Below are 288,358 nucleotides of genomic sequence, written 5' to 3' on the forward strand. Positions count from 1 at the left end.
ACAGAGGAGAGGATGTTCTCGAGTACTCTTTACACTTAAGAATGGTTTCAAGGCACGTATAAGAAAGCAATGTTTATAATGAACAATATCGGAAGTGATAAAATATACAACCCAATTACATACTTGTATAAAACCGTAATGAGTACAATATGGAGATCATTCACCAAATAGGGAGTCCTTGCTTAGCTGTTCATTTCAAGGCTGATGATAACAAAGGCTTGCATGACATAACACGGCTAATTTCGGTTTTAAAATGCGGTATGACCTCGAGAACAGTAATAATGTTACAATTAAGGTGTAGTTAATTGTTTAAATCTCCTCTTTCTCTGCCTGAGTTACCTTCTGATATTGAAACACGAACCGAGCAAGTAACTAAAACAAGCACCGAAAGCCATTACATTACGACCACCTACTTAATACGATGTATCGAGCGAACTGGCCGTGCAGTCAGGGGCGCGCAGCTGTGAGCACTCAAAGGATATAGGTTCAAACCCCACTGTCGGCAGCCCTGAAGATGGTTTTCCGCGGTATTTTCACACCAGAGAAATACTGGCGCTGTACCTTAATTAGGGCCACGGCTACTTTCTTCGCACTCATAGTCCTTTCCGATTCCATCGTCGCCATAAGACCTATCTGTGTCGGTGCGACGTGAAGCCAATTGTAAAAGAATTAATACGATGTAGGAACACCTTTCTTCCCTCAGAACCACGGCCACTCGGTGACGTATCGATTCAACGAGGTGGTGGAAGGTATCCTGGAGAATCTGGTACAAGCATGCACAGAAATGGTGTCCTGATATAAACAATCAACACTGCCCCCACTCCAGTACTGAAAAGGAGGGGAGTGATTCAAGTGGTAGTGCTGAAGGCTACTCCAGCACCGAAAAGAAGGGGAGGGAGTGAACAGGTAGCGCTGAAGACTCAGTGTGTATTACTATACATCCACCACTGTGCCCATTTCAATCACAACAGTCTTGGAACGGGCTGTTTACCTGCAGCAATGCGTTAAGCAAGGAGGCGGGGGGACGTCATGCTTTGGTTATATCGGGGCACCATTTCTGTGTATGCTTGTACCACAAGTGCAACAGCAGGTCCTCCAGTTTATGCACAAAGACGATGGTGGGGATGTAGCACGAGCCCGCTTCTTGAAGTCGAACCACAAATGTTCAATGTTGTTTATATCGGGACTATTTGGGGGCTATGGCATTTATGCACATTCACTAACATGTTTCTAGAACCAGACCTTCAGAATCCTGAGAGGGTGGCATTGTGCATTGTCCACCGGAAGTGGCCGTCGCCATCAGGGAACAGCCACTGTAGACATGAACGGATGGACTTCGTTCCCAATAACGTACAGATACCAGATAGCTGTTAGGGATTGGTGTACCGGTGTACCCAGTGTGTCTCATCACCCAGATTACCACACCTCCTTCACCGGCCTGTCTCCGTGCGACTGCGCAACCAAGTGCCATAGCCTCCGGCGGAAATCTGCGTACATACGCTAGGCGGTCGAAGTGACGAGCTGGATCCATCGCACCAGGTGATCTTTTCTTCCAATCATCTGCAGTCCAGTGGCAGTGATTTTGCACCCACCTCATGCGCTACTTTCGGTGGAGTGCCGTCAGCATCGGGGTACGACTAGGTCATCGACTTCACAGACCCATGCGCAGCAGTTTTCGATGAACCGGGTGCTGGGAAACGATGGCCAGGTCATCACTGTTGTACCTTTTGGCGATTTCTTAAACTGTGGCACCGCGGTCGCTCCGAATACGCGAGACAGCCTCCGCTGACCTCTGGCATCAGTAAGACGCTGTCGACACACAGCTGTACGACGTATCGTTGTTTGCCCATCGTTGCACCACATTCGATACCTTTCAGAGATACTTGTACCAAGGAGCTATACAGTTACAATTTTTCCTTTATTAAACGCGGAGAAATCGGTCACTTTTCCCATTCTGACACCGGAGATACTACTATCATCAAGCCTGCAGATCATCCTTAACATGCTAGGAGCATGTCATGTATTATTCTCCCCACTCCAGACGCGTTGAGCATTCCGGGGTCGGGGTGATCATAATGCAATGGCCCAATATTGCGTACCTGTCATTAGCATGCATCAGCTGTTTGTATGATTATTATTATTATTATTATTATTATTATTATTTTGCTAGTTGCTTTACGTCGCACCGACACAGACAGGTCTTATGGCGACGATGGGACAGGAAATGGCTAGGAGTGGGAAGGAAGCGGCCGTGGCCTTAATTAAGGTACAGCCTCAGCATTTGCCTGGTGTGAAAATGGGAAACCGGGGAAACCATCTTCAGGGCAGCCGATAGTGGGGTTTGAACCTACTATCTCCCGAATACTGGATACTGGCCGCAATTAAGCGACTGCAGCTATCGAGCTCGGTTGTTCGTATTTCTTACTAAACCAGCACATCTCAGAGCATCAACCTCTGCTGGTTTTACTACAGTGGATTTAAAACTCTTAAACCCTTGTTCATGCTTTTGCATTCTGTGATCATGAAGCACTCTTACGGAACTCACGTCACTACACCGTCACATCAGCCATTGCCAATGTCTTGAAGGCGAAGGGATTCCATATCCATGAAGAAGTACATGGGCTCTGTAATATTGACAGTAGTCGATGGCGAGATATCATCTTATTTAAGACAGACCCTCCATCATTGAAGAGCCTCCGTGGCTCAGGCGGCAGCGCGCCGGCCTCTCACCGCTGGATACGCTGGTTCAAATCCCGGTCACCCCATGTGAAATTTGTGCTGGACAAAGCGGAGGCAGGGCAGGTATTTCCTCCGCGTACTTCAGTTTTTCCTACCCTGTTTCATTCCAGTAACACTCTCCATTAACTTTTCATTTCATCTATCAGTCGTTTATCATTGCCTCAGGGGAATGCGACAGGCATCGGCAGCCGGCACATTTTCTATCCTCGCCGCTAGATGGGGCTTCATTCATTCCATTCCTGACCCGGTGGAATGAATGGAAATAGGCTGTGGATTTTCATTTTTTCCTACATCATTGATCCCAGTGTCAAGTTCCAGTCTCTTCAAAGCCAGCGGGAGGAAGTTCATGCCACTAAAGGAGCGCATATTTCAGTCGAAATGTCAATTTTTTTCGAGGAAAATACCACCTTTAATCAATGTGATCGGGTTAATGATTGGGACCAGAGGAATAATCCGCAATATCTTCCAACTTCTGTATACAGTTTTGGACTCGCTAAACCTTTGCTCCAACAAACCTTAAGCGTTACATTTACGTATTTAAGAGCTATACCTATCGACCTTAACATATTTTGTTAATTTTACCAGATATTTAAAAAAATACCAACATATAATGTTACTGCTTGCTTTTAGGTAAGTTACTCTTTAAAGCCAAACCTCATGGCATAACAGCCCTGAAGATCCGTGGCTTACCAAGCGACCGCCGCTCAGTCCGAAGACCTGTATTTTTAGAGGTGTCGTGTGGTTGGCACAACGAATCCTCTCGGCCTTTATTCTTCGCTGTCTAGACCGGGGCCGCTATCTCACCATCAGATAGCCCCTCAACTGTAATCACGTAGGTTGAGAGGTCCTCAATCCAGCCATCAGATCCAGATAAAAATACCTGACCTGGCTGGGAATTGAACCTGGGTCTGCCGAGTAAGAGTCAGACAGGCTACCGCTACACCGCGGGGTCGGCTTTAGATATTCTTTGCAAATTGTAAAGTCTGCAAGAAGATTTTCAGACAAATGATTTATATAATATCTGGGATTCCGTTTTTCCATAGCAGTCACTACCTCCGTTGCTTAACGGTTAGTGCTATTAGCTTCTGTCTTAGGAGACGACGGTTTGTTTCCCGGTACTGCCAGAAATTTAACATTTGCAAGAATACTGTTATGTGGTAAAAAAAAAAAAAAAAGGTCCATGCTACTTACAGCCATTCGAGGTGTACATAAAAAAACTCCACTACCTTGGAATGAGGACCCGAATTTAGTCCGGTTCCATGGCTAAATGGTTAACAAACTACCCTCTGGTTCAAGGACTCCCGGGTTCAACTCCCTGTCGAGTCGGGGATTTTAACTTTCACTGGTTAATTCCTGTGGCTTGGGGGAAGGGTGTGTTTGTGTCGTCTTCAGATTTAGAATTCGAAGTAGGTCTCCATCCTCACGGACACACAAGTCACCTATGATAATAATAATAATAATAATAATAATAATAATAATAATAATAATAATAATAATAATAATTGTTGTAACCAAGGTTGAAGTTTACAAAACACAACTTTTATTGCTTCACTTTATGATATTTACACAAATAACAGAAATTTATTTTGAAGCAAAAAGGAATATTGAATCTTGAGAAAAGTCTGTCTTTATACAATATGTACAGGTTTACAGTCTTTATATACACTTCTATCTTGAAAAGATAGTCTTTGTGAATTGACACGTTGATAGTCGAGAACTATCTGGCACACTAACATGAATGTCTTTGAGAGTCCTTGTTTGTTGAAGTGCCTGAATTCCTAAAAAGCAAGTTCAATTGATTGAAGAAATTCCACCTAGCGAAACTAAGGGAGCTTGCATAACTTAGGGAATGAAAATGGCTTGTAAAAGAATTACGGAACATAGGCAGCGGAAACAGGTAAGGGAGCGGTGACCAGAGGTGAGACCTCGTACTGCCAGAAATTCAGTCCACCTGGTCGAAGCACATTTTCAAGAGGAGTAGCCTCCGTGCTCGACGTAGGGTGTATTCTGGAGCTGGACACCGGGGCAAGTGGGCAAGTGAGCAGGCAGGGAGCTCCTATTTATAGTACACTCGATGGTCAGGCACGCGCACTGAGGGCTGCGCGTCGAAGCTAGCAGAATGATACACAGGCGCGCGTGCAGCTGGCTGGCGGAGCGAGAAGGGAGCGCCGGACATACAACACCCTCCCCTCCTAAATACGCCGGTACGGCGTGAAACGGCGGCGGCGCTGGCGGCGACTGCGATGCTGGGGCGGAGCTGCTGATGTCTCTGTTGTATTGTCCGGGTCTGGAACTGGGCGGAGTGGCGCTGTCTCGTCCTGAAAGGAACCCATTGTTATTAAATGATCTAAAGCGCGTTCAGCAATAGATTTATCTGGTTTAGCAATAGCATCAATAGCTGGACAGGGGCGGTAGCGCAGACGTATCTGATCTTGATGGCGGCAGATACGTTTCTCCGTAGTCTGTATCTCGTATAGACGATGACCCAAAGATCTGCAGATGACTCCAGGTATCCAGAGTGGGTTGGATTTGAATGTCCTGGTGTAGACCTTGTCGTTGAGGGAGAACTTCGTTGGTGATGTCTTATGCTGGGCTGGAAGAGGCTGTAACAGAGAAAGTAAAGTTCTGTGAGGTCGTCCATGGAGCTTCTGTGCAGGAGTGATATTATCAGCGCCGGGTAGAGTTCTGTAGTTGTTTAAGAGTTGGAGAAAGGCTTGGTCTTTAGTTAAGCCTGAAGAGACAGCTTTCTTCATACTTCGTTTAAATGTTTGTACGAAGCGTTCAGCTTCACCATTAGATTGAGGGTGAAAAGGTGGTGCTAGGATATGACGAATGCCATTATGTGTACAAAAGTTCTGAAAAGCAGTAGCTGTAAATTGAGGTCCGTTGTCCGAAATGAGTACTTGCGGTAAACCTTCTGTAGTAAAGATTTTCTGGAGAGCACGAATGGTAGCTTCGGTTGTAGTAGTCGAATGCATATCCACGACATATGGAAAGTTTGACAGTGAATCGATGACTATTAACCACATGGAATTGAGGAAAGGACCTGCGAAATCGATGTGAATTCGTTCCCATGGAGTAGTAGCAGGAGGCCATGAAGCAAGATCAGAAGACGGGGCGTTCTGATTCGTTTGACATTGCTCACAATGACGTATTAGCTTTTCAATGGCGGCATCAATACCGGGCCAGTAGCAGTGTTGACGGGCGAGTTGCTTTGTTCTGGAGATACCCCAATGGCTTTGGTGTAATAATTCGAGAACTTGTTTCTGTAGGCTAAGTGGGATAACCACTCGGAAGATGGTGCCTGCTTCTAGTAATACAACTCCGGCACGAGTCGTGAGACGATGCTGCATACGATGATAAGGTGCCATGTGGGCAGGAAGTGTGCTCTGAAGAGGCCAACCGTTGCGGATGTAAGTACGTACAGTAGCAAGTGTACTGTCCTTATCCGTAGCTTTAGCTATGCAGGTAGCATCAATAGGAAAACTGGATACAGTATCTTCAAGTTCTATGTCCAACTGAAGACATTCAGATTCTTGAGAATCGAAGGCAGTATCAGGACCAACGGGTAAGCGGGAGAGGGCATCAGCATTACAATGCTGGGATGTGGCTCGATATACAATCTGATAGGAATAATCAGAAAGGAACATGGACCATCTTTGAAGCTTTCTGAGGGAATTCTCTGGGATCTTATTACCAGGATGGAATAAGTGTACGAGAGGCTTATGATCGGTAATGATCAGGAAATGGTTGCCATAGAGATATTCATTGAAACGGCGAATACCAAAGATGATGGCTAAAGCTTCTTTCTCTATCTGTGAGTATCGACGTTGATGGTCATAAAGTGTTTTCGAAGCGAAGGCGATGGGGCGTTCTTGTCCATGACGATCCTTCTGGGAGAGAACGGCACCGACACCGTAGTCTGAAGCGTCAGTAGCTAGCGTGATGATCTTGTCGGGCTGAAAATGAGTGAGTTGTATAGCTTGAATTAAGGCGTTGTTGATTGTTTTCCATGCCTGTTGGCATTGCGGAGTCCACTGAAACTTAACACCTTTTTTACGTAGAGCGTTTAATGGAGCTGCCACTGTAGCGAAGCGTGGAATGAACTTATTATAATAGTTCGCTTTGCCTATGAAGGACTGAAGCTGCTTGAGGTTCTGAGGTGCTGGCATGTTTACTATCGCTGAGACATTCTGTGTACTAGGACGAATTCCATTCTTATCAAGTATATGTCCTAGGTAGTGAACTTGAGGCTGAAAGAAGGTACATTTAGCGAGATTCGCTCGTAGGCCATTGTCTTTCAATTTCTGGAGAAGGAGGCGTAGATTGGTTAGATGTTCCTGATGATCTTTTCCAGTAACAATAATATCATCCAGGTAGTTAGCACAACCGGGAATGGAGGCGGTGAAAATAGCGCTGAAAAATAGCCGCTGAGGATGAAACACCGAATGGGAGCCGTTGGAGCTGGAGCAGTCCGAGAGGAGTGTTGAGTGTGAGAAATTTCTTAGATTCTTCGTCTAAAAGTAGCTGGAGATATGCTTCTTTAAGATCAACTCGAGAGAAGAATTGTCCACCAGAGAGACGACGGAATAAGTCTTCTGGACGTGGAATAGGAAAGATATCTGTGTCGAGTTGTGCGTTGACTGTAGATCGAAAATCGCCACAAAGTCGAACATTACCATCAGGTTTCTTGATTACCACGAGTGGAGTAGCCCATTGACTAGAAGTAACTGGTACAACAATTCCAGTTTGTATCCATCTTTCTAATTCTTTCGTGACCTGGTCTTGAAGTGCTAGGGGTACTGGTCGTGCTTTGAGGAAGCGAGGCTTAGCTCCGGATTTCAGCTGTATGTGAGCTGTATAGTCTTTGGCTGTTCCGAGCTGAGAGTCGAAGACTTCAGGAAACTGCGCTAGGAGAGCGGTAACGTCAGAAGTAGGATGCAATGTAGATACGACGTTAATGTTGTCATGTATCTGGAAACCAAATAAGTTAAATAGATCCATGCCCATAATGTTTGATGCAGTGTAGTTGTTAACTACGAGAAGAGGAATGGCCTTCTGAATTCCTTTATAACTAGCCTGAAGCTTGATTTGACCTTTGATGTCAATTTTCTTCTTGTTAAATGTCACGAGCTGGATGTCAGCTGGAGAGCATGAAGGTGAACCTAAGTCGTGGTAGGTAGTCAGGTTAATAATAGAGACAGGTGATCCAGTGTCTAATTGAAAATCGACAGACCGATCAGAGAATGAGAGAGGAATGATGATTTTGTGAGAATCCTTTGTGGGAAGAATAAGATTGATCTGATCAACTTCCATGTCTTGGCGGGGCTGTATATGCTTCCGGCGTGCTGCAGTAGTCTTAGCAGGGCGGAGCGAACTTTGACAGACAGTCTTAATGTGTCCAAGTTTATTACATCGTTCACAAGTAGCTTTGAAAAAACGACAGTCACGACGTTCATGATGCTTGAAACAACCTCGGCAGGAAGGCAGGAGTTTCGAGGTGCTTTTAGAATTGGGCTTCCGTGTAGCATTACGAGAGGGAACCTGGCGAGAATGCTTGGTGGAGAGCGCCTTATCCGTACGGTTCACTGTAGCAGAGGACTTGCGGGCCTGAGGCGAGACTTGTGCAACTTCGTGTGGAGAAGCTATGGCTGCGGCAGTCTTGGTAGTAAGCTCATAAATCGTAGCAATACGCTGGACGTCTTCTAAAGAAGGGTTACTCTGCTTGACAGCGTCAAAACGTATTTTGTCTTCAGGAGTATGTAAAATTATCATGTCCCGAATGAGAGAATCAGTGTAGGATGAACCACAACCGTCCTTGGAGCAGATGAACTGGCAGGGTTTAGCTAGACCACGCAATTCAGTTATCCATTCAGTATGTGTCTGATGGGGTTGCTTTCTGCTTTGAAAAAATTTATAGCGAGCAGCCACTATGTGAGGAGCTTTGGCATAGTGTTCCGTGAGACGGGCCAAGAGCTGCGTGAAGGGTACCTCAGATAAGTGTTCTTCCGGACTTAATTTACGTAGTAAGTCACACGTAGCATTGCCAACCGAACTAAGAAATAGTGCGCGGCGGCGTTGATCATCTGTGACAGAATGGCAGATGAAATGCTGTTGTAAACGGGCTAAATAAACTGACCATTCTTCCTTGGCCGGATCAAAAGCAGAGAACGGAGGAATAGCTGATGGCTGTGTAGAGACAGAAATAGCTTGAATAGCCTGAATTAATGCTGCCTGTTGTTGTTGCATAAACTGTTGTTGTTGCTGCTGTAAGGCTTGGAAGACCGTAGCGAGTTGTTCCGCAGTAGCCATTGCGAGATGCGTGCAAGAAAGAGTAAGGTAAGCTGTGTGTCAGAACTGGTTGGAATGACGTTGTTGTTTAGCACGTCGCCGTAGAGTTGACAACTGGGCCTGTTGAATTGTAGTGTCGTGTGTACCTCGTCGCTATAGAGTTGGCGATTGGGGCTGATGACGTGTAGTTTGTTGCTTTTACCTCGTCGTGATAGAGTTGGCAACTGGGGTCGAAGAATTGTAGGTTGTTGCGTTTTTACCTCGTCGCCATAGAGTTGTGTTGTAACCAAGGTTGAAGTTTACAAAACACAACTTTTATTGCTTCACTTTATGATATTTACACAAATAACAGAAATTTATTTTGAAGCAAAAAGGAATATTGAATCTTGAGAAAAGTCTGTCTTTATACAATATGTACAGGTTTACAGTCTTTATATACACTTCTATCTTGAAAAGATAGTCTTTGTGAATTGACACGTTGATAGTCGAGAACTATCTGGCACACTAACATGAATGTCTTTGAGAGTCCTTGTTTGTTGAAGTGCCTGAATTCCTAAAAAGCAAGTTCAATTGATTGAAGAAATTCCACCTAGCGAAACTAAGGGAGCTTGCATAACTTAGGGAATGAAAATGGCTTGTAAAAGAATTACGGAACATAGGCAGCGGAAACAGGTAAGGGAGCGGTGACCAGAGGTGAGACCTCGTACTGCCAGAAATTCAGTCCACCTGGTCGAAGCACATTTTCAAGAGGAGTAGCCTCCGTGCTCGACGTAGGGTGTATTCTGGAGCTGGACACCGGGGCAAGTGGGCAAGTGAGCAGGCAGGGAGCTCCTATTTATAGTACACTCGATGGTCAGGCACGCGCACTGAGGGCTGCGCGTCGAAGCTAGCAGAATGATACACAGGCGCGCGTGCAGCTGGCTGGCGGAGCGAGAAGGGAGCGCCGGACATACAACAATAATAATAATAATAATAATAATAATAATAATGGAATCAGGCACCATAGAGACAGAAAAAATAGAATGTAAAGTTCTCAGAAAATTATTTGGACCAATACACAGAGATTGAATATGGATGAAACGACCTACCGAACAGCTGTACCGGCACACTGACAGACTCACAGACATGATCGGGAAACGCAGACTAACTTTCTATGGGCACATACAGAGAATGGACAACAACAGACTTACAAAGAAAATCGTTGATGTAGTAAACAGTTCAAGTAAGAAAACAAATTGGTATCGTGAAATAGAGGAAGACTTATGGCAAGTGGGGATCAACAGGCAAACGATAGGGGACAGAAAAGAATTCAGAAACAAAATTAGCAATACAAAATTTATAGTCAATGAGAAGAAGAATACAGAAACATTGTGGATAGAACAAAGGAAACAGGAGCACAGCCAAAGGATGAAGAGATTTTGGGAAGAGAAGAGGAAGAAGGGAAAGAAGTGAAAATTGTGTCATCATGAGATATTCTAGTTCAAACACTGTCCATAAGGGCAAAAGTGATATGAATGAATGAATGAATGAATGAATAATAATGGCATGAGGCCTCTGAAGAGGCCTGGCGCAGGTTTTTCGAGTTGACGCCGTGCAGGCGACCTGCGCTTCTGTAAGGATGAAATGATGATGAAGACGACACATACACCCAACCCCCGTCCCGGCGAAATTAACCACTTATGGTTAAAACTCCCGACCAGGCCGGGAATCGAACACGACACCCTCTGGACCAAAGGCCAGCACGCTAACCATTTAGCCAAGGAGCGGGACCCCAACAGGTTGCCTATAGGATGTCAACTCGATAGATCTACATCAGGACTCTCCGGAGGCCACATGCCATTAATTATGTACCAGTTGGTACACGTATACGCCGTACATTTGAATTTTCCGCCTTAAAGTACTCCTCTACAGCTTAAACTCACTGATGTCTCTACCAAAAACTATGATCATGCACCCTGGTGCGAAGTGATGGAACTTTTCTTGAAGATATTTTATACTCATAAGTTTTCCTATAACTAAATTTCGTTCTTTCATTTGTAGGTTGGCAATATAAATCTTTCTTTCCACCAGTTTTGAACTTAGCCAATCCCGAATTTCTTTAATTAATTTTGGACCAACCGCGTCCTTCTTCATATTGGATGTGTAAACTTTAGCCGACGAATAAACGCATGTGGGTGTGTCTTAATTATTCATGAAAGGTCTCGAATCTTCCCCGAGAGTATAAAAACTGCTGATTTTCCGGGCTCTCCGCCACTCGTACAACATCTAGCTTAGTGTATAGCAGGAGGCGGGAAGCGCCTCTTTCATCCGCCAGCAGCTTCAACAAGGTAATGGCCTTTTAACATCTTTCTTTTTCCTTGCTAGCTCAGCAGTTTAACCCGCGGGGCAGGTCTGAAACCTTTAATATGTAACCTATAACTTTAAACATGTAATTTTTTTCATCTTTGTAAGACTTCATATATCTTTAAATGTAAATCGTGGATAGAGAGTGCTTTACCCTCTCGAGCTCCCCTTCATTTCTGAATTGAGGTGACTATGTTTTCGTAACTTATTTTCTATTTTTCCCTAATGTGTTCAATTTTTTTTCTTATTCGAGTCACCTCTATGGTATGGGAATAGCCCCTGTATATCGGCTTAGCACCACTTAGGTTTTAACAAGCTTTCATGTAGGAGTGCAAGTACACGCCTCCATTCATCTTGATATTTTTTGGGCTATTTAATTAATCTGTACCTTTTCCACGAAGGCCCAGTAAATTGGGTACTAGATGCCCCTGTTTCTTTGTAGGTGTGCCTTGAGGGCAGTTGATAGTAATGTTGGTTGTTGCCTTTGATAGGCTCGAAAAATTGAGAGCGGGTTAGCTCTTTCACTTGTGGTAAATGTGCCTCAGAGAGGCTTGATATTTAAAGGTGGGATCAAACGCTCCATTGTATTGAGGGAATTTCTGCCCTTTGGTAATATGTTGGTTGTGAGCTGAGAGCTCAGGAATTGTAAAAATTAGGGCTTGTAGCCCAGATTGTTAAAGTCTATCTAATCTCGGCTTTCTTGGTCTTGTACCTGATTTGACTTGTTGTTATTTGTTAAAAATCCGAAATTTTTTATGTGAAAATTGTTAAGTTTTGAAAATATAACCTTTATTGAAATTTTAATTCATCTTTCGGCCTTGTAGTTAGACACATTCCAGCCCGCGCCTTCTTTCGCCTCTGCTGATCCACCAAAACACGGTAACAAATTATATTATTATTATTATTTTTATTATTATATTTGCCTTTATTTGTAGTGGCGAAGTTAGGACTCATGGTCCTCTCTTACACTTAACCACACTTTATTAACATTGTACATCTGAGAGCAATATTCGTAATCTTATCTTAAAACTACCAATTCATCTATGAAACAAAATAACAAACTCTATGAATATTCTTAGTCATGTCTTAAAACTATCGTTACAAATTAAAAGTTGAATGAAACAAAATACTATAAGCACAGAAAACGTAAATTCATACACACATTCACTCTACCAGATTCATTCAGCCTGGCGGCACACATCGAGGAGATGCTCACGGCAAGACAACTTGAAGGAATTTAAGGATTTTATGGCTCTAATGTTGTGGGGGAGAGAATTCCATATTCTGGCTCCATTTGCAAAAAAGGAACGGCTAAATGCTGCTGACCTGCTGAGAGGGATAGCAAGTGTACTGCCGGAGCGTGTGTTATGCTGGTGGAAAGAGGATAGGAAATTGAGTTGTGAAGATAAGTAGCATGGAATTAATACTCGAAAGATTAATACTGCCACGTGGAGGTTTCTATATTGTTCAAATTTTAGAAGAGAAAGTTGTTGATAATAAGGGGTAACGTGAACATCATAGCGTAAGGAAAAGATAAATCTACTACATGAGTTCATAGCACGTTGTAATCGGTTTAGTTGTTCTCTCGTGGCATCAATTAGTACTACGTCACAGTAGGAAAATATAGGTAGGATAAGGGTATTTATAAGCCTAATTCTCATGTTTAGTGGCAGCATATTTGGTGATATTTTAGTGGGTGAAGGGACGCATACACTTTTCTACAGATATTTGTAATGTGCTCTCCCCAGTTAAGATTCTCGTTTATAATTACACCAAGATTTCTTACCGAGTTTTCGTACGGAGTAATTTTACCAGACGAAGTTAGAGGAGGAATGTTTTTTTTTTTTTGCCGCACTGATTTGTTTCGTCTGCCCAACAATAATAGCTTTATATTTTGATGGATTAATTAAAATGCAGTTTTCATGAGCGTATGCACAGATATTATTAAAGTCAGAGTTCATATAACCTACTGCTTGATTGATGTCTGAAATTTTGGAATGATAATAGATCTGTAGGTCGTCAGCATACAAGTGGTATTTACAGTGTCTTAGCCGTGTCGATACATCGTTAATATAGATAAAGAGAAGGGGTCCAAGTACAGAGCCTTGTGGTACTCCTGAATATTTCATTAGCCATTCGGATGACCTGTTCTGAAGAATTACGCGTTGTTTTCGTTCCGTAAGATATGAGAGAAAGAATTCTAGAGCTTTCTGTCCAAGGTGAAGCGATTTCAATTTAGCAACCAGTACGCCTATATTTACTGTGTCAAAAGCGCTGCTAAAATCAAGAAGTGTAAGTAACGTCATCTGCCTTTCGTCCATAGCACGTCTCATGTCGTCTGTAACTTTCAGTAGGGCAGTGTAATTAACAGCAATCATTAACATATATGTATGAATCATCTATGATGTCATATTGTAACATTTAAAAGATGTCAACAGAAGCACTAAGAGGGACACCTCATCAAGCCCAGATTAATAGATGGCGTGCTAGGTACAAGAATAGAATGGATCGGCTCACACCAAATGAGACTTCTTTTCCTGATTGTGGCTAAGTGAGTTTCAACACCACCCGAGACGTATACACGTGGATATCATCTGGTAATCGCATTCAGAACCAGACTGACTACATATTAGTGAAAATATGATGGAAACCAAACTTATTGAAGCTTATCCTGTCCGCCTCTGTGGTGTAGTGGTTAGTGTGATTAGCTGCCACCCCCGGAGGCCCGGGTTCGAATCCCGGCTCTTCCACGAAATTTGAAAAGTGGTACGGGGCCTGGAACGGGGTCCACTCATTCTCGGGAAGTCAAATGAGGATAGTCTTCCATGGTTTCCTCACTTCTCTTCCAGGCAAATGCCGGGACAGTACCTAACTTAAGGCCACGGCGACTTCCTTCCCTCTTCCTTGTGTATCCCTTCCAATCTTCCCATCCCGTTCCAGGACACTGCCCTTGAAGCGGCAGATGTGAGATTTATCGTTGAGTCCGAGGGAAAAACGAACCCTGGAGGGTAAACGGATTAAGAAAGAAAGAAAAATCTATCCTGAAACCGATTGTGGATATGGCCATGTACTCCTCTTCATCCATTTATGTCCTTAAAGAAAAGTAATGAAGAAACGGGTAAAGCGCTATGTTCATACAGTTGGAGTTAGCTTTGGTGAAAAAATCCGGCCAAAATTGCAATATATTCCCTTGCGAAAGAAACCTGGAATATCTTGAATACGAGTACTACAATACTGGCTTACAACTGCCGACTTCTAGACCTTGACTGCCGCTTCTCAACCTGGCCCGTAGCTAGCGAGGTTTCTCTCGGCCCCACCCGTAAGCAAATGCACTGTAGCACACAAAAACCTCGTTTATCCGGATTAAGTGGGACCGGAACTGATCCGTATTGTCGAAAATCCGGATAATCCAGAAGAAACTAAAAGAACAAATGCAGTCCATGTTATATAATCTACTAACATAAGTTCTACACTAATACCTTTTTTTTCCATTGCACAAAAAAAAACTTTTTGTACACTTACGACTGTTTTATGCACTAAAATAATGTGCGAGTTGTTTCTGTTTTACATTTGTATAGCGTTTGCGCGCAGCATGATCACGAAGATGTTTTACTTTTTTTTTTTTAGCTAGGGGCTTTACGTTGCACCGACACAGATAGGTCTTATGGCGACGATGGGACAGGAAAGGCCTAGGAGTTGGAAGGAAGCGGCCGTGGCCTTAATTAAGGTACAGCCTCAGCATTTGCCTGGTGTGAAAATGGGAAACCACGGAAAACCATTTTCAGGGCTGCCGATAGTGGGATTCGAACCTACTATCTCCCGGATGCAAGCTCACAGCCGCGGGCCTCTACACGCACGGCCAACTCGCCCGGTAGATGTTTTACTAACAACAGTTCTGCCAGTGTGATTTCAGTCAAGGATTCTAAATAGACCATCAGTTTGCCCAGCTGTATTGCTGCCTCTCCATGAGTCATTGTTTCTTCTGATGGAGCACTGGTTTCATTTTCGAATTCACCATCAGTGAATTGATAGCGCGTTGCATCCAGAGGAGCGTGGGTTCGAATTCCACGTCGACCGTCCTGGGAATGGTTTTCCACGGTTCCCCATTCTCAATTCCAGGCGAACGCCGGAACGGTACCTTTGATAGACCGTGGCCGAATTTCTTCCAATTCCTGTCCTTAACTATCCTTGGCGGAAAAGACATTCAAGAAGAGTCGACGTTGTAAAAGAAATACTGAACAAGTAAAAGTAAATATTTATTATTTTTGATCCGGATAAACCGGAGATCCGGATTAATGAGGGCTGGATAAACAGGGTTCTTGTGTATTACTAATACAGTCGACGAAGTTTTCCACCCGATAATAATAATTTCGAGTGGCTATTGCTAGCCTGGTGCAGCCCGTGTAAAGCAGACCCTCCGACGAGGGTGGGCGGCATCTGCTGCGTATAGGAAACTGTGTAGTAGTAGAAGATAGTGTTGTGTGTGAGTCACAGGGATGTTCAACACAGTAAAAATAACCAGTTCCCGTGCCAAGAGAATTAACCATTTAAGGTTAAAATCAGCAACCCGGCCCGGAATCGAACCCGGGGACTACTGAGCTGAAGGGCACTACGCTGACCATTCAGCCAAAGAGCCGAACACTACACCTCGCACAAACAGAAAGCCCTGGTTGACAAAAGAAACTCTTAAGCCGATTGAGGAAAGAAACTAAAACCTACAGCTACTGAGACTGAAGAGAACAGAATGAAATACAGCTCAATAAATGTCCGCCTACGTAGCATGCCTGTCAGCACCGTTACCTGCCGTCTTCGGGAGTCCACGTTCAATTCCCGGTACAGCCAGATATTAAAGATTGGCATGAGGGTTGGCATGTGATTATTCACGCAGCTCTCCTCCATTGGGCGTGTGCCTGAAGAGGGCTGCACCACCTCAGGACGAGGACACGAATTTAGCCCGATTCCATGGCTAAATTGTTGGCCTTTGTTCCAAGGCTAAAATGCGGGCTGGAATCAGATCCGGGTGACATTGACCATTCAACAAATATCACAATCGTTTAATGATGTTTTTGACTTTTCGTCCGACTAAGTATTTTTTACGGTTTTCAGAAATGCCGAGGTGCCGGAATTTTGTCCCTCAAGAGTCCATTAACGTGCCAGTAAATCTACCGTCACGAGGCTGACGTATTTGAGCACCTTCAAATACCATCGGACTGAACTAGGATAGAAGCTACCAAGTTGGGCTCAGAAGACTAGCGCTCTAACGTCCGAGCTACACATCACCGGGCGAGTTGGCCGCGCGGTTAGGGGCGCGCGGCTTATAGCTTGCATCCGGGAGATAGTGGGTTTGAATCCTACTGTCGGCAGCCCTGAAGATAGTTTTCCGTGGTTTCCCATTTTCATACCAGGCAAATGCTGGGGATTTACCTTAATTAAGGCCACGACCGGTTCCTTCCAACTCCTAGGCCTTTCCTATCCCATCGTCGCCGTAAGACCTATCTGTGTCGGTGCGACGTAAAGCCACTAACAAAAAAAAAAAAAAAGATCTACATATCCTGGCGCCAATATTCCAGGATCAGGCCTGGTGCAGGTCTTTCGAGTTGACGCCTTATAGCCATGCACCCAGCCCCCGAGCCATCTGAATGAACCAATGAAGGTTAAAATCCTCGACCGGGACGGGAATCGAACTCTGAGCCCCTTTGACCAAACGCCAACACGCCTAGCCATAGAGTCGGACTTCCAGAGAGAGTTGTGTTCTGTGTTGAGGTTAAAAATCAGTTGTAAGCGATTATATGCAGAGGTTATTACTACTTCAAAACTTCTTAAACGCACTGTAGTGGCACTGTACGTGTATTACCCTGACCTTACGACACAACGTTCATAGGAAATCGTGACCGAGGCGGAATGGTCGTGAGGAGGAATACAACTACAGTACATCATTTCCATTACAGAAATTTGTCATAAACCGTGGTTAAGTCCCATTAATGTAGAACTCAACAAGGAAAAGCCATGGCTGTTTTACTGGAACACGGATAACCTTTCAGAACAGTTATCAATATCCTGACCGAGCAAGTGGCCGTGTGATTAGGGTCGCACAGCTGTGAGCTTGCATTCGGGAGATAGTAGCATCCCTGAGCATGTTTTCCGTCGTTTCCCATTTTCACACCGCGAAAATGCTGGGGCTGTTGCTTCCTTCATATGGCCGATGACCTAGATGTTAGGCCCCTTTAAACAACAAGCAAGGGAGCAAGCAACAAGCTTCCTTCGCACTCCTGACACTCTCCTATCCCGTCGACATAAGACTATCTGTGTCAGTGCAACGTAAAGCAGACTGTAAAATAATAATAATAATAATAATAATAATAATAATAATAATAATAATAATAATAATAATAATAATAATAATAATAATAATAATAATAATAATAATAATTGCACCGGGAGGTACACCCCTACGCCGCGCATTTAAATCTTGCGGGGGAAAAAAACCTCCTCTACAGGAGAAACAGTGACCTAGAAACTAGTCCTACTTAAACCGTTACTCAGAAGATGTCACTACAGAAATTGTGTTATTTTGATGTTTCATGTACTGTATGAAATTCTACGTGTTTTGTTTACCATTTGTCAAGAAATTTGGACTTTCTTCAACAGATATCACTACAGAAACTAGGATCATGCACCCTGGTGCGAAGTGAATGAACTTTGATTTGGAGAAGTTTTGCATTCGTAAGTTTTTTTTAAAACTAATTGATGTTCATTTATTTTCGGGTTGGCAATATTTATCTTTTCTTTCCGCCACTTTTGAATCCAGCCAATCCCTAATTTTTGTAATTAATTTCCAACCAATCCCGTATTTCTTCCTCGATTCTAAGTGTCACTTTTGATGTCAACCAATAAAAGTGAGAGGGTGTGGCTGGTTTATTCATGAAAGGTCTCGAACTTTTCCCGAGGGTCTATAAACTGCGGATTTTTACGTCTCTTGGCCATTTGATCAACATCTAACCAAGTGTGTGTGTGAAGCAGGAGGCGGGAGGCGCCTCTTTCATCAGGCAGCAGTTCTTCAGCAAGATAATGGCCTATTAACATCTTTATTTCTTGCTAGCTCTGCGGTTTAACCCGAGGTGTAGGTCCGAAACTTTAACTATGTAACCTACCTTTCTGAAAATGTAATTTCTGCCGGCTTATGTAAAAACTTCATAATATCTTTAACTGTAAATCGGGGATAGAGAGTGAGGTACCCTCTCGAGCTCCCCTTCATATTGGTTTGAGGTGACTACGTTTTGTAACTGGTTTTCTTCCTCTCCGTAATGTTTTAAATTTCTTTCTTATACGAGTCATCTCCATAGTTTGGGAATAGCCCCTGTTTCATCAGCCTAGTGCCCCTTAGGTTCCTAGAAGGCATTTTTAGGAGTGCAATACTCGCCTCCATTCAATTTGGGTTTCGGGCCATGTACTTAACCTGTTTCTTTCCGCAACGGCCCTATAGGTTGGGTATTAGATACCCCTATTTCAAATTTGTAAGTTGTGCCCTGATGGCAAGTGATTGTAATTTTTTGATATCGCCTTGCATAGGCTTTCAAAACTGAGAGCACGTCTGATCTTTTCTAGTGTTGTAAAAGTGCCTCTGGGAGGCTTTTTATTGCGTGTTTGGAGCAAGCGCTCCTGGTATTTTGGGGATTTCTGCCCTTTTTGTAAATTTATGCCCTTCTGTAAAGTTTGAGCTGGAAGCTCAAAAATTGTAAAACTAGGGGCTTGTAGCCCAAGTGTGTTAAAGTTTTGAAATCATGGATTTTTCTAAGTCTTGTTTCTAAATTGCTATGTCATTTTTATCTCACTAAGTGAGAATTTGTTAACTTGTTGTTTTTTGAAAATATAACCTTACATTTCAGTCTTTCTTGACGTAGTAGTTAGACCCATTCACCCCGGCACCTTCTTTCACCTCTGCTGGTCCACGGGTAACCCCGTAACAACAACAATAATAATAATAATAATAATAATAATAATAATAATAATAATAATAATAATAATAATAATAATAATAATAATAATAATAATAATAATAATAATTAGGACCCCGATGTTTATGACATGTCATAATTGATTTATTTGTATTATTTCCATGGAAAATACAAGTTAAGTATGATCTTATCTACGGTGACTAAAATTATTTTGGCTCTTTCAACGTTTTTTCATTTTCTGGTAATTTTTCATATTATGGTCATATTTCCCTGTGAATTTTCGCGTGTTTGTCGTATTCTTATCCTTTTACTAGCTGACGTACCCTTGCTTAGCAATGGGCTTCTAAGAAATACTGTCTTTGTGGTTTTCCTAACTACAGTTAGTTAACTTCGGCCATTACAAAAACGTCAGTAGGTATGTAGGGATTAAAAGCAATGTTATCATATAAAATACTCACTCAAATGAAAACACACATTTTCTCACTTTTAACGAACAGTACTACGATGCCGATCTAACAGTCCAAAGTTCCAGTGCTGGTATGACCAGGCCGCAGACAGCACACTGCTCATTCCAATCAGTGCCTCAGAGTAGGGATTGAATAGCTGCAATGCTATGATGAACCAGTGTTTTACGTACCAATAGTATCAGAAAATGTATGAACCAGAGGAATGGCATGCTAAAGAAGAAAGTTATCTAACTCCCCAGCTACTTCCCGCCAATATTCAGGCAGGCTGTTATACTCGGTACGACCGGGCGAGTTGGCCATGCGGTCAGGAGCGCGCAGCTGTGAGTTTGCATTCGGGAGGTAGTGAGTTAGAAAACCACTGTCGACAGCCCTGAAGATGATTTTCGTGGTCTCCCGTTTTCACACCAGGCAAATGCTGGGGTTGTACCGTAATTAACTCCAGGGCCGCTTCCTTTTCACTCCTGGCCCTTTCTTATCCCATCGTCGCCATAATACCTATCTGTTTTGGTGCGACGTAAAGCAAATTAAAAAAAAAATAAATACTCGGTATACAGCAGTAATCCCATCTATCGGAAATGACTGGCAACAGAAGACACATAGCACATCACAACAAACAATGGTCAATGTAATGTTATTGTTGTTCAATGTTACGAGATTTCTGTATTGTAGGCCTTCGCATTTAGTTTTCTTTCGACTCTGTGATATCAGGGCGTCTTACGAAATTATTTATAGCGTAGAGTGTAGTTCCTTATTCCCCGACTTTACATAACGATTTTCATTAAATTCTGTCTACCCATTTTCTCGTGACTTTGCGCTGATATGGACTTGGCAACAAAAATCCAAATTCATGAATATCACTGTTATCATATCCGGTACGGTAGAAATATATCAGACATAAATGATCGGAAATTTAATACTATATAACTTTAGTAATACAGTATAGTATTTTTCGATAGGACCACTAATAACACAAATATTTGAGAATTAAATTTTAGGCCTACCCCTAAACTACCATTTCTCTTAGCGCGAATAAGATTATTTATGTCCTAGATTGTAGGGACTTATTTCCCGACTTTGCATACCGATTTTCACTAAGATAGGGCCACTATTAACATAGGCCTTCCTCTAAACTACCATTTCACTATCGGCAGCCCTGAAAATGGTTTTCCGTGGTTTCCCATTTTCACACCAGGCAAATGCTGGGGCTGTACCTTAATTAAGGCCACGGCCGATTCCTTCCCACTCCTAGCCATTCCTTGTCCCATCGTCGCCATAAGACCTATCTGAGTCGGTGCGACGTAAAGCAACTAGCAAAAAAAAAAAAAAAAACTACCATTTCTCTTAGCGTGAATAAGATTATTTATGTCCTAGATTGTAGCGACTTATTTCCCGACTTTACATACCAATTTCATTAAATTCGCTTCAGCCGTTTTCTCGTGATACGTGTACATACATACATACATACGGACAGACAGAAATTACGGAAAATTAAAAAGTGCATTTTCTGTTACTGTGGACATGACTGATACAGAAATACCATTATTTTCAAATTCTGAGCAATGTACCGACAAAACTCTTATTTTATATATATAGATTATACGCAAACTGTTTCAAATAATTAGCAGCAAATTCCCCGCTGTGCCGCCAGAAATAGTAAAAATGTATGTTAGAACGAGAAAGTTTATACGCATGCGACAAATGAACATTCGGACAAGGACTGAAAAATCCATTGCAGCTCATCGGCGACAGTGAATTTCGTTGTCAAAAGCAACCACTTCATGACATCTGACGTCACAGATAGAACTGTGTTCTAATTCAATGTTTTTCTTGTTATTCTGTAATTTTAAAAAGTAGAAACATCTATGCATGGTTTCGCATATGAGCTTGCTTCTGCTTCTGTAATAATGTGTGTTAGCTTTAAACTCGATATCTGCCGAAGTGTGTTAGTATACCGTAGTTCTATTTACGAATCTTTGACCATCAACGTTTAATATTAGAAACATTTCATATTTCTAAATATTTATGTTTATTGATTTGAGAGCGCGTTACCTTCCTTAAACTATAGAGGAACTTGGAAATGTTAATAAATTTCAGGCGTTGGTCAGTGCACCGTCAGGTATTCACATATTACATTTACGGCTGTCCGCCTCTGTGGTGTAGTGGTTAGCGTGATTAGCTGCCACCCCCGAAGGTCCGGCTTCGATTCCCGGCTCTGCCACGAAATTTGAAAAGTGGTTAGGGCTGGAACGGGGTCCACTCAGTCTCGGGAGGTCAACTGAGTAGAGGTGGGTTCGACTCCCACCTCAGCCATCCTGGAAGTGGTTTTCCGTGGTTTCCCACTTCTTCTCCAGGAAAATGCCGGGATGGTACCTCACTTAAGGCCACGGCCGCTTCCTTCCCTCTTCCTTGCCTGTCCCATCCAATCTTCCCATCCCTCCGCAAGGCCCCTGTTCAGCATAGCAGGTGAGGCCGCCTGGGCGATGTATTGGTCATTCTCCCCAGTCGTATCCCCCGACCCGAAGTCTGAAGCTCCAGGACACTGCCCTTGAGGCGGTAGAGATGGGATCCCTCGCTGAGTCCGAGGGAAAAGCCAACCCTGGAGGGTAAACTGATTAAGATAGATAGAAGATAGACATTTACGCCCTATTCGTAATATAAATAATGAAAACTGTGCTGTACCATCTTTCCACCTTATGATCTACTGAGAGTTCTGAGAAACTGTAATGTTTGATGTTATGAGTTTCCTACTGATTTGCGTGTAGCGCGCTCAGGGCTCGGCTGCTTTGCTCCTACGGTGACGTCATTTCGTTAACCAATAGCAGTTCATCTCGCGTTGGGCCCAACCTTCAGTAGTGTTTAAGAACCTTGGTCTACTCTAACGTTATAATAGAATACCTTTCTTGGTTCGCAATAATTATCATGGTGCAATTCAATTTGCTATGGTCTTTATTTCAATTAATTAAATATCTACACAACTATCGGCTCGATGAAGATATGACACTTGCTATTTATTCATACCGGGAATTCCCAGCGGTCTATTTATGTTCTGTTTCATACAAATTTCTTACAATGAAGCACTATCGTCCATTAATCACCGGGGAGTTCCCTCCTTCAAGGAATCTTGCGTTGACCCAGTTAACAGCTCATTCATACAAACCATACGGGCTGAGCTTGTTGACCCACAATCCCTGAACTTGAGCGGCAATAAGTACCGGTTTCAAGCCAGTACTGGAATGAATTCCATGTTTGTTTTATCCGGGGATGCCCCTGAAGTCCATTCTCTATGCGATGTGATTATAATCGGTGACCTCAAAATAAACTGAACATTATTTAGAGAGAAACGCGACTTTTTTGCACTAATGCATGATTTCGCGAGAAGGAAACTACTAGTCAGGTTATTTAGCGAAAAGTATCTTCCTGTATCACTTTAATTTCCCATATATGTGTGTTTGTCCAACCCTTTCCCTTTATCTCTACGGGATCGGGTGAAACCCGGTGTCGGCACATAGCCTACTCATGTCGAATAGCACCAAGGGGTCTGCTCAAGGCTTAACGTCCCCATCGGACGGACGGATCACCATCAGCAGCTTCATATTCCCTTACTCCATATGAGCACTACGAAGAGGTTTGCAATTTAATTCTGTATTTTGGCACGCAATCTGGTGGTTAGAAATTGTATGCCACCACCTCCCCTACCCTGCCGGCCAGCATTCTGATGGTGACATTTAATTTCCCAACAAAACTTTCTAAAATCTATGTTACGGAGTTTTGGTGGAACAGCAGAGGTGAAAGAAGGTGCTGGCTGGAATAGGTCTCAACTACAGAATTAAAGTTAATTTAAAACTTTGACAAAGGTTATATTTTCAACAGACAACAAAGTTTAACAATTTTCATATAGACTTTCAAAACTCAACAAATAACAAGTCAGCAACAAGCCAAAATCAGGTACAAAGAAATTACAAGATTTCGGGGCTTATTACAAAATCTGGGCTTCAAGCCCCAAGTATAATTCCTGAGCTTTCAGCTCACAACTACTATTGCTGAAGGGCATAAAACCCCTAAGTACAAGGAGCACTTGCTCCTAATTACAGTGTTAAGAAAAAGAGCACACCCGCTCTCAATTTTACAAGCCTATCAAAGGCTACAACAAACTTCATTTCTATCTGCCCTTAAGGCACACCAAGAAACAGAGGTATTTGATACCCAACCTACAGGGCTTTTACATGAGGAAAATAAAACATCAGGTTAAGTTACTGGCCCATAATACAAAATAGAATGGAGGCGAAGCTTGCACTCCTAATACACTTTTAAAACCTACTTGGCACTAGGCCGCTTACGCAAGGGCTAATCCCATACTAAGGAGGTGACACGATAAGAAAACTTTATTACATTACGAAGAGAAGAAAAACGGTTATGAAAACGTAGTCACCTCAAAACAATATGAGTGGGAGCTCGAGAGGGTTAGGCACTCTCTATCCCAATTTGTAGTTAAAGAGATGAAATTTTACCAAATGTCTATTACATTTTAAAGATAGGTTACATGAGAAAAGTTTCGAACCTGCCCCGAGGGTTAAACTGCTGAGCTAGCAAGAAATAAAGTTATTAAACGGCCATTACCTTGTGGATGAACTGCTGCCCGAAGAAAGAGGCGCTTCCCGCCCCCTGCTACATAATCACACACTAAGCAAGATGTCGATGAAGTGGCACCGAGACAAGAAAATCAGCAGTTTAAATACCCTCGTGGAACATTCGAGACCTTTCAAGAATGAGTACACACACCCCCCTCAACTTTATTGGATAGCTTAAAGCAACATATCCATATCGGAGAAGACATACGTTATTGGTAAAAAATTAATTAGAGAAATTCGGGATTGGCTAAATTCAAAACAAGCGGGTAGAAATGATTAATGTGGCCAACCCACAAACCACAGAACAAAATTTAGTAAGGTCAAAAACTTATGAACACAAAACTTCTTCAAGAAGGTTCATTACTTTGCAACAGAGTGCGTAATCCTAGTTTTTTTTCTCTGTAGAGACATCTAGAAGAGAATGTCCACACTTCTTGATACGGAATAAACAAACACAAATCGAAATAGACACAGTTCAGAACTCTTCAAAATTACACCATTTACCGTAGTGACATCTTTTAAGAAATAGTAGAATTAGTTCAGTTTTCAAGGTTCCAAACTTCTCCTATAGAGGAGTTTAAATTGGCGCAATATTGAAGGAGTGGCATGGAGGTGTACCGCCCGGTACAATCTATATAAATAAAATAAGAGATTTATATGGGTTTTGGTCAGAATTTTTGAAAAAATTGTATGTGTGTGTTTCGATGTCTGGAATAAGAAAACGTTTTTAAATTTCTGTAATGTATGCATGTATGTATTTTAAGGATATCACTAAAAACCATGTTTTCTCGCCACGTCTGTAAACTTCTGCAAACATATTTACTGTTTCATCATCCCATGACAGAGCTTTGAAATGCGATTCTTACAAGAAAAAACGCAGCTCTGTATCATTTTTAGTCGGCTTTTATTGTAAATTCGGAATTTTCACATGATGCATAATGTAGTATATTTTAGAACAAAAAGAATTCTCCATACCTACTCCAATCAGACCAAAATCGATTGGCATTTTGCATTTATAAGCATTCTGAGACGACAGTGTTCAATAAATCTAAAAAATCCTTATAAGTGGTTTAGGGCTTGGTTGATTTTTAAAATTTACCAAAAACAAAAATAAATCAACAGGAATTTTGCAAATCCTGCCAAATCTTATCTGCTGGTAGGCATGATAGGAGCCGGCTAGGCAATCATGTTGGCACTCGTGAATTCAGTTGTTACCCTCCATTTTTTATATCACCTGCTTGGAAAGTTCATTGTTTCTAGAGGCTAAAATTTTGCGCGTTTAGATTTGCTAAAGTGGGAAAGAATGGCGTTGGTTTGGATGTGAAATGGCAATTAATAGTAATATGTAAGAGTGGAAAATCCTACCGTGGTACTGCCGAACGACTCAACATGGAACATAACATATTCTGATAACTACTGGTACTTTACACACTGGTCCATCATAATATTTGAGTTATTTGAAGCGTACTATGAGGTGGTGACAGAAATGGAGAGTTAACAGAAGCGAATCAGACTCCTAGAGGAATGATTTTTTCGCATTACCTTATGCTCGCATTTCGCGAAAAGGAAAAAATCGCGTTATTTCGCGAAATAGGACTGACCCCATCGCTTTAATTTCGCTTTAATCCCTTCGTAAATTATTCATAAAAAGTTACTTCGTGAGATTTGTGAATTATTTATGTGAAAGATAAATAAAGAGAAGCAATATCGATTATCCTTCATTATTCCTTGATTATAACTATAATATAGCCCTAATCGCCCTAATCAAACTTACGTAACAAATTATCGTTTCACCCTACATGGTGGTGGTGATTATTGTTTTAAGAGGAAGTACAACTAGGCAACCTTCCTCTATATAACACTAATCAGAGGGAAAAAATGGAAGGGATCGACACTTAGAAGAATGAAGATATCGGCCATGGAAATACAAGGGCTACGAAGGGCGTGAAAATGGAAGACTCCCTGGGCCTCGAGTGCTCTAATACCGTCGGGGTCGGAAAAGAACAAGAGTAGAATAAGGGAGGTCGGATAGGATAGATGAAAGTCAGGGGCCTGGCACAAGTAAGTGGAAGCAACGTCAGGACTCAGCGTAGGGCCCCGTGGTCGCCAACCTACGATCCAAAGTTGAGAGCCCCTGGGGCCACTTTTAGTCGCCTCTTACGACAGGCAGGGGATAGCGAGGGTGATATTCTACCGCCCCCACCCACAGGGGGATCACCTTACATGGCCGTAGCTTTTACCATATATGGCCATATCATTAAGGCATTCTGGAGAATATTAATACGATGAGATACCTCTCTCGAAATGAGAAATCTTTATTCCGTCTTCTGTTTCCCTTAACACAAGTGATATTCAATTTCAAGATCGTTATTTTCCATGAATTTCGCTCAATTTTCGCACTTATCGCAAAATAAGTAAATTTCGCTTTAAACTGGCCCTGTCGCTGTAATTCTCAGTAATTCGCGGATACAAAATCAGTAATTTCTTAACCAGAATCATATGATTCGTTAAGATATTTCAAAATCGCTTCAAAATATTTTTTGTTGCGTTTATCGTCAATAAAAAAAATCATACCTCTAGATTTCTTTTCTCCGCTTACCTGAACGACCTACTGTGCACGGCCGAGCAGCTTATAACACAGGTACGATGGCTAGTTATTCATAAAATCTTAATTAGCACATTTGTGAATTTTTTCTGGGAAGGGTAGATTTGTAAATAGCAACACGCTGACCATTGTCATGGAACCAGACTTTGTAGAAAATGGAGATGCAATTTAAATAAACTGAACGATGTACTCTAAATGTAACTAATTGTTTTGCAGAATACCACTGTGTATCTTAAACTTCGAATGAACAGAGCTCCTTTCACGCGTCATCTTTCATTTTGCATTCGAACCTGAAGGTACATCAGTAAAGTAAACAACTGACGTCATTCTACAGTCAGCGTTCTTTAAAGCTGTATTCACCTGTAGGCAATGTTTTCGTGTCCAGGCGATGTTCTTTGCTCAATACGTTGTTCCTGTTGGAAACGTTATCAACCTCTATGTTCCATATAACGACCCGATCCAACCTGAACGGAGAGCGTAATACAGTCGTCTCTTTGTAATTCAAACGTGACATTTCTATATAAAATCATGTTTTAGATCTGTTTATCGGATCATCAAATGCAGGATTTCAGTAACACATCAAATGTTCTTGGGTTTCAATGTTAGTAAAATTTAGGAGCCGGTCTAAGTGCCTCAGACAGTTAAGGCGCTGGCTTCCTGCACCGAAGTTGGCAGGTTCCATCCTGGCTCAGTCCGGTGGTATTTGGAGATGCTTAATACGTCAGCACCGAGCGGGTTGGCCGTGCAGTTGGGGGCGCTCAGTTGTGAGCTTGCATTCGGGAGACAGTCGGTTCGAACCCCACTGTCGTAAGCCATGAAGATGGTTTTCCATTTTCACACCAAGCAAATGTTGAGGCTTAACTAAGGCCACGGCCGCTTCCTTCCCACTCCTAGTCCTTTCCTCTCCTACCGTCGCCGTAAGACCTACCTGTGTCGGTGCGACGTAAAGCCATTTGTAAACAAAACAAAAGTTTTTGACGTTAAATAACAAAACATACCTCAGCCCCGTGTCGGTAGTTTACTGGCATGTAAAAGAACTCCCGCAGGACAACATTCCGGCACATCGGCGTCTCCTGAAACCTAAAAAGTCGTTATTGGGGGCGTAAAAACCACTAACATTAATTAAAATTTAGGAAATTCTAGAGCTGGATCGACAGCAAACTATACATACTGTATATTACATTGCTCATGGGTTTATAGTCAGTCAGAGACAGCTATAGGGAAAAGAAAGCTTTTATTTGCTGGTATGCAGCAGTAGTGTGTTATCCGCCTCTTCTGTGTGCAGATACACTACCTATGCAGTACGTCCTTCAAACCCCTCTGCCTCTGTGGTGTAGTGGTTAGTGTGATTAGCTGCCACCCCTGGAGGCTCGGATTCAATTCCCGGCTCTGCCACGAAATTTGAAACGTGGTACGAGTGCTAGAACGGGGTCTACTCAGCCTCGGGAGGTCAAATTAGTAGAGGTGGTTTCGATTCCCACCTCAGCCATCCTGGAAGTGGTTTTCTGTGGTTTCCCATGTGTCCTCCAGGCAAATGCCGGGATGGTACCTAACTTAAGGCCACGGCCACTTTCTTCCCACTTCCTTGTATATCCCTTCCAATCTTCGCATCCCCCCACAAGACCCGTGTTCAGCATAGCAGGTGAGGCCGCCTGGGTGAGGTACTGGTCATCCGCCCCAGTTGTGTCCCCCGACCCAATGTCTCACGCTCCAGGACACTGCCCTTGAAGCGGTAGAGGTGGGATCCCTCCCTGAGACCAAGGAAAAAACTAACCCTGGAGAGTAAACAGATAAAGAAGAAGAAGTAAAAAATTGTGAAAATGCTCAATACTGGACTGAAGTTAGAAGCCAAAGGACTCCCTGTTGTTATAATTTTTCAGAACACGTTGTTCTTTAGTCTAACAGTAAAGAAAAAAGTAGTTCTTAAAGAAGTGGAGTGAGGTATGGGAAAGAAAAGTGTCAGTGCTAAATACTATGGGATACAACATTATCAACCTGAATTTAACATGAAAAACTATTATGAAGTCTACACGGAGAAAACAGGGGCTGAGGCGATAAAGGCGTGCTCGGTCCACCCGGAAGGGCGTGGCTTCCATTCCCCGTCAGGAAGTCGACAAATTTAAGAAAGGAGATTTCCACTTCCGGAGGTGCATATGGTCCTGAGGTTCACTCAACCTGCACCAAAAACAGTACCAGGTTAATTTCTGGGGGCAAAGGCGACGGGCGTAGAGCTAACCACCCTACCCTATCAAGTGCCGAGGTTACGGATAGTGGAAGCCTTTACCTTCCAACCCTCCAAGGGCCTTCACGGCCTGTACGGAGATTACTTTGCTGTTTGCTTTCACAAGGAGAAAACAGGAAACTTGTGAGAGGCAAGATTGATGACAGTGTGTATAAGTGGTTCAAACAATCACGGAACATATCATTAAGTGTTCCACTGGATCGTGCCAAAGCTGAGAAATTTGCTGCTAAAATGAACACACTCAATTTTAAAGCAAGTTTGGGTGGTTAACACGGTTTAACACTCAAGGAGACGCACAGGATTTTGGTAACACCCTATGTGCCTTTTATAAAAGCCATGTGCCAAAAACAATAATCAATTTTACATTGTTTGTAAGTAGAGATTTCACACGAACAACAATTCTGTGCCACACCACGTGTCCGATGTCCATATCAGGCAGTTTTCTACTCATTTCAACAGCGTTCCACCTGCCTTACGCAGCAGACGTATGCAGTTAGATGAGAGCGTTCTGCGTTTATAGATACCGAACCACTGATCAGTGAATTGAAAAAGCACCCTTGCTTGCGGATTCTAATGACTTCCTTCCAGTAATTGAGGATTGATGGATGGCAGTGCTGAGTGGGAAGTTGAAACAATGCTGAGCCAGCACTCCACACCTACACTGGTACACTTACCACTGCGATGGAAAATGTATTACTACCGGGAGAAAAGCACGGTGATCTCTGGTTATATACGGAGACTGAGATATCATATATATATATATATATATTGCTTTACGTCGCACCGACTCAGATAGATCTTATGGGACAGGAAATGGTTGCGTGGGAAGGAATCGGCCGTGTCCTTAATTAAGGTACAACCCCAGCATTTGCCTGGTGTGAAAATGGAAAACCATTTTCAGTGCTGCCGATAGTGGGGTTCGAACCTATTATCTCCCGAATACTGGACACTGGCCGCAATTAAGCGACTGCAGCTATCGAGCTCGGTATATTTAGATTTAGAGTTGATATTTTTTCAGAAGAATTAAAACATTGCGTGTGTTAAGAACGCCGTGGTTTATTTCTGTGCTATGTGCTCAGAAGGAAGAGATTCTAAACAGAATCATATGGGAATGTCCTGCACTTAAGAAAGTGTTGACAAAAAGGAAGTGATTTCGAAGAATGTTTGAAGAAAGGCACAGTCTTGTACTGACCAATAAAAATAAAAATTACTCTAAATTTTCTAGCTAAAAAAATAATTTGCGTATATGACATTTAGGATGACCCCCAATCGTAACAGCTAACGACGCAGGTACCTCTTCAATCGCGGCCTGAAAACAGTGCAGTGGGTTGTAATGGACAGCTGTGTATAGTTTCTAAAAGCTGAAGGTTTTACTGTACAGTGTTTTGTTCCTTTCTTCCACCAATACAGCGGCGAGTGTATGATTTATTCTCGAACCTCTGACTTAGCTGGTGTTGTAACGCGTGACTTTGTACAGCAAGTAATGATCGTAGTAATGAGTCATCTGAAGGCCTGGGGAACACTAGAAATAAATAACTCGTCTGGTTTTATTTTAGTTCATTACTTCCTCCTACTACAATAGTGACTCCTGACTATCAGTCTATCACCAGAATTTCCTACCCCTGGCCTTTCCCAGGCCGTACAGCGCGGGACTGACATGAACCGACACCAAACTTCGCCTACCTTCATGAGTCACAACTTCTAGTCCTGTTCATAGTTCAACTTTGTGGGACGCAAGATACATTCTAGAGTTCTGAATGCTTTTGCTTCCTAGATGTTTCTAGAAGTTGCGTTCTCAATAAATTACATAATATCAAGTTAATTACTTTAACTAGCTTTGCTACTCTTATGTAAACGACAATTAGTGACGTACTTTCCATTGCAGAGTAATTGAAGTACAGTTGTTTTAGAAATTCCAAGTCCTTTCTTTCTTTTTTTTTCTTTTTTTTTTTTTGCTATTTTGTTTTACGTCGCACTGACACAGATAGGTCTTATAGCGACGGTGCACTTGCGTGGTGTGAAAATGGTAAACACGGAAAACCATCTTCTGGGCTGCCGACAGTAGGGTTCGAACCCACTGATCAATCAAATCAATCAATACTAATCTGCATTCAGGGCAGTCGCCCAGGTGGCAGATTCCCTATCTGTTGTTTTTCTAAACTTTTCTTAAACGATTTCAATGAGATTAGAAATTTATTGAATATCTCTCTTGGTAAGTTATTCTAGTCCCTAACTCCCCGTCCTATAAACGAATATTTGCCCCAATTTGTCATCTTGAATTCCAACTTTACCTTCATATTGTGATCTTTCCTACTTTTAAAGACGCCACTCAAACGTATTCGTCTACTAATGTCATTCCACGCCATTTCTCCGCTGACAGCTCGGAACATACCACTTAGTCGAGCAGCTCGTCTACTTTCTCCCAGTTCTTCCCAGCCTAAACTTTGCAACATTTTTGTGACGCTACTCTTTTGTCGGAAATCACCCAGAACAAATCTAGCTGCTTTTCTTTGCATTTTTTCCAGTTCTTCAATCAGGTAATCCTGGTGGGGGTCCCACACACTGGACCCATACTCTAGTTGGGGTCTTACAAGAGACATATAAGCACTTTCCTTTACATCCTTACTACAACCCCTGAACACCCTCATAACCATGTGCAGAGATCTGTACCCCTTATTTACAATCCCATTTATGTGATTACCCCAATAAAGATCTTTCCTTATATTAACACCTTGATACTTACAATAATCTTCAAAAGGAAGTTTCACCCCATCAACGCAGTAATTAAAACCCAGAGGACTTTTCCTATTTGTGAAACTCACAACCTGACTTTTAACCCCGTTTATCAACATACCATTGCCTGCTGTCCATCTCACAACATTATCGAGGTCACGTTGCAGTTGCTCACAATTTTGTAACTTATTTATTACTCTATACAGAATAACGTCATCCGCAAAAAGCCTTACCTCTGATACCACTCCTTTACTCATATATTTATATATATATATAATAAAATATAAAGGTCCAGTAATACTGCCTTGAGGAATTCCCCTCCTAATTATTACAGGGTCAGGTAAAGCTTCGCCTACTCTAATTCTCTGATATCTATTTTCTAGAAACGTAGCAACCCATTCAGTCACTCTTTTGTCCAGTCCAAATGCATTCATTTTTGACAAAGCGGAGGCGAGACAGGTTTTTCTCAGGGTACTCCTGTTTCCCTTTCATAATTCATTCCAGCAACACTGTCCAATATCTTTTCATTTCATCTGTCATTCATTAATCATTGCCCCGGAGGAGCGCGACGAGCTTCGGCAGCCGGCGCAATTCCTATCCTCGCCGCTAGATGGGGACTTCATTCATTCCATTCCTGACCCGGTGGAATGATTGGAAACAGGCTGTGGATTTTCATTGTCATCTTCATTGGGGTAATAATATTAACGATATTGTTAAGATAGGTTACTGATCTCTTCACACGGTTATGTGGATATTTAGGGATTGTGGTAAGGATGTACAGGAGAGGGCGTATAAGTCTCTGGTAAGACCCCAATTAGAGTATGATTCCAATGCGTGTGACTCACACGAGGTTTGCTTTATACGAGAACTGGAGAAGATCGGAAGGAAAGCAGCTAGATTTGTCCTGGGTGTTTCCCGACATAGGATTAGTGCTACGAAAATGTTGCAAACTTTGTGTTGGGAAGACTTGGGAGTAAGGAGACGAGCTCCTCGACTAAGTGGTATGTTCCGAGCTGTCAGTGGAGAGATGGCGTGGAATGACATTAGTAGACGAATAAGCCTGAGCGGTGATTTTAAAAGCAGAAAAAGAAGAAATAGCTGGAATTCAAGAGGACAAATTGGGGCAAATATTAATTTATACGACGAGGAGTATTCCTTTTTTTGCTAGTTGCTTTACGTCGCACCAACACATCTAGGTCTTATGGCGACGATGGGATAGGAAAGGCCTAGGAGTTAGAAGGAAGTAGCCTTAATGAAGGTCCAGCCTGGTATGAAAATAGGAAACCACGGAAAAACATTTTCAGGGCTGCCAACAGTGGGATTCGAACCCACTATCTCCCGGACAAAAGCCCATAGCCACGCGCTCCTAACCGTATGGCCAACTCGCCTGGTACGACGAGCAGTAAGGGACCGGAATGATTTTACAAGGGAAATGTCCGCTAAACTTCCGAATTCTTTGAAAACTTTCAAGAAAAGGCTAGGTGAACAGTTGACAGGGAATATTCCGCCTGGGCAACAGCCGTAAATGCGAATCATTGATTGATTGATTGATTGATTGATTGATTGATTGATTGATTGATTGATTGATTGATTGATTGTTATTCTAGTACAGATACAATATTTACGTGGGTTGTCAGACAAATGTTGATAAAGTACAAGGGCGTCTTCCTCGGATTCTGCAAAAGATCTATGTTGTAACAACGTCTGATGGTTTGAGTCAGTGGTACGGCTTCACAAGCCATTTTTAATGGTTGACTGTATTTCATGCAGCTGAAAAATCTAAGAAACGGCTTGATGTACTGGGTCAGACGTAATACCTCGCTAAGTTCGAGAGAAAAACGAATCCTGGAGGGTAAACTGAAGAAGAACAAGAAGAAGTAACAAGATTGGCAACGATAACTGGCAATGATCGGTTAACAGATTTAGAAAGAAGAAAGGTCATGGTTTGGAGGGACGGAAGAAAATGGAAACCTGGAGAGGTCGTCAGAGGAATTTTTTAATTTTGGTTTAACGTAACTTTCAAGGGAACACATACATGTGTTACACTCGGATCCGGTTGAAATTGGGTAGGAATATTCGTGGGAGGCTGTAGAATGCTAAGGTGAAACCTGCATGTGCCCAGCGCAAGTCTGAACGCCAACATTGAACAAATACACAGTCGTAAATTTAAAAGTGCCGCGCGAGTATCGGGGTGTGGCGGAGAGATAGGGAGGAGCGAAGCAGCGTACGTCAGCCAGCCGAGCTGTGTCGAGCCGCGCCAGGAGCCAGGCAGCGTATAGTCGGGCTGCTCGCTCGAGTCGAATGAATGGCCACCCCCTCCCTCTCCTCCTCCCCCTCCTCCTCCCCCTCCCCCTCCCCCTCCCCCTCCCCCTCACCCTCCCCCTTCCGGTAACTCTTCTTTACTGCACTGCAGTTCGCACATACCTCTTATATTTCCGATTAGAAACGTCAAAGTAGATCAAGATGTGTACATTGATTAGTCGTCCGATGAGACAACGTTCTTACAATGGCAGGTAAAATCTGACGTTCTTATAGCCATTCTTATGAATGGTAACTGTATATTTACTTTAACCTTGTCTGGTAATAATTGATTTTTTATACCTAGATGCAACAAAACGCCCACTACAGAAGTCATCCATCCGTGGAATGTAGTAGTGTGCATTCAGTATTGTTTTGCAGAGTGTGACAAAAAAGACACGCCATTTTCTGAAGATGAAAGGAATTTGGAATTGGAATTATATCGTAAGTAGATCAATCTATTTATATATATTTACTTTTAAGAGAAAAGCGTTCACAGGAATTGCATTCTTGTCTCCGTTTTACAGGTCTAATTGCCGGCAGGGTTTTGGATACCGATGTGACCGTCGAACTGGATGGCAGATTGGATATGTCAGATGATGACTTTGTTTTCGAGGAAGACAATATTGAAATGCCGATATTTGAACCCGTCTCCAAAAATGTTGCTCCTAACCCTGCATCCACAACAACGGCTGAACGATGCCAAATCCCAATAACTTTTAAGAAGAAGGTCGTCGAATATTGGCGAAACAAAGGTGGGAAACAGAGGAGCTACGCATCAGTGAAACATAGGTTTCGTAAATTAAAGTTCCGGGAAGAGCTTTTCAGGTGGTAGCAACAATTGGAAAACGGTGGCAAAATGGGAGAAATATAAATAAATTTGTTAGGAAGAAGACTTATCATAAGTTCAAAAAAAGTAGACAACAAAACAAAATTGTTCACGATATAAATATTTAAAAATGGGCTTTAAAGTACACTCGTGTAATTAGCTACGACACGTTTCGAGCATCTCATTCCTAGGTAATGAGTTTTAAAAAGAAATTTAAAAGTGAATCAAGAAAGATTTGAAAATTCGTATCTAGAAAGTACCAGTTTGAACAAGAAGATACTAATTGTAACGCGACACTGTTTGTGGAAGAAGTGTCGCAATTAATAGAAAGTCACGAATCAGAGTGCGTGTTTAATACTGATCAGTCTGGTTTCCATGAAGAGTTCCATTCTAGCAGGACCCATAATGAACGAGGAGAAAAAGTCGTATTAGCGGAAGCACCATCTATGAATTCGCTAACTCATAGCTATACAATACAGCCAAAAATTTCGGCAGATAGACAAATCCTGCCGAAGTTGCTAGTGGTGTTGAAAGAAAAAAATGGCAAATTTGGTCCTAATATAGAAAAAAACCTATTTATCGCACCAAATGCGTACACTTTGCCTTCAAAGTCTGGAAAACTGACCAAAGAACTTGTGTAGAAATTGTTACGGGATGTTTATTGTGAGCTAGTACCAGAGTACAGTGTTTTAGTTCTCGATTCGTGGACCGGACAGAAAGAAGACAATATTTTAAATGCTAAAATCGGGAGTAAGAAAATTATTAATGTTCAGACAATTCCGAAAGGAGCCACTGGACTTATCCAGCCGTTAGATGTTTTGGGCTTCTGCATTTGGAAGCAATTTATTCGTCTTTTGTACGATTTAATTTTGTTAAACTCGTTAGACATCAACGTACATTTAAGGAACAAAGTTTTAAAAGTGCAATCTTTGACGCACAACCAGTTCTTCTCTCCGCGCTTCCGTAGCACGTGGCAGTTCAGTTGGTACAAATGTCGGTATGTTAACAAGAAACCTTCACAATTTGTTAATCCAGTCGATTATTGTTTCAAAGAAGAGCCTTTCGATGATCAATGTAATACTTCTGAAAGCGACAGCGCTGTAAGATGTGCATGGTGCACACAGTAGCTGTGCCTTCTCCACTTTTTGTAAACAATACTTTTTGTAAACACTCACTATTGCACTGATTACAACGAGGAACAAGAACTCGGGCGTGAATTTTTCAAACCTTGTTGGCATCGTTGTTTAAACATCGTCCTTTGTACACTTGCTTCATGTACTGTTTTCATATTTACGTGTTACACATCTGATCGGGAAGTCAAGGGGAACGCGCTAACTATACGCAGCCTGGCTGCTGGCGCGGCTCGAAGCAGCCCGATTGGCTCACGTCCGCTGCTTCGCTCCTCCCTACCTCTCCGCCACTCCCCGATACTGCCGCGGCACTTTTAATTTCATGACTCTTTATTTGTTAAGTTTTAGCGTTTAAACTTGCACTGGGTACATGCAGTTTTCACCTTAGCATTCTACTCTCTCCCACGAATATTCCTACCATATTTCAACCGGATCCGAGTGTAACACGTGTATATGTTCCCTTGTGAGTAGTATGAACGGTTTCTGAAGAAATTTACATAAACAGGGTGTAAATATGTCAATATCGGGGAGAGAGTTACTAAGAGTTCGGGGACGGTGGAAGATAGAGCGTTGTTGTAAGGTTAGGCGCAGACGGGAACACCGGTTACGTGTTGAACGGGGGAGAGGGGGGGGGAGGGAGGACTTCTATAGAGAAGTGCGTTGGAAGATGATTGCATTTGGTATAGCTACTGATTATTTTATGTAAGTACCAAAGGTCGGAGAACTAAACGGTTTCTCAAGTCAAGTATACCCAGGTAGTTTAAGATGTTAGATTTTTTTTGCTACTTGCTTTACGTCGCACCGACACAGATAGGTCTTCTGGCGAGATGTTAGATTTTTTTTTGCTAGGGGCTTTACGTCGCACCGACTCAGATAGGTCTTATGGCGACGATGGGATGGGAAAGGCATAGGAGTTGGAAGGAACCGGCCGTGGCCTTAATTAAGGTACAGCCCCAGCATTTACCTGGTGTGAAAATGGGAAACCACGGAAAACCATCTTCAAGGCTGCCGATAGTGGGATTCGAACCTACTATCTCCCGGATGCAAGCTCACAGCCGGGCGCCTCTACGCGCACGGCCAACTCGCCCGGTGATGTTAGATTTAGTAGCGTTCCTAAATACAGGACTGCGAGTCCTAACAATGAAAGTGAAAAAGTTAAAAGTACTATTTAGTTGAGATATGTTTGTTATCACACGCCATAAAAATTTTAACACGTATTATTTATAGAAGAATGGAAAGGCAAGTTGAAACTGAATTAGAAGAAGATCAGTTTCACTTCAGATGAAATGTAGAAACACTTGAAGCAATCCTGACTTCACTTGTGATCATAGAGGATCGAATTAAGGACAGCCCATACACTGGCGTTCGCAGATCTTGAAATGGCATTTAATAATGATGATTGAACCAAGCTGTTTGATACACTGAAGGTGATCGGGATCAGATACCGAGAACGTAGAATTATCTAGAATTTGTACAAAAATCAGTCTGCAGTGATAAGAATCGAGGGCTTTGAAAAAAGGAGCAGCAATCCAGAAAGGAGTGAGGCAGGTTTGCAGTTTGTTCCCCTCCTTTACAGGCAGTAAAGGAAGTAAACGAAATCAAAGAAGAATTTGGGAAGGGAATCACAATCCAAGGAGAGGAAATTAAAACCCGGAGGTTTGCTGATGATATCTTATATGTCACTGCAGAAGACCTGGAGAAATTGCTTAATGGTATGGACAGAATCTTGGGTAAGGAGTACAAGATGGAAATAAATAAGTCCAAAACTAAAGTAACGGAGTGCAGCCGAACGAAGTCAGGTGATGCAGGAAATATTAGATTAGGAAATGAAGTCTTAGAGGAAGTAGATGAATATTGTTACTTGCATAGTAAAATAACTAACGAAGGCAGAAGTAAGGAGGACATAAAATGTAGACTAGCACAAGCAAAGAAGGCCTTTCTTAAGAAAAGAAATTTACTTACTTAGAATATTGATATAGGAATTAAGAAGATGTTTTTGAAGACTTTCGTCTGGTGCGTAGCATTGTATGGATGTGAAACATGGACGATAACTAGCTCAGAAAGAAAGAGAATAGAAGCTTTTGAAATGTGGTGTTACAGAAGAATGTTGAATGTGAGATGGATAGATCGAATCAGGAATTAAGAGATACTGAATCAAATTATTGAGAGGAGATCTATTTGGCTAAATTTGTCGAGATAAAGAGATAGTATGATAGGACACATCTTAAGACACCCAGGACTTTTGCAATTGGTTTTTGAGGGAAGTGTAGGCGGTAAGAAAGAATAGGACTAGATCAAGGTATGAATATTGCAAGCAGATTAGGACAGGATAGGGTGGCATGGAGGGCTGCATCAAACCAGTCTATAGACTGATGACTAACAACAACATGTTTGTGATAGCAGATGAGGACCAAATAGGGGAACAAACGTCTGTAATGGGGGAACATAGGAGACGAAGTACAATTTAAAGGCGTTGATAATCACTAAAGAATGTCTAGGCTACACGTAGCTCGTTATTTTATTGATTCGATATGAGCAGAGAAGGTGAGTTTACAGTCAATTATAATACCTAGGTCTACCTGAGAAGTCGATTGCAGTGTGTTTCCCTGTATGGAAAAGGCAGCATTAATTCACTCGTCAGCAGTTCAATCATGTATCTAACGGAGAGAACGGGATGAAGGAAGAACCGTGTTGATGTAACTTAGTAGTACGAAAGGTTTGTTAAGAAATAAACATAAAGAGCGCATTGCATGCACATGCCATTATTGTACTAACTTTGTTCTCGTACAAATTCTGTACTGTAAGGAATGCATGTGTCAGATAATTGTAACACATTCAATATTGCACATTTAAATTTTCATTGTTATTTTCTGCACACGCTTGTAATCGGCTGCATAATGAATGGATAATACGGCGCAGCACGTCTGATGTAATCCTACCGCAGGCTGCCTCTGTGGAATGTTTCTTGTCCTTTGGAATTGTAACTGCTGAGGTGTGTGTCTTAAGTCTCAACTTCACATTACCATCACTTGGGAACTGAACATTATTACAAACGATATTATTGTCCGGCTCCATGGCTAAATGATTAGCGTGCTGGCCTTTGGTCCAGAGGGTGCCGAGTTCGATTCCCGGCCGGGTCGGATATTTTAACCTTAATCCTATACGGCGTCAACTCGAAAGACTGCACCCGGTCTCTCCGGAGGCCACACGTCATTATAAATAACGATATTATTAATTATTTTTCTTTCTTTCAGTTATGTTAAACATAGTAGGGAATTTCCATTAAAAATATATAAGTTTAAGTTGACAACAATACTTGCGTACCTACATCTTTTAATTGAGCGTAGACACTAATTTCATGAGCCACTCTCTTAATGTTGTGTCTGTGAAAGTTTTTTTCTTCAAAATTCCTTGTTGGTGCTTAAGAAATTGCCGGCGGTAATGTAGGGGACTCGCCATGAATCCAACATGGCGCAACAACCCCGAAGGGCCATGGCCTACCAAGCGATCGCTGCTCAGCCCGAAGGCCTGCATATGATGATGTGTCATGTAGTCAACACAACGAATCCTCTCAGCCAGTTATTCTTGGCTTCCTAGACTAAGGCCGCCATCTCACAGTCAGATAAATCCTTAATTATAATCACGTAGGCTGAGTGGACCTCGAACCAGCCCTCAGATCCAGGTAAAAATCACTGACCTGGCCGGGAATCGAATCCGGGACCTCCGGGTAAGAGGCAGGCACGCTACACCTACACCGCCGAGCCGGCGACTCACCCTGAATAATTCGCCGAAACTTAGCATACAGATGCACTAACATCTTTAGTAGTTGAACTAAGTATCCTGGTAAATAAATGGCGTATGGCTTTTAGTGCCGGGAGTGTCAGAAGACGAGTTCGGCTCGCCAGATGCAGGTCTTCTGACTTGACACCCGTAGGCGACCTGCGCGTCGTGATGAGGATGAAACGATGATGAAGACGGCACATACACCCAGCCCCGTGAAAGCGGAATTAACCAATTACGGTTAAAATTTCCGACCCTCTCAGGGACCCCTGTGACAAAAGGCCAGCACGCTAACATTTAGCCATGTACCCGGGCAGTATCCTGGTAATTACACCTGTCAGATTACATGTACACCAAATCACAACAAATGAAACGTGTAGCTGCACAACCTACTATTTCAGGTTCGCTCAGCAAAATTTCGCTCCACATATCCCCTCAAAAGTTTCCAAAACTGGGGTAAATCACCGTTCTCACCGGACAATAATGGTATGGCTATTGTCAGGAATAGTAAGTCTGTATCATTTTTACTGTCAGAAGATGATGATTGTAATAATAATAATTGTAATAATAATAATAATAATAATAATAATAATAATAATAATAATAATAATAATAATAATAATAATAATAATAATAATTTCGTGTGGCTATTTCTAGCCGAGTGCAACCCTTGTGAGGCAGACCCTCCGATGAGGGTGGGTGGGATCTCCCATGTGTAGGTAACTGCGTGTTATTGTGGTGGAGGATAGTGTTATGTGTGGTGTGTGAGTTGCAGGGTTGTTGGGGCAGCACAAACACCCAGCCTAGGGCCATTGGAATTAACCAATGAAGGTGAAAATCCCCGACCCGGCCGGGAATCGAACCCGGGACCCTCTGTACCGAAGGCCAGTACGCTGACCATTCAGCCAACGAGTCGGACATTGTAATAATAATAATAATAATAATAATAATAATAATAATAATAATAATAATAATAATAATAATAATACCGGGGGTACACCGTCTCCGGCCAGTTAAACTGTGTGCCTACTATAAGACCATTTATGCAACTTAACTTGAACTGATGCCATGCAAGATACTTGTGTTTTCAACCGTTAGATGTCTCTATCATCGGTTTAATTGCTCTCCCTAGCGGGTCGAACTCTAATTAATTTATTAATAAATGTGAATTTTCACAGTTGGCTAATCTTCGTTTTTGAAGATTGGTTTGTTCATGTATCAAAGTTATTAACACTTCTGGTGGTTCTTTCTCCTATATCAATCAACCTATCAGAATTTTGTAAATATTTTCTTTATCCAATTAAAATCGGGGGTGTGTACAGGAATCCAGCCTATCAGTAAAGAGTTCTGGGATCATTCCCTCAAAAATACTATAAAAGCTGGGCGCCTTAGGGGCGTATAGTCTTTTCTTTGCTCCAGTTACTTGAAATGCGGTGTGTCCTAACGGAGGCGGGGGCCGCGGGCGGCATTTGGAAGGCCTAGCAAAGCAAGGTAATGGCAGATTTTTCATAACATGTGATAGCTCCTGCAGATAGCTTGAGGGGAAGGTTTCAATGTCTTTCATTTCATGTAAATTTCTAAATCTGGCGGTAGAAATTTCGGCCAGTATTATTCTCTACTGGAAAATATGTAATGTAAGGGATCAAGAGTGATTACCCTCTGTCGGTTCACATTCAACTTGGTATGGGGTGATTAAAGTTTCTACACCTGTAACATTCTTAACACGCTTTTGGTATTTGATATTTCTCATTTAGTCACCCCTGTGTAGAATAGGCTTAGTCTCTGTATCATTGGGCCATAAACACACTTAGGGTTTTAAGTTTTTCTAGAAAGAGTACAGGTGTTTCGACTCCTTTAGGCCTACATTTTGTTTATGGTCGGTTACAACCAACCTTTCCTTTTTACATTTAGTATGGGCTCTCTTACCCCTGTACATTGATTGTAGTGTGTGGAATTGTTTCTGATGTGAAGTTCCCTTGATGGGCAGAAAATTTTGAACTGTTGACCAGTAGACAAGCCCATCTCAAGGCTACCTTGTGTAAATTCTTTAATTAAAAGCGACCGATAGGTTGGAAGTGCGCGATTACAAACTGATACATTTCGCACACATAAAAACATCCACCCTATAAAATTAATGACAGTCTACACCGACTACGCACAATAAATATACATAATTTCAAGACTGTGGTAATATAAAAATAATCTACAGAAATCCTTTAGGTAGCCCGTAGGTGGCGCACCTAAAAAAAATCGTTAGCAGACTGTATAATACTTAAAAATACACTACTACAAAAATACACTAGCGATACCTCGAAAATGATCATGTCGCTCATTTTAATATAAGGGTCATGTGTGTAACTGATGTGTTTGAACATTGTACGTACGGCAAGAAGGCCAGACTCAAAGGACGAGAATCACGTGACAATCTGTCTCTTGAGAAACCTAGGCTCTACAATTTAGCTTTATTGAAAACATGAAGACATGTTCAAAAAGCAGTCTACAACTTAAGTAAGATTACATATCGTGAGATAAAAACTGCCTGTCTCTCAGCAAATCGAAGAACACAAATTAAATATTTACAAACTCCTGTACCGATAACAATCTTCAATATCAACAACAACAAAAAAACCTGTGAAATAAAATCTCTCTGTGAAAGGTATATAGCTTATGATTCCTCTCTGATAAGTCATTACAGCGAATTTTACTCAATTGTCTGAACACATTGTTTAAAATATACATGACTGCAGAAATATTTCTAAAACAATCTGATACATGTTTTATCATTTTCTGAATATGAAATACTGGCTCTGCGGTGTAGGGGTAGCGTGTCTACTTCTTACCCACAGGTTCCGGGTTCAATCCCCGGCCAGGTCAGAGATTTGTACCTGGATCTGAGTGCTGGTTCGAGGTCCACTCAGCCTACTTGATTACAATTGCGGTGCTATCTGACGGTGACATAACGGCCGAGAGGATTCGCCGTGTTGATCACATGACCCCTCGTAATCTGCAAGCCTTCAGGCTGAGCAGCGGTAGCTTGGTATGCCATGGACTTTCGGGCCTGTTGTGCCATGGGGTTTGGTTTGGTTTGGATATGAAATAACGTAATTGGATGAGTAGAAGTTAAATGATCATTTTTGTGTGATTTGGATTTCGGTAAATGATCCCTGGCATTCGTTACACAGGTGCTAGTCTTCTATTGTATATTTCTTAAAATGAAATGAATGTCTAGGGTTAGTTTGTTTCTCTGCGTGGTTTAGACTTAAGTTTTCTTTTTTTTACAATTTGCTTTACGTCGCACCGACACATGGCGATGATGGGATAGGAAAGGCCTAGGAATATGAAGGAAGAGCCCGTGGCCTTAATTAAAGTACAGCCTGGTGTGAAAATGGGAAACCACGGAAAACCATCTTCAGGGCTGCTGACAGTGGGGTTCGAACCCACTATATCCCGGTTGTAAGCTCACAGCCGCGCGCCCCTAACCGCACGGCCAACTCGCCCGGTTAGGCTAAAAGTAAGAATGTTATCATTTAAGATGTAAAACCATCCTCATAATATTATCTTCTTAAATATTACTGCTTTTACAAACTCATTCTGAATTAACATTATCTGAGCACATAAAAGTTGAAAGTCCGTTCTAATATTTCCCTAATATGAGCACCGTGATTTAAACCAGAAAGAAAATAAAATGAAACTGAAAGTAAAGCACTTGCAAACAAAAAGATTAATATCATAGTAAACAGTTAATTTGAGTAGCGTTTTCTAATGCAGACTAGGATTGACAAGATTGTAATGAATTTTATTTAGACTTTATATTGTCGGATTTTTCTGGAATAGCGTATTAACAATTGTATTCTTTTATTATAAAGCAAGTGGGGAAAATTGGAGAAATTAAGACATACGATACTATTAAATAATTTTTCAGATAATTGATCATTTGAAGCAATACCTTACCCTAACATTAAAAGGTTTTATCAAGTTGTATCAATTATATGTTACGGAATTTAGGCTCAGGTTTATCAAATTTGTAATACCGCTACACAGTTTGTATGAAATATATGTAGTCATTTTTAAAACAGCTGTTTAGTTCTAAACAATTATCCCCGATGAATTGGAAAAAGGAAAACAAGAAAAAGAAGCCTAAATATTCTAAATTTCATGTCCATGCGTTCTCTGAATCAGTCATACTATAACCTGTTTAGCTCTCGATTATGGTAAATGAAAGTTATTTTTAACAGTTCAATTCCTACTCGCATGTGAAAAGAAATATCAGTTCCCTTCTGATAGCAGTCTGTACAAATGAAGGCTGCACACGAATTCACTCTCGTGAATATCTTTCCATTCCACAAGTAAGGCCTAACTTTAGGCCTAATATTGCCGATCAATTTAACTACCGTAATGCATCAGCTCCCACATTCCTTGAAAATATTTGACAATATATTATCCCTCCGTCACATATAATACTAAAACAAATCCACTAACAGACATGATTCAAATCGAAAACATGCAAGGTTCTGTAAGCATTACCACGTGCTAGCCATGCATTCGAAGCTGAAGCGCCCGCAACATGGCGATGCGCGAAAGTGTTCAATATTCCGCATAGCATCAGCGCGCTCTGTAAGTCTAGATAAGTAATATTAAAGTCTTTGAATAGGAAGGACCACAGTATCTAGCAATAAGAGTCTGACGTGGATGTGACGTCATACAGTGATGCAATAGCGCCATATTAGGATTCTAAAGTCTCCATGCTGATCAGCTGACAATTAGTGTAGCTCTAGACTCCGACGTGGTAACGTGTCATATGAGGTGTCATTTGATTGATCGCGCTGAGTTCTACAATTATATGGCAAAGAATAAAGATTTCAGAAATCTGTCATGGGAGGAAGTAGGGAAAATGTCTTTCTTTCACAAAATGTCACGAAATACAGCTTCAAAATGATCGAAATCGCAGGCGAGAGGATAGGATGGCTTGTCAGAATTCCAAAAATGTCGAAAATCAGCAATGTGGAGCGTTATAAGGCTGATTAGGTGCGTCTCAAATGTAAGGCGGCCGAGCGTGTTGAGGTGAACTCCGCGCTACTGGAGCCGTGCACATCTACTGCTCCAGAGGTGGAAAATGATTTGGAACTCATTTCCTTCAAGGCATGTCAAACTCATACCGACTAGATACAGTAAAACCTACCTTTACCGGAACCTTTATGCTAGTGGCTTTGCGTCGTGCCGACACAGATAGGTCTTATGGCGACGATGGAATAGGAAAGGCCTAGGAGTCGGAAGGAAGTGGCCGTGGCCTCAATTAAGGTACAGCCCAAGCATTGTCCTGGTGTGAAAATGGAAAACCACGGAAAAGCATCTTCAGGGCTGCCGACAGTGGGATTCGAACCCACTATCTCCCGGATAAAAACTCACAGCTGCACGCCCCTAACTGCATGGCCAACTCGCCTGGTGGAACCTTTATGAACCTAAAATCTGTCCATATTGGAAAAATTTTCAGGTCCCATGAATTATGGTTTAATATTCGTGTAGATTTAGGCCTACCTGTTTTTAGCGGAACCTTCTGGCGCGGAAACGGAAGGAAATTTGACTACTATAGAGACAAAAATATGCCTTTGCTGGCGGGATGTAGTGTTTACAGTGCACTACGACTTCTGGTATGGGTTAGAATGAATTTGTTACTATCATGGACCTGCCTCAGTCTCATCCTTGGCTTTGCCAATATGAAAGTGACCGAGGCATGAGCGATGCTAGTACTACCATTCCTTATGCAGTCAATCCCTGTTATGACTGGTGTGAAAATATCGCTCATCGGGTCGGTTGGTGCATGCATTTCAGTGTGCTTGGCAGACTGATATGTAATAGCAACTTCTGGCTCGGTGAGGAAAGCAACGAGAAACTACATAATTCCTCATCTCCCTAGTATGCCTTTTCAGCGACACCTACGCTATCTATGACCAAACATACAACGGAAAAATATATAAACCTCCTTCGTAATCCTTTTCAGTACATATGCATTCCGAGTGGATCTAAGATGGGAGAGATAGCATTCGGTCAGGAAATGTCTGTCTCTGTGTTCGATGCTGTAATTTTGATCGCCGAAGCAGTGAAAGGAGTGTCGCCAAATATGGTACGTCAATGCTTTCACAAAGGCAAGTTTGTCTCACACCTTGACGAAGAAATCATAATAAATGAAAATACTGATGTGCTCTAACATATTCTCGAACAATGCAATTATCAATGCAGAAGATTACGTAGCCAGTGATCTAGCAGTTGAGACAAACGCGGCGTTAGAAAACATCGAAAAGTTCGTCACCCGTCACCTCCAAGAAAAGAAAACAGAAATTGATGGCGATGAAGACCAGAACGAACACGAAGAAGAAGATGGATTTGTAAAGTGCAGTCCCACCGACATTCCCTATCAGATGTAAAGTACATTCAGGCTTTTTCGCTAGCGAAAAATGAATCAGAATTGATCGACATTATTTGCTGTGCCCGCATTTTAATTGAGAGCTGTGTTACGAATGATATGTCCAGCATACAATAAATTCTGTATTACTGGAAGCAGTATATTACATTAATGTACAGTATTACTATTAGTGTTATGTGTATAAAATGTGTATTAAGTAAGTGTATACAGAGTGAAGCGAAATTCGCGCACTCGGGCGTCGCAGCGCGACTCCTCACATGCCAGCAATAAAAAAATGTATCTGAGAAAAGATCGTCCTGCGAGTATATCCAGCAGAAAAAGAACGTTGAATAGTGGCAATCTGGCAACACTGTAACCACATGTAGAGTAACTACCTCTGTCAGTACATCTTAGTCGAGCTGTACAATTGGTGCAGTAGATAGGGTTTTTGGGCTAGCATGCATGAGGTCGAGGGTTCGATCCTGGGTTGAGGCGCTTTCTTTATTTGCTAATTTCCATTGGACATTACATATTTTAATACAATAGGACACCGTTTCTTAGGTCACAAGGGTCCTACATTTACAAAATTTAGTAACGCTGAACCCGTTGTAACGCATGTAGTAGAGGACGTGGTGTGAATAAATTCACGCCCACGACGTGGACAGGGCGTCTTTCAAAGCTGACCAATGAAAACGATTGTTCGTCCATTTCTAGGATCGTAGTATGTAAGTGCAAATGGTTTCTAGAGGACCCGCTGCAATCGCTGTTGACGATTAAGATGCCAGAAACCATACCATCTGGACTACATTTACGAAATAAAAAAACATACCCATCAACCCAGAATCGACCTCTCGACCTCCTGCACGCTAACTCAAAACTATATCCACTGCTCCAACTGTACAGCACGAATAATTTGTGCTGACAGAGGTAGTTACCCTATATGTGGTTGCAGTGTTGCCAGATTGCCACTCTTCAACGACCTTTTTCTCCCGGATATACTCGCAGGACGAACTTTTGTGAGATACATTTTTTTTATTGCTGGCATGTGAGGAGTCGCGCTGCGACGCCCGAGTGCACGAATTTCGCTTCACCTGTATACTGGAGGTTACTACTGTGCACGGTGAGGAATTTCTAAGCAAAGACAGAATTGTGTTAGTGCTGGTGAACTAGTGTATACAAGTGATTAGTGTCATTACTGTATATACTACCGCACAAAAACATATAAATCTACTGCTGGATGAACTAACGGAGGTATGCCCTTATGATTTTTATTTTATTTTTCAACCACCTTTGTGAAACGGGGTCCTGCATACAGCGGAAAAGTTCTCGGTCCCTTGGGTTTCCGCTGCGGACAGGTTTTACTATACTACTGCATTTCGCCAATATCTATCACTAGGTAAGTATTCTGCGTCCAGATTGCTGGCCTTGAGCCCGACACAGCCCACTTTGAGTTTCTCTTTGACATGTCTTATGGCTTGGGGGTCATCCGAAAATTTGTGTAACGTGACGCGACAAAATGTGTAACCATAGCAACCGTGCAGGCAGTGATGTAAAGTATGGATGGATGGTCAGACAATGATACCTAGCAACCGTACAGACAGTGATGTAAAGTATGGATGGAAGTCAGACAATGATACCTAGCAACCGTACAGACAGTGATGTAAAGTATGGATGGAAGGTCAGACAATGATACCTAGCAACCGTACAGACAGTGATGTAAAGTATGGATGGAAGGTCAGACAATGATACCTAGCAACCGTGCAGGCAGTGATGTAAAGTATGGATGGATGGTCAGACAATGATACCTTGCAAACGTGCAGGCAGTGATGTAAAGTATGGATGGAAGGTCAGTCAATGATACCTATCAACCGTGCAGGCAGTGATGTAAAGTATGGATGGATGGTCAGACAATGATACCTAGCAACCGTGCAGGCTATGTCTTATGGCTGATTCTTTCATTTTTCTTTCTTAATTCGTTTACCCTCCAGGGTTCGTTTTTCCGTCGGACTCAGCGAAGGATCCCACCTCTACAGCCTCAAGGGCAGTGTCCTGTAGCGTGAGACTTTGGGTCGGGAGGATGAAACTTGGGAGGTGGACCAGTACCTCGCAAGGCGGCCTCACCTGCTGCGCTGAACAGGGGCCTTGTAGAGCAATGGGAAGATTGGAAAGGATAGTCAAGGAAGAGGGAAGGAATCAGCCGTGGCCTTAGGTTGCCCGAAGGAGAAGTGAGAAACCACTTCGAGGATGGCTCAGGAGGGAATCGAACGCCGTCCTACTCAGTTGACCTCCCGAGGTTGAGTGGACCCAGTTCCAGCCCTCGTACCACTTTTCAAATTGCGTGACAAAGCTGGGAATCGATCCCGAGCCTCCAGGGGTACGATGACTTAAATTCACATCTTCTGCTCCAGTCGTGGAAAATGATTTCGAACTCATGGTCTTTAAGATATAATAAATTTTAAATAAAATGTTTAACTCATACTGACTAGATACCGTATTTCGACAGTTTTTACGTCTTCTACATCACAACTTGTGGGCGTGACCCCGACACAGCCCAGTTCATTATCAATAATTGTGTAAACAATTATATTATTTCAGCACGCTCGCTTCAATGAGAAAGAATGAACCAATATTTTTCTAACGATTTGAAATGGGAAAAGCCATAGTAAACGTAACCAGGTGTTTTACGGAGAAATTAGAGTTATTTCCTGGGATGGGTCTTCTTGTAATGTCTATTATTATTGACAAATCCATATGAACCAGGATGATGACTCGATCATCACGTGGTTCGCTCTTCTGTCGGTACCACTGTCCCCCCCACTCCTCGCCACTGCCGATCGTCCCCCAGGCTCTACAAAAGCACTACGCGTGAAGTCTCTCCTCAGTGGTTTGACAGCAGTGCACCGCCGCGGAGCGTAGAACTACCGTAACACCTCAGAGCACAGCTCTATCACACGCGACAGGTAAGTCGAAACCTACTCTCTCTTTTATTGTCTTGTATACAAACTATTCCTTCTTCGCCGAGCTCAATGGCTCAGACGGTTGAGACCCTGGCCTTCTGGCTCCTACTTGGCAGGTGGTATTTGAAAGGGCTCAAATACGTCAGCCTCGTGTCGGTAGATTTATTGGCACGTAAAATAACTCATACGTGGCAAAACTCCGGCACCTCGGCGTCTCCGAAAACCATCAGTGGGACGTAATATTATTATTATTATTATTATTATTATTATTATTATTATTATTATTATTATTATTTCTCCAAAACAGTGCCTGGTACTCCATGTAATATTGATTACTTCGGACATTTGCATTTTGAATAATAGTTAACATCGTCTGTCATGTACTGAACATCAGTGTTACAGACTTGCGTGCTGTGTTTCCTACTCCATAGCTTTTCACACCGGAAGATTTGAGCGATAGAGAAGGCAGAAAGGAGTTTTTTAAAATTGTTTTTTCTCTCTTAATTCGTTTCCCCACCAGCGTTGGTTTCTTCCATCGGACATAGCGGAGGATCCCACCTCTACATCCTCAAGGGCAGTGTCCTGGAACGTGAGACGTTGGGTCGGGGTATACAACTGGGAATGAGGGCCACTACCTCGCTCAGACGGTCTCACCTGAAATGCTGAACAGTGGCTTGGGGGGGGGGGGGTGTGATTGGAAGGGATAGACAAGAAAGAGGAAAGGAAGCGGCCATGGCCCAAAGTTAGTTACCATCCCGGCATTTCCCTGGAAGAGAAGTGGGAAACGACGGAAAAACCACTTCGAGGATGGAGGAGGTGGGAATCGAACCCACCTCTACTCAGTTGACCTTCCTAGGCTGAGTAGACCACTTTTCAAATTGCGTGACAGAGCCGGGAATCGAACCCGGGTCTCGGGGGGGAGGGCATCTAATCACGCTAACCACTACCCCACACAGGCGGAATGATAATAATAATAATAATATGATAATAATAATAATAATAATTAGCCTTATCATGGCACAGGTGAAAGCAAAATTTAGCTTCCGCTGAAGTCTCAGTCTCATTTATGCCTATGACAACATGAACGTTGCTGAGGTATGGGTAGTAGAGGCGTGAGATGAGCGAATCTGATACCTCTCCACTTCTAGTATTCAGCAATTTAAACAGATAACGAGCCTGCTACTATAACGAAGAGAGAGAGAGAGAGGCTCATATCCGACTCATTGCTGCTCAGTCAAAGTGAGCGATATTTGAACACTTAGCCCTGTGCGTCAACCCGAGCTCAAAATTTGATAACAGGCAGTTGCATAGCAGCCACTCTCCCCCGCCCAAACCTCGCCTCTGGCCATCAGGGCCCCAAATTGATCTGGTGCATTAACGGAAATGGACACGTAGGCCTCAGATAACGATCTTCTTTTTCGTGTATTTTTTTCTATCAACGCTTTTCTCACATTTAAGGGGGTCGCGGGTGTGAACTGTGTGGCACATGTGGATTTGACCCTGTTTTTTGGCCGGATGCCCTTCCTGTCGCCAACCCAACATGGAGGGATGTAATCACTATTGCGTGTTTCTGTGGTGGTTGGTAGTGTGTTGTGTGAATATGAAGAGGAAAATCTTGACAAACACAAATATCCAGTCTCCGAGCGATTAAAATCTCCGGCCTGACCGGGAATCGACCCGGGACCTTCTGAACCGAAAGCCGGAACGCTGACTATTCATCTAAGGAGTCGTATGCTAAATGCATTTCAAGTAAATGTACTTTTAAATGAGTTATTTAATCACGTTGCTGATTCGGAGTCTCGAGTTCAGCTCTTATAAGGCTGACGTAACACAGTAACTCGCGCTCCGCTCTTTTCCACTAATGAGTGTCACCCTCGGCGGGCAGTTTGTCTTTCGGAAGAATATCCAGATGGCCTGCCTAACGACTTACCTCATCAGTTGTTGACGATTCAGAACGTTCTCAAGAAAGATATTTACCGAGCGAGTGGCTGTGCGATTTGGGTCTTATGAAGGAGAGATTGCTTAAACTTGTACAAAACATCTACATGGAAGGAAAACTACCTGCTGATTTTGAAAAAAGTGTCATGATCCCTATACCAAAGAAAATGGCAGAAAAACAGTGTGAACAACATCGTACTATCAGTTTAGTCGTTCATGCATCGAAAATTGTCACTAACATAATATTAAGACGAACTGAAAAGCAATTTGAAGAGTATCTGACTGAAGAGCAGTTTGGGTTTGTTAAAGGTAAGGGTACAAGAGAAGCTATACTGGCATTGAGACTTATACCTGAAAAAAAGGTTAGAAAAAGACAAAAGAACTTATTTATGCTTTGTGGATATTGAAAAGGCTTTTGATAATGTGCACTGGATAAAATTGTTTGAAATTCTTAAAAACATGGGAGTCCCGTATCAAGATAGAAGAATAATTTGGAATCTGTACAAAAATGAAATTGCAGTAATAGAAATTGGAAATGAAAAAAAGGAAGCAAAAATAAGGAAAGGAGTTAGACAAGGTTGAGCTTTGTCTCCCATGCTTTTTAATGCCTACATCCAGGATGCATTAAATAAGGTACGAGAGGATTTGAATATAGGAATAAGGTTACAGGGGGAACAAATAAATATGATTAGATTTACAGATGGCATTGCCATAGTTGCAGACAGTGAACAACATCTCGAACAAATAATAGTAAAATTGCAGGAAATCATAGGTAATGAATGCAACATGAAAATAAGTAAGACAACGAAAGTTATGGTCTGCGATGAAAAAAAAAAGGCAGACTCAACTATGAAAATATTGGTGGGCAACAATACACTGGAAAGTAAAATTTTACAAGCCAAATTAGCATTTCGCAAAAATAAAGTTTTATTCACTACAAATTCCATTAATCTTAACGCAAAAAAAAAAGATGATTGAAAGCGTATGTTTGGAGCATTGCCTTTTATGATTGCGAAACGTGGACAATTGGGAAAGAAGAATAAAGGAGGTTAAATTGTTTTGAGCAATGGTGTTATAGGAGAATGCTAAAAATTAGCTGAACAGAAAAAGAATAACGAATGCTGAAATGTTTAAGAAGGTGGAAGGAAATTATTCCTTACGAAAAAGTATAAAGAGGAGGAGGATTAGACTGATAAGACATATTTTTAGACAAAATTGCGTGTTGGAAATGGTATTGGAGGGGATGGTTGAAGGCAAAAGATGTCGAGGAGGACCCCGTCTACAATATGTACAGCAAATCATGTCTGATGTAGGATGCAGAAGCTGTGAAGAGATGAAAAGGAAAGCTATGAATAGAGCCGACTGGAGAGCTACCGCAGACCAATTCATGGATTGAATACTCAAGAAGAAATGCTGAGGCTGTACCCTAATTAAGGTCACGACCGCTTTCTTTCCACTTTCAACCCTTTCCTATCCTATCGTCGCCTTAAGACCTACCTGTGTCGGTGCGACGTACAGCAAATTGTAAAAATAGAATAAAAAGAAAGAAATATCCCTTCTGCGAAGTGCCTCAGTGAAATAACAACCAAGAATCACATGATTATATCGAGTGCTCCAGATATTTCGGTGGCGCTGAAATTATCCGTAACCTTTTCGATGACAGCGGTTACGGCATAAAGTTCTTCTTAAAAATTTTAACTTATTAACAACCATGCACGTTGCTGAACGATAAAGGAACGATTGTCTGCTATGAGTATGATTAGCACTGAAGTGGACAGAGCGGGAAAATTAACCGTAGAGGCTTGTGGACGAATTCGCCTGTTGAAATAAAGAAGAGAAACGGGCTTCAACAACCAGCGTGAAAACCGTAAGTCTGCTCTTTTGTATGCCAAGTAATTATATCACGTTATTACAGAATTATTATGACCGACTCGTTGGCTGAATGGTCAGCGTACTGGCCTTCAGTTCCGAGGGTCCCAGGTTCGATTCCCGGCCGGGTCGGGCATTTTAACCTTCATTGGTTAATTGGTTAACCTTCAGTGGCTCAGGGGCTGGGTGTTTGTGCTACCCCAACATACCTGCAACTCACACACCACACATAACACTATTCTCCACCACAATAACACGCAGTTACCTACACATAGCAGATGACGCCCACCCTCATCGGAGGCTACACGCGGCTAGAAATAGCCACACAAAATTTTATATGTACAGAATTATTATTATTATTATTATTATTATTATTATTATTATTATTATATTTCATGTATTTAAGTGTGTGCCTTGTGTTATTAATGATTTCGTGAAATCATATGTTTCTAGCCGGTTACAGTTCTACCTTATTTAAGTTATATTGGGATCAGAGGGCCGCGGTATATTTTTCACGAATGGTCGCAGGAAAGTGTGCTATGCCACGGATATCAGGCTCGGTATACCAGTCACTTCAGTTCTTCAATCACTCAGTGGTTGATCTAACTGCAAGTTGTTGCCTTGTTACTGCTTCACGTGCCTGCATTGCGAATGTTATACGCAATGACGGCGCTAACAAGAATAAAGATGCGTCGAGGACCAATGCATGTGGGAACAGCGTATCAGCGAGTGCGCATTGTGAACTTCCGAGTTGCCTAGCTGCTTGATTCTGCGTAGAATGTACAGTAATGTTCGGTCGACTCATTTGTTCAGTGATGTTGAGCGTCTTCTCGAGTCTGGTTCTTTCACACATTCATTACCAGAGTGTTCGAGCACGAAGCTCTGAACAAGTGTAGACTTCGAAATATTGAACGAAACACCCAGCTCTCATGAACGAGTCTCAACGAGTTTGCTGAACTGTAATGAGTGGTACTGAGTAATGACATTCATGTCTTTGGACGTTATGGATTAAAGCGTCCGACTCGTTGGTTGAACGGTCAGCGTACTGACCTTCGGTGCAGAGGGTCCCGGGTTCGATTCCCGGCCGGGTCGGGGATTTTAACCTTAATTGGTTAATTCCTACGGCATGGGGGCTGGGTGTATGTGTTGTCTTCATCATCATTTTATCCTCATCACGACGCGCAGGTCGCCTACGGGGGTCAAATAGAAAGACCTGCACCTGGCGAGCCGAACCCGTCCTGGGATATCCCGGTACTAAAAGCCATACGACATTTCATTTCATGGATTAAAGCGGTTAAATTTGAGTGGCCCGCGAGTAAATGTGAGTCTTACAATACATTTGTGTAGATGATCTTCGCATCGGGTACTAAATACAGTCGAACTTCGATATCTCGAACCTCCATTACTCGAAATTCAGTTACACGAATTTCTCGATTTCTCGAAGCAAACATTTCCTCCCTTGAAGCACAAAATACTCTGTAACTCGAATTTTGTGCAACATTAACTGTGCAATACGGCATTTGTGGTTTGTGAGGGACAGTTAACAAGTAAAGAAAGGTTTACAGTGATGATGGGAGCTCATGACGGGAATCGAAAAACTAAAACTTCTAATGATCAGAAAATCGGCATAGCCTCGCTGTTTCTCGGGCGTGAACGCCGAAAGCAACCCACCGGAGTCGCGGATAACAAGCTCTATTTACGAATTTCGGCCGCGTGGTATTGACGACAAGTTCCAACGTGAAGGGAGGAAAGGTTAACAGTAACAAACAGAAGATACTAGCGGATTATTTTCCAAAAATGTTAACGGAGGTATGTTTCTTATTTCACTACTCTATGTACTGTATCCTGTCTTCTAAAAGTTACTATAATAAGGGTTATCAATAAAGTGATTTTAAATAAAGCATTTTTAAATACTGTTAAGGAGAGTACGTACCTCAATTTTGGCAAAAATTTGATAATTTCATTTTAATGTATTTTAGTATTCTTTGATATGTGTACAATAGAGCACCGTTTATTATTTCTGCGAAATCGCGTTAAAAGTGCCCATAATTTGGATATTCCATGGCCCCTCCCATTTACAAATGCCACGCTCTCCTCTGACTGCAGGCTGATAACTTTGATAACGTTCTAGGAAATGCAAGTACATTAGTGAACCGCATAGACTATGTTGGGGCTTCTCATCAGTCGAAATCTTATGAAGAAATGTTGCCCACAGCAACAGAAATATCCAAAATAGCACAAACGGCATCAGTACCGAAACATGTCCAAGAATAGACAGAAAAAGAGAATAAACTAACGTAAAGTTTTCCAAGACATAATTATATCGTATGATGTACAGATAATATTAGGATCTGAGTACGTTTAATCCAACTTCATATTTTTACAGATAATCTCTTTAATCCAACTTCAAGTTATAGCAATGTTGGATTTCCTTCAAGGTTTTTATGTTAGCCTATTATTTTGGGTTACTGAGGTGCTTGGCGTGGTTCTTGGTGCACGTATAATAAAGACAAGGAAACCTACAAACACCATGTACTTCTTGAAGAAGTGATGCTTCTGATTAAGCCCATTTATACAGATCTTGCCCATCCCAATTTATTGAAGAAATGTATCCATGGGAAAACCCAAAATGTAAACGAGTATTTTAACAGTGTTATTTGGAGCCGTGTACCTAAAAATATTTTTTATACATAACCTTAAAATTAGAAGTACATGATGCTGCTTTATCATTTAATATGGGGAATGCAGTCAGAACTAAGGTACTAGAACAGCTGGGGATCAAACCAGGGTGGGATTCGCTCAGTGCGTATCAAGGTTTTGATGTTAGTCAGATCGAAATGGAGGATAAAAAGCTATTTATAGCGGAGCAAAGATAATGAAGTCAAGGAGAGCAATAAAAAGAAGTCTGGAGGACAAGTAGAATGAGGAATATGCAGCAGGAGAATTCTAGACTACATCTCAAGTAGGATTCATATAAGCTAAACTTTAAAGTTAATTTTCTCCGCTTTTGGTTTTTTTCTTTATATAGGTACGCTTAGTCAAAAAACTATAAAAGGTAGAAATCTGAAATAATTATCAGTGATACTTCCATACCGTCTCTCTGTAAAGCTACCAGTTTGTTTTAGATATTTTAATATATGAGATCAGAAAAAATATTATTACTCAAATTTTTCATTACCATTTTTAAATTTGGAAAAAATTCTCAAAAAGTAACCATACATCTAATTCCAAAACTAAAGACAGCACTGTAAAGAACAAAGTTCATATAATAACACTATAAAGTTTCAAATCTGTAGGACCTTTTATCTGAGCGTACCTAAAAATGGAGAAATTACCATTGTCAGCATAGGAAGTACGTACTCCCCTTAAAAATAATGTATTCAGTATAAGCCCAAGTACATATGATTCAATTATGTGCTATATATGCTCATAAACGTCATTCTCTATATTTCGAAATTTTGATAACTCGAAATAAATTTTTTCTCCCGAGGTGATTCGAGATATCGAGGGTCCACTGTAAATAGCTTATGGGAAGGCCGGAAAACTTAAGCCTCTATAGGCCTGGAATGCGAAATCTGTACCCTCAAAGACGATGAGTAATTTTATAACTAGAGCCCGGATTTTGATGCAGTAATAGGATAGAATGCAAACTTACTGAAGCGAGTAACAAGTATAGTCTACCTTCACGATTATGCTATGGGGTTTGCATAAACATTAGTGGAACGGCCAATCAGAACCCCTATCATTTATGTTACTCCTGCTACATTATGGAAGAGCGGGTGGCCGATACTTCCTACTAACCAAATAAATTTGCAATCTAACCTGTTACTGCATAAAAATCCGGGCTTTATTTATAACTTAAAGGAGAAGGATGAAGATTGGAACCGTCGACAAAAAAAGGTATCAGTAAGAAAGGGAAGAGCCATGAAAGGCGGGGAAATTAAAGGCTCTTTAGGTCTCGAAAGCTCTAATACTGTCGGGATCAAACCACATCGCACTAAAACATTAGGAAAGATCCGAGTAAAAATAAAAACGAAAGACTGTAAAGAGTATAATAGTAAAAGTGACTGAATAACAGATGTGAATTCTAAGACTACGGAACATGAAATGTGAAATCTACACCACTAAATAACGTGAGTACTAAACCTACACAATATTGAAGAGAGAGAGAAACACGGAATATAAATATAGTACGGTGATAATGAAAAAGGCTGAAAACAGTTTTTGGTAACTTAGATGTGAAGTTTGCTGACGTACTTGATTAGCTGACTGGGAGACTGATTACCTCGGATCGAGTAGGGGTATTTCAGTCGCCTTGACAAAGAATACTGCAATGTATTCGAAACGTCGGCAAACTGCACATAATGTAGGCCTACAGGAAACATGTTTCAACCCGGAAAAAGAACCAAATAATGTTTTTCGTACATCCAGTAGTTAGTCCGTTCAGGCCAGAATACCATCTCGTAAAGGTCTTCTGTAACATATGTGTGTGTGTGACCATGGCCTGCCGTTAAGTAGATAATTTTCCGTTCATTAGAGACCTGTCGTGAAGGCCTATACTATACTGTAGTACAAGGATGCATCCTCCTTACAGGTGAACCTACTTCCAGTTCACATGTTAACTCTGCTGTAATTCCATTATTTGACTTTTACTGCCATGAAGTGTGCTTTGTGAAACGGTCAAACTGCTCCAGTTTCGTTCTTCCTAATTCAAAATGTTCGTATAAATCTCTTTTTTTTTTAAGCGTATGGCTGTTAGTGTGGGAGTATCCGAGAACATGTTCGATTCACCAAACCAAACAAAACCAAACCCCATGGCGCACCAGCCCCGAAGGGCCATGGCCTACCAAGAGCGACCGCTGCTCAGCCCGAAGGTCGGCAGATTATGAGGTACCGGGCGAGTTGGACGTGCGGTTAGGGGCGCGCAGCTGTGAGCTTGCATTCGGGAGATACTGAGTTCGAGCCCCACTTTCGGCAGCCCTGAAGACGGCTTTCCGTGGTTTCCCATTTTCACACCAGTCAAATGCTGGGGCTGTACCTTAATTAACGACACAACCCACTCCTTCGCCTTTGTGATCCCATCGTCGCCATAGGACCTATCTGAGTCGGTGCGACAAAAAGCAAGTTGTAAAGATTATGAGGTGTCATACGGTCAGCACGACGAGCGCATTCTGCCGTTATTTTTAGCTTCCTAGACCGGGGTCCCTATCTGACCATCAGATTGCTGCTGAATGAATCTCGAACCAGCCCTCAACAGATCCAGGTAAAAGTCTCTGACCTAGCCGGGAACAGAACTAGGGAGCTCCAGGTAAAAGGCAGACACGCTACCCCTACACCACGGGGCCGGCGTTCGGCTGGTCAGTTCTGTTAAATACTTCAGATGATCTACCTGTTCCAGTTTCGTATTTCCTTCCTGGCTTTCTAACCTCTTCAGCTTCTCCCTTACTGACATCACCCTGATTTTCATTTTAATATCATATTTGCTGCACTTCATTTCAAGATCCAAGCACACACTGCCATTAAGGCCAAATCTTCAGCATAGGTCAAGCTGTAGAGAAAGGTCGATGAAATGATTACTTATTCAAAATATAATTGCACTTGGGTGAGGCGGCGCTAGTGTTGTTTATCCCAGTGGATACGAGCACGTCAGTGGACGTGAGTACTGTCATCACGAGGGCCCGAAATATTACGTAACTAATTACATATTCCTTTGCTTGTAGACAACTGAAAATGTCAGCGAGTTGTGGTTCTATTATGATTATAGTTGTGTTTAATTTTACATATTTTAGGATATTCTCAGTAATATTACATATTTTACATATGTGAAGAATGTAACATTTTTGTACACATCTAGGTAATTATTACGAAACAAATGTGTCAGCTCGTTTAATTTTCAGACTATAGTAAAGGTAATTGGTGAATTTTTCTCATATTCCTTAAATCGGCTTTAATATTCGTCTAAAATTAGGATTTCTATCTGTTTGTCTGTAAATGCAATAGATCCGAGGGCCTCAACCACTGTGCTCGCTGGCCTCAACTGCATACTACAGCACTAATCCTTTCTCGGAATCTAGGAGAGGTAGGTGGTTTTCATGGTCAGAGTTTCTAACAAACTCCAGTCTGTTTGCAAGATTATTAGCGGTGAACAAGAAGAGCCCCCGGAAGATACTTCATCCAGCTAGTTTCATCTTTTAAAATATGTACCGGTGATTTGCTGCGTTGTTGAACGGTCCTTTTCAGCCTACAAGAAAATATTTTCGGATCAGCGCCAAAACATCACAATGAAACACATGGAGAAATACACTATGACACTGTTCATCACGTTAAAAAAGTTACCGTACTATTTATGTTACTTAATAGGGGTTTAAAGGAAAGGGCTAGAAGGTCCCGGGTTCGATTCCTGGCCAGGTCAGGGATTTTACCTCATCCTGAGGGCTGGTTCGAGGTCCACTCAGCCTACGTGATTACATTTGAGGAGCTATCTGACGGTGAGATGGCTGCCCCGGTCTAGAAAGCCAAGAATAAAGGCCAAGAGGATTCGACGTGCTGACCACACTACACCGCTTAATCTGCAGGCCTTAAGGCTAAGCAGCGGTCACTTGGTACGCCCTGGCCCTTCGGGGCTGTTGCGCCATGGTGTTTGGTAACGAGTGTGAGAAAGATAGATCCTAAGTGAAAGCAAACACTAAGCGTGTAATAGTACAGGTAAGCTACTTGATTATCTTAGTATGGACATGCAAATTTCATGCTTTTCTAGAATATATAATATTTTGTTGATCTCTTATTCTGCATTGTAACTGAAAACGTCTACAGAGTTCCAAAGTTTCGATATGGGAGATTATAAGAGAACCTGAAGGCACAAAAAACTAGGTCTGATACTTAACACCCAAAACAAAAGTTTACTTACTTAAATTCCTAAATTTTAAATAGTTTTATTTCGAGGGCATATATAAAAAACGAACGTGCGATTTTTTAACTAATGCTTTGCGTCGGTACCCGCAGTAAAACAATGTATGTTCCGTAAATTTCGAAATATGTATTCCCTGGCATCTTCTAGTATAGGTCAAAACAAATTTGTTACTTTCATGGACTTGTCTCAGCCATAACTTGGCTTTGACAATATGAAAGTGGCCGAGTTATAAGCCATGCTAATAACGTTCTTTATGCAGCCAATCTCTGTTATGAATAGTGTGCAAATATCGGAGTCACTTGGTGCACGAATTTCAGAGGGCTTGGCAAACTAATATGTATAGCCACTTCTGGCTCGGCGGAGGAAAGCAACGGGAAACGACCCCACCTTTCATTTCCCATGTTTACCTCTTCAGGAATGCCTATCCCATCTCGTGCCATCTCAGAACTCACGAGCATCTAAATTCTGTAGGTTTACTGTAGGTTTCTTTACCTGCGCCAGTCTCAAAACTCGCGAGTCGAGGTACTTCTTCTTTGAGTGGATAAATGCCCACCCTACCCACATAACGACTGTAGATATTTCAAAATGTAATCGGAATTGTGCGAAAAGGTCCATTGTTAGCTGTTTCACTTAAAACGCTATTGTCACTTGCAATTATTATTATTATTATTATTATTATTATTATTATTATTTGCTAGTTGTTTTACGTCGCACCGACACAGATAGGTCTTACGGCGGCGATGGGACAGTAAAGGGCTAGGAGTGGGAAGGAAGCGGCCGTGGCCTTAATTAAGGTACAGCCCCAGCATTTGCCGGGTGTGAAAATGGGAAACCACGGAAAACCATTTTCAGGGCTGCCGACAGTGGGGTTCGAACCTACTATCTCCCGAATACTGGATACTGGCCGCATTTAAGCGACTGCAGCTATCCAGCTTGGTCACTTGCAATTATGACTGTACCGGCACACGCGGATGAGAGTCTTATGACAAAACCGAACTGTTTCGCTAGACTGTTTTCTCTCTGCTTATAAAATCTGTAACCGTAGTACAATTGAGTTTACCCTTTTGCGAAGTATTGAATTCCATGAAGTGCACTACTCGATGAAATGAAATGGCGTATGGCTTTTACTGCCGGAAGTATCTGAGGACATGTTCGGTTCGCCAGATGCAGGTCTTTTGATTTGACTCCCATAGGCGACCTGCGCGTCGTGATGAGGATGAAATGATGATGAAGACGACGTCGGACTGAAATTCGAGAACTGAAGCAAGGGCTACTATGCAAGATGACTGCTATACTCTATTCGTATAGACCTAGGGCTCACAATTTGTAACTTATATGACCTATTAGTTTTATCACCCTAACATTCGTGCCAGCGAAATTAACCAATTATGATTAAAATTCCCGACCCTGCCGGGAATCGAACCCGGCACCCCTGTGACCAAAGGCCAGCGTGCTAACCATTTAGCCATGGAGCCGGTCACTGCTCGATGACACCAAGCATAAGAACCGAGTAAAGATCAGTGTTATACTTGGAGAATTTGGTCTGTGGTAGGGTGATAATTCCTGTCAACAATACATGAGATATCCTATTCTAAAAGTGTGCGGACAAAAATGGGTTGAGGGGCAGCGTTAGTCACCGCGTACCTCATCCCTCCTGCGGTCATCGCAGACACCTGCTGTTCGGAGTCGTACATTTTGAGACTCAGAATGTTAGTTTAGCTACTAGTTTGTAGTTGTGAGTTTTGATCCTTTCTTTCTTAATCCGTTTACCCTATAGGGTTGGTTTTTCCCTCGGACTCAGCGAGGGATACCACCTCTACCACCTCAAAGGCAGTGTCTTGGAGCTTAAAACATTGGGTCTGGGATACAACTGGGAGAATGACCAGTACTTCGCCCAGGCGGCTTCACCTGCTATGGTGAACAGTGGCCTAATGGGGGGGGGGTGGAGAGATTGGAAGGGATAGACAAGGAAGAGGGAAGGAAGCGGCCGTGAAGTAGGTACCATCCAGGCATTTGCCTGGAGGAGAAGTGGGGAAACCACGGAAAACCACTTCGAGGATGTATGAGGTGGGAATCGAAACCCCCATACTGAGTTGACTTTTCGAGGCTGAGTGGATCCCGCTCCAGTCCATGTACCACTTTTCAAATTTCGTGGCAGAGCCGGAAATGGAACCCGGGCCTCTGGGGGTGGCAGCTAATTTGATACTATGTTCTACTAATTTTAGCCCTTGAGTTTTGAGACATAATCGCCCATCTATGACAGCTGATTACGGCGCAGTTGAGGATCAGACTAGCCTTCGGGCTGAGTTCTCGACAATTTTCCAAAAAGGGTATGAAGCTTTACAACAATAGTTTAATCTCAAACAGTTGACGATAGGCAAAAAACATTACCGACACAAATAGGCTGCTGATGCAGCGTACAGTGACCTGCATACTGATATGAAGAGAGTGAGCGAGCGCTGAACCAAGGCCATGCTACTGTACAGTCTGTTTACGTTACTCAATAGAATACTGTATAGTTCGCAGCCAATAAACTCCCGGCCAGCCAGTCTGGGTAGCTCAGGTGGTAGAGCGCTGGCCTTCCGAATTCAAGTTCGCGAGTTCGATCCAGGCTCAGGTCGGTGGTATTTGACGGTGGTTAGATGCGTATGCCTCGTGTCAGATTTTCTGGCACGTTAAAGAACTCTTCCGGGACAAAACTCTTGCATGTAGGCGCCTGCGGAAACCTTAAAAGAAGTTTCGTGGACGTAAAACCAATAACATTATTATTATTATTATTATTATTATTATTATTATTATTATTATTATTATCATCATCATCATCATCATCTGTTTACCCTCCAGGTTCGGTTTTTCCCGCGGACTTAGCGAGGGATCCCACCTCTACCGCCTCAAGGGCAGTGTCCTGGAGCTTCAGACTCTTGGTCGGGGGATACAACTGGGGAGTATGACCAGTACCTCGCCCAGGCGGCCTCACCTGCTATGTTGAACAGGGGCCTTGTGAAGGGATGGGGAGATTGGAAGGGATAGGCAAGGAAGAGGGAAGGAAGCGGCCGTGGCCTTAAGTTAAGTACCATCCCGGCATTCGCCTGGAGGAGAAGTGGGAAACCATGGAAAACCACTTCCAGGATGGCTGAGGTGGGAATCGAACCCACCTCTACTCAGTTGACCTCCCGAGGCTGAGTGGACCCCGTTCCAGCCCTCGTACCACTTTTCAAATTTCGTGGCAGAGCCGGGAATCGAACCCGGGCCTCCGGGAGTGGCAGCTAATCACGCTAACCACTACACCACAGAGGCGGACTATTATTATTATTATTATTATTATTATTATTATTATTATTATTATTATTATTATTATTATTGAATTCCCCTAACCTACTTAGGGAAGAGAGAAGTGCAGCTAATTTGGGAGCAAGTAATTGAGGGTATTATACAGTATGCTACTGGTTAGGGAGTACTAAATTGTAGAGAAGAATAGCAGCAAATGTAGACGTGGTCTGCCAGCTCTGCGATCTAGCCGTAACCAGCCTGTGTCTAGGGTTCGATTCCTGGCCAGGTCAGGGATTTTTACCTGGATGTGAGGGTTGGTTCGAGGTCCATTCAAGCTACGTGAGATAACTGAAGTGCTATATGACGGTGAGGTAGCGGCCCCGGTCTGAAAAGCCAAGAATAATAGTCGAGAGGATTCGTCGCGTTGACCACGAATAACCTTGTAATCTGCAGGCCCTAAAGCTGAGCAGCAGTCAATTGACAGGGCAAGGCCTATTAGGACTGTATTGCCATGTGGTTTGCTTTATTTTGGTTCTTCTATTGACGTAGAACGCTCTTTTGTCGGCTTATATTTTCCATGATGATGATGCTTGTTGTTTAAAAGGGTCTAACATCAAGGTCATCGGCCCCGTATTTTCCATAGAAACCTATAAAATGCTTCTCATCTATTGTGAGGCAAACTATGGACACAGTGATAAATTAAAACGCTGTAAAGAAAACAATGTAGGGCCTATTCAATTTGTGTACGACACGTTCAAAGTATGAAATACGTGTTAAATTCCTTTTAATGTTCATTAAGTAAATGTAGTACCTCGTATTAGTGTCATTGTTTACAAATTTTAGTGCCTATTTTGCATTTTATATACCAGTATAGAAATAGCTCGAACCACATTTTGCAGAATAAAAGCTTCATTACGGGGCGAGTTGGCCGTGCGGGTAGGGGCGCGCAGCTGTGAGCTTGCATCCGGAAGATAGTTGGTTCGAATCCCACTGTCGGCAGCCCCGAAGAAGGTTTTTCGTGTTTTTTTCCATTTCACGCGAGGCAAATGCTGGGGCTGTACCTTAATTAACGCCACGGCCACTTCCTTCCCACTCCTAGGCCTTTCCTGCCACATCGTCGCCGTAAGACCTATCTGTGTCGGTGCGACGTAAACAAATAGTAAAAAGAAAGCTTTGTTATGTAAAGCTAGTTATTTAGTTTGTTTGTTTGTTCGCTCAACCCTTGTACGTTTCTCTACGGGGTCGGGTATGAGGTGAGATGAATCTGTCATGGCGTTTTTTTTTTTTTGCTAAGTAGAACGGTATAAGGACTTATTTTAGGCATTTAAAATGCGACTGGTTAGAGCCCAAAATTCCGCTGTCTAGCAATGATATTCGGAGCATGAGAAATGCGTCTGAATGTTTTGAAAGGTGCTATTCATAGGTGCTGCAATAGCACTTTCTGGCTCAGCGAGGAAAGCAATGGCAAACTACCTTACTCCTCATCTTGACATGTACCCCTCATTCTAGCACTGTCATCGGTTTTTTCGGTTTTCTTATAACTAAAACCCTGTGTGGATATACAAAGTATTATCCACATCCGCTTCGCATTCGCACTCCCTTCATCCGCATCCGCGAATGGTTTTCCGCGGATATTGTAAATATTTAACTTCAGTACATTACGCCCAAGGTATTAAATCGGATAGAACTAGTCCTGACACCTGGCACCAGAACCCCTACAGTCACAGGTTTATGAGGGATTTTCTCTTGCGACAACTACCGACGTATTGACCTTTGTTCTTTCCTTCAATTAATTGCGGGCAGGAGCCGGGTAGGATCAGGTCGTTTATTTTTTATTTTATTTTCTTGCTACAGATACAGATACAGACACAGATAGGTCTTATGGCGACGATGGGACAGGAAAGAGTTAGGAGTGGGAAGGAAGCGGCTGTGGCCTTAATTAAGGTACAGCCCCAGCATTTGCCTGGTGTGAAAGTGGGAAACCACGGAAAACCATTTTCAGGGATACCGACAGTGGGGTTCGAACCTACTATTTCCCGAATACTGAATACTGGCCGCACTTAAGCGACTGCAGCTATCGAGCTCGGTAGGCTTAGGTCAGATTTACGGCTTTATGGTTTCAAGCAGGGCCTCTCAAACGCCCAAACTCTCACGCGTGCAGAGCGAGGTGCATAGGCTCTGTGCACTGTGCATCGGTACGCTTCGCCTCAACTCGGCTTGACTCGGATGGTGTAGTGTGCTGAGAGCGACGAAGCGTTTGGTGGTAGACGACGTGTTTATCAGTGAAATAGACAAGCGCACGACAACAACATAATAATGGAGCAACCTGTTTCGAAGAAAGCAAAGACTTCCGAAAGTCCATTTCAATCGAACTGGGAACTTTCGTATTTTTTTTCGTTTGTTTGTCGTGACGATAACGCCAAATGCTTAATCTGTGGGACGATAATTACGTGCGTAAGAAAATCATCTATTGAAAGACACTACAACAGACTACATTCGGAAAATTATTGTGAAATCATAGGAGACGTCAGAGAGAAAGAATTAAGGAAGTTGAAACAGCTTGAAGAAGAGCATTCTATATCCACAAATGAGTTTTGTTCCAGTACTGTAGCATTTTCATTTTGGTTACGGGTTCTGCATTTTTTTAAATTATGTTTACATTCCTCTCAAACATGTATGTGTATTTCTAATTCACTTTTTAAATTTTTTTTAATAACACTGGTAACCTTGTCCCATACAACTGTGCGTCTCCGCTCACCACACGTAAACATTTCGCAGTGGGGGAGAAACAGCAGTGAAGGTGAGGAACGCGGAGACAGGCCGAACGGGGAGACAGGTGTAGGGAGAGAGGAGTGGGGGGTCTGCACTCTGGTCAACCAAGCGAAGTCGTCTTTTGCACCGTGCACAGTGCATGCACCACGCGCATGCACCCTGAGAGGCCCTGGCAAGGCTCTTTATACAGGGTGTATCCGTGATTATGTTACAAATTTTCAGGGATGATGGAGGACTGCAAATGGATTAATTTGAGTTAAGGAACCGTATTCCGGAAACGATCGGGTCAAATGTTGAGCAAAATTCTACTCATTTAAGTCCGTTTACCTGCACAAGTTTCACAAGCTGCTCCATTTACAACAAATGTTCGAAATGGCGTCCGCCTAAGTCAATGCAGGCATGGCTTCGCCGCACAAAGTTCTGTCGTACCCGTTTGAACAGCGTCGCAGGCAGCGACAATTCTTGCCAAGAGATAATCTTCAGTCTCGACTGAGGTCGGTGGCATTTAAAGGTGTTTAAAGGGGACAACCCCATGCCTTGGTTTCCGTCACGTTAAAGAATTATTGACCGGGCGAGTTGGCCGTGAGCGTAGAGGCGCGCGGCTGTGAGCTTGCATCCGGGAGATAGTAGGTTCGAATCCCACTATCGGCAGCCCTGAAGATGGTTTTCCGTGGTTTCCCATTTTCACACCAGGCAAATGCTGGGGCTGTACCTCAATTAAGGCCACGGCCGCTTCCTTCCAACTCCTAGGCCTTTCCTATCCCATCGTCGCCATAAGACCTATCTGTGTCGGTGCGACGTAAAGCCGCTAGCAAAAAAGAATTATTGCGGGACGAAATTCCGACACCCCGGCATCTGTTAAGAACGGACGGACGTTGAACAACTTGGATTATTAATAACTTTTCCGTCCCCGAAAGTTTTTAACATCATCACGGATACACGCTGTATACCACTATTCTCCCCTACCTATGTCAAGGGTCGCATAACCACAAGGAAAAATAAGTATACCCGAGCGAAAATCAATAAACATCATTATTTGGAAATTATCAGCAAAATTATCCGCAATGCTATAGGCTAGAGTTTGCATCCGCCAAGACACTACTAACCTATAACCGCATAACCTTTGGTGGTGCTATTCGGTATTCTTTTTAGTCCTACTGTACGCGCTGACGACTCAACAATTCTCTTCTTCAATAATAATAATAATAATAATAATAATAATAATAATAATAATAAACCTCATGGCACTACAGCCTTTGAAGGGCCTTGGCATACCAAGCGACCGCTGCTCAGCCCGAAGGCCTTCAGATTACGAGGTGTCCTGTGGTCAGCACGACGAATCCTCTCGACCGTTATTCTTTGCTTTCTAGACCGGGGCCGCTATCTCACCATCAGATAGCTCCTCAAATCTAAACACGTAGGCTCGGTGGACCTCCAACCAGCCCTCAGATACAAGTAAAAATCCATGATCTGGCCGGGAATCGAACCCGGAGCCTCCGGTTAAGAGACAGGCATGCTACCCCCACACCACGTGGCCGGCAATAACAATCATAACAATAATAATAATATATAATTGAGAGCCTCCATGGCTCAGGCGGCACCGCGCCGGCCTCTCACCGCTGGGTTCCGTGGTTCAAATCCCGGTCACTCCATGTGAGATTTGTGCTGGACAAAGCGCAGGCGGGACAGGTTTTCCTCCGAGTACTCCTGTTTTCCCTGTCACATTTCATTCCAGCAACACTCTCCAGTATCATTTCATTTCATCTGTCATTCACTAATCATTGCCCCAGAGGAATGCGACAGGCTTCGGTAACCGGCACAATTCCTATCCTCGCCGCTGGATGGGGCTTCATTCATTCAATTCCTGGTTCGGTCGAATGACTGGAAACAGGCCGTGGATTTTCATTTTTTTTCAATATATAATTGATCCTTTTGGGGCTGACTTAGTCGGCTCGTTCATCCCCAACTCTGCAGCTTGCATTCCCCACGAGATGAGTTCGACCTTGAGTGACGTGATCGCATCCTCACACTCGTGAAGAAATTGTCTGCGTGAGCGCTGTACAATTCGCTCCTGGTCTTCGTGGTCGCTTTAGAAAGCTGTCTGCTTGCAGTGACACAGATTACTTAACACCAGGTGGGCTACAAGCAGTCAAGTGAGGAGCGGAACCGTGTATCTCCTCGGCTGAGGGAAAGAATTGGATCTCTTTATCACGGTTCTTTAAATACAGGTAGCTACAGTTCTCATTTCATTGGAAAAGAACACCTAGGCCTACATAATGATGGAAAAAAAAAACCGGGCTAGGATATTAGGCTGCTAAAGTGATATGAGGAAAGCAACGGGAAACTACCTCACTCCTCATTTCCCTAGTACTCCTCTTCAGTGACGCCTAGGCTATTTATGACAGCTGTTGGCAGAGCTGCAGAGGATCAAACCAGCCTTCGGGCTGAATACCCAACATACACAACACACAAAGTGATATGATAGAGAGTAAATTCGGCACCATCCACTTTCTATCAAGGCCGGGTCAATCTTAAGTTCCTGACTCAGTGCTGCATTCTGTTAGTTGCTGGCGTTTTGTTCTTAAGACGGCGGGTTGGATCCCACCTACGGTCGGTGGCATTTGAAGATGTTTAAATGTTATGCATCTCTGTCCTTGGCTTCTTTCTCTGGGTTCGGAACACCAGATATTCTTTTTACAATAACTGACTTCACGTCGCATCGACACAGGTAGGTCTTATGGCGACGATGGGGCGTGAAAGGGCTAGGAGTGCGAAGGAAGCGGCCGTGTCCTTAATGAAGGTACAGCCCTAATGTGAAAATGGGAAAGCACGTAAAACCATCTTCAGTGCTAACGACAGTGTGGTTCGAACCCACTATCTCCGGAATGCAAGCTCACAGCTGTGCGCCCCTAACCTCATGGCCAACTTGCTCGGTCACGCAAATGTGAAGGATACACACCAGGTCATAACTTCAGTTGAGTCCCGGACCAAAATGTTCCTCGTCATTTTCACAAACGTATGGTTATAATGTTGTCTAGCATATTGCTTCTTGCCACGTAAAATAAATCAAAATATACCTGTAAATGTTTAACTGAAATGAATACTAGTGGGGAGATTTTAAACGCAAGTGATTTCACAAATTCTCGGCTACACGTCATTCGGTAATTTTTTGTAAACTCTGAAAGTATACTGTACTCTAATTGCTTATTACTGTCAAACGTTCACCTCCATGACTCAGGAAACTTCGATCCACAATGTATGGACTCATTAGATAAGTTCCCCTGACTATAACGTCATCACTAGACACTCGCAGACTGACTGACAAACTTAAAGCTGGAGGTATAGTTATTGCAATTTTCTCTTTAACGGCCGGCACGCTTCTGAAGCCTACAGTAGTTGTGTTTACATTCCTTGGATTTTCCCCAACTCGAGGCATAGCATTGCCAACTCTTAACTTTTAACCATATAGCCTCTGAGAGCGGGCAGTGAGACTGGACAGAACTGCGTGCAGCTGTGAAACACTGGAGATCTGACAAGTGAGCCGGCCTCAGGATCGGCACGCTTTTTAAGTATCTGGTTACTGTACTGCTGTCCGGCACCATGGCTTAATGGTTAGTGTGCTGGCCTTTGTTCACAGGGATCCCGGGTCCGATTCCCGACAGGGTCTGGAATTGTAACCATCATTGGTTAATTTCTCCGGCACGGGGACTGGGTGTATGTGTCGTTTTCATCATCATTGCATCCTCATCACGACGCGCGGATCGCCTACGGGCGTCAAAACGAAAGACCTGTACCTGGCACTAAAAGCCATACCTACGCCATTTCATTTTTTACCGTACTGCTTAACGTTTGAGTCGCCAGTCGTTAAAATGAGAAAATTGAGAGAACTTTAACAACAAAGGGCGTATAACCGAGCGGCGGATGTATACAAACTTTGTAAGTAGATTTGTTTGCTTAGAAATCATGGGATTGAGGTAATGTGCGATCCCTAGACTTCGCAAACCTAATACTATCAGGTCGGAAAACAAGAACAGTTGACACAGTGGGGCTACTTAACAAACATAGAAGTGAGAAGTCTAGCACAAGGAAATGGAAGCAAAGCAACCCTCAGCTAGGCGGTACATCGTTACCATTCCGCGGTGAGTAACTCTGAGGGTGGATGTCTGTTGGTATTTGAAGTTATTGAAACACGCTAGGCTCGTGCCGGTAGAGTTATTGGCACGTGAAATAACTTCTGCAACACAAAATTCAGGCACTTCAGTGTCTACGAAAATCACAAAAGTAGTCAGTGGGACCTACAACCATTATTATTATTATTGTTATTATTATTACTAGTAGTAGTAATATTATTCCGGGGATATCGTGGAACTCAGAGGTGTAAGAAGGTGCGGGCATGAATGGAGGGACAGAGAAAATACCAAAAAACTCTAAAATTCGATATTGTATTTCTTCCCTTGTTTTTTATTTCCTTTCAGATCTTAAACTTTGTTAAACAATAGCACATAATAGTTGGAAATACAAAAGGGGAGCTCTGCAGCTCTAGAAACAATAATTATTTGAAATCAGGTACAATAAAGAGATGAGTTAGGTAGCTCAAACGTGACAAAATTAGCACTCCACTCAATTACCAGTAGGGAGGTGGAGCTCCAAAATTTACAACATTAGAAAGAGCGTGTTTGCTCCACATAATTACCAAGGAGACTTACTCTCCAAAATTTATGAGATTCCAGCCTTCTAAAGGCACAATGTAACTTTTACATTAGGTTAACAACAACTAGTTTCCAATGTCTTATTCGCTCGACAGTCTAAGTTCCATTTGTGTTGTTAAACGTCAACAGAGGCAATAAGTGCCTATTCTCCATGGCCTTAGTGAAAAAGAAAAGGTAAAGGTTATTGGCCGAAAATCAAAATGTTAGGAGGCTAGCACTTGCACTCCTTTGAAATTCACTGGAAAATACTTAAAACCCTATGTGGGCTTATGACCCGAAGTTACAGAGGCTAAGCCTATACTGCGCAGGTGCCTAGATAAAGAGAAAATTTTAAATTACAAAAGGAAGAGGGGATTGTTAAAGATTACGAAATCATAGTCACCTCAATACCGAGTTGAAGGGGAATAAAAGAGGGTTCACACTCTTTACTCCCTAAGTTAGACTACGGTCTTAGACCTGCTTGAAAATTTACATAGAAAAGATGATGTTAAGATTTACATTAAGCAAGAATTTTGAAGCCTTCCCCTCGAGTTAGCTTTCTGAGACTATTACATGATTAAACGATGTCTGCCATTACCTAGAACTGGTGGGCCTTCCGGAAATGGACGAGGCAAACCCCCTGCCTCCTCTACGAACACACTCTACTTCTTGACAGGACTGCAGCGATCGAAAAGAAAACATGGCCCGAAAGGTCCCAACTTTTATAGCGGAGAGGAAGGTTCCAGAGTTCTCTCACATCCCCAAATCCCATTGGATAATTAAACATAATAAAAAATTCCTGATTGGTTAAATTTTTAAGCCGACGGGAAGAGATAGAAGTGCTGATAACCTTAGAATACCAAATACAATCTATAATCAATTCAGTTTAACCAAGTTATGATTATAAAATTTCTCTTGAAAATTAATTGTCCATCCTCTCACCAGAGGAAGCACATAAGTTGACAGTAGAGACATCTGACGATAAACGTTCAAACTTCTTCCACTACACAGTTTGAAGTTCATGATGCAGATGGCCTTCTAAACGGCGCTTAGCTTGAATGTACGGAGTTGGGGTACCTCCGGTACAGTTATTATTATTATTATTATTATTATTATTATTATTATTATTATTATTATTATTATTATTATTATTATTATTATGTCCGACTCGTTGGCTGAATGGTCAGCGTACTGGCCTTCGGTTCAGAGGGTCCCGGGTTCGATTCCCGGCCGGGTCGGGGATTTTAACCTTCATTGGTTAATTCCAATGGCCCGGGGGCTGGGTGTTTGTGCTGTCCCCAACATCCCTGCAACTCACACACCACACATAACACTATCCTCCACCACAATAACACGCAGTTACCTACACATGGCAGATGCCGCCCACCCTCATCGGAGAGTCTGCCTTACAAGGGCTGCACTCGGCTAGAAATAGCCATACGAAATTATTATTATTATTATTATTATTATTATTATTATTATTATTATTATTATTATTTTTATTAGCAGCGTTTGTACCTGATATTCGAAAGGAAATATGCAACGGAATATGTGTTCCATCCGTGATTTCATGCGAAGTTACCTGGCTCCTTTCTCCACGTATGTTAAACTGATATTTTTCTGCGAACGCACGTAGCATTAATATAAAGTTCGATAAAGCCGAACAAAATCGAAACAGAATGAGGACAGTTTCACAATGTGCAGTACGGTACAGTTACTTGTCACCGAGTAAGTAGCCGCGCGGTTTGGGTCACCTAGCAATCGGCTTACATTCGGGAGATAGTTGGTTCGAACCTCACTGTCGGCAGCCCTGAAGATGGTTTTCCGTGCTTTCCCATTTTCACACCAGGAAAATGTTGGGACTGTACCTTAAGGCCACGGAAGCTTCCTTACCATTCCTAGGCCTTTCCTATCCCATCGGCGCCATAAGACCTATCTCTATCGGTGCGACGTAAAGCAAATTTGTCCGCTAGTCTAAGAACATGAGGTTGCTGATTCATGGCATCACTCAGTTTAAAAATTGACAAATATTTCGAGACGATGACCTTGATGCTAAAACCAAAACCAAACCCCAGGGTGAAACAGCCTCGAAAGGCCTGGGCCTACCAAGCGACCAATGCTCAGCCCAAAGGCCTGCAGATTACGAGGTGTCGTGTGGCCAGCACGACGAATCCTCACGGCCGATATTCTTGGCTTTCTAGACCGGAGCCGCCATCTCACCGTCAATTTTAATCACGTAGGCTGAGTGGACCTCGAACCAGCCTTCAGGTCCAGGTAAAAATTCCTGACCTGGCCGGAAATCGAACCTGGGACCTCCGGGTAAGAAGCAAGCACGCTACCGCTAGCCCTACACAGCAATTAACATCACCAACAACGATAGTGCTTGAAATGGACACAGTTTACTACTAATCACTTTCTCTCTGGATGTTGGACACCTGTGCAACTCTGTGCCTCTCATCTTTCACTGTCACTCGTCTTAACCAGTTAAGGTCAAAGTTCAAGGTTAGTTACTCGTCCATTACGACATTTCAATCCTTTGAGTAGGTTAAATAAGAAACATTACACTTCTTCTGTCTTTGTGTTTAATGATTATTTCTCGAGATTCGTCACCCATATTAGTGAGGACTCTAAGCGGGGAGAAACAGCATCGAAAAGACGGCGAAGGAAGAGGATTGACGTTGTATTCTACTCTGTAAATCGGAGAGTTCGACACATGGTGAAGTGAAAAAGAGAACTGAAGGAAGGACAGAGGGTTGGTTGTCACTTTTCAAGTCAGAAAATGTGAACGTGGTGAACTCCCGTGCGGATTATCCGAGTATACCCGTGATATTAACAGAAGCGTTTTGACAGATCTGGCTGGAGCGAAGAGCATTGCACGTGCCTTTGCACGGTGTTGCCACATTCCTACATTCCTTTCTCCTTCCCTTCGCTTCCGACTCACTTGTTCGTTCGTTCGTTCGTTCGTTCGTTCGTTCGTTCGTTCGTTCGTTCGTTCGTTTGTTCAGACCGCTGTGTTCTGTTGTACGTAACTCAGACGTGAGAGGTTTATCAACTCCAAGCAACAAGAGATGGCCAACAGCCTTATCTCCGTGGCAACCATGCGGACGAGCCTGCTGACCACTCGGAGTTGACAAATTTTTCACTCTCAACAACGGCACTATAGTAGCCTCTCCTTCCTGCTCTGGCTGTCAGAATGCTTCTTTTATGCCCGGTTTCTGGAATGGTGAGATATCTGTCCGATAGCTGTTGATTTGTTACAACTGTCGGCTCGATAAATCTTCGCTGCGTTGCACAGCGGAATAACAACTAACTTATTGAACTGTTAACTATTGGCTCGTTGATCAAGTTTCATTAATACACACTAGATGCCAACACTTGCACTGCTTTGTTTTTGTGCATTAGATTGGGTGTTTTCTAGACTGTCAGACGCATGCGCACAAGTAATGCATCTCATCTGAGCTTTCTATGCAGTTTATATTATTTCCTCTTTGCCATGTAGCAAGAAATTGGTGTTCGACTAATGCCCGGTTTCTGGAATGGTGAGATATCTTTCCGATAGCTATTGCTTTGTTACAGCTGTCGACTCGATAAATCTTCGCAGCGTTGCACAGCGGAACAGCAGCTAGCTTATCGAACTGTCAACTATTGGCTCGTTGATCAAGTTTCATAAATACACACTAGATGCCACCCCTCGTACTGCTTTGTTTTTGTGCATTATGTGTGTTCCCTAGATCGTCAGGCGCATGCGCACAAGTAATGCATCGCATTTGAGCTTTCTGTGCAGCTCCTATTATTCCCTCTTTGCCATGCAGCAAGAAATGGGTATTCGACTAGTTCTTGCAGACGTGGTTGTCAGTTTCGTGGTGTTTAAGGACAGTCAGAAGAATTTGACATTGTTTGAGGATTTCTAATGAAATATGCACACGAGTGGCACATGTCACGCGCAATCCAGTTTACACTGAGCCTTATAAGTATACTGTATCTCTTCCCTGTTATTACAAAATATGAACATTGTTTGATCACAGTATAACGATATATATCGGGTAATTAACATAATTGTATAAGCTGTTAGTTCCTGTAATGTAATATCGTTAATTAAAAACAATCCCACGACAAGAGTATATGCTCACTGTCAATGCAAGTAGGGCTGCAGTAGGCCTACTAATATAAATGTGTAATTATCTGTTATACTCAGTTACTGGTACCAGTGCTTTTATGGACACGAATGCAGTCACAGATACAAATATGATAAGACTCAGTAGTACTGAATATTAAAGGGTATCGTAACTAATAATCGATCAACAGGGGACAGTGGAAAATTATTTGTCACAGGACGCAAATTGTCGTCTGTACCCTCTACCAAACCTACGACAGTATATTTTTTTAGCCTCAATCTGTCTTTGAATTCATTTTCACTGCTGTATACTACATTAGAACATTATGCCGACGATGATATAATCGTGGTCGTTCTAGAATATGGAAGAAGATGAGAAAGCAATAGAAAATTTTAACAAACACAATGTTACTGCGCACGCGCCCACCAAGATAATAAATAGATATCTCCTGCTCAGGGCCCTCTAAGTTAGCAAGCGATTTGTCGAACCGATAGATGTATCTTACGTTCGTGCAACGCCAAAACACAAGTTAACCATTCGATACCGCTATAGGTTCGATATCTCACGTTCCAGAAACCGGGCATAATTCTTGCAGACGTGGGTGTCAATTTCTTAGTGTTTAAGGACAGCCAGAGGAATTTGACATTGAGTATTTCCAATGAAATATGTATACCAGCAGCACGTGTCACGCGCGATTCAGTTTGCACTGAGCCTTATAAATACTGTATACTGTATCTATTCCCTGTTATTCCAAAATATGAACATTGTTTGACCACAGTATAACGATAAATATCGGGTAATTATCATAATTATATAACCTGTTAGTTCCGTGTAATGTTGTCTGTTATACTCAGTGGTACCAGTGCTTTTATGGACACGAATGCAATCACAGATACAAATATGATAAGACTCAGTAGTATTAAATACCGTAATAATATTTGATCAACAGGGCACAGTGGAAAATTATTTTTCACAGGACGTAAATTGTCGCCTTATAACCTCAATTAAACGTATGACAGTATATTTGTTTAGCCTTAATATGTCTTTGAATTCACTTTCACTATACTTACCATGTCTACAATTTCTTCGTCGGAAGATGAGAAAACCATAGAAAATTTTAACAAACACAATATTAGCTGCCGATACTGAACTACTGCGCCCACTCACTAAATTAACAAATAGATATCTCCTGGTCAGGGCCCTATGCCCGGTTTCTGGAATGGTGAGATATATTTCCGATAGCTATTGCTTTGTTACAGCTGTCGACTCGATAAATCTTCGCTGCGTTGCACAGCGGAACAGTAGCTAACTTATCGAACTGTCAACTATTGGCTCGTTGATCAAGTTCCATAAATACACACTAGATGCCACCCCTCGTACTGCTTTGTTTTTGTGCTTTAGGTGTGTTCCTTAGATTGTCTGGCGCATACGCACAAGTATTGCATCGCATTTGAGGTTTCTGTGCAGCTCACTGATCTCTATACATGGATCGCTGATGGCAGGTCTCCCCTGCAGGAGAAAGTACGCCAAGTTGAACGCGCGGTTCGCCATGTTGGCGTACCCAACCTAGAGCTCTCCTAATGGGGAAGCAATGATAATATAGTCAATTTTAAGTCGCAATTAATGGCGCATTGGAATAGTTAAAAATATAGAGACATGTTCACTCAAAGCATAAGGACATTGGGATCACTGACACGTCATTCCGAGGTCACTAAATCTCCGGGATAGCAATAAACATGAGTGTATAGTAACGGTCGACAAATATTAACTTAGGTGCTGAATACATGCAATTAGCGATCGGTAACAAAATACGAGTGAAAATCAGTTTCTGGAAACATTGCTGTAAATTGTATACGTGTATGCCACGAAATTATGCATTCTTAAAATGATGTATCTATGGGCCTAGATTCGACATATTGTAATCGGTGCTTGATAATGAATTTCTATTTCCTGTTTCCATGAAATAACGCGCATATTATCAAATTAAAATATCATTGAAGCAAATGTACACATTTATAAAACCAGCAAATATTCAAAACTTGTCAATATATCACATTACCTGCAGCTTAATTTACTATTACAGACCTCTTTAATTAAATTCAGCTAGCTAAGAGATATTGATAGTCATCATCAGAAATATGTAACACCAGTTAAAAGAGTCCCAAATACCACGAATAGTATAATGGGATAGCCCCAAACACCCACTACACTTTCCCTTCTCCCACCACTCCAGCGTCTGAAACCCATAATTATTACTGATGTAAATAAGGTCTAGAATTCCTCCAGACTTCATTTTCTAAGATTGTTATAAGGTCACGTCAATTATTTCATCGAAACCGTCAGTTTAATTATGAGAAATAAAAAAAATATAAGTAAATCTTTACTTGCAGTTAATGTTCAGTAAAATTGAAAACAGTTGGCTGTACATCACTTCTAAGGTGTACAATTTGTCCATTTCTATCAAAACAGTCTTCCTCTAAGTGATCCGAGCAGAGAACAGCTGTTTTAGAAGGCTCCCAATTCTCCCGCCTGATACTCCTAATCGATGATCTTAGATGTTCGGGTCTCGAGAAAGGAAACCTACAAAAATTAATTGCCATTTTGCTCCCAGAATATGCGAAATAAGATACAATAAACCTAAAACTCAAAACACTACCCTAGGAAGATTCTTATGTACAGTACAAAACTCCCCGATGAAATTATTTCTCCTTCTCCTGATCGGTTCTGTTTGTACATCCATAAGCTGAACACTGCGGTATGTTAATACCCCGTAGAATGTTTCTTCATTCATATTTCAGATAAACACGTACATATTTAAATTGAATCTTGTAATCCACAAGTATACTACAAGGCAACGAACCTAGATTCGTAAAATACACCACTATTTACTTTGCAATAACACAGCACAGAACACTCGTGGAACTACAATCAAGAGGCCTGGCGTCACTGAACTAAGCATAAACAAAGCAAGCGCGCTCCTCGTGGTCTATTACACCATGTGCTCGCTGCCATCTTACTACGCCAGTCATCTTCTATTCGGCTTACTGCTACCCAAGCTACCAGCCATCCAGGTATAGAGATCAGTGGTGCAGCTCCTATTTTCCCCTCTTTGCCGTGCAGCAAGAAAAGGTTATTCGACTAGTTCTTGCAGACGTGGGTGTCAGTTTCGTGGTGTTTAAGGACTGTCAGAATAATTTCACATTGTTTGAGGATTTCTAATGGAGTATGCACGAGAGGCACATGTCACGCGCAATCCAGTTTGCACTGACCCTTATAAGTATACCGTATATCTTCCCTGTTATTACAAAATATGAACATTTTTTGATCACAGTATAACGATATATATCGGGTAATTAACATAATTATATGACCTGTTAGTTCCGAGTAATGCAATATTGTTAATTAAAAACAATCCCACGATAAAATTATATGCTCACTGCCAATGCAAGTAGGCCTGTAGTAGGCCTACTACGATAAATGTGCGATTATCTGTTATACTCAATTACTGGTACCAGTGATTTTATGGATACGAATGCAGTGACAGATACAATTATGATAAGACTCAGTAGTACTGAATCTTAAAGGTTCGATCCTGGCTCAGTCCGGTGGTATTTGAAGGTGCTCAAATACGACAGCCTCGTGTCGGTAGATTTACTGGCACGTAAAAAAACTCCGGCACCTCGGCGTCTCCGAAGACCGTAAAAGTAGTTAGTAGGACGTAAAGCAAATAACATTATTATTATTATTATTATTATTATTATTATTATTATTGAATCTTAAAGGATTTCGTAATTAATAATTTATCAACAGGAGACAATGGAAAATTATTTGTTACAGTACGCAAATTGTCGGCTGTAACCTCTACCAAACCTATGACAGTATATTTGTTTAGCCTCAATCTGTCTTTGAATTCATTTTAACGACTGTTTACTTCATTTGAGTATTTGGCCGACGATGATATGATCGTGATCGTTCTAGAATGTTGACCATTTCTACAATTTCTTCGTCGGAAGAAGATGAGAAAGCCATTAAAAACATTAACAAATACGATGTTAGCTGCTGATACTGAAGTAGGCCTACTGCGCACGCGCCCAGCCAGTTAACAGATATATCCTGCTCAGGGCCCTCTAAGTTAGCAAGAGTTTTATCGAACCGATAGATGTATCTTACGTTCGTTTAACGCCAAAACAAAAGTTAACCATTCGATACCGCTATAGGTTCGATATCCCACGTTCCAGAAATCGGGTATAAGTTAACTGTCAATTTATCAAATCGACAGATGTATCTTACGCTCGTGTAACGCTAAAACACAAGTTAACCATTCGTAACCGCCATAGGTTCGATATCTCAAGTTCCAGAAACCGGGCATTAATGTTAGAACTATCGTCAGTAGTGATTTCTACATAAAACATTTCGTGATGACTGCATCAAAAACACTTCATTATCGCCAGGATGAACATTATTCACATCCATGACGAGTTCAAAGTTATTAGCCACTTCTCGGGTAATATAGATGCTCGGATGGGGCTCCAGAAGCACAAAACTCACCTCGCGACTCTCGACCGCCGTATCTCTGAGACACTCCTGGTAAAGCTGTAGACGACCGTGCGAGTTGGCCGTGCGGTTAGGGACTCGCAGCTGTGAGCTTTCATCCGGGAGATAGTGGGTTCGAGCCCCACTGTCGGCAGCCCTGAAGATGGTTTTCCGTGGTTTCCCATTTTCACACCAGGCAAATGCTGGGGCTGTATCTTAATTAAGGCCACGACCACTTCCTTCTCATTCCTAGGCCTTTCCTATCCCATCGTTGCCATAAGACCTATCTGTGTCGGTGCGACGTAAAGCAAATAGGTGAAAAAAAGAGAGTGTAGACGCTCGGTATTGGTTATCTGGGTATTTTTTTGGAATTCTGATAGGTCATTCTATATTTTCCAATACCTTTCGATCATTCTACAACCATTTATTGCCCAGATGTCCAGTTATTTTGCAAATAAATAAATAAATAAATAAATAAATAAATAAATAAATAAATAAATAAATAAATAAATAAATAAATAAATAAATAAATAAATAAATAAATAAATAAATATCTCGCACATCCCCACACCACAGTTCTGGCAATTGTTCACCGTTCATTTTGTTTTTCGCTATATACAGGTATAACAATAATGCACGGCCAAACATTCAGGACATTTTCCTCACACGCAGAAGAAGAAAATGTTATGTGGACATGAGTCTGGAAACGCTTTATTTCCATCTCAGACATTTTCTGCAACACTACATTAATCATGGTGAACACACCACGAACAGAAAGTACCAGCATACCACATGAAACTCCGTTTTACTCGAAATGCTAAAAATACCCTTCGTTAACCCTAATACACGGTTACGGGATACTAGAGATACTTCTGCGCATACGGGATTCAATACGACGTGATGGCGGGTAAACGTTTTGAAAAGTCTACACATGAAAAGTTGACGTAGATTTTCTACAGCAGGGTCTCTCAAACGCCCAAAATCTCACGCGTGCAAAGTGAGGCGCACAGTGCATCGGTCCCACTCGGTTCGGTTCGGCTCGGACCAGCGCGTCCTCTCTGGGCTACTCGGCTAAGCTCGGCTCAACTCGGCTCGGATTTTTTTTTTTTTTTTGCTAGGGGCTTTACGTCGCGCCGACACAGATAGGTCTTACGGCGACGATGGGATAGGAAAGGCCTAGGAGTTGGAAGGAAGCGGCCGTGGCCTTAATTAAGGTACAGCCCCAGCATTTGCCTGGTGTGAAAATGGGAAACCACGGAAAAAAATTTTCAGGGCTGCCGATAGTGGGATTCGAACCTACTATCTCCCGGATGCAAGCTCACAGCCGCGCGCCTCTACGCGCACGGCCAACTCGCCCGGTCGGCTCGGATTTGGAGCGCTACGGAGCAAGTGAGGAAGAGAGAGACAGGCGTGGGGAAAAAGAGAGACAGCGCTATTGCTCCAAATCGAGGAGTGGGGGTCTGCATTCTCTTCAACCAAGCGAAGTCGTCTTTTTCACCTTGCACCGCGCAATGCACTGGTGCATGCACCCTGAGAGGCCTTGTTTTAAAGGGATTGAACCAATAAAATGAAAAAACAATTTGTTCAGAGAAAGTCAAGTTATCCCACGAATTTTCATGGAATTGGATTAACCCTGTTTTTCGATTTGTCCATTACAATCGACGGAAATGTATTGCAATACGTGGACGAATACGTTTATCTATGCCAACTGATTTCACTAACACAAAGAATGCATATAAAGTGAAGAGAAGAATTAGTCAGGCTTGGAAGGCCTTTTGGGGGATGAAATTCATATTGCTGGATAAAACACTAAACAGGAAACTCAGACTTGAGGCACTCAACTTATGAATCATTCCTGTATTGTTGTACGCCTGTCACATTTGGTACCTAACAGTCAAGCAAAAGAGAGCAATAGAAGTGTGTCAAAGGAAAATGGAAAGGAAAATAGTAGGCATATCACAGAGAGACAGAGTTCCAAATAAGACACTCCAAGAAATTACATCTTAAGAGAATGTCGCGCTATAGGCCGCAAGAGCAAAGTGGAAATGGGCAGGGCACGTAGCGAGGCTACACCAGGACAGATAGGCAGATAGGGATCCCTACACAGGCAAGAGAAGCCACGGCAGACGAAGAAGAATAAGAATAAGAAGAAGATGCTGCGAACTCTTTCGGCAATGAAACGGTTCAAAGGGAACTTGCACTTATCAACACACACTTCCAAATCACACCAGAATCAGTCAAGAACTAGAAACACGTAGATTGCGGCTTGGTGATTCGCTGAACATTATGGAGAACGTGAAACGTGAAATGGCAGGTATCCCAGGAAACCTCGGACTCCGTCCGCAAACAAAATATCGTGATGTCATTAAATGAAATCCGGGCTGCATCATGACAGCTATAAACAGATGTTTGACTAGTACCGATAATGTGGATTGTCCTGTCACATCCGTAGATCATTCTCCGCACTGAAGCTAGTTTTAACAGACAAAGGCCACAGATTTAAACCAGAAAACTCGGAGAAGACTGTATTAGTGTACTGCAAAACGAAGTGTGAACAGGAAATACAAGGTGTGCAATGTAAAATGAAAGAGGAATGTGCATTTCTTCACGTTTGTCTTTCATTACACGATTTTCTTAAAACTTTACTAACTGATTCATCATGTGTATTAATGAACACACTGAGTCTTATGCAGGTGAAGCGCGCATATTGTTTTAACAGTGAACACAGATAGATTAATACGTCTCACAATCTATGAACGCACCTGTACGTAATGTGTTTTTTTTTTTCATTCTGTTGTTTATTCATGGCCACCTAACCGGGAATCGAACCCCTCGGGCCACCGGGTAAAAGGCAGACACGCTATCCCTACACTGTGGGGCTGGCACATGTTATATTCGTTTTCGTTTAATTTTCGCGCTCACACCAGGCAAATGCTGGTGCTGTACCTTAATTAAGGCCACGCCTGCTTCCTTCCTAGGCCTTTCCTATCCCATCGTCGCCATAAGACCTATCTGTGTCGGTGCGATGTAAAGCCACTATTGTCGCGGCCACCAAATTAGGCGGGTGAGGAAAACTGCGCTGTCGTCAGATATGGGAACGGCGAAGCGACAGACGGTCGAGAGTCGCTTACCCCCGGGCAGGGATTGGGAACGCTGATCGTGCAGTGCTGTCAAACTGAAGCCCATCCGCTCCAGGCCACCTTACCCGAGTCATTCCCTGTCAAGCAGCTGTTGAGCTCGCATCGTAAGTGCAGTTAAAGATGGATAGTGAATGTGGATTGTTTTGGGCTCAAGTCAAGAGAGAAGTGGCAGAGAGGAACAAGACATTCAAAATAAAGGGCGTAGCAAAATTCACGTCAGAAGCCATCGACCGTGTGACTGCTGCAGATTGGGAAAAGTGCTTCAATCGCGCGAAAAATGTTCAAACAGACGATTGGGCCAAGGAAATAGTAAGGGACGAAAGAATGGAGCCATTCATCATCAGTGTAAAAGACGACTCGACAGATAGTGAGATGAGTGATGACAGTGACTAAGACTGCCTTGAAGCCAGAAACCGATTCTTACTTCGTTGTCAATTAATGTAAACCTATTCTTTAAAGTAGTTCTTTTTATATATTACTCGATACAATATACAGTATTCAAACATTTAAAGTTATAATGTAATAAAACTGATACGGATTAATATGTAATCCGAAAGTATTTACGGGGTCCTGCAGCCTGTGCTGGTGCGCGCGCCCCGAACTGCCTCAGCTTGCGACATTTACATGATCGCTTTCCGGGCCATTTTCCAGGAAAATTACAAGACTCACGGAAATATGTTTCAGATAAAAAAATTCAAGTCAGGCGATTTTTTACATTTTTCCCGCAGACAAAATTTTATTGGCTGAAAAAATAAAAAATTGACCGCTTACTGAAATTTTCAATACATGATTCTACGGATTTAAACTTACTCGTTCAAGATTTTATTTTTCATTGTTATTTAAAGTGGTTTATATGGAAAATAGTTATACCACTGAAATCAGCAGTCTTTTCTGAAGCTTGTAGTATAATTTGTTTCGAAACATTGTATGAAGTAACATCAGGAGCTTGAGAGAGAACAACCTGCCTCGCGCTCCGAAATGATGTGTTCAGTTAGACATTTCTTCGCCAGTTGCTACATAACCTTGGCAACAGCGTAATTTCTCCGACCCGCCTAATTTCGTGGCCGCGACAATAGATATTTTTCGCGCTGAGTGGCCACACCACCTAAGAACTTCTGACGGTGTCTCAGTAGAACGAAGTCGCCGAGGAAAATGAAGAAAGAGGAAGCAGATGTGGAAGACAGATGGGAGGTCCTCCTCCTCCTCCTCCTCGATAAAGCGACCTCTCTCCGTGTCTCACCGCAAAGCAAAGCAAAGCAAAGCAAAGCAAAGCAAAGCAAAGCAAAGCAAAGCAATGCCCAGCATCTCCGAAGAGGCCATGAAGTCCCTTAAATGTGTGGAAGGTAGAGTTCCCGCAGATTCCCTGTCAACAACTAACCTTTCAAACATTTACCAGTGCCACTCGCACACGAAAACCAGATTTACAGCTGTCTGGGGTCCGCTCGACTGTCGACTCATAGCAGATGGTTCTTGGCTAATAGCTTGCTTGCCTTGTGAATGACAGACTCCACGTGGCCGTCAAAAGCGGGTCTGTCGTTAACGAGGAAATTGCGAGAACTTTAAAGGCTTTTGCTATTCCTAAGCCAACGGCCGTAGCCGTGTTGAAACACCGGATCCCGTGAGATCTCCGAAGTTAAGCAACATTGAGCGTGGTCAGGAGTTGGATGGGTTGCCACGCGCTGTTGGGTTATGGAGGAGCGGAAAGGAACTGGCCACTATACCGCACGTAAACTCCGGCTCAGGAACACCTCTGCGGAGGTTCGGACCTGCCTTCGGGCAGTATAACCCTTACCTTACCTACTATTCGTAACCTCGGTACTACGTGAGCTTATGTCTGGCCGCCTTTGTCCCCGGGAATTAGCCTGGTACTTTCTTTTTAAGTACGCTGAGTGAACCTCAAGACCACGTGCCTTTCCAGAAGTTGAAATATCATTTCTACATTTTTCGATTTCGTATAATAATATAATGACGTTATTGGCTTTACGTCCCTCTAACTACTCTTTCGGTTTTCGGAGACGCCGAGGTGCCGGAATTTAGTCTCGCAGGCGTTCTTTTACGTGCCAGTAAATCTAACGGCACGAGGCCGACGTATTTGAGGACCTTCAAATACCACCGAACTGAACCAGGATCGAACCTGAAATGTTGGGATCAGAAGGCCAGCGCCTGAACCGTCTGAGCCACTCAGCCCGGCATTTATTTCGATTTCCTGACGGGGAATTGAACCCACACTCATCCGAATGAACCGACTGCTTTTATCACCTCTCTAGGCAGCGTATGTAAGGATATCTTCACCATGCCTGAACTGTCCGATGTTTAGGACGTTGTACACCATTTTCATCAGCTGTACGTGTGGCCATTCGTCGCAGAATTAATCTGGTATAGAATTAGTAAAACTCAGGTCCATGCACCTCTCTCTACAAATGAAAGTATCATTTATTTAATCTCTAATTCCTTACGGGAAATCCAACCCACATCAACTAAGTGCACCTTCAACACCTTCTTGGGCTAGGCTGCCCTCTTCCATTCAACGTGCTGCTTGTAAAAACTATTCACACCTCCCATAACGTCCGGCTCCATGGCAAAATAGTTAGCGTGCTGGCCTTTGGTCACAGGGGTCCCGGGTTCGATTTCCGGCCCTGCCGGGAATTTTAACCATCATTGGTTAATTTCCTTGGCACGGGGGCTGGGTGTACGCGTTGTCTTCATCATCATTTCATCCTCATCACGACGCGCAGGTCGCCTACGGCGTTAAATCAAAAGACCTGCATCTGGCGAGCCGAACCTGTCGTGGGATCTCCCGGCACTGAAAGATATACGCCATTTCCTTACCTCCCATAATCGTATGTTACTGAGAATTGCTGGAAGACTTCCTGGAACTCGCCTTACCTATAATCAAGTAGCAGAGTAATCAAGAAAAGATTTCCTGTATACCGACGTAAATAACTATTTTCAATCCTCAGGCAATAGCACCGAGTGAAGGTTGAGAAGAAACTTAATTTGTTTTCAAACATCGCTTCTGTTTGTCACTCTTACCGATGGTTGATGAAAGTCCGGCTATTTGAAAGAATGGTCGGTTAATAGGACCCTGTGTTCGATTTCCAGCCGTGCCGGAGATTGTAACCTCATTTGGTTAATTTGTCTAGCTCGGCCAATTTGTCCCTCTGTTGGTGAGGGCGGTAGAATAACACCCATGGAATCCACTGCCTGTAGCAAAAGGGGACTAAAAGGGATCCAGGGGCTCTCAACTTGGGAGCGTGGGTTGGTAACCACGGGGCCCTTAGCTGAGTGCTCGCATTGCTACCACTTGTGCTAGGCTCCTCACTTTCATCTATTCTGACCGACCCCCCTTTGTTCTTTTCCGACTCCGACGCTCTTAGATCTTTTGAGGGCTACGGATTCTTTCATTTTCACGCCCTTCGCGGCCCTTATCTTTCTTTGGCAGATATCTTCATTTTTCAAAGAGGCGGATCCCTTCCATGTTTTCTCTCTGATTACAGCTATACAGAGGATGGTTGCCTAGTCGTATTTTATCTTAAAACAATAATCACCACCACCACCACCACCACCACCACTCGGGCAAATTGTTTTGAGATCATGGTGCTGGTGGTGATTATTATTTCTATTTTACTACTAGTACATTTATTGTTGTTGTTTTAAGATAAGAATGTTGCTCAATTGTACTTCGTCTCAAATAATAATAATAATAATAATAATAATAATAATGATAGCATGTGGTTTCCGGAGAGGCCTGCTACAGGTCTTCCGAGTTGATGCCAAGTAGGCAACCTGCGCGTCTGTAAGTATGGGGCCCTACCTAAGATGAATTGTAAAACAGCAAGAACATCCAGCCCCCAAGCCACAGGAATTAAATAATGAAAGTTACAAATGCCTGACTCAGCCGGGAATCGAATCCGGGACCCGTTGTACTAAAAGCCAGCTTGCTGATCATTTAGCCATGGAGCCGAACATTTTAAGACTAATTCTTTCTTCTTGTTTCTTAATCCGTTTCCCCTCCACGGTTGGGTTATCCCTGGGACTCGGCGAGGGATCCCATCTCTACCACCTCAGGGGCAGTTCCTTGGAGCGTTGAGACTTTTGGCCTGGGGTCCAACAGGGGAGAAGGACCAGTACCACGCCCAGGTGGCCTCACCTGCTGTGTAGAACAGGGGCCTTGTGGGGGTATGGGAAGATCGGAAGGGACAGGCAAGGAAAAGGGAAGGAAGCGGCCGTTGCCTTAATTAAGATACAGCCCCAGCATTTGCCCGGTGTGAAAATCGAAAACCACGGAAAGCAATCTTCAGGGCTGCCGACAGTGGGATTCGAACCCATTATCTCCCGGATGCAACTCACAGCCACGCGCCTCTAACCACGCGAGTTGGCCAACTAGCGCGGTCATCCCGCCATTTGCCGGAGGAGAAGTGGGAAAGCACGGCAAACAACTTCGAGGTTGACTGAGGTGGGAATCGAACCCCTCTCTACTCAGTTGACCTACCGAGGATGAGTGGACCCCGTTCTAGCCCTCACCTCGTACCACTTTTCAAATTTCGTGGCAAAGCCAGGAATTGAACCCAGGCCTCCGGGGGTGGCAACTAATGACACTAACCACTACACCACAGAGGCTGATTTTAATATTAAACAGAAGGAAAATGGAAGAGGTCAGACACTTCGGAGAATGACTGTAAAAAAGAAGAGGACGGGCGACGAAGGGCGTGGAAATGGAAATCTCCCTAGGACCCGAAAACTTAAAAAAAAAAAAAGGTCGGGGTTGGAAGAGAACAATAATTGACCAATGGAGGTCGGATAGGAAAGACGAAGTAGGTGGAAGTAATCTCACACCCAGCTAGAGGACCCGTTGTCGTCAATCCACGCTTCCAAGATGAAATCCCTTGGTTCTCTTTTTAGACGCCACTTACTACAGGCAGGGTGTATCGTGGATGTAATCTACCCTCCATCCACAGGGGCTTGTTCGTGAGAATCTCAATACACATGTTCTATTGCATTCAACACATCACACTACAATTCTCCACAGAAACACGTAATAATGTATACACCCTTCCACATAGGGCTCACGTCAAGAAGGGCGTCCGTCTGTAAAACTGAGCGTAACACAAGTTATTGATACCCATAAATAATTGAGGTTGTGGCCAGGAAAGAAAAAGATTGGTTGATGAAGAGACAACAGAAACAACAACAACAACAACAACAACAACAAACTTTCGTTTAATTCTGTACAGAATGTATATGAAAAAACGTGACCTGGTGTATGAGCGTAAGAGGGTTGGTCAAACTGAAATAATTTGAAAAAAAATAATTCGGTATCTCGTTCCGTTGTCATTTTATCATCTGCTGAAATTAGCCAATCAGTGGGTAAATTCAAATGAACTTTGCAAGGTGGTGTTGCCAAGTCTGCATGTGGCTTAAGACAGGCTTCTTGAGATGCATGCCGAGAAATCAGCAAGAAACACATACACACTGTTGGTTTCAGCCGGTGGTACCGTAGTGTATTTGCTATGGCGCGATACTGTCAGCTCGGTGCTCCGTATTTAAATCCCTCTCATAACAAAGGTTTTGTTTCTTTAATTGGTCCTCTCAAGCCGGTCTCCACCTATTTGCAGATTTGGCAACACCGCCTCGTAAAACCAATTTGAATTCGCCCGCGAAGCGGTCTAACTGGCTCAGCCATATACAGTAGAGACAATACGCGACACTTACGGATTTAGTCTTGTTAAAATGGGAGACAATTCGACGGTGGCGCTCCTAGTGACTTGACCTGAAAAGTCGCGCTAAATCCAAATAGTAATGGAAATGTATACACGAAAATGGATACATAAATTAAGTCTAGAAAGAAAGTAATATTGAGATTAACTTCGAAGTTGCTAAAGCAATTCTGGATAAATGAATGAAGAATTATTTAAAAGGTTATTATTTAAAGACTGAAATTAGACATATAAACAATATGTGAAATGCACTGCTGTGAAATGGCTTGATCTTTCATTTATGCATTACCTTTTTTGCTTTAGCATTCCTGCCTGAACTTTTACGGTTAGATTTGTCTTTTTTAGTTTAAAAAACATTGTATCATCACATTAAGACTCTTGTCAATAAAAATATCGGCACATTCCTTACACACATGATGCAATGAATTAACATTTAAAAGCTGGGCAATTTTCCTCTTAACATGAAGCCTACTAACAAAAAGAAAATCTTAAAATCCCGGCTTTAATATGAGAAGAGGGATAAAAGAAAGAAAAGTATGAAAATGTTGTTGATAGTGATGCTTTGAGGAATATTTACGTACAATTAGAGTAAAAATGTAATATACCCTTGGCTGTATAGTCGAGGATTTTTAAAGTCGCTGGCCTAGAAATGATCTGAACAGATCTTATAATTTTTATATATAAGCGTAACGTCCCTTCTTTCTTGTACACCTTATCCAAATCACTTCTGTGACATTTCAAAATCCACAGATCACACCTACAACAACACCTCGGTATTGAAGGTTAACTGCTGCACTATACAATAAAATATGCGTATTTATTTTAAGCCAGTTAAAATATGGGTCGAGTAGGTCAGAAGATTATGAAGTACTATAAAAATATCTTTGTCACTGGAAGGATATATATGCAAACACAATATTACTTACATTTTCTTGTCATGAGGGTAACGAAAGATAGACCGCGCATTCTTCTCTAGTTCATAGTTACTGCAGCCAAACACAGCACATACCTTTCCCCTCATGTTGAGAGGAGATATCAAGGAATGACACACGCTACTATTTAATTACCGTATGTCAACTCACTGAAAACGCATAAATAACACCAAAAACTTCACACACAAATACACGTGCTCTTATGACAGAATCAGTAGTTCTCAGGTCTACCCGCTAGAGAGAGCTCTAATAGCTGTCCCTCGATATCTCGCTGAGTGTCGCGTATTGTCTCTACTGTATTTGCTTCAGCGGCCGATAAAATGAAAACGGAGCGAGATATCGAATTCGTTTTTTCAAATTATTTATCAGTGTGACCAACCCTTTAACGCTTATCTACCAGGTTCACGTAGTTTCCCACCACCCTGCATAATGCTTTTATTTTTATCTCCCATTAACTACCAGTATTGTAACTGTTTTCAGAAATACCAAGGTTCCATAGTTTTGTCCATTAAGATTTCTCTTACGTAGTCGCAAATACACCGCAACGCGGTTAGCGGATTCAAACACCTTCAAATGCCACTTAACTAAGCCAAGATAGAACCCTCCATCTTGAGTTCAGAAGTCCAACGCTGTACCGTCTGAGCAACTCATCCTGGTAGGGTGTTCTTATGGACTCACTCTTTATACTCACAGGTATTAATTGTTTTTCCACCGCTTCTCTTACGGCTGGATATCCTTCCTGGCGTCAATCCCATGCGACTATTGGTTGTATCCGTAGGGGCTTACTACTGTCGTGTATGTAGTAAGAGGGGTGTTTTGATAAAAACACCCATACTGCAAACCAGATGAATTAACTAGACGCAGCTAAAATCCCTGTAACCCTGCCGAGGATCGAACCTGGGACCCTATGAAGGGAAGGTCATGTCGCTGACCCTTCAACCAAGGATCCGACATTAGCGAAAATCCACAGCCTGTTTCCAGTCATTCGACCGGGTTAGGAAAGTGAATGAAGCCCCCATCTAGTGGCAAGTGTAGGAATTGTGCCGGCTGCCGAAGCCTGTCGCACTCCTCTGGGGCAATGATTAATGACTGACAAATGAAATTAAATGATACTGGAGAGTGTTGCTGGAATGAAAGATGACAGGGAAAATCGGAGTACCTGGAGTACCCGCCTCCGCTTTGTCCAGCACAAATCTCACATGGACTGACCGGGATTTGAACCATGGAACCCAACAGTGAGAGGTCACCGTGCTGCAACCTGAGCTAGGGGACACTGATACGTGTTCCTCCTGACATGAAATTGGTTGTTATAGCCCGCCCAGTGGCCATACGTGTTAAGGCGTCGAGTCATATGGTCTGACACCATAGTAAACTAGTTCGAGTCCCGCTGGTCGAAGAAAAATTACCATCAGAATGTTAGCCGGCAGGGTAGAAGTGATGGTATACAATTTATAATCACTAGAATGCGTACCAAAAGCCTGGATTCGATTCAAATCCTACGCAGTGTCCATATGGAGTGAGGGTGTAAGGCGGTATGATTCGTCTGTCGAATGGACACGCTAAGCGTTGAACAGATCCCTTAGTGCTATTCGACAGCCATACCAGCACCGCGTTCCACCCTATCCCTTCCTACTGTGATATATCACATCGTTCATTTCATATCATCTCCTCTGATGATACTGACGTCGAGAAGGGCATCCGGTCATAAAACCTTGCCACGATGATTCATCTCACTTCGTCCCCGACCCTGTAAAGCAACGGGATATGAGCTGGACATACATGCTAATGGTTATAATTCGATTGCATTCTAAATGACAATTACAATAAGTGAATACGTATCATTCCAGTTTTCCTTGCTTCTGCCTATGAACTATCCGATTTTATCAAGCTATGTAACATGACTGGTGCAAGATGCCATTGGAATGTCATGACCACTAATTTGAACCCTCCAGTAGTCCTGTATTCACAAAGAAGTTGGGATATGGTAAACACCCGTTGAATTCTTGACTCTTAGATTCTATGATGCCGATCAGACATTAATTGAACACGATATTTCGCTCTTCAAGACGTCGCCGTCGGCCAATGTGGTCACACTTATGGATAATACGTCATTTAAAATCGCAGTCTGCTTATGTCTTAGTTGCGGTATATGCCACTCACGTTTACTGTCGTCATGCGTTAGGTGTTGAGAGTGCAGGGCGATTACTAACATGTTCAATCAATGATATCATTAAAAGTGGTTTTACATCCATCGATGCTCCTTCTATCCTGGAAAAGAGTGGCATTATTGGTACAAATGGTAAACGCCCTGATAGTCCATACCAGGATTGCTCAACAAGTTTCTGTATGTTTTTCATAGACAACGTAAAACCTAGAGAACTTTGTTGTAATTGTAAGTACAGGTCGAATTAATTGAACTTCAGTGTTGTTCCCAACTAAGAGACAGTTCGCGGAGTGAAATCTTACTAACTTTCACAGGGCGCTTAGTGCTGAAAATTATCCGGCTTTCTTAAAATTTGGGAGTACTTACATTAGTAAGGAAACGTTTTCAAAAATGAAGTTTATAAAATTAAAATTACGTTCCCGGATAGCGATGAATACCTACATTCCATTCTGAAGGGGGCTGTGTCAGATCTGTCTCCGGACATTTCAAAACTGTCACTTGAAGCGAAGGTCCAGACCTCTCATTAATATGTAAGTATGCGTGGATGTTTTTGTATGTTTGGGAAAGACGTGGGGGGAATAATGCGGTCCGCTGTTCGTTTAGGAATGTGCCATTCGGCCCGTCCACAAATTAAGTTCAGCACATCTGGGGCCTATTCCACAAAAGTATGGTCTTGTACATTACAAGTAAATTCTCTAGTAACTAGTACAAATACCAGATTTTCTGTTCCACAAAATAATTTTCTACAGTTGTACTTGACTAATCTATACTTACAAATTACCAGTGATTTTTTATGGGTGTGTTCCACGAAAGTACTAGTACTTGTAACTTACTAGTGAATTGGAAAGTATTCTCTACCATTGAAAGGACATTAATACGTAAATGTACTAGTGCTATTTAAATATGGTTATTTCAGATGCATTTTGATAAATATGTGGTCTAGCAGTAGTGATGGTGATGGCGATGAAAATGAGAACTACCGTCTGTACAGGAAAGGAATAAACTTCCAGTTCAACACTGTATTTCAATACAATGGATGTTTTAGGTTAAGCACAATACAAGTGGAAGAACTTATGATAGATATTGGGCATAGATTAAAACATCCTACGGACAGAAATAAATCTCTCTCTGCCAAACAACAGTTACTAAAAACACTACATTGGCTAGAAAATGGTGGTCAGTACCATGGTATTGCAGATATGCATGGGATGGCAAAATCATCGGTCTGTAGGTCAATATATTCTGTGGTAGCTACAATAAATGATATAAAATTTCCTCAAATTGTTCGTTAGCCTGAAAATACTGAACAAACATGTTCGAAAAAGGACATTCCTGGAATCATTAATGAGCAGAATATCTCTTATATACGTCCAACTTTTCCTCTCAAAAGCTCCATGAGCTTTTCCCAAGTCAAATATTTCCATCCAACAATTTATTTTGTCTTGTTTTTTCTGACTCGTTAATGCACCGCAACAAATATAATATATTTCCTTCTTTCTATTTCCTTCAAAATGAATAACTGTTTCTCTTGACACCATTTTAACAATTCATGCAGAGTTTGCAATTTCGTAACAATAAGTTTGGCGGCCGAATATCGTTCTTAGAGGCAATTGGTTCCTAATGACAGACCAAGGTATGTCAGACTATCGTGCAACATATGCAAGGATCACGGAAGAACAGAATGCGTGATAATAACGGAGTAATTTCCTATCATCAAAGAAATAAACTGAAAAATAACATCGTAGCACGGGTCACGGAGAGTCGAAAGCGACTAAACGACTAACAACAACAACAACAGCATTAAGACATTCACAGAAATATTTTTTCTTCGAATCTTTGCTGCATAAGCTACCTTAAAACACGATATTACGATAAATGAAGCAAGCATAACCTAATTCAACGAATGGAATACGAAAATAAAAAGCTGATTCATGCTATGACGTAGTATGTTTATGGATATGTCGTCACTTGTAAAACTTGTAACAATTCACTTGTAATAAACAAGAGACTTGTAATATTTTGTGGAACAGAAATGTACAACTCCATACATTACAAGAACCAACACTAATAACTTGTAATGTACAAGACCATACTTTTGTGGAATAGGCCTCTGGTCTATACTTTAGCACCATCTCACGTACCTCACACTTATAAGGCTTTTTTTTTCTATTTGCTTTACGTCGCACCGACACAGATAGGTCTTATGGCGACGGTGGGATAGGGAAGGCCTAGGAGTGGGAAAGAAGTGGCCGTGGCCTTAATTAAGGTACAGCCCCAGCATTTGCCTGGTGTGGAAATGGGAAACCACGGAAAACCATCTTCAGGGCTGCCGACAGTGGGATTCGAACCCACTATCTCCCGGATGAAATCTCACAGCTGCGCGACACTAACCGCACGGCCAACTCGCCTGGTACACTTATAAAGCTGGTGGTTTTGCAGCACAATTGGCCTTGCTCAATAAAAGGACGAAATACAGGGCAGTGACGGACCACTACATCTTCGTGGCATTCGCAGTGGAAACGATGGGTACCTCGTATCAAGAGGTTAAAAATCTCGTTTCGGATATTGGCAGACAATTACCTAGAATTTTTCTTCATCAGACTTCCTGAGGCAGAAGATAGGAATTGCTATCCAGCGAGGGAAATACTGCCAGCGTTATGGGCACGTTTCCAGATACTGTACCAATGGATGACATTTTCTATCTTGCTTCTTCGACTGTCGAGGCTGGAGCGTAGCACCAAGGACAACAGCAGAAACTTGTTATATTGTGATCTTTCGTTTTCATTTCTATTATGAGTAATTTAATACGTGGTAACTGAGCGAGTTGACAACACGGTGGGTTCGTGTAAGCCCTGAAGGTGGTTGTACGCCCGCGGTCGATCCTTTTTGCCGGGCTGAGTGGCTTGGATGGTTGAGACGCTGGCCTTCTGACCGCAGCGTGGCAGGTTCGATCTTGGCTCAGTCCGGTGGTATTTGAAGGTGGATTTACTGGCACGTAAAAAAACTCTTGCGGAACAAAATTTCAGCACCTTGGTGTTTCAAAAAACAGTTAAAAGTAGTTAGTGGAACGTAAAGGCAATGACATTACTATTCAATTCTTTTATATTTGACGTTGCTCAAATACGCCAGCCTCGTGTATGTAAATTTACCGGCGCGTACAAGAACACCTGCACGACAATATTTCTGGCATTTCAACGTCTCTGAACTCTGGAAAAATGGTGGTTAGTGGATCGCAAAACCTATAACAATGTTATCAACTTCGTCTTTTTGTTCCTTTTCTGCCACTTTTCCCACATTCTGGTAGGGTTGCGGGTGTGATCTCTGTTGCATTTATGTAGACTTGGCTCGGGACCTTTCCTGTATGTGGGGAAATTTATCAATTTCGTGTCTCTGTGGAGGCCGGTAGTTCGATGTGTTGTGTGGACATCAGGAGCTGTGTATTACGATAAACAAAATCATCCCGTCCTCGACCCAGAAAAATGAACCAGACGCGGCTAACATTCCTTGCCAGGCTGGGGATCGGACATGGAACCCTGTGAACGCCGAATATTCAACGTAGCAGCCAGACTTGGGAATCTAATGTGTGGACTTCGCCAAGTGTGAGCATTACGAGGCAAAGATACTTGTTTAAATGGCCATCTCTCGCTGACCTTGGAGGCGTGTCTGCCTTTATGACAAGAGTGGACAGCCTTGAACGAGACACAAATCACACGTTATGGGAATCCCAAAATGAGTATAGTCATTGTCATTTTATTTCTGGATGATTCTATCCTATGCTCACAAGTTCATCTTATACATTATTCAGTATTCCCATTAAATTACTGTATGATTTGCTTATTCTAATTCAGATTTCTATTGTTATACTTCCCTCCAGTGTGTTTACAAAGGTACTAATTACTCTTACGTTGTACATATTTTTACTACTACAAATACTTATCTATATAAATAAAATCGTAACGATCGTGTGTCTGTACATTGGCCATTTTTGCGAAATTTCCATACAGGTATCCGTTTCAGGTGTAATAATGGCCATCTGAATATTTTTTAGCTTTGATGTCTGTTTGTCCGCTTTTCTATAACTTGAAAACTACTTGATATATTTCTACCAAACTTCATATTTAGAATTCACCTGTCCTTGGGTAGGTTTTAGGGCCAATATTGTTTCTAAATCCCTGAACAGACTGGGGGTTATACGAAACCGAAACCATGATTTTGCACTCCCACAAAATATACGCAACCAAACTAATGGGAATCTACCCCCCTTAATGGAAATCAATTTCTAAACCTTTTCTCTCATATGTATCATTTCGATACGAGGATTCATAAGGAAGATATCATTAACGAACCGTTTGTCGGTACACGTATGCACAGAAATGGTGTCTGGACATGAGCAATCACTGCCCCACTCCAGTACTGAAAAGGAAGGAATGGAGTGAAGGGGTAGTGTTGAAGGCCACTCCAGTACCGAAAAGGAGGGGAAGGGAGTGAACGAGTAGTGCTGAAGGCACAGTATGTGTGTTGCTATACATCCACCACTGTGGCCGTTTCAATCACAACAGTCTTGTAGCGGGCTGTCTATCTGCATCATTGCGTTAAGCGAGGAGGTGGGCGGACGCCATGCTTTGTTTATATTGTGACATCATTTCTGTGCATGCGTGTACAAGTCATACCGGACTTAACTCAAAAGCGGGTGCGTGTAAAGCGTATTTCTTATAAATTGAAAACTACTGGAGATATGTCAACCAAACTTCATATTTAGCATCCACCTGTCCAAAGGTAGGTTTTTAGGTCCGTATCATTTCAAACTTCCGGAATGGAATGGGGGTTTATATGGAATCGAAATAGAGATTTTACTCTCCCACAATATATACAAGACCAACCTGACTGGAAATCGACCAACCTTGATGGAAATCAATTTCTAATACTTTTCACTTATTAATAAGGTAGATACAGTATCATGAACGGTCGGTTTTGCAGGCTAAGTCCAGGGGACATAGCCCAAAAGATGTTTTACATAGAGCGAATTCGTTACTTACCGAGCTCGATAGCTGCAGTCGCTTAATTGCGGCCAGTATCCAGTATTCGGGAGATAGTGGGTTCGAGCCCCACTGTCGGCAGCCCTGAAGATGGTTTTCCGTGGTTTCCCATTTTCACACCAGGCAAATGCTGGGGCTGTGCCTAATTAAGGCAACGGCCGCTTCCTTCCCACTCCTAGCTCCTTCCTGTCCCATCGTCGCCATAAGACCTGTCTGTGACGGTGCGACGTAAAGCAAATAGAAAAAAAAAGATTCCTTATTTATATAAATAAAATCGTAACGACCGTATGTCTATACATTGTCTAATTTGGAGAAATTTTCGTACAGTTTCAGGTGTAATAATGACCATCTGCATTTTTGTTAGCTTTGGTTTCCTGAACGTCCTCATTTTGAACCCTCACTCCCCCAAAGCAAGATTGAGGCACAATCTGCCAGACGAGGTAGAAAATTGAAATTTGGCAAAATTATATGTCGAACCCTCTAATCGACGGAAGGCTTCCAAGATCTTTAAATATTTCCTTTTAAGCCCGAAAAATATCGGAATATTGAGGCAATTTTAATGTCGGTGCAGACCTTCGTTTCGAGGTATTTCGCGGCTAAGCGGTTATTTATTTATTTAATCGTATGGTGATTATAACTACAAGTCCAAGTGTTTCAGCCACTCTACAGCACTTTCTGAAAGATGAAACAGGTCACTGGGGCTTCCGGAGTAGGCATGAAGAGGGCAGCGCAGGATGACATGGTCCATAGTCTGCTCCTCTTCACTGCATTCACACATTGGAGAATCCATCCAACCCCACTTATGGCGTAAGAAACTGCAGCGTCCATGCCCAGTTCTCAGACTGTTGAGGCGACACCATAGTTTTCTTGCGAGGTCAAATCCCTTCATTTTCTGGGTTGGATTTAAGTGATTGAATTGAACGGCTAAGCGGTAAGTCGTATCACAAAACGGATGGTGCAACCTCAGTTCAATTTGGAGTGATCTAGAACTTTGGTCCTATGACGTTTCGTCGTATCTCTATCCCTTATATGTTAGATTTGTCTATTTCTCGGTTATACCTACATTTTTATCTTTGTACACGTATAACTCGTAGTTAGAATCACTTATACGAAAGGTAGAATCATCTAATTCTACACGGACATTGGCCCACCCAGTATCCATACGTGAGCCAAATTCTCTGTTTGTAGCTGTCATATTAGTACCCAAAAGTAATGCACTGTGAGAAACCCTCCCCCTGTGGGTGGGGGCGGTAGAATTACACCCACGGTATCCCCTGCCTGTCGTAAGAGGCGACTAAAGGGGGCCCCAGGGCTCTGAACTATGGAGCGTGGGTTGGCGACCACGGGGCCCTCAGCTGAGTCCTGGCATTGCTTCCACTTACTTGTGCCAAGCTCCTCACTTTCATCTATCCTATCCGACCTCCCTTGGTCAACTCTTGTTCTTTTCCGACCCCGACGCTATTAGGTTTGCGAGGGCTAGGGAGTCTTTCATTTTCACGCCCTTCGTGGCCCTTGTCTACTTTTGGCCGATATCTTCATTTTTCGAAGTGTCGGACCCCTTCCCCTTTTTCCCTCTGATTAGTGTTAGATAGAGGATGGTTGCCTAGTTGTACTTCCTCTTAAAGCAATAATCACCACCACCACCACCACCACCTGTGAGAAACCCTAACCCAAATTTCACCCTATTCAATGTTTTAAACTCAGTTTTACCCATAAATAGATGAGATAGGAGAGAATATCTTAGGACCAGCCATTTAGACCGCTAAATGAGGAGATTTCAATATGAGAGTTGGAAATAGAACTGAAGGATACGAGAAGGTGATTGGTAAAGATGGGAAAGATTTGGAAGCTGGAAGGAATGAGAAGCGTTTATTGGACTACTATGCTCATATGGGATTGGTAGTTACGAATTCCTTCCTTTAAGCATACGAAGATATGGGCACCAGATCCATGATAATCTGTAATCAAAACCGACTTTGAATTCCGGATATCTGTTAGGAATATGCGTGTATTGCTCGTATTTGCCTCGGCTGTCAACCAGTAGCGTTGTTGAATTCTAATGGGAGGGCAACTGTATTTTTGTCAGAAGACGCCGAGTCCCAACAATAACAGTATGGAACATTATTGCCTAGACATCAAAATGCGGCCATCTATAGATCTTTCCACGTTAAGAAAACAGTATTGCTCTTTGGGACCAGCAAGGAGTGAACACACCGTCTCTTAGACACCCATAATTCCTCGTGATTAAGGAATATTATAATGTAATTTATGTTTTACTATGAAAGGATGAGGCATGCTGGAACAGCCATCACTTTGTTGCCTTCCTTCATTTTCCTTCTTAGTTAGGCCTACAGTCCGCCTCTGTGGTGTAGTGGTTAGTGTGATTAGCTGCCACCCCCGGAGGGCCGGGTTCCATTCCCAGCTGCGCCACGAAATCTGAAAAGTAGAACTTGGACTGGGACGGGGTACATTCAGCCTCGGGAGGTCAACTGATTAGAGGTGGGTTCGATTCCCACCTCTTCCATCCTTGAAGTGGTTTTCCATGGTTTCACACTTCTCCTCCAGTGCAATGCCGGGATGGTACCTAAGTTAAGGCCATGGCCGCTTCCTTCCTTCTTCCTTGTCTATCCCTTCCCAACTTTCCATCCCATCCCCGCCACACAAGGCCTCTATTCAGCATAGCAGCTGAGGCCACCTGGGCGAGGTACTGGTCGTCCTCCCCTGTTGTATCCCCGGCCCGAAGTCTCACGCTCCAGGACGCTGCCCTTGAGGTGGTAGAGGTGGGATCCCTCGCTTAGTCCGAGGGAAGAAACAAACCTGGAGGGTAAACAGATTAGAAAGAAAGAAAGTTAGGCCTAGTCTGGTATAATTTTTTTGTAGTTGTTTTACGTCGCACCGACACAGCTAGATCTTACGGCGACGATGAGACAGGAAAGGGCCAGGAGTGGGAAGGAAGCGGCCGTGGCCTTAATTAAGGTACAGCCCCATCATTTGCCTGGTGTGAAAATGGGAAACCACGGAAAACCATTTTCAGGGAGTCTGGTACACGTTACGCGTAATCCGTTATGCTGTGAATCGCCGGCAGATTATCGCATATTATTTATGTAACTTACGTGTTCTAATATTCTCGTACTGTACATCAGCTGTTACTGAAGATTTTGATGCTGTGGTGTACAATAATACATCACGGCACGATTTGTACTGCTACAAAAATTCGCTATTATTTTTATCTGTGCTTGGTTTTTTATTTAGCTGCTGTTTCTAAAGCGCATTTTACTCTTATCACTTTTTTCCACAAGCGAACTTACTTTTTACCATTTTTTTCGTGGGATAACAGGACTTCACAGTAGAACTCGGCGTTGCCTGGGCAAAGTTATTAAACGCAACTAACTACATCCCCCCCTTCCGATTATATAAAATTTTCTGTTGTCTATTTTCTCCTCAAGATTGCCTTGAACTTCAATATCTAGGTTTTGCATGCGCATTAGTTTACACACTTGTTGCGATAAACACCTATCAATCACTACTGATCTGCATTTAGGGCAGTCGCCCAGGTGGCAGATTCCCTATCTGTTGTTTTCCTAGCCTTTACTTAAATGATTGCAAAGAAATTGGAAATTTATTGAACATCTCCCTTGGTAAGTTATTCCAATCCCTAACTCCCCTTCTTATAAATTAATATTTGTCCCAATTTGTCCCCTTGAATTCCAACTTTATATTGTGAACTTTCCTACTTTTAAAGATACCAAACCAAACCAAACCAAACCCCATGGCACTACAGCTCTTGAAGGGCCTTGGCCTACCAAGCGACCGCTGCTCAGCCCGAAGGCCTGTAGATTACGAGGTGTCATGTGGTCAGCACGACGAATCCTCTCGGCCGATATTCTTGGCTTTCTAGACCGGGGCCGCTACGTCACCGTCAGATAGCTCCTCAATTCTAATCACGTAGGCTGAGTGGACATCGAACCAGCCCTCAGGTCTAGGTAAAAATCCCTGGCCTGGCCGGGAATCGAACCCGGGGCCTCCGGGTAAGAGGCAGGCACGCTACCCCTACACCACGGGGCTGGCTGGCCTTTTAAAGATACCACTCAAACTTATTCGTCTACTAATGTCATTCCAAGCCATCTCTCTACTGACAGCTCGGAAAGTACCAGTTAGTCGAGCAGCTCGTCTCCTTTCTCCCAAGTCTTCCCAGCCCAAACTTTGCAACATGTTTGTAACGCTAAGCCTCCCCCCCCCCACACACACACACTTCTACAACCGCTATATCCTAGAATTCATGAAAATAATTTGCAGCTTAGTTTCTCCGCTCTTTTATCTTGAAATTAAATATTAAGTTTCACCAATGTATGTGCCGCAGTTTTCCCGTGATGGTGTTGAGCTGAACCGTTCGATATAGCAACCTTGTTGTCATAAGAGCAATAATGTTTTCTTAACATGGAATGAACTATAGAGGCGGGATCGAGACCGTGAACTTATAATCATGAATGAGACACCACCGTTTATGCACGGAGCGAACTGCTGTTACAGTATATCTGAAGCAACCACTGTTCGTCGCCATGCCATGCCATCCCCATGTTCGATGCTTTTTAGCCCGTCGACCGATACCGGTCTTGAGCGCTATGTCATTAATATTTAATCCCATGGCTGTAATATTGCTGGTGAATGGGGTTAGGGTGAGAATCTAGACAATCTTTGGCCAGAGTATGGCCGGGCGCGTGAGCGCTGTGTTACGTAGTTATTTGTACAGTAGTGGCGCTAGGCGCGTAGAGGAGAAAGTAAAATGCGCTAGGTGCGCGGAGAAGTTTACGTTACGAGTACCAGCGGTCTCTTGTGTTTGAGGCCGCGAGTATCGTAGGAGCCTAGATTGTGAATAAGAGGGTTACCACTTAGTGGGGCCTTCCTGTAGATTGTCTTGGCTAGGTTTATCATTCTCACCCTAACAGTGTCTATCTGACACAGGTCGTGGAGGTGGGTGATACGTGTATACCGATCGCAACCCGTAATAAGCCGCAGGGCCCGGTTCTGAACGGACTGCAGCCTACTCAGGTGGCAATCAGCGGCCACGCCCCATATAGGACAGGCATACTCGAGTAGCGGCCTAACCATCGTCGTGTACAGGAGGAGCCTGTTTTGTGGTGTGAGGCTGTTTTCAGCATAGATCAGAGGGAATAATTTTGATACCCTTGCATGGGCGGTGCCTGAAATGTTAGTTACATGCTGACGGTAGGTCAGTCCGCGGTCTAGGGTGACCCCCAGGTACTTGGCGCTGTCGGACCATCTGATTACCTCACCAAAGAAGTTCAGACCGCCCGCCAGTCTGCCGCGTCTCTTCGTGAAGAGCGTAGCCTGACATTTGCCTACATTAATTTTGATGCGCCACTTCTCGAGCCAGGGCTCGATAGTGGTCAGCGCTGTCTGAAGGTGGTGTTCGACTCTCGGGGCCTGCCATGAGACCGCGGACAGAGCTGTATCGTCAGCATATAAATATAGATTGACATTCGCAGGTTTTGGCATGTCGGAGGTATAGATTTTGAAAAGCACTGGGGAAATTACCCCACCCTGCGGTACTCCGGCTGTGATGGGGCGTGCTGTCGATAGCTCCTTGTTTACGGAGATTTGGAAGCTACGGTCGCTGAGGTAACTTGCGACTAATGCTGTGAGATACCCAGGGAAACCAAGGGCTCTTAGCTTATATACTAGTCCGTCATGCCAGACCTTGTCGAATGCCCTAGCGACGTCAAGAAAACAGACTCCTGTGTACCTGTTGTCGTTAAAGTTTTTCGTAATGTCCTCAGTCAGTCGTAGTAGTTGGTGGGTGGTGGAGTTGCCCTTCCTAAAGCCGAACTGCTCGTTCGGTTCTGTATTGAGGTCGTCTATTACAGTCTGTAGGCGGGAGAGGAGAATAGCCTCAAACAGTTTGGAGATAACTGAGAGCAGGCTAATAGGTCTGTAGTTCTGTGGGAACGTCGGGTTAGTTGTTCCTTTTCTCAGCATTATAACCTTAGCCACTTTCCAGCAGGCTGGGAAGTGAGCAAAGCGAAATATTGCGTTGAAAAGTTTAGTCAGAAAAGTAATGGCCTTCTTAGGGAGATTCTTAAGGAAGGTAGATGAAATCCCATCCAGGCCGGGGGTTTTCCTGTTTTTCAGGCGCTGGATGTGACGTACCACCTCTCTGGTTGAAACAAATTTGAAGTCCAGCGTGCGTTGTTCTTATATCGGTACCTGCTACACGGACTCTCCAGCGAACAAGGAAGAAAATGGGAGTAGGTTTTGCTCTTGCTGTAAGTGGTTGTCGGTAGCCACACACTCCCGAGGCAAGAACTGTACACTGCAAGAACGCCTGCATCATTTCGTTATGACTTCATAAATTGTCGGCTATAATCTGGAATGGTACAGCGTAACACGGTGAATGAGCTTTCACGGACCCGGTGGTTTCTTCGCCATAGCCATTCACTTATTACATCTTATTATCTTCTATGAGTTGTGGTGCGGTTAACTGACCGGAAGGACTGAGGTTCAAGGCTGTAACTGTCCCATACTTTCTAGCCGACTACATGCTGTAAAGAAATAATTTTAATAATAATGATAATAATAGTAATAATAATAATAACAATAATAATATAATTACTATATTGCTGTAGTAAAACCACCTGTTCTCTACGCCTCTGTCTCGTTGTGACCAGGAAAGGTCCTCTCAGGAAACTATAACTCAAAGAAAGGAAGGTCCTAAGGATAATATTGGGACCCGTAAGAGAAGAGGTAGGCACATGCAGAATTCGGCACAACGATGAGCTATACAAAGATCAGAAAGACATCGTTACTTGTATAAGAAAAAGGCGCCTGGTCTTGTATGGGCACCTAACCCGCATGAACGCCTGCAGACTTACCAACAGGTTCTTCGCTGTGGTAGGCAACGGGCAAGTAGACGGAAGGCATCCAGGAACAAGTGGATCTCTTCGGTCAAGTCGGATCTGAAACAACTGGGGATCCCGCATACGTCCTTACATAAATGCCCACAGTTTCGGCAAGCCATCCAGTGGGGAACTTTTCCAACGTCACTTACGAGTAGGAAAAACACAGGAACCATCAGACTTGTGTGGACAGAGGAAAGAAAGCTGGCTCACAGCCAGAGCATGAAGGAGTACTAAAAGAGGAAAAAACAGAAGACCCAAGTGACGAGAAGGTAAGAGCCCCGTGGTCCTCATTAGACCCAAATGACAAATAATAATAATAATAATAATAATAATAATAATAATAATAATAATAATAATTGTTACGGAGTTATCCGTGGAAGACAGAGGTGAAAGAAGGTGCGGGCTGGAATGGGTCTAACTACAAGTCTTAAAGATGAATTTAAAATTTAAATAAAGGTTATATTTTCAACAGATAACATTTAACAATTTTCACTAGGTGAAATAACAAAGAAAATCAGGTACAATGCAACTTTACAAAAGAAAGTACAAGTTAAGGGGTCTTTACAAATTCTGGGCTACGAGCCCAAATTCGTCAATCCTTGAGCTCTCGGCTCACAACCACAAAATACCAAAGGGCAGAACGCCCCTAATTACATGGAGCACTAGCTCCCATCAATCAAAATGTCACGCCTCCCCGAGGCACCTTTCAAAATACCAGAAAGAGCTGACCCGCTCTCAATCTTTCAAGCCTATTAAGTGGCCATAAACGGACTTTACTACAAACTGCCCTCAAGGGACACTTATAAATAAACTGGGGTAACTTGTACCCACTCTACTGGGCCTAAAATGGAAAAATAATAGGTTACTTTAAATGGTCCTAAATGCAAAAGGAATGGAGGCGTGAGTTAACTCTCCTAAATACACATTTTAAAACCTAAGAGGCACTAGACCGATTACACAGGGGCTAATCCCAATCTATGGAGGTGACTAGTATACAAAATAAATTTAACACATTAAGAAGGAAGAGAAAAACGGTTACGAGAACATAGTTACCTCAAATTCAAAAATGAAAGGGAGCTCGAGAGGGTAAAGCACTCTCTACCCCCGATTTACAGTTGAAGAAATTTGTAGTTTTTACATAGACTGAAAAGGGATTTACATTTTAAAGAGATGGGTTACATATTAAAGGTTTCGAACCTTCCCCACGAGTTAAACTGCTGAGCTAGCAAGAAAAGATGTTGAATGGCCATTACCTTGTTGAGGATATGTTGCCCGAAGAAAGAGGCGCTTCCCGCCCCCTGCTACATATTCACACGCTAAGCTAGATGTTATTGAAGTGGCGCGGAGACAAGAAAATCAGCAGTTTTTATACCCTCGCGGAAAATTCGAGACCATTCGTGAATGATTAAGACCCGGCCACAAACGTTTATTGGCTAACAGCAAAAGTTACACACAAATCGATGAAGAAACACCTTATTGGTGGGAAATTAATTACAGAAATTTAGGATTGGTTAAATTCAAAACAGGCGGAAAGAAAGCTTAATATTGCCAATCCCCAAATGAAAGAACAAAATTTAGTAAAGACAAAACTTATGAATACAAAATTTCTCCAAGAAAGTTCATTCCTTCGCACCAGAGTGCATTATCATAGTTTTTAGTAGAGACATCTGTTAGAGAATGTCCACACTTCTTGATCAACAAAAGCAAATCAAAAACACCCAGTGACATCTTCTGATAAACAGTAGAGTTGGTTCAGTTGTTACAGTTCAGGGTTTCTCCTGTAGAGAGGTACTTTAAGGCGGAAAATTCAAATTTGCAGCGTAGAGGTGTACCAACCGGTACAATAATAATAATAATAATAATAATAATAATAATAATAATAATAATAATAATAATAATGTGTTTTGTGCCCCACTAATTACTTTTGCGGTGTTTGGAAAAGCCAAAGTACCGGAATATAGTCCGATAGGATTCTTTTACGAGCCGGTAAATCTACTGAAACGAGGCTGACGTATTTGAGTACCTTCAAATACCAGCGGACTGAACCAGGATCGAACCTGCCAAGTTGGGTTCAAGAGGCCAGCGCCTCAATCGTCTGAGCCATTCAGCTCGGCGGCAGAATTTCAGTTCGATTATTACTTTTTCTTGATCTGTTTACCCTCCAGGGTCGGTTTTTCCCTCGGACTCAGCGAGGGATCCCACCTTTACTGCCTCAAGCGCAATGTCCTGGAGCGTGAGACTTTGGGGAGAATGACCAGTACCTCGCCCAGGCGGCTTCACCTGCTATGCTGAACAGGGGCCTTGTCGGGGGATGGGAATATTGCAAGGGATAGACAAGGAAGAGAGAAGGAAGCGACCGTGTCTTTAAGTTAGGTACCATCCCGGCATTTGCCTGGAGGAGAAGTGGGAAACTAGAAACTTCGGAAAACCACTTCGAGGATGACTGAGGAGGGAGTCGAAACCTCCTCTACTCAGTTGACCTCCCGAGGCTGAGTGGACCCCGTTCCAGCCCTCGTACCACTTGTCAAATTTCGTGCCAGAGTCGGGAATTGAACCCGGGCCTCCGGGGGTGGCAGCTAATCACACTAACCACTACACCACAGAGGCGGCATTTTAGCACATCATTGATATTATTTATTTTATTTTCATATGTTTTCCCCGCGCAAAAATTGTTTTTCTTTTTAGATCATTCCTTATATTTCCTTACTTTTGAACTAACATGATAAAAACCTATGACAAATATCAATCTTATTTGATGATCCGTTAAGGGGTGCATGGATACATAGTTTTTTTTTTTTTTTTTTGCTAGTTGCTTTACGTCGCACTGACACAGATAGGTCTTATGGCGACGATGGGACAGAAAAGGGCTAGGAGTGGGAAGGAAACGGCCGTGGCCTTAATTACGGTACAGCCCCAGCATTTGCCTGGTGTGAAAATGGGAAACCACGTAAACTCCATTTTCAGGGCTGCCGACAGTGGGGTTCGAACATACTATCTCCCGAATACTGGGTACTGGCCGCACTTAAGCGACTGCAGATATCGAGCTCGGTGGATACATAGTGTAACGGTTAGGAATATTAGCTGTTGTCCTCGGAGGACCGGGTTCGTTTCCCGGTATTGCCAGTAATTAAAGAATGCTATGAGGGCTGCTATCGAATGGTAAATGTAGCTCACCTCCGTTAGAGAAATGCTGGAAAGAGCTGCACCACTTCGGGACGAGGATACGAGTTGACTTGACTATGTTGGACACTCATTTCGCAAAGGATATTAATAATTAGACTAGTAGAAAATTGAAAAGAGGGGTCAAATATATTCTATATATATTAAAAGAGTAAACTAAAATCAGCTTTGACAAATCCACCCGTCCGTTCAATTGGGCCGATTTCCTTAATTTTTACTTTCTTCTCTCCAGAATTACCTAACGGTAATCCCGCAATACATTCTGTACTTAGCAGGTTGCTAAGCGGCTAACACTTTCATTAATATTCTGATATATGTGATTTCCATCCTAAGTAATGTCACTCTATGCAGCCATGTTTGATTACTACCTGTCAAGCCAGAGAGTGTAGACTTCCTCTAATGACGGAAGAATACTATTCCCTGATAAATACTGATTCTCTAACCTTTCCAGGTTTCCAAATATATTCAACAGATGGCAGAGTGTTCCTAATAACTTCCTGCTAAGAGAAAAAAGTCTACGTACAAACAGATGCTATCATGACACACGCCTTAGACATTATCTGGGCACACCTATCGAAGGATAACCTGCCTACACTAGAAAGAGTGAGGGCCGGGTATCTTAAAAAATGTTCTCTGCGTGGCAAAAAAAAAAAAAAAAAAAAAAAAAAAAAAAACCTGAGCTCACAAGAGAACCGTTCTATACAGAAGAATTGCGATTAAAATACCATTGCCTTCTACGGCACAATATCAAGCTTTATATCAAGGTACTGCAGGATATAGACGCGATTATATGGATAGATTTTTACCAAACAGATGGCATGATGACATCAGAATGAATGAATTCTGACTACGAACTGCGGCTTCTAATTAAATGTTCATGTTATTATTATTATTATTATTATTATTATTATTATTATTATGAATATTATTATTATTATTATTATTATTATTATTATTGCTGCTATTATTATTAACTTATATAGTAAAAAAAGTATATGGAAGAGTATCTTCTACTTAAAAGCGGTACAGTAGCAGAATACGGTCAAGCAATGTAGGCTATAGGATATAGCAAGCGAGGAAGTATACAAAGAGTCTAGTACACAGTGCTCCCAATCCAACAAGGATCAGTCACCTGGAACAGTCGTTACAATCCGTGATTCCCCAAAGTGCATCTGTAACGTCATTCACGATCTCTTTTAACACACTACGTTTTCGCCTCGTTCCAGTTAACAGTGGACGGATGGTTTCAAGAAATAGAAAACAAAGGGACTTTAACAAAAACTGTTAAACTGTTCAGGAATATGCGAAGCAAACTTATAGTTCTACGTGACCGATGATATTATGAACGCGGCTATGGTGTCTACAGTTTCACGTAGAATCCAAACCACAGGAACGTGTGTTATTACAAAATTTCCGTATGCCGTAGTTCAAATTCGAACTGCGCTAGCGTTTGCCCGAAAGATGAAAAACGAGTTCACAGGTAAATGTCAAAATGAAATAATAATAATAATAATAATAATAATAATAATAATAATAATAATAATAGTAATAACGAAAATGAAAACCTACAACCTGTTTTCCAGTCATTGACCGGGTCAGGGATGTAATGAATGAAGCAGATATAGGCTATTAGTTCGATGGGGTCGCCACTTCCAAAGTGATTTATTAATGACTGATAGATGCTATGAAATGAGAATGGAGAGTGTTGCTGGAATGAAGGATGACAGGGAAAACCGGAGTACCCGGAGAAAAACCTGTCCCGCCTCCGCTTTGTCCAGCACAAATCTCACATGGAGTGACCGGGATTTGAACCACGGTATCCAGCGGTGAGAGGCCGAAGCGCTGCCGTCTGAGCCACGGAGGTTCAATAATAATAATAATAATAATAATAATAATAATAATAATAATAATAATAATAATAATAATAATAATAATAATAATAATAATTAATAACATGGGTACTTTTCGTGGGCTGCGGGTCTATTTGGAACTAGCATAATCAATTTCCCGACTCAATTGTAACCATGACAACCAGTATTCGTCTCTGTATACCAGGTCAGTAGCGCCATCTTCTTACTGTGCACTTTCTTCCTGTAATTTAAGATGATGGTAGTGGTGGTGGTGATTATATTCTTAAGGCGAAGTACAACTGGGCAACCATCCTCTATTAACACTAATCAGCGTGAAAAACTGGAAGGGGTGCGGCACAATTCGAAAAATGAAGGTATCTGGTAAAGAAAGGCAAGGACCACGACGGGCGTGAAAACACTGGACTTCCTAGGCATCAGGAACCTAATACCGTCGGGGTGGGAAAAGAACAAGTTTACCAAGGGAGGTCGGATAGAAGAGGTGAATTTGAACGGTCTTGTACAAGTAAGTGGAAGTAATTCTAGGACACAGCTAAGGGCCTCGTGGCCGCCAATCCACATTCCAAAGTTAAGAGCGCCCGGGATCCCGTTTAGTCGCCTCTTACCGACAAGCAGGGTACTAAAAGCTTGGGAAAACCTCGTATAAAGTGAAACTCGTTCTACTCCTCCGACCAATGAAAATCCTTGAATTGGTTGGAAAACGAGAAGATGAGAAGAATTCTTTAAAATTGGCTTTACGTCGCACCGACACAGATAGGTCTTATGGCGATGATGGGATAGCGAAGACCTAGGAGTGGGAAGGAAGTGGCCAGGGCCTTAGTTAGTGTACAATCCCAGCATTTTTCTGGTCCGAAAATGGGAAATCACGGGAAACCATAGTAGTATCATTGGGTGGTTCTGCCGCCTCCTCCTCCGCCCGCGGCGCGGGAAATTTGAATTCAGGCGGGAAATTTGAATTTTGGCGGGAGATTTGAATTTGTAAACAAAGCCACGTGCTTTTTGACAGCTGCCATCGACAACAACGCATCGCTAACCTCACTGCTGCCATCTTGACGGGCCTAAACCTCACTAGTGCCAACTTAACCTAACTAGCATGAGGTAAACAAACCCACGTGTTTTTTGACAGCCACGTGCTTTTTGACAGACAACAACGCATCGCTAACCTCAGTACTGCCATCTTGACGGGCCTAAACCTCACTAGTGCCAACTTAACCTAACTAGCATGAGCTAAACAAAGCCACATGTTTTTTGACAGCCACGTGCTTTTGACAGACAACAACGCATCGCTAACCTCAGTACTGCCATCTTGACGGGCCTAAACCTCAGTAGTGCCAACTTAACCTCACTAGCATGAGGTAAACAAAGCTACGTGCTTTTTGACAGCCACGTGCTTTTTTGACAGCTGTCACTTAACCTAACTAGCGCGAGGTAAACAAAGCCACGTGTTTTTTGACAGCCACGCGCTTTTTGACAGACAACAACGCATCGCTAACCTCAGTACTGCCATCTTGACGGGTCTAAACCTCAGTAGTGCCAACTTAACCTAACTAGCGCGTGGTAAACAAAGCCACGTGCTTTTTGACAGCCACGTGCTTTTTTGACAGCTGACATCCGCCATCTTTAAACCACAAAGCACTGTGCTGCCCTCTTTCATCACCTGTCATCGGCAGTGCTGCCATCTTGACGGGTCTAAACCTTAGTGCTACCAACTTAACCTCACTAGCGTGAGATAAACAAATCCACGTGCAGCTGTCATCCGCCATCTTTAATCTATAGAGCACAGTGCTGCCCTCTTTAGCTACTTACCTTTGAAATGTGGTGGCGGATAGTTTGAAAAATGCTTTTTGACAGCAGCCATCTTTGTGCACCGTGCTGCCCTCTTTAGTTAGATACCTGTGGTGGCAGGCAATTCCACATGACAGCAGCCATCTTTAATCAAGAGAGCACTGTGCTGCCATCTTTAGCTAGATACCTTTGAAATGTGGTGGCGGCAAATTGAAAAATTTCACGTGCTCTTGTTTGGAAACAAACTCACGTGCTTTTTTGACAACTACCATCCGCCATCTTTAATCAACAGAGCATAGTGCTGCCCTCTTTAGTTTGAAATGTGGTGGCGGCAAATTCCACGTGCTCTTGTTTGGAAACAAAGCCATGTGCTTTTTTGACAGCTATCATCCGCCATCTTTAATCAACAGAGCACCGTGCTGCTATCATGCGGACAATTTCATCACCTGCCATCCGCCATCTTTAATCCACAGAACACCGTGCTGCCCTCTTTATGGCTACTACCTTAAGCACGTAGTAGCGGGCAATTTGAAAAGTTCTGTTAGCTATCATCCGCCATCTTTAATCAAGAGAGCACCGTGCTGCCATCTTTAGCTAGATACCTTTGAAATGTGGTGGCGGCAAATTGAAAAATTCCATGTGCTCTTGTTTGGAAACAAACTCACGTGCTTTTCTTGACAGCTACCATCCGCCATCTTTAATCAACAGAGCATAGTGCTGCCCTCTTTAGTTTGAAATGTGGTGGCGGCAAATTCCACGTGCTCTTGTTTGGAAACAAAGCCATGTGCAGCTGTCATCCGCCATCTTTAATCCAGAGAGCACCGTGCTGCCCTCTTTATCGTAGTAGATGTAAATTCGTCACCTGTCATCCGCAGTGCTGCCATCTTTAGCTAGACACCTTTGAAATGTGGTGGTGGATAATTTAAAATGAGAAATTCTACAGCAGCCCTCTCTCGACGCTAATTGCATAAGATGGCGGCTATACATGACTCCTTAAGGGTGCTTACGCAAGATGGCTGCTATACACAGGTTCTTATGAGACGCCCTTGGGATGCTTGCGCAAGATGGCAGTTATACATGGCTCCTTATGAGATGCCCTAGGGATGCTTGCTCAAGATAGCGACTGCTCTTATGGGACGGCTTAAGTGTCCTTGCACAAGATGGCTTGAGACGCCCTAAGGATGCTTGCGCAAGATGGCGGACACAAGATGGCGGCTATACACAACTCCTTATGAGACGTTTTAAGGGTGCTTGCGCAAGATGGTTGCTACTCTTATGAAGAAAGCTAGCTTAGAGGCTAACGTGTCGTGCTAGTTCGATTCATTAAATTTAGGGCTTAAATGCAAAACGGACAAAATTTTTCTGCCTAATACCTAGGTTCGCAGTATGAGGAACAAGAAAACCATAGTCTAATGATGGGATCAACGGTTCGGTTCCTACTTAGGCCCTTTGGCATTTGCTCTGTTTTAGCTTGTATTGAAGCGAGTCTTCGTAACATGATCAGGTCTAGCTATGGTAGAGAGTATAACGTACCGTGCTGGTTCGATTCATTAAATTTGGAGGCTTAAATGCAAAATGTTAAATATCTCGAAAACGGTGCATCGTAGAGCAAAACGGACAAAATTTTTCCGCCTAATACGTAGGTTCGTAGTATCAGGAACAAGAAAAAACATAGTCTAATGATGAGATCAACGGTTCGATTCCTACTTAAGCCCTTTGGCATTGGCAGCTATCTATTTCTACAAGATGGTGGCTGCTCTTATGAGACACAAGATAGCTTGAGACGTCCTAGGGATGCTTACGCAAGATGGCGGACACAAAATGGTGACTATACATAGCTCCTTATGAGACAGCCTAGGGGTGCTCGCACAAGATGGCAGCTACTCTTATGAAGAAAGCTAGCTTAGAGGCTATTGCGCAAGATAACAGCTGCTGTTATGCATGTGGTGGAGGGCAATTTGAAATTCTATGTGCTTAATCAACAGAGCACCCTGCTGCCCTCTTTAGCTGAAATGTGGTGGTGGATAATTTGAAAAATTCTTTTGACAGCTGTCATCTTTAAACAATGGCGACTATACATAGGCTGTTAAGGCCTTATCATTCTCCTCCTCCTCCTCCTTCTCTACCTCCTCCTCCGCCTCTTATGTCAAGGCATAGCTTTATATCGAACAAGTTTAAACCTGCATCGCGAAGGCAAGCGTGTGCAGCGATAACATTATTGTGCATGTTTAGACTTTCGAAACATAAGAAGAGTAGAATCAAACGCTGTACTCGATACGACATGTGATCAGAACATTGATTGATGCGTTCAGAAAACAAAATAAGTGATCAAGACTAGAATCGAACACTGTACTCAATACATCATGTGTTTAGAATATGTCAGGGGATACCCTTGTTCTAAGAAGATCAGATTGAAACATAACAAGACTAGAATAGAACACTGTAATCGATGTTGTTAACTTCAACATGTGATCAGAACATTGATTGATGTGTTCAGAACACGAAATAAGTGATCATGACTAGAATCGAACACTGTACTCGATACAACATGTGATCAGAACATTGATCGATGTGTTCAGAACACAAAATAAGTGATCAAGACTAGAATCGAACACTGTACTCAATACATCATGTGTTTAGAACATGTTAGGGGGTACCCTTGTTCTAAGAAGATCAGAATGAAACATAACAAGACTAGAATCGAACACTGTAATCGATGTTGTTAACCTCAACATATGATCAGAACATTGTTTGATGTGTTCAGAGCAAAAGTACAATTTTGATGATTTGCTTAGTGTAAAATCAAAAACTATGGAAACACACTGTGCACATATCGCATACCTAACTCGCTCAGTAAGCAATATTGCAAAACTACAACTTCAATGATTTGCCTAGTGTAAAAATAAAAAAAACACTGTACCCATACTGCGCAGCTAACTCGCTCGGTAAACGATATAGCCAAAGTATAACTTCAAATTATTTACCTTCCATCATTCGTCTTGTGTGAAAATCAGTCGAACAAGTTATCGCATAAACATGTAACATGAAATATCAGTCAATCTGTTGGCATGGGTTACAAGCATGTAGCTTATGCGGGAAGTAAAATTAAACAGAACGCTAGTGCTATAAGAAATACTCTGCTTACATTTAAGTCCCTAGCTGTTGTACAAGTTATTACATAAATATGTAACATGAAATATCGGTTCGGAAACATATTGTTTCAAGGATGAAAGGACTCTTCCTCCTCCTTACCGCACATTCCTTGTAGGGCTAAGGGGCTAATGGGCTAAAGGGCTAATGGGCAAAAGGGCTAAAGGGCTAATGGGCTAATGGGCTAAAGGACTGAAGGAGCAGCAACCTCATCGATCGCTATCAGCAAGAACGCTTGTACTTTGTTAAGTGTAGAAAATTAATCTTTATTTGTAAATGGTTTCATGTTCAGAACAAGGAATGGAACCTAGGGGTTACGTCTTACCTAATAAAATCCCCGAGGTGCGATGAGTTACGTTTTTCGAACTAGTGTTTGGAACACTGAACTTTTAAGGATGACAAGAGTGAGGTTAACAATGTTCCGTTGTTGGATTTTAAATTCCGCGCTATAACATGCATAAGGTGGCAGCCTTGAGGTTTACCGCCGTAAAGATGGTAGCAGTGAGGTTAGCGACGCTCTATTGTCCTTCAAAGTGAGGTTAGGGTTCGTCAAGAAGACAGCTGTCAAAAAAGCACGTGGCTATGTTTACAAATTCAAATCTCCCGCCAAAATTAGCAATTAGCGTCGAGAGAGGGCTGCTGTAGAATTTCTCTTTTTAAATTATCCACCACCACATTTCAAAGGTATCTAGCTAAATATGGCAGCACAGTGCTCTCTTGATTAAAGATGGCTGCTGTCATGTGGAATTGCCTGCCACCACAGGTATCTAACTAAAGAGGGCAGCACGGTGCACAAAGATGGCTGCTGTCAAAAAGCATTTTTCAAATTATCCGCCACCACATTTCAAAGGTAAGTAGCTAAAGAGGGCAGCACTGTGCTCTATAGATTAAAGATGGCGGATGACAGCTGCACGTGGATTTGTTTATCTCACGCTAGTGAGGTTAAGTTGGTAGCACTAAGGTTTAGACCCGTCAAGATGGCAGCACTGCCGATGACAGGTGATGAAAGAGGGCAGCACAGTGCTTTGTGGTTTAAAGATGGCGGATGTCAGCTGTCAAAAAAGCACGTGGCTGTCAAAAAGCACGTGGCTTTGTTTACCACGCGCTAGTTAGGTTAAGTTGGCACTACTGAGGTTTAGACCCGTCAAGATGGCAGTACTGAGGTTAGCGATGCGTTGTTGTCTGTCAAAAAGCGCGTGGCTGTCAAAAAACACGTGGCTTTGTTTACCTCGCGCTAGTTAGGTTAAGTGACAGCTGTCAAAAAAGCACGTGGCTGTCAAAAAGCACGTAGCTTTGTTTACCTCATGCTAGTGAGGTTAAGTTGGCACTAGTGAGGTTTAGGCCCGTCAAGATGGCAACAGTGAGGTTAGCGATGCGTTGTTGTCGATGGCAGCTGTCAGAAAGCACGTGGCTTTGTTTACAAATTCAAATCTCCCGCCAAAATTCAAATTTCCCGCCAAAATTCAAATTTCCCGCCTGAATTCAAATTTCCCGCGCCGCGGGCGGAGTAGGAGGCGGCAGAACCACCCAATTATACTACTAACCATCTTCTGAGCTGCCGACAGTGGGATTCGAACTCTCTATCTTCCGGATGCAAGCTCACAGCTGCGCACCCCTGACCGCACGGCAAGCTCGCCCGGTAGACTGAGACGAAAGCAACTTTAAAGAAACATCACCAGCATTCGCCTCGTGTGAAAATGGAAAGACAGGGAAAACCACTCATAGGTCTGACGATGGTGGAGTTCGAACGCTCAGCTACCCGAATACAAAAATGGCGCATGGCTTTTAGTGCCGGGAGTGTCCGAGGACATGTTCGACTCGCCAGATGCAAGTCTTTTGATTTGACGCCCGTAGGCGACCTGTGCGTCGTGATGAGGATGAAATGATGATGAAGGCGACACACACACCCAGCCCCCATGCCAGAGAAATTAACCAATTAAGGTTAAAATTCCCGACCCTGCCGGGGATCGAACCCGGGACCCCTGTGACCAAAGGCCAGCACGCTAACCATTTAGCCATGGAGCACCCGAATACAAAATCACAGCTACGCGGCACGAACCATACAGCAGAGTCGCTGACCGTTGCTTATTCTGAAGACCTGCAGATTACGAGATAAAGTGTGATCAGCACGACGAATACACTCGGTCGTTATTCTTGGCATCCTAGAACGAGGCCGCTCATTGTTCTCACGCAGGCCGAGTGCATCCCGAACCAGCACTCAGATCTACGTTTAAAAAATGCGTGACCAGGCCGGCAAGCGAACATATGATCTTCGCGTAAGAGGCAGACTGCCCAGACAGCTACATTTGATATAATGTAAAATTGATGCCCTAAAAATCAAATATGGCAGAATCAAGTAAGATCCATCATTGCTGTCAATCTGAATATTCACCTATGAAAATTACCAAACATTACCGCAGCAAACATTAGACCTACCTCAATGCAAGAAGCAATGTTGGAGATTCAACTTTCATGAGTGCATTATTCATAGTAATTACAATATAATAATAATAATAATAATAATAATAATAATAATAATAATAATAATAATAATAATAATAATCATAATAATAATAATAATAATGGGCGAGTTGGCCGTGCGGTTAGGAGCACGCGTCTGTGAGCTTGCATCCGGGAGAAAGTGGGTTCGAATCTCACTGTCGACAGCTCTAATGATGGTTCTTCATGGATCCCATTTTCACACCAGGCAAATGCTGTACCTTAATTAAGCCACGGCCGCTTGCTTCCCATTCCTAGGCTTTCCTATCCCATCATCGCTGTAAGACATCTGTGTGGGTACGGCATAAAACAAATAATAACACTAATAATAATAATAATAATAATAATAATAATAATAATAATAAATGTAGAAGAAGAAAGTAAACAATTTCAAGTATCTTAGAGAAATAATTCAGCCTAATGATGTTAATAGAGAAGGAAGCAAAACAAGATTACAAAATATGGAACTAGTGTATCACTTAACCAAATATTATGTACAACAAAAACCAATGTCAGTAAAAGTGAAACTTCAAAATTACAGCACCATCACAGAAGTGTCTGTATTCAACTGAATGTTTGGTCTTAAACAAAAGTAAATAAGAGAAATAAATCATGAAATAGGGAAAATAAAGCGCAAAAAAAAAGACATTGAATGGAGAAAAAAGGATCAATAAAGAATTTTATTTGGAAAATGAAAAGCCTTCAGACAGTATCAGAATATTACCTTTTATGGTCATTTGTTCCGGATGAAACTAAAGAGGCTAACGAAAATAAGCCTAATTAATTATATCTGTTACGGAGTTTTCCGTGGTAGTTAGAGGTGAAAGAAGGTGCGGGGGGTGAACAGGTCTCAGGCTACGAAATTAAAGTGAATTTAAAATTTAACAAGGTTATATTTTCTTAGCAAAAAACAAGAAATAACAATAATGGCAGGTACAGAGTAGCAAAACCACTAATCGAGAATGTACAATTACAGGATTTGGGGCTCCGAGAGCCAGACACACAATTCTTGAGCAATTAGTCCAACTTTACGATATACAGAATTCAACAAAGGGGCAGAAGACCCCAATCAAGCCCAGGAGCACTTGCTCCCAATTACATCATAAAGCCTCCTCAAGGCGCGCAGAAACAAACTTCAAAAGAGCGATCTGCTCTCAAACGTTAAGCCTATCAAAGGCCACACCAAACTCCACCTTCAAGTTGTCCTCTAAGGACATAAACACAGGGGTAAAGATACCCAACCTACTGAGGCCTATTAAGTGAGAAAATTTAATTACCTGGCCTCTAAAATACCAATTTGAGAGGAGGCGAACTTGCGCTCCTAATACACTTTGTTTAAAACCTACTTGGCACTAGGCCGTTAATGCAAGGGCTAATCCCATACTAAAGAGGTGACTTTAGAAGGAAACAATTTACATTACGTTAAGGAAGAAACGGTTGTGAAAATAAGTTCACCTCAATTCACTATGAGAGGGAGCTCGAGAGGGTTAAGCACTCTCTATCCCAATATGAAGCTTAAAAGATAGAATAAATACAAAGATTCTTTACATTTTAGGGAAAGTTACATGGGGGAAAAGCTTCGGACCCGCCCCGAGAGTTAAACTGCTGAGCTAGCAAGAAAAGAAGTTATTAATCGGCCATTACCTTGTTGTTGAACTGCTGCCCGAAGGAAGAGGCGCTTCCCGCCCCCCTGCTATGTACTTTACACACTGAAAGATGTTAGTGAAGTGGCGCAGAAACCCTAAAATCAGCAGTTTATATACTCTCGCAGGAAGTTCGAGGCGTTTCAGGAAGGAAAACACCCGCCCACAATCATTTTATTGGTGGATAAAGAAAACCCCTACACAAGATGAAGAAGAAACACATTATTGGTGGAAAATTAATTAAAGAAATTCGGGATTGGCTAAATTCAAAACAAGGGGAAAGAAAGGGTTAATATTGCCAACTTAAACAATGACTGAAAGAAATTTAGCAAAGAACAAACTTTTGAAATTAAATTTTCTCCAAAAAAACAGTTCTTTCACTTCGCACTAGGGTGCGCCGTTGTAGTTCTTCAGTAGTGTCCTCTAGAAGAGAATGTTCACACTTCTTACTACAAGCAAAACAAAAATACGTCGAAAACAACACAGTTCAGAAACTTCAAAATTTCCAAGTAGTGACATCTTCAGGGTAACTTGAAAATTAACACATAAGACCAAGTTCAGACTTATTCCAGTAGGGGAGTTTCAACTGGCGCAAGGTTTGAATTAGCGGCGTGGAGGTGTACCGCCCGGTACAATATCCATGAAGATCCAGAGAGAAGTGTAAAATCACGAGAAACGAGGTATTAGATGGAGTCATTTTCAGAAAAAGGTTAAGGAGTTTGTGCTATTCCAGGAGAAGGAAAAGAAGCAAAGGAAATCTGTCTGGACGGGCGAAAGAAGGAGGGAACATAGTGAAAGAATGAAGAAATATTGAAAAGACCGGAAAGCAAGGAGAGGAAGAAAATCATGAAGTTACATCACGTGGTCCACAGCTCGCCAAGATCGAAGGAAGGAAGGAAAGAAAGAAGGAAAGAAGGAAGGAAGGAAGGAAGGAAGGAAGGAAGGAAGGAAGGAAGGAAGGAAGAAGGCGTGGTGCCAGTCTTTCAGGTTCTCGCCAGTGGTGTCTCTAAGGATAGAGGCCCTACCTAGGATAAAATCTAATGTTGAAGATGGCACACACACCACGACAGCGAGCCACAGGTATTAACCATTAAGGTTAAAATCACCACCCGGCCGGGAATAGAAACCAGTATTCACTGGACCGAAGGCTAGCATGCGAACTATTTAGCCATTGGGATTATCACATATGTTACACGTACATAACACTATTCTGCTTAGGGTAAAGGTTTGCTTGGTTCATCCGGAAGAACGTGGGTTCGATTTTCCATCAGGAAGTCCAAATATTCAGATAGGAGATTTTCACTTCTGGAAAGGCTCATAGCCCTGAGGTTCACTCAGCCTACATCAAAATGAATACCAGGTTAAGCCCTGGGAGTAAAGGCGGTCGGGCATACTGTTAAGTGTTTACATTCGTTGTAGGTTTAATAGACATAGAAATTAACGAGAAGAATTTAAATGCAACACAAATAGTTCTAAAATATGAGGTAAGACAGTTCCACGATAATTAAATTAATATTTTACAAACATAAATTTGGTATAATAACTAAAATTATTTATTTATTTATTTATTTATTTATTTATTTATTTATTTATTTATTCATTCCGTTTAAACCGAGGCATACAGGATGCTGTAGTAGAAACAGCAAGGGAATGTCTGGGAACAACTGTGTGTAAAAGTGGGAAAAAGCTAACATCTCGGTGGACTGAAAGTGAGAGCGGCTTGTTAACGTAAAAATTGGCTCCAAACAAACACTAGTACAGAGAGCGAAACAAATAGTTGTTAAATCCAAGAAGAAGTCGTGGGAAGACTATGGTAATAACTGGGAAAGACTAGGTCAAGCAGCTGAGAAACCTTTCTAACCAGTAATAAAGAATCTTAGGAAAGGAGGGGGAAAAGGAAATGAGCAGTGTTTTGGGTAATTCAGGTAAACTCATAATACAACCCACGGAATCACTGGTGAGGTGGAGGGAATATTTTGAAAATCTTCTCAACGTAAAAGGAAAACTTCCTGGTGGTGTCACGAACAACCGAGCTCATGGGGAGGAGGAAAATGATGTTGGTGAAATTACGCTTGAGGAAGAGGAAAGATGGTAAACAAATTCCATTTTCATAAAGCAGCAGGAATAGATAAAATTAGACCTGAAATATTGAAGTATATTGGGAAGACAGGGAAGAAATGGCTACATGGAATAATAAGATTACAATGGAGTGTTAGTAAGGTACTTTCAGATTGGACAAAAGCAGTAATTGCACCTATCTATAAGCTAGGGAAAAGGAAGTATTGCAACAACTATCGAGGTATCTCATTGATTAGTGTACCAGGCAAAGAATTCACTGGCATCTTGGAAGAGAGGGTGCGATCAGTCGTTGAGAGGAAGTTGGATGAAAACCATTGTGGTTTCAGACCACATAGAGGCTGCCAGGATCAGATTTTCAGTATGCGGCAGGTAATTGAAAAATACTATGACAGGAATAGACAGTTATGTTTATGTTTCGTAGATCTAGAGAAAGCATGTGACTGAGTACCAAGCGAAATGATGTTCGCCGTTCTGAGGCACTGTGGGATTAAGGGTAGATTATTAAAATCAATCAAAGACATTTATGTTGACAATTGGGCTGCAGTGAGAATTGAGAGTAGAATGAGTTCTTGGTTCAAGGTACTTACAGGGGATAGACAAGGGTGTAATCTTTCACCTATATTGTTCATAGTTTATATGAATTAAGTGGCAGGGAGGGATTCAGATAGGTGAAAATGTAGTAAGCAGTCTGGCCCATTCTGACGACTTGGTCTTAATGGCAGACTGTGCCGAAAGTCTGCTGTCTAATATCTTGGAACTTGAAAATAGGTGCAATGAGTATGGTATGAAAATTAGCCTCACGAACACTAAATAGATGTCAATAAGTAATACATTCAAGAGAAATGAATGTCGGATTGGGAATATAAAGCTGGAACAGGTAGATAATTTTAAGTATTTAGGATGTGTATTATCCCGGGATGGTAATATAGTAAGTGAGATTGCTTCAAGGTGTCGTAAAGCTAATGCTGTGAGCTCGCAGTTGCGTTCAACGGTATTCTGTAAGAAGATAGTCACCTCCCGTACGAAACTATCTTTACATTGGTCTGTTTTCGGACCAACTTTGCTTTACGGGAGTGAAAGCCGGGTATACTCAGGATATCTTATTCATGAGCTAGAAGTTACAGACATGAAAGTAGCGAGAATGATTGCGGTACAAGCAGGTGGGAACAATGGCAGGAGGGTACTCGGAATGAGATAAAAGCTAAGAATGAACTTGATGGATGAAGCTGCATGCATAAACCGGATTCGGTGGTGTGGTCATGTGAGGCGAATGGAGGAGGATAGGTCACCTAGGAAATAATGGACTCAGTGATGGAGAGTAAGAGGGGTAGAGGGAGACCAAGACGACGATGGTTAGACTCAGTTTCCAACGATTTAAACATAAGAGATATAGAACTAAACGAGGTCAAAAACTAGTTATAAATAGAGGAATTTGGCGACGGTTAGTAAATTCACAGAGGCTTGCAGACTGAATGCTGATAGACATAACAGTCTATAATGATGTATACGTCTAATACGTTTATCCACCAGAATTGCTTTTTTTTCCCTGGACTCAGTGAGGGATCCCACCTCTACAACGGCAAGGGCATTGTCCTGGAACGCGAGACATTTGATGGGGGATACGACTGCGGAGGAGGACCAGTACCTCGTCCAAGGATCTTATGGGGGATGGGAAGATTGAAAGGGATGGCAAGAAAGAGGGCAGGAAGTGACCGTGGCCTTATGTTACGTACCATCCCGGCATTTGCCTGGAGAACAAGTGGGAAACCACGGAAAACCACCTCGAGGATGGTTGAGGCCACGGCCGCTTCCTTCCAACTCCTAGACCTTTCCTATCCCATCGTCGCCATAAGGCCTGTCTGTGTCGGTGCGACGTAAAGCCACTAGCAAAAAAAAAAAAAAAAAAAAAAAAAAAAAAAGAGAAGAATCTTCTCAACTCTTACGGCGTGTGTCAATGAAGAATGGCTTCATCAGCATGTTTCTAGGCCCTTCACGGGGGCGTCTTAAACATATTTCACCCTGTGTAGGCTACTAGAACCGGAGCAGAGGCTGGAAGTGACTAAATCTACAGCTGCGAGGGTGGGAGGGGAGCCTGCCTAGACTACGGGTCTAGCATTATCTCGGAACGCAGTTTTTTTTTCTGTGAGAGTAACGCCTATGTACAAGCTGAAGTGAGAATAAATGAATAATAATAATAATAATAATAATAATAATAATAATAATAATAATAATAATAATAATAATAATAGGCCTTTGCTGGTGGGACCTAGTGTTTACAGTGCACTATGTCTTCTGGTTTGGGCTAAGGCAATTTTGTTACTGTCATTGATCTGTCTCAGCTTTATCCTTGGCTTTGACAAAATGAAAGTGACTGAGGTATGAGTGATGCTAGTAATGCCATTCCTTCTGCAGCCAGTCCCTGCTATGAATGGTGTGAAAATATTGCTCATAGGGTCAGTTGGTGCATGCATTTCTGTGGGCTTGGCAGACTGATATTAATAGCCACTTCTGGCTCGGTGAGGAAAGCAACGGGAAACTACCTCACTCCTCATTTCCGTAGTACGCCTCTTCAGTGATGCCTAGGCTATCTATGACAGCTGATGGCGGAACTGTTGAGGATCCAACCAGCCTTCGGGCTGACGACTAAACATACTGTACCCTACAGGGCACATTAGTACTGCAGGATGATACCTACCTGCTCTTCTGTTCTTGCATACGGATACCAGCTCAGCTCCAGTCGGCAGAAACGGTCGATTACAGGGTTCTTGTGAACGAGAGTAGGGAGGTAAAAAAAAATTGTTCATATCTATGCCTACGAAATGAGGAACACAAACGCACCTACTGACATTTTGAGCAAAAGTTGTGTATTCTTAAATCAACATTTCTTTCTTTTATATTACAATTGACTGCACTAATAGTGCTAAAATGGATGCCCAAAAGGCTCATATCCTAAATAAGATAAACATAAAAAAAATTATACATTATCTGGTTGATTTGTCGTGCGGAGAATCGATAAGTGAACGCAAGAAACAAGTGTGTCCTTACTCGGGACAGCCACGCTGTACCTGCACATAAAGTATATGATGCTAGGGTGAGAAATTGTCCTGCAGAAATAACGCCACTAAAAGATCCCCACATATATTTGGGAAAGTGCACACAACAAAGATAAAGTTTGACCTACAACTACAGGCATACCTTTCTAATCCCGCATGAACTATACCTTCTTTTTATGGATATGAACCAAGGTCCGTTCAAACAAACATTATATTTACAAAATGTACTGATTAAGCAAGTTTTCTTAGTGCCCAGTTTCTATATAACGCATCACCATTTACAACAAGTAAAGAAAGTAAGAGAAACGGAAAGGATGAATGAATGAAGACACCGTCGCATGCTTGTCTCGCCTGCGAGAAGGAATTCCACCCTCCCCTTGTACTTTAAAAATGGCTGCGAGACTCCCTGCTGTGCAAGCAAGGGAAACGACCTCCAAGTCTTGGGCCGTGAAGCACCCCTCGCACAAACAAAATAAAAACATAACCTAGTTTTCAAACATGCGGAGCTTTGCTCTCCCTCGACCTTGTCTCAACACATGACGAATACCGCCACAATAAATGAGTGAGGAAATCAACATACGTGTCTGCACTAACCAGAGTCCGTGACAGACCGCCCTGTGTCTCGATTATACTATCTGGAGTATTATACATTGTTATACACATCCATTTCGCCGTCAGCCTAACGCGACGTGTCCAATTAACCCTCAAGTCTAGGGTTCAATCCCTTACTTGGCATAGTACCTAGGGACGCAAATATACGTGACATAGCCTACGGCTTATTTTCATTACACTCACAGTCAATCCAACACAATATAAACATGGAGTAAACAATTAGATCCTGGCCGCATGCGTGCATTACATTATGCAGACAGATTCCCTTCCCAACATAAGGGTACTCTATCATGATTAACCTATAAATACAAGTAGATAACATCTGATGCCGGGCACTAAGAAACATTGATTTAATCTCGTACATAAGATTCCCTACGCCTATGTGTACATTCACACATTCATAGACTACCTTAATCCTTGCTTTCATATAGACAATAAAATAAAAATGTGTATGCCTTAATCTAAATTATATAAAGGACATACCTTCATAAATGGCCTAATGGGCCGTAATCCTACTCCTTACTATATTTACAAATTAATCACCGTATTTCTGCATAACAACCCCCCAACCCTACACATATATATTAATTATTGTTCACTTATCTATCATCTTGGAGACCTCTTTATCCCTCCGTCAGGGTTAAGCAGTGCCTGCTCAGCTCATCATGGTAGCGATGTGGTCCTGGGTCGATCCTCTGCGTCCAGTCTCCATGGGTTGCTCGTTCATGAAGCCGTCTTCTTGAGGGATGGCTCGTTCATGAGGCCTTCTTCTTGAGGTTGTGGTCGGCAGGTCACGTCTCACACGTCTCTCGAAACACAGCACGAGTCTTCACTGGAATTAAATGCCTACTTTATTAACAGGACAGCATTCCCGGTACTTTTATTTAATTTTCGATGCAAAGATCAGTACTGGCGATCTGCGACGTTAAAGTCATTGTTCCCCTTTAACTGCTTAACCGCACACGAATGTATATAGGCAATATCTACTATCTGAAATCAGCAACCTAATCGGTCGAACAAATTGTCATTATCTCATGCTCGACTGATTCACACCCATAGGTATAGCAGGAATAACACAGATGACTTTAGTTTATACTTGCACTTCTTCCGCACTTCACACTATATTTACGTGGTTACCCGTACCTCTTCATGATGACGTCTACACGTACGGCATTGTCTACAGTCGGTTAATTAGGCACTTGCGACCTCACTGTAAAGCGTCTAAATACACTCGTACGATTGAATAATTACTGGAAAGTTTACGGATCACCGATTCATTGAATGAACATTATCGCAACTGCATTAAAGTAATCACCGTCTTTGTCATAAACAAAGGTTTCTGGCGCGAGTATCAGCAGAAACGCGACGTGCACGGACTGCGGTCTTATCATGGACTGATCACCTCCTTCCACCTTTCTCTGCTCTTATAGAATCCAGGAACCCACGCGACTCGCTGGGAAGTCCCGGGAAACAACTTGAGATTGGCATGTGGCCTCGAAACATTTTCTCACGGCAGTCGGCCTCCCACGTAGTTATTTATTCAAATATATATTAATAGACTTTGAGGCATCTATGGCTTCGGAAAATTCTGGCACTGATTCCCATCCTATTACTTTCCTGTAAAACCTTCAAATATAGGAATTATGACTCAATTTCCATATCGTGGTGAGCCTGTCTGTTCCCGCTGAAAATCTCTGTTAAGGTGGCAGGTCTCTCCCCCAGACAACTCCCATCTCTCTTTCTTTCTTCCTCACATATTCTTTCTTCATCGCACATGACCACGCCTTGCCTCGGGAATCCCCTTCTCGATTCCCGCTCTCCGTATAGCATCACGCCCTCACAGTTAGCGTCCTGTTGCGCATTATTTTATCAGCGTTAAATATCCATTCTTATAACTAACAGAATGGTACATTTGCTTCCCCACACACTAAAGAAAAAAGTGAAAAATCTTATTTTTTTGTATTTTTCTTTGTATTTGATATTTAACGCTCGCGTGGCTTTTTCTTTCATTCCGAGCCATCCTGTGGCGTTTTCGGAACTTGCTCCAATAGTTCCTCACGCTCCTTTCGAATTCTGTAGTATGTATCCAACAAAGCCAAGAATTTTCTATTATTCTCCGAACATTCCGTGCACTCCACTTCAGCCCTTCCTATTATTGCGTTACATTGCGGCGAAACTTCTTTTAACTTTCCTACATTTAGGGATACTTCATTCGGATTGTGGTCAAGGGTTTCATTTTCATCGTCGTGCGTCCCCGGTACTTCGTCTGCGCCTACCACGTCTTCTTCTTCTTCTTCTTCTTCTTCATCTTCTACTCCATCGTCCTCTTCTCCCTCCATCTCTTCATTCTCGATGTTGTCCTCGACTGGCATTTGTCCTCTGGGAACATAAATTTTAAGATTGGCTGCATTGAATACCTTCTCAGTCCTACCGTCCAAGCTTCGTACCCTGTATGCATTGTTATCATAACACTGAACTATACGATAAGGTCCCACATATAGTTCGGCAAACTTGTGATAAAATCTAGCTGACGGTTGACTGGGAGCAGGGCGACGAATGAGCACTAATTCATTCACTCGTAATGGGCGGTGAAAACGCCTCTTTCTAGTTCGCCTCATTCTACGTTCCGCCTGTGCCTTCAGCTGTTCGGCCGCCCTCCTTACACATATCTCTTGTGACATTCTTGTGTCGGTGGGGCACGGAATAACACTTTGCCATGGGCGACAGGGGTAGACGTTGTGATGTAAAACTGAAGGAATTTGTGCCGTGGATTCGTGTCGTGTTGAATTGATGGACTCGGTGATGATAGGTATCACACTTAACCATTTATAATGTTCTCGCGGACAATAGATACGACAGTACTTAGCAATCTCTCGCATTATTCTTTCACTTGGGTTTGCTTCAGGATGCCGTATGCTGGATAGCACGTGTTTGATTCCCAGGCGTTCCAATTCCCTTTTAAAAATCTCAGAAGTGAACTGCGCACCGTGGTCCGATAACAAACTCTCAGGTTTCCCCGTGGACGGAATTATCTTGTTTTTCAGCTGATTTAGCGCCGTCCGGGTATTCGCCTTCCGTACTGGACACAGTGTTACGTATTTACTGAAAACATCCATGCATACTAATATGTATTTCAAGCCTCTACTCGCTGCAGGAATTGGCCCATACCAATCTATTGCGAAAAGTTTTCGTAGGGAGTAACGGTTTCGGTTTTTGCTTTAATAGGTAGGGGTTTGGTTTCACCCGCTGGCATATATCGCAGGTCTTAAGTAACCGCTGAGCTGTAGTTCTCAACTTAGGCCAAACGAAGGTTTCTTGTAGCGTCGCAGTAACCTTATCAATACCGGCATGTCCTGTGGCATGATGTGTAAGCCAGATTAATCCTGTCTGTAAATTAGAAGGTACCACTATCCGTAACCGGGTGTGTTCTTCGTCCACAAATTTGTGGAACATGCCATTGAGGAAATGGTAGGATGCAGCCTTCTTCTCTGCTTCAATGTATTCTGGGGTTCCTTGTTGCAGTTCTTTCTTGAAATACTTCACCATGAGACTAGTGGCAGGGTCTTCTAATTGCTCATGTCCTATGTTTCGCACCTGGTCTAAGACTTCCTGATCTTCCTGTCCCAGTGTTGTCAAGTTTATTGAAACTTCTTCCGGATTCGGATTACGGCTCAACGCATCTGCCAGTACATTCATTTTCCCCGGGCAGTGCTCAAAAGTTAAGTCAAATTGCTGGACATATAACGCCCATCTAGTAACACGCCCACTCGCTAAATTTGTCTTTAATACAAAAGTCAGAGCCTTATGGTCTGTTCGGATATTGATAGAAAAACCATACACATATTTCCTCCAATAATTTAGAGCAGTGACTATTGACAACATCTCTAACTCTGTCGTGGTGTACTTTATTTCATGAGACCGTAATTTTCGGCTCATGAAGGAGAGATACGTTATTGGGTTTTCTTTCTCGGGTGTTTCTTGATATAGTACCGCACCTATTCCCACTTCTGATGCATCTGTCTGTATCACGAACTTGCGAGTGTAATCGGGATATCCTAGCTTCACAGACTTTGCCAGCAGTCCTTTAGTATTCTGAAATGCTTGTTCATGTATCTTATCCCACTTCCAACGATTATTTACTTTCAATATGTCTTGTAGTGGAGCGACCGTTTCCGTGTAACCTGGACAATGATTCGCGAAAAAGAGACATAAACCCAGGAACTGTCTAATATGCTTCACACGACTAGGTGTGGGAAAATTCTGTATCGCGGCTATCTTCGTAGGGTTAGGCCTTACACCTGTTCCATCCACTACATGGCCCAAGAATAAAACGCTCCTCTGACAGAAATGAGACTTCTCGAAGTTTATCTTAAAGTTACTCTTATTGAGGTCTTCCAGTAACATGTCTACCTTCGTTAAGTGCTCATCCAGGGTCTTTGAACCTATTATTAAATCATCCACATATTTGAGAGTAAACGCCTTTACTTCCGGGCTTAGGTTCGCTTCCAGAGCACGGATAAGAGCGGAATTTGAGGTTTTCACACCGAAGGGAAGGCGGTTAAAGCGATACGTCTGATTGTCGAACATGAAGCCTGTCAGCATGCTTGTTGCAGGGTCTAATACAATATGGAAGAACGAAGAAGTCAAATCGAACGTACTAAAGTATTCCATATCACCGAATTTTGTCAATAAGTCCTTTATGGCCGGGGCACACTCATATTCGGGCACTAAGCGGCCATTTAATACACGCGCATCCAAACACAGACGTATCGAACCGTTGGCCTTAGGAACCGTACAAATGGGGTTCAGGAACGGCGTGGCCGCCTTTGATATTATGCCGTTTCTCTCCATGTCCTCTATTATACCTTTGACTTGGGAAAAGAATTTTTCCGGTATGGGATATGGTTTCTGCTTATATGGTTCCCAATTTGTTACGTTCAAACGGTATTGAAAGTTAGGAATTTTTCCTGGCTTTGAACCAAAAACTGTCGCATGCCGCTCCAAGATATCTTGTAATCTCTTCTTGTCTTCCTCCCCAATTTTAGCTTCCGTGATTTTCTGTGGCTTTATCGCCTCGAAATTTTCTCTCTCCGCTTCGCCCTCTAATTTGGCTACCATGATCTCACATGTCTGAGAAATCCCTTTATAATCCTCGAATTCGAACGCTGGCCTGTCCTCAGATTCACTTATGTTCCCGTCTTCTGCTGCAGTTAGCCAGATTCTTTCCTCCTGGTGGTAATCCTCATTCTGATTCATCTTAACCTCTTCGGGTATCGGACTTAAGTGTAATCTAATAACATTGTTACCCATGTCAATATTTGCCTGATGTTCGCGAAGAAAATCTGCTCCTAATATCAGGTTATACTTCATTTTCGTGAGCACTACGCACGGGTGAGATATGACTGATCTGCCTATTTCAATGTCCGCTAAGACTTGCTCCTTTCATACAGTTGTCTTATCTGGTACGATCCCTCTGACTTTCAGCTTAGCGATAGGGATGGAAGGAACTCGTGTTCTAGTCTTTATTTCTGACAGCAATGCTTGAGAAATAACGCTGATTGACGCGCCTGTGTCTACCAAGATACGTGTCTTTAAACCATGTATGCGTGCATATATTATTGGTAACTCTTTAACCGTCTTGACATCAATTTTAATGTGGTCGTCTAATAAGTCCTCAGGCCTTATTACCCAACTGTCTACTGTCACCGTCATCCATCCTTCTTCACTGCCCTCCCCTTCAGGGTTTAGGCTACCTCCATTTGTGGACCTTGTAGTTTTTTTTTAGCTCCCGCACTCCCCCGACTATACTCAGGCGCGTGAGGGTTCAAGTTACACCGTCGGTTTTCGTTAATGTGTTGCTGCAGTTCTAGACTCTGTGCACCGCACTGTATCGGATTCGCCTGCTGGATGGCATTCCTCCAATTCTCTGAATTGTTACGTTCTTGCTCTAGCTTGTTCACATACTGCCTATGTTCTCTCTCACGTTCCGACTCACAAGGTCTGTAATCATTTCTATGCTGTTGGTGGTCCCGCCTTCGACTCTGGTTCCAGTCGGAGTAAGGTTTTCTCGCCACGTTCCTTCCCTCGTACCGTGGACGATATTGTCTATCTGGCGGTCCGGGGTTATGACCTGCCGGCGAAACGTCTCTCCTTTCTTTGTAATTTCTATACCTTTGCTGATTATTCCTATACCAGGGTCTTCCATTCGATCCCCTTTGTTGCCGGTTTTGTCCTTCCTCTCTCATCCATCTTGATGTCTGGGTACCCGAGTCCTGAATTTCTTGCCGGCTATTTCTTCCGTGTGGGTGTTCTTCTGGCATCACCTCCAGCGTGTTTATCGCTTCAGTATGCCGAATACGAGGCTGACTCTGTAACGAAGTTTGATCTAATTGCCTTAAAATCGTTTCAGCCTCACTAGCTGTATCAGCGTTGGCGGCGATCAAAATTCTTTGCACCTCGACCGGTAGCTGTTTCATGATGGTCGTAATAACTTCTTTCTCTGGAGGTGGGTGGTCTAGTTCCCGCATTTTAATTAGCTGTGAAATGAAAAAATCATTAAAGCGCGTGGGCAGCGTGCTAGCATATTGTCTAGCATATAGCTCCAGTCTTAAATTCTGTTGGACCGAGAGGCTCCAGTATCTCCTGAGAAAGGCTTCCTTAAAGTCCTCATAAGACTGGAAGGTGTTCTTGAAAGCAGTCATCCACTGAGACACAGTCCCTCCTAAAAATCTCTCTACTGTTCGGAGTCTTTTCTCCTTCGGTATCCGACAATCTTCCATGTACTCTTCAATCTCCCTGAGAAATGAACGGGGAGTGCATTCGTCATTAGCTAAGAACTTCTTAGGTTTGTCCTCGTTTGACCTCACTATATTATACACGGGAATGCTATTGCCATTCTCCGGCATTGAACTTGGTCTCATTGGCTTCTGTATTTTCAAAGACTCGTTAACCGCCGCTGGCTCACTTAAGGGATTGCCCTCTACTTTTTCTACCGGCACCTTTATTTCGTTTGATGACATCAGCACCCTTTCTCCTTTTCCTCCCTGATGTGGTCCTGGGTCGATCCTCTGCGTCCAGTCTCCATGGGTTGCTCGTTCATGAAGCCGTCTTCTTGAGGGATGGCTCGTTCATGAGGCCTTCTTCTTGAGGTTGTGGTCGGCAGGTCACGTCTCACACGTCTCTCGAAACACAGCACGAGTCTTCACTGGAATTAAATGCCTACTTTATTAACAGGACAGCATTCCCGGTACTTTTATTTAATTTTCGATGCAAAGATCAGTACTGGCGATCTGCGACGTTAAAGTCATTGTTCCCCTTTAACTGCTTAACCGCACACGAATGTATATAGGCAATATCTACTATCTGAAATCAGCAACCTAATCGGTCGAACAAATTGTCATTATCTCATGCTCGACTGATTCACACCCATAGGTATAGCAGGAATAACACAGATGACTTTAGTTTATACTTGCACTTCTTCCGCACTTCACACTATATTTACGTGGTTACCCGTACCTCTTCATGATGACGTCTACACGTACGGCATTGTCTACAGTCGGTTAATTAGGCACTTGCGATCTCACTGTAAAGCGTCTAAATACACTCGTACGATTGAATAATTACTGGAAAGTTTACGGATCACCGATTCATTGAATGAACATTATCGCAATTGCATTAAAGTAATCACCGTCTTTGTCATAAACAAAGGTTTCTGGCGCGAGTATCAGCAGAAACGCGACGTGCACGGACTGCGGTCTTATCATGGACTGATCACCTCCTTCCACCTTTCTCTGCTCTTATAGAATCCAGGAACCCACGCGACTCGCTGGGAAGTCCCGGGAAACAACTTGAGATTGGCATGTGGCCTCGAAACATTTTCTCACGGCAGTCGGCCTCCCACGTAGTTATTTATTCAAATATATATTAATAGACTTTGAGGCATCTATGGCTTCGGAAAATTCTGGCACTGATTCCCATCCTATTACTTTCCTGTAAAACCTTCAAATATAGGAATTATGACTCAATTTCCATATCGTGGTGAGCCTGTCTGTTCCCGCTGAAAATCTCTGTTAAGGTGGCAGGTCTCTCCCCCAGACAACTCCCATCTCTCTTTCTTTCTTCCTCACATATTCTTTCTTCATCGCACATGACCACGCCTTGCCTCGGGAATCCCCTTCTCGATTCCCGCTCTCCGTATAGCATCACGCCCTCACAGTTAGCGTCCTGTTGAGCATTATTTTATCAGCGTTAAATATCCATTCTTATAACTAACAGAATGGTACAATACATACAATAATAATAATAATAATAATAATAATAATAATAATAATAATAATAATAATAATAATAATAATAATAATAATAATCTCCGTCTCTGTTGTGTAGTGGTTGGTGTGATTAGCTGCCATTCCCGGAGACCCGGGTTCGATTTCCACATCAGCCGTCCTCGAAGTGGTTTTCCGATGTTTCCCCCTTCTCCTCTAGCCAAATGCCCGGATGGTGCCTAGCTTAAGATCACAGCCGCTTCCTTCTCTTTTCCTTTATATCCGTTCCAATCTTCCCATCCCCCATCCAACAAGACCCCTGTTCAGCATAGCAGGTGAGGCCGCCGTGGAGAGGTACTAGTCCTCCACCCCAGTTTATCCCCGCTTGAGGTGGTAGAGGTGGGATCACTCGCTGAGTTCGGGGAAAAGCCAACCCTGGATGTTAAACGGATAATAAAAGAAATAATAAAAATATGCCTAATTATTTTTTTTGCTAGGGGCTTTACGTCGCACCGACACAGATAGGTCTTATGGCGACGATGGGATAGGAAAGGCCTAGGAGTTGGAAGGAAGCGGCCGTGGCCTTAATTAAGGTACAGCCCCAGCATTTGCCTGGTGTGAAAATGGGAAACCACGGAAAACCATCTTCAGGGCTGCCGATAGTGGGATTCGAACCTACTATCTCCCGGATGCAAGCTCACAGCCACGCGCCTCTACGCGCACGGCCAACTCGCCCGGTATGCCTAATTATTCTATTCCATATCGACTGTTTATTTATGAAGAAAATTAAGAGAAAAAACATTCCAAAATTATAGTCACACCTGCTCGCCATGAGAACAGTGTGGTACAAATTTCGAGCTGAAGTAAACTAAATGCTGAGGTACGGTATGTAGATATGTTGGCTGTTAGTCAATACTGAGTCGAGTTACGCAGGCGCAGTATAGAAAGTACACATTGCATAAAATGGTTTTCTCTTACGTTGTGGCTATTACGTTTGAGGTCGTGTCCCACTACCCTCAAGTTCAGTGACAACTGATCTACTTTATATTTTTCCTCCTTGCAGGCGCGACATGATGGTAGGTCACTGTCTGCACACTCTGACGTCAACAGAGAGACTGCCGTACCATGGAGAATACAGGTTAGTTCCCCTTGTTCGCTTCAGAGCCTCCAGGCGAATACCCGTTAGGTGTAGTGATCACTTTTTATTTCATCTCCGGTAAAAGTTGTATAAAACGTGCAATGCTATACCCGATTTGACTGCTGCATGAGTAATGCAGTTATGCGTTTTGTTGCCCGGAATTAGAAACTATAGTCCTAAAGGCGATGGACATACGCTCCCCTTGTCTTTAGAGTAATAAAGAAACAAACCATGTGCGTTATCTACACGTCGAGGTTGGCAACCTAATCATTGACCTCAGTTAACCCAGAGACCTCAGATTTTAGGCAAAATCCTATTTTGTTCCTGAAGACATAACTTAAAGTTAAATTGTATTTACAAGTTTTATGTATTTATAAGGTTAGAAACGGTGGTCCTGCATTGCCTAAAAATGCCTAAATTGACGTTAGAACCTATATTTGCCTATATTCCTATAATTCTTATTGTTTACCCCTAAATGGATTAAAAGGGGTTGATTTCTTTTTTTGCTACGGGCTTTACGTCGCACCGACACAGATAGGTCTTATGGCGACGATGGGATAGGAAAGGCCTAGGAGTTGGAAGGAAGCGGCCGTGGCCTTAATTAAGGTACAGCCCCAGCATTTGCCTGGTGTGAAAATGGGAAACCACGGAAAACCATATTCAGGGCTGCTGACAGTTGGATTCAAACCCACTGTCTCCCGGATTCAAGCTGTTAGAGTCGTGATAATTGGTATTTAGAAGATCCTTTACTATTAATGAGACAAGAATTTTTAACGGGGAATTCACTTAACGGTGGGGGGGGGGGGGGGCGGGGAGTGTGAAAGGCAGTGAAAAAAAGTGAATTCTTTTTATGGGGATACTTATATTTCAGAACTGAAGGTAACAGACGTGAACATTGGTATTTGGAATCTCCTTTAAACATAAGGAAACACGCCTTCCTTAACAGCAGTGGGGTGAAAAAGGAGTTGAGACCAATTGATTTTACTGTTCATTATGTACTTATTCTGATCATAAACTGATCATTTTTAATCTTTCCTGGGTTCGTTTTCAAAAACAATCTTTTCTTTTGGAGTACATAAAGTTAGATTACAGTAGATTCTCCTGGCATATAAATACACATTTAAACACATTTGAAATAAACGATAGGAATGATATTGACCGTGCAATTGTTCACCTCTATAATAAGATCAATAATTCACGGAAGTGTATCATTCGTGTCGCCAGAAATCTCGCGCACTTGCCTACGCACGACGATGGTGCTTGTCATATTGTCAGCAAAGACAAATGGCAAAGGATGTAATTTACCGCCAAGTAGCGGTCTTGCATCTTGCTGTGGGTTCCAGACCACCACCACCAATAATAATAATAATAATAATAATAATAATAATAATAATAATAATAATAATAATAATAATAATAATAATAATAATAATAATAATAATAATAATAATAATAATAATAATAGCCGTGCTCAGTGGCTCAGACGGTTGAGGCGCTGTGGCCTTCTGACCCCAAATTGGCAGATTCGATCCTGGCTCAGTCCAGTGGTATTTGAAGGTGCTGAAATACGTCAGCCTCATGTCGGTAGATTTACTGGCACGTAAAATAACTCCTGCGGGACTCAATTCCGGCACCTCGGCGTCTCCGAAAACCGTAAATGTAGTTAGTGGGACGTAAAGCTAATAAAATTATTAAATAATAATAATAATAATAATAATAATAATAATAATAATAATAATAATAATAACCTAAATTCAACTAATATCACCCATCCTAATAATAATAATCATAATAATAACGTTCTGGACCGTCGTAAAAATGTGCGGACCGCGCTGGAAACGGGTCCTGGTCGGGTAATGACTACGAATACAGTCCTGCCGTGGGTTCAGTACCGTCAAGGCACCCAAGACGACACCACGCCGGATCTCCTGAAGGATTTGATCCATATTAAAATGCTTATAGGAGAAGATGGCAAAGATTTAGGGACCCAACTGGCCGGTGGAATACCTGGACCTAGCCCGGGAAGTACGAAATCGATTGCTGGAAAGAAAGATTGAAAAATTGGGAGGAACTTTGCCGTAATCTCTCAGAAAACGAGTCAGATCCCGAATTTTGGCGGATTATATATAACTGTTAAGCATTTAGTTATAAATTTAATTATAATACCGTAGCGAAGCACGAGTATCTTGCTAGTGTTACCATATGAATAATAATAATAATAATAATAATAATAATAATAATAATAATAATAATAATAATAATAATAATAATAATAATAATAATAATTTGGAGTATGGATCAAGCAGAACAAACAGGACACAGATTATAGAGTATAACAGCGCAAGAACATTATTCATCGACAAAGGAAAAATACAGCATTGTGCAATATGTCCCGAAGAAATAAATGTTCACGATTAAGTAAATACATTTTTGGGATCCGTGAATTTATTGAAGGAAAATATAGGCTTGAACGTCGTGTGATGTGAGAATAACGTGCATCGCCACTTGCCTTTAGTACGTATTACGTCATGCACTTCCCCTCCATGCTCGCTGAGCTGCTCTCGTTCCCGAACAGTGGAGAGCAAACTGGGGACACTTGGGGACAAAACATGACGGCCTCAGTTCCTGGAAGCGAACTGGAAGCCATCAGTCAATCGCACCCTGCACCCTGCTGAGTTAACGAGTTCGAAGTGATCCTTGTTTGATGTGGAGATGTTGCCAAATCACTTTCTTCCACACTCTCTTCACTCTTTACCCTTTGTTCGTGTCGAGTGCAATAGACGATTTGGCATTTCCGTCTACAATGGACGTAGTAAATCCCGTACCCCGCTAACAGACACTGAGCTGCCGCTGAATAGTGGTGGTGTGAGGCGAGGTCGTGATGTTTTGCACCCAAGTATACTCGAGAGGAAATTTGAACCCATCAAAAAACCTGTTGATAAGCGAAGTGAAGTTCCAACCAATCAGAGACACTATTTAAATAAAAATGACCGGAAATGAGCTACTGAAGTGTAAAATGAAAATTTCCGTACACTTTTAAGTGTGGAAAGAAGTCAAATTCGCCTTAGTCTGGAATAAAATGTCTTCGCGCACTGCTGACTTTACAAGATCGTTCTGCTTACTGAGAACAGTGTTTCATTACTTGGCTGGAGTAGATAATTACAGGTCACATTTACTTCACAGCGAGCTCGTTGATACTCCAGTAAATTCAGACCGAGCGAGTGACAGCACGGTATGAATCACGTAGCTATCAGCTTGCCTTCGTAAGATAGCGGGTTCGAACCTCACTGTTGGCAGCCCTGAAGATAGTTTTCTGTTGTTTCCAATTTTCACACCAGACTAATGCCGGGTCTGTACCTAAATTAAGGCCACGGTCGCTTCCTTCCCACTCCTAGCTCTATTCTATCCTATCTTCGCTGTAAGACCCGTATCAGTGCGACGTAAAGCACATCGTAAAAAAAAAAAAAAATAGTAAATTTAACTATTATAGAATCGAGGTCTTTCATACCTAGGGTCGGATACTTTTCACAAAATTTGTTTGAGCGCTTTTAAAACTAACTGCATTTTCCTTATTTTTCAGAGGCTTGCATGACGGACGCTTCACATCTTTCACCACTGCGGAGTAATTTGTAAGTAAACATTAAAGCTCACTTAACCCAGTTGCATTATTTGTCGTAAAAACAATCCTTCACCACAAAGATTAGGAATTAATATCACATAACAAATATAACATTTTGGAATACATTTAAGTCAGTGCTTTCTTTCTTTAAAAAAATAATGTTAAGGGGTACCCTTAGTTTGAACTCGACAAAACACCACCACCTCACAATGTTTCTTTCTTTCTTAATCGGTTTACCCTCCAGGGGTAGTTTTTCCCTCGGAATCAGCGAGGGATCCAACCTCTGGTGTGGTCAAAAGGACAATGGAATATTCGCAAGAAAGGAATTGCTTTGGACAGATCTACACTGTTAGTCCGGGCGACATCGAAAGATATTACCTCCGAGTACTACTTCTGCACGTCAAAGGACCGCAGACGTTTGATGATCTATGCACAGTCGATGGAATACTATGCAACTCACTTGAACAAGCTGCACAAAATTTACACTTAGTCATTAATGATGCCGAATGGAAAAAATGCTTGCAGGAGGCAGTTAGACACAAAATGCCAACGCTTTTCGCTATCATCAACATATTCTGTTCTCGTGACAATACACCTGAGTTGTGGACAACAATTCAGAAGATTTTCAGAGACAGAACACACTACCGGAAGCCTACATTTTTTAAAATTTGATTTACGTCGTAAATGGCGACGATGGGACAGGGAGGGACTAGGAGTGGGAAGGAAGCGACCGTGAAAATGGGGAAACCACGGAAAACCATCTTCAGGGCTGCCGATAGCGGGGTTCGAACCCACTATCTCCCGGACGCAAGTTCACAGCTGTGCGCCCCTAACCGCACGGCCAACTCGTCCGGTACTGGAAGCCTACAACCTCACAATGCAATAATTGAATAATAATTTAAAATATCATGGCAAATCTTGCAAACAATTCAAGCTACCGACCGTCACACAACATATAACAGAAGCCTACAACGTATGGGCAAGACAGCTTATGAAAAGCTAAACGTAGAATCTGAGAACGTCTTACATGTAGTAAGAAATAAAATTCCCATGTAGTAAGAAATAAAATTCCCAATTGTTATCTCACTGACGGATCGGGGGGCTCCGGTAAAACATTTGTCTACCAAACATTGTATCACATTTTACGAGGTGAAGACAAGGTTGTTTTACCAGTTGCATAGAAAGGTACTGCCGCCAATCTCCTACCAGTGGAACGCACATCACATTCGATTTTCAGACTATATGTACTCATCTTAAATACATCGGTCTCATCGATTCGCACTCACACCAAAGATGCACAACTTCTTCGTGACTCAGACATCATTTGGGACGAGATTTCAATGGTTCCGACGCGCTAAGTGTCGTCGATCGACTTTTAAAGGACATCGTGAAATGATCTCCCTTTTGGAGACAAAATAATTGTTGGGTGGAGATTTCCGTCAGGTGTTACCCGTTGTTAGATAAGCCAGTAGAACAGCCATCGTTGAAAATACAGTTAGACGGTCGCCCTTAAGGTCACATGCTAGAATTCATAAGTTGGCTCAAAATATGAAGGCAAATGATGATGACGTTTTCACTGAATGGTTACTTAGCCCTAGAACACAAAACCTCGTAATATTTACGACTGCACTTTCCATTTATTATTTTGCAGCAAACTCATCTCTATGTTAACAAATATCACACATAGCAGTTTTTTTTCAATCGGGAATAATCTATCCACTGATTGTCATCATATTATTTGCAATTGGCCAACTTCTGAGACTGACTGCAACATCACGTTATTCACATCTCCATGCCGCTAGGTCCTCCTTATGCTTGTGAAGGTCCTCAAAAACATCGCACATAACTGTTACATTCATCGGGAGAAATTTCCGCACTGATTTGCACGGTGTTCTTTGCAGTACCACCGCGAACACTGGCTACAATGTGACGTCATAATTCGCCTTTATTTATAAGGAAATGTGTGGGAAATTGTCCTCTTCGTGTCGTTGGACCCAGCTTCCACTTGAGAGAGTCCACTTTTAACTCCTAAAGCTCCTCAAATCATTATCCGGAGATCAGACTGCAAGCTCGAGATTTCAAGTCTTTTCTCCATCAGCGGTCTTGTAAGTACTTCACTCAAACCAAACCAAAAATCAAACCCCACGGCACTTAACGCCCTTAGGAGGGTCTTGGCCTGCCCAGCGACCGCTGCTCAGCCCGAAGGCCTGCAGATTACGAGGGGCGTGTGGTCAGCACGACGCATCCTCTCGGCCGTTATTCTGGGCTTTCGAGACCGGGGGCGCCATCTCACCGTCAGATAATCCTCAATTCTTAGCACGTAGCCTGAGTGGACCTCGAACCAGCCCTCAGGTCGAGAGAAAAATCCCTGACCTGGCCGGGAATCGTACCCGGGGCCTCCGGGTGAGAGGCAGGCACGCTACCCCTACACCACGGGGCCGGGAAGTACTTCACTCAGCTGGACAATAATGTTCAGATTTCTCAGAATGGATTGTATACACTCATCCTAACTGGCTTCTGGATCTTCGTAGTATTATTTTGTTCATTTGACTGCTCTGCACGCTCGTCATCAGTATGAACTGGTACAGTATTGTTTTTTGTATACTTTCCTGTTCTTCGTCATCACTCGACTCATTATCATCACTTTCCCCCTCTTCTTGAAGCATTAGTGCAATTTTCACACCAAAATCCGGATCGTTTCCTCTTAGGATACTTATCTAAAACAATTAAAATGGGAAAAAGACTAGTATTTTCACTGGTTGAGTTTATACAGGGTGTCTCAAACATTTTCGGTAAAATTGAAACAGGTGATAGTGGGTCCACAACCGATAGGGAACCAATGGTCGGAAATGCATATTTATTGTGTTATGGACATACATAGCGGACATCGCATAAAAACAACAACGTAGCACATAGTAATCGCTCAAAGTGACGATCGCCAGTCGCAACGTGTGTATTGCAACGGCGCAAGCAGTTCTGCCGTGCTCTCGCAAAGATCCCCGGTGTTTGTTGTACAGTAGCACAGGCAGCGGGTGATAAACAGCGTTCACCCCTGAACACCAAACAACGTATTGTACACACCTTAGCTCATAGCACGAGTGTCATGTGACGACCGCTTGCATTGCATCGGCGCATTAACCTATGCCACACGCACACCACTATCACTCGTGTCAGTTGTTCATTGCACTAAGCAGCTTGTGATGTGTCCATGGCGAGGTGTGTTACTGTGCACAGTGCATGACGCGGAGTCAAAGATGGAACATTACTCGCCACGAGAGTTGAGAGACATGCATTCAGTGTGCGGTGTGACAGGATGTAGTGCCCGTAAAGCAGCACGAATGTACAGAAAATGCTTTCCCACCAAGCATCATCCTAAATGGAATTAGTTTATCTCCACTGATACCAACATACGAGAGACGGGGTCGTTCACGCCACGGAGAGCCGGCCAACATACCCACCAAAGACATGTCCCAACACCAGACTGTGAGGAGATGGTGTTGGATCATGTGGCCGACCACCCAGCAATAAGCACCCGCCAACTCGTCCGTGAAACGAACACTTCGAAGGATGCAGTGAGGAGAGTACTGATTGAAGGTACGTAGGTCGAGTCATAAGTCATGGCAACTATGTTTTTCTCGCGAACAGGAGACAACACGGAAAATCTAAGATATGCATTTAGAAACGTACGGTATGTACTTGCGTATGATGCCACTAGATGGAGCATGTAAACAACGGTGTGGTCTAAGCATGCCACCAATTTCAGTGTGTGAGTGAGAGCGTCACAAAATGGAAGTCAACAAGCACGAGCAACAATCGTCATCCAGTGCGTGAGGGGCACACTGCACTTTGTTACAATTCCTTCTTGTTGTACCCATTGCGCCATGCAGTGCGAACCAAACGTCCAGATCTTTTGGACAACGCCATAATCCTACACGATAACGCGACAGCTCACACAGCAGCCATCGTTCAGCGTCGCTTACAACGGTAGGGATGGGAGGTTCTTCCACACCCGTCTTATTCGCCTGATCTGAGTCCATGTGACTATGATCTAATCCCCAAAGTCAAAAAGCCATTACGTGGACAACGGTTTGCTAACAAAGAGGACATCGTAACAGCATTTCGGAGAGAGGTGTGACACGGTAGCGATACACATGCAGCGAATGGTATTCAGCGCCTGCCCCACCGCTGGCAAAGCACAGTGAAAACCTTGAGTGATTATTTCGAAGGTCTGTAACTAGTGGAGACCTATCCTTTGTACGTAGTCTTGTGTATTCGCTGTCTATATACCATAATAAAACAATGTTTACCAATGGCCTGTGTTCTGTCACTTTCCTACGAGAATCTCCTGAAGTCAGAATTTGTCTTCAGGCACTATGCATAAGTACATGCCCTATATTTCCGAATGCATATCTTAGACTTTCCGTGTTGTCTGCTGTTCACGAGAAGGAAAAAAGTAATTGCCATGACTTATGACTCGACCCTCGTATTACACCCCTATCACAAAGAACATGTGCAAGAACTGCGACCAACGTATTTTGAGCCCCGCGTTCATTCCTGTCAATGGATTATCCACCACAGTGCTGTAGTGCCGAACTTTGTACAGTTTGTGTTGTTCACGGATGAGGCCTCATTCACACGTGATGGTGTTATTAGAACAGCCGCAACAGCCATGTCTGGAGTGAGGACAATCCCTACGCCACCCACATCGGTGGCCACCAGCAACGATTCTCTGTCAATGTATGGGCGGGCATTGTCCAAGATCACCTAACAGGACCTTATTTGTTTCCTCCCCGTTTGACTGGTCCACGTTACCCGGTGTTCCTGCGAGATATGCTGCCACAGTTCCTGGAGAATGTCGCCCTGGTTTTCCGCGAAAGGATGTGGTTTCAACACGGCGGTGCACCAGTCAACTTCGATGTTAATGTCCGCGAGCACCTGAAAAACACGTACCCTCGTGGTTGGATTGGAAGGGGAGGCCATATCCCATAGGCAGCTCGATCATCTTATCACACACCTCTGTACTTTTTCCTCTGGGGTTACGTCAAGTCGATGTATGAACCCCGTAGAAATGGATGAAGATCTGCTTGCTAGGGTCCAAGCTGCCTATCGTGCGGCAGAACTTCAAGCGCCGTTGCGATGCATGCATTGAGACTGGCGGTCGTCACTTTGAACAATTACTATGAGCTACGTTGTTGTCTTGAGGTGTATGCGGTGTATGTCCATAACAACAAATATGCATTTCCGACCACTGGTTCCGTGTCTCAATATAATCGGTTGTGGACCCACTATCAACTGTTTCAATTTCACCCAAAAGGTTTGCGGCACCCCGTATACGTGAATATATCATTCTCTACTAAATACTTACCTTCCCGTAACTGCACCATGTAAACACAAAAGCTAGTAAATAGAACTCGAAATAGAACTCATCACGACAACTTTTATGACGAGTTAGGAAGGTACAACCATGGACAGCAATGTGGCAGGCGAAGACAGTAAAAATATCTCATTTTTCCCAAATCGCCGTCGACAAAATTACGAGGTCTTGTATTCTAGGGTTAAATTTGGTAACGGTGATTTAAAGTTAAAAAAATTACTGCAATAAAGCGATCATAATTCCGAAATATTGTTATTACGATATTCAATGCCACAGAAAAAATGAACAAAATGTTTCGCAATTCTATTCAACGGCGATAACCGAGCAGAGGTCCGGCTCCATGGCTAAATGGTTAGAGTGCTAGCCTTTGGTCACAAGTCCCCTGGGTTCGATTCCCGGCAGGGTTGGGAATTTTAACCATCATTGTTTAATTTCGCTGGCACGTGGGTAGGGTGTATATGTTGTCTTCATCGTCATTTCATGCTCATCACGACGTGCAGGTCGCCTACGGGAGTCAAATCAAAATACCTGCACCTTTTGAGCCGAACATGTCCTCGGACACTCCCGGCACTAAAGCCATGCGCCATTTCATTTTTTTACCTAATAGAGCAGGGATGGCCACGGCTCTATCGTGGGTCTACGTCTCTGTATCGGAAGACGGAGAGGGACTGGTCCCCACCGTCGACTGTCCTGAGAATGGTCCGTGGTTTTCCATTCTCCTGCACTATGGTGAATGCCGGAACAGTTACTAGTACAGGCCACGACCGCCAACCCTCTCCGACAAAAATGTCCTGGTCTGAGAGACGGCGCCACCCTATAGGAATCCCGCCTTCCACTTCAGGGGAGGAATGAGAACATTTAGTTGTATTGTGGTAGCAGTATCAACGGCGATTTTCTACCCAAAAACGATTATTGTACAAGAATTAATGAATATGTCACTTCCAATCTGTTGCCTGGAGAGGAAAATGTTTACCTCTGTTCTGATTCTGTCCAACATGAATAAATAAACAACGTTCAATTGTATCCCCATGGAATTCTTGAACTCCTTAAATCCATCCAGTTTACCACCTCATAAATTACCTTTAAAGAAAAATGCTATTATTTTAATTAAAAATCTAAATGGAAATCAAGGACGAATTCATGGTGCAAGATTAGTAGTAACTCCCTTAGACGAGTACAAAATCACTGCTAAATTCATTCACTCCGATAAAACTGTGTTCCTTCCGCTCCAATCGTGCCTTTCCAAATGATAAGGAAACAATTCACAGTAAACGTAGCCTTCGCTATGACCATTAATAAGTCACAATGCCAGACGCTTCAAAGGGCAGAATTGTATTTACCAGAACCTATTTTTTCGCATGGACACTTACAGGCCTACGTGGCTTTTTCACGATTTCGTAGATTCAGTGATATTTATGTTTGTGTTAAAGACGCATACGGCCAAAAAGTAAAGGAGAATCACATTGTAACTGCTCACATTGTTTTCAAATAAGTTTTGTAAAGTAAAGAAGTTTGTTGAACGAAATTCACATCTTTATTTTTTAATATCTAATTTAAATGTTGAAACATTCCTTAGTACACACAGTAGGGTTCCAATACTACGAACAACGTAAAATTAAGCAATTTTCTCACTTGCACCGGAAGTTGAAGGGCTAAAGGACCTGGAAAAGTTTCAAATTGTGACTCATGGATATCTCTAAGAAACTGAAAAAATTCAAAAATCACTTCCGGTGTAAATGCAGTTCCGGAAAAACAACACCAAATAGCTTGTTTCTTTACTTGCTTTCTTTTTTAATTCACATCCTAGCTAAATTAACTTATTTACATAATTATTTCTGCAATGTATTCTTTCGTTCAATACCCTTAGGCAATTTTTAACTTTTTTTAAATGTCCATACGGAATGTAGTTATAAGGGCTTAAGTGAAACTCTTCATTGACTCACATTGGCACTCGTAGTGGTAGAAAAAGGCAAACTTAATCTAATCGACCGGATAACGATGATTAAGAAAAGGATTGTACATTTTAGGATAAATAAAGAATATATTCTCATACGTTATTATATATTATTTACCTAAAATTCGTAGCTCATATCCCTAGGAACATTCAGTTGCTTGTATGAAGGGCTAGAACTGTAGATTTTTAAAAGTATTTTATAATTAAATATATTGTGTATATAATTACAACAACGTTTTACAACGAGATCGATAATTATGAATACTCTTGAAAATAAAATAACCTTTCATTAATAAATACTTGCATTTAATTATTTCCAAATATTTACATTCGGTGACTGATCACGATACGGTGCGAAATATTCGCGCGGGTCAACCAGTGAAAATCCACAGCCTGTTTCCAGTCATTCGACAGGAATAGAATGAATGAAGCCCCCATCTAGCAGTGACGATAGGAATTGTGCCGGCAGTCGAAGCCTATCGCACTCTGTTGGGACAATGATTAAAGAATGACAGATGAAATGAAATGATATTGGAGAGTGTTACTGAAATGAAACATGACAGGGAAGACCGGAGTACCCGGAGAAAAATCTGTTCCATCTCCGCTTTGTCCAGCACAAATCTCACATGGAGTGAACGGGATTTCAACCACGGAACCCAGTGGTGAGAGGCCGGCGCGGTGCCGCCTGAGCCACGGAGGCTTGGTTAGCTAGAAATAATAATAATAATAATTATTATTATTATAGTAATAATCATTACCATAGTGTGGCCTCACCTACTGTGATGCAGGTTGCACGTCTTCGGAAGTGGTGCTACTTAGGCGACCTGCCTACCAATTTCGATCTTCCGAGTGTTCTGCTAGCTAACAACGAACGCGTAATTCTACTGGAACGGATACTATGTATTTCTGCCCTTTAGTCGTGTTTCCTGATATGGGGTTGAGGTGAGATGAAATTATATGAAATGTTTTTACGGTCGGATGCCTTTCCTGATGCAAATCTCAGTCAAGGAGCTAATTTAAGATTTAATGAATGGTGCTGAATGAAACTAGGTAAGGAGGTGGGAAGAATTGCCTTTGGCCTATGAATAGGAACTCTCCCGCCACTTACCTGAAATTAAAGATGGAAAATCGCAGAAAACCATTCTCAGAACAGCCGACGATGGGGTTAGAAACGACTCGTCTCCCGACTGCAGAGCTTGGCTCCATAGCCGTAGCGTGTTAACACGCGCGGCCACTGCGACTGGAACGGATAGGCCTACTACGGCTGAATTAATTATAATTTTGTCGGTTGACACCGAGTGGGTCACCGGAGATCTTTAATATGCCAACAAAAATGGCATCGAGTGCCAAGATTTTTGACCGTGCTTCAAAAATCGACTACCTCAACCAGGATCGAACTCACGAATTTGTGATCATAAATCGGACACTCTACCGAGGTAGCTGATTTGTCCCTGTGACATTTCGATTGTAACAGAAGGCTGAATTTCCAGTAAATAAAATTGTCTCCAAGAATGAATGGTATGTCAGGATTGCCCAATATAGGAATAAACACGTTGTTCCTGGAGCTGAGCCCATCAGAATTTCTGCAAGAACATTATTTTTGTCTGGCTTTACCACAGCCAATCTCATTCCGTTGCTTAAATCACCATCAACATTTACCTACAGTAGATTATAAAGATAAATAACGACGCACCCAAAATTTATGTCTACATTGTGAAACTAGGGTACTAGTTAGAATGAAACCTAATGTTGAAGATGGTACACACACCCATTCCTTGAGCTGGAGGAAATAAAATAACCAGTGGAAGGTTAAAATCCCCGAGCCGGCTAGGAACCGAACTTGGAACTCCTGGGACCAAACGCCAGTTAATCAGCTAACACGGAACTAGACAGCAGCCAATAAGAACATAAGATACACTCTTATATGCATAATAACATACTTTCACGTAGAACGTAAAATGAAACACTCCTTAGGCCTCGGAAAACTAATATCGTGGGGTCGAAAAAGAGCAAGAGTTGGCCAAGGGAGGTCAGATAGTAAAAAATGAACTGAAGAGTCTGACACCAGTATGAATGAAATCGATTTATTTATGTATTGATTAGGTCCTATGTCAATTTATTTACTATATACAGATATGTATGGGGTCCGAATCATTTGCTGAATAGTCAGCGTTGAGGCTTTCAATTCGGAGGGTCTCGGGTTCGATTCCCGGCCGGATCAGCGATTTTAATCGCGTCTGATTAATTCACCTGGCTCAGGTGTTTTGTGTTTGTCCCAACACTTTCCTCCTCATATTCAGACAACACACTACACTACCACCCATTACAGAAACACGCAATAGGTAGGGATTACATCCCTCCATACAGGGTTCGCGTCAGTAAGGACATCCGGCCATGAAACAGGGCCAAATCCAAAGGTGCGACGCAGTTCAACCAAGTAGATGTGGGAAAAGCGGTAGAAGAATAAGAAGATACAGATATGTATGAGAGATACAGTAGCTCCTTGGCTGAATGTTCAGTGTCACAGTGGGCAGACGGTCCTGGATTATATTGTCGATCGGGTCGGGAATTTTAATCGCCTCCGATTAATTCGTCTCGGGCACTCAACACTTGTGTCAACATATGTTGCCATTTCCACCTCTCCATAGGGATTTTATATACAGCAGGTATATAGATTTGTAGACAATATGCCTAACGAAAAGAGGAGACAAACTACGTAGGTGAGCCGAACTGAATGGGTCAGACGGTTGAGATACAGGCCTTCGGACCCCAACTCGGCATGCTCGATCCTGCCTCAAATACGTTAACCTCGTGCCACGAAAAAACCTTCCTGCGGGGCAAAATTCTGGCACTTTGGCGTCTACATAGGTGAAAGGGTTCTTTCAAAGTATTACATAACAATTACGTGAGTAAACACCGGTACTGTAGCTTATTTCCTTCAATCATTCCGTTATTGCTAACTGCTATAAGAAATTGCATGCTTGAGAAGTTCGTTCCTCCATTAACCACGGCAAGTACGAAGAGTCTCTGTAAGCACAGGGTAATCATCGTGAAGCACGCAAGACCTCTTCAGCGAACAATGACTCTGGCGCTCGGTGCAAGTCGGGTTCCCTCAACAGACAACAGCGAGCACACTCAACTCTATAGGAATATAAATATGATCGTAAAATTTTAAGAATTCTTCAAGTTCAAGCCCCCTTGAGGGCAAGTTGAATAGACCGTTAGGTGAAGCGAGAAAACATTTTATTTTTAATGTCAGATCATGTGAGGATAGAACACTCGACAAACATTACACAGTACTCTGCAAAACCAACAGTATTGAATATTGCCAGAAAACTGCCACAGCCATGACAATGGATACATCACCATGGAAGAACAGCTCACAGTGCGAAGGGGTCACTTGCCCTTCTGCAAACACACTTTGGAGATACTAGCGTGAATTCCCGTACCATTCCGACTCGGAGTGACTCCTGAGATACAGTGGTAACGATTGGGAATTAGAAGAGAGAGAGAGAGAGAGAGAGAGAGAGAGAGAGAGAGAGAGAGAGAGAGAGAGAGTGAGAGTGTCAAGATAACAAAATATACGTGACAATATTCACACATATGACACAGTAATGACAAGTGTAACGCTTAAAAGTAAGATAGTCCTTGACGAAAAATCCACTTTAAAGTTTGAAAACATGATTCTTCTTGTTATAACGTATTTAAGACATGATAGTCTTGATTAATCTTGATGTGAGGAAGTAAGCCAAGCTTTAATGCTGAGTATTAATTGGGTATGTGTTTAAAATCTTGAATATACACATTAAAATCTTGAAGCTGTTGTCTTGTTGTGACAGTAAAATTGATGTCTAAATAGAGGAACTACTTTTAAATAGAATTGACGTATAACTTTAAACTTTAAAGCCGTTGTTACACAGCAATTGTATTCAAAATCACTTTGGGAGCTGAAATTTATTTCGAGTTATCGAAATTTCCAGTTGTAGAGAAGACCGTTTTTTAGCATGTGTGTGTGTGTATGTTCAGTCTTCAGCCCGAAGGTTGGTTGGATCCTCACCAGCTCTGCCATCAGCTGTCATAGATGGCCTAGGCATCACTGAAGAGGCGTACTAGGGAAATGAGGAGTGAGGTAGTTTCCCGTTGCTTTCCTCACCGAGCCAGAAGTTGCTATTACATATCAGTCTGCCAAGCCCACTGAAATGCATACACCAACCGACCCTATGAGCAACATTTTCACACCATTCATAGCAGGGACTGGCTGCAGAAGGATTGGCATTACTAGCATCGCTCATACCTCAGTCACTTTCATATTGTCAAAGCCAAGGATAAGACAGAGACAGATCAATGAAAGTAACAAAATTACTCTAGCCTATACCAGAAGACTTAGTGCACTGTAAACACTACATCTCGCCAGCAAAGACAGTTTGACCATGTATAGCACATAATTGAATCACATGTATCTACGGGCTTATACTGAATACATTATTTTAACAGCATTTAAAAATATAAAAAAAAACTATTTTACGGCATTTTAGAAGACAGGATACAGTACATACAGTAGTGAAACAAGAAACATACCTCTGTTAACACCTTTGGAAAAAACTCCGTTAGTCTCTTCTGTTTTTACTGTTAACATTGAAACTTCTAGTCAATACCACGCAGCCGAGATTCATAAATAATAATAATAATAATAATAATAATAATAATAATAATAATAATAATAATAATAATAATAATAATAATAATAATAATAATTTGTTTTTGCTTTACGTCCCACTAACTTCTTTTTTACTGTTTTCTGAGACGCCGAGGTTCCGGAATTTAGTCCCGCAGGAGTTCTTTTACGTGCCAGTAAATCTACCGACACGAGGCTGACGTATTTGAGCACCTTCAAATACCACCGGACTGAGCCAGGATGGAACCTGCCAAGTTGGGGTCAGAAGGCCAGCGCCTCAACCGTCTGAGCCACTCAGCCCGTCTATTTCATTCATAAATGGAGCTTGTCATCCGCGACTTCGGGGGTTGCTTTCGTACGTGACCACTAATTAACTCACTCTAGAAACAGTGAGGCTTTGCCGATTTTCCGATCATTAGAAGTTTTAGTTTTTTGGTTCCCGTCATATTAGCTCCCAGCATCACTGTAAACCTCTCTTTACTTATTAACTGTTCCTCACAAACCACAAATGCCGTATTGCACAGTTAATGTTGCACAAAATTTGAGTTGCAGAGTATTTCTTTTGCTTCAAGAGAAATCGGGAAATTCGTGTAACTGAATTTCGAGTAATAGAGAAATAAATACACGCGAGAAATAGGACAAACGGCTGGGAAATTGAAGTTTCTTCGAGATACTGAAAATTCGAGGAATGAAGCTTCGAGATATCAAGGTTCTACTGTATTTAGGCGTTGTAGTAAGGATGTTGTTTAAATATAAACAACGTGAGGTGCGCAGATGACCCCATTTTGGTCGCTGAAAGTAAGGAAGAGTTCAAGGACATCATAATGAAAGTTAGAGAGCAGAGTGAGAACATTGGCCTGTACCTGAACATCAAGAAGACGAAAATCATGACAAATGGTTTACTATTAAACGTTGAATTAATCAAAGAGGTGAATAGTTTCTGTTTGTTGGGATCAACCATCAGTAGAAGTAGCTCAAGCAGTCCAGAAATTGGCCGAAGGCTTGCCCTTGGAGGAGCAGCATTCAAAGGTCTAGATAAGATCTTCAAGTGCTCAAATTATCATCATCATCATCATCATCATCATCTGTTTACCCTCTAGGTTCGGCTTTTCCCTCGGGCTCAGCGAGGGATCCCACCTCTACCGCCTCAAGGGCAGTGTCCTAGAGCTTCAGACTCTTGGTCGGGGATACAACTGTGGAGAATGACCAGAACCTCGCCCAGGCGGCCTCACCTGCTATGCTGAACAGGGGCCTTGTGGAGGGATGGGAAGATTGGAAGGGATAGGCAAGGAAGAGGGAAGGAATCGGCCGTGGCCTTAAGTTAGGTACCATCCCGGCATTCGCCTGGAGGAGAAGTGGGAAACCACGGAAAACCACTTCCAGGATGGCTGAGGTGGGAATCGAACCCACCTCTACTCATTTGACCTCCCGAGGCTGAGTGGACCCCGTTCCAGCCCTCGTACTACATTTCAAATTTCGTGGCAGAGCCGGGAATCGAACCCGGACCTCCGCGGGTGGCAGCTAATCACACTAACCACTACACCACAGAGGCGGACGTGTTCAAATTATTCCATGCTAAAATCAGAATGGTTTAGTCTTTCCCATAGCTACATGTGGTTATGAAAGCTGGACCGTAAGGAAGCGAGTTAGGAGGTATACTGATGCTTTTGAGCTCTGTTGTTGGAGAAGGATACTGCGTATCCCTTGGACTGCCAAGAAGACAAATACATGGATCATTCCAGAGATCAAACCAGATCTGCCTCTTGAGGCATTCATTACAAGATTTCAGCTGTCACATTGTGGACACATTATGAGCCCCTCTGATTCATTGCTTGGGAAGGACAAGAGTGCGGCCAGCATTTTTACAAGTTGCTTTACGTCGCACCGACACAGATAGGTCTTATGGTGACGAAGGTACAAGAAAGAGCTAGGTGTGGGAAGGAAGCGACCGTGGCCATCTTCAGGGCTGCCGAAAGTTGGGTTCGAACCCACTATCTGCCGAATACTGGATGCTGGCCGCAGTTAAGCGACTGTAACTGTCGAGTTCGGTGCGGCCACCATTGATATGGATCAACTCCATCAAATCTAATGTCACTCAAGGATCTGAAGCGTATGGTTGAAGACCGAAATATCTGGAGGCAGTCCATCCATGCAGTCGCCAGGAGTCAACGTCGACTTGATGGCCCCTGATCATCATCTTCAGTAAGGATGTAAAGGACAGGGCGTTTAAATCACAGGTAAGATCACAACTAGAGTACGGTTCCAGTGTACGGGACCGTCAACAGGAATACTTGAATCGACAACTGGAAAAATCCAAAGAAATGAAGCACGATTTGTTCTGGGCGATTTACGACAAAGGAGTAGTGTTACGAAAACTTTGAGTGGGTGGGTGGGGGAGACTTGGGAGTTAGGAGACGAGCTGCTCGACTAAGCGGTATGTCCCAAGCTGTCAGGCGAGAGATGGCGTGAAATGGTATTAGTACACGAATAAGTTTGTGCTGTGTTTTAAAAGTAGGAAAGAGGCTAAAGTAATTAAAGTTGGAATTCAAAATTGCAAATTCAGGATTATGTTCGTTTATAGGAAAAGGAGTCAGGGATTGAGATCATTCACCAAGGGAGATGTTGTATAAATTTCCAAAAAACATACCAAATCTCACGGCGTAACAGCCCCGAAGGGCCATAGCGTACCAAGCGACCACTGCTCATCCAGATAATGAGGTGCAGTGTGGTCAGCACGACGAATCCTCTGGGCCGTTACTCTCGAATTCCTAGGCGGGGCCGCCATCTCACTCAGATAGCTCCTCAATTCTAATCACGTAGGCTGATTGGACATCGAAACTACGCTCAGATCTAGATAAAAATCCCTGACCTGGTAGGGAATCGAAACCGGGGTCTCCGGGTAAGTTGCAGGCACGCTACCCCTACACCGTGGCGCCGGGTGGATAACTATCCATTCTCTTTGAAATTAATTAAGAAAGGACTGCCACCGGGGCGACTGCCCTAAATACAGATCAATGATGAATTATTGAACAGAGGACAGAACTAACCACTCTATTCCAATTTTTCTTCTATTCCTCAAGATCTAAAAGTTTTCTTGGCCTGTACGGAGATGGCATCGCTAGGGATACACTATAAATATTAATACCTATAGGCCTACCCTAAATGATTACAATATAAAAGCATAGGCACTGCGTTAAGACAGGTCGCCTAATATAATTTTATATTAACAATTACAATGGCATCCACACTAGTAGTGGAGGATTATTAATTATTTCGTGTGGCTATTCCTAGTCTGCCGGCCCCATGGTGTAGGGGTAGCGTGCCTGCCTCTCGCCCGGAGGCCGCGGGTTCGATTCCCGGCCAGGTCAGGGATTTTTCTCTCGACCTGAAGGCTACGTGATTAGAACTGAGGAGCTATCTGACGGTGAGATGGCGGCCCCGGTCTTGAAAGCCCAGAATAACGGCCGAGAGAATGCGTTGTGCTGACCACACGGCCCCTCGTAATCTGCAGGTCTTCAGGCTGAGCAGCGGTCGCTGCGCAGGCCGCCCTTTGAAGGTCGTTAAGTGCCGTGGGGTGCATTCCTAGTCTGGTGCAATCCTTGTAAGGCAAACCCTCCAACGAGGGTGGGTAGCATCTCCCGTGTATATGATACTGTGCGTTGTTATAGTGGAGGATAGTGTTGTATGTGGTGTGTGAGTAGCAGATATAGTGGGGGCATTACAAACACCCAGTCCGCGGGCCAAGGTAAAAATTTCCGAACTGGCCGGGAATTTAACCTGGAGCCGTCTAAACCGAAGAGCACTACGCTGACCATTCAGCCAAGGAGCGTGGGGATAAATACAGTGGAATCAAGAGTAAAACATAATCAGAATTAGCCATGAGTGGGAATGAATACTTCTTCCGGTAATGTTCGGTAAAGTAAATCTAAGCAGAAAAAGTATAACATTGGCAGCTTTGATTCTAGTTTCTGATGAGAGTTTAAACTAACAAGCGCAATTGAACAGGAAATGTGATGCGTATGGATTTACCGCACACAGCTGTTTGAAGGTTGAAAAAGAAGGATATGGACATTAGTGAGTCAAGCATGAAGCCCCGCGCAGCAACTTGGTTTGGAAGGTCCCTTGACCTTCACACGCAACATCTTTGGTGTTGACGCAGCCTCGATGTACCGTCAATATAAGAAGTGTACTCGGCCAGAGCAGACTCATACTTCATCTGCTGCTAGTCCGGTAAGTCCAAGTTTATCTATCGCTAGGACTTTGTTTCACATTTCTCAAACAATAATTATGACTACGCAGCATTTACGATATACTGATGTTTTCGCAAAATTAGATTCTTATAGTAGTGAAAACTAGCTGGACTAGAATATCGTATTCATTAGTAACAGACATGAAAGTAGGATATATGAATTGCTGTTAAAAATAGGTTTGAACGATGGAAGGTTCAGTTAAGAATAAACTTGATAGACCTACATGAAATGTACGCATAACCCGGCTTCGGTAGTAGGGTCACGTGAGGCGAATGGTGGAGGAGAGGTTACCTAGCAGAATAATGGACTCGGCCATGGAGGGCAAGAGAAGTGCAAAGACAGACACACCTCCGTACTGGCGATGAAGGCCCTTGGAGGAGTGGAAGGTAAAGGCTTCCACCATTGTTAACCGCGGCACGTGATGGGGTAGAGTGGTTAGCTCTACGCCCGGCCGCCTTTGCCCCCAGGAATTAACCTGGCACTCATTTTTGGTGGAGGCTGAGTGAACCTCAGGGCCATATGCACCTCCGGAAGTGGGACAAGAGAAGTACAGGGAGATAATAATAATAATAATAATAATAATAATAATAATAATAATAATAATAATAATAATAATAATAATTGCTTAACGTCGCAATAACTACTTTTACGGTTTTCGGAGAGGCCGAGCTGTCGGAATTTAGTCGCGCAGGAGTTCTTTTACGCGCCATAAATCTACCGACACGAGGCAGAGGTATTTGAGCACCTTCATATACCACCGAACTGAACCAGGATCGAACATGCTAAGTTGGGGTCAGAAGGCCAGCGCCTCAACCGTCTGAGGCACTCAGCCCGATAGAGAGAGATCAAGGAGAGGATTGTTTGACTCAGTTTCTAATGATTTAATGATAAGAGGTCTGTGGAGCTAAATGAGGCAACAGACCTAGCTGCAAATAGAAGATTGTAGAGGCGTTTAGTAAATTCACAGAGGCTTATAGACTGAACGATGAAAGGCATAACAGTCTATTTTCTGTTTTGACAAGTTGCTTTTGATGTCGCGCCGACCTATCCAGGTCTTATGGTGACTATGGGATACGAAACGGCTAGGAGTGAGAAGGAAGCCCCGCATTTGCCTGGTGTGAAAATGGGAAATTCACAATATTCATAATAGGGGCTGAGTGCATAAGGAATGACGTTACTAGCATCGCTCATACCTCAACCACTTTCATATTGTCAAAGCCAAGGCTGTGGCAGAGGCAGGTCCATGAAAGTAACAAATTTATTTATTTTTTGCCATTTGCTTTACGTCGCACCGACACAGACAATGGGATAGGAAAGGCCTAGGAATTGGAAGGAAGCGGCCGTGGCCTTAATTAAGGTACAGCCCCGGCATTTGCCTGGTGTGAAAATGGGAACGACAGTGGGGCTCGAATCCACTATCTCCCGATTACTGGATACTGGCCGCACTTAAGCGACTGCAGCTATCGAAGTCGGTAAAAAAACAAAAAGTTCCAGCCCATACCAAAATACATAGTGCACTTTAAACACTAGATCTCTTCAGAAAAGACATTCAGCATCCATATAGTGAATTTAATGGTTTCATTTACTGACTTTAGGTCTCTGGTAGACCAAAGAGCCATTCTGGTGGGGAAAAAGCACTACATAATTACATACACATTACATATTTGTTCAAAAACACACACAAATTTAAAATTAAGTTTTATTTAATAAAATGTTTAATGGTGTGTTACGTAGTGCTATTATTCGTTACAAGACGTACTATGCTGCTTGGTAGTACATGTAGTTGATGGACGATAGACTACGTGCGAGTTCCCGACCAGTACACTGAGTTCGGTGTAGACCATGGACACGAATAAAGCTGAGCATTCTGCTTAATGAATGAGGCAATGCCTGAATACCACAGTATACAACTGTTTTGAAATAACAATAACAATACACCTACTAATCTATTGTGGTTCCATTTCTTGCATGCGATAGCAAAACTGTTGACAATCGTATTTGGCCTATATCCTTTGTGGTTATTTTTGTAGCCATTATCAGCCTTGTTATCCAGACGAAGGAAGCCGAATGTTCACAGGAAGCTAATTATTGTAACGGGGTTTTAAGACTTAACTGTGTCCGGAAACTGAAGTTGCACAGGATTTTCCCATTTTCGGGTACATAATCACTGTTCCATTACTATAGAAACGCTACCGAGCGGACTGGATTACCTCTGCCGGGTTTGAACCCGCATTCTTAGGATCCGGAGACCGACACTCTATCAGCGATCCACATCAAAGTAAAGCAAAGCCAAGTCATCTCCGTACAGGCCATGAAGGCCTTTGGAGGGGTGGAAGGTAAAGGCTTCCATTATCGGTAACCTCGGCACTTGGTGGGGTAGAGTGGTTAGCTCTTCGCCCCCAGGAATTAACCTGGTACTCAGTTTTGATGTAGGCTGAGTGAACCTCAGGACCATATGCACCTCCGGAATTGGAAATCTCGTTTCTTAAGTGTTTCGATTTCCAGACTGGGAATCGAATCCACGTACCTTGAGGTGAACCGAGCGCGCCTTTACCACCTCCCTCAGCGATCCACAGAGGGGAGTAAAATATAATCAGTCCGCAGTGCAACGGATATTCTTCTCCGCAATCACAGCATAGAGAAGGCAATTGGCTCCAAGAATGCATCGCAGAGCCACTTCTCCGTGCCCATTGCCCACTTTGTTTAGTAAACCCTGCGGAATATAATATCCGGGTGGGGGCTACCTACGGTCAAAGATCGATCTCTATTCATCGGGGACCTTTGCACTCCATTCTTCATTCCAGGTTTGCAGTCTTCATTAGTTTGAACCAGCAGCAGAGGAGGGTATCTTGATTTCAGTCGGGTTGATGCAATTCATGGAGGTCTTTGTGAACCGGAAGGGACTGTATTTCATATGGTTCTTGGACAAGGCCGTTTCGGTGTCGTACACCTGGTGGAAGGATATGGAGCTAAGGACTGGAACCCACAGCAGTTGGATTGTTTTTATGACACCGCTGATAACTCGCATTGACTGATGCAGTGGTCGGGTCATGTGAGGTCAATGGAGGAGGATAGGTTACCTAGAAGAATAATGGATTCGGCCATGGAGGGTAAGAGAAGTAAAGGGAGACCAAGATGACGAAGGCTATACTCAGCGTTTGCAAAATAATGACAGAATTGTAGAACTGAACGAGGTTATGGAACTAGTACCGAGAGAGGATTGTATAGGTCCTTTGTTAATTCACAAAAGGTTGCAGACTGAACGTTGAAAGGCGTAACGTTCTTCGAAGAACACTCCTTATTACTTATCTTCCAATTATCGTTTTTTTCTCCTCATTCCATAAAATTAGTACCCGTTCTAGTTCCCTACCTGAAATTTTGCTAAATCGAACAATTTACTACAATAATTATTTTCTAGTTACTGCATCGAGACTCTGGAATGCACTCCCAATGGATATTCGACACTTGACTTCCTCTCTTAAATTCAAAGCTACCCGCCGAAAGTTTTTCCTGGGAACATATGACCGAGTTCTGTGAGTCAGTATGTGCATGTTGTGTGAATGGATTTTCTTTTATAACTTGAAAAAAAAAAAACCCATCTTATTACTAGTATTATGACTCTTATTGCCTTGCTAATTTGTTACCCAATCTAAATTGTTTACACTTTCATCATGTTTGGTAATAACTATGTAAAACACACAACTGTAGTTTAGTAGTTTACATTTCCTGCTATTTATTGTAAGAATATTATTATAAATACATTTCACCTGACTGTTAAATGCAGGTATTTATATAACATTACATATGCAGTATTAAGCATACGTTAAGGACGACACAAACACCCAGTCCCCAAGCCAGGGATATTAATCATTTACAATTAAAAACCCTTGACCCGGCCGGGAATCGAACGCGGGGCGTTATGTATTTATGTTGTATCAATCAACAGTATTTATTTTTTATAGAATTACTTACTGTGCTTTGCTCTTATTTTTATATTCATCATCATCATCATCATCATCATCATCATCATCTGTTTACCCTCCAGGTTCGGCTTTTCCCTCGGACTCGGCGAGGGATCCCACCTCTACCGCCTCAAGGGCAGTGTCCTGGAGCTTGAGACTCTTGGTCGGAGGATACAACGGGGGAGAATGACCAGTACCTCGCCCAGGCGGCCTCACCTGCTAAGCTTAACAGGGGCCTTGTGGAGGGATGGGAAGATTGGAAGGGATAGGCAAGGAGGAGGGAAGGAAGCGGCCGTGGCCTTAAATTATGTACCATCCCGGCATTCACCTGGAGGAGAAGTGGGAAACCACGGAAAACCACTTCCAGGATGGCTGAGGTGGGAATCGAACCCACCTCTACTCACTTGACCTCACGAGGCTGAGTGGACCCCGTTCCAGCCCTCGTACCACTTTTCAAATTTCGTGGCAGAGCCGGGAATCGAACCCGGACCTCCGGGGATGGCAGCTAATCACGCTAACCACTACACCACAGAGGCGGACTTATTTTTATATTTATATTTTTAAATGTTATTATTGAAAGTAGTTAAGTGTAAAAGCGGACCGTGAGCCCTAACTTCGCCGCAAATGTAAGTCAAGGATAAATAAATAAATAAATAAATAAATAAATAAATAAATAAATAAATAAATAAATAAATAAATAAATAAATAAATAAGTTTGTTTGTTTGTTTGTTTGTTTGTTTGTTTGTTTGTTTGTTTGTTTGTATGATCGAGTGAATTTGCCATGCGGTTAGGGTCGCATAGCTATGAGCTTGCATTCGCGATATGGTGGGTTTGAATCCCATCGTCGGCAGCCTGGAGATTGTTTTCCGTGATTTGCTATTTTCACACCAGGTAAATGGTGGGACTGTACGTTAATTAAGGCTAAGTGCACTACCTTCCCAGTCCTTGCCCTTTCCCATCCTTGCGTCGCCGAAAACCTTCGATGTGTTAGTGCGACGTGAAACCACTATTTAAAAATATGTTTGTTTGTTTATTTGTTTGTTTGTTTGTTTGATTGATTGATTGTTAGAAGAAAATAATAACCCGTTAACGACTAGTACATTGCAGGTAGTTCTTGATTAAATATATATTGTGTAACCAAACCCTGGTCCGGCACCGCGGTGTAGGGGGCAACGCGTCCGCCTGTCACCCGGCGGCTCCGTGTTCGATTCCCGGCCGGGTCAGGGATTTTTAATTGTAAATGATTAATATCTCTGGCCTGGGAACTGGGTGTTTGTGTCGTCCTTAACATTCATTTCCTCACATTCAACACTACACTTCTGCAATTCCAATTACACGCAGGTTCCTATCATATGGTGCAAGTAGGGGCAAAAGATCTCTATAGGTCGACGCCCCGAACAAATACCAGTAACATAAAAAACATGGAACCCCTTGGTTAAAAGCCTCTGTTATTTGGGTCAGAGAAACGTACCAACTATAGCTAAATTAATGAATAGAAATCATCTAATGAGATGAGAGAATAAACGTGCGTTCGAGCACTCCTATAAGTAATCTGCTAGCCGCCTCTGTGGATCCGTGGTAGAGTGTCGGCCTCCGAATCCCAAGATAGCGGGTTCAAACCCGGCAGAGGTAGTCGGATTTTTGAAGGGCGGAAAAAAGTCTATTCGACACTCCATGTCGTACGATGTCGGCATGTAAAAGATCTCTGGTGATACATTTGGTATTTACCCGACAAAATTAATTAAATCTCAGCCATAGACTCCCAAGAGAGATCCGGTTTACTCTGTCTGTCATCTAGCGGACCTAGAGTAAAACGGAACGTTGAAATTGACGAGCAGACAGCCAGATGGCGTCAGATCGAAATGTCTGCACACGGTAGCTGAAGCCATACTATTATTATTATTATTATTATTATTATTATTATTAGTAATCTACTGATGCAACGTCAATTTCCTATGCACAAATAAGGAGACTATACAGTAATTATAACAAATCTCATGGAATTCTGAAGAGCTTACGTTAGTACCAATTACTGAACGATAGACTTCTTCTTCTTCTTCTTCTTCTTCCTCCTCCTCCTCCTCCTCCTCCTCCTCCTCCTCCTCCTCCTTGCCCATTACGAATGTTGGCTATCATAATGGTCATTTCTGACGTTTTAATGACGTTTCGCAAAAATTATGTTGAATACTTTTGGCAGCAGTCTCTTCCTGAAGACCTCCCATTGAATGACGAGCTGAAGTATTTGGTTCTTTGTTTCTTCATTCAGGCATTTATTTTGCCTAAAATAGGCAGGCAAATAAGCACTTTAGTTTTGGAAAGGCAGTAAAATTATTTTAAAAATGGTCATTTCAAAATTACAAAAATTAGTACTACAATGATTTAAAAAAATAGTTTCATGTGGGCTACTTAATACATACCTTCGTCACATTTTAGTACTTAATCTACAGAGCGAGTTGACCATGCGGTTAGGGGCGCGCAGTTGTGAGCTTGCATTCGGAGAATAGTGGGTTCAAATCCAACTGTCGGCAGCCCTGAAGATGGATTTCCGTGGTTTCCGATTTTCACACCAGGCAAATGCTGGGGGCTGCACCTTAGTTAAGACCATAGCCGTTTCTTTCCCGCTCCTAGCTCTTCCCTATCCCATCGTCACCAAAATACCTATTTGTGTCGGTGCAACGTAAAACAGATTGTAAAAAAATAGTACAAGACCAGTGTTTTTATTCGTCTTCATCTGTTTACCCTCCAGGGTTGGTTTTTCCCTCGGACTTAGCGAGGGATTCCACCTCTACCGCCTCAAAGGCAGTGTCCTGGAGCTTTAGAGTCTGGTTCGGGGAATATAACTAGGGAGGATGACCAGTACCTCGCTCCGGCGTCCTCACCTGCTATGCTAAACAGGGGCCTTGGTGGGGGATGGGAAGATTGGAAGTGATAGACAAGGAACTGGGAAGGAAGCGGCCGTGGCCTTAAGTTAGGTACCATCCCGGCATTTGCCTGGAGAAGAAGTGGGAAACCACGGAAAACCACTTCCAGGATGGCTGAGGTGGGAATCGAGCCTACCTCTACTCAGTTGACCTCCCGAGGCTGAGAGGACCCCGTTCCAGCCCTCTTACAACTTTTCAAATTTCGTGGCAGAGCTGGGAATCGAACCCGGGCCTCCGGGTGTGGCAGCTAATCACACTAACCACCACACCACAGAAGCGGCATTGTTTTTATTAAACTACTAAAACAATGGTAATAACTAATAAGTATAACATAGCAGGTACGGACCTGGCAATCCTCCCGACAAGTTGGCTTGTGGAGTGGGACTTTCAAGAGAGATTTGTGTAATAAGTAGGGCCCGGATTTATATGCACTAAAAAACCTGAAAATATGCATGCAAATATGCACTAAAAAGTTACAATATATGCACGGAAAATAAGGAAATATGCTCTTAAAAACATGCAATTTTATTCACTTAACCTATTTACAGGTATCATTTATTGCAAAAAGAAGCATCACAATAGGTAACTAGTAGTCTTTCGATGTTTTCTGGAGGCAGACTATGTCTGTTGTCCGTCAAAATGAGTTTATAGGCTGAAAATGATCGTTCTACATCAACTGACGTAATTGGACAGTACTTATGCATGGGCACCGACGTTTCGGAGCATACATCTGGCAAGGATACCCTAGTTCCACTCAAGAATTGACTAATTAACTTAATCTTCTTCAGTCCTGGGTTCGAATTCAACACCTTTTCTAACTTGCATTTAATATTCTCTCCAATTTCGCCTGGAGCGTAATTCAACGGAGATGCAGCTTTTTCAACGAGATCAAGTGATTCTGTCGAAAATACCAACTAGCGAGGGATGCACATAAAATAGGCAACTAGCTAGGGATGTACAAAACAGATTTATTTTAGTAGTTTTTGTAATTATCCTTAAATTCAGACATTATATACCGGAATATGCTGTTACGTCTAGAATATGCACTAACCCTCAAAATATGTTAAAATATGCAATTGCATATGCGCATATGCATTTTTAAAAAATCCGGGCCCTAGAAGGTAACATCGCTAGTGCAAATGTTAGTTTTTATCTATTTGAAATGGAAGTGTTCTCTTTATTATTAATGCAGTACAATGGTATTATATTACCACTGATTAATAATGGCGTCCGCCTCTGTGGTGTAGTGGTTAGTGTGATTAGCTGCCACCCCCGGAGGTCCGGGTTCGATTCCTGGCTCTGCCACGAAATTTGAAAAGTGGTAGGAGGATGGTACGGGGTCCACTCGGCCTCGGGAGATCAAATGAGTAGAGGTCGGTTCGATTCCCACCTCAGCCATCCCGGAAGTGGTTTTGCGTGGTTTCCCACTTCTCCTCCAGGCAAATGCCGGGATAGTACCTAACTTAAGGCCACGGCCGCTTTCTTCCCTCTTCCTTGTCTATCCCTTCCAATGTTCGCATCTCCCGACAAAGCCCCTGTTCAGCACAGCAGTTTAGCCCCCGTGTATCCCCCGACCCAGGACACTGCCCTTGAGGCGGTAGAGGTGGGATCCATCGCTGAGTCCGAGGGAAAAACCGACCCTGGAGGGTGAACAGATGAAGAGGAAGAAGGAGGAGAAGAAGGAGAAATAATGGCAGAAAACATCCACAACTCAAAAAGGGGAACAATAAAGACATTAAACTTTCAAATAGCAATGGAAACCAAATTAGGTCCAAGAAAAAAGGCAAAACAATAACTGCTTTTACAGTTCCCAAGTGTACGGAAACATATTTATCTCTGTCTGACACTTCCATATATATATATATAGGCCCTACGCGCTCCGCTCATGGTATGTTCGAAATATCGTAACTTCCTTTGACTGGCAGCTTCTTCTTTCACCGCTTTTCCCACACCCTGCTGAGGTCTCAGGTGCCATCTGTGGGTGGATTTGGGTTTGTTTTACGTATGGAGCCCTTCCTGACGTCAACCATATGTCGAGCGGTGTCTTCACTGCTGCGTGGCATAGTCACTGGCTACTCACCAAGATGATCGTGGTTTAAACGCTTGCCAATGCATATGTTTTTTCTATTCATTTTTAATGAAAGGCTACCTCCCTACGCTTCGAATTCCATATAAAACTGGAGGTCCCTTTCCTATGATCGTGATATCAGTGGACACGTAAACGTACAACCCTGCTTTGCTTTTACCGGGCTGAGTGGCTCAGACGGTTGAGGCGCTGGCCTTCTAACCCCAACTTGGCAGGTTCGATCCTGACTCAGTGCGGTGGTATTTGAAGGTGCTCATATAGTCACTGTACTGCCAGCTAACTACCCGTCGGACCAGTTCAACTGCGACCTTTCGTTCTTCTTTTCCTACAGCTTTTTCCCGAGACCTGTGGGTTCGCGGGTGCGAACTGCGTCGCACAGGTGGATTTGTCCCTCTTTTACGGCCGGATGCCCTTCATGACGCCAACCCTATATCGAGGGATGTAATCACTATTGCGTGTTTCTGTGGTGGTTGGTAGTGTAGTGTGAATATGAAGAGGAGAGTGTTGGGACGGACATATACACCCAATCCCTGAGCCAGAATAATTAATCAGAAGCGATTAAAATCCAGCAAAATCCAGCACCCGGCCGGGAATAGAACCCGGGACCCTATGAACCGAAGGTCACTACGCTGACCATTCAGCCGACGAGTGGGACAACTGCGACCTTTCGTTATGGAACAAAAGTATATTTGGAATGTTTTGACCGTCGGAACAGCTCGGTATTGCGCGTCCGAGAATCTGCTGCTCTTGTCGCCGTGTTCCCAAGGCTGGGCAAACCATGCTCCAAACCCTTAAACTCATCTTAAATCCTCGCCAAGATCCAGGAATCGGACTCCAGCCAATCGGACCGAAAAATATTATGCTTAACCAATCTGAAATTCCCTTCGCATACATTATAATACAAGATGATGCAATATCTTCTGTTAATAAGTTCTGTGATTATATACGTCCCAGTTTCTCAACCTACTCGAGTACTTATTCTGGGTAACGTTTCGTGCGAGGATTTCACATGTTTCTGAGTAACCTGTCTTAGACTAAGTGCAGCATTACTCCAATCTTCAGTGCGGTGTTCCTATCACGAGCTGACCACGCCTCGTATCCTGTCGTTTAAACACCGGATGTGTGGATGATGTATATAATAAATTATCAACATCATTTATTGTTCAGTACCGTCTAATTCTTCAACAGTGAGTAACCATTTTTATTATTATACTTAGTTTTGGTGTTTATTTTTTTAATGATGCTGCCTTAATTGTCGTTTGCTGCTTATTTTACGATCTAGTTCATATAACAAATTTGTATTTAAGTGACTTACAATGAGCATTAATATGCTGTTTGTGGTATAGCGTGTGTAACGGTAGTGTCTTGGAATTGACAGTGGAACAGGTACTTAAGTGTAGTGGTGGCCCGGGGTGGAAGCCTTTAACTTTAATTCCTCCAAAAGCCTTCTTGGTCTGTACGGAGATGGCATCGATTTTTTAATTATTATTTTAGGTTAAACTGGTACCTCGAGCTCACCTCCACTGGTGTGCCTGGAAAAAGCTGCACCATCTCAGGACGAGGGCACAGATTTACTTTATAGTCCCGACATGTATGCTTAAAGTTATAACCTGTCACCCAGAACCCCGGGTTCGATTCCAGCTAGTCAACGGATTCTAATTCTGCACTGAGGGATGGAACGAGTACCACTCAGCCTCGTGAAACCAACTAATACAGCTGATGATGTCGTCATGGTGACGATCTGACACTCCAGTATCAGCAGGCCATCAGTCGCCTTGGCAGACCATATGCGCAAATGCGCCAGGGGTTTGTTTTGTATCTTATTTACTTAGGTATTTGAAATAAGGTACTCGTCTATCATAGTAGTTACGCATAGCATAGCCCCATTCGATTGGCCCGGCTCGAATACCGACCTCTGATATATTTATGACTAGTTTCATTGATAAGAAGGGGGAACATCCAGCCCCAGGCGCCACAACCAAGAAAAGAGACGAGGAAAAACGAAAAAAACCACAGCCTGTTTCCATTCATTCGACCGGCTCAGGAATATAATGAATGAAGCCCCCATAGGATAGGAATTGTGCCGGCTGTGGAAGTCTGTCGTACTTCTCTGGGACAATGATTAATGATTGACAGATGAAATGAAATGACATTGGCGAATGTTTCTGGAATGAAAGATGACAGGGGAAACCGGAGTACCCAGAGAAAAACCTGCCCCGCCTCCACTTTGTTCAGTACAAATCTCCCATGGAGTGACCGGGATTTGAACCACGGAACCCAGCGGCGAGAGACCGGCGTACTGCCTACTGAGACACGAAGGCATAAGAAAAGAGATAGTAGTTAAAATTATGTTCTCGACCATCCTTTAAGTGGCTTTCAGCAAGTGTCCCCACATCATTTTCACGCCAACGTCGGAATGGTATAGGGTCTGCAAATCAAGTTTGCCGCTAAGTTTAAGTGAGAAGGTTAAGAGCGAGCTTTTATCGATAATATGGGAGGGAGGGAGATTTTATCACTCTCTTGATAAACTGTTGTATATCGCGCAAATCATTCACAAAACACTGACAGATTTTCTCTCTGTTAGTTGGAATACTCTTGCACCAAGTCCAGGGGTAGTGTTTATAGTAAACTACAGTAGTATGAGCTAGAGCAAGCTTGTTAATTTCATCGATCTGTATCACAGATAACACCTCAATTATAGTGCGGATTCAGTGTATGGGTCCCCCACCAGAATTTCTTGATTCGAGAACTAGAAAAGATCCAAAGAAAAGCAGGACGATTTATTTTGGTGATTTTCGACAGAAGAGTAGTATTACGAAAATTTTGAGTTGGAAAGACTCGGGAGTAAAGAGACGATTTGTTCGACTATGTGGTATGTTCTCAATTGCCAGATGAGTGACATTAATGGACGAATAAGCCTGAGTGGTGTCTATAAAAGTAGGAAATATCATAATAAATAATAGTAATAAAGATGGATATATATATATTTTTTTTTGCTATTTGCTTTACGTTGCACCGACAAGGATATGTCTTATGGCGACGATGGGATAGGAAAGGTCTAGGAATTGGAGGGAAGCGGCCGTGGCCTTAATTAAGGTACAGCCCCCGGCATTTGCCTGGTGTGAAAATGGGAAACCACGGAAAACCATAAAGATGGAATTCAAGATAACTTTTTAGATCAAATATTCATTTATAGGAACAGGAATCAGGGATTGGAATAATTTACTAAGGGAGATGTTCCATAATTTTCAACTTCTTTGAAGACATTTAAGAAAAACCCACAGTTCAGGCAAGCATGTCAATGTTGAAAACATCCTAGGGATATGAGCTACGAATTTTAGGTAAATAAAATATAATAGAGAATATTTATTTATTCCTAAGAATTACAATACTTTTCTTAATCATTGTTATCGGGTCGATTAGATTAGCAGTTTGCCATTTTCTACCACTACAAGCGCTAATGTGGGTCAATGCATTGTTTCATTTAAGCACCACTACGAGCGCTAATGTGAGTCAATGCATTGTTTCACTTAAGCACCACTACGAGCGCTTAAGCCCCTATAACTACAGCCCTGCGCGGATATACAAAATAATATCCGCATCCGCGATTGGTGATCCGCGGATAATTTAAATATTTAACTACAGTATATTACACCCGAGGCATTGAAACGGATAGATCTGTTAACATAATACAATAGGCCTGACACCTGGCACCAGAACCCCTACAGTCGCATGCTTATGAGGGATTTTCTCTTGCGACAACTACCGACGTATTGACATTTGTTTTTTCCTTCCATTAATTGCGGGCAGGAGCCAGTCAGGCTTAGGTCAGATTTACGGCTTTATGGTTTCAAGACTCTTTATATATCACTATTCTCCCATACCAATGTCACGAGTCGCCTAACCACAATCAAAAGCAAGGGTATAGCTGAGTGAAAATCAATGAACATCATTATTTAGAAATTATCAGCAAAATTATTCGCACTGCCATACAGTTTGTATCCGCCAAGACACTGACTTTGCGGATATCCGCGTCCGAGCAGGGCTTCAAACTACATTCGCTGTGGACATTTTTCAAAAAATAAAAACGCCTGAGGGTATTGAACTAAGGAACACAATACAGAAACAATTATGTGAATAAATTTGTCTAGGATCTGAATCAAAAATGAAACTAGTAAAGAACCAAGCGATTTGCGATTTTAGGCTGTTTTTCCGGAACTGCATTTAGACCGGAAGTGATTTTCGAAATTTGCCCCTTTTTTTTGGTCTGATAGAGCTATCCAAGACTCACAATTTGAAATCTTTCCAGGCACTTTATCCTTTCAACTTCCGGCACAATTCGGGAAATTGCTTAATTTTACGTTTGTCTTTGTATGGGGACACCTGCTTTATCTGCTAAGAAATGTTTTCCACATTAACAAATAGGTAATCTGACATCGGCGTTACCGCCCTAAATGTATATTAATGGTGAATGACTGACTGATTCATTCATTTTTAGCCATGACGACATGAGGTATGAGCGATGGGGAAGGGTGGCGCACGATAAGTCACCCGATTGAATTTTTGATCCTACAAGTATACTATTGGGGCAATAGCTTTCAAATTGTGCGCTCAACTTCTTGCAGTTCATGGAAATTACTCCAGATGTCGTTATGAGTTCATCGCTTCCATTTTGGGTCCGCCATTTCAGTTTGCCGCGATGGTGGACAAAGGACGGTTGATCGTCGCACAAAAGATGAAGATTGTGTTACTGTTCGCGGCGACGAACAGCGTTACATTGACACAGGGAAGATTTCGTGCTCATTTCGGCACACGGTGGGCTCTCAGCCCACAGACAATACGCAGATTACATCACAAATTTGGAGGTACTGGATCTGTTTTGGAGTGTAAGCGGCCATATGCACGTACCGTACGTTCGCCGCAAAACATTGAAGTAGTTCGAGAGGCTTTGACTCGTAGTCCGAGTAAATCGACAAGAAGAGGCAGTGCGGAGTTGGGAATTTCACGCCGATCTGTACAAAGAATTATTCAATGAGAGCTTGGCTTGTATCCATACAAGACGACTGAAGCATAAGCTTACTGCGAGAGATAAGGAGCGAAAACTACAGTTTGCAAGGTGGGCAATCGAGCAAGACCTAGAGGCAGTGCTACACAACACATGGCTTTCGGACGAAGTTTATTTTTATGTGAACGGCGTTGTGAACAAACAGAACGTTCGATTTTGGGCACGTGAACCTCCGCGAATAATGTACAGGAAAGACACGGGTGGAAAGTGTGCGTGTGGGTTGCGATGTCAAGCCATGGAATCATAGGTCCGTTTTCTTCGATGCTACAGTAACCGGTGAACGCTATTTAGACATGCTGCGAAACCAGTTCTTTCCTCAACCCATGGCTACAGGTCTTCCATTGCAGATACACTGGTTAATGCAGGATGGAGCACGCCCCCATACTACCAACGTTGTGCTTGATTTTCTACACGAAAGACTTGGCCTTAGGGTATTGTCAAACACATTTCCAGAACGTTATGAAGGAGGAAGAATGTGGCCGCCTCACAGCCCGGACATAAACCCATATGACTTCTTCCTTTGGGGATTCCTTAAAGAGAAGGTGTACTACAGAAAACCCGAAAATGCAGTGCAACTTAGGACCATCATTGTGGAGTTATGCCGCGCCATTCCAGAAGATTTGTGTCGGAGAGTCGTCGCAAATTCACGTGTGCGACTTGAAGAAGTTGTAAAACAAAACAGCAGTCATATTGAACATGTGATTCAATAAGTTTTATTTCCAAGCTGAATTCTTTACTTCTACATCAATATATTACAAATCTTGTCAACAGCAAATGTGTTATTCATGAAACAAATCAGGTGACATCGTGCGCCACCCTGCGTTCCCGGCTGAGGGTCGATTGCTAAAACTGAACGCGACATTGCGTTCGAAGGGTGGGAGCGTCGCGGTTCGCGCAGCCACGGCCACTGCCGCGTCTCCTGAAAAGAGCTTCACCCCGGTGGAGCTGGACCGGTCGACACCACCACTGAGAGTGTGTGAGACGGGAGGGTTGGTCCGCGCAGCGTCTTTGTGTCTGCTGGCGCCGGTTCGCCGCCCTTGCCCCGCGACCAAGCTCGAAAGTGTGTGGTGTGTGTGTGCAGCGACCGAACATTTTGTGCGACACGCACAAACCAAACACGACCTCAGAGCAAGCGAGACTACCCGCTGAATTTAAGCATATTATTAAGCGGAGGAAAAGAAACTAACAAGGATTCCCTAACTATGCCCGGCCAGGACGAAGTCAGGGGAAACCCTGATGGAGGTCCGTAGCGATTCTGACGTGCAATTCGATCGTCGGAGCTGGGTATAGGGGCGAAAGACTAATCGAACCATCTAGTAACTGGTTCCCTCCGAAGTTTCCCTCAGGACAGCTGGTGCTCGAACAAGTCTCATCCGGTCAAGCGAATGAGTGATATCTCCGGCTTGCTTAAAATATTTTTGAAGCCGCGAGAGATTTATTTCTTGGATCGGAGTGCCAAGTGGGCCACTTTTGGTAAGCAGAACTGGCGCTGTGGGATCAAGTTTGGTCATCTTTCCAGACACATCGGAAACTGCGCGAAGCAGATCCCGCGCACCGGTCCGAAGACCTCACTAAATCATTCAATCGGTAGTAGCGACGGGCGGTGTGTACAAAGGGCAGGGACGTAATCAACGCGAGCTTATGACTCGCGCTTACTGGGAATTCCTCGTTCATGGGGAACAATTGCAAGCCCCAATCCTTAGCACGAAGGAGGTTCAGCGGGTTGCCCGGTCCTTTCGGACTAGGAGGACACGCTGATTCTTTCAGTGTAGTGTGCGTGCGGTCCAGAACATCTAAGGGCATCACAGACCTGTTATTGCTCAATCTCGTGTGGGTAGAAACCGCCTGTCCCTCTCAAAATATGTGTTGTCGCCGGTAGCACGAACGGGTGTAAACACACCAATCCCTTGAATGAAGTATAGCTTGTAGGATTGATTGGTGCTTATTATTTCAGTGGCTTTAGAAAACCTGAATGTAATAGTAACCTATGGCTCAGTGTGGGAAGCAAAGGAAAGGTACGAACTTCGAAGAAAATCGGCGGAATAGAACATCTGGCCATTCTCTTGTAAGATGATATATTTTAATTGCTCGCCATATTTCCCGACTGTTCGCAGCCTAGAATATATTTCCAGAAAAAAGAAAAAAAAGAAAACGTCGGTGCTTTTCAGTATGGAACCATTTACAATGATAACCATTTATTTTAGGGCTTTATGCGAAACGTTGGTGGCAAGATAAGCGAACCATCTGTTTAAATCCAAAGATCACCGAGCGAGTTGGCCGTGCGGTTACGGGCGCGCAGCTGTGAGCTTCGAACGCCACTGTCGGCAGCCCTGAAGATGGTTTTCCGTGGTTTCTCATTTGCACACCAGGCAAATGCTGGGGATGTACCTTATTTAAGGCCACTGCCGCTTCCTTCCCACGCCTAGCCTTTCCCATCTCATCGTCACCATAAGACCTATCTGTGTCGGTGTGACGCAAAACAAATTGTAAAAAAACAATCCAAAGATCGAAAAGTCGTGCATTATGAACGTGTTATACCTTAAAACTTGCCATGTTCGTACTTCTAATCTGAAATAAAACAAAGGAGTTTGCTGTGGCTACACTCGTCACCTACGTAAAGAGTATTATTAAAGGTGGCCGGGCCCCGCGGTGTAGGGGGCAAAGCGTTCGCCTGTCACCCGGCGGCCCCGGGTTCGATTCCCGGACGGGTCAGGGGTTTTTAATTGTAAATGATTAATATCCCGGGACTGGGTGTTTGTGTCGTCCTTAACGTTCCTTTCCTCACATTCAACATTCTACACTTCCGCAATTACAATTACGCGCAGGTTCCTATCATAAGGTGCAAGTAGGGGCAAAAGATCTCTAGAGGTCGACACACCGAACAAACAGCATTTTGATTTTTTTTTTTTTTTTTTTTAGTTATTAAAGATGAAAGGTATAAAATGGCAGGGAGGGATTCAGTTAGGTGGAAATGTAATAAGCAGTCTGGCCTATGTTGACGACTTGGTCTTAATGGCAGATTGTGCCGAAAGCCAGCAGTCGAGTATGTTGGTACCTGAAAATAGGTGCAATGAGTATGGTATGAAAATTAGCCTCTCGAAGACTAAATTGACGTCAGTAGGTAAGAAATTCAACAGAATTGAAAGTCAGATTGGTGATACAAAGCTAGAACAGGTCGATAATTTCAAGTATTTAGGTTGTGTGTTCTCCCAGGATGGTAATATAGTAAGTGAGATTGAATCAAGGTGTCGTAAAGCTAATGCAGTGAGCTCGCAGTTGCGATCAACAGTACTCTGTAAGAAGGAAGTCAGCTCCCAGACGAAACTATCTTTACATCTGTCTGTTTTCAGACCAACTTTGCTTTACGGGAGCGAAAGCTGGGTGGACTCAGGGAGTAACAGACATGAAAGTAGCGAGAATGACTGCTGGTACAAACAGGTGGGAACAATGGCAGAAGAGTACTCGGAATGAGGAGATAAAGGCTAATTTAGGAATGAACTCGACGGATGAAGCTGCACGCATAAACCGGCTTCGGTGGTGGGGTCATGTGAGGCGAATAGAGGAGGATAGGTTACCTAGGAGAATAATGGACTCTGCTATGGAGGGTAAGAGAAGTAGAGGTAGACCAAGGCGACGATGGTTAGACTCGGTTTCTAACGATTTAAAGATAAGAGGTATAGAACTAAATGAGGCCACAACACTAGTTGCAAATCGAAGATTGTGGCGACGTTTAGTAAATTCACAGAGGCTTGCAGACTGAACGCTGAAAGGCATAACAGTCTATAATGATAGTGTATGTATGTAAGTAAAGGTGAACGATCCACCTCCATAGCGTAACGGTTGGAGTTATTAGGTGCCATCCTTCGAGTCCAGGGTTCAATTCCCGGTTACTGCCAGAGATTTAAGAGTGGCAGAAGGGCCAGTATGTAGTTGAAGTTGCACATGCACATCATCTTCATTGAAGGAGTGCCTGGATAGAGCTGCACCACCTCGGAACGAGGAGACGAGTTTACTTTAAAGGTAAACAGCAATCGTAATGAGGATTTATGACGTTAATGGTTGGCTGTGTATATCTGCTGAAAAACTATTTTTACTGGTTTTTTTTTAGCAATAGCGCGCTCGTGATATATCTATATTAAAGCTTCTAAAGTTGCGGCGTGAAAATGCGCCGTGATGAAGTGCCGTGACCAAGCTGGAAAGAGGCGTATTACACGCCTTCCCTTCACGGATACAAGTCTGCAATGTGAACTTCGATTTAATTACTCATTCGGTACTGTTTCAGGCGCGCTGTAATGGAAGGAGTGTTGCTGATGTGCAATGCTGTTGGTAAACTTATTAAACTAGAATTATTGCTTGCTGTAAAGAATTGGACATTTTAAAAGTATAAAAGTGGGTTTCTCAGGGTGCATGCACCAGTGCATTGCGCGGTACACGGTGCAAAAGACGACTTCGCTTAGTTGACCAGATTGCAGACCCTCACTCCTCGATTTAGAGCAATAGCGTTGTCTCTCTCCTTCCCCAAACCTTCTCGCTTGCTCCACTTGTCTCCCTCTTCCTCACTTGTTCTGTAGCGCTCCAAATCCGAGCCGAGTTGAGCCGAGCTTAGCCGAATCGCCCCGAGACGACGCGCTGGTCCGAGCCGAGCCGAGTGGGACCGATGGACTATGCAGAGGACCTCTGCGCTTCAATTTGCACGTATGAGATTTTGTGCGTTTCAGAGGCCCTGGTATAGAAGGATAAGAAGGTCGTGGATTAGAAACTTTGAACACCTTTGGAACGCAAACATCGTCAGATCGCGTGCTAGACTGTCTTCAATCTTCTTCAATTCTTGTGAATAATAAGTCCTTAAATGTTGACATAAACATGTCTGGAGCTGTGGGGTCGTACGAAAATTAGCGTGACGGAAATAGTGTATGCAACAAAATGTGTGACGGATGTGTAACCTAGCAACGGTGCAGGCCATGCCTTACGGGCCTTATGACTGGCGATCATCTGAAATTAGCAAACGTTGATGGATGGCCATGGCCGGAAAACATTGTATGTCCAATCGTCATCCAGTTTCTCTACAGGGTCGGATATGAGGTGAGATGAATCTGTCGTTGCGGGTTTTTTTAATGACCGGATGCCTTTCCTGACGTCAACCTCATCAGAAAAGTTAATGAGATGAAATGAATGACGTGTTACATGATAGTAGGAAGGAGAGGGGAAAACTCGGTGCCGGCATATAGCCTACTCCTGTCGAATAGCACCAAGGGGTCTGCTCAAGGCTTTACGTCCCCATCAGACGGACGAATCATCATCAACAGCGTCATATGCCCTCACTCCATATGAGCACTGCGGAGAGGTTTGGAATTTAATCCAGGCTTTTGGCACGCAATCTAGTGATTAGAAATTGTATACGACCACCCCACCCTTCCTATCCTGCCAGGAAACATCCTAATGGTGAAATGTTTTTCGACCAACGGGACTCGAACCGGCTAACCACGGAGTCAGACCGTTTTGACTTCAACGCCTTAACGATAACGGCCATCTGTTACGCTCCATGACCGAGAGACATATGAAAACATATTTATGATCACTTGATTTTTCCACAGGGAAATTAGACTTCATTTTTTTAAATTTTAATACAACTTGCTTGGGACCAAAGCCATCAAACAGCAGTGCCGCAGCAAAGAATTTCCCTGCTGCAACCAGTGTTAACAACTTATATTTTCAAGATCCGCTAAATACTACTAAAAATCCGCTAAAATTCCGCCAAGTAATCCGATCTCAAATAATGAGCAATAATAATAAATAATAATATTAATAAAAGTAAATGCTTGCACTCACCTGATCTGTGAGTTTCACTGGCATTAACCCCCTGTCTGCGAGCCGGCGAGCTAAAACTTTCAGGCGATTTACTGCCGGGTGCAAACTAGGTGAATCCTCTACCTCAAGGGCCACAACACAGAACAGGCCAGTTCATTAAACGGTCTTCCTTCATAGCATAAATATAAATGCTACTCTCTCACAGTTTCATTATCTGTCGTCATTCGTTAACTAAGAGATAAGTAATCTTTCCCCACACATTACAAATTAATGTACCATGATCTCATGACATCAAATCCAAATAACATGTTTTCCTCATGTGACTACTAGCACCTGACCAAAAAAAAAAAAAAATATATATACGGAATAGCTCGGAGACAGACTGGAGTACAAATTTAGAAAAAAAACGTAAAATGTTTAAAACTCTAAATTCCGCTATAATAAATCTAGAATTCCGCCAAAAAATCCGCTGTCCGCTAAATGACATATTTCTCCGCCGACAGTCTTCTAATTCCGCCAAATTTAGCGGAAAATCCGCTAAGTTGGCAACACTGGCTGCAACTTGTAGATCACGATCACTTTTAAATTCACAGCCTGTTACCAGTCATTCGACTGGGTCAGGAATGGAATGAAGCCCCCACCTAGCGACGAGGATAGGAATTGTGCCGACTGCCGAAGCTCGTCCCACTCCTCTGGGGCAATGATTAATGACTGACGGATGAAATTAAATGATATTGATGATATTGGAGAGTGTTGCAGGAACGAAAGATGACAAAGAAAACCGGAGTACCCGGAGAAAAACCTGTCCCACCTCCGCTTTGTCCAGCACAAATCTCACATGGAGTGACCAGGTTTTGAACCACGGAATCCAGCGGCGAGAGGCCGGCGCTACCACCGGAGCCACGGAGTCTCTTATAATTCCGTACTAATCTGAATTAATATCATACAAACAAGGTTCACTTGATACGGTTAAATACGGTATTGTTCTCGGATGACTACAGAGATAATGTGTTCGAATCTTATTTTTGGACACATCAGATTATCTTCCCTCACAAGTTGCAACACAGAACTGACACTCACACCTCTGCATACGCCGGGGTGAGGCGAAAAAGTCAAACTCGCATTGACTAATTGGTACGCCTGTTTGGCAGAGATGTGGCGAGTCGAAGGCTTCCGTTCACGCCTGCGCATTCACAGTTCCATTGTTTATAAGGGGCGTGATCACCCCTAGCCTAGTTTTACGCCTGTTTACGGTTGTGGTAACACGCTCATTTAAACACCACTTAAGCGACGTCAGGTTATGTAACTCGTTACTCGCACGAACTAACCCGAATATTCATTTATTTCCGTACTCCCCTCTCATTTCGGTGCTTAATATGGTATCATTTCGATGAATATATCTCGTGAAAAAACAGGCGATTTCATACATATGTTTCATCCTGAAAAGGTCGGTAAAATTTAGCATAAGCACATACAGGATATGCGTAATTAGATTCATGATAGGATCCCGAGGCAAGTGAAGGTATGCGCACACAAGAGACACATCGGTCTGCATCCGATATAGTGACATTTGTATAAACATCTTTTAAAATAGAAATTTGATTTTTTTAAACTAGTATTGAAATTAAAACTGTAGGTTTCCGAGAGCTAACAATGAACATTAACTACATGCTTAGCCGTTTTCATCTATATTCTTCTTCTTCTTCTTAATCTGTTTACCCTCCAGGGTCAGTTTTTTCCTCGGACTCAGCGAGGGATTCCACCTCTACCGCCTCAAGGACAGTGTCCTGGAGCTTCAGACTCTGGGTCGGGGGATACAACTAGGGAGGATGCCCAGTACCTCGCCCAGGCGGCTTCACCTGCTGTGCTGAACAGTGGCCTTGCGGGGGGATGGGAAGATTGGAAGGGATAGACAGGGAAGAGGGAAGGAAGCGGCCGTGGCCTTAAGTTAGGTACCATCCCGGCATTTGCCTGGAGGAGAAGTGGGAAACCACGGAAACCCACTTCCAGGATGGCTGAGGTGGGAATCGAACCCTCCTCTACTCACATGACCTTCCGAGGCTGAGTGGGCCCCGTTCCAGCCCTCATACCACTTCTCAAATGTCGTGACAGAGCCGGGAATCGAACCCGGGCCTCCGGGGGTGGCAGCTAATCATACTAACCACTACACCACAGAGGCAGACTTTCATCTATTTACGGGATTAAACTGGTTAAGGCACGAGTGAAAGACAATCTACCATCAGATAAAATGTTTTTCTATGCAGAAACTGCTCTTCCACTTTCCACATTTGTCCCTGGATATCATAGAAGCTGCAGATACTCTGAATAAAAACGATAGTGTTCAAACATGCATATCACAATACTGTCCATGCACAATCACCATTTCCTCCAGCACTTTCTTTCGCAAAGTTCCGCTTCCGCAAATTTCCATTTTCTATTTGAAAGAAAGTCATAAATATTCCAAATGCATCAACCATAAAATCTATTGTGAGGTAATTTCGCGAATTGCTATCAATTTCGCTATAATTAGCGGAAGTCGACTGCATAATTTAGGGCTCTACAAAGGGATTTGGATTTTGTGTGCATAAAATTACTCGCGTATATCGTTAATGTCAAAAAATCACATCCCTAGTAACAGGAAATGTTACAACAAGGCACTAATAATAGTAATAATAATAATAATAATCATCATCATCATCTATGGTCTCGTGTACCGTGCACAGGCATTCTGATGGCCTGAGTGTCAATTTCAAGTTTCACTTGTACTCAAACAGATTGAAAATTATGTACATGAAGTTACTATCACTGCCTATGTTAACTAACTTCTAATATGGCAGAATAGTGCGGTAGATTTAATCTCTACATATAAAGTTTACCCTTTTATTAGAACATGGAAACCTGATTGAATTTAAACTTACAAAATAGTGCCTCTCCATTAATAGAACAATTAATTTTCTTCCATGATCATACAGTTTTTATTTTATTGAATATTACCATTCTAGTAGCTTATATTATAGGAAGTTTAATATTTAATAAATTTATACATCGTTATCTACTTGAAGGACAAACAACTGAAGTAATTTGAACGATTTTACCTGCGGTTACACTCATTTTTATTGCCCTACCATCTCTCCGACTTCCATATCTCCTTGATGAGTCTATAAACCCTCTTATTACAGTAAGAACTGTCGGGCATCAATGATATTGAAGCTATGTATATAGTCTACAGATTTTACCACCCCTTATGTTGACTCATACATGCTTCCTTACAACGAAATACTCATAGACGGTTTTCGATTATTAGATGTAGATAATAGAACTATCCTCCCTATAAATACACCTATTCTTATACTAGTAACTGCTGATGACGTTCTTCATTCTTGAACTGTACCACCTTTAGGTGTGAAAGTTGATGCTACCCCGGGTTGATTAAACCAGGCAAGATTTTTTATAAACCGACCTGGCCTATTTTATGGTCAATGTTCAGAAATCTGTGGGACCAACCATAGATTCATACCTATTGTAATTGAAAGCATTAATATCAACTCATTTATTAAATGAATTAATAATATGATAAACTCATCATCAGATAAACACTTTTATGGCCAGATTTTTCAATATATGCATGGTGAGTCATATCATTTCAGAGGCATTATGTTACCCGATGTTGTACCAGATGAGAGATTAAGCATCACCATAATAGTAAATAACCTTGAATGATATCTCACGGCACTCACAGCGTTGATACTTGACCGCAAGCCAGTGAAACAGAAGACTAACCACGTGCGTGTTTGTTTTATGTGAAGACCAAGGTTGAGGAGAACATTGCGGTCTTGGTAATCTTCACTCGGTGAAGTCCTTGAACTTTATGAAGAGACTTGTTAGGTGGGTTTTAAACGACAGAAAAAAAAGTAGCGGTTTAGCGTTCTCATCTATTGAAAATGAGGGCACTGAAATTCTTAAAGGAAAAGATCACAGATATTCACTAGACTGGAGTTCCTGCCAAGCTGCACAGCTTAAAAAACAAATTAAAGAAAGAGCTACCACTAGTGTAAATAGTTACGTCTTGTGTGCAGGCAGAAGTTAGTTCAAGAAATAGGAAGGAAGATAAAGGATTCTCCGAAAAGGGGTGTCCGTCGGACAAGAAATGTGGACTTTCCGCCGGAACTAACATTATCTATACAGAATATAGAAAATTTGCCAGAAGCATATAAGGTAACTACAGACGGGGAACGTCGGTTGCTTCACTTAGACGCAAATAAGGGAATAGCAATTTTTCAACTGAATGGCAAATCTAAATTCGTGAAAAAAGAGAGTATTGGATATGTGATGGAACCTTTAAGGTGGCACCCAAATTACAAACCAGTTGTACAGCTTCCACTGTAAAATTCACAACGCGTGGTTTCCAGTTGTTCTGGCGTTAACAATTAAAAAATTTCAAGAGACAAATGTGGAAAATTACTTGAGCCCAATTCCATATCTACTGATTTCGAGATAGCAGTTATACACGCAGTGAAAGATACATTCCACTTAGCACAAATTGCAGGCCGAGTTTTTTCACTTCGCAAAGGCTGAAAGGATGAATGTCGTGCTGAATTGTGTATCGATGGGAATAACAATGAAATTCGCGGACAGTTTTTCTCATTATGCACTGGCTTTCATCCCAACAGACCAGGTTCTTCATGTATTAGCCATCGTCAAAGGTGGCGATCTGCAGAAACTACAGTACTTCTGTTCTGGGAAGACATCAGGGACGAGGCCTATGTACAACACTGTTCCCATTCCCACAGTCGTATTGGAATTTCCGAAAGGCGTGTTTTGCTGAATCTTCCGCGAACTACGAATATTTGTGAGTCATGGCACAACCGATTAAACAAATTGCAGTAGTTGGTACATAATACCCGTCCTTGTAACACTTATTGAACCGACCATAGAAAGAGATCTCGGAGATCGGTCAAGACTCGGCTGGAAAGTGGTCATTCGCCAACGAAAAGAAGGAAGAAATATGAAGATTTGGACGAACGAATGGAATGAGTTGTGGCTCGATTGTTAATATCGAGAAGAGAATAGGTTCACTCACTAATTCCGATCACTAACACATCATTTCGGGGGTGAAAATTCTAAATGGTACCTTTTACTCTCGGATATAAATATATTTTTCATGTTAGAATTTGTGTCAATTTATTTGTCACGTTTAGTATTTTTCTGTATATTTGTTACATTCTTCAAGCATAAGGCTATTCACCGCTACACGTGGGAGGCTAGGGGTACCAGATCCATAATAGACTATATCTTAACCGACTTCGAATTCAGGAAATCTGTTAAGAATGTACGGACCGAGCTCGATAGCTGCAGTCGCTTTAGTGCGGCCAGTATCCAGTATTCAGGAGACAGTGGGTTCGCACCCCACTGTCGGCAGCCGTGAAGATGGTTTTCCGTCTTAAGGCCACGGACGCTTCCTTCCCACTCCTTGCCCTTTCCTATCCCATCGTCGCCGTAAGACCTATCTGTGTCGGTGCGACGTAAAGCAGCTTGGAGGAATGTACGGGTTTTTCGGGGATTTTTCCACGAAACAGACCACTATCTGATCTGTAGTGAAATAAGTATCTATAGGCCTAGGATAGAGAAAGTGAAATCTGTCTTTAAACGAATAAGGATAGAAAATCTCTAGGACGAGGAAATTAGGCAGAAGTACATGGATATAATTAGTAGAAAGTTCCGAACAGTAGACAGTAAGCAGGTTCAGGATATAGAAATAGAATGGGTGGCATACAGGGATGCTGTAGTAGCAACAGCAAGGGGATGCCTAGGAACAACTGTGTGTAAAGATGGGAAAAAGCTAACATCTTGGTGGAATGATGAAGTGAGAGCAGCATGTAAACGTAAAAAGAAGGCTTGTCAGAAATGGATCCAAACAAGGATGATGCAGATAGGGAATTGTACATAGATGAAAGAAACAGAGCAAAACAAATACTTGTTGAATCCAAAAAGAAGTCGTGGGAAGATTTTGGTAATAACCTGGAAATGTTGGGTCAAGCAGCAGGGAAACCTTTCTGGACAGTAATAAAGAATCTTAGGAAGGGAGGGAAAAAGGAAATGAACAGTGTTTTGAGTAATTCAGATGAACTCATAACAGATCCTAGGGAATCACAGGATAGGTGTAGGAAATATTTTGAAAATCTTCTCAATGTAAAAGGAAATTTTCATGGTGGTGTCGCGAACAACGGAGCTCGTGGGGAGGAGGAAAATGATGTTGGTGAAAATACACCTGAGGAAGTGGAAAGGATGGTAAATCAACTCCATTGTCATAAAGCAACAGGAATAGATGAAATTAGGCCTGAAATGGTGAAGTATAGTGGGAAGGCAAGGATGAAATGGCTTCATAGAATAATAAGATTAGCATGGAGTGTTGGTAATGTACCTTTAGATTGGACAAAAGCAGTAATTGCACCTATCTATAAGCAAGGGAACAAGAAGTATTGCAACAACTATCGAGGTATCTCATTGATTAGTGTACCAGGCAAAGTATTGACTGGCATATTGGAAGGGAAGGTGCGATCAGTCGTTGAGAGGAAGTTGGATGAAAACCAGTGTGGTTTCAGACCACAGGGAGGCTGTCAGGGTCAGATTTTCAGTACGCGCCAGGTAATTGAAAAATGCTACGATAGGAATAGACAGTTGTGTTTATGTTTCGTAGATCTAGAGAAAGCATATGACAGGGTGCCGAGGGAAAAGATGTTCACCATACTGGGGGACTATGGGATTAAGGGTAGATTATTAAAATCAATCAAAGGCATTTATGTTGACAATTGGTCTGCAGTGAGAGTTCATGGTAGAATGAGTTCTTGGTTCAGGGTACTTACAGGGGTTAGACAAGGCTGTAATCTTTCACCTTTGTTGTTCGTAGTTTACATGGATCATCTGCTGAAAGGTATGAAGTGGCAGGGAGGGATTCAGTTAGGTGGAAATGTAGTAAGCAGCCTGGCCTATGCTGACAACTTGGTCTTAATGGCAGATTGTGCCGAAAGCCTGCAGTATAATATCATACAACTTGAAAATAGGTGCAATTAGTATGGTATGGAAATTAGCCTTTCGAAGACTAAATTGATGTCACTAGGTAAGAAATTCAACAGAATTGAATGTCAGATTGGCGATATAAAGCTGGAACACGTAGATGATTTTAAGTATTTAGGATGTGTATTCTTCCAGGATGGTAATATAGTAAGTGAGATTGAATCAAGGTACAGTAAACCTAATGCAGTGAGCTCGCAGTTGCGATCAACAGTATTCTGTAAGAAGGAAGTCAGCTCCCAGACGAAACTATCTTTACATCGGTCTGTTTTCAGACCAACTTTGCTTTACGGGAGCGAAAGCTGGGTGGACTCAGTATAACATATTCATAAGTTAGAAGTAACAGACATGAAAGTAGCAAGAATGATTGCTGGTACAAACAGGTGGGAACGATGGCAGGAGGGTACTCGGAATGAGGAGATAAAGGCTAAGTTGTGCACATAAACCGGCTTCGGTGGTGGGGTTATGTGAGGCGAATGGAGGAGGATAGGTTACCTAGAAGAATAATGGACTCTGTTATGGAGGGTAAGAGAAGTAGAGGGAGACCAAGACGACGATGGTTAGACTCAGTTTCTAACGATTTCAAGATAAGAGGTATAGAACAAAATGAGGCCACAGCACTAGTTGCAAATAGGAGATTGTGGCGAAATTTAGTAAATTCATAGAGGCTTGCAGGCTGAACGCTGAAGGGCATAACGGTCTAAAATGGTAATGTCTGTATGTATGCTTGTTTGTTTGTTTGTTTCATGTCGCACCGACACAGGCAGGTCTTATGGTACAATGGGATAGGAAAGGGCTAGACTCGGAAGGCCTTAATATGCAGCCCCAACAGCCACGGAAAACTATTTTCAGGACCTCCGAGAGTGGGTTTCGAACCCATTATCTCCCGAATACTGGATACTGGCAACTACAGCTATCGAGTTCGGTCCGTGATTTTGGTACTTAGATATATCTTGTTTCAAATATTCAATTATTCTTGAATAATCTTTTTCTTCTGGCTTATTTTTAAATTATTTTGGGATCGGCACTAATTTCGATTAAACCTAGTTTTACAGCAATATGCCCTTCCTGACGCCAACACTGGGTGGAGGGATGTATTTGCTATTGTTAGTTTCCGTGGTGCAATGTGTTGTATGTGAGTGAAGATGTGTATTAAGACGAGCACAAACACCCAGCCCCAGAGCTAGAGAAATTAATCTAACTCATTTAAAATCCCTGGCCCAGCCCGGATCCGAAACGGGCACCCTTACAACCACATGCCAGTTCGCTGACCATTCAGCTAAAATTCAATTATTCTTAAATCTAACAAAATAAAATATACGGCCATAATTTTTAGTAACTTTCAGTGATATACGCAATAGAAAGTGTTAACGGGTTTAACCCCTCTCCTTGAACATTTATTAATCTAATTGATCAAATTTCTTTGTTATTTTCCTATATTAGAATATCTGTGATCAGAAATAATAATAATTAATTTCGTGTGGCTATTTCTAGCCGAGTGGAGCCCTTGTAAGGCAGACCCTCCGATGAGGGTGGGCGGCATCTGCCATGTGTAGGTAACTGCGTGTTATTGTGGTGGAGGATAGTGTTATATGTGGTGTGTGAGTTGCAGGGATGTTGGGGACATCACAAACACCCAGCCCCCGGGCCACTGGAATTAACCAATGAAGGTTAAAATCCCCGACCCGGCCGGGAATCGAACCAGGGACCCTCTGAACCGAAGGCCAGTACGCTGACCATTCAGCCAACGAGTCGAACAGAAATAATAATAATAATAATAATAATAATAATAATAATAATAATAATAATAATAATAATAATAATAATAATAATAATAAAATTCATCATCCGCAGCGAGTTGGATACTTTCATTAATGCAAACAAATTATTTTTAATATATTAATTTGTGTGTTTCAGGCATAATAGTAGCAGCAGTAGCTGTAATGGCTTTCGTAGAATTAAGTAATAGTCCCTAACAATTCCCCTGCGAGACCTGTTTATGCATATTTTCATTGTATGGATCGTGCTTATTCACTTGCAGTTATGACGAGTTAACACCATTGTGCCTGGCACAAAGCCCATTTACTTGACAAAATAAGATGCGCTTGGAAATATATGAGCAGCTAGTGACAGATGTTCCTGCAGCAATAAATAAAAAAATTAAAAAATCCAGGATGTGCTCCGTGGACAGCTATTATGAAACCCTTCCACCAATCGTAAAAGGCATATGGGATGAGTTCTGAATTCAAGGTAATCTCTACCTCATCATCCTCCTTTCCTCTTATCCAGCCCCTACCGGATCAAGGACATTTATGGCACTTCTCCACCTTACTCTATCCATCAACCATTCCTCTTTCACCATTTCGTTCAAATCTATGTTTCTTCTTCTTGCACTGTTCTTTATTGAATCGATCTACCTTGTTATAGTCTCCATCTCGCTCTCTCTTTCCTTCGAACTTCACCTTCATCATCTGTTTTTTTTTTCCTCCACCTTCCTTTACATGTCCAAACCATCTTACTTTACTCCTATAAATGATCTCATTTAGATATTACTTCCGACCTTCTTTATCACATCTTCGTTTCTCAGTGTCATTCCTATCATGCTACTTTCGCTACCTTGAATTCTACTCTCCTCCCTACTTGTCCAATTGTCCAAGTCTCAGCCCCGTCAATATGGCTACATAATACATTGTGTACACTATCTCGTAAGATTTTCTTGGCACTTCATTATTCCAGACAAGGTTTCTTATTTTTTTTACAATTGATTTTGCGTTGCACCGGTGGCGACGATGGGATACGAAAGTGCTTGGAGTAGGAAGGCAGCGGTCATGGTCTTAATTAAGGTACAGCCCCAGCATTTGTCTAGTGTGAAAATGGGAAACCATGGAAAACCATCTTCAGGGATGTCGACAGTGGGGTTCGAACCCACTACTCCCGAATGCAAGTTCACAGCTGCGCGCCCCTAACCGCACGGCCAGCTCACTCGGTGACAAGTTTTCTTACACTCTGGTAGAATGCATTGCCCTGTTGCACCCTCTTGCTAATATCCATGCCCAGCCTTGTGAAAACATGAAAACCTGCAACCTGTTTTCCAGTCATTGACCGGGTCAGGGATGTAATGAATGAATCATATATAGGCTATTAGTACGATGGGGTCGCCACTCCCAAAGTGATTTTAGTAATGGCTGATAGATGGTATGAAATAAGAATGGAAAGTGTTGCTGGAATGAAAGATGACAGGGAAAACTGGAGTACCTGGAGAAAAACCTGTCCCGCCTCCGCTTTGTCCAGCACAAATCTCACATGGAGTGACCGGGATTTGAACCACGGTATCCAGCGGTGAGAGGCCGACGCGCTGCCGTCTGAGCCACGGAGGCTACGTACAGCCTTGTTTTCTGCATTCACTCCCCAGGTATTTGAAACTGTAAACAATTTCAAGGCTTTGACAACCAATTTTCGCAATGTTTTTCCCCTTTTGATATAACCATGGTATCATTTTTCTCTGCGCTGATCTCTACCTATAAAAGCAAAATGAAAGTACATTCCTCCATTACAGATCTTGGAGGACCTTGAAGGAGTGGTAGTGGTCATTATTGTTTTAGGAAGAGGTACAACTGAGTAGCCATCCTCTGAAGTGTAAAATGAAGTGGTCCAACCCTTCGAAGTATGGAGGTAATTTCAAAAGAAAGAGAAGAGGCTCGAAGAGCGTGAAAATGGAAGACTCACTAGGCCTTGCAAACCTAATATCGAAGAGAACAGGAGTTGACCAAGTGAAGTCTGATAGAAAAGACAGCAGTATAGAAGTGGAAACAGTCGTAATCTCAGAAATAGATTCTGAAGTTGCCAACCCACTCTCCCAAGTTGAGAGCCTGTGAGATCCCCTTTTAGTCGCCTTTTACAACACAGGGGATGCATTCTACCAACCTCACCCTCACGGGGAGCCATGGAGAAGAATATGGTTAAAGGGACGTTTACGCGATCAATATTATTCTGTCAAGATATTGTGCGAAAACACTCAGTCTCTACACGGCTCAATATTATTGGGCAATACTTATTTCTTCTTAGCTACTTGTCTAGTTCATATACAGTTGTTTGTTCGCCTCTGTACAGTGTCTGGCCGGCGAATCCGTGATGCCGAATGGGTTTGTATTGCCACTGCAAATAGTAATGGGATATCCGATTCATTTTGCTGAATCGATTCTTTTAATTCCGTTCACCTTACTGAACTGATATACTTATCTGATACGCGGCACATTTGAGTCGCCGTTTCTATAATATCTGTAGGCAGCAGCAACAGCATTCAATTCTCACTGCTCTCCATTCTATGAACTGCTGTGCTATGCCTATTATCCAGCCTTCTGATTCAGTTTTCTCCTGCAGCCACCTCTTCGCGTCAAGTTTTGACATTACAAGGCCGTTCTCCGCATTGACAACTCTTATTAAATACGTATACAGAATTAGATGTAAAAAAATATCTGTCCACGTGCAACCGGTGATCTCGTGATTCGATGATTGAATTCTTGTGCAATGATGCGATATACGAACTGAGAGAATGCGGTGCAGTTCTTCCCATATAAAAATATTTCTGAGAGTCATGACCAAGACTCATTCATATAGTAGGCTGGAATTGAATTGAATCAACGTCGAATGTCAAGTAAGTTATAATACCAAGATCCATAACACTAATACATAGAAGAACCTATGATTAGCCTATCTAACTTTTTTCATTACACTGTAAAACCGTGCGAAGAGAATACCTAGTGAGATCACTCACCGAGTTCAAGTGACCGGTAGTCGAGCTTACACCAATGCTACACGGTCAGCTGTTTTACACTGATACGCAAATAATCAAATACAACACATGAATAATACTGTCAGAGAGTTATAAATAATACTCAGTCCCCACGAAGAAATATCTTTGAACTTTAATAAGAGGCTTATCCATGAATGCGTGAATATACATTAGAATTGGGTGTTCACGTTCTCATGTGCTCCTGAGAGCCCACTGCCACCGCCTATAACGAACTTTTTCCAATTTGAGTTTCCTTCATGGATGTCTGTGTTTGTAAAAGTGTTCGCCCCTATTACAAGATGTAACACACATACTACGTATTATTATTATTATTATTATTATTATTATTATTATTATTATTATTATTATTATTATTATTATTATTATTATTATTATTATTGTATTTTTTTATAATTTGTCATGTGGCGGTACTAACCAATAGCAGCGTAGACTCACGGAGTTCCACACGTTATGGTACTACTCACAAGTATTGTACTTCACACAGGTAACTCAGACCTATCGTGTTTCTCACATAACGTCGCCACTCATAGGCAACGCAAACGCATGCCGTTCCTCACCTAGGTGTACTAACCACGGGCGCTGGTATTCCCGTGGTGTTCCTTATAAAGTGGGTACTAATCACAGGCAACGCCCAGACCCGTGGTGTTCCTTATAAAGTGGGTACTAATCTCAGGCAACGCAGACCCACGGTGTCGCTCATATAGTGGTACTAATCACAGGCAACGTGGTGTTTCTCACAATGGTACTAATCGCGGGTACTGGAAACCCACAGTGAACTACTCTTTGCTGCTACCAATAACAAACCTGCTGTGTACCTAACATAGTGGTACTACTCGAAAGTAAAGGCGACCCATGGTGTTCCCCGCGTGATGGTACTAATCACAAGTAGTTTCATGGTTCCAATAAAGTCATCCCTTGATCGCCCCTTTTAGTCGCCTCTTACGACACGCGGGGTATACTGTGGGCGTATTCTTCGTCTGCGTCCCCCATCCACAGGGGGTAAAGGAGAAATCCACCATTATCTGGCCTACAATGACGTAGAATAAACATATGTTATGTTAGGCCTCCTCTTCGGACATTCGAGAAAAGGATTTTCCCTCAACTTCCGAGCCGTACTAATCACGCTGGAAACACGTGTAGCATGTTGTATTTATGCCATACTTTGAGATAATGTATTCGAAAATGTATAGCCATATGTTTGACCTCAGTTTACACGAATATAAAAAATAATATATGCTTCCTCAGCGGATGAAAAAAATAAAATCTCCCACGCTGTAGAACTATGTTCTACTGGAAACCATATTTATTTTAGACTTCGCATCTGCTGCTGCAACTGAAGATGTCTGTTACGTTTGGAGACTAAATGTCACGGCTATGAAGCCTAAGATATTTTACTTCTAATGGTTCTTTGTTTAATGCGAAGAAAAGATTAGTCCATTCACTTGTGTTCTCGATCTTCCTGTATGGATGCGAAACTTGGACCATAAAAGCTAAATACATGAACAAAATCAAGGACTTTGAAATGTGGTGTTGGAGAAGGATGTTGCAGGCGAATAAATGATTCTGTCATCCGGGAAATTGTAATACAAGAAAGTCTATGACAAGTTGTGTACCAGAGAATCCTGCAATTCTTTGGTCACATTATGAGAAGAGAGGATGACAACCTGGAAAAATTGATTGTACAAGGAAAAATTTCTGGCACAAGGTCACGAGGACGGGTCGCAACAAGATGGGTTGATCAAGTAAGAGAGATCATGGACTTACCATGGAAAGTTACTCTCCGGAAAACGCAAGTTCGTACAGAATGTCACCAGCTTATAAAAGAAACAACGAAGTCCTTGGGTCACGATACTAAGTCATGAGTGGAGCGACTGTAGAGAGAGAGAGAGAGAGAGAGAGAGAGAGAGAGAGAGAGAGAGAGAGAGAGAGAGAGAGAGGCTCTTTGTTTAAGCACCGAACTTCTGGCTAACATGTGAATGGTCTAATACCATAATTTAATAAAGTTACATAGGACATAAGTGATGCTTAATACAACGATACGTATTGGTCTTAAAGGATTTCTGTCGTTAAATGATGAATGCGGTTACATTACTGACGAGTAAACCGCTTGCGAAGACACTGACTTTACAATAGAGGGATGGAATCAACCAGCCTGGTGGTTCCAACTGGGCATCATGCATGCTGACACATCTTCGGCATGGACACAAACTGTCCTTTAAGTGCATGGAGGTCTGTCATCTTTAGGAATGATATAAAAGCTGAAAAAGTCTGTCTTCCTGAATGTCACTTTCATTCATCTGTTTCAGATGGGGATTAACACCATGCACGTGAATGGGTTACTTGTGGTGCTAGCAGTGAGCCAGTGCGTGGCCCTGAGGAACCTCGATGTGCTGTATGGCTGGAAGTCTATTGACTTCAAGTTTCCGAGCAGGGCAGCTAGAGACAGCATGCTGAGGTCAGGAGTCTTCGTGCCTGGAAACTCTGTGCCGCTTGATGTGGACACCTGGCAAGTGGGTAAGTCTTCGAGTACTGTTACACAAAGTGCTTAAGTTTTCCCGTATGTGTATGTCAGTATCGTGGCCCTGCCTGACGACAGTTATCAGTTCCACTTATTTGCGTTAGGCGTCTCTATTCCATCTTACTTTTTCAACTCCTCCCATTTGATGACCCCTGTGGTCTTGTTAGTACAGTAGCATTTGTTAAATCCCACACTTGCTCATCTTAGAAGTGATTTTCCGTGATTCTCTACTTACGCTCCACAAGAATGCTTGGATGGTACTTAACATGTTGGCCACAATGTTTCTTTCCCAAATTTAGCCCCAATCATTTGCAAATAAACACCGGTAGATATACCCGAGTTTTTGGACGGACTCCATAGAGCCGTCGCTTTGGCCTGACTACCCGAGGCGAGGTTCCTTTTAGAAATATATGCCGATGATCATAAATTTTATAACCTGAAATATAAAGTTTGTACATTACTCGCGTGGCCCCATCGATACATGAAAATAATTCAACATAAAACAACTGTGGTTATTTTTCAGTTCAACTGACACATATATTTATATTACATTGTTGTAACAAGGACATTGTTTTTATAATAGGTCTCTGCACACAAAATTCTATAAGCTGTAACATTTATACACAATACAGATAAAAACTGCATATGTGTGTGTAAGTGGTTAAGTGGACGAGAAGACCATGAGTCCCAATTAAAGACAAATAAAAAAAATATCAGTGTTACCGATAACTGAATTGTGTGAGCAGAAGCCTAATGGTTGAATTAGCTTTACGGTTTTACGAAATGAAACGTAGTCATTGTGCAAGTGTTTGGTTTATAAAATGTCATATTTTTTGTTTTACATGAAAAAATAATATTTAAACCATATACACAATGCGTAACAAACTCCGATTCATTGGCTGAATGGTAAGCGGTGAGGCCTTCGGTTCAGAGGATCCCGGGTTCGATTCCAGGCCGGATCGGGGATTTTAATCGCCTCTGATTAATTCTTCTGGCCCGGGGACTGGGTGTTTGTGTTTTCCCAACAATTTCCTCTTCATATTCAGACAACACACTACACTACCAACCACCACAAAAATACGCATTAGTGATTACATCCCCCATATAGGGTTGACGTCAGGAAGGGCATCCGGCCGTAAAACAGGGCTAAGTCCACACGAGCCACACAATTCGCACCCGCGACCCCACAGGTGTGGGAACAGCGAAAGAAAAAGAAGATACATAATGCGTAACAAATTGTCTTCATTATTGATAAGCATGTAAATGTGTCACACTGCTCAAAAACTCACGGCGCTACAGTCCAGATGGGTCTTAGCCTAACTAGTGACCACTACTCAGCCCGAAGGCCTGCAGATTATGAATTAACGCATGGTCAGCACAACGAATCTTCTCGGCACTCTACATCAGGGTTTCCATCACACAGCCAGATAATTCCTCGATTGTAATCACGTAGGCTAAGTGCACCTCGAACCAGCCCTGAGATTCAGATTAAATTCCTGACTCCGCGGGGAACCGAACCCGGGGCCTCGGGGTTAGAGGCAGACAACGCTACCCCTAGACTCTGGGGCCGGCATCATGTTACTCATGCTGTTTAATAATTAGCTTAACCAATGTCAATTGAAGTTTATGCTCACGATTGTACACGGATCATTAAAAATATTCGTTAGGAGGACCAATTAAAATTGCGTTTCCAAAATCAAACATAAGAGTGCACCAGGGGACGCCTCCTAACCTGCGACTCGCGAGGCGACTACGCAAATCGCATCACCCTCGTGGTACCCTCAGAAACTATACCTTTGACTAAAGCCCGGATTTTTATGCAGTAACAGGTTAGATTGCAAACTAATTTGGTTAGTAGGAAGTGTCGGCCACCCGCTCTTCCATAATGTAGCAAGAGTAACATAAATGGTAGGGGTTCTGATTGACCGTTCCACAAATGTTTATGCAAACCCCATAGCATAATCGTTGTGAAGTTAGACTATACTTGTTACTCGCTTCAGTAAGTTTGCATTCTATCCTATTACTGCATCAAAATCCGGGCTCTACGTATTGACCAATGTCTCAAGTCATCATGCTGATCCCTGCCATACGTCGGTCAACGGAAAGAGAGAGGAACTAGTGCGGGAATTATCAGAGCCGTGGAAACTAAAAGTACATAGATACGTGCATTCAAGTTCTCTTCTTTTATCACTTACAAATACCAGAATTCTCGCAGCTGTAACCTTGCATTTGGGAGGTGATGTGTTCGATCTCCATCGAGGGTTGGCAACCACTGTGCCCTAGCTAAGTCTGGAATTGCTTCCACTTACTTGTGTCAGGCTCCTCACTTTGATCTTTCTGGTTCACATTTCGCCGGGCTGAAGGGCTCAGACGGTTGAGGCGCTGGCCTTCAACCCCAACTTGGCAGGTTCGATCCTGGCTCAGTCCGGTGGTATCTGAAGGTGCACAAATACGTCAGCCTCGTGTCAGTAGATTTACTGGCATGTAAAAGAACTCCTGCGGGACCAAATTCTGGCACCTCGTCGTTTCCAAAAACCGTAAAAATGTAGTTAGTGGGACGTAAAGCCAGTAACATTAATTAATTGGTTCACATCGAGGAGTCCTTCACTTTCATGCCCTTCGTAGCCTATCTCTTTCTTTCTTTCTTTCTTTCTTTCTTTCTTTCTTTCTTTCTTTCTTTCTTCGAAGTGTCGGACTTCTTCCATTTTTCTTCTGACTAATTTTAATAGAGTATGGTAGCCCAGTTGTACTTCCTATTAAAACAATGATCATTACCACCATCACCCATCGTCGGTGGTCTTGAAGATGGTTTTCTGTCGTTTCCAGTTCTCACACCAAGCAAATGCTAAGGCTGTAACCTCTGAGTCGTAGCCTTTCCCTATCCTATCGTCGCCGGAAACCTATTTGAGTAAGTTGGATGTTAAACTGCGGACCAAGAACAAACGAGCCGTGATTGCTGATATGGTCATGAATTCTACGAAATTTTACGTGGAATTCGAACAACAGGGTTGTAACTTTTCGTTTCAAAAATCTCACATTCACTAGTTGAGATTCCAGCCGCGGGAGCTTTGGTGAGAAGCCACTGACAGTGCAAATCCACAATCATATGTCCCAACCGGACACGTTTAAGTACAAAAAAATAATGACAGTATTTGGATAGAAGGTCCATCCGTAGATTTAGCCCTGCGTTCCCACGATAACAGTACACAGAACAAGTTGTTGTAAAAATTGCCGTCTCTATAATACAACTTGTCATTACGAAAATTGCTGGTTCCATATATCACTACCCTCATCAAAATCAATCTGTGAAGGCTGAATCCTTCCAGTATTATTCCTATTTAAAGGAAAGAAATAAAAAAGAAAGGACATTAGCTCAGTACTGTAGTACAATACACGATTTCCAAATAACATGGCTTGGTGATTGACCGACTGCAAGGTGTTTTAGGTTAGACGTTCGTCCTCCATAACCAAAGTCGCGCGATCGAATCCCCACCTTCATCGGTTAACGCTACTTCTACTTTGTCGGGGATGTGATTTGTGTCACCTATATGTACTGGACTGGGCAGATACCCTTCGTGACACTGACTTTACGTGGATGGTTGTTACTGGGATGGTTACTAGTAAATAAAGTAGAATAGAATAGAATAGAATAGAATAGAATAGAATAGAATAGAATAGAATACCTCCATCCCCTAGTTCCGCATTGCCCGAAACTAGGGAGAAAGAACTCTTATTAAAATTCATTTTTCGTCTTCTTTTTTTCTTCATGGGACCTCCAAATATTACTTCCTAATTAGCGTCGACCTCTAAGATATTTTGCTACCATGTTTTTCCTTCATGCCCACCTAGATATACCTGCTTCCTTTACAAAGCTGCAGGTTGTTCATATTGGGTCTACTTGGATTTTTTCCTCTCTTCACCTGATAGTCCTAGAGCGGAGAGTCTGATTCTACCCAGGACCTCACATTCGTAAAGTATGTGTTCAGCTGATTCCTCTGCTTCATTTCATTTCCTACATATGTTGTCTATTGTAATTCATTAGATTGATACATGCATTACATTTTCCTCTTATAATTATTTGACTATTGCTACACTAAATATGATTTATTTTGTCCTAGACATTAATAATGCTACATTGTCTAGGACAACATGTATCTTCTCTTTCTTTAGCTTATTTCATTCTTACTTTTGTGTCACAAGTCTTTGGGAGCATCCTATCATAAACAATATGCCTTACTTAACGGCTGATTTAAGAATAGAAGATAATGGCACGATAATACAACAATTTTAGTAAAATAAATATTATACCATGTGTTTTGAAGAGGAGTGTATAAAAAGAAACACAAAAACCCAGTCCCCGAGCCAGAGAAATGAACTAAATACCGTTGCTTTTTAAGAGTGCTAAAATGAAAAAGCCTAAGCGAAATTCTTTTCGGAGGTAAAGCATCGTTGTCATCATCATGGCCCGGGTTTTGAGGACGTGTCGTATTTTAATTGGTGCGTCACATATAGTGCTAACTTATATATAAAACCGGTTCATGGCCCTCGAGAAATGCATGTATATTAAATCATTTTTCATCATGTTTGTACATATTTTATTTTTAGGTTATTTTGCACTTTTTAGGTAGGTAATTATTTTGTCGCTGGCCCCGCGGTGTAGGGATAACATGCCTGACTCTTACCCGGAGGCCCCGTATTCGATTCCCGGGCCAGGTCAGAGATTTTTACCTGGATCTGAGGGCTGGTTCGAGGTCCACTCAGCCTACAAACGAGAAGCTGTCTGACGGTGAGATAGCGGGCCCGGTCTAGGGAGCCAAGAATAACGGCCGAGAGGATTCGTCGTGCTGACCACACGGTACCTCGTAATCTGCAGGCCCTCGGACTGAGCAGCAGTCGCTTGGTAGGCCATGACCCTTCGGGGCTGTTGCCCCATGGGGTTTAGTTTAATTATTTTGTCATTCTTAATTAGATTTTAAAGTACTGTATGTATCCATCTTTGACGTTACCCCTTCCATTACATACGTTCTCTTCCAAACTCATAGCTCCGCGCAGGTGTGTGCTATCACGTTGAATTCTACTCCTACCGTTTTAACCACGAACCGCCGGGAATCGAACCCACCGAACGTACAAGAAATTCATCAGTTCCTCTATCTACTTGCTAGAATATTAATGTGAACTCTGGAGTATCTTTATAGGAAAGTTATTTTCCTTTTCAGATCATTTCTATTTACGAACTACATGGTGTAAAAACAATTGCGACCTATAGAACTAGTCACATTTTTTTTCTAAGGGAAACTAAAATTCCAATACAAATAACTGCAAAATTGTAATGAAAAAAATATAAATAATGAATACTGCGCATACCTAAACATTTATATTATTTAGTTTTTAACAATACACTGTTGGTGTTTTAGGTCATTATTGTTAGATTTTAGGACATTATTTGAGAATTCTGAGGTCATTTTATAGGCTATTTTTGAGCATTTTAAGTCAAAATCCTGACCCTGATTATTATTATTATTATTATTATTATTATTATTATTATTATTATTATTATTATTATTATTATTATTATTACTGTTCCGAGGTATCTGTGGAACAGCAGAGGTGAAATAAGGTGCTGGGTGGAATAGGTCTCAACTTACGAAATTAAAGTTAATTTAAAACTTTAACAAAGGTTATATTTTCTTTTCAAGGTAAATAACTAACAGAATATAACAGGTACCAAGTAGCAGATCAACAAATTAAGAAAGTACAATTTTAGTTCGTTACAAAATTTGGGCTTCGAGCCCGACACTTACGAACCTTGAGCTATAAGCCCAACTTTACCTATATACCAAGTTCAAACAAAGGGGCAGAAAACCCCAATCATGCCAAGGAGCACTGGCTCCTGATTACCATATTAAGCCTCCTCGAGGCACCCAGAAACCAAATTTAAGAAAGAGCAAAGCCGCTCTCAAGGTTCAAGCCCATCAAAGGCCACAACAAACTATACTTCAAACTGCCCTCAAGGCATACCAAGAACAGGGGTAATAAATACCCAACCTACTGGGCCTATTCAGTACAGAAGCAGGTTAATTACATGGCCCAAAATACCAACTTGACTGGAGGCGTAACTTGCACTCCTAATACACTTTTAAAACCTACTTGGCAGGTAGGCCGCATACACAAGGGCTAATCCCATATTAAAGAGGTGACTTGTATAAGAAGACTTTATTACATTAAGAAAGGAAGAAACGGATGTGAAAACAAAGTCACCTCAAAACAATAGGAGTGGGAGCTCGAGAGGGTTTAGCACTCTCTATCCCAATTTATAGTTAAAGAGACGAAGTTTTACCAAGTGTCTATTACATTTTAAAGATAGGTTACATGAGAAAAGTTTTCGAACCTGCCCCGAGGGTTAAACTGCTGAGCTAGCGAGAAATGAAGTTATTAAATGGCCATTACCTTATGGATGAACTGCTGCCCGAAGAAAGAGGCGCTTCCCGCCCCCTGCTACATAATCACACTAGGAGAGATGTTACTGAAGTGGCCAGGAGACCAGAAAATCAGCAGTTTATATACCCTCGTGAAAAATTCGAGACGTTTCATGAATGATTACAACCCGCCCACAAAATTTTATTTGATAACAGCAAAAACTAATACACCAGACGAAGAAGAAACACCTTATTGGTGGAAAATTAATTACAGAAATTCCTGATTGGCTACATTCAAAACAGGCGGAAAGAAAGGATTATAATGCCAACCTACAACTGACAGAACAAAATTTAGTTAAGACAAAACTTATGAATACAAAATTTCTTCAGGAAGGTACATTCCTTTACACCAGAGTGCGATATTAGTTTTGGTAGAGACATCTGTTAGAGAATGTTCAAATTTCTTGATATGGAGCAAACAAACACAAATCGAAATAGACACAGTTCAGAACACTTCAAAATTTACGGTAGTGACATCTTCCAAGAAACCTTTGAATTAGTACAGTTTGTTAAAGTTCAGGCGTTCTCCTGTAGAGGAGTTTCAACTGGCGCATATTTGAATTAGCGGCGTGGAGGTGTACCGCCTGGTACAACTACTACTACACTTTATTATAAAATAGTGTTGCAAAGACTTTTCTATTTCGTGTAATTGTGTAAGTATTGAGAATAGTGCCCCAGTTTGTAACAGAATTCTGATTCTTCTTCCTGGCATTTTCCTAATTTATTGGGTTCGGCTCTTGATGTGAATTTGTCCGAGTTTTGCGTCCGAATGCCCTTCCTGACGCCAACCCTACGTGGAGGGATGTACTCACTACTGCATGCTCCTGTGGTGGTTGATAGTGTGGTGTGTTCAGTATACATGAAGAGGTGTGAATGCAACACATACACAAACACAGGATCATAGAGCCAGTGGAATTAACCAGACGTGGCTAAAATCCCCGCCCGAGTGGGAATCAAACCTATCAAATGAACGTAGGCTGGCGATTAAGCTAATGAGCTTGATTTGGTATCATATGAAATCTATTTTTAAATATCCTTCTCCATGACTAAATGGTTAGCATGCTGTCCTTTGGTCAAAGAGGAGCCGGGTTCCATCCCGGCTGGGTCGGGGATTTTAATTTCCAATGGGTCGGGGTGTTTGTGGTGTCTTCAACATTAGAATTCAACTTAGATGGGGCCGCGTCCTCATAGTCGCACTGGTTGCCTATAGGGCGTCAATTCGATAGACCTGCACCAGGCCTCCACGGAGGCCACACGCCATTATTATTATTATTATTATTATTATTATTATTATTATTATTATTATTATTATTATTATATATCTTGATGATTGTAGTTATTCTTTCTTTCTTAATCAGTTTACCCTCCAGGGTAGGTCTTTTCCTCGAGCTCATCGAGGGATCCCACATCTACCGCCTCAAGGGCAGTTCTTGGAGCGTGAGACTTTTGAGTCGGATGTACATCTAGGGAGGAGGACAAGTACCTCGTACAGGCGTCCTCATCTGCTATGCGGAACACGGGCCTTATGGGGGATGGGAACATTGGAAGAGAGAGGCAAGGAAGAGGGAAGGAAGCTTTAGGTACCATCCCGGCATTTGCCTGGAGGAGAAGTGCGAAACCACGGAAAACCACTTCGAGGATGACTGAGGTGAGAATCGAACCCCCCTCTACTCAGATGTCCTCCCGAGGCTGAGTGAACTCCATTCCAATCCTCGTACCACGTTTCAAATTTCATGGCAGAGTCGGTAATCGAACCCGGGCCTCCCAGGGTGGCTGCTAATCACACTAACCACTGCACCACAGAGACGAACTTTTTAAAATGTTTTGCAAATGGTTTAACGTCGCACTAAAATATTGAAAATTTTCGGCGACGATGGGATGGGAAAGGGCTAGGAGTGGGAAGGAAGCGGCCGTGGCCTTAATTAAGGTACAGCCCCAGCTTTTTCCTGGTGTGAAAATAGGAAACCACGGAAAACCATATTCAGAGCTGCCGACAATAGGATTCGAACCCACTATCTCCCGAATGCAAGCTCACAGCCGCGCGCCCCTAACCGCACGACTAACTCACCCGGTAGTTAAGTTTTAACAGAAAACGCAACCATATAAGCATTCTCTCTTAATATTAATCCAAAGGGAATGTGACATTTGTTTATCCCTGAAAGAATTAAAGCATGGGGTAAAGAAAGAAAAAGGCATGGAAATAGGCAGTACTACTCAAAATAAGTAGGTTAGAGAAATAAAGCGAGGAGCCTGACATAAATAAGTTGAAGCAATACAAAGATCTACTAGAGGCTCTGTGGTTGCCGTTTTGGATGGAATCTTAAATGTTTGAACCAAAACCAAACCAAACCCCCTGGCACTACAGCCCTTGAAGCGCCTTGGCCTACCAAGCGACCGCTGCTCAGCCCGAAGGCCTGCAGATTACGAGGTGTCGTGTGGTCAGCACGACGAATCCTCTCGGCTGTTATTCTTGGCTTTCTAGACCGGTAAATATTTGAATGATCATTTGTTACGAAATTATATTTGATAAATGTATGACATTATAATGTCTGAATGTGTTAATTATATAACAATCATGTTAAAAGGAATAATGTGTTAGGATAACAAATAATCTCTTTCCAGGTCTGGTTACATCCGGCTCCATAGCTGAATGGTTAGCCTATTGACCTTTTGCCCGTGGGGTCCTAGGTTCAATTCCAATCAGGAACGAGGATTTTAACTTTCATTAGTTAATTCGTCTAGTTAGCAGCTGGGGATTTGTCCCCTCTTCAACATTAGAATTTACCTTAGGTAGGGCCCCATTTATATAGACCCGCAGGTCGCCTACACGGTGTCAACTCGAAGACCTGCATCAGACTCCTCCGGAGACTACACACCATTATTATTATTATTATTATTATTATTATTATTATTATTATTATTATTATTATTATTATTATTACGAAGATTCTACGGAGTATTTAAAGGAATGAATGGCATTACCTAGTTAATTGTTCACAGCAAGCTATTCTGATATATTATTTGTATGTTTATAGGTAAAGAAGTACGAACATTCATCACCATGCCCCGGCTAAAGCCTGGCACACCAGCAACATTAGCCACTGTGTCCTCAGATCGCTCACTCAGTCCTACAGAACCTCTGCTAGCTCCTTACCCAGACTGGAGCTGGCATCGACTTAATGAATGTGATGGTCTCACGTCCGTCTTCAGGATCAAGGTATGTACTTTTTTACAGGTATGTTATGGTGTTGTATATTATATTGTATTTGACAGACTGAAAAGATTTAAAGTTACGTTTTATGCATAAGAAACAAAATTCATTTTCACGTGTGATAACTAAATACTCATTTAACTACTACCCGTATTCGTGGAAATAAATTATGCCTATATAAAAACTTGTTTAGGAATAATGCATAAGCAATGAACGAGAGACGAACCGTACAGTAGAGAACTTGAGTATCTCGTGGCCAGAAATACTAATTTCAGGCAAGAAATCAGTACAGCCCTCAGAACCGTCCAGTACCTGCTTACACATTCTCTCTCATTGGTCACATCCATTAGACACGTAACACATGCACGCATCTGAAGAGTGAAGAGGAGGTGAAGAGAGTGAAGTACGGGATATCTAGCATGAACGAAACACGCGGAAGGAAAGGTAATTGCACCCCACCTGCCCGCACGTCCCCCTGGCTTCTCAACAATGAGAGAGGGGAGTGAGGCGAGTCCTTGAATGCAACAGACGTACAGTGTATATCAACTCATCGAGGGTCAAATTCTCCAGTTTCTTTGTAATTCTTCTGTACGAAGGCTGGCTGAAATGATAGCGGTCTCGACCATGCCATCATTATCACCGCGCTCAACCAATCTAAGAAATAATTGCTCACATTTTCGTCAATATTGGACCTATTAAATTAAACTACTTTAATACTCATGCAGACACTGTCAAAAGAAGAATTACTGTACTTTGTACTATAATATACACGGATATCGAATTTGAACACAAGAAATTAAGATGAAAGAAGGAAACTGTTTCATATAAAGATTTAGGGCCTACCCTTTTACTGAAATATTATACCATTCGTTTTCCTTAATATAATTATGACCGAGCTCGATAGCTGCAGTCGCTTAAGTGCGGCCAGTATCCAATAATCGGGAGATAGTGGGTTCGAACCCCAGTGTCGGCAGCCCTGAAGATGGTTTTCCGTGGTTTCGCATTTTCACACCAGGCAAATGCTGGGGCTGTATCTTAATTAAGGCCACGGCCGCTTCTTTCCCATTCCTAGGCCCCTATCCTATCGTTGCCACAAGACCTATCTGTGTCGGTGCGACGTAAAGCGAATAGCAAAATATATATAATTATAGAATGATAGAAATTAAATGGGATAAAATGACGTATAAAAGTACAAGACAGAAACAGTGCTTACATTTAAAAGAGATGTAAATGAAGAATATTATTCACAATCCAAAGAAAAGTAATGGTAGGTAATAATAAATAAAAATAAGTTATTCTCATAATAGCACAGTATAATGTCTTAAAAGAAACAAAGAAGTGCATTTTGTAAGAAAGATATAAATAAAATGAACGCTTCCTGCACACGAAAATAATTGTATTTGCATAAAATGCAAAGTAGAGTATAATCTTAAACAATGCACTAATTTTCCATAAAAATAATAATTTTCTAGCAATTCAAATAACAGGAGGAAACTAATTAGGGAAAAACGGAAAAATGGTTCTTCATTACTTTGTTAATAGGAAAGGATTTTCATTTCTGGCTTCTAAAAGAGCTGTCCTGCCCTCTAGTTGCCTTCTCAAGTTGCGCCGATTTTCTCCGAGTTTTAAAGCCCTCCGTGCCCTCTTCCTGATAACTTCATATCTAAAACAAAACTTTGTCTTCTAGTAAGACGGTAGAGTAAAAGCACTATAATAATAATTTCGTGTGGCTATTTCCAGCCGATTGCAGCCCTTGTAAGGCAGACCCTCCGATGAGGGTGGGCGGCATCTGCCATGTGTAGGTAACTGCGTGTAATTGTGGTGGAGGATAGTGTTATGTGTGGTGTGCGAGTTGCAGGGATGTTGGGGACAGCGCAAACACCCAGCCCGGGGCCATTGGAATTAACCAATGAAGGTTAAAATCCCACCCAGCCGGGAATCGAACCCGGGACCCTCTGAACCGAAGGCCAGTACGCTGACCATTCAGCCAACGAGTCGGACTAGTAAAAGCACTGAAAACCTATAACAGTCACCGACTACTGAAGCATTTTCACGTCTGTATGCAACTCCATTGTTTTAGCAGTTTGGAAACACTGAATTACATGATATATCCGTATTCCTGCGAGGCTGATCATTATCAGTATTCAAAAGGGTCGAGGTGCTGTGTGCTATTCTATATTGCCGAAAATACATTACAGGTCCATAAGTTATTCGCAGGGGAAGACGTGCTTAGTAGGTCAGTCTTTTCTTTTCTTTTCTTTTCTTTTCTTTTCTTTTCTTTTCTTTTCTTTTCTTTTCTTTTCTTTTCTTTTCTTTTCTTTTCTTTTCTTTTCTTTTCACGAACTGCCATGTGGTATAAAAGTATTCCTTTTTATTATGACAATTTTTCAACCTTAATAAAGCCATTGATTTTTTTAAAAGTAACTGCTGAGTTTATTTAACATAGGGTATAATAATAATTATTATTAAATCATATTTTATCCTCAACAACCAAAGTAAAAATAACCTGGCATTAAATAATTAAGATCATCAGAGACGCAAGGCTGTTTGGAAAACCGTTCCAATTGAGTTATTTTCAGCGCTGACCAAACAATTAAATGCCACACGTGTATTGGGACGGGATTACATCTTGCACATTTCTTCACAAGTAAATTAAGTTACAGGTAATTAGTTGTTTTCCTCGATTAGGAGAAGCCAGTATAGCATAATATTTAAGCACAGAAGCATCTTAATCAGTTCCCGAAAAAATGGTGGCAGAATGAAATCAACAAATTAAAAAAAGTATTTCGTTAAAGCTTCTTCAGCAGATACAAACTGTGCGTGTTAACGGACAAGGTTTAGGTTCTTGGTATGCAGATCCATAGGTATGATACTGCAGAAATGTTTGTCTACTCACCAGTGAACAATGCTGCTACAGCTGTTTTTACTGTTAAATATCGCAGCACCGTCGTAATTTACACCACATCAACAAAATAACGTAATATCAATAACTGAATTATTTCTCAAACGTCTACAACTTGAATTCACGCAGCTAGTGAATATTACGATGTATGAAATGGTCCGAAACTGTAAATTAAACCACTTCAGCTTATCTCATTTAAAGAAATTCATTGGCCAGTGCGGGACGATTCAACCGTAAGCAGGCGAACAAAGCAGACACACCTGCCCCGAGACACGTGCACAACTCTACACTCAGTCCACGACCAAGACTGTCACTGCCACCTAAATGAGCCAGGACTGTTCACAAGCAATAGATCGATAACTGTACAAAACGATATCATCACACCGCAAATTTGCATAGGCCCTAACGTTCATTCAGAAGAAGTCGAATGCCTTGAGATACGCTGTTAATAATACAGTAAAAGTGGTACGTGGATGAACGAATTAATTAATTAAATAATTATGTAAAATGAAAACTCTTTCAATAGTCACTGTTGAATATTGACCGCGTTCTCGGGAGCCCTAACAGATGAAAATTAACTCCAATTTGCATTCGTTAGAGGTTCTATAAGCGCGCTGTTTTTAATTGTACTGTACATGCTTTTCGTTCCAGGAATGTTTGCTTAAGGAAATTTATCATTTATCATTTCCCCTATCTCCTTAAAGAATATTCTTCGATAAAAGTGAACTACGTTCCGAGTTAAGAAAACTAGCATTCGTACAATAGTCGACTGACAACAATAAAAATAACTAATATTAGCCATTCAACCTCCAGGTGGCAGCACAGACTCGTTAGACTAAAAATGACAGTCAATTGAGACAAACCGGTTTCAGGTTTGCTTATTCAACTGAGTGTATCTCTTAGGTGGTGTAGACCGACATTACATACATTTTGATGGTTTATTTAAATATAATAGCTCCTGAAACCTACTCCAATGAAGGTGATTTTTTAGAATATAATAATAATTATAAGTCTATACTTAGGATCCTATCAAAATGAATCAAGTGGCCATTTTTTTTTAAATTGCAACTTGTAATAAGCTCATTCTTTTCGTACAGTAGGGGCTACCTGGCCGAGGTGGTAAAGGCGTGCTCGGTTCACCCGAAAGGACATGGATTCGCTTCCCCACCAGGAAGTCAAAGAAATTTTTAAAACGAGATTTCCACTTCCAGAGGTGCACATGGCCCTGAGGTTGACTCAACGTACACCAAATATGAGTACCAGGTCAATTCCTGAGGGCAACAAGTACTGAGGTTACGGGTAGTGGAAGCCTTTACCTTCCACCCCTCCAAGGGCCTTCATGGCCTGTAAGGAGATTACTTTGTTTTTGCCTTTTTTAGTACAGTACTTTATGACTCTGCACGAAGAAACATCACCAGTTTCTTAGATCAAATCACTGCATTATTCATTTTTTTCCCTTTTCTTTTTCTTTCAACGGAGAAGTTGCTATATTTCAATGAGTTTATTAACTACGTTAAGAACACAACAAAGTAAAACGTTAAACATTCAAGCTAAAAAATATAACTGTATTTACAACGCGTGGAGATATACAGTACTTCAATTTTATGTTTTCACCATCGCTATTGTTATTTTTATAATAATTGTTATAATAATTGTTAACATTCTTCAGCTTATGCCAGGTATTTCTGGGATCACTAGAGCCACACAGCCTCAATATTCTTTCTACATTTTGCTTTACGTCACACCGACAAAGTTAGATCTTATGGTGACGATGGGATAGGAAAGGCCTAGGAGTGGGAAGAAGGCAGCCGTAATTAAAGTAAAGCTCCAGTATTTTTCTGGTGTGAAAGTGGGAAACCACGGGAAACCATCCTCAGGGCTGCCGACAGTGGGATTCGAACCGACTATGTCCCAAATGCAACCTGATAGCAACGTGACCCAAACAGCGCAGCCACTTGTTCGGTAGGCTCATTTTGATTTTGGGTTAAGGGTTGTATACCCTTCCTGACGCAGCGTGATTATTGAGATGGAAATCTCAACCCAGGATCAGCCAGGATTCGAACTTCACCCTTCCGGGTGGGACTAAAGCCAGCTGCTGAGCCACTGAGGTAATCATGCCTCGATTTTTATAATCATTATTAAAAATGAAAATTCACAGCCTGTTTCCAGTCGTTCGACCGGGTCAGGAATGGAATGAATGAAGTTCCCATCTAGCGGCGAGGATAGGAAATGTGCCGGCTGCCGACGCCTGTCGCACACTTCTGGGGCAATAATAAATGACTGACAGATGAGATGAAATGTTAATGGAGTGTGTTGCTGGAATGAAAGATGACAGGAAAAACCGGAGTACCCCGAGAAAAACCCTCTCCCGCCTCCGCTTTGTCCAGCACAAATCGCACATGGAGTGATCGGGATTTGAACCACGGTATCCAGCAATGAGAGGCCGACACACTGCCACCTGAGCCATGGAGGCTCTATAATCATTACTATTCTCATTTAACGTCATGTAAGCTACACTCTATTCACAGGGCACTATTATTATTTGTGTTATTGCTATATAATTTTTTCTTGAGATACTTTTCTTAACGAGCGAGTTGGCCATGCGGTTAGGGGCGTGCAGCTGTGAGCTTGCATTCGGGAGATAGTGGGTTCGAGCTCCACTGTCGGCAGCCCTGAGGATGGTTTTCCGTGGCTTCCCATTTTCACACCAGGCAAATGCTGGGGCTGGACTTCAATTAAAGCCACGACCGCTTCCTTCTCACTCCCAGCCCTTTCCTATCCCATCGTCGCCATAAGACCTTTCGGTGTCGAAGCGACGTAAAAAAGAAAGAAAAGGGTACTGAACATTGTAACAATATGCGAGAGCCTAGAACCGTAACTGCCAGGCTGAGTGGCTCAGGCGGTTGAGGCGCTGGCCTTCTGGCCCCAGCTTGGCAGGTTCGACCTTGGTTCAGTCCAGTGATAATTGAAGGTGCTCAAATACGTCAGCCTCGTGTCGGTAGATTTACTGGCACGTAAAATAACTCCCGTGGAAAAAATATTCCGCCACCTCGGCACCTACGAAAACCGTAAAATTAATAATTAGCGAGACGTGAAACCCGCCTCTGTGGTGTAGTGGTTAGTGTGATTAGCTGCCACCCGCAGAGGTCCGGGTTCGATTCCCGGCTCTGCCACGAAATTTGAAAAGTGGCACGAGGGCTGGAACAGGGTCCACTCAGCCTCGGGAGGTCAACTGAGTAGAGGTAGTCTCGAATCCCATCTCAGCCATCCTAGAAGTGGTTTTCCGTGGTTTCCCACTTCTCCTCCAGGCAAATGCAGGGATGGTACCTAACTTAAGGCCACGGCCACTTCCCTCTTCCTTGCCTGTCCCATCCAATCTTCCCATCCCTCCACAAGGTCTTGTTCAGCATAGCGGGTGAGGTACTGGTCATTCTCCCCAGTTGTATCCCCCGACCCAAAGTACCTCGCCCAGGCGGCCTCGCCTGCTATGCTGATCTGGGGTCTTGCGGGCGGATGGGAAGATTGGAAGGGATAGACAAGGAAGAGGGAAGGAAGCGGCCGTGGCCTGCATTTGTCTGGAGGAGTTGACCTCCCGAGGCCGTGTCAAGAAAATAAGGTGATATTCTTTACGTTTCACAGAGAACTGTGCTCTGCGTCATCAGAAGAAAATCTCGACTGTCCACGAGAGGTATGTGGTGAAACGAATCTGTCGTGGCGGTTTTTTTATGACCGGATGCCCTTCCTGGCGTAAATATTATTATTATTATTATTATTATTATTATTATTATTATTATTATTATTATTATTATTACCTATCTATCTACCTGATTGTCTAATACATCTGCATAGACCGGTCAGAAGTAGAGGATACCTTCACCGTGATTATTGTGATTACACCGATACTGTAATAATAATGCAGTCAGAGATGTTATGATTCGAAGAGGCGACCATCGAGTGAATTGGCTGCGAGATTCGAGTCATGTAGCTCTAAGCTTGCATGCGGGAGATGATGTGTTCGAATCTCAGCGTCGGCAACCCTACAGATATTTTTCTATGATTTCGCATTTGTACACCAGGCAAACTCTGGAGTTGTACCTACAGTATATTAAGGGCTCGACCGCTAGCTTTCCAGTCTTAGCCCTTTCCCATCCGTGAGTCCTGAAAATATTCGATGAGTTAGTGGGACGTTAGACCACTAGAAAAAAAGAAAAAGAAAAAGAATAGGAAAGGTGACAACTTGTGTTCTAAAATCGTAGCAAAAGCAGCCTCACTCAATAGGTAAAAAAAAAAAAAATCACCATAAGAATGTTGGCCGACAGGGTAGGGGAGGGGGTAGTATACAATTTATAATCACTAGATTACGTGCCAAAATCCTGGATTAAATTCCAAACCTTCCCACAGCGCTCATATGGAGTGAGGCAATATGACGCTGTTGATGGTGATTCGTCCATCGGAGCAGCCCCCTTGGTGCTATTTGATAGGAGTAGGCTATGTGCCGACACCGCGTTTCACCCTCTCCCTTACTACTATCATATATCACGCCATTCATTTCATCTCGTGAAATCATCTTATGAGGTTTACGTCAGGAAGGGCATCCGGTCATAAAACTCGCCACGACAGATTCATCTCACCTCATACCCGATCCCGTAGAGAAACGGGACAAGGGTTGAGGAAAGAAAGAAAGAAAGAAAGAAAGAAAGAAAGAGAGAAAGAAAGAAAGAAATACTTTTTCCCTTTAATAATGTCAGTAATTTTATTTCAACTATAATAATTTATCTGCCAAGAATAACGACCGGAAGGATTCATTGCGCTGACCGCGCGTCACCTCGTAATCTGCAGACTCAGGCCAAGCAGCGGCCACTTGGTACGCCAGGGTTCTTCAGGGCTGTAGCACAATGGGTTTTTTTTTAATTTGAACGTAAGGAAGATACAAGACACAGCTACTGAAAGTCATATAATCAGACGTTTCGATGATTTAGGTAGTTACATTTGCCTTTTAACATTGAAGGAAATGAGTATTCCTACACTACTTAAGAGGGATACTACCGTTGTTATCTTTCGGCATAATAAGTCGTAAATTTTTATTCCGATAAATATGATCCAGGCGTACACATTTTAGATACAATATTCTTTCTGGTTAACTAAGGGCCGGTATTATAATAGAAGTTTACACTGTTGGTTCAGTTTAAACTTCGGTTTATCTGTTAGTCGCGTATTATAAAACCTAATCTTAAGTTTAACTAGAGATTAATTTTATTGCCACTCATCTACTGTTTAAACTCATGTTTAAAAATACATAACCTTACAACATGGTGGAACGAATGGATCTCGAAGATAAATTTGAGGTGTTTGAAGAAATATTAAGCGATGATGAAGAAGTGGTTCAAATTATTGAACGACCACGGGCACCACGAGTTTTTCGAGCAAGGTCACGTCACTTTCATTTATGGAAGGAAACAGAGTTTTTAAATAGGTTTAGACTTAAAAAACAGACTGTCATAACCCTATTTCAGCAAATTGGTGCTAGAATAAAACATGCAACGAAAAGGTAAGAATGTAAAAATGACTTTTTGAACTGTTTGAACGTCAGAAGTGTAAATTTTAGAACATAAAGTAACTTCCTTCTATTTCAGAAATCATGCTGTATAACCCCTCAGCCAGCTACTAATAGCATTGCAGTTTTATGCCTCCGGTAGTATGTTTATTACAATGGGAGATTTCGGAGGAAATCATAAGGCCACTGTTTCACGGACTATATCAGTATTTTTGTACTAATTGCTTAAGCAATTCAATCCCTTACAAGTAAAATCAGGACAACGTTTATTGTTTCTATCCGCCATTTTACCTACAAGAAGTAAACAAAACATTAACGACAGTCATCTTTTCTCGCAAGTCACTGCTACCAAAATTGTATATTTCCTTCTTCACCTCAGTTAAGCTTAGGCCGGCCGTTATAAGACTCAACATAGGTTTAAACTCAAGTTACTGTTTAACTCAAACTTCAGTTTAAATCTTCATTATAGTACCGGCCCTAAATTGTTTAATATTTCTGTAAAATTATCTATGTTCCACTGTATTCAAAGCTGACGATAACACAATCATTTTCTGACCTTCACAATGTTTTAACTCTCTCATGCATGAATTATTTTTTGTTTGCGTTTGGTGACTAAACATACTCGTTTGTGAAGTGGTTTACCGTAATGGAATATGCGTTATAAAGGACTTTTTTTTTTTTTGCTAAGGGCTTTACGTCGCACCGACACAGATAGGCCTAGGAGTTGGAAGGAAGCGGCCGTGGCCTTAATTAAGGTACAGCCCCAGCATTCGCCTGGTGTGAAAATGGGAAACCACGGAAAACCATCTTCAGGGCTGCCGATAGTGGGATTCGAACCTACTATCTCCCGGATGCAAGCTCACAGCCGCGCGCCTCTACGCGCACGGCCAACTCGCCCGGTATAAAGGACTTTTAGTGAATACTATTCTAAGTTTTAACATTCAAAGATCGAACGTTTCTGCCTATTGGCCGTGGCTACGTATTGCAAAGCGCAAATATACTTGCAAGACCATCTTCGAGTTGGACGTCAGAGGTACTTCTGAAGCCTATGGTAATGTGATGGGGAGAGCCCACGGAATATAAACGCTGGCTGGTACGCGTGGATGTTGGCGGTGTGGAAGGAGTAGCTTCGGATGCAGGGCTATTTTGCCGTCTCTTATGTAAAAAAAAAAGACATCACTGGTATACCTGTATGTGTTAGACTGACTGTGAAGTTGAATAAATGATAAGGAAAATGTACTATTGAGCATAAAGATAATAGGCCTAAATAATGTTTAAAAATGCACGAGTATTCTAACGACCTCACATGGGACCCTCATGTACGAGAGGGATACTGCCATTGTTATCTTTGGGCATAATACATCGTAAATTTTTATTCCGATAAAATAAATTTTCGTGTGGCTATTTCTAGCCGAGTGCAGCCCTTGTAGGGCAGACCCTCCGATGAGGGTGGGCTGCATCTGCCATGTGTAGGTGACTGCGTGTTATTGTGGTGGAGGATAGTGTTATGTATGGTGTGTGAGTTGCAGGGATGTTGGGGACAGCACAAACACCCAGCCCCCGAGCCATTGGAGTTAACCAATGAAGGTTAAAATCCCCGACCCGGTCGGGAATCGAAACCGGGATCCTCTGAACCGAAGGCCAGTACGCTGAGCATTCAGCCAACGAGTCGGACACCGATAAATATGATCCAGGCGTACACATTTTAGATAAAAAATATTCCTTCTGGTTAACTAAATTGTAGAAGATTGTTTATTATTTCTCCAAAATTATCTGTGTTCCACTGACTTCAAAGGTGACGATAACACAAGCAATTTCTGGCCTTCACAATGTTTTAACTCTCTCATGCATAACAGAAAAGATAACTTTCAGTTACAGTGAAATCTTTTCACATTTCAACGAAGCTCTTTATGTACAGTGCACCAGGAATTTAAAAGTAGAATATATGGTTTCGAAGGAATAATATTTTGTGAAGAGTAATATACAGGGTGATTCACTTAACATGTTACACGCAAATAACTTCTGAACCATTAAAGATATCAGCATTCTGTTTTCATATTCGTGAATGGTACGCAGGGTCTTGTAAAACAACGTGCTACTTAGGGCCTGTACTACGACAGCCAGATAAAAGTGCGGTATAAATTTATTTGGCAGTTTGGACATTTATCTGGAAGTTCGGTTGAAACCGCGTACTACGACTTTCGTTTATGTGCAATCTGGGAAAATATTCTCGAGTATAGCTATGCCGAAGTTGGAGAGGCTGTTAACGCTCTTATCTGGGACTTAGCTCTTATCGGGGACGCTGCTGTAAAGAATCAAGATGGCTACTCATGAAGATGAATCTACATCTGCATGATGCTGTGCGAAATTAAGTTGTTACAATGTAATTTATGTATATATTTATAAAGTATGTCATGCTTCCTGTCCAGCTATCACAGAATTCTAAAAAAATTTCCAAGCTAGTAAGTTGTTGCTACTGAGTATATCAGTAATACACAAGCATTCAACCGCATACTTCATAGGTAGCCGTGGTCGTTAGGGCATCAGAGTTTGCTGTTAAGCAGTTTTTCGCGCGTTCGAGTCCCAATAGTCTAACTGTTTTTTACTTTGTAAATGGTCGTCGGTAGGGTACTAGAGGTGACAGTACACATTTCCTAATCATTAAAATGCGTGTCAAAAGCGTGGGTTCTATTCCAAATCTATCCGCGACGCACATATGGAGTAAAGGTATACGAATTTGTTCATGGCGATTCGTCCGTCGAATGAGGATGTTAAGGAGGTTATATTTCTTTTACTTCATAACAACTTGCTACAAAAGTATTTACGCTAAAGTGAGTTAAATGCTTGCCAGTTACTATTCTCACATTGTATTGAAAAGAAACTAACTACTTATTCAATGAGCAAACAATAAATTGAATTAATAATAAAATAAATGATCCCACGCTGCATCAGTAGCATTAATTACGAATATAAACTTTACTTTCGTCGTAACGCGCAACCTCGTAAATAGTACTAGACAAGAAAAGATACATAACCTGAAACTTTACTTTTGCGTCCAGGTTACATTTTCAGTCTTTTTATTTTCTATAACAGTTTCAATTTCGTTATACAGTTAATTAATTTTAACATTCCTTCGTATGTGTATATTTCAGTCCTAATTCTGTTTTTGACCTGGACTTCCACATTATAGCTTAATAAGAGTCTGATATTGGATTCTAGTAATACAATTTCAAAAGGAATAGAGCTAAACAAACGAAAACACCAGGGAACACGTATACCACCGCGCTAAATTTCACTATATTTTCAGTAACCTTATTACCAACCCAATAAAAATGTTACTACATCTTCCGCATTACAATCCCGCCATTAAAATCCGTTGGTAGTACGCAAGAAAATATTTAACTTCTAGTTTGCAAAACTGCAGCCTACGTATCTAGCTGTTTATCTGACAGTCGTAGTACAGGCCCTTAGTCTCATGTCGTGATTAACAACCGAGATATTGATACTAACTTCATATTTTTAAATGAAACTGCACAAATTTATACAGCTGATTTAAAAGTTCATTTCCGTACAAGTTCAAATATGTAAGTATTTTCAAAATCGGACAATTACTTTTTGAGATATAAGTAAGAATAGCATGCGCTGTTTTGCATTCTGCATCTGACGGCGTGAAGTCGCGTAAGGACATATTGAGGCGCAAGCAGTTTCCTGGGGGTGAGTTCAGCCACAGAATGAATACCGGGCATGTAAGCACCTCGTACACATGTGATGGGGTTACAAAGTGTGTATGACAGGCGAACACATGACAGGACAGAAAGGGTTGATGTGTTTAAAACGAATACAATAAGTACTTTGCCTTGAAAGGAACATAACGAAAGCTATACTTGTCACTGGTTTTAGTGTACAGTTCACACTACTCTACGAGTTGAGAAATAAACATAACACAAAACACCGGAAGAGCTCCTTCTAGAAAAGCAAATGTTCAGAGCTGATCGTAGTGAGATGGCAGCAACACTATTATTTATGTTTTATTTTACACGCATTAATGTCCGCAGAGCTCCAGCGCGACTGTAGTAGCATGCATTCGGGAGAGCGTAGGTTCGAGTCCTGCCTCGCCCAACCTGACATTGATTTTCATGGTGTCCCATGTTCAACACCAGGCAAATACCGGATAGGTACCTTTGTGATAGGCCACGGACGACTTTCTTTCCAAATCCTTCCCATTCACATCCGTCAGAAGAAACGCTAAACTGAACGCAGCCTATTACATGCCAAAACAAAACAATACAACTTTAATCTCCCTCCCCGTTGTGTGTTCGCCAGTCATACAATAACGTTGCACACCCAGGGTATGTTACGGTACATCACATTATGTTTAGAGTACATGCCTGGTATCCGTTCTGAGGCTGGAATCAAGGCCAGGAAGCAGCTTGCGCTTCAATATGTCCTTGCCCGACTTCACGCCGTCTGATGCGGCAGCAAAACCGCGCATGCTCTTCTTCTTAATATCTCAAAAAGTAATTGTCCAATTTTGAAAATACTTACATATTTGGACTTGTACGCAGATGAACTTTAAGTCAGCTGTATACATTTGTGTAGTTCCATTTAAAAAATATGGAGTTAATATCAATATCTCGGTTGTTAATCACGACATGAGACTAAGTAGCACGTTATTTCACGAGACCCTGTGTACCATTTACGAATATGGAAACAGAATGCTGATATCTTTAATAGCTTAGAAGTTATTTGTGTGTTACATGTTAGATGAATAACCCTGTATTGTAAATGTATGTGTGTCGGTCAACACTACCTTATCAGCGTTGCCTTAGTCCTTTCCTTCCAACCCACATGTGTTTGACAGCTTTTTGCGTGTCTGAAGTTCGCTACCTACCTCGGGGTCTCCAAAAACCGTTAACATTTGTGAATGATACATAAAATCAATAACGGTATTATTGCTGTATTTTACAGGTGGACACTTGCGGTCGACTCTGGGTGTTGGATACAGGGTACGTCGAAATCCTGAGCAACTTCAGGAAGGTGTGCCCAGCTCAAATAGTGGTGTTCGACCTAAAGACTGACAAGATGGTGATGCGCCATCGCTTCCCAGACAATGTCATAATCGCAGGTTCGTTACCTGTTACCATCGCCGTTGACGTCCGGAACACACCCACTGGCTGCGAAGAAGCATTCGCCTACGTAGCTGACGTCACAGAATACGCACTGGTCGTGTTCGATGCCAAAAACGACCGGTCATGGAGGATCAAGAGTAACTACTTCTATCCATACCCTCCTTTCGGATACTTTGACATCGCCGGCGTTCAATTCGACTTGATGGACGGCATCTTGGGCCTGGCTCTCAGTCCAGAGAGACCTTGGGATGGCGGCGATAGACATCTCTACTTCCACAGGTTAGTCCAATTCAGTGGTCAAAGTGGGTCAGTACAAATGGGCCGCGTGTACTGTATACTGTAAAATACAATAGTTAAAATACTTCCTGAAATAGTAATAATACTATACACAGGGTGATTTAGCTAAGCTGTCCACCTCAAATATCCTCTGATTCATTAAAGATATAGACGTTCTTTTTTTAAATTCTTAAATTGTATTAAGGGACTCACAAAATACTGTCCTATTCCTCCCGATGACGTACGTAATTACCGAGAAACCGGTAGCAACTTTGCTTTTTTAGTGGGACTATAATAATAATAACCCAATAGAACAATTAAGAATCAAGCGATAAATTCAACGATGGCTTATTTTGCAAATCCAACGAGTATTTTTGTAGATATTAAGGTTTTCAAATGTGCAGGCATTAAGACAAAGAGATGTGCCACTCGCCTTGTTGTTCTCGTGCTTGATTAACGCCTTGTTGATAAACACACCTCTTCTTCTTCTTCTTTTCCTACCACGTTTTCCACACCTGTGAGGTCGCGGATGCGAATTGCATCGCACATGTGGATTTGGCCCTCTTTTATGACCGGATGCCCTTCCTGACGCCAACACTATATGGAGGGATGTAATCACTATTGCGTGTTTCTGTGGTGGTTGGTAGTGTGATATGTTGTCTGAATATGAAGAGGAGAGTGTTGGGACGGACACAAACACCCAGTCCCCGAGCCAGAAGAATTAATCAAAAGCGATTAAAATCCTCGACTCGGCCGGGAATCGAACCCGGGACCCTCTGAACCGAAGGCCAGTACGCTGACCATTCAGCCAACGAGTCGGACTGTTGATAAACACACTTACCTCGCCATTATCTCGAGCATTTTTGAATTGCAAAGCTTTCGTTTCATTCCCGTTGAATCACAAAAAGAGCAGATAACAGAGTGAAACTGTAGTAATTTAAGTGCTGTATTGTCCTTCTCATGAGTAAAATGTACATGAGATGAAATCAACAACTTGAAAATCCATGATCATTGGAAAGAATGGATGCAAACTTAACGGTCAACATTATTGTTGGACTCTTTGGTCCTTCTTAAAGCCAACGTGTAAAATCGATGTTCGTTAGCAATAGGCAGTGGTCAAGTTGAAATAATAAGCACTGTACTCTTTCAGTATTGGCGAACCTGAGAAAATTGAATTATTTATACACTAAAATTTAAAATGAAACAAAACTCGTCCATTTAGTTCCTTGTGAGCGACACTCCTGATTTTATTCTTTCGAGTGTGGTTGATCATCAGACATTTTGACAAGCACAAGACCATCATAATATGCTGTGCATGTAAACTGACTGAGCAAATGTCATGGGATAGCGGAGCACTGATGAGCAGGTGTGTTGCTTGTCAGCGCACCACACGCCACCTGTGCCAGCGGCAGTTGTATAGGAGACCTTGTGAGCAGTGGCTGTGCATGTGACAGGTATAACATGGAACGTCGTCGTGAGCCGACACCGTTCGAACGGGGTATGGTGGTCGGTGCCCGACGGATGGGAAGTGCGATTTCGGAAGTGGTGCGGGAATTCGGCTTCACACGATCAACCGTGTCCAGGTGTGTAGTGAATGGTTGAATGCGGGTGTCACCGTCCACAACAGGCGAACGACCGGCCGTCCAGCCACACTCGATGACCGTGACCGGCGACATCTGAGACGGACTGTCAATAGTGACAGTGCAACAAATCACGGCTCAATTCAACACAGGCCGTGCCAGACACGTCTCCCAGTGGACAATCCGTAGGAACATGGGTTCTATGGGGTATGGGAGCCGGCGCCGCACACGGGTGCCACTGTTAACCCAACGTCATCGGGCACAACGACGCGCATTTGTCGCCAGTTACCAGGGATGGACACTGGAACAATGGCGTAACGTGATATGGTCGGACGAATCACGATTTCAACTGCACCATGCCGATGGGAGGCACCGTGTATGACACAGACCCCATGAAGCGATGGATCCCGCCTGCCTCGAAGGTGTGGTCCAGGGCGCTGGTGTCTATGTTATGGTCTGGGGTGCATTTTCTTGGAATGGAATGGGCCCCTTAGTTGTTCTGGAAGAGACGTTGAATGGTACGCGGTATGCCGAGCTGCTCGGAGACCATCTCCACCCATTTTTGGCGTTCCAGCGCCCAGACGGCTCTGCGGTGTTTCAAGATGATAACGCGCCGCCACATCACTCCCACGTCGCCCGAGAGTGGTTCCAGCCCCGGTATGAATCCTATCGAGCATATCTGGGATGTCCTGGAACGCAGGCTCCATGCCATGGATGCTGCACCCACGAACAGACCAGCATTGGCGGCCGCTCTGCAAACGATTTGGTGTCAGCTGCGTCCAGAGGACTACCAGGGACTTGTCGACTCATTTCCATGGCGTCTCACTGCAGTTCGCAGGGCCAGAGCAGGCCCCACACGCTATTAGGTGACTATCACATGACAGTTGCTAAATCAGTGAACAGTAATACGTTCGGTATGTCTGTTTATCACAAAAGCGTGAGTTATAGAAGACAATACACTGGACATCACAGCTAGTGGCGCATCGATTTCTGTCTCTTACCCGCATATTTGAAACCCTTTAATATCTCCAAAAGTACTCGTCTGATTTGCAAAGTAAGCACATCAGTAAATTTGTCGCAGATTCCTAACTGTTATATTGGGTGAAATTAGTATAGCCCCATTTATGAGAAAAAAAGTTGCTACCCATTTCTCGCTAATTACGTATGCGATCGAGGGGAATAGAACAGTATTTTATGAGCCCATTAATACAACTTAAGAATTTGAAATCAAAATGTCTATACCTTTAACGGATCAGAGGTTATTTGAGGTGGATAACTTAGCTGAATCACCCTGCACGTGAAACGTTGTGCGGAAATTTTACAGCAGAGCCGAACAAAAATGTCTGGGGTGAAAAAATCACATTTGTATGTTTTTTTGCTAGGGGCTTTACATCGCACCGACACAGATAGGTCTTATGGCGACGATGGGATAGGAAAGGCCTAGGAGTTGGAAGGAAGCGGCCGTGGTCTTAATTAAGGTACAGCCCCACATTTGTCTGGTGTGAAAATGGGAAACCACGGAAAACCATCTTCAGGGCTGCCGATAGTGGGATTCGAACCTACTATCTCCCGGATGCAAGCTCACAGCCGCGCGCCTCTACGCGCACGGCCAACTCGCCCGGTATTTGTATGTTTTGACTTCTTGTGTTACCTATGGGTCTGTACCGTACCCAGGGTTAAGAACCCGCTAGGATGATGCCTCCATTTCCTGACTAAACATCCGAGTAACTCAGGTGGGGTAGAGAAGTGGGTTATGTTGTCGCGGGTAAGACTAAAAGTCAAAGTTTAAATCTTATCTCTAAGTATCATGACAGGAATAATGGAGGTTTATCTCGAATGAAAAACACTGATATGGGGTAGGTTTATTGCATAAAATAACCCGAACCATACTACAACTCACAAAATCAAAATAAAATTACAAAACGGCTTGAAACCGCCCTCGAAATGAAATCGAATTCAACCAAGGAAATATGGAAAACAAACATCAACCACGCAAAACAAATCAAATGAGAAATTAAAATTCCATTTACAACATTAAATACTGAGAAGTTTCAATGAATCAATGTTATAGTCCAACGTTTCTGTTCACATGGAGTGACACCATCGTAAGAATCACAATTATACGGATTGGTTTATTTTCGGGAAGGTTGCCGCGATAAGCGCATTTAAACGTGATTTAAATTTGGACGAAGTTGGACATGACGATATGAAATACGAAAAATACTAGTGGCATTTCCCTACTCTATATTTACAACCATCAAAATAAACTAAAATAATCAAAGTATTTACATTGGATCAGGAGGGTGGAAAACTTACACACTACACTGACTCGACGTGAAACGCGGTTCACCAAAAGATCTAGTCGAACTAGATTAACTTTAATCATCAACTCAGCACTCGGGCTGTTCCCCATGAATCAACAAGACAACAAACCAAAAGCACAACGAAATCACATAAATACACCATCCTGTAAAAGAAAACAAACAGTATAATTCAATAAACACATGGAAATCAACGGGCAACCATCCCGTTCCTCTTGCTGCATCGGCGTGCAGGGTAGTGCCCTCCGTCAATGACAGATTTCCTGGTTAGCAATCATCTGAAAAGAATTTTAAAACTCAAGACTACTCTTGGAAATTGGTCACTGTTTTGACAAGATTATATCACGGAAATTGCTTGTCACTTCACAACTATAGTATGACTTCGACTGATAAACTGACCTTCATAGCGAACTAATATTTCAACTACTGCTCGGAGATTCACATACAAAACGTACATATTGCCAGCATGCTACTATATTTCTCAGTACATATTTAATAATCAATGGGCCTGACATTTACTTCACGGCAATTCTAATTCTCAATAATATTCCATAATACAATCACAGGCATATTCTCGCTTCACATAGTTCTCATAACATTTCCAGGCATGCACTGTGCCCGCATCATTGACTTCACATATATTTCAGCATGCACTAAATTCTCATGTATATCTCCTGTAATTTCATCAGCCTTTCATTACAAATCAGGGTTCGATTCCCTGTCTAATCATTGTTCAAAACAGTTTCCAACCCATATTAAAAGAACCTATTGTAATCAACGGTGCACATACAGCTCCACACGTCTCACAGCATCTGTAATGCATGCAGCAAGCATCCTATCTGTCACTTATCTCCGAATGTAAATTAATAAAATTTAGTCTCGACGCTGCGAGTGTGTAACTCGGGATGTTGATGATTTCAGCTATCTAATCCTTCTATTTCTATCAAACAAAAACACAGGAATAACCTTAAGCTAAATAACGTGCATAAACCACACAAATAAAATAAGACCTATCATTTCCCTTAATATCCCATCCAGCTAATTATAAAGTAAAAGAAAGAAAAAGAGAGCATGCAAACCCGACCTGTCCGTGTTTACAATAACACAACTATAGAATGAACACATACCGTCTGGCTGAAATTATACTAAAGAAAATCCCTAATCTAAGCCTCACTAGTATTAATCGTTATTCACACAGCATGCCATTTAAATATAATACATGCGTCTTATCTTGGCAACTCCCAGGACATCTGCAGCGGGTCACATCTCCACTGTCATGAATACCTACTCCATGATCATCAGAAATTCAACACGTGGATCCAATCTTCTTTCTTCTATAAGCGAGGCCATCTTCTTGAAGTTAGTTCCTGTATAACAGCAACACACAAATTTCTGGTCAGTATTTCTTCACCGCTCTCTGTGCACGTTGCACCAAACAAACCCTCTGTCGGCTGTAATTACAAGCCAACGTGAATAGAGTAACACCAAGCACACGTTTACAATGTACAGTAAATATTATGGGTTTAAACACTGTCACTAAGAGCGGCTCGAGGATAGATTCGAATAGTCTCTCGCGAAACGCGACCGGCCCGAAACTAATACACGGATAAGTGTCTCTCACTCGATTACTAGTCTGCGGCTGAAATTACCGTCCGTTCCATTAATATACGAACTTGTGACATAGCGTACATGGCTAATTATGACTGTACACAGTTTACATAACACTGTTCACAAGAAAACAAAGACACTGTCTTGGGTCGGTATTACCGTACAAAGTTAGACTCCTGCCCACGTGGCAGCAATTACGCGTCCCGCGTACACTGAAGTATGACACTGATGCTCACTACTCGCCCGTACCCACAGAAAGAAGAACGGAGCGATACTCACAACTTGACAACACACAAAGAAAGGCGAGCGCTTCCAACAGGTGGTGCGCTTAAGTAACTAAGCGGACGCCGTTATGGCTAGGGGATTCCCTGGATATTCAAATGCTCAGCCAATCAGAGCTATTGTTACACACAGTGTCTTTTTTTTGTTTTTGCTAGGGGCTTTTACGTCGCACCGACACAGATAGGTCTTATGGCGACGATGAGATAGGAAAGGCCTAGGAGTTGGAAGGAAGCGGCCGTGGCCTTAATTAAGGTACAGCCCCAGCATTTGCCTGGTGTGAAAATGGGAAACCACGGAAAACCATCTTCAGGGCTGCCGATAGTGGGATTCGAACCTACTATCTCCCGGATGCAAGCTCACAGCCGCGCGCCTCTACGCGCACGGCCAACTCGCCCGGTCACACAGTGTCTTTGTAATTCACTAAAAATTAATACTAGATGCACTCATGATAACCAGATTACGGCTCAGACAATTTTTATAATTTATTCCTGAACATTTCTAGCTCTCAGACCTGTGGAAAAGCCTCAAATAACAGAACTGACCACTCTTTCTTGCTGAACACACCACACGTAGAGCAATGTTGGTCATCCTGAAATTTTAACTCTGCGCGGTCCAGAATTCATAACAACCACGCCCTCGCTTTCTAATTGGCTAAACACACCTCGTGGCCTAACGATCTCTACACCTGCTAGGCTATGCTGACTCTGGGTAAAACTGAACGTTTCCCACGGTCACTGGCAAGCTTCGCGAAGTATTCCGTGACATTCTGTTTCCTGGACTTCCGGTCTCAACTGTACTGTAATCTGCTACTCTTCTAATGCCTGACTGCAGTCCACGTTTAAAATACTGTTTATGGTTTTCCGTGGTTTCCCATTTTCACACCAGGCAAATGTTGGGGCTGTACCTTAATTAAGGCCACGGCCGCTTCCTTCCCACTCCTAGCCCTTCCCCGTCCCATCGTCGCAATAAGACCTATGTGTGTCGCTGCGACGTAAAACAACTAGTAAAAAATAATTACTGTTTGATATGCCAAAAATATGACTTAATATCTCACATGAGCCGTCACAGGGTACGGTGCAGGTCTTCTTAAGAAACTAAGTTACACAGCAGTTCGAGTAATCGCCCCTGGATATCATAAAAATTTGTCCAGTTGCTAAGGAAACTAGTGAACGCTGTAATGGCATTTTTCTCAAAATACAGTTTTCTTAATAATTAATCAATAATTAATATCTTCTGAAATATTGCACCTAGAAGCATTTCCTTTTTTATGCTCAGTACCTTATACCAATGTTAGAACCACAAAAATATCAAAAATAAAAAAAATCGACTTCAGATCCCGTTACACGCAACGGGTCACTTATAATATACAGGTCCTTACACTAAGTTTAGGGGCACCCGACACGATTTCATTCGAATATTTTTATACGACATGAAAAGGTTTTGAGTCAAACAAATCGATCAGTTTCATAACATAAGTACAAAACGTAATAGATATTTATGACAAGTACACAAATGTGAGTGGTGTACAAGCATTCTTCAGACATACAAGGTTTTCTTTAGACAGTCGAATTATAATCGTAAAGTAAAGTAAATTTGTGTCCTCATCCCGAGATGGTACAGTTCTTTTCAGGCACACTCCCCAGTAGAGGTGAGCTGCATGTACACTTTCTACCACATACCACCTCTCCTGTCATTCTTAAACTTCTGGCAGTACGGGGAACCAAATCAGGGACCTCGAGAGCGGCAGGTAATAATACTCAATGTTACGCTACGGAGGTGGTCATTATAATAGTTATTTCGGGAAAGAAAAAATAACACCACTCTTTGTTCAGACGTTATTACAACGGTAACTTATCTCATGAAAACTGGCTCTTATGGACTAACTTTGAATAGATTATAGTGTTGGACGTCATGAGAAGTAAAAACGTTACTCAAAGTAAAGCTTGTAACACGAGAAAAGTACTAAAATTCTGCTGAGAAACGGCAGAAGAAGAAGAAGGAGGACAAAACGGGTTGGTTCAGCTTTTGTAACTACTGTATAACTTTGTAACTGTGAATTAAAATTAAAATTTCGGATTTTAAGCAAGAGTTGGGCCCTGCGATGTGAGGGTAGCTTGCCTACCTCCTACCCAGAGGCCCCAGGTTCGATTCACATCCAGGTCAGGGAATTTTACCTGAATCTGAGAGCTGGTTTGGGGTCCAGTCAGCCAACGAGATTACAATTATGGACCTATCGGATGGTCAGATACTGGTCCCAGTCTCGAAAGCAAACATTAACGGCCGAGAGTATTCGTTGTGCCAATCACATGACACCTCGTAATTTACAAGCCTTCGGGCTGAGCAACGGTCGCCTGGTAGGCCATGGCCCTTTGGGGCTCTTGCGCTAAGGGGCTTGGTTTGGTTTTCGAGCAAGAGTGCCGAAAACATTAGCGCGTAAATGTAGAATATTTTTAAACTAACGTAGTATTGAAAAGTCACTATTATCATTCGGTCGTCCAAAAATGTTATTTGTTAAGGGACTTTTTTTGCTAGTGGATTTACGTCGCACCGACACAGATAGGTCTTATGGCGACGATGGGATAGGAAAGGCCTAGGAGTTGGAAGGAAGCGGCCATGGCCTTAATTAAGGTACAGCCCCAGCATTTGCCTGGTGTGAAAATGGGAAACCACGGAAAACCATCTTCAGGGCTGCCGACAGTGGGATTCAAAACCCCTATCTCCCGGATGCAAGCTCACAGCAAGGAAAAATCTCTATTATTGGTTATTCTTTGTTGCCTTCGGCATGTCCGTTTCGAATCAGATAATTAAATACGGAAATACATAAATAAGTAAGTAGCCTAAATAAAATCTGATAACTGGAACATTATTAAATAAAAAATCATCATAAAATATCTGTCTGGTTAGAGAAATGAGGGAAGCGAAGACCGCAAAACAAAGATAAATCTCATGGTAAATGAGGTGCTTACTCTGCGAGACTAACAACTCTAAATTCACGGCTGAGGGAGCGAAGTAGATCAAGCAGTCTTATAAATTGCTGCTAAGTACAGTGCAATTTCTAGAACAGTACTAACACCTGGATTCATAGTTGAAGGAACAAAGTACAATGGAGCGGAACAGGGACAGATAAATACGCTCTTTCGTTGCATATAATATACTATGTTACGTAACACGTGGAGTACATAGACGTATGATACGTTGTGTAGACGCAGTACAGTTTATTTTACACACAGTCACCATTCTTGTGCCAGGATTTATTTTACGGTATTCGCAAAGACATGCATTCAGAAGAATTCAGATTAGAAGCATGTCATCAGGACGTGACGACTCATTGTACTTCACTGTCAGTTCCCAACCCGCTTTCAACAAAATCGCGCCGTCAAAGGTGAAAAGGAAGGATCATCAGTCCGTGCTCCAAAACCTCCAGAACTGGGCGAGTTGGCCGTGCGCAGCTGTGAGCTTGCATCCGGGAGTTAGTGGGTTCAAACCCATTTTTGGCAGCCCTGAATATGGTTTACCGTGGTTTCCCATATTCGCACTAGGCAAATGCCGGGACTGTACCTTAATTAAGACCACGGCCACTTCCTTCCGTGCCGGGCTGAGTGGCTCAGACGGTTAAGGCGCTGGCTTTCTAACCCCAACTTGGCAGGTTCAATCCTGGCTCAGTCCGGTGGTATTTGAAGGTACTCAAATACGACAGCCTCGTGTCGGTAGATTTATTGGCACGTAAAAGAACTCCTGCGGGAATAAATTCCGGCACCTCAGCGTCTCCGAAGACCGTAAACGTAGTTAGTGGGACGTAAAGAAAATAACATTATTATTATTATTAAATTATTATTACTTCCTTCCGACACCCAGGCCATTCCTATCCCATCGTCGCCATAAGACCTATCTGTGTCGGTACGACGTAAAGCAAACCACATAAAAAATACAAAAAAAGAACCTTTCAGTGGTAGCACCGAAGCTAGTCCCGGGTTCAATTGGAGGAGTGCGGCGTTCGCACCTCAATATTCGATTAATAATAATAATAATAATAATAATAATAATAATAATAATAATAATAATAATAATCCGAGCAAGTTGGCCATGCGGTTGGTGTCGCGTAGCTATGAGCTTGCATTCGGGAGATAGTGGGTTTGAACTCCACTGTCGGCAGCCCTGCAGAAGGTCTTCCGAGCTTTCCCAGGCAAATGCTGGAACTGTGTCTTAATTAAGGCCACGGTCGCTTCCTTTCCGCTCCTAGCTCTTTCCTATCCCATCGTCGCTATAAGACCTGTCTGTGTCGGTGCGACGTAAAGAAAAATGGTTATTATTATTATTATTATTATTATTGTAAAACTTCCTACTACTTTCATCTTAAGCCTGTTGAACACGATTAAATTATTGTCAAATTCAAGACTACACGCGAATTTTCAATATTTTACAAGTTTACTTGTCAAGTCGCTTGCAGTACTTGAGCATTCCTGAGAAGTCTTCAAAAGGCTTCAAAGTGAATTATAACATCTTCTAATCAATTGAAAAACTCCCAAGTCTTTGACAGAATTGACCAATGGAATTCGAGAAAAACGGTGCGCGCTAGGCCGCTAAGCATGCTGGGATTGCTGGGAATCAAAACACAAAAATGGCTTCGTCCTCATAACTGAGGGATGTTATATGAGGCACATCCCTGTCTATATTTAGTGGATTCGTAGAGTACCACAATAAAATGAATAAGACGGCAGCGTACGAGGAGATTGCAAGAGAAATATCTCAAGGCAGTGCGGTAACCTATAAGAAAACACTATCAGTAGTGTTGGATTTATAAAGATCTTCGCATATTATTATTATTATTATTATTATTATTATTATTATTATTATTATTATTATTATTATTATTATCATTATTATTATCATCAGCATCATCATCATCATCTGTTTATCCTCCAGGGTCGGCTTTTCCCTCGGACACAGCGAGGGATCCCACCTCTACCGCCTCAAGGGCAGTGTCCTGGAGCTTCGACTCTTGGTCGGGGATACAACTGGGGAGAATGACCAGTACCTCGCCCAGGCGGCCTCACCTGCTATGCTGAACAGGGGTCTTGTGGAGGGATGGGAAGATTGGAAGGGATAGGCAAGGAAGAGGGAAGGAAGCGGCCGTGGCCTTATGTTAGGTACCATCCCGGCATTCGCCTGGAGGAGAAGTGGGAAACCACGGAAAAACACTTCCAGGATGACTGAGGTGGGAATCGAACCCACCTCTACTCAATTGACCTCCCGAGGCTGAGTGGACCGCGTTCCAGCCCTCATACCACTTTTCAAATTATTATTATTATTATTATTATTATTATTATTATTATTATTATTATTATTATTATTATTATTATTATTATTATTATTATTATTTACGGAATTCCAAATATGTTTCGTAATCTATAATCTTCATTTCCGTATTGACGAATTACACAATTAGAAATAGGAAAGGATTTCCACCTTTCAGTATTTGTTTATTGCACTTATTATGCTACAGGACCGATTTCGACCCCTTACATAGGGTCATCTTCAGCTGAACCATACATTCATATCTATGTGATGAAGCTATGATTAAGATTATATTGTCTAAGGAATGCCATATGATAATAAACATTTGGTCACATCCAAATGGGGCATGTCGTAACGTGAACTGACGTATATGTCACTATGTGCAACAATGCATTGTATGTCTAAAATAATATGTTTAAGGTCTTAAAATTAGTTTATAAAACACATCTCTGCTTAAAACTAACTTATATATATAAGATGAATACAATATATAGGAACACACTTCTTTGAACCCAATATCACACAAATTTTATGGACGTCACAGGACAACATGATTCGATTTTAACATAAGGCAACAGATTCAACACACAGCAGAGCTGAACATATTTTAGCCTAATTCTATCCATACGTCTGGCACTTTTTTTAAAATTGGAAAGTGTTTTATTCTATGTATATACATGAAGACAAAATCTTTTCTTCATACAATTTTACAAGCAAATCATATCATTTAAACTCCAAGGAACAGCAACCAAGTGTACAACTATATAAACAAGACTTGAACACAGAAGTCAACCGATGAATTGAACAACACGCAAGACAAGTTTTAAGTAGAGATGTGTTTTATAAACTAATTTTAAGACCTTAAACATATTATTTTAGACATACAATTGCATGGTTGCACATAGTGACATATACGTCAGTTCACGTTACGACATGCCCCATTTGGATGTGACCAAGTGTTTATTATGATATGGCATTCCTTAGACAATATAATCTTAATCATAGCTTCATCACATAGATATGAATGTGTGATTCAGCTGAAGATGACCCTATGTAAGGGGTCGAAACCGGTCCTGTAGCATAATAAGTGCAATAAACAAGTATTGATAGGCGGAAATCCTTTCCTATTCCTAATTGTGTAATTCCAAATATGTTTTCATGTAATAAGATGTGAATTTCCGTTGCATTGCTAACATTCATTGGAGTAACTGCAATAGAACATAACTTCTGCAAATTATGCTATGGCAGTAAATATATTGCAAACATGTTGAAGTTAACCATATCAATATTTTTCCCATGTAAATTATGGTTTATAGCGCGTTTCTCTTCTTTTAAAGGATATATCCCGCTTCCTGTCCAAGAACCACAACAGCTGCTTGCCTCTCCTTCATGTTAAAACAAAATGCCGTCGAACCTTGCCAAATCTTTTCAAATGTTGTCAAACCTTCAGCAATGTTGAACAATCTTTGATAAGATTTGACATTATTTTTCTTGATAAGTAGCCTACTTATTTTTCTTGTGCAGTACTGAACTGAAAGAAAAATGGTGTACAGCAGGCCTTAGAGGTAAGGGCGGGGGGGGGGGGGTATTCTGCCCGAAGGCAGGTCCGAACCTCCGCAGAGGTTTGCCTAAGCCGGAGTTTACGTACGGTAGGGTGGCCAGTTCCTTTCCGCTCCTCCATTCCCTTAGCCCCCATCAACAGTGCGCGGTAACCCATCCAAATCCTGACCACGCCCAATGTTGCTTAACTTCGGAGATCTCACGGGATCCGGTGTTTCAACACGGCTACGGCCGTTGGCGCATTTGAGGTACTAAGAAGTAAACATTACAGTACAGAATGTTAGACCAGACGTTCCCAAAATGGGATTCGCAGGTTCTTTTAAGAACACAACATACAGAATATTTTATCATAGAGTTAGTTATTATTGTTGTTTTTAATTTTTAATTTTAGTAACTGCACTTTCAGCTAATGAAATATTTTCTTTTACAGTTTGGCCAGCAACCGAGAGTCCTGGGTTAGTACAGCAGTGATCCGTAACGCATCGCTATTCGAGGGTGACCGGAACCGTGTTCCACGCATGTTCCACGTGTTCGAGAAGCCTCGGGCCTCGCAGGCAGCCGCCGAGGATATGGATTCCAATGGCATCATGTTCTTCAGCTTGTTATCCCGGAACTCCCTCAACTGTTGGAACGCTGCTACCCCATACGGCACGGAGAACATCGCCGAGGTGGACCGCGACGATGCGGCCCTGCAGTTCGCCAGCGGGGTTAAGGTCATCCGTAACGCCCAGGGTCAACAGGAAGTTTGGGCGCTGACCTGCAGGTTCCAGCAGCTCATGCAGGGTGACCACGATACCAGCGAGGTCAATTACAGAGTCCTCAGAGCGCCCGTGCAGAAACTGGTTCGTGGGACCAAGTGTGAACCACGATCTCAACAAATTCAAAACCCAGGAGGGTCGGGATACGGTAATCAACCATTCATTTTGAGAGCGGGAGATCCTTCTTCCTCGGGGAATCTGTAACCAACATAACCTCTTCTGGACTAACATTAAGTAGATTACTCGGGTGAAAATGTAGAAACTTCTCTTCCAATAACACCACGGCCAGTAGATATCATATTGATATCCTCCGTTTGGAATTGTACAACTTAACACTATGAATTTGCAGTGTAGCCTTAATGGATTGTCATCGTGCTTGATGGAGGTGAATTCAATACTTTTTTTTAGAGTGAATGCATGAAACTCCCAGGATGAAAACTATACCCTTTTACTCATCTGTTTCCGAGAAATACCCGGTGAATCAGAAAATATCCATTATACTGCACGGGGGAGGGAGGACGATCTGTCATGGAGGCAGTATTTCCCTCCCCCCCTGACAGAGAAGAAACCCACTCATAGCTGATGATTTTGCAAATCTGTTGAATTGTTGTTAACAAACGAGCCTTTCAAGGTTTTCTTTGGTGTTTATTAGTGGAAATACTTCTTGAAATTTGGAACAGGCAAAAAAAAAAAAAAAAATGGGAAGGTAACCAGTTAAAACAGGTCGTAAGTTAGCCATGGGCCACGGTGTTTGAAACGAGTATTCGGCTTCTTGGTCCTTATGACCAGTTTTAAGAGTAGGATGCCTGGGTCGATAGATTTAGGAGGATTCTAAATTTGTTCATTACCGAGCTCGATAGCTGCAGTGCGGCCAGTATCCAGTATTCGGGAGATAGTAGGTTCGTACCCCACTGTCGGCAGCCCTGAAAATGGTTTTCCGTGGTTTCCCATTTTCACACCAGGCAAATGCTGGGGCTGTACCTTAATTAAGGCCACGGTCGCTTCCTTCCCGCTCCTAGCCCTTCCCTGTCCCATCGTCGCCATAAGACCCATCTGTGTTGGTGCGACGTAAAGCTACTAGCAAAAAAAAAAAAAAAAAAAAGCATAAAAATGTGTTCACCTTCACTATTTCATTTACCTGAGATCTAATAAGCGGAATACGAAGTTCGGTTCGTACCTTTTTATTAGATTTCAGTAAATTTATCATAAGTGGCGTTTTATTTTGAAGAGTACGTAATTTTGAAAGAGGAATTTTAGGAATATGGCTCCCGGCCTTACAGCCATACAGCAAGGATGGGCCTGACACATTCTAAATAAACATACATACATCTTCATTATACTGTAGACTGTTATGCCTTTCAACGTTCAGTCTAAACGCAGCCATTATCCTCTGTTTGTAACTAGTTCAGTGGCCTCATTCAGTTCTACACTTCTTATCTTTAAATCGTTAGAAACTGATTCTAAGCATAGTCGTCTTGGTCTCCCTTTACTTCTCTTACCCTTCTTCTAAGTAACATATCCTCCTTCATTCGCCTCACATGACCCCATCATCGAAGCCCGTTTATGCGCACAGCATCATCCATCGAATTCATTCCTAACTTAGCCTTTATCTCCTCACTGCGATTACCCTCCTGTCATTGTTCCCCCCCCCCCCCAATTTGTACTAGCAATCATTCTCGCTATCATGTCTGTTACTTCTAACTTATGAATAAGATATCCTGAGTCCACCCAGTTTTCACTCCCGTACAGCAAAGTTGGTCTGAAAACAGACAAGTGTAAAGATACTTTCGTCCGAGAGCTGACTTCCTTCTCACAGAATACTGCTGATCGCAAATGCGAGCAGCTTTACTGCACCTTGATTCAATTTCACTTACAATACTACCTAATCCTGGGCAGAAAACATCGTTACTATTATATAAGTTGTATTGAAGCATCTCTATTCACAACGATATGTAATATACTATAAATGCTACACTGCAAATCATAGAGAGAACAGTTAATATCGTTTCGTGTCCAATCGGTTCAAGTTAAATGTATTATTTCGTTCAGAGAGTCATATAAATGAAAAAAAACATCACCCTATAATAAAACAAGGTGACATATTTCGTCCGTACGAAAGTAATTATATTTATATTTAGTAAATAATCATTCAGGACTGATAAATAGCTTTAATTCAGCATCATTAACGGTTGGAAAGTAAGGATCTATTACGAATGGTGTTGAGGTGTTCAGATGATCTGAAACCTGGATTTCAATTAAACAAATAGTGAATAATTCTGTGGGAAATGCAAAGAAATTATACCAAAATTTGAAGGAAAATGAGTATGATTAAATTTAACAGTACCTGTGTGGAATGAGTACATTCCGCCTCTGTGTTGAGAAATAATGTAACATTTCTTTAATCTTATGTTTCTGCCGTCATTCCCATTCAGGCAAAGGAAAACAGAATAGATCAGTTACGTTCAAATATTCAATCAAAGAGCTGTGAACCTGAACGTTTATCTAGGTATACTCTCAAAACTAAAATGCATATATAGCTTATATATCTCTCAAAATTTAGTACATGCCATTATGCATCAAAAATATTTATTAATGCTGCATTATTCGTGGAGCATGCATGTTTTACGCTGAAAAGAAACTTAAATGAATAATTTATAATACTTTTTTGAAATATTCGATTTAACAGAAGCATTTTTTTAGAAGTCTCGTGGTGAAGCACTTTTGCGGGCGTGGATACAAGCTACCCTTCCTCCACAAAGACTGACTTTGAAAGGGCAGTATGTCAGTCGAAAATTGTAACTAAATCGAAGACAAAGATGACGTGGTATTAGAGTATTTCCACTGCAAATGCAAATTCGAAGCTAATTTTATGAATTAATATGAACATTTTCTGCAGTTTTTCTACGCAAGACATCAAGTTAAAACTTACTGGCTATTTGTTACATTTTTATGTTAATATTTTAAAATTTTATTTATTTAATAAAAAAACAATTTGCTTTTTTAAATAAGATTCTGAAATCGTTTAAAATAGTTAATTTCAATACAACAGTCGTAATGAAAAATTTCATGTATTAACATGCATCTGAAGTCTGCTACATACTAGGCATACAACATTAGAAATTTCGGAAGAAAACGTTCGGAACTTATAATTTTGTATCGACAAGAAGTTCCCTTCTAATGTAATTACGTTCATCATATCTGCAATAAAGGAAGGTTATCTCACGAAAGCCGATGGATTAGTGCTAAAACTTGCAATGTACTTAACTTCAGCGGTTAATGGGATGAAATAGACGGTCGCCTTTGTTCTATTGTTGATCAAGTGAAACTCGGGGCTTTCTGACGAGTCTAGCTCCTATCTAAGTTCCCAGATTACTTCATAGAGAATCGAAGCCACTATAAGCAAAGCACACTTTAATCACCTCGCCTAAGCAACCACAAAATAATTCATTCATTCTTCTTCAACCATTTTGGTGATATTTCTTGCCTCCATGTATGCCAGTCTGTATAATGAGTTAGTTTTAATAGTAACGTGTAGTCTTGTGGGTGTGGGTAAAACAGTAATATTTTACGGTTGCGTATTGTACACACGAAATATGTCACAATATACACGTTAAATGTAATATTGGATGGACAATTCCAAGAATTGAAAGCGATTAATCAATGATAAAAATTGGCTCCAGATTTCCCGAATAGAATGTACATAGCTTGTACCTCAGAATGGACTGGGCATTAATTTTTCTTATTTGTAGTATTTGGCTTGCAACATAAAGTACTCCAGAAGCTGTCGATAAAGTGATGATAAGTAAATATTTTCCTTTAATATGTCTGAAGAGATTCTAATGCTATCACACCTTATAGTGAAACGTACTTTATTGATAAGAAAAGAAACGACCGAATACAAATTACATTCTAAACTTATTACTTGGCTTTTTTTTAAAGTTTAATCTATATTGCCTTGTTAGCGAAGTCTCTTTGTGAGTTGGTAATAATCCATGAGTTATAAAATTCAGGTTTGTTTTCGTTGAAGAAGAATATATTTTACGTTATGGAAACTGTTCTCATATTCGCTCTTAAATTCTCTTGCAAAGAAAAGTGACTTAATACAGAGTGATGATTATCTGCAACTATTTATTGTAGAAGACACCTTTAAGAAATTATGTTTAGTTAGGGGCAAGGGACAACGTTGATCACTCCAAAAAAATGCAGTGTTCTACTGCAAGTTCGTCGACGAAGAGTACTCTCAGTTAGGAAAGCAGCAGTGTTGATTAAATTATTTTCTTATGACAGGTCTTTGTACAATACTTAGTCAACTTAGTTTCTTAAGATGAAATTTCTCAATAAACATTGACAAACGTTTTATTAGCAGCCTCCAAATGGATGAACATATCATGAGTAATCATGTAGGCCTACCTAATTATTCCGTTCAAGAGAACTTACATCGATTTAATTCAGATGCATTTTGCAATTAATTTATTAAATATTAGTGAGTTTACTCGTTCGTATGTCCGTTTTACACAATTTATTTAAATTCAATTGCTTCTCTGTTCGCAAAGTTAACGAAAGGTATATTCACAAAATTAGTTACTATAATTTCCAGAAACTTGCAGCATTCAACAAAACATTTATGAAAATCTGAAGAGAGTCCTTCATGCACGTTGGGTATTCAACCCGAAGGCTGGTTTGATCCTCCACAGCTGTCATAAATAGCCTAAGCATCACTGAAGAGGCATACTATGGAAATGAAGAGTGGGGTATTTTCCCGTTGCTTTCCTCACAGAGCCAGGAGTTGCTATTACATATCAGACTGCCAATCCCACTGAAATGCATGCACCAACCAACCCTATGAGCGATATTTTCACACCATTCATAACAGGGACTGGCTGCATAAGGAATGGCATCGCTCATACCTCGGTCACTTTCATATTGTCAAAGCCAAGGATGAGACTGAGACAGGTCAATGAAAGTAAAAAGTTTATTCTATCCCATACCAGAAGACATAGTGCAGTGTAAACACTACTTCTCGCCAGCAAAGGCATGAGTCCTTCACATCCTATGTTTTGTTTAGTCAGAACGTGTGTGTAAGTCTCAATTCGTAGATGTTAGAATTAATTCCTAAAGGCTTATAAATCTCCGTTTAACACCAAACACTTATTGGAAGATTTAAAAAATTAAAGCGTTTTATAGACTCAGTAACGAAGCTCATTCTGGTTTCCTTGTGGAAGGAAAGAGATCAATCCTCCAGTAGCTGTGACAATAATATTGTAGACTTCTTCTTACACCCTGCATTTCTCCTTAACCTTACTATGGTGGTTAGTACTCCGCTAACCTTCGCTGGCTGTATTAGCGTTAGTCTCGTTACAGTCTGAGCAGTTCTCATACCTTGTCTCACGGAAGCACCGTGCAGAGACGGCTTCTTCTTCTTCCTTGACAGAGAGATTCTAGCCATCTTCCAGTAGATGGGCAATTTCATAAAAGGCGAGTTCTTAACTGGTACCAATTTTAATTTGTAAATAGACTCCGACATGTTTAGCACAAGTCATCACATAAGGTTTAATTTTCAACACTTGACTTATATGAAAAATATTTCATAATTAAGTAACAAGCAGTCAACAGAGGTCTAGCTGCCTCTGTGGATCCGTGGTAGAGTGTCGGCCTCCGCATCCCAAGATAGCGGTTCAAACCCGGCAGAGGTAGTCGGATTTTTGAAGGGCGGAAAAATGTCCATTCGACACTCCATGTCGTACGATGTCGGCATGTAAAAGATCTCTGGTGATACATTTGGTATTTACCCGACAAAATTAATTAAATCTCAGCCATAGACGCCCAAGAGAGATCCGGTTTATTCTGTCTGCCATCTAGCGGACCTAGAGTAAAACGGAACGTCGAAATTGACGAGCAGGCAGCCAGATGGCGTCAAATCGAAATGTCTGCACACGGTAGCTGAGGCCATACGATTATTATTATATTATTAACAGAGGTCTGTTATTCAAAGTGGTAATTTGCGCACAGGTCTGTGTCCCATTTAACGAGTGACTCACTGGATACGGCTGATAGACTGGAATAATACACATTCCAGTGCTTCAGAAGGATTCAATGTTTCCGCATCAAGTAACAGAGCAATCATCAGTGAGGGATGAAAAAATAGAACTCTTTGTACTTAAACTAGGTTAATTGACAAATCCCACACTGCGAAGTGAAGTAGCGCATCTCCTAATGTGTGTAGTGACAAAATACAGGAAATGCGGAAATCAGCGAGCAAACGAGGGTGAGAGATCCGATTGACTTGCCACAGATGTTAGCAACTGGTATGAGTAAAGAGATATATATCGTCTTTCTCATCAGTTTTTTTGAAATTTAATGGAACACTCTGAACAAAAGAGCTTAATACTTTTGAATATCCAATTATAAGTATCGAAAGAAAACGTCAACTTTCGAACAACATTTCGAAGTGGGATTTATCACCTTTGTCAAAAGTTCATAAACTAGTACCATTTTTAGGATGCATCTGTTTTCAAATAGTGTCTCACATGTTTCACTGCATGCGGTTCCATTTTTAAATCTTGACTAGTATATACTATGAAAAACTCTGATTATGGGCCTTATTAAATGACTAATGTTACGGTTGCATTCTTTTGCAAATAAGCAGTCTAAGAGCCATAATGATGGTGGTGGCGATTATTGTTTTAAGAGGAAGTACCACTGGTCAACCATTCTCGCCTAAAAAGCATAGAATCTCCTGAAATCAATATAAACGGCTATTAGAATATACATGGTAATAAGAAGCAGTAGACTATCATACATTATTAATGATTTATTTAACGTTCTTTCGGATTGTTTTCTGAAGTAATGCTTGTAGGTAATATTATCGTATTTAATAAAAATAGGTGGAGAGAGAGACCAAAATATTTTCGCTGTAAAGGTCTTTGAAATTTTATTTTCTGAGAATCATGAAGAAAGATTTGATGCTAAATGTTTTATTTATCAAGAAGAAAAACTGTAGATTCATAGGCTTCTACTGTACATTGGTAGAATACAAATAAGTAAATAGGATGTGAATAATGAGTATCTATAAGAGTACAAAACTAAAAATTAATTAACTCACACTCACCGACCACAAATCTTCTTAGTTCTTTTAAAGAAGTGTATTTATTATGTTTAACTAAATTTACGTCAATAATCCTGTAATTTCAGTTATCAAATTCGGGACGAATTTCACCTGTAAAGTGTTTTAACTCAGAATGTGGGGCACTGCAAGATTATGATTAATTGCTCACATACTGTTAAATTTTTCGTCAAATTTTTAGTCAAATTCTTTAGTTTTTTATCATTCTTAGAATTTCTTGATTTATCAACATTTAAGATGAAACATATTATCCTGTCCAATGCCTCCGTTTGAGGTGAATAAAGTTTGTCATCATGTATTTGGTTATCAGTGCTTACTATAATGCTAATGATGATTGTCTACAAAATAATCAGTTCCTGGAAACTTTATGTTGCATGGCCACCCTGTTATTTTTATTTAACCATTTACACATCACAGGAAATATTTTGAATGTTAGGATGGTAAATATGTCATCGTCAGCAAGTGTCTGATCCATCCTAATCAAGAGATTTTTGCAATATCATATCAGGAACTACATCACATTCAAATACTTGTAGTTGGTATGTAGTGATTTCATACTATATGCTTTAAATTAGTGCCATGAATATCTTCAATAATAGGAGAAGATAGGAATAGTAATGTAGTGCTTAGGTATTTCAAAGTGTTTCTACAAGCAACTGTTAGTGAATTTATTAAATTAGTTACTCTGTGAGTAATGTATATGTGAATAATGTGCATGATTCATTATTATCTGAAATTATAATTTTTACTAGGTGATTTATTTACCAAATATTTTTGTAAAAATTTGCAAATCTGCATGTTTTAATTATGGTGGTATTTTATATAAAAGTTCTGCTTCATTGCCAGAAATCCATCATCCACTTTGATTCTGTAGATATCAACACACTGTGTTGGTATACAGAACAATAAGCACAAAGATTCATTGTAGTGATAATGCATGAAAATGTATAAAACTTGTGGAATAAAATATTTTAAACAATATATCATTTTTGTTATTGGCTCATTGAGAATCATCCAGAACTTGGAGAATATGTGCGCAGTCCATTTTACGGAGATATAACTGAAAGTATAATACTAGAACATTTCATCAACATTTTTTCTCTGGGATCATAATTTATTTTTAATGATTAGTGAAAAATTTAAATTTAAGTCGTATAACTTACGTGAATTCTCTAATTATTTTAATTTATTTTAATGAAGTTCACACATTTTGATTTAACTTGTAAATACATGTATCATTTTATGTTTTAACAATTTGCTTTACGTCGCACAGATACAGACAGGTTTTACGGCGACGATGGGATTCACGTGCGTGACACAGCTCACACTCGTCACCCCACCAAGATGCGGAGAAAAGTGGTGGAGGAATATTAGTACAAAAGTTACGAAAATCCTACTTTTAAAAAAATTTTTTTTTTTTGCAAGTTGCTTTACGTCGCACCGACACAGAAAGGTCTTATGGCGACGATGTGACAGGAAAGGGCCAGGAGTGGGAAGGAAGCGGCCGTGGCCTTAATTAAGGTAAAATCCCAGCATTTTCCTGATTTGAAAATGGGAAACCACGGAAAACCATCTTCAGGGCTGCGGACAGTGGGGTTCGAACCCACTGTCTCCCGAATGCAAGCTCACAGCTGTGCGCCCCTAACCGCACGGCCAACTTGCTCGGTAAAAATACTAGTCTGTTCCACAAGCTTTAAGAAGTTCAAACGAAATTCAAATGGCTATTCTAAATATAAGCAATATTCCATAGAACACGTTACTGGCAAAAGAAGCTTTCTTAAAAATAGCGATGCTACCGATATAAAAATATTTCCCCAGTTTTTGACGGATTGAATGGTTCAGATGGTAGAATGTGGGCTTTCTGAGCCCAAGTTTAGCGGGTTCGATCCGGCTCAGTTAGGTGGTGTTTGAAGGTGATCAAATACGCCATATTCGTGTTGGTATAGTTGCCACGTAAAAGAACTCCTCGAGGCGTCTGTGTAAAAAGCCGAAATAGTTCGAGGAAAATAAAATTAATATATATTTTTTCTACGGGCTCAAACGATGATAAATGAATTACCTTCTTCTTCTTTTCCGACCGCTTTTCCCACACCTGTGGGGTCGCGGGTGCGAATTGCATAACACATGCGGGTTTGACCCTGTTTTACGGCCGGATGCCCTTCCTGACGCCAACGCTATCTGGAGGGACGTAATCACTATTGCGTGTTTCTGTGGTGGTTGGATGTGTGGTATGTTGTCTGAATATGAAGAGGAGAGTGTTGGGACGGACACAAACACCCAGTCTCCGAGCCAGAAGGATTAATCAGAAGCTATTAAAATCCCCGACCCGGCCGGGAATTGAAACCGAGACCCTCTGAACCGAAGGTAAGTACACTGATCATTCAGCCAACGAGTCGGATGATAAATGAATTACCTTGTCGGAGGGAATTCAGTAACAAGCGCACCACCGGGCAGTAATGAAGTAGCTTCTGTACCACCCTAAGTGCAGCCGTCGTCAGCCACGAGTGCGCCAACGAAGTAATTCATTTATTGTTATTAGCACGGGTGGGTGATTGGCTGAACGGTCAGCGTAGTGGTGTTTGGTTCAAAGGGCTCTGGGTTCGATTCCCGACCGATTCGAGGATTTTAACTTTGGTTAATTCTTCTATCTCGGGGACTGGGTGTTTGTCTTCATTTATAAACAACACGTCACGCGACAAACTGGCACAGAAACACGCAATAGTGAATATATCCCTCTATAAATGTTTGGCATAAGGGAAGGCATCTGGCTGGAAAATTGGGCTGAACCCATACAAAATAGCGACCCCAGAGCAGACCAAGGAGAAGAAGGAGAAGAACAGCAAGAAGAAGGGGTGGAAGTTCGAACATCGAACGTATGAATTCATTACGGCGTGCGTTGTACAGAGTGCGTTGTTTACAACAACAGAGGCTGGTACAGGGACTTTATAAGAACACTGCTGTGCTTGTGCCAGCCTCCTCACTTTCATCTATCCTATCCGACCTTCGTTGGTCAAGTCTTGTTCTTTTCCGACGCCGAGTATATTAAGTTGCGAGACCTAGGAAGTCTCATTTTCACGCCCTTTGTGGTTCTTGTCTTCTTTGGACGATCCCTTCATTTTTCAAAGTGTCGGACCCTTTCAAATGTTTCCTCTCTGATTAGTTAATAGAGGATGGTTGCCTAGTTTTACTTCCTCTTAAAATAACAATCACCACCACCACCACTCAAAACTTTGGGAGGTTGTTGGTGATTAAGGCTAGTAGAGAATAACACAGTAGCTTACCTCATTTTCTTCTTGCTAAAAAATTGATATAAAAACCAAATAAAAATGGTGTCGTCCGGCTGAATGGTCAGCATAGAGTTCATAGGACCTTCGGTTCGATTCCCAGTCGGGCCTGAAATTTAGGCGCATTTGGTTAATTCCTCTGCTTCGGAGGCCAGGTGTTAGTGATCGTCTTTGTAAACTTCATTTACAAACACCACATCACACTACCAACCCACACTGGAAGATTTAACAATGAAATCCTCCACGTAAGGTTGGTGTCAAGAAGGTCATCCTGCCATACAACTAGGCTCTATTCGGAGGCGAACTATGCCAGTAAATTTATTGCAATGTACAGTGGCTCTAAAGAGATTGAGCGCATAGTATTGTATTGTTTCTCGCAGGTATATTTTTCAGAAACAATTGAACCAAGGGAGCGTGTTGGCCGTGCGCTTAGGCCGGGCGCAACTTGAGAAAGCAGGGCGAAGCAGGCTCTGAACTCAACTACGTGCAGGCAGGGCGAAAGTTAACGTGGCAGTATTATCATCACTGCCAGTGACTTTGTATCGATAATGTGTGCGATGATTGCAATGTATATTGAATCTTTACTAGCTACTCGAAGTTCCTTCTAAATGAAATGAATTGGTGTATGGCTTTTACTACCGGGAGTGTCCAAGGACATGTTCGGCACGCCAGGTGCAGGTCTCTTTTGATTTGACGCTCGTAAGTGTCCTTCGCATCGTGATGAGGATGAAACGATGATGAAGACGACACATACACCCAGCCCCCGTGCCAGCGAAATTAACCAATGAAGGTTAAAATTCCCGACCCTGCCGGGAAACGAAGCCGGGGCCCCTGTGACCAAGCACGCTAACCATTTAGCCATGGAGCCGGACTCCCTTCTAAAAAAAAGGTTTAATAACACTGAGCGAAAAATACGCCCAAAACATGATAAAGAGAAAATAAGTCTCAGTTCATAATGAATCAAATCATTCAGAGAAAATGCGTCATTTCATTTTTTTTACAAGTGGCTTTACGTCGCACCGACTCAGATAGGTCTTATGGCGACAATGGGACAGGAAAGGGCTATGAGTGGAAAGGAAGCGGCCGTGGACTTAATTAAGGTACAGCCCCGGCATTTGTCTGGCGTGAAAATGGGAAACCAAGGAAAACCATCTTCAGGGCTGCCGACAGTGAGGTTCGAACCTGCGTCATTTCAAATAGCCTGTTACGGAGCATGGAGCAATATTTTTTAAATTTATGGTACATAATTATAAAAACTGAGTAGAAGTAAAAAATAAATATCAAGATTTAGTGTTTATTTTATTTTTAATGACAAATCTGAATCCTCCCAACTAATTAATTCTTGTCATTCATTATTATTATTATTATTATTATTATTATTATTATTATTATTATTATTATTATTATTATTATTAAGTTCATACAATTAATTATATTCGTCTGTATATAGAAAATGTACAAATATATGCCTATTTTTATAAAAAAATCGTCAGTTAAAGAGGGAGCCTACTGAATATAAAATGTCAACTAAAACAAATACAGTGCGAGTTGGCCGTGCGGTTAGAGTCACGCAGCTGTGAGCTTGCATCCGGGAGATAGTGGATTTTTATTCCACCATCTATAGCCCTGAAGGGGTTTTCCGTGGTTTCCCATTTTCACACCAGGCAAATACTGGGGCTGTAACCTTAATTAAGGCCACGCCGCTTCCTTCCCAATCCTAGCCCTTTCCCATCCTCGCGTCGCCGAAAACCTTCGATGTGTTAGTGTGACGATACCACTAGAAAAGAATGTCCGGCTCAATGGCTAAATGGTTAGCGTGCTGGCCCTTGGTCACAGGTTCGATTCCCGGCAGAGTCGGGAATTTTAACCATAATTAATTTCGCTGGCACGGGGGCTGGGTGTATGTGTCGTCTTCCTCATCGTTTCATCCTCGTCACGATGCGAAGGTCTCCTATGGGGGTCAAATCAAAGACCTGCGTCTGGCGAGCCGAACTTGTCCTCGGATACTCCCGACACTAAAAGCCATACACCATTTCATGCTAGAAAACAATGAACCAATAGATATGTTTGTTCTGGGTGTTCACAGGGTTTGTATCTACACTGGATGTGAATTTTATTTTAACTAATTAAAATTCTGATAACTATTCGATGCGAGGACTATACAATACGTTGAGCTCATATTATCTTCGAGCGACTATAGAACTGTGTGCATTAAACTGCGAATGAACAGATCTCCCTTCACACGACTTACTTCATTTTACATACGAACCTGAAGGTACATGAACTGACAGCATCTATAGTCTGTGTTCCTTAAACCTGTAGCCACTCTATGCAATGTTTTGGTGTTCACACGCTGCTCCCTAGTTATCACAAAATACCAAACCAAACCAAACCAAACCAAACCAAACCAAACCAAACCAAACCAAACCAAACCAAACCAAACCAAACCAAACCAAACCAAACCAAACCAAACCAAACCAAACCAAACCAAACCAAACCAAACCAAACCAAACCAAACCAAACCAAACCAAACCAAACCAAACCAAACCAAACCAACCAAACCAACCAAACCAAACCAAACCAACCAAACCAACCCAACCACCAACCCAAACCAACCAAACCAAACCAACCCCCCCACCCCCCCCCCCCCCCCCCCCCCCCCCCCCCCCCCCCCCCCCCCCCCCCCCCCCCCCCCCACCCCCCCCCCCCCCCCCCCCACCCCCCCCCCCCCCCCCCCCCCCCCCCCCCCACCCCCCCCACCCCCCCCCCCACCCCCACCCCCCCACCCAACCACCCACCAACCACCCACCAACCCACCAACCCACCAACCCACCCAACCACCCCCAACCCACACCCCAACCCCAACCCCCCAACCCAACCCAAACCAAACCAACCACACCAAACCAAACCACACCCCAACCCCAACCAACCCCAAACCAAACCCAAACCAAACCAACCAAACCAAACCAAACCAAACCAAACCCAAACCAAACCAAACCAAACCAAACCAAACCAAACCAACCAACCAAACCAAACCAACCCAACCCCCAAACCAAACCAAACCAAACCAAACCAAACCAAACCAACCCAAACCCAACCCAAACCAACCAAACCAAACCCAAACCAAACCAAACCAAACCAAACCAAACCAAACCAAACCAAACCAAACCAAACCAAACCAAACCAAACCAAACCACCACCAACCCACCCAACCAACCAAACCAACCCACCAACCCAACCACCCAACCAAACCAAACCAAACCAAACCAACCAACCAAACCAAACCAAACCAAACCAAACCAAACCAAACCAAACCAAACCAAACCAAACCAAACCAAACCAAACCAAACCAAACCAAACCAAACCAAACCAAACCAAACCAAACCAAACCAAACCAAACCAAACCAAACCAAACCAAACCAAACCAAACCAAACCAAACCAAACCAAACCAAACCAAACCAAACCAAACCAAACCAAACCAAACCAAACCAAACCAAACCAAACCAAACCAAACCAAACCAAACCAAACCAAACCAAACCAAACCAAACCAAACCAAACCAAACCAAACCAAACCAAACCAAACCAAACCAAACCAAACCAAACCAAACCAAACCAAACCAAACCAAACCAAACCAAACCAAACCAAACCAAACCAAACCAAACCAAACCAAACCAAACCAAACCAAACCAAACCAAACCAAACCAAACCAAACCAAACCAAACCAAACCAAACCAAACCAAACCAAACCAAACCAAACCAAACCAAACCAAACCAAACCAAACCAAACCAAACCAAACCAAACCAAACCAAACCAAACCAAACCAAACCAAACCAAACCAAACCAAACCAAACCAAACCAAACCAAACCAAACCAAACCAAACCAAACCAAACCAAACCAAACCAAACCAAACCAAACCAAACCAAACCAAACCAAACCAAACCAAACCAAACCAAACCAAACCAAACCAAACCAAACCAAACCAAACCAAACCAAACCAAACCAAACCAAACCAAACCAAACCAAACCAAACCAAACCAAACCAAACCAAACCAAACCAAACCAAACCAAACCAAACCAAACCAAACCAAACCAAACCAAACCAAACCAAACCAAACCAAACCAAACCAAACCAAACCAAACCAAACCAAACCAAACCAAACCAAACCAAACCAAACCAAACCAAACCAAACCAAACCAAACCAAACCAAACCAAACCAAACCAAACCATAAATAAATAAATAAATAAATAAATAAATAAATAAATAAATAAATAAATAAATATTTTATTTACGACGCACTAACTATTATTTGTGTTTTCTGGATACGATTTAGTTCCGCAGGAGTTGTTCTACGTGTTAGTAAAGCTACCGGCACCAGATTGAAGTATTTGAACACCTTCAAATACCACCGGACTGTAGCCACGATCGAACCTGCCAAGTTGGGGTCAAATGGCCAGTGCCTCAACCGTCTGAGCCATTCAGCTCGGCAGCACTAATAAAGAAATGCATTTACCGTTTGACAGTATAATCACCTTCATCTCTAATGAATTCTAATGCAGAATTGTAATTCTAACGGAAATGACACACAGGCCCAGGCCGACCCGGCCGGTAATCGACCCTGGGACTCCCTGGTTCAGAGGGCAGCACGCTAATCATTTAGCCATGGAGCGGGACTAATTATTGTCCTCGCACACCCAATGGAAGAGAACTGCATGAACCATTTTAACTACATATACCAGCCCTCCTGCCATTCTTAAATCCCCAGGAATGGAACCCGGGCCTCCGAGGACGGCAGCTAATCATGCTAACCGTTACGCTACGGAGATGGATGGAGCATGTAGTAGCATTTCTACAGTTACTTCATAATAAGGCTCGAAAAACCACCTATGAGTCAATCGCTTGGCTAAACGTCAACAAAGCTGAATATTTGCAATGCGGCACACAAGCCGATGATACCGTCAGTATAGAAGGTCATCATCTAGCACAGACTTCCCCAGCACGGGTTAATGCTATATTCCACACGGCTTTACTTCTAAATTGACGTATCGAAAACAAATCAGCATCACCTTACCTCTGTTGCCAGCGCGCTACTGCCACGTGAACAGCTGATGTAGTACAACCGCGGTAAACAGCCCTCGTAAAATGTAAATACCGTGACTCAGAAAAGCTAATGAAACGGGATAGAAAATAAAATCACTTACTAACAACATCCGACACTAAGAAGAGAATGCATTATTAAGAATAAAAGAGAATGAGGAAATAACATCACTCACCGCTAATGGCTGGCACAGAAAGGAGGTTATGGCCTACAAAGCGAACATTTCACCGATTTTAGAGTCACTTTCTTGCCACTTGTCTTTCCCGAACTACACTGAGACATTCTAAACACGCACAGACTAAGTACACTAACCAATACACGGTTGTAAATACAACAGCTATTTTTATGCACTGAACTACTAAACCTGTATTGTGCTAAACTGTAAACTACGCTATACTGTGCTATACTAGAGAGATAAAGACTAATATGAAAAACACTCAGTACTGAAGAAAAATGCAAAAGATCGCCTACCGTATCTAATACCATACACACTGAGCATGTAGGTTAACGACGTGGTGAATGTAAATACAGTATTAGAGTTGGCAATTAGGTTTCGAGATCGGAGTCCGGCGATATAAGTCGATATGAATGGCAGCTTGGGATTGGTTGGATGTCTATGTTTCAGCTCATAACCACCAGATAGAGCCAACATTGGCAAAAACTTCAGTTAGAAGTAAAGCCGCGCGGAGTATAGGTGGATGAAATGTCGCGAAGTACACCCAACCATCTGAAAAGGAACTTGTTCGTCCAGTGGCCTTACATGGCTCAGAATGCTGGCCAGCATCAACAAAGAACGAGCAAGCCCTTCATGTAATGGAGATGTTGTGTTGGTCCATGGGTGTTACAAGGCTAGACCGTATTAAGAATAATGTTGTAAGGGCACGGATGGGAGTGACATTCTCCTTCCTCTTCTTCAAGTACCATATTCTGTCCCACAAACGTTGACAAACACCCTGGAGAGAGCACCCCTTTTCTTTAGTCAGCTTGAACAGTTGTTCGGTGTTGTTGACGCAAGTCCAGTCTTTGATGTTTTGGAGCCATGACATCGGTGGTCTACAAGCTCTTCGCCTTTCCTAATAATATTGGGTGTAGAAACTCTCGTACTGTCTAAATAAGCTCTTTTCTTTGCTTTGCTCACGCCCAGGTCTAGCTCTTTTTAACACTCCATTATTGGTTACAAAATCTGTTCAACTTATTCTCAGCGTTTTCCTGTGTAACCACATTTCAAAGGCCTTATGAATAAGAAGAAATCTAGAGTCCACCCAGCTTTCACCCCCTGTGCTGCAAATTCGGTGTCCGATCCGTTGGCTGAATGGTCAGCGTACTGGCCTTCGGTTCAGAGGGTCCCGGGTTCGATTCCCGGCCGGGTCGGGGATTTTAACTTACATTGGTTAATTCCAGTGGCTCGGAGGCTTGGTACTTGTGCTGTCCCCAACATCCCTGCAATTTACACACCACACATAACACTATCCTCCACCATAATAACACGCAGTTACCTACAAATGGCAAATACCGAAACGGATGGAAATTTTTCCGAATAAGAGGTGTTAGGAGCGCGTCACTGCCCTCCGATATGACCGAGGAGGAATTAGACCTCGTGGTCCGACACTTTGATTAATGAAGGTATAGGCCAAAGAAAGACAAGGGCTACGAAGGGCGTGAAAATGAAAGACTCGATACCTAATACCGTCGGGGTCGAAAAAGAACAAGAGTTGTCCAAGGGAGGTCGGATAGGAGAGATGAAAGTGAGGAGACTGGCACAAGTAAATGGAAGCAATGCCAGGACTCAGCTAAGGGTCCCGCAGTCGCCAACCCACGCTCCCAAGTTCAGAGCCCATGGGGCCTCTTTTAGTCGCGTCTTACGACAGGCAGGGGATACCATGGGTGTTATTTTACCGCCCCCACCTTCAGAGGGGAATTAGACCACGTAGGCGCCCGAAGATACAGTGGCTTGATATAATCAAAGGGGATATGGAAGTGACTGGCCTCAGACTTAGAATGCCCGCCACAGAAGGAACTATTACAACTAAATGTTTTCACTCCTCCCCTAAAGCGGAGAGGCGGGCTTCCTAGACGGTGACGCCAACTCTCTGGCCAGGAGATTAGTACCGGAGAAGGAGATGTGCGGAACTGGGAACTGTCCCGTCATTCGTCTTAGTGCAGGAGAATGGAAAATCACGGAAAGCCATTCTCAGGATAGCTGACGGTGGGGACCAGCTGTGGCAAACCATGACCCACTCTGCATCCACCGACGACACAGAAGGCAGTGGTGGACGGTAACCAGAGAAATGGACCCTGCACAGTTGCAGGGCACACGCTAGAATGAGAGTACATATTGAGCTTCAACAACGAAGACTTTTCTTTTTTCCCTTCAAACGTACAGTAGTGGACACTTCTCAGAACCATAAAATTACGGAAGAAGATGTGCGAGAGATTAACAAAAATATCCGTCACATAATAAAGTGAATATCGGCTGCGATCGTCACGGATGAAATACATTCCTACTTTCATTTCTCTGCATTCTGTTACGGTTGCACAAAAATGCAGACAGGAATGTTTCTTCACATGTGTTCAAGGGAAATACACACTTTCACTGCTGCATCCTCTAATAGGGAACATGCATGATCCGGGGTTTTAATTAAAAATATGCTTATCTGATTCAAAATTTCATGCAGATTTCAAAAATGTGATCAGAATGTACAAATAATAACTCCAAACATGATTAAAATCTACGAAAATGTCACGTCACGCAAGTACGCGATCTCATTGGTCTGACGTCATCGTACAGGTTGACTGAATTAGCAGACGAAATAACACATAGTGTGCTGTGAGAAGCAGGATACACTTCGCGTATTTCTACTTTATGTTAGTGTCTGGTATGGTTAAATTCGAGGTCTATACATTGGATAATAATCTGAGTGGTATATTTTAGACTTAAAATGAATCCTGCGCAGACAGTAAGGCAGAAAACTTATAAATGGTGTAGAGTTCCGATGTGCAAAAGCACATCGCATACCATACCAAACAAATTGTTTATAAATGTTCCAAAGACGCTAAAACTAGGCAGAATGGATTTTGGCGAGCCGGAGAAATGCTGGTGATATATCGGAAAAGTCTACAGTTTATTTTTTTGAAGATTTTAACGTAAGATGAATTTGTTTGAATTTTCAATTCACTTTTCCATGTCAGCTGTTCTAGTGGTAAAACTTTAAATTTTAATGTATTATGCTTTATTTAAATGCTTCAATTACATCTTGGAATATGAAAGTAATAAACAGTGCATTAAATAATGCTGATTATTAAAGTATTCTCCAAACCTAACCTATGTTTTGGGTGATCCATGTCAAGATAATAAATCAAAGGGGTTATGAACCATTTTGACAGCTCTAATTCTACCAATATATCTTGGCATGGGACAGTTATGTATGTCTTTATTGAAGAGCTTAATTGGTAAAGAAATTTAGGCTATATCTAAATACTCTATAATGTAACAAAGAATAGGCGTAAACATCATGAAAGGAAACAACGTGAATTTAACAAACGTATAACTCTACACAAAACCAATGCTTGTCTGTTGGGGGTCTTATAAGTTAACAATGCTCAATTATAATAATTATCATAATATTAATGAAATAAATAACATAATTGCACACAGGTGAAAATAGTGATGTAGGTGTTTAAAATATTATCCTACTCAGCCAAAGTTTTAGGTTATACAAGCCAAGTCAATAAACCGAAGGGTAAAAATACCGCGCGAGTTGGCCGTGCGGTTAGGAGCGCGCAGCTGTGAGCTCGAATCCGGGAGATAGTGGGTTTTGAACCCCACTGCCGGCAGCCCTGAAGATGGTTTTGCGTGGTTTCCCATTTTCACACCAGGCAAATGCTGAGGCTGTACCTAAGGCCACGGCCGCTTTGTTCCCATTCCTAGGCCTTTCCTGTCCCATCGTCGTCATGAGACCTATATGTGACGGTGTGACGTAAAGCAAAAAAAGAAAAAAGTAAAAGTCACAGCACCCAATGACATTCCTGTATTGAGCGACTAAAATGTCACCAGGACACTTTGCTTTCCTGATATGCTCAGCTTGTTACAAGCCAAATGTAATTAATGTTATTGTCTTCACGCCTCGCTAACTACTTCTACGATTTATGGGAGACGCCGATGTGCAGGAATTTAGTCCTGCAGGAGTTCTTTTACGTGCTAGTAAATCTACCGACACGAGGCTGACGTATTTGAGCACCTTCAGCTACCACCGGACTGAACCAGGATCGAACCTGCCAAGTTGGGGTCAGAAGGCCAGCACCTCAACCGTCTGAACCACTCAGCCCGACTTGTGAAAACTAGATGAAGTCATATTTATCTTTATCATGTTTAATTTTTTCCCTCCACAAAGATATTTAATTCTCTTTCATGGGCCCCGGAAGTGGGTAGGCCAGTTGTCCCAACCATAAATATATATATTTTTTTTTTGGGGGGGGGGATGATAGATTATAGCCCTATAGTACTATGATCTTTCTTTCTTTCCTTCTTTCTTTCTTTCTTTCTTAATCAGTTTATCCTTCAGGGTTGGTTTTCTCTCGGACTCAGCGAGGGATTTCACCTCTACCACTTCAAGGACAGTGTCCTGGAACGTGAGACTTTGAGTATGGTGATGAAACTGATGAGGAGGGCCATTACCTCGCCCAGGCGGCCTCACCTGTTATGCTCAACAGGGGCCTTGTTGGAGGATGGGAGGATCGGAAGGGATAGACAAGGAAGAGGGAAGGAAACGGCCGTGGCCTTAGGTGCCTGGAGGAGAAGTAGGAAAATACGAAAAACCACTTCGAGGATGGCTGAGGTGGGATTCGAAACCGTTCTACTCAGTTGACCTCCCGAGGCTGAATAGACCCCGTTCCAGCCCTCGTACTATTTGTTTTCAACTTTCGTGGCAGAGCCGGGAATCGAAACCGGGCCTCCGGGAGTGACACACATTAACCACTACACCACAGAAGCGGACTAGTACTATAATGCTACCTATATGTTTATGTTAGTGCTGAAATCCGATTTCTTACTTTACTAATGCTGAAAGCCCGAAAATGTAATGTTATTCTTTAATAGGGGAATCAGTCTAGAAGGAAATGTTGAAAGTGATGTGATATCTATCCAGGTTCGTTGTTATCCTAATACTATGGGTTACAGTACATTGCACGTATATAAAAGACGCCACTTACAAACTTGCTTGTTATCCGCGAATTTCTGCGGCCACAAAAGTCACATTTTTCAAGAATGATGACATCTACACATGGTAGATTGTCTGACTGTGCTGTTTTGAACGTTTCTTCTGTCATTTCGAAGTTATTCGCGATCATGAATAATAAACAATCGGCTTTTAGCAACGGCTGATGCACAACGGCTGGTAGAGCTCCATGCGGTACTGGATCGTGACGTCACAGCGCGCCGCTTACGTCAGAGGCCGTTTCACTCGCCTTGCGGAAAGGCACTATTAAATATTTTTTTAATGGTAGAAAACAAGGCAACATACCACAATGTAATACGTTTACGTACTATTTCATTGGTGTGCTTTTCAAAAAAAAAATTTTTGAAAATGATGCATGTTCCCAATTGTGCATACTATCAGGTCACTGGAGCGAAATATGTATCTTCTTATCTTGGACATAAACTGTGTTCTCAATTACACTGAGTTTGCAGCACAATATAACTTCACTAATTAATTTTCACATTCTTCTCCTTTTTCTTGCTAGTGTTTTAACGACGCACCAACACATCAAAGTTTTCCGGCGACGGAAGGATAGGAAAGGGCTAGAATTGGCAAGGGAGCGGCCGTGGCCATAATTAAGGTAAAGCCCTAGCATTTGCGTAGTGTAAAAATGGGAAACCACGGAAAACCATCTTCAGAGCTGCCGGCGGTGATTTTCACATTCTGAACATACGTACATGCAGGCATCTTCATTATAGACTGTTATGCCTTTCAGCGTTCAGTCTGCAAACCCCTGTGAATTAATAAAGCTTCTCCACAATCCTCTGTTTGCAACTATCGCTATGGCCTCTCTGCTTCTCTTGCACTCAACGGCCGAGTCCAATATTCTCTTAAGTAAACCACCATCCTCCATTCGCTTCACATGGCATAACGGTCGACGTCGTGTTATATGCACTGCTTCATCTGTCGTGTTCATACCTTTAGCCTTTATCTCCTAATTCTGAGTACCCTCCTGCCATTGTTCCCACTTGTTTTTCCGGCAATTTCTCGCTACTTCCGTGTTACTTCCAATGTATGAATAAGATATCATTCCCGCACAGCAAATTCGGCGTGAAAACAGATGAATATTTTTCTGATAGTTCAATGCATTTGCTTTAATACTATTTCACTTACCATACTCCCATCCTGGGAGAATACCCATGCTAATACGTTACCGGCACTTGAAATGTTCCGCCTGTTCCAGTCTTGTGTTCCGTACTTGCCATTCAATTCTGCTTGGATTCTTAAGTTAGAAGTTACAGATATGAAAGTAGCGAGAATGATCGCTGGAACAAACAGGTGTGAACAATGGTACTCTGAATGAGGAGATAAAACCAAGTTAAGAATGAACTCGATTGATGAAGCTGTACGCAATAAACTGGCTTCGATAGTGGCGTCATGTGAGGCGAATGAAGGAGGAGAGATTGCTTAAGAGAATAATGTACTCAGTCATAGACGGTATGAGAAGAAGAGGAAGACGAAGACGACGATAATTAAACTCAGTTTATATTGATTTAAAGATAAGATGTATAGAATTAAACGAGGGCACTGACGTAGTTATACATAGAGGATTTTGGCGGCGTTTAGTAAATTCGCAGAGGCTTTCAGACTGAACGCTGAAAGCCATAACAGTCTATAATGAAGATGTATGTATGTTCTTCTCGAGATTGTCTCAAATAATTATAAAGCTGTTACAGTTAAAATGAACGATATATTTACAAGTTTCATCTATTGCAATTTAACGTTGATTTATTTAAGTATGTTGCATAATTCAAACAGATATTTAAGTAAATTGCGTACTGTAAGTAACCATAGAACCAGAGCAAGCCAATCGTGAAATGATGGCGGATGGATGGAGCAGTAACCTTTCATAAAGTACCACCACAATTTATACATGACTAAGAATAAATTATTGACTAAGTTGAATTCCTTGCTCGATGAGGAGACGTTTCTGGCAGCACCCCACTGACATATTGCACATGAATTTTAATTAACAGACAATATTTTGAGATATATTTTAGTTTCCTATCTTTAATTGAAGTATTTTATACTGCTAATAATAAGAGTTGGTGTCTGACAGGTAAGGTTGGAGGGAGGAGCACTGCACGTGCCATTTCACGATGTTGCCACATTCCAGCATTCCTTCCTACATACTCTTACCATCTCGCTTCCGGCTCACTTGTTCCCTCCTTTATTCTGACCGCTGTGATCTGTTGTAGACTACCTGGCCAGGCGGTGTCGTCCCATTTGCGATCACTTTTATGCAAACAATCAGGTTCTTATCAGTGACAGTGACAGGTTTGGCAACTCCCAGTAAGACGAGCTGCCCTGAAGTTTGATCTCCATGACAACCGCAGTCGCCCCACCCTCGTTTCCATGTCAACCACACAGCCACTCCCTTTATCCCGCCTCGGCAGGCAGTAAACGGACCTCCCTCTAAGAAATGTCAGACGGCAATTCTTATTATTAGCAGTATAGTGTATTGTAGGCTTTCTTATAGGACGTGCTAAGGTAGGTGGTTTTCCATTCTCCTGCAGTAAGGCGAATGCCGGGACAGTTCCTAGTATAGGCCACGGCTGCCTACCCCCTCACCTTCTCCGAGCATCTCCTTCACCGTAACAAGTCCCCCGGTCTGAGAGACGGCGTCACCGTCTAAGAGGCCCGCCTCACCCTTCAGGGAAGGAATGAAAACATTTTAGTAGTAGTAGTAGTAGTAGTAGTAGTACTAAGGTAGGAAGGCTCCTGCCCGAATCCTTCACCACAGAAGAATAACATTTCCCACGATTGTCCACTGTGTAATTAAGTACCTCTGAGCTCTCATCACCCTTTTTACGAAGAAACTGGCGTATTCTCTCCCGTCCATGGTGAAGTATACAAGACATTTAGCCTACTAGCATTCATTTAGAGTCCAAGATGATCCGACATTAAAAGCAACATATACACGTAAATAAATATTCACTTCAGTTATAGCTTTAGCGTTACGAGAAGGAATTTGATAAGATCTTCCATCATAGTGTGTAACATTGCACTTGGTGACCGTAAACAAGTGAGAGGGATCAGTATTGAGTTAGGAAGAGGAGAGGTTAAATCTGTAATGCACAGTAAAAGCAGGCTTCAGATAATTATACATTTAAGAATTCCGAAATATGCATGTAGATATGCCCTCTAATTGTCAAAATATGCTATGAAAATTAAAAAAAATTAATCTAGTGTCAGTTAACTCGATGTGAAGGGTGTATGAGAAATGCCATTTAATAATAATAATAATAATAATAATAATAATAATAAAGAAGAGGACGTTTTAAATGGGGTTAGGAACGATTCTGATTGGGGCACATAGCTGTGAGCTTGCATTTGGGAGACAGTGGGTTCGAACCCCACTGTCGGCAGCTTTGAAGATGGTTGTGCGTGGTTTCTCATAATCATACCAGGCAAATGCTGGGGCTGTACCTTAATTAAGGCTACGGTCGCTTCCTTCCCACACCTAAGCCTTTCCTATCCGATCGTCGCCATAAGACCTATCTGTGTCGGTACGACGTAAAGCAAATATAAAAAAGAAAACACATCCTTGTAACTCGCAATCTACGTACAGTGTCAAATAGAACAAGTAATGTAGAGTTGTTTTAGACGAGGTTTTCAGCCTAGATACCAAGAGAGTAGCCCCTTCGACATCTTGAACTACGGATATATTGTGAAGTTCACTTTTTCGATGAATAGATGTCATGAAATTGTGAAATTTCCCAGAGCCAGTGCCAAGCCCGGAAAAAGGAGGAGGGGTGGTGAAAGCAATAGTGGCCTACTTCACTACCATTCGCCGAAATACTTTAATGTTACAAGGAATACTGTGTTTGAAGGTATGGTACTGGATGGTGAGACATGGGGCTGGAAGGTATCGGGAATGCAACCGGGGAAAAGCACACTCGACTTTCAATTACTCTGGGATTTTATGACGGGGAACCCAACTGGGTGCCTGCCTGCCGATCCTGATCACAGCGAACAGAATCATCTGTGGTTAAAAAAATAACACCCACGTGGAATGAGCGAGGAATGAACATAAGTAAATTAGAGATCGTGAAAAAGAAAATTAGCCCGCTGAATATAAACCGTATTGCAGTGGATAGGAAGCGGTTACTTTGCAGTCGATGACTACACAGAGTATGATAATATCAAAAGACGTGGTTTTCACTGAGACCTTGAATTCTGGAGATGGAGAGTTCGAATCCCACTTTCGGCAGTCCTAAAGATGATTTTCCGTGGTTTTCCCATTTTCATAACAGGCAAATGCAGGAGCTGTACCTTAATTAAGGGCACGATCGCTTCCTTCCTATTCCTTCCTTGCCCTATCCCATCGTCGCCGTAAGACCGCTGTGATTGTGTCAGTGTAACGTAAAACATAAGCAGAAAGAAGTAAAATGGTTTTCATTTCGAACACAACAATTGTTAAAGCAGTTTATAGTTTTCAAACCATCTACGACAGAATCATTGTAATCCCAATACATGGAAACCCGTATCCAACAACCATATTGTAAACATGTGCTCCAACCACGGTCGCATCTGATGAAAAGAGAGAAATCTTGTGCTCTGGAATCTAGCAGGCGATGAACTAAATTCCGAAGAAGGATGCTATTTATAAAGGCGACTTAAATTCAAAAATAGGCGAGTAAACCGGGCCCTCCGAGAGCCAGGTAAATTAATACTCATGCCCAGTTCTCACCTCGTATTTACGTACTTTGGCAGCTATTCGACCTCAATCAGACTGTTGGAAGAACTCGAGGAAAGTTGATTATAATGGTACGGCAACAATTCGTCAAAGCAGGGTAGGCTGATAAATGCTACGGAGTTAGCCAAGAGAAGGGAGTCCCATCATCAGTTAACCGATGCTCAAGTGGGATTACCGTTTTCGGGTACTATGGCAACAGCATTGTTGGTGGTGGTGGCGGTGGTGGTGATTACTGTTTTAAGAGGAAGTACAACTAGGCAACAACCCTCTATAGGCCTATAACATTAATCAGAGAGAAAAAATGGAAGGGATCCGACACTTCGAAAAATGAAGGTATCGGCCAAAGAAAGACAAGGGCCACGAAAGGTGTAAAAATGAACGACTCCCTATGCCTCGAGTGCTCTAAAACCGTCGGGGTCGGAAAAGAACAAGAGTTGACCAAGGGAGGTCGGATAGGATAGATGAAAGTGAGGAGCCTGGCACAAGTAAGTGGAAGCAACGCCAGGGCCCCGTGGTCGCCAAACCACGCTCCAAAGTTAAAAGTCCCTGAGGCCATTTTAGTCGCCTCTTTCGACAGGCAGGGGATACCGTGGGTGTTATTCTACCGCCCCCACCCACAGGGGATCAACAGCATTGGTACCGCAGCCTCGACTCAAGCAGGAGTGAGTTAGTACTCTGGGAACAGCAAAGAGGTGGAGCCTCAGAGAAAAATTGATGTTCCGCAGCCAGCTAGCAACGGTACTGAACTTCAACACGTGCATCGCGTTAACAAAAATGTTGGAGGCTTTAGAATTACCATGATGGTAGTGGTGATGATTATTGTTTTAAGAGGAAATACAACTAGGCAACCAACATTAATCAGAGAAAAGAATGGAAGGGGTCCGACACTTCAAAAAGGAAGGATCGGCCAAAGAAAGGCAAGGACCACGAAGGGCGTGAAAATGAACGACTCCCTAGGCCTCGATACCTAATATCCTCGGGGTTGGAATAGAACAAGACTTGACCAAGGGAGGTCAGATAGGATAGCTGAAAGTGAAGAGCCACAGAGGGAAAGGAATTACTATGAGAATGAAGAAATTGTATGTATTCTCTTTAAATGTGTCTGGAAAATATTTGGTTGCTTTCTAGTTTTTCCAGCAAGTATTAAGAGCTATAGCTTGATTTGATGGCACTTACTAGGTTGATATCTGTACCATATCTATAGAAATATAGTTCGAGAGCTTCCTTAGGCCGGCCATCAAGCCAAGTCTGCCCAGTGTACAAAATAGTTTCAGAAGAAGTGCGTTTCGACAACAATAAAGGCAGCCATGCCATTGCTTCCAAGGAAAGAAACAGACCAAATGCACACCGTGTAAGAAAGACAGCACAAAAATGTGAACGAAATGTGGCATAGCACTTCACGTAAACTGTTTTGTAGTATTCTTGGCATGTGGAACAAAGACTAAAAAGTGAATGAAGATAAAACACTTGAACACCGTAACGTAAAGCTTATAACGTGAAGCTTACTTTCTAAAGACAGCAGTGCTAGTTCTTCTCATTCTGGTTACAATATCTCGTGTATTTAAATAGTAAATAAAGGATGTTTTTTTCTTTTATTTAGTCTTCAACGTAGGACCAATAAATGCAAATGCAAAAAAAAAAAAGTCGTGAAAATTTACTCGCTGTACAAAAAACACCGTACTCGTTCAATCCCGCTGTTCCATTAATAGAAAAATGCAGAAATCCTACTAAGAAAATTCGTAAATTAATTTTGACTTAATGGCTGTAGTTTTGGGACCCAATTTGGGAATTATGGGCTAAATGATTTTAATGAATTTCAACATTTATGCTCTCTTGATTAAGAAAAGGTTCATCTCCGTAAAGGCTTCCGTAAAGGAGGTAAAGGCTTCCACTATCCGTAACCTCGGCACTTGATGGGGTAGAATGGTTAGACTACGTCCGGTTCCCTCCTAGGCATTAACCTAGTACTCATTTTTGGTGTAGGCTGAGTGAACCTCAGAGCTATGTGCTCCTCCGGAAGTGGAAATATTGTACCTTAAATTTTTAGACTTTCTGACGAGGAATCGAACCCATGTTCTTGCGGTTGAACCGAGCACGTCTTTACCACCTCGGCCAGGCAACCCCCTCATCTCCCTTGATAAATTATTCCAATTTAAAATATACAGTTGCATATGCTATAAGCATAATTATTGAAACCTACATAGTTCTGAGTAACGCGTTCGAAAAAAAATGGTATCCTTGTAAGTAAAGATAGCAACGAATGTTTGTTTGTTTGTTTGTTTGTTTGATTGATTGTATACCCCCTTCGTCCCGTTTCCTTTTTCTGCTAGTTGCTTTACGTCGCACCGACATACGTAGGTCTTATGGCGACGATGGGATAGGAAAGGCCTAGAAGTTGGAAGGAAGTGGCAGTGGCCTTAATTAACGTACAGCCCCAGCATTTGCCTGGTATGAATATGGGAAACCACGGACAATCGTCTTCAAAGCTGCCGACAGTGGTGTGAAAATGGGAAACCATGGAAAACCATCTTCAGGGCTCGTCCCGTTTCTTGATATGGGATCGCGGTAAGGTGAGATGAACTTATTTGGCATGTTTTCATGGCCAAATGCTCTTTCTGACGACAACCTCAGTCCAGGAGCTAATTAAAATGAAATGAATAATGGTGGAAGATATCGCCTGTGGCCTAAGAATAGGAACTGTCCCGGTATTTGACTGGAAGTGAAAATGAGAAACCATAGAAAACGATTCTCAGGACTGCCGACAATGGGATTTGAACCCACGTGTCTCCCGAATGCAGAGCTTGGCTCCATAGCCGTAGTGTGTTTACACGGACGGCCACTCCGCTTGACAAAAGATAGCAAAGGATAACTAAGCAATAACATTTAATAGAACGCCAATTAAGCTACTCCGGCTCACTGGCTGAACGGTAAGCGTACTGTTCTTCATATCAAGCGTCCTTGGTTCAATTCCCATACGGGCTTGGGATTTTAACGGGCTACAGTTAATTCATCTGGCTCAGGGACTCAGTGTTTGTATTTATCTTAATACACACAACACTACTGACCACAACAGAAACACGCCATAGTTAATACTGTACACCCTTTCAAATAGGGTTGGCTTCTGCAAGGGAATCCGGTCATAGAACTTTGTCAAATCCACACCAAATGCCGACCCCAATAAATTGAGGAAAGGAGGAAGAAGAAGAAGAAGAAGAAATACCGCCAGTCAGTACAGGCCACGAAAGTCCTTGGAGGAGTGGAAGGTAAAAGCTTCCACTATCCGTAACGTCCGCATTAAGTTGGGCAGAGTGGTTACTAGCTCTATTTGCTCCCAGGAATTAACCTAGTACTCATTTTTTGTTTAGACAGATTACAATTTTTTGTTGTATGTTTCGACTTTCTGACGAGGAATCGAACCTATGTCCTTATGTCCTTTAGGGGAGATCGAGCACGCCTTTATCCCCTCGGCTAAACACCCCTAATTACGTGGGTAGGGATTGTGGTTAATTTAGAGGCTATGTATCGCAATATTCAGTCCGTCTTTGGCATTAATTCTGCGGTAAATAGTGCGATGAATGAAGGTATCGGCAAGAGAGGAAGGACCATGCACGGCGGGATTATCAAGAAATCCCTGCTCACCTCATACTTAACATGTTGGAATCATACGAGAACAATATCTGACCAAGGGAGGTCAGAATTTTTTTATTTTTTTTATTTTTTCACACTTTGCTTTACGTCGCACCGACACAGATAGGTATTATGACGACGATGGGATAGGAAAAGTCTAGGAGTGGAAAGGAGGCGGCCGCGGCCGTAATTTAGGTACAACCTGGTGTGAAAATGGGAAACCACGGAAACCACCTTCAGAGCTGCCGACTGTGGGTTTCGAACCCACTATCTCCCGGATGCAAACTCACAGCTGCACGTCCCTAACCGCACAGCCAACTCGCCCGGGAGGTCAGACTGGATGACTAGCCTATCACTAGTAAGAACAATGTTTTTGTATCTGTTGTCCCATTATCGCTACTACACGTAACCAATTTCCAAGCCCCGGGATAAATTTTCCTATAGCACGCAGGTATCAAAGGTGTTATTATCATGTTCGATTTCTGGTGTAGAAGGCGTCCACAGGGTGATAGGGAGATAAGTACATTTTTTTTCCTCCTGGTTATTGGTAAGGGCTCTAATATAAATGAAGTTAAAATTTTGATGTTAGTAGCTCAAGTAGTATTTAATGACGAATGACCTAGGGCTTTGCTGATACACTTACAATTGCAGTGCGAAAACGTTTGCTTCTTGAACGTAGAGCGTTTTCATACTCTTGTCGCGTAGCGAGTTGTGACATGATATCACTTTTGATCATGTTTCCGATAATTATTACCTGAGCCGTAACTCGAGTCCAAAGTAGGTGTAAAAATTTGAAGTCTTACAGAAGATAGATTATTTAAGCTGCCAAGTGTAGGCTACATAACGCAGTCGGAGTTCTTAAGACTCATGGTGAAGCTTTAAATAAGAAATCGTAGAGATGAAGTTTCAAAGTAGATAGATTTATTAAAGATGTAAAGTGAATTCCACCAGTGCAAGGTATAAGTACACAGCACCGAGCTCGATAGCTGCAGTCGCTTAAGTGCGGCCAGTATCAAGTATTCAGGAGATAGTAGGTTCGAACCCCACTGTCGGCAGCCCTGAAAATGGTTTTCCGTGGTTTCCCATTTTCACACCAGGCAAATGCTAGGGCTGTACCTTAATTAAGGCCACGGCCGCTTCCTTCCCACTCCTAGCCCTTTCCTGTCCCATCGTCGCCATAAGACGTATGTGTCGGTGCGACGTAAAGCAAAAAAAAAAAAAAAAAAATGCACACAGCAGATGTTATGATGGTGCATTGACAAATCATATACATTTCCTTAGGTTTACAGTAAATACTCTTACAATGGAAAGTTTCAGGCCTCTGGCATGCACTAATAATCTGTTTATTTTAGATAACACAATATTGCAAAGTTCCTTCTGGAAAGGAAGGAACGCAATGGTCATTATAATAAGCGAACTAACCACTGAAATAGGGTCGTTATGCTAACATTACGTAGTGCCTGTCGGCTACTAACCAGTACAAATATAATTACAATTGAGTGCATTAATTATATTTACTTCCTCAATAATAATGTTATTGGCTTTACGCTCCACTAACTACTTTTATGGTTTTCGGAGACGCCGAGGTGCCGGCATTTTGCACCTATTTGCTTTCTAGTTTTTCCAGCAAGTATTAAGAGCTACAGCTTGATTTGATGGCACTTACTTTTACGTCTTTTACGTGCCAGTAAATCTACCGACACGAGGCTGACGTATTTGAACACTTTCAAATACCACTGGACTGAGCCAGGATCGAACCTGCCATGTTGGGGTCAGAAGGCCAGCGCCTCAACCTCTGAGCCACTCAGCCCGGCATTTACTCCCTCTTTGAAATGAACGCTGACTCAAGTCATAACAGATACGAAATAACGAAATGGAGTGGAAAAGCTACTTTTTAGACAAATGCTAATTTTTGTTCGTTCGTTCGTAATCCGTTTACCCTCCAGGGCCGGTTTTTCCCTCAGACTCAGCGACGGATGCCACCTCTATCGCCTCAAGGGCAGTGTCCTGGAGCTTCAGACTCTGGGTCGGGTGATACAACTGGGGGGATGACCAGTACCTCGCCAGGCGGCCTCACCTGCTATGCTGAACAGGGCGCTTGTGGGGGGATGGGAAGTGTGGAAGGGATAGACAAGGAGAAGGGAAGGAAGCGGCCGTGGCCTTAAGTTAGGTACCATCCCGGCATTTGCCTGGAGGAGAAGTGGGAAACCACGGAAAACCACTTCCAGGATGGCTGAGGAGGGAATCGAACCCCCCTCTACTCAGTTGACCTCCCGAGGCTGAGTGGACGCCGTTCCAGCCCTCGTACCACTTTTCAAATTTCGTGGCAGAGCCGGGAATCGAACCCGGGCCTCTAGGGTGGCAGCTAATCACACTAACCACTATACCAAAGACGCGGACTAATTTTTTATTCATGGACCATAATTCTCTTTTATTAAGCCTACCTGATCTTCCTAGTTGTAAATCAGACTCCAGTTCTGCATTATTTTTCTCTAATTCTGTTAATTCTAGTGCTGAAGCCAAATATCTTACTGATTTAGTTCTCATTGGTTGGTTTAATAACCTTGGTATCTCCATTAAAATTTTCCTTTTAACTGGAATATTTTCTGTTGATAAATTAATTTGATGTAGAGGATTATTTGTAACATGAATTCTAGGACAAAATTATTTTTTGACTCTTTCCACCATTTTCTTGGAGAACATTGATTAATTAGCCAAAGGGTCATCTTGCGACACCAAGAGCAGCAACATCCACAAAACCAAATGCCAGTTAACATAATTATTGATATTACATAGGCGTACCAAGAAGTACCAATTCTTTTCGAAGAAGAATTTCTCTGTTCTGCTCTAAGTTTTTGTTCCTCTATAAATTTAGCAACTTCATCTATTTTGAAACTAGACATTTTAAAACCATTTAATGATGACACAATATTTGATAAAGGAAGTTTCAAGGGTACATTTTTTATATTCTCTTCTTGAGGAAGGGTCAGACAACAGCCGATGTCAATTTATACAAATGGAAGGATATCATTCTGTGTTAAATTAATTTCATGATGTGACAGTGGAAATAATGTAGTTTTACTACCTAGACCTTTACAGCCTCTTCTTAAGGTAGGTATACCTCTATCTTGTAATCGATTGGGGGATTTTTCTCCATCCTGACATATTGTAAACAACTCCATTTGAGGTGCTGACTGTGAATTACTTCTGTGAAGTAGTAACCACATCACTTGCTTTAAAGGTATGTAATTAAAAGTACAAATACTAGGCACCTGAAAAGTGCATTCATGTGGATACACATTCCACATTAGGAATATAGGTAACAATAGAGTTTTTATCTATACATAATTAAATTGATTTGGTTGGATACACTTATCCATTTCATATTGCGTAATATATCCATATATATCATTCAAAATGTCTACAAATACATACTCTTTCTGTACATTTAAAAGTTTGTTTGTCATATTGGTTTTCACAACAACAGGAAACGGTATTTATTTTATGTAATATAAATTTTGTTTCCATTACCAAAGGTACTTTAATAGAATAAACCAAATATGATCCTTGGATATAGATAGTTGGCAGTATTAAGGATAGGAGTTCGGAAGAAGTGAAAGGTGGTAACATTGTCTACTCTGGCATTGCTTGTTGCAATAGAAGGTTTGTAATCCTTTGAATCATTATTATTTTAGGTTGGAAAATACCATCCTGAGCATGCAAATATACATTTATTAATAAGTTAAAAGTGTGCCTACATTCTTCAATTCCCCACTCAGTTTGCTTAATTAATTCATTTAGCACAAGACTAATCAATCTCTTTCTGTAACTCCGTGGCTAGCATTCTAATATCCTTATTTAATATCTGTAAAGCATCCCTTAATTTATGTTGATTATCTGAAACGTATTTAAAAGTTGTATTCATAGCAACAGTAGCTGATTTCAAAACTAGTAATTGTTCTGAAGCTATTCTTAAGAATTCTTTATGGTCTTTTTCCACTGACTCTATATGTTCGAAGTTATTAGCTACTTCATCTTCCGTAGCTGTCCTGAAAAGGAATTTTAAAATTTTACCTCCAAAATTGAGTATCTCTCTCTTTCGTCTGTTAAAACTCGTATCGTTTCCCATTAAATCTATTAATACATTTTTGATCTGTCAACAATTCGTCCTTTAGATTGGAATTAAGGTGTACCTGGTCTACAATCAGTATACGAGGACCAGGTCCATTACTTAATTTGTTACATATATCATTTAGAGAGTTAATTTGATTTTTGTTTTCTTCCATAAATCTCTAACATGTTTTAAGTGTACATACGTTAAAATGTTCCATTCTGTAGGATAGAAAGGTGTTCTCGATATGATCAAAGTAAACATCTGTTTGAATTTTGGATGATTTGTGAACCTTTGCTGAGATCTATTGGTTCGATCCCTGCTGCTGTTTGCTGAATAATTAATAAGCAGTAGAGTTATCCACATCGTCATATTTCGTTCTGATCTGAAACACACGGTTTCGTTCTATTAATATGAGTCTGTACTACTTTTCTATTCGTCGTGCCTACCTTGATTAAAATTGCATTTGTTCCCTTTAATTCCTCAATTTCATATGGACCTTTCCATAAAGGATCTAACTTCCTTGTTAATTAAAAACCAATATCAAGTCTCCTACTTCATATTGTTTTCACTTTCTATTTCCATTAATTTTATACACTGCTTTATTTTAGCTAGATGTAATCTTTCTTTTGCCTGTTACCATGCTGTTTCGAAATTCTGTTTAATGTCATATATTAGACTTTCATAGTTGAGGATTCTGCTGTAATCCTCTTGGTATATTTGCGTTTCTACCAAATCATAATTCATACGGTATGAATTTTGTAACACTGTGTGGAAAAGTGTTACACGTAAAGCAAGCAATTGAAATCCAACTGGCTCCAATCTATCTGTAATTTATTGCCAAAACGTCGAAGATAATCTACTTTTTTTTTTGCTAGTTGTTTTACGTCGCACCGACACAGATAGGTCTTATGGCGACGATGGGATAGGGAAGGGCTAGGAGTGGGAAGGAAGCGGCCGTGGCCTTAATTAAGGTACAGCCCCACCATTTGCCTGGTGTGAAAATGGGAAACCACGGAAAACCATTTTCAGGGCTGCCGGTAGTGGGATTCGAACCTACTGTCTCCCGAATACTGGATACTGGCCGCACTTAAGCGACTGCAGCTATCGAGCTCGGTGATATTCTACTAAGACTTTGTGTGAACGTTTCAGACTACCATTTGTGATACTAGTCTTAAATTTTTTAATCTATATTAGTTTACAACAGTTTGTAAACACATTACTCATGAACTGTGTTCCACAGTCTGTTAAGAGTTGGTCTGGTATTCCATAGGCCTACATTAAAACTGTTTCAAATACAAATTGTGAGCTATCATTTCAGCCGTCATGTTTTCAGTTGGAATTCCATTTTTTTTTTGCTAGGGGCTTTACGTCGCACCGACACAGATAGGTCTTATGGCGACGATGGGATAGGAAAGGCCTAGAAATTGGAAGGAAGCGGCCGTGGCCTTAATTAAGGTACAGCCCCAGCATTTGCCTGGTGTGAAAATGGGAAACCACGGAAAACCATCTTTAGGGCTGCCGGTAGTGGGATTCGAACCTACTATCTCCCGGATACAAGCTCACAGCCGCGCGCCTCTACGCGCACGGCTAACTCGCCCGGTAATTGGAATTCCAATAATAAATTTACTTAGATTATCGTGACATGTGAAAAGATATTTATCTTATTTTTCTGACACTGAGAATGGACCTGCAATAAATATATGTTACTCCATGGTCTATCCTGAGTGTCTGTTATTTGTAATTCCGCCTTTACTTTCGGAAGTGTTCGTTTATTTAACTGACAAACTGAACACTTGCGAATGTAAGATTCAATTTCTATGAACATACAGTACTAGGCCATTAAACATATAATTTCAAATGTTCATGTGTTATATGCACGCCCTGGTGTCCTCCTATGGGGCATTCATGCATTGCTTTTAAAAGTGTCCGCTTTCCTTTCTTCTGAAATGTCTTGGTTAGCAGGTTGAATACTACTTACAACAGGATACCTACTAAGAGTGTTTAAGCTAGGCGTTGAGATGTAAACATTTCGACCTTGTTTTCTAGGAAGAAACTGTAAAATAGTTACAGATTATAAATCCCTAACTTGGATATCTAGTTTGAAAAATCCTAGTTCACGTTTGTTACGATGGTGATTGCTCTTAAAAGAATATCAGTTTGACATAGTGTATAAAGCAGGCATTAGGACCGTAAATGCTGACGCACTTAGTAGGTATTTAAAATTCTACTTGCAAATGCTAGTGGTTGATCTTTACGAATTTCTCCTTGACTTAATATACCGTAATTATACTTCCTAACGCACTTGGGGTTTCGTTATCTTCTCTTTTAGACTATGAAAATCTTCTTCATGCTCTCTATTTCCAATTCTGATATTTCTTTCTTTTTTTTTTTTTTTTTGCTAGGGGCTTTACGTCGCACCGACACAGATAGGTCTTATGGCGACGATGGGATAGGAAAGGCCTAGGAGTTGGAAGGAAGAGGTCGTGGCCTTAATTAAGGTACAGCCCCAGTATTTGCCTGGTGTGAAAATGGGAAACCACGGAAAACCATTTTCAGGGCTGCCGATAGTGGGATTCGAACCTACTATCTCCCGGATGCAAGCTCACAGCCGCGCGCCTCTACACGCACGGCCAACTCGCCCGGTGAGAGATATTTCTTTAACAAATCATTAAGTTCTGATATTTTTATGAATTGGGGTACCCATTTCCATTAATTCACCCACGTCTTCGTTTATATGTGAAAATCGCAACTTATTTAGTAAGAAATTCTGTCTATCTTTTACGTTTATTACGGAAAAAAGTCCTTCAAGGTAATGGTTTTTATTCTGGTACTTTTTCCATCAGGGATTCTTCTTCGTTTTAATTGATTATTAAACAACATACTTTACCTTCATCACACGGAACTATACTCTCTGCACACATTACATTTTCTCCTATCATTTGTTTTGGCACTGTCGTTGTTCCCTGCTCTAATGTTGGAAACTGAACTACTGTCTCACTCAAAGCTTGTAACTTTACAAAATTCTCTTTCCACGGAATTCTTATTTCACTTTTATGAATCTCTAACCAGTTTTGTCCTAATAGTGTGTCAACATTATGTGGCAATTTCTCAACAAAAATGGCACTTCTATTTCATTAATTACATTATTAATACGCAAATTAACCACACCTCTTACTGGAAATACTTCACCAGTTACACTTTGAAAAGATACATTTACATGTTTTATTCGTATATTTACTAAACTATCTGTGAAATGGTCATTCAACACATACACTGCGTATGGATGATCTATTTTTACACTTCTTTCAACTACATAAGGGCTCACGACCTTGATATTTTCATTAATGGCTTTCACGGCCTTCCTATCAACAACATTGGCTTTCACGGCCTTCATTGGGTTCTCATACGCCCGTAGGTTTAATATCTCATTATTATATTGGTTCTTATAGTTTCCAGCATGTGCCCTAAAATGATCTCTATATATTCTAGCGCCCTCCTCTTCAAGTGCTATTTCAATTAATTGTCTCAGAGGTCTGTCTTTCGATTTGATTTGTGTAATGTTATTTACGGACTCGTCACTAATTCCCTAATCACTAAAGCAACATTTGCTTAATAAAGAAAGTGTTTTATTACCTCAATCCTGCATTTCATTAGCCCAAGTTATCATTTGCCTAGTAAGAGCTTTATTTAGTTCTGTAGTCCTTTTTTTAATTCTATTGCCCTACTGAGTAACATTTTCTGTGTGGTGTTTACTCGTAAATAGTTTATTTGCGTAAAAGTCAAGCGTTCTTTGAACCGAATAATTTAATTCTAGTGTATATTTAATTTAACAGTTTCCCAATTCCTCTGGAATTGTGCGAGAACTTAGCACAGGTTTTGCATTTCCAGCGATATGGGCTAACACAAATTTTAAGAAAGTTGAGTGATACCTAGGATTTGGAATACTATAAACATTTTCTACATTATCAATAAATTCCTGTAATTCATTTGGATTTCCTCTGAAGGTGATTTTCAACAAATTCGCCCGCCTTATCGACTGAGATTATTCTATATTGAATTGCTTGTTCATCCGCTCCGAGAGCTGAACTTCCTATTGAATTATCATACATATTAATGCTACTACTATTTGCTGCTCTTTAACACGTTATTACTTCCAATACAATGCCAGATACAACAAATCTGAGGACTTAATTGGAAAGAGGTAAGGGAGAAGGTCAGTCCTCGCAGCTGCTACTGAAGACGAATGCCACCGCAAAGGATAGCTGCAGGCTTGCTGGGTTGCGCAATGTCCCCTCGAGGACCCCAACTGGTATTCGATCAGAAGTTCGGACCTTCTCGACGTCAGAAGACGGACGGGCTGCCTCCGCCTCCGGTTACAGGAAGAAAAGATGACCCAGTCTCTCAGGTGGAAAGGACAAGTGAAGTGATGACGACGAGACACCTCGATTTAGATCGCCGAAAAATGTTGAATGTTGTAACTGCTTATTTAACCAAGTCTTTTTGGAGGGCCAACGGATGTAGCCGTGTTGAAACACCGGATTCCGTGGGATCTCCGAAGTTAAGCAACATTGGGCGTGGTAGAGAAGTGGTTGGGTTGCCACGCGCTGTTGGTGGAGGGTAAGGGAATGGAGGAGCGGTAAGGAACTGGCCACCCTACCGTACGTAAACTCCTAGAAATCTTCTTTGATCCAAACCGCTGCCACCAGATAATTATGTCGCGTAACGAGCCGTGACACTTTAAAATTTTGATACTGTTTCCGAAAATGGTTACTTGGATTCGGAACTGAGCCTTAACTCGAGTCCAAAGAAGATGTTAAATTTGAAGTCTTATAGCAGATACGTTCTTTAAGCGGCCAAGGGTAGGTTACCTAACGCAGTCGCAGTTCTTAAGACACATGCAGAAGCTTTTAATTAGAAATCGTACAGTTGAAGTTCAAAGTCGATAGATTCATATTTTTTTTGCTATTTTACTTTATGTCGACCGACACAGATAGGTCTTATGGCGGCGATGGGACAGGAAAGGCATAGGAACGGGAAACCACGGAAAACCATCTTCAGGGCTGTCGATAGTGGGATTCAAACCCACACTATCCCGGAATCGGAAGCGAGCTCACAGCTGCGCGCCCCTAACCGCACAGATTTTTTAAAGATTTGAAATGAAGTCCTCCAGTGCACAGCTACAAGTACACAGTAGATGTTATGATGGTGAACTAAAGTTTAAATACTTTTACAATGGAGAGTTTCTGGCCTTTGGCCTGCCCTAATGATCTATATATTTTAGCTACCACTATATTGTAAAGTTCCTTTTAGAAAGGTGATGATGGTAATGCTTGTTGTTTAAAGAGGCCTAACATCTAAGGTCATCACCCCACTTTTACAACGGAAGGACCGCTATGGTCATTATAAGTGAACTAACCACTTAGGGTCGTTATGCTAACATCATATAGTGCCTGTCAGCTACTAACCAGTACAAATATAAATACACCTGAATACAGAATTAAGTACATTTGATATAGATAATTTTATTTACGTCCTCTTTGAAGGGAAGGCTGACCCAAGTCATAACAGATATGAGATAACGAAATGGACCCTGGTGAATGACAGAACATTTCTAAATAATTATACTTGAGTAGAACACCTACTTGTGTGATTATGCCACACTCTTTACTTATGCTTAATACCTGAAGCTGCCGTAATAATAACAATTTCATGAGGCTATTTCTAGCCGAATGTAGCCCTTGTAAGGCGACCCTCCGATGAGGGTGGGCGGCATCTGCCATGTGTAGGTAACTGCGTGTTATTGTGGTGGAGGATAGTGTTGTGTGTGGTGTGTGAGTTGCAGGGATGTTGGGAACAGAACAATCACCCAGCCCCTGGCCATTGGAGTTAACCAATGAAGGTTAAAATCCCCGACCCGGTCGGGAATCGAACCCGGGACCCTCTGAACCAAAGGCCAGTACGCTGACCATTCAGCCAACGAGTCGGACTGAAGCTGCAGTGAAGTGATATAATTGTAATTATTACAATTATTGTTCCGGGGTATCTGTGGAACACAGAGGTGAAAGAAGGTGCCGGGGTGAATGGGTCTAACTACAATATCAAGAGTTGAATTTAAAACTTAAACTGAAGGTTATGTTTTCAAAAACTTCAAACTTAACAATTTTTACAGGTACAAGTAGCAATCATTAAACAAGATGGGGAAAAATCCAAGATACAGAATCTTAACACTTTGGGCTTTAAGCCCATAGCTTTACATTTCCTGAGCTACTAGCTCAAATTTACCAAAGAGCACAAATTTATACAAGGGCAGTAATCCCCTAATTAAAAGATCACTTGCTCCCAACATTACAACATCTAGCCGTCAAGAGGCATTCATTAAACATACAAAACTTTGAAAAAGAGCTAACAGGCTCTCAGTTTCTCAAGCCTACTCAAGGCAACAATGCATGAAAATCTGATAATCTCTGGCCTTACAAGACACTATTTACAAATATAAATCTTATTACACAGAGGTATATACTACCCAACCTACGGGGCCTTAGTGAAAAAGAACAGGATAAATAAACGGCCCGAGTACAATTTGAATGGAGGCAAAGACTGAGCTCCAAAAATTTAAAAACCTATAGGGGGCTTGGCTGATAAAACAGGGGCTATTCCCAACCTACTGAGGTAGCACGCATGGAAATCACTTTAATACATTGCAAAAACGAAAGGTTACAAAAACGTGGCACCTCAAACCAAGATGAAGGGGATCTCGAGATGGTACTTCACTCTCTATCCCCGATTTACAGTTAAAGATTTTATGAAGTTTTTACATTAGCCGGCAGAGAGTTACATTTTTAGAAAAGTAGGTTACATAGTTAATGATTCGGACCTTTCCCTCGGGTTAAACTGCGGAGCTAGCAAGAAATAAAGATGTTATATGGCCATTACCTTGTAGAAGTTCTAGCAGCTGACGAAGAGGCCGCCCGCCTCCTGCTTGACACACACACTCAGTAAAATGACGATTAATTGGCCAAGAGACGTGCAAAGCCACAGTTTATAAACCATCGGGGAAAGTTCGAGACCATTCAAGATTAAACTAGCCACACCCTCTCATGTTTATTGGTCAGTTTAAAAGTTACACTGAAAATCGAAGAAGAAGAAGAAGAAGAAGAAGACTGTGATTGGTAAAAAATTAATTACAGAAATTAGCGATTGGCTAGATTCAAAACTGGCGGAAATAAAAGGGAAATATTGCCAACCCAAAGATAAATGAACATCAATCAATTAAAAAAACTTATGAATACAAAACGTCTTTGAATTATAAGTTCTTATACCTCGCACCAGGGTGCATGATCATAGTTTTTTGTAGTGTCATCTATGGGAGAATGTCCAAACTTCTTGATGAATGGCAAACAAAACAAGTAGAAATTCACACAAGTTAGGAAACTGCACAATAACAAAACTATATCATATTTTAGTGGTGACATCTTCTGAGTAAAGTTCTAAGCAGGTATAGTTTCAGTTTCACTGTTTTGCCAATAGAGGAGATCTTTAGGCGCTGAATTTGAATGCGCGGCATTGGGGTGTACCTCCCGGTACAATTATAATTGCATGAATGGTAGTACGACGGGTGGTATAAGCCAAGGGGCAAACGAAGCTATTAACTACTTCACAAACATCGCACTCTAATTTAAGCTCCGCCCTCGGACAAACCATTCGCTAAACTGCGGACATTCATCACTATATTTCCGTAAGGTAATAAATATATCTCCCGAAAACATTGTGTATTTTATGAAACACACTTGAGTGTTACAAAAACGTGAGTTTTAAATTCGATGTAATGTTTTTGATGTCACGAGCGACAACAATGTTCAAAATCTAATTTTCAAGAGAAAGGACCAATGTATCTAGAAACAAGCGTCTAACTTTCGTATGATGTCACCAGATGAGGTACTAAAAATTGCTGTGCCACGCGGCTAACAATTAGTGTGGCTCTGATCTCCAGTGAAGTAGCACATCGTTTGAAGTATCATTTGATTCGTTTCAGTGGGTTCTACATGTATATGCAAAAACTTGTTCAAATAGCGAAAATGTGGTGCGAAGAAATGAGAACAAATATTTCTTTCGTAAAAAGTCGCGACATATGAAAATTAAATGAAGATTGCGGATGGTCGGCCGTGTAATTTCTGGAGTCCTAGCTGAGCACATCTGCTGTCCCAGTCGTTGGAAATGACTAATTGGAAGTCATCATCTGAAAATCGTGTAAATTTTCCTCAGGATTTAAGAAATAAATGTGTACAATAAAATTCGAAATCCATTCCGATTAGTTACCTTATTTCCACAATAGCTAACACGTGGTACGTGACCATGACACAGCCCTGTTCGATTTTATTTTTTAATTTACATAAAATAATATAAATTTTCACGTCCAAGTGCATAATCTCTTAGGAAAAAGTGAGCTTCCAGCTTATGAGCTAGAACAAATGTTTACGAGCGAGTTGGCCATGCGGTTAGGGTCACGAAGCAGTAAGCTTGCATACGGCAGATAGTGGGTTCGAACCCCGCTGTCGGCAGTTCTGAAGATGGTTTTCTGAGGTTTCCCGTTTCCACACCAGGCAAATGTTGGGGCTGTACATTAAATAAGCCCATGGCAGCTTCCTTCCCATTCCCATTTCTTTCCTACCGCATCGTCGTTATAAGACCTACTGTATATATGTATCGGTGCGACGTTACTATATCTGGGTGATTTACGAAAATGTTCCAAACTTCGGGCTGGGAATACTTGTGAGTAAGGAGACGAACTGTTCGACTAAGCAGTATGTCCCGAGATGTCAGTGGAGAGATGGCGTGGAATGGTATCAGTAGACGGATAAGTCGGGGCGGAGCTTTTAAATCTAGGAAAGATGATAATAAGAAAATAATTTTATGATAATTTAGGAATTCAAGAGGACAAACTGGGGCAAACTTTTTGAAATTTTTCAAAACAAAAAAGTCATGGTACGCAACTGACTGCCACCTGGGCGATTGCCCTAAATGTAGATCAGAGGTGACATATTGAGTGATCTGTCTGCTCGTTTGTTTCGACGGTATGAACGAAGATGAGGTATGAGATGTGCTAGTAACAACAATATTAAAGTTGTACTTTAAATCAACTTACAAGCAAAAATAAATATACAACATACATATTTGGGCACTTGGAATAGCGTCATCATGTCAAACTGATATGTACCGTCGTATCAATTTTTCAATGTTGACGCCACTGTAGTTTGGAAGCCAGGCAATTGGGATATTTTCATTTTTAGCAACATGATTTCATATTCTGTGTAGAATGTCGTAGTGGTGTGTTTTTCCGTGAAACTTTCTTCGCTGTCTTTCTTGTATTTGTTATTATTTATTGAATCCGTTTACCCTCCAGGGTTGGTTTTCACCTAATTAATTTATTTATTCATCGTGTGGCTTTTAATACCGGGAGTGTTCTAGGACACGATTGGCTCGCCTGGTGCTGGTCTTCCTATTTGACGCCCATGGTCGACCTGTGTGTCTGGCTGTGAGTTGGTAATCTCAATGAGATAGGGAGAACTCAGTGTTCGCACATAGCCTACTGTTGTCGAATAACACCAAGGAATTTTCTCAAGGTATAACGTCCCCATCCGACGGACGAATCACCATCAACAGTGTCACATGCCCTCACGCCATTTGGACACTGCAGAAGGGTTTGATATTGAACCCAGGTTTTTGGTGCGCAGTGTAGTGATTGCAGGCCAACATTCTGATGCTGACATTGTTTTGCGCCAACCGGATAACCACGGTGTCAGACCGCATAGTCTTGACGGCATAACGAACATGCATAATGGGATCTCTCTCTATATACGCTATATCAATATAATGGCCAGTATCCAGTATTCGGGAGATAGGGGGTTCGAATCCCACTGTCGGCAACCCTGAAGATAGTTTTCCGTGGTTTCCCATTCTCACACCAGGCAACTGTTGAGGCTGTACCTTACTTAAGGCCACGGCCACTTCCTTCCCACTCCTTTCCCTTTCCTGTCCCATCGTCGCCGTAAGACCTATCTGTGTCGGTGCGACGTAAAGCAATTTGTAGAAATATATATATAATGGCAGTTAATTGTTACTGGAGTACCTTGTCAATGCTCTGCATATTGATTTCGGCTACAACAAAAGCTATTTTGAAGTGTGGAATGGCTATTTTGTGTTGCAAATATCTGACAGTAACAATCATGATTTTAGAGAAAACTTCAACGCAGCTTTATTGTGTCAGGCCGAAATTTGTCACGTAAGATGTAAATCTTTTGTATACAGACAAAGATTACACATGTCATCTGTTTAACCAGATAACAGCTGACAAAACAATGGAAGCATGGTTGTACACACGTGTTTTTAAACAAAATAGGTAACAATTTACTATGCGTACTCAAGACCGGCGTCACAACCGGTGCCTGGTTTAATTTTCACCCACTCGTGAAAGTTTGTAACGCTTGGTTACTTCACAATGCAAGGCAGAGCGAGGAAGATCGACAATGTTGGCCCACAGTATGACTAGTGCATGACTACTCTCACAATAGCTCACCGCTATTCAGCACTAATACCCATGAAAGAGGCACAGTAGATAAACACTTTTTTATGTACGCTCTCTGAATTTTTAAGAGATTCGTCGCTCTCGGTGAACTGTTTATGTACCCGCATGTGTGTGATATCTTGTTTTCGAATGTAATTCAGTGAAGCCAAGCGTAATAAAAAGGGGCTGATGACCTTATATGTTACGCCCCTTTAAACAACAAGCATCATCGTCATCCTCATCATCAAGCATAATAAAAAAATATAGGAAGGCTGTGTCGTGGTCAAGGACATAAGTTTTGACGCAAAGTACATACCACATGCACCCAGAAGATGGTTTTCCGTGGTTTCTCATTTTCACATCAGGCAAATGCGGAGGTTGAACCTTAATTAAGACAACGGCCGCTTCCTTCCCACTCCTAGCCCTTTCCTCTCCCAGCGTCACCATAAGACCTATCTGCGACGGTGTGACGTAAAGCAAATTGTGGCTCAGATGGTTGAAACGATGGCCATCTGATCCCAACTTGGCAGGTTCGATCCTGGCACAGTCCGGTGTTTGAAAATGCTCAAATACGTCAGCCTCGTGTCAGTAGATGTACTGGCACGTAAAACAACTCACGCGGGACTAAATTCCGGCACATGGGCGTCTCCGAAAACCATAAAAGTAGTTGGGCGTAAAGCCAATAACATTATTATTATTATTATTATTATTATTATTATTATTATTATTATTATTATATTATGCAATTTAAGTACTTGGGATCCGTCATCACCTCAAACTGTGACACCACTCCTGATACTCGGATGAGGGTAAATGCAGCTTGGCTCAAGTGGAGACATGTCACTGGAGTCCTCTGTGATAAAAAGGTGCCTCAATATCTAAAGGTAAAAGTTTATAAGAGTGTGGTACGGCCAGCAGCGATCTATGGGACTGAATGTCGCCCCATGACGAAACAACAGGAGCAAATGTTGACAACCATGGAGATGAAGATGCTTCGATGGTCCATGGGGCTGACCCGATGTGACCACATAAGGAACACGGACGTCCGGCAAAGGTTTGGTGTCGCGCCCATCATAGACAAAGTGAGGGAAGTCCGTCTCCGCTGGTACGGCCACGTCATGAGAAAACAGGACGATTCAGTTGCCAAAACAGCGCTCCACATCAACCCAGGGGGAACAAGACCACGAGGAAGACCGGCAAAGAGATGGACTGACAACATCAGGGCAGACATGCACAGTGTTGCCTTAACACCAGAAGATGTCAACGACAGACTGAAATGGAGGAGATGTAGCAAAGCAGCAGACCCTGCAAGTCGGGATTAATGCTAAGAAAGAGAGAGATTATATTATTATTATTATTATTATTATTATTATTATTATTATTATTATTATTATTATTATTATTATTATTATTTATTACGTACAACATGATAGGTATTATCGAAATGACTGCCTAGTCAGTAGTGATTGGTTGTCTAGTTATACTTCCTCTTGAAATATAATAATCACCAGTAAGTATCGGTTGGAAACTGTATTAGTTTTAAACAAACATATCTCCAAGACAAATTTGATCAGACTATGATGATCAGAATCCACATTCATGAGTTCCAAATCATTTTCCATCACTGAGTCAAGAGATTTCCTCAGCTGGGGCAAATATAGTAGAGCCAATACGCGACACTTACGGATTTAGCCTTGTTGAAATGGGAGATAATTCGGCGGAGGCCCTCCTAGTGACTCGACCTGAAAAGTCGCGCTAAATTCAAATATCAATGGAAATGCATATACGAAAATGGATAAATAAATTACGTCTAGAAAGAAAGTATTATTGAGATATTAACTTCGAAGATGCTAAAGCAATTCTGGATAAACGAATGAAGAATTATTTCAAAGGTTATTATTTAAAGACTGAAATTAGACATATAAACAATATGTGAAATGCACTGCTGTGAAATGGCTTGATCTTTCATTTATGCATTACTTTTTTGCTTTAGCATTCCTGCCTGAACTTTTACGGTTAGATTTGTCTTTTTTTTCTCATTTAAAAAACATTGTATCATCACATTAAGGCACTTGTCAATAAAAATATCGGCACATTTCTTACACACATGATGCAATGAATTAACATTTAAAAGCTGGACAATTTTCCTCTTAACATGAAGCCTACTAACAAAAAGAAAAAGAAAATCCCGGCTTTAATCTGAGAAGAGGGAAAAAAGAAAGGAAAGTATAAAAATATTGTCGATAGTGGTGCTTTGAGGAATATTTACGTACAATTAGAGTAAAAATGTAACATACCCTTGGCTGTATAGTCGAGGATTTCTAATGTCGCTGGCCTGGAAATGATCTGAACAGATCTTATAAGTCTTATATAAGCGCAACGTCAATTCTTTCTTGTACACCTTATCCAAATCACTTCTGTGACATTTCAAAACCCATAGATCACACCTACAACAACACATCGGTATTGAGGTTAAATGCTGCACTATACAATAAAATACGCGTATTATATTTAAGCCAGTTAAAATATGGGTCGAGTAGGTCAGAAGATCATGAAGTACTATAAAAATATCTTTCTCACTGGAAGAATATATATGCAAACACAATATTACTTACATTTTCTTGTCACGAGAGAAGCGAAGATAGACCGCTCATTCTTCTCTACTTCATAGTTACTGCAGCCAAACACAGCACATACTTTTCCCGTCATGTTGAGAGAAGATATCAAGGAATGACACACGCTACAATTTAATTATGTCAACTCATTGAAAACGCATAAATAACACCAAAAACTTCACACACAAATACACGTGCTCTTATAACAGAATCAGTAGTTCTCAGGTCTATCCTCTAGAGAGAGCTCTAATAGCTGTTCCTCGATATCTCGCTGAGTGTCGCGTATTGTCTCTACTGTATTTGGCTGAGGCACCAGTAGCAAGTTACCTGCCTGACGCTGCACGACCCCCTTAACCAAAGCCATCTCCGACGTCATGAAGTCTCGTGAAGGAGTGGAACTAACAAGCCGGCTAGAGTGACTAGTTCTATGCTTGAGTGCCTTTGAGCCCAGCAATTAAGTACAGTAGATACTCATTTGCTTTACGGGAATGAAAGCTGGATGGACTCAGGGTACCTTGTTCATTAATTAGAAATAACAGACATGATAGTAGCAAGAATAATTGCTGGTACAAACAGGTGTGAACGATGGCAGGAGAGTACTCGGAATGAGGAGATAAAGGATCAGTTGGGAATTAACTCGATGGATGAACCTGTATGCATAAACCGGCTTCGGTGGTGGCTTCATGTGAGGCGAATGGAGCAGGATAGGTTATCTAGGAAAATAATGGATTCTGTTATGGAGGATACGCGAAGTAGAAGAAAACCAAGACGGCGATGTTTAGACTCGGTTTCTAACAATTTAAAGATAAGAAATATTGAACTAAACGAGGCCACAGACTAGTTAAATAGAGGACTGTGGCGGCGGTTAGTAAATTCACGGAGGCTTCTACACTGAACGCTGAAAGGCTCCATAATGAAGATGTATGTATGGATGTGTTTGAATTAAATTTTAATAATACTCTGTTAACAGGTGTAGGTTATGTATCTATTTCTAGTGTAGGTTAAGTAAACCCCAAGGTTTAGCACTGATGAGGCCTGTCGACTGCGGGAGTTGCCGGAATATTCCGAAAAAAAAAAGATATGGCCGGAGCAAATGCCGCTACTTTCCGCCTCTTTAAGGTATCATCGTCCTCTTACTGCAAACTGGGTGGGAAACTGGTCGTTTTGAGCTTATTCCTCAGTTACCTACCGTTCTCTTTGTAAGAAGTTAATAAAGGAAATGATGTATACATTTAAGTTCATGGAAAGCTTTTCCAGTCATGAAATAACCAGATGGTTATCATAAATATTGGCATACGATCGCTAATCGATAAAATTAAAATTGGAGCTTAAACTAAGAGCGTAATATTTAATATGAAAGCCGAAGGCAGATAATTGTTTGTAAGAGGAGGTACCTAATTATCTTCCCTTTGAAATATATGTTAATAATAATAATAATAATAATAATAATAATAATAAACAATTGCAATATGATTAAAATAATCAAATATGAATAAAATAATAAATCGCCTCACGCTTGGGCGTCAATTTTAATCTAATTCAAAATATATGAATAAATAAATAAATTAATAATATAATTAAAATTAAATAATTAATCAAGATGTCTGAAGTATGAGCGCCAGAGTTCACCAGACTGGATCCCTCGAATGTTGATAGAGCATTATAATTCTCTCTCCTAGCGCGTGTACATAAAGCTGTGTACTGGTACATCTGCTTCAGGCCTTACTTAACCTTCTGAAAACGACTAAATAGGTAGGAACTGCATCTAGATTCATCAATAACTCCACTGTTTCTAAAATAACTATATTCTAAATAACGTCCGTGCATGAGCACCTCATCAACACACCAAAATATACATAAAATACACTCACAGAATATTGCTGGAAATCTCCATATTTACAACAACAACAGCAATAACAACAAAAACGGTGGGAAACCAAAAGCGAGGACCAAGCTATCATTTGCAGTCAGTCCGTTGAAAGTTCATTACAAAGCTTATATATGTGCTTAAATACCCTTCACTGTCTCTGTGTATCAATACGACATTTGTACTTGTTATATCACACATATACTGTACCTTATAATAGACCTACTGTTTTCACTGACTCTAACACTTGTTCTAAAGATACATTACTCTAGCAACACACGCTTGCTGTTCCAGAACATAAATTATTGAAAGTCTGAGACACAATACCCCATAGCTTTCATCAATATACAAGACACTAAGCCACCACAAGTGATACAAAACCAAGTGCCTAAGCACTCCATAGTTTGTAGGTCAACCACGTTCCACAAACATACAAATAAGACCACGTTCCACCAAAGTTTAAAGACAAGTCCGCTCCACCAAAGTTTTGAAGTCAAGTCTCCGCTGTTTCTCAGATGCCTAAATAGACTTCAGCTTCCCCCTTCTCTTTAATGATACGCCTAGATTGATGTTGGCCATCAAATCACGAGTGTAAGATCCTCTCGTCATTCCAAGACCACGCCCCGAACCACTTTCGGATCCCAAGACAATAACATCAACGGTCTCTGGGCTGTTCCACATGACTCATACAAATTTTCCGAGTTGTAAATAGCAATGTCTTCCCATCCGTTTGTACAAAACAAATTACTCAAATCATATATGGGGATCTTCCAGCTTAAAATATTAAAAATAAATGTACAAATGAAATAATAATAATATTAATGCGAATAATGACAATAAGGTAATGGTTATTCTGCCCGAAGGCAGGTCCGAACCTCCGCAGAGGTGTTGCTGAGCCGGAGTTTACGTGAGGTAGGGTGGCCAGTTCCTTTCCGCTCCTCCATTCCCTTACCCCCACCAACAGATCGTGGCAACCCATCCAACTCCTGACCACGCCCAGTGTTGCTCAACTTCGGAGATCTCACGAGATCCGGTGTTTCAACACTGCTACGGCCGTTGGCAATAATGACAATAATACCTCTTATTTCCGAATACAGTGCGAGGGTGTGATATATATACGATCACACCTTGTGTACTGTTAATGCATTATGATTCAAAGGAAGCTTCTAGTGACAATTAAGAGAATCCTCCTTCATCTCCCACATGACCTTTAATCACCACACATGTGCTGGCCAGAGAGAGAGATAGATGGCGTCACCTCTAAGTGGCCCGCGCTACCCCTTTCAGATAAACAATGATTTTTAAAAGAAGACAATGAAAAATCGTTCATCACAACGTTGGGAGAGGAACTAAACCAAACACTGGTATCGCTTCCCATTCCAGACATCTGTCCTGGAGCTGGATGATGGAATCTAAACGTTGTGTTAGGTAGCGTCTTGGAAGGTACAGCGTTCCAGTTTATGAGCCCGCTGCCACCTTTGGTAGTTTTTTCACGATTGATAAACCCTAAATATTGATATGAGATTGCCATTCGCGAAGTTAAATTATTGCCCCGTACTAGAAGCTTAATTTTTGACCTATGTTGTTATTTGTGTACCGATTCTATGTGGTAGGTTGTTGTTGCATCAGCTAAGTTGCTCCATACAACACTATACTCGTCGTATTTCATGGAAGTCGAAATACCTATGCTGCTATGATGTAGTGGTGGTGGTGGTGGTGGTGGTTATTGTTTTAAGAGGTAGCCTCTATAAACACTAATCAGAGGATATAATAAGGAGATTAAATTTGATGCTTTGAAGGCATCGTCAAAAGAAAGGGAAGGTCAAATTGAACGACTCCGCAAACCTAATCCTGCCGGGGTCGGAGGAGAACAAGAGTTGATCAAGGAAGGTCGGATAGGCAAGATGAAAGAGGAATGTAACACAGTTAAGTGGAACAAATGCCGTACTCGGTTAGGATAACTGTGGTTATCAGTCCATGCTCCCAAGTTCCCCTGGTCCCCCTTATGTGAGGCATCTTTCGCTCCCATCCACAGGGAGGTCTACCCAAACTGGATTATATTTGGCAACTGATGAAAGGTTTACATTGTTGTTCGTACATCGAACCCAAAAGACCTACTCAGTACCGATAAGATGGAAAGTCACTGCAAACAGTCCGGCTCCATGGCTAAATGGTTTGCGCGCTGGCCTTTGGTTACAGGGGCCCCGGGTTGGATTTCCAGCAGAGTCGGGAATTTTAGCCATCATTGGTTAATTTCGCTGGCACGTGGGCTGGGTATATGTGCTGTCTTCATCATCATTTTATCCCCATCACAACACGCAAGTCGCCTACGCGCGTCAAATCAAAAGACCTGTACCTGGCGAGCCGAAACTGTCCTCGAACACTCCCGGCGCAAACAGCCATACGCTATTCCATTTACTGCAAACAAACAAATCGGAAGGAGAAGAACAACAACAACAACAACGATTGGGAGAGTTGGCTGTGTGGTTCGCGTCGCATAGCTGTGGTCTTATATTCGGGGGATTGTGGGTGCGAACCCCACTATAGGCAGTCCCGAAGAAGTTTTTCCTTGCTTTTCCATTTTCACATGAGGGAAACGCTGGGAATGTACCTTAATTAAGGCTACGGCTGCTTCCTTCCCACTCCTACGCCTTTCCTATCCCATCCTCGCCATAAGACCTATCTGTGTCGGTGAGACGTAAAGCAAAATTATAAAAAAAAAAAAAAAATAAGAAGCTACATATAAAATGTACTCTTGGGATGGACAGCAAATGCTACAAAGTAAAATTATAGTTCCATGCTGATGAACCTTTTTGGGCTTAGTATATCTGAGATGAGCCTATGTAGGACCGGCTGCGTCTGCGGGGACGTTCTTAAGAGACATGGCAGCATAGACTACTAGTACGTAAATTGTATTTGTTATAGCTCACTTAACAACGTAAGTTAATAACAACAAAGTTTCAACCAACAGCTTGTAGTAACTCCAAGTTTAACAGTACGCAAATAGCAGCCCTGAAGATGGTTTTCCGTGGTTTCCTATTTTCACACCAGGCAAATGCTGGGGCTGTACCTTTATTAAGGCCACGACCGCTTCCTTCCCACTCCTAGGCATTTCCTGTCCAATCGTCGCCATAAGACGTATCTGTGTCAGTACGACGTAAAGCAAATAGCGAGAAAGAAAGTATGCAAATACATTACTGCTTGAAACTGAGGATTCTCCCGCTAAAACGCTAGTAGCGACGATACCGGTACACCAGCTGCCACACAGTATGTAGCGGAAGGTCTTGGAACTACACCAGTTGTCGTCACAGTCCACCAGAGTCCACCTAGCTGCGCACCACAGCATCTAGTAAAAGAACTTTGGAACTACTTGCAGATATAATAATAATAATAATAATAATAATAATAATAATAATAATAATAATGGTTTTTCCGCCCTACTAACTACATTTTGATGATATTTTGAGACGCCGTTTTGCCGGAATTTTGTCCCGCGGGACTTACTTTTCGTGCCAGTAAATCCACCGACACGAGGCTGACGTAATTCAACACTTCCAAATACTACCGAACTGAGCTGGGATCGAACCTGCCGAGTTGGGCTTTGGAGTTCAGCTATCTACAACTTCATCTACTCAGCTCGGCTGAAGAAAATAAGAAACCTGGAAAATTGTGTAGGAAAATAAACATTTGTATAAAACCCTTTTTCTTCTTCTCCTTCTTAATCTGGTTATCCTCCAGATTCGGCTTTTACCTCGGACTCGGCCAGGGATCCCATCTCTACCGCCTCAAGGGCAGTGTCCTGAAGCTTCAGACACTGGGTCGGGGGATACAACTGGGGAGGATGACCAGTGCTTCGCCCAGGCGGCCTCACCTGCTGTGCTGAACAGGGGCCTTGCGGGGGGATGGGAAGATTGGAAGGGAAAGACAAGGAAGAGGGAAGGAAGCGGCCGTGGCCTTGAATTAGGGACCATCCCGGCATTTGCCTGGAGGAGAAGTGGGAAACCACGGAAAACCACTTCCAGGATGGCTTAGGTGGGAATCGAACCCACCTCTACTCAGTTGACCTCCCGAGGCTGAGTGGGCCCCGTTCCAGTCCTAGTAACGCTTTTCAAATTTCGTGGCAGAGCCGGGTATCGAACTCGGGCCTCCGGGGGTGGCAGCTAATCACACTAACACCACAGAGACGGACTGTATAAAACCTACGATGTTATTATTCCGAAGATCTTGAGATTTCACGCTTTACAATCAGGAGATAGTGGAAACGCGATTTATCTGCTTATAAAAAAACAGAATTATTATTACCGTCAACAGCTAGTTCGTTATTAGAGGACCGAACAATATTTCCACGTCAGCGATGCTCATTGTTAATGGACATGCTAACAAAGACCTACATTCACGAATATACCGTTTGCCTCTGTGGTATAGTGGCTAGTGCGATTAGCTGCCACCCGCTCTGCCGCGAAATTTGAAAAGTGGTAGGAAGGCTGGAACGGCGTCCACTCAGCCTCGGGAGGCCAAGTGAGTAGTGGGGTTTTGATTCCCTACTCAGCCATCCTCGAAGTGGATTGATCGTGGTTTCCCACTTCTCCTCCAGGCAAATGCCGACTTCAAGGCCACGGTAGCTTCCTTCCCTCTTCCTTTTCTATTCCTTCCAACCTTCCCAACCCCCAGAAGACGCCTGTACAGCGTAGCAGGTGAGGACGCCTAGGTGAGGTATGGTCCTCCTCCCCAGTTGTATCACCGACCAAATGGCTCACGCGCGAGGACACTGCCCTTAAGGCGGTAAACATGGGATCCCTCACTGAGTCCGGAGAAAAATCAACCCTGAAGGGTAAACGATTAAATAAATAAATAATAAAATATAACAAGCATTTTCTTGGCTGAATGGTCAGCGTTGAGGCCTTCGATTCAGAGGGTCCCGGTTCGATTCCAGGCTGGCTCGGGGATTTTAATCACGTCCGGTTAATCCTTCTGATCCGGGGACTGGGTGTTTGTGTTTGTAGCAACACTTTCCTCTTCATATTCAGACAACACAACAGAAACACTCAATGGTGATTGCATCCCTACATCTAGGGTTGGCGTCAAGAAGGGCATCCGGCAGTAAAACAGAACCAAGTCCACATGTGCGACACAGTTCCCTCCCGCGAAAAAAGGAAAGAAAAAGAAGAAGATCAAGCATTTTCTACAACTGTTGTTATGTAGGCCTACAATTTTTAAATGTAAGTCATATTTTCGGAGCTTTTGTTATTCCTTTCAGCGTTCAGTTTGCAAACCTCTGTAATTTTACTTTTTTATTGCTATTTGTTTTACGTCGCTGTGATTTTACTAAACATCTCCACAAGCCTCTATTGTAAATAGCTCTGTGGCCTCCTTTATTTCCATCTTTAAATCATAAGAAACAGAGCCTAACCATCGTCGTCTTGGTTTCCATCTACATCTCGTACCCTCCATGACCGAGTCCATTATTCTCCTAGATAACCTGTCGTCCTCCATTCGCGTCACGTGATCCCACCGCCGAAGCCGGTTTATGGGCACAGCTTCATCCATCGATTTCAGTCCCAACAGATCTACTGATCGCGAAAGTTCTTGAAGGACAAGGTACGTGAAGAAGAAAAAGAATGAGATCAAATAAGTGGATTGCAATAAATGAGTGCTCTCACCCTGGTTCCGGAACTAGAGGATGGGACCAGTGTTGCCAACTTAGCGGATTTTCCGCTAAATTTGGCGGAATTAGAAGACTGTCGGCGGAGATAAATACCATTTAGCGGACAGCGGATTTTTTGGCGGAATTCTAGATTTATTTTAGCGGAATTTAATGTTTTATCAATTTTACGTTTTAAAAAAAAATTGTACTCCAGTCTGTCGCCGAGCTATTCCGTATTTCTTATCAGGTGGTAGTAATGACATGAGGAAAAGTGTTATTTGGATTTGATGTTATGAGATCATGGTATCATAAATTTGTAATGAGTGGGAAAGGGTACTTATCTCTTAGCTGACGAATGACGACAGATAATGAAACTGTGAGAGAGTAGCATTTATTTATGCTAGGAAGGAAGACCGTTCGTGTAATGAACTGGCCTGTTCTCTGTGTGGCCCTTGAGGTAGGGGATTTACCTAGTTTGCACCCGGCACTAAAACGCCTACAAGTTTTAGCTCGCCGGGTCGCAGGCAGGGGGTTAATCCCAGTGAAACTCACAGATCAGGTGAGTGCAGACATTTACTTTTATTATTATTATTATTATTATTATTATTATTATTATTATTATTATTATTATTATTATTATTGCTTATTTTCATTGCACGTTGGCTGAACGGTCAGCGTACTGGCCTTGGGTTCAGAGGGTCCCGGGTTCGATTCCCGGCCGGGTCGGGAATTTTAACCTTAATTGGTCAATTCCTCCAAGTTCTTGGAGGACAAGGTACGTGAAGAAGAAAAAGAAGGAGAACAAATAAGTGGATTGCAATAAATGAGTGCTCTCACCCTGGTTCCGGAACTAGAGGATGGGACCAGTGTTGCCAACTTAGCGGATTTTCCGCTAAATTTGGCGGAATTAGAAGACTGTCGGCGGAGATAAATACCATTTAGCGGACAGCGGATTTTTTGGCGGAATTCTAGATTTATTTTAGCGGAATTTAATGTTTTATCAATTTTACGTTTTAAAAAAAAATTGTACTCCAGTCTGTCGCCGAGCTATTCCGTATTTCTTATCAGGTGGTAGTAATGACATGAGGAAAAGTGTTATTTGGATTTGATGTTATGAGATCATGGTATCATAAATTTGTAATGAGTGGGAAAGGGTACTTATCTCTTAGCTGACGAATGACGACAGATAATGAAACTGTGAGAGAGTAGCATTTATTTATGCTAGGAAGGAAGACCGTTCGTTTAATGAACTGGCCTGTTCTCTGTGTGGCCCTTGAGGTAGGGGATTTACCTAGTTTGCACCCGGCACTAAAACGCCTACAAGTTTTAGCTCGCCGGGTCGCAGGCAGGGGGTTAATCCCAGTGAAACTCACAGATCAGGTGAGTGCAGACATTTACTTTTATTATTATTATTATTATTATTATTATTATTATTATTATTATTATTATTATTATTATTATTATTATTATTATTATTATTATTATTATTATTATTATTATTATTGCTTATTTTCATTGCACGTTGGCTGAACGGTCAGCGTACTGGCCTTGGGTTCAGAGGGTCCCGGGTTCGATTCCCGGCCGGGTCGGGAATTTTAACCTTAATTGGTCAATTCCTCCAAGTTCTTGGAGGACAAGGTACGTGAAGAAGAAAAAGAAGGAGAACAAATAAGTGGATTGCAATAAATGAGTGCTCTCACCCTGGTTCCGGAACTAGAGGATGGGACCAGTGTTGCCAACTTAGCGGATTTTCCGCTAAATTTGGCGGAATTAGAAGACTGTCGGCGGAGATAAATACCATTTAGCGGACAGCGGATTTTTTGGCGGAATTCTAGATTTATTTTAGCGGAATTTATTGTTTTATCAATTTTACGTTTAAAAAAAAAATTGTACTCCAGTCTGTCGCCGAGCTATTCCGTATTTCTTATCAGGTGGTAGTAATGACATGAGGAAAAGTGTTATTTGGATTTGATGTTATGAGATCATGGTATCATAAATTTGTAATGAGTGGGGAAAGGGTACTTATCTCTTAGCTGACGAATGACGACAGATAATGAAACTGTGAGAGAGTAGCATTTATTTATGCTAGGAAGGAAGACCGTTCGTGTAATGAACTGGCCTGTTCTCTGTGTGGCCCTTGAGGTAGGGGATTTACCTAGTTTGCACCCGGCACTAAAACGCCTACAAGTTTTAGCTCGCCGGGTCGCAGGCAGGGGGTTAATCCCAGTGAAACTCACAGATCAGGTGAGTGCAGACATTTACTTTTATTATTATTATTATTATTATTATTATTATTATTATTATTATTATTATTATTATTATTATTATTGCTTATTTTCATTGCACGTTGGCTGAACGGTCAGCGTACTGGCCTTGGGTTCAGAGGGTCCCGGGTTCGATTCCCGGCCGGGTCGGGAATTTTAACCTTAATTGGTCAATTCCTCCAAGTTCTTGGAGGACAAGGTACGTGAAGAAGAAAAAGAAGGAGAACAAATAAGTGGATTGCAATAAATGAGTGCTCTCACCCTGGTTCCGGAACTAGAGGATGGGACCAGTGTTGCCAACTTAGCGGATTTTCCGCTAAATTTGGCGGAATTAGAAGACTGTCGGCGGAGATAAATACCATTTAGCGGACAGCGGATTTTTTGGCGGAATTCTAGATTTATTTTAGCGGAATTTAATGTTTTATCAATTTTACGTTTTAAAAAAAAATTGTACTCCAGTCTGTCGCCGAGCTATTCCGTATTTCTTATCAGGTGGTAGTAATGACATGAGGAAAAGTGTTATTTGGATTTGATGTTATGAGATCATGGTATCATAAATTTGTAATGAGTGGGGAAAGGGTACTTATCTCTTAGCTGACGAATGACGACAGATAATGAAACTGTGAGAGAGTAGCATTTATTTATGCTAGGAAGGAAGACCGTTCGTTTAATGAACTGGCCTGTTCTCTGTGTGGCCCTTGAGGTAGGGGATTTACCTAGTTTGCACCCGGCACTAAAACGCCTACAAGTTTTAGCTCGCCGGGTCGCAGGCAGGGGGTTAATCCCAGTGAAACTCACAGATCAGGTGAGTGCAGACATTTACTTTTACTTTTATTATTATTATTATTATTATTATTATTATTATTATTATTATTATTATTATTATTGCACGTTGGCTGAACGGTCAGCGTACTGGCCTTGGGTTCAGAGGGTCCCGGGTTCGATTCCCGGCCGGGTCGGGAATTTTAACCTTAATTGGTCAATTCCATTGGCACGGGGGCTGGGTGTATGTGTTGTCTTCATCATCATTTCATCCTCAACACGACGCGCCGGTCTCCTACTGGCGTCAAATAGAAAGACCTGCACCTGGCTAGCCGAACTCGTTCTGGGATATCCCGGCTCTAAAAGCCGTACGACATTTCTTTTCCTTGCTCATTATTTGAGATGGGATTTCTTGGCGGAATTTTAGCGGATTTTAGTAGTATTTAGCGGATCTTGAAAATATAAGTTGGCAACACTGGATGGGACTACTATATTCTTAAAAAACCTGTGTAAGGCTGACTTCTTTCTAGAAAAATAACTTTATGCTATTCTGTGTCAGTCGGCAAACCCACATATCTTCGGTCAGTTGCATAGATAAAACACTTACAGATTTTGTTTATATAGATGAGAATAGATAGAAATGTATCTTGTGAGTGCATCTGATTAATTCTGGAATGGCCTCACTAATTTCTGCAAAATAATACACATCACAAATGCTTGCATTAATATATTCCACAACCGAGCTCGATACGCAGTCGCTTACGTGCGGCCAGTATCCAGTATTCGGGAGATAGTAGGTTCGAACCCCACTGTCGGCAGCCCTGAAAATGGTTTTCCGTGGTTTCCCATTTTCACACCAGGCAAATGGTGGGGTTGTACCTTAATTAAGGCCACGGCCGCTTCCTTCCCACTCCTAACCCTTTCCTGGCCCATCGTGGCCATAAGACCTATCTGTGTCGGTGCGACGTAAAACAATTAGCAAATATATATATATTCCACAGTCAAATATTATCCCAATTACATTTTAATAATACACTAGAGGTCCCGCGTTGCTCCGCAGCATTCTTAACAAACAGGTCAGATCACTCGTCTTGATACGCCTGTCGTACTCATAATGTTTTGCCTGCCGTTTTAAATGCTTTTATGAACATTTAATGAGAAGTGCGTTATGGTATGCCGCAGTTCGCATTCTGGCATCACCATGCCGTCTGTCTGGTAAAAATCTATCCATTTATCCCCGAATTCTTGATACAACGCTTGGTATTGTGTCGTAGAATGCAAAGGCATTTTTAATTTTTAATCGCATTTCTTCTGTACAGAAAGGTTGTCATGTGAGCTCATAGGTTAGTCCCGAAGGAGTGCTTTTTGCCAGGCAGAGAACCTTTCTGACATACATGGCCTTCACTCTTTCTAGTGTTCCCAGATAATGACTATGCATGTCATGATGCGGTCTGTTTGTACGTAGACTTTTTTCTTTTAGCAGTATGTAAGTTATTAGGAAAACTCTGCCATCTGTTAAATATATTTGGGATCTAGGAAAGGTTAGAGAATCAATGAGTATCTAGCAGGGAAAAGTATTCTCCCGTGATCACAGGAAGTTTATACTCTCTGGCTTGACGGGTAGTAATCAAATATGGCTGCATGCAACGACATTACTAAGGATGAAAATCACAGATATCAGAATATTAATGTAAGTGTTGGTCGCTTAGCAACCTGCTAAGTACATAATGTATTGCGGGTTAGGGTAAGCCTTCGCCTGCAATTATTGGAGTGATTATTTAATTATTTGGTTTTGTGATTAATCAAAGTTGCCTGAACTTAGAGACATATCAATGTCTCATGATTCACCGACAGGAAATTCTGGAGAGAATAAAAGAAAAGTGAAGCAAATCGGTCCAGTAAAAGGGACGGACGGATTTGCCAAATCTGTTTTTAGTAAACTCTTTCAATATTATAGATTGTTAGCTGATAATAATCATTTGTTTAAATTAATTGTTTTTGTAGGATGCATGGAATGCTACTACTGTGCAAGTCGACTGCACATCAGATTTTCTCTTTTAGTGAGAAATCTACCTTCCTTTTCTGTCTCCAATGGTAACACAAGGGATATCCATTGCGCAAGTGAGAGAGTTTCCGTGCCATCTTTGTTCTGGCCGATGCAGTGAATTATATGAGTCATTATTTCATACAACGCAACTGTGCCGTCGTAATACGTCACTTAGCACTTAAGTACTATGTTAGGCATTCTGCACCAACGAGATTTTCGACCCTGCCACAGTAAAATGAAATGAAATGGCGTATGCCGGGAGTGTCCGGGGACAAGTTCGGCTCGCCAGGTGCAGTTTTTTTGAACTGACTACCCGTAGGCGACCTGCGCGTCGTGATGAGGATGAAATGATGATGAAGACGACACATACTCCCAGCCCCCGTGCCAGCTAAATTAACCAATGATGGTTAAAATTTCAGACCCTGCCGGGAATCGTACCCGGAGGCACTTTTGACCAAAGGCCAGCACGCTAACCATTTAGCCATGGAGCCGGACGTTGCCACAGTGATGATGGTACAAGAACAGTAATAGTTTCTGAGTAATTGTCTATTTTATTATTTTTGATTCGTTATGCCCAACTAAAAAGCGCGTTGTTTGGTTTTTCTTCCTCTCTTTCCAATATTTCTTCATCCTCTCGCTGTGTACCTTTTTACGTTGTTCAGTCCATCCTGTATCCAATCGGGTGGGCTTTACAGAAAATATGTGTTTTTGAATTAAAGTTCTCTATGGTGCAGTGGTTAGTGTGATTAGCTGCCACCCCCGGAGGCCCGGGTTCGATTCCCGGCTCTGCCACGAAAATTTGAAAAGTGGTACGAGGGCTGAATGGGGTCCACTCAGCCTCGGGAGGTCAACTGAGTAAAGGTGGGTTCGATTCCCACCTCAGCCATTCTGGAAGTGGTTTTCTGTGGTATCCCATTTCCCCTTCAGGCAAATGCCGGGATGGTACCTAACTTATATCCACGGCCGCTTCCTTCCCTCCTCTTTGTCTATCCCTTCCAATCTTAACATCCCCTCACAAGGCCCCTGTTCAGCATATCAGGTGAGGCTCCCTAGGTGAGGTACTGGTCATCCTCCCCAGTTTTATCCCCCGACCCAGAGTCTGAAGCTCCAGGATACTGCCCATGAGGTGGTAGAGGTCGCTAAGTCCGAGGGAAAAACCGACCCTGGAGGGTAAACAGATGATGGAGAAGAAGAAGAATTAAAGTTCTGAATTTTATTCTATTTTCAACGGTGTCTTCATTAATGCCAGTTTTATTTAGGTCTTCACTCATTTTTCTTGGCCAATTATTGTGAATTTTCATTGATAAGGCTAGGTTTATGATTTTCTTTGTCATCCTGTTATTATCCATTCTATACAAGTGGCCATAAAATGTTAATAGCCGTTTCCTGATGGTATCTGTGACTTTTTCTGTAACTTGATAGATTTCATGTGATTTCTTTTTTCATCCAAATTCCATTTTCGCATTGTGGGCCTAAGAATTTTCTGACGATTTTCCTTTCTTGTTTTCCGATCATATTTATTCAAGATTTGCCACCAGTTAGAATTCAATTGAACCATTTTATTAGGACTTCAAAATGTATATAAGAAAAAGTTTTAGTCCCTTACCAAATGATTTTAGAATGACCGTAGACAGTGCTCCATTGACATTTTACCATGATTTTATCAAATGTATTCCATTTTCATATTATGTGTACCAATAATTTGAGTAACAAGGTTACAAGGCTAATTTTCTAGCTTCTTTTTTAATATTACGTTTAATATTTTGAAGTTTGTTTTAAGGCTGAAGATGCCCTAAGAAAAGGGTGAAGCATGTCCCGAAAGTGTTAGGTGTTAGTATGTATTTGTAACCACATATAAGTGGACAAAATGTGTTGAATAGTTGGATTAATAAATACCTTCGTTGGTTTTTAAGTCATAAATTAGAATAGTTTCAGAAACATGAAGTGTTTACGTTTTAACTACTGTGCCATAATGTCGTAATATTGCTTTTTCTGATGTATGAGGGCGAATCAAAAAGTAACTTACACGTCCAAGTTATGGCCATTTATGAAACCACCTACACTTAGGCAACACGGCTATGACAACATACAATGTAATTTCATTTTCCCACATCGTCCCCAGAAGACTGTAAACATTTCTCAGAACGGTCAACCAACTTTTCGATTCCGGATGCGTAGAAATCACCTCCTGCACTATGTAACCACCTAGAGACAATTGCTTTCACCTCCTCATCGTTTCGGAATCGTCCTCCACCGAGGTCCTTTTTACAGCTTATCGAACACATGATAATGGCATGGCGCTTAAGTCTGGACCGTATGGAGGATGATGCCATACCTCCCAGTTGAATCGCTGCATCAGTTCGGATGTTTGGCGGACCGTGCGAGGTGTTGCATTCAAAATTACACCGACACTCAACTTTCCCCGCCACTTATCTTATTGCGTTACGTAACCGGTTCAACGTTTGACAATACGAACCCTTTCGGCATAAATTCCACGTACACCACACCCTCAATGTCAAATAACACTGTCACCATTAGCTTTCCTGCTGAAGGTTGGACCTTGGCCTTATTTCGTGATGGTGATGTGATGTGTACCCGTTCCATCGATGTTCTCTTTGTTTCGAGGGCGAAGTGTTGGATGCACGTTTCATTCGCTGTGATGATTTCCCGCAGAAACTCGTTTCTCTCCACAGAATACCGTTGCAAAACTGCCAGTGACGAATGAAAACGTCGTCCTTTGTGAACACCAGTGAGCAGACGTGGGACCCATCTTTGACACAGTTTACGAAATCCAAGATGCTGGTTAACAATGGAGAACACACTGTCATACGAAATGTTCAGCATGCCGGCAATTTACTGCAGTATTATGTGCCGATTCTCTCTAATGATCCCATCAACACGGTCAACATTTGCAACGGTACTGGACGTTGCGGGCCTGCCTTCGCGATATTCGTCCATAAGATCCGTGCGTCCGGCGTCAGATTGCTTACACCACTTTACAATACCTGGGCAAGAAATTGCACGCGCACCATATACAGCAGTGATTTCACGATGAATGTCCGTGCAATTGAACCGTTTCGGCCATATAAATCTGATCGTTGCACGCATCTCCAGTTTGGAGAGAACATCCAGCCCGCTCTGCACACGCAGCACCACACCAAACATCCTATCGGACGTGTCAGCGATTACTATAGCTTGCTCCGCATTAGCCATGGTCACGACACACAGCGTGCTCTTGTGGCGAGCTGGCGTAACTTTTCGATTCACCGTCGTTGTTCTTTTCTTGTATTTGTTCCAAGTAATTTTGTATGCTCTTTCAAATTTTGAAGCTCTTTCCTTTTTTAGCTTACTGATTTAACCCTGCTGGTATTTATAAATATATATTTGCTTTATTCCTATTAATGTTTCCTATGAGGAGGTGGTTAAGGAATGAGAGGACATGGGTTTGATTATCCATTAGGTCAGGCATCGTCAATCGAGAGCGAAATGCCTTCGGAGCCAGTTTGCTCCCCGCTCTCGAGGAAAGAGAGCAGCTTAGCGAGCAAGTAGGGGAAGAAGTGGGAGTTATGCATGACGTAGTACGTACTGCAGGTCAGTGGTGCAAAAGTATAGCACATATTTCTGGACATGTTAGATTGCGACACGATACGCGTGAACTCATGAGAGGTGATTAAGTGACAAATACTGCCGAGTATAGGGCTAACCATTATACAGGGTGAAGCGTAATTCGCGCACTCGGGCGTCGCAGCGCGACTCCTCACATGCCAGCAATAAAAAAATGTCTCTTACAAAATTTCGTCTTGCGAGTATATCCGGTAGAAAACGGACGTTGAAGAGTAGCAATCTGGCAACACTGTAACCACATGTAAGGTACTACCTCTGTCAGCAGCAGTTAGCCGTACTGTACAGCTGGTGCAGTGGGTAGAGTTTTTGGTTGGCATGCAGGAGGTCGATGGTTCGATCCTGGGTTGAGGCGCATTTTTTATTTGCTAATTTCCATCTGACATTACCTACTGTAATACAGTAAGACACCGTTTCTGAGGTCACATGTATCCTACATTTACAACATTTTGTAACGCTGAAACAACGTAACGTAACGTAAGGCCCTAACGAAATGTAATGGACCTGAACGAGGCAAGAATAATAGTTGGTACTAATCTATGGGGTCCGCCTCTGTGGTGTAGTGGTTAGTGTGATTAGCTGCCACCCCCGGAGGCCCGGGTTCGATTCCCGGCTCTGCCACGAAATTTTGAAAAGTGGCATGAGGGCTGGAACGGGGTCCACTCAGCCTCGGGAGGTCAACTGAGTAGAGGTGGGTTCGATTCCCACCTCAGCCATCCTGGAAGTGGTTTTCCGTGGTTTCCCACTTCTCCTCCAGGCGAATGCCGGGATGGTACCTAACATAAGGCCACGGCCGCTTCCTTCCCTCTTCCTTGCCTATCCCTTCCAATCTTCCCATCCCTCCACAAGGCCCCTGTTCAGCATAGCAGGTGAGGCCGCCTGGGCGAGGTACTGGTCATTCTCCCCAGTTGTATCCCCGACCAAGAGTCTGAAGCTCCAGGACACTGCCCTTGAGGCGGTAGAGGTGGGATCCCTCGCTGTGTCCGAGGGAAAAACCGACCCTGGAGGGTAAACAGATGATGATGATGACTAATCTATGGGACCATTGGAGGAGAGTACAAAGAAGGGTACAAAGAAAACAGGTTTCACATCTAGTAGATGAAGTGGTGCGAATAAATTCACCCCCACGACGTGGAAAGGGCGCTTTTCAAAGCTGACCAATGAAAACGATTGTTCGTCCATTTCTAGGATCGTAGTATGTAAGTGCAAATGGTTTCTAGAAGACCCACTGCAATCGCTGTTGACGATTAAGATGCCAGATACCATACCACCTGGACTACATTTACGAAATAAAAAACATACGCCTCAACCCAGGATCGACCACTCGACCTCCTGCATGCTAACCCAAAACTCTATCCACTGCACCAACTGTACAGTGCGACTGTGTGCTGCTGACAGAGGTAGTTACCCTACATGTGGTTACAGTGTTGCCAGATTGCTACTCTTCAACGTCGTTTTTCTGCCGGATATACTCGCAAGACGAAATTTTGTAAGAGACATTTTTTTATTGCTGGCATGTGAGGAGTCGCACTGCGACGCCCGAGAGCGCGAATTTCGCTTCACCCTGTATACCACTTAGTACTGAAGTTATGAATAGTACACTCCTTTACCTTCCACCCCCCCCCCCCCCCCATGGGCCTTTATACCGGTTGGGCAAAATAAAATTGCCCGGAAAATGTTTACAATAGATCTGACGCCGGGTTGTCCGTTGAACATGAACATCACAGGAGATGCTGGAAATGGCCTCGTCTGAAGAAATGAAAAATGAAGATCCAAATGAGAAGGTTCATCTAGACGCTTTAGTGCATGCAGAGCAGTAAATTAGTAAGGATACAGATGTAGTTTTTTTAACGCAGAATTACGCTCCTCCGCAACGAGTACATGGAAAGAAAAATTTAAGACGCTTTTAGTGTTTCGATACAACACTCATATAGCCAAGAATAAATATTTAAGTTACGATGATATTTAATGTCTCAGTTGACAGATAAAAGAGGAGGCTACCTGTACAAAAAAAAAAGAATAATAAATAAAAAAA

At 42.1% G+C, this 288,358-nt stretch overlaps 1 protein-coding gene across 1 annotated transcript; it reads left to right on the top strand.

The window, feature by feature from the left end:
* The first annotated feature begins 49,330 nt into the window (after window positions 1-49,330).
* LOC136876145 (protein yellow) lies at window positions 49,331-224,583 on the top strand. The gene is made up of 6 exons (XM_067149853.2): window positions 49,331-49,400; window positions 136,250-136,298; window positions 186,575-186,782; window positions 196,298-196,479; window positions 209,898-210,337; window positions 223,411-224,583. The coding sequence occupies exons 3-6, from the start codon at window positions 186,575-186,577 to the stop codon at window positions 223,940-223,942; spliced, it is 1,362 nt and encodes a 453-aa protein (XP_067005954.2). The 5' UTR covers window positions 49,331-49,400; window positions 136,250-136,298; the 3' UTR covers window positions 223,943-224,583.
* The last annotated feature ends 63,775 nt before the right edge of the window (window positions 224,584-288,358 follow it).

The sequence above is a fragment of the Anabrus simplex genome, chromosome 6, assembly GCF_040414725.1.
Source record: "Anabrus simplex isolate iqAnaSimp1 chromosome 6, ASM4041472v1, whole genome shotgun sequence".
NCBI classification, from domain to species: domain Eukaryota; kingdom Metazoa; phylum Arthropoda; class Insecta; order Orthoptera; family Tettigoniidae; genus Anabrus; species Anabrus simplex.

What these genes read in the sequence shown, in the direction of transcription:
- LOC136876145 (XM_067149853.2), top strand. Translation starts at nt 186,575, where the DNA reads ATGGGGATTAACACCATGCACGTGAATGGGTTACTTGTGGTGCTAGCA. An exon ending in CGTCCGTCTTCAGGATCAAG is followed by an intron (nt 196,480 to 209,897) that starts GTATGTACTTTT and finishes TGTATTTTACAG; the next exon opens with GTGGACACTTGCGGTCGACT. An exon ending in AGACATCTCTACTTCCACAG is followed by an intron (nt 210,338 to 223,410) that starts GTTAGTCCAATT and finishes TTTCTTTTACAG; the next exon opens with TTTGGCCAGCAACCGAGAGT.